The sequence below is a fragment of the Manduca sexta genome, chromosome 24, assembly GCF_014839805.1.
Source record: "Manduca sexta isolate Smith_Timp_Sample1 chromosome 24, JHU_Msex_v1.0, whole genome shotgun sequence".
In the NCBI taxonomy this organism is placed as follows: domain Eukaryota; kingdom Metazoa; phylum Arthropoda; class Insecta; order Lepidoptera; family Sphingidae; genus Manduca; species Manduca sexta.
In genome coordinates this window covers 6,207,173-6,471,763 of record NC_051138.1, presented here as the reverse complement: position 1 = coordinate 6,471,763, position 264,591 = coordinate 6,207,173, and the positions used below count along the sequence as shown (strand labels likewise).

Here is a 264,591-nt window from a genome sequence, read left to right as displayed (position 1 = left end):
CTCCACCTAGCTGGAGGGCGTCCTACACTACGTTTGCCGAGCCGTGGTCTCCACTCAAGAACTCGTTTACCCCATCGGTTATCGGTTCTTCGACAGATATGCCCTGCCCACTGCCACTTCAGTTTGCTAATCCTGTGTGCTATGTCGGTGACATTGGTTCTCTGACGAATGACCTCGTTACGAAGTTTATCCTTCAGAGAAACTCCGAGCATAGCACGTTCCATAGCTCGCTGAGCGACTTTGAGCTGGTGGACCAGCCGTACTGTGAGCGTCCACGTCTCGGCACCGTAGGTCATGACAGGTAGGACGCACTGGTTGAAAACCTTCGTTTTCAGACATTGTGGTAGAAGTGACAAGAAAACCCGACGCAGTTTGCCAAATGCGGCCCAGCCCAGCTGGATTCTCTTTTTAACCTCCCTCTCAAAGCTGTTTCTTCCTAATTGCAGAATCTGCCCAAGGTAGGTGTATTCCGAAACAACTTCGAGAAGGTGGCCATTGACAACGATAGGTCTTGGATCTAGGTGGTCATTGATCATAAGTTTTGTCTTATCCAGATTCATTGTTAGACCTATTCGCTGTGAGGCCGAAGCTAGGCTGTTTAGCATCTGTTGCAGTTCCTCCAGTGTTTCTGCCATTATCACTATGTCGTCTGCGAATCGCAAATGCGAGATGTACTTACCATTTATGTTAATGCCCATACCTTTCCAGTCCAGAGTCTTGAACAAATCCTCCAGTGCGCTTGTGAACAGTTTTGGGGAAATAACATCCCCTGTCTCACCCCTCTGCGCAGCTGAATGGGTCCCGACTGCTGGTTCTGTACTTGGACACACATAGTGGCAGATTTATATAGACATCTCAGCACTTCGACATAGCGATAATCTACTTGACAACGCTGTAAGGATTCCAGGACAGCCCAGGTTTCGACAGAGTCGAAGGCCTTCTCATAGTCCACAAATGCCAAACACAGGGGCCGATTATACTCCTCGGATTTCTGTATAATCTGCCTCACTGTGTGTATGTGGTCTATGGTACTGTATCCTCCGTGAAACCCAGCCTGCTCCGGGGCTGAAACTCGTCGAGTCTCCTAGCGAGGCGATTCGTGATAACCCTGGAGAACAACTTATAGACGTGGCTCAGGAGTGAGATGGGCCTATAATTCTTTAGAAGGGTTTTATCCCCCCTCTTAAAGAAAAGAACCACCAGACTCCTACTTCACGCCTTTGGAGTTCTCCCACAGTGTAGAACGGTGTTAAACAGCTTTTGTAGCTCCTGTATGAGAGGAAGGCCACCTGCCTGCAGGAGCTCCGAAGTAACTCCGTCCTCACCGGGGGCTTTTCCATTTTTAAGTTGTCTCAGAGCCAACACGATCTCGCCTTGGTCGATTTCTGGCAGATCGTCGCTGTAGTGGCGCGTCAGGGTGGCTCTGGGATCATGGTCGACATGCCGTGGATAAGGAGCATGTGCAGCGTATAATCGATCATAAAAGTCCTCAATCTCGGCAAAAATCTCCGACTGTGACGAAACGGTTTTGCCCTTTTGTGTCGTTAACTTCGTCAGGTGGCTCCTTCCAAGCTGCTGAGCAAATACCTTAGACCCTCGGTTTCGCTCTATCGCTTCTTCAATTAGGCGTGTATTGAAGCTCCGAAGGTCTCGGCGTATCATTTTTGCTATGCGCCTGTTAAGGTCTGACCTCTCTGACGAAGTAACTTGGGTGCTTTCGCGTCTATTTGTCATAAGCCGTAGAGTCTCATCCGAGAGTTTGGACTTTCTGCCTCTACGCTGCATTTTACAGATTTTGATGCCCTCTCCCTTAAGCGCATCAACCAGATTGTGTAGGATCTCGTCAATATCTTCAGAGGGTGCCAATGCAGCGAATCTATTTCCGAGCATTCTCTGGAACTTTTCGGAACCCGCCATGATTTGGAGTGGATTAGGTCGGAGCGTGGACTTCATGAGACGGCTTCTTTCAAGCTTAATATCGATATTCAGAGAGCCTCGTACAAGTCGGTGATCGGATCCGGTATTAAACCTATTGATCACTGAGACATCCCTGAATATGTGCTTTTTGTCCGTCATGATGATGTCGATCTCGTTCTTTGTCACAGTATCCGGACTTCGCCACGTCCACTTCCTCTGGGGTCCCTTTTTGAAGAATGAATTCATCAAAAGAGCCCCTCTTCTCAAGAAAGTTTACGAGCATTTGTCCTCTGTGATTCCGACATCCATAACCATGTGGTCCCACTCTGGATTCGCCGTGACTTTGGGTTCCCACTTTAGCGTTGAAGTCCCCCATAACAACGTTGAAATGGGCCTTTGTGGTATTGTGCAAGGCTTTTGATATGTCCTCGTACATATCCTCCACGTCGTCGTCCGAATGTGCCGAAGTCGGTGCGTAGACCTGTATGATCTTCATGGTATATCTTTTAGATAACCGAAGAACCATATAAGCTACCCTGGTCGACACACTGGAAATTTCTTCAACGTTGTTAGTGAGGGCTCTATTGACGAGAAAGCCTACGCCACCCTGGGATATCCTATCGCCTTCGCGGTAGTATATAAGGTGGGCCGAGTCTAAGGTGATAGAGTCCTCTCCCTCTCTACGGACTTCACACAACCCTAGGACATGCCACCTTATGTTCTCTAGCTCCGTCTCCAACTGTGCGAGATGTTCATCAAGCCGAAGACTTCTACCGTTGTAGGTTGCCAGGGTCAGTTGAGATGGGCGGCCTATCGTAGCCCGGGGATTCTTCGCACCTCCTGCCCTGCCGTTACCGTGACCGCCGCCTTGGCCAGGAATAACAGGGCGACCGGGAACTGGGGGCCATTTCCTGTGATTCTGTATCATTGAAGGGTTTATGCCCATAATCGCCACGCTGGGCAAACGGGTTGGCGATCGCAGAGGCACAGTTCTTCGCACCGTTAATACTGCTGCCTGTCAACGGTCTGGGGGGCTGGCTGTGCCTAGTTGAGCTAGGTTATACCGCCTTTAGCCGGTTGGAGAAAGGAAAGGAATTTATATAAGGAGGGATAATTAGAAAGGAAGAGGGAAATGGAAGGGACAAGGATACTACTGTCACGGAAGATAAGGTTTGTGACACTAGTAGCTAGAGTAGTTCGGGGTCGCATACCCGTAGCAGACCCAATAAGTTATCGCGCATAAACAGTAGAAACACTATCCAACACCTTGAATTACAAAGTATTATTTGGTATTCCACTGCGCTCGCCATCCATGTCCAGTAGTTTTATATACGTTTCTCTGTTTTTTCCCAAGCAGCACCGTGGGATCACTGTTGTTCCTGTTTGAAAAACATTGTAGACATTCGATGCATTTAAATACGTTATAGACGCTACGGCATAACAAAACTATTTTTCTATTAAATAACTGGAATTAATGATTTCTTATGTTTACGCGAATGTTAGTCATTGAAATTAAACTAATTTTCGGAGTCTATCACAGTAGAATCCGAAAATTAGTTTAATTTCAATAACTGGAATTAATTTCTAATTAGTTTCTATCCAATATTCACTTAGTAAAATTAATTACTAGAACATTCGGTACAAGCATTATTTTTAACATTGTCTGCCAGATTAGCATATATTATTTATATTAAACCACTTTTTACACTTCATTTTTCTGCATTGCGAATGGAGTTGGCAACCGGCCCGGAAGTTGAATTCCTACTGCCACTCTGTATAATTTCCAGTCTACAAAGATACAAATTTCTAGTCCACAGTACAAAATTTGGATTACACGCTTATTAAAGTCGTACTGGCCATTTGCTAAATATTTTGAAGCAACTGTAGCAAACGGAACGGAATATGTTCTTGTTTCAATTTAAAACATTTTCAATTTAAAATGGTATCACGCTTTTAGATTGTAAGAAGGAAGCAGAAGCATAACGAAGTCTCATTTAAGCAATGGTATTACCGTCCCTTCATGTGTATAAACGTTCCCTTTGAACGTCCGCCTTTAAGAACCGCACAATACCGCGGTAATCCCCTAAAACCTTTATGCCAGAATCAGGTTAAAAGGGTTTAACAAAGCATTCATGGTTCATAGCAAATGTCCATTGGAAACGATAACTGCTTACCTTAGTATTGGGTTCATCTGCTTTACCGGAATTTACATAAATAACGAATTAGGGTTAGGTATATAGTTTGGACATGGTTAATAGGTAGATAATATATAATTATTTGTGAAAGAAGTAAAGATATGTGCTATAAATCTCCCATAAGTGTCTACTAGCATTTTCCTTTCACGAAGTGACCGAGGATCAGGAAATTAAGTACCAGCTTAAACTCAGACCCCAACAAAACATACTTCGTTTGAGATGGCCAGAGGTAGTATGTATCATCTTCATTAGCCAAAGTGTCCACTTGCTAAAAATTGCCCACTAAAACTTTCAAACCGACCTGTAAGAAGTGACATCCTACGACTAATTATTTTATCATTTAATCTAATAAAAAGTCAAAATATATTTTTTATATAAATAGACATACACTTAAAAAGTCACATATAATTTACGAAAAATATCTTGTTATCTAGCTGTTTATAGCGCCCGGGACACGAAATCTTTTAAAAGCATTTAATGTCGATGTATCAGCATTTATTTTTATTTTCGCCACATGCCACGTCCGCAGTTTTGTACCATTAATAATAATTAGGTTGTAGTGGCCAGGCATATATAGATAGGGTTCTTATTCCATGTCCACATTTTATATCCGTTCGACTTTTGGATTGTTTACTTTCGTTTTACGGTTTAGTGCCTTCATATTTACCTTTTGAATCATGTATTAGTATGAACGTGTAGTGTGTATAATAATGTAAGTATGTAGTGATGAATTAAATCCGTGGAACGTATGTTTACCCTTAAGTTTGCTAGTGTACTTAGTAGAACTAACTTTCTGTAGATTTTTAAAATCTTTATTTAATGAGCTTGATCCTAATTGCACGGCCATGTCGCTCAGTACATCTGCTTTCATCGGTGTTCACACAATTATCAGGATTCACAATATTTTTTTAAATTAGATCCTAGCCCCTTCCGATGCAGGAACTGACAACAAAATATTTATAATGCTCACATTGAAAGTCAAAGTATGCGGTTCACTCCGCACTCTGTAGAATTAAATAATAAGACAAGCTAGTCGCATGAACGATGTCTGAATGACAAAATATGACTTATACTACGCCCAGCAATCTGAGACATTCGTTAGTTTCTCATAAGGCGATACCTAAAGGTCCATTTTCATACATTTTGTTTCGGCTTTAATCTGGGTAACTACACAAGTATTGGCAAGTAAAGAATTTAAATTCACGTCTAGTTAGTGATTAGTTCTCGCAGTTGAAAGAAAAAGGTAAAAATAATTAATAATCATGGATATTTCGGCCTTTAAAATTTAATATGACGAAACATGACTGTGTAATGTTTAAAAAGCAAAGCAGTATTTTGATGGTTACTTTTGCGCAGAGGATCTGGCGTACATGCGATATACATTTTGCAAAGCTAAAGTATTTTTTTTTATACGTGCACAGCAATGTGACCGACCCCTGCATCTGATGGTAAGTGGAGTCCAATAGAATGTCGACTGACGAGAGATGATTACTCCTCGACAGTCGATACAATTATGCAGGCCTGTTGGAACCGGATATATGTACACAGGGTGGTGTCGGAAAGCGACACACTTACGTGGGCCACTATGGCGGGTCTTAACACCTTGTATACGGTGGTCGCTATTCGGTCTGTCATAAAATATATCCTACCACCAGCAAGTATTTACGTACATGTCATAATTTATGAAATCGGCAGGTATTTTATATAACAAAGGACCATATTAATAAATTTATAAACCAAGTTATCTAGATTTTTTTCCGGGATAAAAGTCCGGCTATATATTTTCCCGGGATAGTAGCCTACAACCTTCCCAGGGTCTTAAACTATCTCCATACCAAATTTCGTTTTGTTATACCACATTGTATGTCATGACCCGTTCCCGTGGAAACAGGATAAAAATTATCCTATGTCCGTCTCCTGGTTCCAAGCTACCTACTAATTTTCAGCCAAATCGGTTCAGCCGTTCTTGAGTTATAAATAGTGTAACTAACACAACTTTCTTTTATATATATAGATTATATTGTGCTTGATTGCTCTGTTTGTTGCTTTCCCTTTCATTTTCAACTGACTCGTTATTTTAAGTTGCTCAGGTAAGATCTTACCGACTAATATAATTTGTAATGTCCTTAAGCATAGCAATGGGAACACGTTTCGTAATAACATCCAGGCGTCTAAATTGACCACTCCCAGTCGTATTTGCTAAATTTAAAATTTTCTACCCCATGGTTGTGAAGGGGTTTTTTGTCGATGGGTTATTGATATTAGATCGATATGGGAGCGCTGCCTGCGTCATCAATAACAGCCAGTAAAAGTGCGTGGTATAGTATGACTGCGCGAACAATGCCAGTTACGCACAATACATGATGGATATATTGTTGTATTAAATTATTTTTACACAAAAGTGTACTAGAAAGTTAAAAGGTTTTTTTAGTTGAAACATTGATGTTTCAATACCACTTTAGGACGAAGTAAAATTATGATTTAGAGACTAGACCAATTATTTTTTTGTGATATTTCTGTACGTAATTTTATTGAAAAATGCCGCGTGTGGATACAATATGGTTCGTTATTTGTAAGTTGTTTGTTTTGATACATTTATGTATTATTCCAATATGCGCTATTGCAGGGTAGTGACATAATATTGGTATCATATTGTGGGATTAAGAGTATTTGTATTTTTACCACCAATTTGAAGAAAGGGAAAGAAGCTCTGGTTGCTGTTTTCTAAATTAGTTTAAGATATATTACAGAGAACTATACTACAGTGCATGATTAAAAACATATTACTCATAGCAATTAATTCATTCATTTTTAGAAATTGATAACAAGCTCGACTTTTAATTTAAAAGTCAGAGATTACATCTCAAAACGAAATATCAAACTTCACATTCAAAGGGTTTAAAAGTGGGTATTACAAAGAAGTTCGATCAAGTACGTCTAGTGTGAAATCACGTCGTCTAAGAATGGTGGCATCCGATTTTCTGCCAGCTTACAGTAAATAAGAAAATTCATCCGTACTGCGCCGTTAAACGTAATCGAGCGTCTTGCAAAGTATTAAAGAAGCAGACGCTATATTGCATAAGTTAAGATGTAACAATGAAAACTTTGAACACAGCACCAAGTGTGCGCAATTCCTTTTTGGCAAAATACGTCCCTACTCATCAAGTCGGGTGAAGTTACGTAACGTTATTCGTTCCCGAAGTACCTTCCTACACAATATAATCTTTACATCGTTCGCTTTATTGAAGTTCCCATTTGTTTTCATTAGTACCTTAGAACGGGGATTTTGAATTATTTCTGTTCATTTCATATGCTGCTCACATAATGTTCTGTGCTTTTATTAAAATTTACATATACGAGAGTGTTTTAAAACTATTGATTTTAATATGCACTACGAAATATTTAAAAATTCACTTTATCTTTACTAACAAAATTCATTAGGTACGGAAACACAATATACTTTAGTTTTTTGAATACAAAACAATTGTAATATTTAACAATAACCGAAAACACAGAGTGCAGTTAAAATATACGGAAAAAATATATGTTTTAAATTATTGTGCCTGAAGTTCATTTAACAGGAGAAATGTTAAATTGTAAGGTAATATTTTATATGTGTTAAGATAATAACTGTTGAGATATTAGATAAAAATATATTATACAAGTACTAGGTGTTGCTTGTGGCTTCGCCTGCGTGAAAAGTCTTTCACTATACAAAAGTTCCTACAACATTAGCAATTCATAGTGTAACCTGCACGTTGCCGACGCCATCTTTTGAAAATCTTTTGATAAAAGTTATTATTTTCCATAGGAGCTAATTACTGCATGGTCTACCCATGCGCCAAATTTCATCAAAATCCGTTCAGCTGTTTCTGCGTTTACTTCAACAAACATCCAAACATTTTCTTTCACAGCGTTTCGCATTTGTAATATTAGTAATTAAGTAAGTAATAAATGCACACGGTGTGACTATCTCATGCGTTATATGAGCATAAATAAAATAAAAAATGCAAATTCGCACACGTCTCTGAACTTTAGTTGTGCATCGATAGAAAGAAATATTGAAATGTTCGACGCTGGTTGTCTCAACTTTCGATGTCGCATTTGATTTTTGCTCTCTGCCGAGTAAAAGTTGGTTCTCGGCTGGGTGCTCCTCTTTGTGTGAAACTGTTCCTTAAATCTTTGTTCTGTCTCACGTTTGAATTCTCTGCTTAAGCGACGCTACCCTTCTGTTTTTGTTCGTTAATTATTTTAGACTGTTAATTGGATTATAAGATTAAGGGTTTCTTTAGTAAGGTCCTATCAGACTATATAATGCCAATTAAATTTATGCTGACACAAAAACAAAGTCCGGATAGTAACAACGAGACACGATTATTTAAATCAATAGCTTGCTTCCGATAACAAGATTTAACGGAATTTGTTTCTGTTGTGTCCCAGTAATATTGCGAAGGTTTCGATACATAAAGTAGATTTAAATTTTGAATGGTTCACATCGCTTCCGTTAAAGTTAAGCAAGCAATATACATGTAAATATGAATTCATGTAAGGTAAATAAAAAGTCATATCTAATCATTAATTATGAATAGCGTGGAACTAAGTTTACACGATACGTTAATAATAGTTTAAACGAAGTGTTATTTACGTATAATTTTATGTATAAGCCAGCATTTGTACTAATTCGTTGATCTCTTATTTTTTCAAGTCTCATTACGCGTGTCACTGTTTCGTCCATTTACATCGCTAAAGGCTTATAATTTATAAATAATATAGAATATAGCAAAATTACTAGATATATTATGAGACTTTCAATCAGGTCTCTCCTTTCTTTTCTCCAACGTAAGGGGACCTGTGGCCTCAGTCAAATCGAATAACTAGGTGAAACGTTTCATAGACAGGTGTGGAAGTGCCTACCATATTTAGGAGAATGAATTAATTTCGTCTTGTTAAGTATCTAGTAAAACAATTTTAAAGGTACATACACATACAATGACACGGATTCATAACGAGTAACCATAAAATTATTTTGATTATAACCTGTAAGGCCTAATCCTCTCAGTAGTGGAGGAGGCCCGTGCTCAACAGTGGGACAGTATATAATACAGGGCTGATATTATTATTTATATAACTTGTATCTTTCTCCAATATCCGTTGCGTCTACAAAAATATACGACTAATTATAGACGTGATAATATTGACTCGTACCTTAGAAACGTAAAAACTCGTACCTTTTGACGTTGAATAGGGAGTGGCGGGCGGCGACAAACATATTTTTATTTGCAGTATTGATATCCCGCTGGAAGTCAGAACTCGGATGGGAGTTGGTGCGTTTGTTTCGGTAAATTGAGCCCGCGCGCGTCCGCTACATTTCATTAGTGCCTTCTCTATACAATGTTGTTCTGCTGTTCATTGTTCCTGCTTATTATTTTAATATAAATTGACTGTGTTTTTATATGTGTTGCATTGATACTATTTTTCACACGTTTTGTGCTTAATAATGTATCTTAAAATGGCCAAAATGTGCTTAAAAATATTCCTTGATCCGTGTACAAAGGTTTCGTAGAACTAAAAAGAATTTCTGGGAGTTTTTTTTGTAGAAGTTGCGAAATGCCGTATAACCTTAGGCATACTAACATAATACGGAGGTGAGTTTCAAATAAAGGTATCAGGGGAGCATAAATTGCCAATGCTACAGTTACGGCGTCATACGTTATTACGTCGGCAGTATTGGAATCAATCATATACCGCTGAAACGCTTTGTTTGAGCGTGATTAAGATGTAACAGGATTTGAATGGATAGGCGTTTATTATTTTCAGTGCGTAATCAGTTTTGAATGCTGAGGGGGTCTAAATGAAACAAATTGAAAGCTGAAATACATAAAATATTATTTTGTTATTATAATACGTAGCATCTTTATATTATGTTGCTTGCGTAGGACTACGTTCTTTTTTAACATTTTGAAAATATCGATGCATTAGGTTTGTGAAATTTTAAATATATAAGAAGTAAAAATATTTAGAAATTTATAAAACGATTTTCATGCTGCTTCGTCCGTTTAAATCTTATTATAATTTATTTTGAGAATAGATGGGAATAGAATTGTTTCATTATTCGTACCTCCAAGCCCTTTATCCTTTAAGGAAATTTCCAAATATTAAATTATATATTCCAAATATTATATTAAAGAGCTTACGTATTACGAGAAATATTTTTGCTTTTAAATATTGATGAAATAAGTAACTATAAATAAACCAATCTAACTTAGCAATAAATATAAATGTTTTTTTTTTATAAAAGTTTTAAGCAACTGAAGATTCTATTTTTAAGAAAGTTAAGCGATTAGTTAAGGAATATAGGTAAGTAATTCTCTAGTTTGGGAATAATTCCTTAGATTTATCGTTAAAATTTATGAATGTTATTATTATGGCTTTTAGTAATTAATAGTAATTGTAAGTATGCACCTCATATATATCTCCACGTGCAATTCTATATTTGATCGTAATTTAAAATATAATCTATTTATGGGTATCAAATATGTCTAGGTCGTCACTGCCTTTTGTACTTGTTTTTCTTCATGCATCTTTATACAATTAAAAGATGAGACGAGCAGGCCGCTCGTCTGATGGTTCGCTACACGAAAGCCCATAGCAACATCATCCAGACTTTGATTTACAAAGCATTGCATGTCACGGGTACGCGATTACTAAAAACTCCTGAAAAATAAAATTATATTATTTATGATCGAATTCTATGAATTAATAAAACAATATATTGCTAAACGCTATGACAAAGCGTTTAGTTATTTCCAAAGGATGAGTTTGCAATGGCGGGCCTCGCCCCCGCTCTACACGAGTCCCTATCTGGTATTTCTGTATTAATCAGGCTGCTTCCAAATCGTCTATTAATCAAGTTAAAGCATCTGGATGACAACGAACTGTCAGCTTAAGTAGTGTTTAGTTTACGGCGCATTGTAAACAATCGTTTGCGGTAGCTCGTCTTGCCTCGATGCCTTTATTGTTTACTGTTTACACCACGGTTAATGACCAAGTTTACGCACGGGATGTGCTGAGTAATCGATTATAATATTAGTTTTCAGAGTAACTTGCGTGTCGCGTGTCTTTAAGTGTGTCGGAGAAACTCGAAGAAGTATAATAATGAGTTTTATATGAATGTATATCAGGAGACCATATATTATCACGTATTCCGGTGTCGGAGACGTTTCTTAATCTAACGGTCAGTGACTTGTTGGTCCTCCCCTGCTGTTAATTCAGCTTGTTGATTGTACTACTATAAAATGATCGAGCGTTGTTTTTGTTTATATTCTTTCGTACGTTTTGAAAAAATTACGGAATCATTTTATTAGATTCCACAATGTTTTTAGACAAATTCCTATCCAGTTCGATATCTGAGACAAGATTACGTGGGTGTTTGAAGCTAAGTATCATCAATGCACACGGATAAATATTGTTGAGAAAATATCTTGTAAGTCTTCTAGGACATTAAATGTAACGTGTGTCACTATTTATTTTTTTCTCAATATTTTTATTTTATTATACTTAACAATATCGCGGTTTAGGTTCAAAGTGTCATGCCGTAGATAAGTATGTCTATAGCATGGATAGGCCGGGGCAGTAACTCCGTCGTACTGGCGGGATGATATTTTAGAGGTACAAACAACCGCAACTTCCTGATATTATTTCTAAATTCAATAATTTACATTTGTTCCGGGTGCAAATTCGTATGTCAACCGAACACATGATTGTATAATTACAGTTTATTTATTACATATACTTTATTTAAAGTCATACTATTTTAATAAAGTTACAAAACAGTTAAGCATTAAACAAAAAATCAATGAAGCTCACTTACTAGGTCAACTCTTGTGATATTAAAAACATCTGTAATAGTATATGTATAAATTCATTCTCCTGGTTACCTGTTTATTGTGCATTATAACATGAATTCTTCTGTTTATGCAATTCAAAAGCAAACAAGCTCTAAAACACTCAACAATGTACGGCACGTATAAAATGAACTCAAACTTCGATTCATAACCTAATTGGCACTTCATTTCTTATTTTTTATTTGATCATAAAGCAAAATTGCCGCAGTAGTGAGCACATTCGCCATTCCAAATCAACAATGACATTAACCCTCCTAGTGTGGCAATCAGTGAGTAAGTGGGAATTTCCGCGTCGTTTGATACGACTCCCGGCTAAATGTTAAGAGCTCGCCTGCCGAAGTATGTATGTACCTATAGACTGCTCTGCGGGACACACGGATGCTTCAAATTATTAATTCCGTATTTATTGTGTCGTGTTTAAGATTTCTGATACGGAAAACAAGTTGGCAATAGTAAGAAATTTATCATGGTGAACGTATTCCCAGTTTAAATACAGTCTGAGTTGTGTGCGGATATTTTAATGGTAATAATTAAAAATGTCGTTTAGGTTTTCGGTGCAAATTTCATAAGATTAATGTTAGCCTAGCAGATTTATATAAAAAAACGATTTCTTGAATAGCTTAGCATTAATTATCAATTGATCTAGTGACAACACATGACCAGTAAGGGTGAAAATTTTCTTTAATGAATATAAAAAACGTAAAAATTTTGCGACATTTCTACATTTGGAGAACATACTTTTTTCTTTGGTTCTAAAGGAATATGAATAAACTCCTGATAGTAGAAACGGGGTTTTTTGATATGTTAATTTGCTATCGAATAATAAATATATAAAAATATTTTTAGCTTAGGCGTTTCCATTTTTCATAATTTCGGTGTGTTCCGTGCCATGATGCGAAAGGCGGTATGACTTTCGTCATATCGAGGAAAGTTGTAATTAATCTTCGGGCTAATACTTGTATATTGTAATACAAGTATTGAGACGTGCGTGTGTTACTAAATGTAATTACTGTGCTATTAATTGAATATATATATATAATTACATGAGACGGTAGTCACTGTTTCATACACCCACACAACATGGGGTGGTTAATTGATTTCCAACCTCAAAACAGGAATAAACTGTTGTTTTCATATTTTATATGAAAATGTTTGGACTGACAGCCTACTTTGTAACATTTTATAAAACGAAAGAAGAAAATTATACATGGAAATATAAAATTCCGAACAAAAGGAATAATAAAACGAACGAACAATGTACTGACGGATTTTAGTTTTTTTAATCCTACGTAACATTGCGAGAGCGAAAATCACGCAAGGCTGCTATGCCGGAGAGGTTTAAGAGTTGAAAACGCATATGATTAAAGGCGATTTGCAAATCAATACAATCTTAATAGGAGGCTACGCCGAAAATAAACGAACCAATGATATTTGGGTATTTAGGAAAAAAATATTCGATATAGAATATGATAATATTTTAATTAAAATTGTTACTAAGGCATGCAATGCGTTGGCTTTATTAACGCATGTAACTCAGTTTTGTTCTGACGTGTGATATGAATTGAGACGCTGTCAAATAAAAGTCAGCATTTCAAGGCCGTCCCCTTTAAATAAACAGATTTCTATATCATCTCAAATGATAACTCAAGTCACAGTAAGTAGGTATAAGACGGATTTTAACAGAATTTTGTTTATTAAACAGCGCCCACTCAGCTGACAACAAATGAATAAATGTCAGATCAAGTTTTGTTTATTAAACAGCAGTGGCGAAGGATGAAATTTTCCGAAAGGAAATTCGTCACAACTTATAGGTTCTAATAATAAAATAAAAATAATAAAATAAAATACTTTATTTATCACGTAGGCGAACAAAGTTGCACTTATGATACGTCAAAACAAAGAATAAGAATAATTATTATTTCTAAACAACTATTAAAATCACTTATATAACTATGGAGATTTTAAATTAGGGATAAAGTTTATACAAAAGACTAGGTACAAACCGAAGTAACCAGCTCGGGCTGGCAAGTAGGGGAAATAGAAGGGTAACGCGTCGCGATCCTCACCGGCGAGGACATGAGCCCTAACCTAGCTAACCTACCAGCCTTTCACTAGCTACCTAAGTGATGACTACCCGAAGAAGAAAGGCAGAAAGAAACTCCGGGCTTTCTTTTTGTCATCAAGTGTTCAGTACTTCTTTTGTATTTTTTCCAAGTCTTTCTTGTACATAGTCACAATAGTTATATAAGCTAATGCACGCACATCACCGTTAACATGGGATAAGATGAAATCCAATCGACTAAACCTGGAGCGGCATAAAATAAAATTAGCGATAGCAAATAAAAGAGAACATAGATTCATACTTAAATAACGGCGTACAGCGTGCATTCGCCTACATTTACAATCATAGTTTTCAATCATGAGAAAAGAAAAAAAAAATAGTGATATTGAACAGGCAAACACAACATGATCGGGTGGTCGTCTTTCAAAAATTACATTTCATTAAGATATGATATGATTATGTCAAATTAGAACTATAGAAATGTCATTATTATAAAAAAAAAAGCATGTGAGACATGTAACAAAGACATTTTAGGCAGTTAATTAATTACTAATGTGTGCTAACATGGTGGGTCATTGTGTGCAGGACAAACTTTCCAAACCGTCTTATCATTAAGGTAATCAGATACAGTATAGTATCCTTTACACATTAATTCACGCTTAACATAACACTTGAATTTTTGTTCGGTCAAATTGGTAATTTCGAAGGGAAGTTTATTATAGAACTTAATGCTATTAACTAAGAAAGATTTATTGGTTTTACAGAGCCTATGATTAGGGACAACCAATTTATTTTTATTTCTGGTATTTAGACTATGCAAGTCACTGTTTTTAATAAAAGTACTAAGGTTTTTACGTACGTACATTATATTCTGAAAAATATATTCGGCCGGCAAAGTCAGTATATTCACCTCCTTAAACATTTGCCTAAGGGAATCATGAGAGCGAAGGTTGTAAATAGCTCTAATCGCTCGTTTCTGCAAGATAAAAATGGTCTGCAGATCTGCAGCAGAGCCCCACAGAAGAATACAATAGGACATAATGCTGTGGAAGTATGCAAAATACACTAGCCTTGCCGTAGCCACGTCAGTTAATTGTCTAATCTTCCTAATAGCAAACACGGCAGAGCTCAGTTTACTAGAATTTTTTTTTGAATATGGGGGCCCCATTGCAATTTACTATCGATTGAAACCCCGAGGAAGACCGTTGAGGGAACTAATTCTAATTTATCCCCATCTAAATCAATATTTAGTTCTTTTTTTTTATTCAGTAACGAAAATCTGACACATTTCGTTTTTGCGGCATTTAAAAGTAAATTATTAGAAGAGAACCAGTCAGAAATCAAACTAAGTACTTTATGTGGCTCACCGAGATTCTCATCCCTTCTATTTAACTTAAAAATAATCGAAGTGTCGTCAGCGAACAATACTACATCTGCCATATTATCAACCATGTAAGGCAGGTCATTTATGTAAACTAAGAATAGGAATGGACCCAATATGGAACCCTGGGGAACCCCAATTCTAACTGCGGACCCGGCAGAGGAGACGTTGTCGATAAATACTTTTGATTTCGACCTGATAAATATGAAGATATTAGTTTAAGTCCAATTCCTCTAATACCATAATAATGAAGCTTTAAAATGAGGGTTTTGTGATCGACGCAATCGAATGCCTTGGAAAGATCACAAAAGACCCCCAGTGCATCCTGGGATCCCTCCCAAGCATCTAACACAGCTTTGACTAAAGCACGTCCAGCATCTTGCGTGGATCTGCCTTTTGTAAAGCCGAATTGTCTATTATGTAAGATCCCATTTTTATTAAAAAACACCAGCATTTGGTTAAGCATTAGTTTTTCAAATACCTTACTTAAGGCTGGTAAAATAGAAATAGGTCTGAAATTAGAGGGGTGTTAGAACAACCTGCTTTAAAAATTGGTACTACTTTACTAACCTTCATAAGATCAGGAAATATGCCGTCTCTGACGCAGCAGTTAAAGATTTCCGCAAGAATTGGGGCAATGTTGTCTATTACTGACTGCAACGCTTTAACAGATAAACCCCATAGGTCTTCAGTGCTTTTTATGTTTAAGCTCTTAAATACTTTTATTATATCAGAGTGCGTGACAAACTCAAATTCGAAATTTGGAATCGACAGATCAACATTTTGTTTTAAGAACGACTCAGCTGCCCCTGGTGAGGATGGCAGACATTTTGTCGTTTCAAAAGGTATGTTAGTAAAAAATGTTCAAAGTAATTAGCTATTCTATATTTATCTGAAACTAGCTCGTCATTAATGTTCAATAAAATCTTGTCATTAGTTTTATTTTTGCCAGTTTCAGTATTAATAATTTTCCAAGTAGTTTTAATTCTATTATCTGAGTTTTTAATATGACTACTGATATAGGCAGCTTTAGCATACCTACATACACGTTTAAAAACATGAGAGTATGTTCTCACATAATTATTAAATTCGACATTGGGTGTAAAGGACCTTCTGTCATATAATTCATAGAGAACATCTCTACTACGTCTAATACCGTTTGTTGCCCAAGCACTGAATGATATTTTATTTTTTAGTGGCACTGATTTTACACTACATGTTTTATTAAATATGTTTGTAATACCATTTAATAATGTTTTAAACATATTATTTGGGTTGTCTGAACCGCAAGTCAGCATAGGCAACACCAAATTAAGCCTAGCACTAAATTTCTGTAGATTATATTGGGTTAGGGGTCTAAATTGTACTATGTTCTTACTTCTATTGCTTTCACAATTCAGTTTGACCATTTGACATGTGTGGTCTGAGCGAACGCCAGCTAATAATTCTTTAGAGTTAATTTTAAAATTTGAAATAACATTATCAATACAGGTAGGAAGTTGTAGTTAATCTAGTCGGCTCGAGAAATTGACAGTTTAGATTAAATGATTGAAGTAAATTCAAAAAAAGTCTTTTATCTGTGGAATCCACTAGCAAATCTATATTAAAGTCCCCACAGACTAAAATGCTATTATTCATTTTAAGTTTTTTAAGAATATCCTCCATTTTAGAAATAATTGCCAATATATTTGATGAAGGAGGCCTATATACACACAATATAATATAACCACTGGTCTCTGCACACGCGACCTCACACACTCGTTCTACAGAAAGTTTTACAATATCCTGCCTATCCTTGTGAGAGACACCATCCTTGATGAGGATCATGGTGCCTCCACCTTCTGCTGATATCCTAAAGAACGAGCTGGCGACTCTGTAGCCACTAACACTAAATGCCATTTTATCTGCTTTTAACCATGTCTCCGTAAAACATAAAATATCAATATTATATTTTTCTGCTAATAATTCTATGTCAAGTATTTTGCCAGAGAAACGATTTATATTTTGATGAGTTAATATTAAGTCACTTTTCTCTGTTGTCATAACTAATTGTTTAAATTATTTACTACACTTATATTAGTAATACTACTAAAACATGTAGTAATGGAGGACTTCGTCATAGTACTTATGACTGAGTTAATATTAAATGCTAACAATGTAGCAATCTTAACTTTAACTAATTTTGACAGATACATAGTATCTCTAGTCAATGAAAATCTACAATTGTCTGTAAATTTATTTATGTCAAAAATAACAGTTTATCACTATAGTGACTTACTAAAAATTGCATATGATTGTTTAACATGTGAATGTGCTTATTTAACCTGTCTGGTACATTTGCCAGAAAGGGAAATGCACATAATATTACTTTTTACAATTTAATTTGGTCATAGAGGCAATGCTTTCTGTAATATCCCTTTTACATAAGTTCTCACTATTGCCCACTAAAAGAGCAATACAAGACTGAGAACTATATTTTTTACTTATTAAACATTTAACAATATCCTTATAGTGCATTCCTGACAGGCAGTTATTAGTAACAGAGTGCTCGAGACTGTTACTTAGCAATGTACCAAAACCTTTCCCTATGTTATCTGAAAATACCACCGTAGAAAATCCCGCACAATGGGTCTCTTCTTTAGTGTTACTCATATTGGTAGACTGGTGGTTTAACTGACTGATACACTGAACATCACCCATGACAATCTTTTCTGTGTCAAGCAAAGACACAGTGCACTCAGATGCATGATTTATGAATATGCATAAATGCGGGCTGCAAATTGCTCAAATGATAATTAGATTTAACATAAATTATGAAAGGGAAGCCGGCAGGAATCGGGTCATATGGACACTTTGCTACTGTTAAATAGTTCAATACTGTTAATATCTTCTTAAGATCCTCTAATGTGGAACCAGAGAGTAAATTCAGGTCAGGTAAATCCTGATCTATAAAACGAGGATTTTGAGTTGCAATTCGGAGTGGTGATCTACTTGTTATGTCTGATAATCACACTGACAACAAACATGAAAGTTGCCATTCCACGTCAGTTCACTGGAAACAGTAGTACTGTGACCTCACAGTGGTCACAGTACATTTAAATAGGATATTACACAGGATTTAAATAAGATTCGTCTCAGACCTTTGTTTGCATTTTCGAATGTAATACAGTCCTAAATCTTGGTTTAACTATAACCTAAGTGGAAACTGAAGAGAGTTATCTATACTTATAATACATTTGTAGAGAGGTCAATTCTGTACATGAAATATATTTCCAAAATAACTATCAGGGGGTGATTAGGGATCGATACTGATGCCAAAAATGCAATAAGTAAATTTTTTGTCTGTCTGTCTGTCTGTATAACCGTTATAGAAACAAAAACTACTCGACGGATTTTATCGAAACTTGGTACAATTATTTGTCATACTCCTGTGCTGGTTATAGTATACTTTTCATCACGCTACAATTAACAGGAGCAGAGCACTGAAGGGAAATGTTGGGAAAACGGGAGAAGTTACTCCATTTTTTAAGGTTCCGTCGCGTGTGCAACCTTAATGGTTAAAGCTACACAGAAATCATGTATGACGGAAATGTTCTCCTTAAAATTATGTAAAAAATATCCCACGACAGCATATGTCTATCTTTTATGGTTGACTCACAATAACACGTGTAACTCCCGATAGCTTAGCAGTTCGAAGCTTTCTCATTATATTTGTCTACTCTTACGTTTATAACACTCTCAGTAATGCCTTATTAAAAAAGTTAACATTAATAAATATTCCATAAAAAAGAATCATAGAAATCGGTATAGAAAGACCAATGTTATACATACACACACACCATCACGCATTTATCCCCGAAGGGGTATGCAGAGGTGCAACCAGGGCACCCACTTTTCGCCAAGTGTGTTCCGTCCCAGGATGTGATAGGGGGCGAACCTATCGCCATATCGGGCACAAATTCCAGACTCCGGGCTGATATTGAGCAGAAAAACCCAAATATCACTTTGCCCGACCCGGGATTCGAACCCAGGACCTCAGAGCACTGCCGTACCGCGCATGCAGTACAACTACGCCACCGAGGCAGGCATGTTATACATGAGATACGCTAATAATAAGCCATCACGCGTGAATACTGAATCATGCTATAAGGATTATTTTTGTATATATATAAGGTCGCGAACGCACAGGCAGGCGGCTTGCTTGGCACCTAGAGGCTAGCGAATCACCTAGCGAGTAGCTTCGTAAAACGAACATTCTCGAACGTTCGCGACCGGTTCCATTTTTGAAGTCCGAAATCCACGCGGGCGAAGCTGCGGGCGGAAGCTAGTTTGTAAATAAGCATATAAGAGAGGTTTGGAAATTCGCTTAAAAAAATACGTTGTTGTAATGATATTCGTTTTCACATATTTTTTAAGCTGTAGATATATTTTTTAAAGAGAAACGATTTTGTACTTTCCAATATATTCATGAACGAACGGTATCATCGTGATTATTTCTCATTTCAAGCCCCGTCTTGGAATGTGGTAAATAGACGAAATCATTGTGTACAAAGTCTTTGGGGTCGTCAAGCAAATTACGCAGATATGGTGGAAAATAGATTTCCTAAAATCATTACATACACTTTAAGATATTCGAAGCCAGGATACATTTACTCCTTTGTTAACAAGCTAACTGTTTTTAGCTTATCATGACAAATATTAACGATTTGCTTTGAATAATAGATATTTGTTTGTGTATTTGCATCTATTTTATGAAAAATATTAGTATTCTAAGGTGAAAGATAATCTAATGACTACACTGTCACTGTAATGATACCTTAAGACGATCATGAATATTGCAATTGATGGAATGCATTAGGTCTTTCAATGTTTATAATACAAACTTAACAGCAGCGTTCTGTTTGTGAAGTTATAAAGAGAACAAAGGTTTGATTAACTGACATTTTAATAACAGGAAGAGCAGTTACTAATGTTATACGATAAAATACTCAAACTTGTAACTAGTAGTTTGTAGGTTATGAACCGAGAAGTCCTGGGTTCGAGTCCCAGATCAGCCAACTCTTTGTGCGGGTCTTAAAGCACGATTTCCAGTTGTTCAGCAGGCAGTCGATCGTAATCCAAGCTACATAATGATTACAGCGTGTTTTAAAATACCTCTACTGACTCAAAAAATGCGAAGGCTTTGCAAGTGAAAAGAGAATTTGAAAATGGAATGTAAAATGGATTTATAGAAATTAAATATTCTTTATGTATGTTGTAAATTAATATAAGACGTTGCATATTAACTCTGAGTGTTTAATAAGTAGCACGTGCAAACAGCATGAGTAAGTTGGTGCAAGTCTAATACATTTAAATTAATTACTAGCAAAATACAAGAGTGAAAAGAGTGGCGTGCTATAGCGTGCGTGGCTTTTCATCGCCGTAAGTAAGTCGCCGCGCAACAAGTGACGTTTCGTATTCCCTGGCCACCACCTAAGCAAACAAGCTCTCCTTACAAATAAAGTGCTATTTAAAAACAACACAATTTTTTATACTTAACATATATTTTTTTATTGGACAGAGCGCTTACCGGGGCGGATTCATTATTTGGGGTCAATTGCATCTTACGCTCTCTTTCCAGAAAAACAGTTCGTGTGAGTTTATTTACTTTTCGTCACTTTTAAAAGAGAATGACTTGGTACGACGCATGCGCAAGAAAGGAGCGAGAAGAATGCTGGAGCGAGACGAAAAACAGTGCGACTCGCTTGGACCAATCGATTAGTCGCATAACGATAGCGGCTTCTTAAATGCAGATGTGTCGTGTGTATCAACGTCAGTCGGCAATCGGCGAGCGGCCGGGCCTGTCGGCATGGCTCTTCCCGCGCACACCACGCTCGCTCTCCTTTGTACTTATTAGTTGGCCGGTTCGAGTTTTCGCGCTGCGCTGTGTCCACATGTTTACTGACAGTGACGGGCGTCAGAAAAAAATTACCACTATCATTCATCAATATAAACTTTTAAGCACTTAAACTAATGTAAACTTGTAAGTTATTTATAAAGACGCGAACATTAAATAAGTGCTAACATTTAATTATGGAGTGAACAAAGGAAGGATTGTACGCGAAAAGGTAATAAATAAATGCTACACATTACAAATATACTTGCTTTTTTGTGTATTTTGGATGTTTAGTTCACATTCGTTATCAGAGACAAACACCAGTATAAACAAGAGGGGATGTTCTTATATATTTACAATTGTTCATGATGTGTTTTATTCCATAACGTCGAAATTATATATATAAAATTATGTAAATAAATAGTATATACACCTTATTATTTATAAATAAAAATATTTATTAATAATAGAGCAATAACTTAGTTTGCATGCTTTAAACAATAAGTTTTGATTACGTTCACAATTACTTTTTTATAATAATTTATAATTTATATAAAAAATCAGGCTGATTTATAATTTAAGAATGAATTATTGTTATTTTTTTTATTATTGCGATATCACGTGCACATTACCGTTTCCGCTTCTAACTCTACGATCATATAATTAGTACCTTTTATCGACAATGACTACATTTCATGGAAAGGAAACAAGTTTAAGGCTTTTGTTTTGATTTTAGAATTCGATTGTAACGTAAATAATAAAAATAATTAAATTTATTATTATTTCCGTAGATTGTATGTTTAAAATATCAAAAAATATCGTGTAGAGTGGTAACGAAATTTAATAAAGTAACTAAGATAATTATTAAACGATAGTAGAACGTTTCTTTGCGTGAGTGAATTCGGTTACGAAGAGAATATAGAAATTCGTGAATTGCTCGTAGCCAATTCGTAGCAGTTTCGTAGGCGCCCGTAGCGGACGATAACACAGACATTGTAGGTATGGAATATCTACCATATTGGCACCTTAAGACGGTTTCCGAAGGTTGTCACCCCATTCGGTATCTCATAACGTTGTTACGACTTCGATATGAGCTTCGTTTTAACGTTTCGTATCCCAAACATCATTTCTGCTGAGTCTAATTTTACTTTTGTTTGTACGAATATTTTGCTGTTATTAGATTGTGTTTGCGTATCCGAGGTTTGTTATTGAGATTGCGTGCTTTATTGTTTGCTCTACTTATTCTGAGTTCTTTAAAAATATTCAGTTTGTAGATGGAATTGTTTAGAACTTTTACGTAAATAAACGATAGTATGACGGAAATTTATTTTTCTAAGTGTATTTACGACACGAATTGAATTGTTTTCAAAGTATTGTCGTGATGGATAGTTAATATCTAGTGGCATTTGATTTCCGTCAGATATATATTTTTGTACTTTATAATTTCTTTCGGATTTTAATATAGAGCTTTTAGGAACTTAATTAAAAATATATATTTTTAGACATTTGTATGTTTTCACGGTTCATAGGCGTCTTCAATATTCTGGTTTGAGGATAAAACACAGAAATGTTTCGAACAAAAACCTTGCGCTTCTAGTGTGCAAATATGGTTTGGGTCATGAGTGACTTTTGTGAATTAGTTTTGAAAATAGACGTAGAGTGTAATAGCAAGGAAACGTGCGCGATATGATAAAGCATGTGTTTATTGTAGTGCGCCTGCCGTAAAATTCTACGTAAATGCATATTATCTAGTATTATTAAATTTATATTAATAAAAATCTAAATGGAAGTGAAGTAACATTACAGTAAAAATGTAATTTTTTAATTGAAATGATATTTCCAAAGGTAATACAATTAATGTAGTCATATAAAAATATTACTTTTAATGCATAATATAAATTATTTTATTCTTTTTTTGTATCGTGCAATACCATTAGTAATTTCAGGTTAATTCAGTGTGATTTAACTCGCCAAGCTAATTATTCGCACATAGAGAAAATAATAATCTACAGGATGACATTTAACTTTTCTATTATAATATCGTAGCTTTAGAATTACAATTTCTTAATGAAAAAATAGCAATAATCCAAAACTAGAATTAATGAAAACTAAATAACTTCTTCGTCACTTCTCTTAAATGTTACACTTAAGATTATTTGCCTTTCCTACGTTAACGTTGTTGTAAATAAATGTTGGGATATTTCGGTTCAAAACGAGAACTCGCAAGTGAAACGTTATACACAGAACTTTTCCGGTAATTTCTTTCTTCTTACTGCCGTTTGTTTGTGGAAATCTCTACTGGCTATACTGTCGGACATGAATAACGCTAACTTTTGAAAATATCAACACTTAAATATTATTAAATAGTAACCTGCCCCGCCTTCGTATGGGTAGCAGTAATTATTTATAGTCATATGACTAATGACTAATTCTGGTAGTCCAATCTCTACCAAGCTTCATAGAATTATCTACTGGACTAGTCTGAAAATTTCACTATGCTCTACCCGTTTTTGAGTCAATACATATTTTTGACTACTAGCTTTTGCTCACGGCTTCGTCCACGTGAAATAGTTTTCCGAGATAAAAGTCCCCCTATATATTTTCCCGGGATAGAAAGTATAACCTGCCCTGGGTCTTAAACTATTATACCAAATTTCATAAAAAATCGTTTAGAATGTTTTGGGAAAATCGATAACATACAGATAGTCAAAAAAGGGGACTTTATTATATAACTAGCTTTTGCTCGCGGCTTCGCCCGTGTGAAGGAGTTTTCCAGGACAAAAGTCCACTTTATGATAAAAGTCTTGCTACATATTTTCCAGGTACTGATAAGTTCAAACTAATTTTATTTCCTATTTAAGCGAACGTCTTCATCATAGTAGCCCCAATCTTTAATTTCAATTCAATCAGTCGAAAATCCATCCCCTATTTTATCTCCTTAAGGGTGGAATTTATGAAAATCCTTTCTTAAGGGATGCCTATGTCATAGTAGCTATATTCATGCAAAGTCTTAGCCCAATCAATTTAAAATTGACAAAGTTTCATTCCCTATTTATCCTTTTGGGGGTAGAATTAATCAAAATCCTTTCTTAGTGGATGCTTACGTCATAACATCTACCTGCATGCCAAATTTCAGCCCGATCCGTCCAGTGGTTTCGCCTGTGCGTTGATAGATCAGTATGTCAGTCAGTCACCATTGAGTTATATATAGTTAGATATGTTGAGATATAAGTATAGATTCCTTAATCAATAATAGGTTATTAAATAGGCATGTATAAAATACTAGGGTTTGCTATCAGCTCATCAAGGTTTCCTCCTCGGAGTGTGACCCACATTTTTTCCAAGATAAAATATTTTTTTGCGTATATTTCTTGAAATTATTACCTTTGAACAAACAGACTGCCATCTGCTATGCCGTTTTAGACGGTTATTGCAATTCTAGGTATTTATTGATATACAGAACAGACTGGTCACAAAAAATATGTAAAAAGAAAAAAGATAAACCGACTGTGCGTTAAAAAAAGTGTTTCATTTCTGTAAGTAGTGTAGACATTTTCTATATTAATTAGCCGCATGCATGCTTTATATGTCTTTCTGTCACACTTTCTTGCCTATATAAATTTGACAGCTATAAACGAAGGTATAATGTATACTCGTTTATTCTATAACGCTATTTTAGCGTACCACTAGAACACTGTTTATGACGCAACTAAACTTTTTTTTAAACCTTTAATTTCTATATTGTTATAAAATTGCTTTTCATATAATATTACGATATTCTGTTGCGTATTCAAAATGTTTTTGTATTCTATTTTAATTCATCCTACAATATTTTCGTAAATTTTAACATCGCTTTTAATTTTAAAGAAACTATTTTTTCGTTTGATTAGAAACCTTTTTACCATTTATTAATCACTAATTAGTAAATGAGTAGGGAGCGCCCTAACTTCATATTCATAAATATATAAACACATTGTATTTACGTTAATCGCGATTTAATTAATAGAAAAATGCAAGGCATCTACTAGAAACTGATGAAACATTTAAATACGAAGAATAACATTTTAAACCTTTTGTTGTGCAAAGTTCCCCCTTATAAACAGTTATAAATAAAATATTCTTGAATTAGAATGCTAATTGGTTCCTACCACGCGCTAAGAAAAATCAACATGAAAGGTAGTCACGTTTTAAGCTTTATTTGTACACATAATTTACTCATGCTTGTTTTTTACCAGATTTCAATAACTCTGAGAGCTTTGATTTAGGCACTGAATGTATTATATATATTTTTTATTCCTAATAGTACAACTAATAAATATAGCTGCGCCTTAAGTAGAATGAAGGGAAACTGAAGGAAAGCATTAATTCCCCTTAAGTTTATTTGTGAAAATATAATTGCGACATGCAAACCTTTCTCGGACGTCATGAGTCTTGGCCCTTACATCACAATATAACTCATTAATAATTCATGTATAATGTTTTTAGGTACACTGTGTGGACTTTTGCTTTGTACGTTTCTATTCTTCATATATAAAACATTTTGAAGTTAAAAGTCAAGATATTTTTTTGTTATCGACAATTTTCTGCTTTTCACCGCTGCTGAGCTATTTTGGAATAATCGGTGTCATTTATTGAGTTCAAATTTCAAGTATCAAAGCAGTGAATATTATCTATCTTGTAGCGGGATGGCATCGCAAAGGATCTTTCGAAATATTTCCTATAAGCGCATACTGATGGTAATTACTATTCTGCGATATTTTTAGAATTATCAATCAGTCTAACAGTATTATTGAAATTTATCTTAAATCACCTACTGAGTCAGCCATTGTGTGTCAAACGTAGGTCAATTGATGCCAAGTTTTTTCTACCGTTTTCATAACGCAATATAATGGCACAAATTCATAGCAGACTGCCTCGATGGTGAAGTTGCATTACAGTGCAAATGCAGAACAGAGGTTTCGGGTCGATCTCAGACTCGGACAAAGTGATAATGGGTTTTTCTACGCAATCAGCCCGGAGTCTGGAGTTTGTGCCCGATATGGCGATAGGCTTGCTCTCTATCACACCATGGGACAGTAAAAATGCTGTGGAAAGTGGGTGCATTTGTTACGAATCTGCGTTTCCCATTGGGGATCAAGGGCATGAGCGTGTTTATGATCTTTAAATTAAACCAGATCTTTCACAGTCGCTTCCTTTGTCGATATTTTTCGTAACTCTGATGATTTTGAAAAGCTTGAAATATTCGAAATAGAATTTTGTCGTTGTTTACATGTAACCTGTCACGTGGAAAACAGCCTTATTGCGCTGTAAACGATATTTCTATTAAAAGCTTTGAATATTCAAATAGCTTTTGAGTTTTTTGGCGACATAGTGACAGGCCTGAATTTCCGCGAACTTTTTTATCTAACTGATATTTTGGTGGTGTATAAATATAGTATGATATTTTTATTAGTAAGCTCTGAACACGGGTAACCGCTGCTTTGTCTTCGTGGATCGGCCGTTTATAATTTAGTTACAACTGTCCCCCGTAAACCGGCGTAAAGTGGTAGTTAAGATTGCCGTAAGGCCAAAACCCCTGAGCCCTATTATTTTCCTTAAAGGTTGGGAACGTACCCATGATTTGTCAAGAGTTGTGGGTGGTCATGGGCGGTGATAAGTGACCTACCCATATAAAGGGGCATTGTTCGTCTACTAACACTGTTATAGTAGAATTTGTACGAACGAACATATTAAAAGATGTAAACAACTCTTTTACTCCCATTTTTTATTTGTATACCCACATCGTCTCATCTCTGTATCACCCAAAGTTTGACTGATAGAGAGCCTCAGGCAGGCATAAACTAGGTTATCAAATACATTACGCAGAACAATTATTTTATTTTCTAAATCAGTAAATTCCTTATAGATAAACAAAACCGGCCAAGTACTAGTCGGACTAGCGCACCGAGGGTTCCGTACAAACCTGTAAGTAAGAAAAAAATCACTCATCGCGACGATCGAGTCATAGTTGTGGTATTTTTATTACAAAATCAAATCCAAAACATTACAATATGAACAGCTGGAGGAGTATGAATTAATGACATAGGTCTAAAAATTTAAGGTTTTCGGAATTTTTCCTTCATATGTGCTGTAAACCCTTGCTTCTTGCTTCAAGTTTCAAGATTCTAGGTCGACTGGAAGTAACCCTTTAGGTTTCGATTCCCTTGCGAATTAGAAAATATGCGGCTTAAATTGCTATTTCTTTTGATTGCGTTGGCATAAAGTTTGATTTTATTACAGTTTAGAGGTATTAAGTATAGACCTGAGTATTTGATATGAATTTCAATTTAATGCCTCTACGCGTTCATGAGGAAAGGGGTAGTAGTAACTTAAAAATTATTAAAAATATTTTTATTTTATGATGTAAGTAAAAATTTACGGTTTCCGCAATTTTTCCTTTATCTGTACTATAAGACGTTGCTTCGTACCAAATTTCAAAATTCTAAGTTCACGGGAAGTGCCCAGTAGGTTTTAATTCCCTTGCGAGTTTCGAAAATTTGCGACATAAACGGCTGTATCTTTTGATTGCATCGGCTTAGAAGTTTGATTTTTTCACAGCTCCAAGGGACAATAGACCTGAGTATTTGATATAAGTTTCAGCTTAATACCTTAACGCGTTCCTGAGAAAAAGGGTCTTGACAGACGTACGGACGGACAGACAACAAAGTGATCCTATAAGGGTTTCTTTTTTCCTTTTGAGGTACGGAACCATATAAACGAGAATAAAGGATGTATGTAACACGACATCGAATTAAAACAGGCTTCTTATAACAATTGTTTGCATTCGCGAAAATGTAATGAATTATTTATCACCGTTGACAAATATAAAATATACGATCCGAAGGGTTTGTCAAAATGTGCCTACGTAACGCGGGACTAAGGGAGTTTTTTGCATATACATCTAATACTGGGTAATATACATTCTGCTGAGGTAACACAACCGTGTCTATTCATTCCGGTTGAGTTTGTAGTAGATACTAATTTCCGATAAATTTGTGCGTTCTCGTGGGCGAAACGAGCCGCGTCGGGAAATTTATAGCTTTTGAAACGGCGTTTACCTTTAGAATTGAGCGTTAATCTTGTGTGAAAGACGCAACGTAGTGGAGAGATGAGAGTGTTTGTGATCCCGATGTGTAACTGTTTTGGTTTTATTTTCACCACTTAGTATTGGGCTTGAGGTTTATTGGATTCAGCATTTCCTGCCAGTCTCACGGTGTTCGCGGTTGGCGTGGGTTATGTTGGGTTCATCCAAGATAAATTTGTTTGTTATTTACACTATTAAATTTAGGTAACGTATGTTTGAATCTTGTATACACGAGGTAATCATTGATATTGCTGATTCGATTCTCTGAATTCTTCCAATGTTATATTATTGCTAAGTGCTACAGACTTCTTTTTCCCCTAAAAACGGATGTAACATGAGCGGTGCCGCGTGAGACTTAGGTGTCGCGTAAATACTGTCAATTTATTAATAAATAATAATAATATATCAGCCCTGTATTATATATTGTCCTACTGTTGGGCACGGGCCTCCTCTACTATCGTGAGGAAACCTGCATACCTGAAAAATTCTCTATAGGGAACATTCGAGGATGTGTGAAGTCTATCAATCCGCACTGGGTCAGCGTGGTAGACTAAGGCCTAATCCCTCTCAGTCAATTTATTGCTGAGAAGCATTTTTAGTACACAAACAAAACATTTAGGTTACTAACACTGCTTGCTTCAGCATTTGTCGATTTCATAGTGTAGTCTTCCTTGACGTAAATTACCTATATAAAGCCCAGTAATTATATTGCTATATCAATTCTTAAAATAGTGCGTAAACTTACATCGCGGTAAAAGTATGTTATACGAACAGCATTGTAAACGAGCAGTCTATATCGGAATTCCTTTAATGTATCTCTATAATCAAGCCAAATGCAATGACTTGAAAGAATGTGGTAAGTTCGGTGCGCCGCTATTTACTTGATCGGCTCCTTTGTCTACTCTCGGTCGGCAGGCCAGACTTTATTTGCTCCAAGCCGGTTCATCTCGAAATAAACGAACAAAGAGTTATTACTCCTATTAGATTATCTACGTAGCAAAGCGTATTTGTAATACACGGGATCCCGATAGAATGTGGTTTGGTCAACCTTAAAATATATATAAATAAGATTCAATAAATTGTTCGGTGTATTTAATTAATTATATTGAACATTAAAATATTTACGAGTCATGATATTCCTTTGCAAACATTTCGGTTAATCCGTCAATTAAATGGTGCGTTCAATTGGTGCATTTAATTTTCAAGAAGTATTTAAAACAAAATATGTATTAATTATTTAAATTTTTCACACAAATAATTTAAATGATTAAAGACTTAAAAATATAATATTATGTTCACTGACTAATATTTGATCTACTTTATCCAAGTATAGGGAGCTGTCGACTAGCAGGAATTGTAACTGCTTGACTGATTAGTATAATACTTATTACCAACAATTATATTTCTACAATTTTATTTAACAACAGTATCGCGAATATAAAAATAGTATAGCATTTTATTAAATCAGTAAACAATGTATATTAAAATGCCATAGCTGGGATTGCATTGAGGGTTTTTCTAATTGGTATTATAGATGCCGAATGCCGTAGACACATAATTGGAAATTAAACCCATTATTTGTTCTTAAGTAAGTACATAGTGTTTAAGTTCTTTCCGTTGTTCCACGTAGAGTAGTTCTTTTTTTCGATTTAAGTATTGAATTGTATTTACATAAAGAAAAAAACAATAACAAAGGAACTTCGAGAAAAATGAAACTTGTATCTCGGCTGCCGTGTCAGGGACAATTTCCTTTGTCATTTTCATATTTATGTGAAGGTAATGTACCAATTTCCATCGAGCGTACCTACTATTAACCAACAAAGTCAATTAGGTCGGCAGCCGTAATGTCACAGAGATAAAATGAACAAAATTATAGCTTCACTTCGACAACCGTAATAAAGCTGGGCCTACTTTGTGACGATTTTCGCTGTGCACAGGGCTCCTACTCCGATCTTAATTTCAGCAAGAATTCTTACGACAAACGACTTAGGCGCTGAGTATATTTCTCAATCAGTCTTTCTGACATTCAGAATGTATGCTATATAAAGCTGAATATATTTTTATAGATTATTGTCAGGTTTAGATTACTTTAACATTTCTATACAAAATGTTTAATATAAATGTTTAAGTAGAGTACACATTTAGAGGTCAAATACATTACTAGATTTTAGTAGATAGAGGACTATAAGTATTTTTAGTCGTACCTTTTTAAGTTTTAGGAAAAAATCTATAATCTTTGATAATTATAAATTTCATAAAAAACCTTCTTAATAATTGAGATATGGAAAATATTTCTGAGTAGCGCACACGGTTCGTCTGAATAGATGTCCCGGTTGTGAGACCCACCTTCGCGACGGAGCCTTTTGCAGGCGCTTTTGAATTTGCCTGTAAATACAGCTTCTAGCACGCAAGCAAGTCCAATGACACTGGGACAGGCGACCGAAACCTTATATTCTTATTTATTCCATGTCTTATATTCGGAAGACTAAAATATTATAATTATTAAAATATTAATTACAAACGGTGTTTAGAATGTAGACACAAAGAAGAAATAAGGCACAGATCTTTGTATATTTCTCTAGTAGTTAAAGAAAGGCCATTACTAGCAGTTAGATTATATAATATACTAGCTTTTGCTCGCGGCTTCGCCCGCGTAAAGGAGTTTTACGGGATAAAAGTCCCACTATATATTTTCCCGGGATAGTAGCCTATAACCTTCCCAGGGTCTTATACTATCTCAATAGCAAATTTTGCCTTCTTATACTATGTGTCATGTCACGTCCCGTTCCCGTGGGAACGGGATAAAAATGTATGTATGTATCCTATGACCGTCTCCTGGTTCTAAGCTACCTCTCCACCAATTTTCAGCCAAATCGGTTCATCCGTTCGTGAGTTATAAATACTGTAACTAAAACCACTTTATTTTATATATATATATATATATAGATAATAACTATAATATCAGCCCTGTATTATATAATGTCCCACTATTGGCTACCGGCCTCCTCTACCACTAAGAGGGATTAGGCCTTAGTCTACCACGTTGGCTTATATTATTATGACATTTTAAAGGTGTAATTAACATTGTTCTGCTTTTCGTTCATCGGATAACAAACAAATATTTAATCTCGTCAGCAACTTGCAGATCGTTGACGTTTATACTTTTAACCTTTCTAAAAGCATTAATGAAAAGTCTATAAAGCCATCTTCTGTGGGAATTAAAAAAAACGGAATATTCAGAATCGTCTTTCACTTCAATGAGACAGCATCGGATGGCTTCATGTATTAAGTTCAAAGTTTCACAAAATATTTTAATTTTGCGAAGATAAGTAGTAAAATGTACAGTTTGAACATGAATCTATTAACTGTTGCAATTTTTATGAGAACATGGGAAGCCAGAGACGCATGATTGAGTCGACACGAAAAATGTTCTCAATTAAAACGTCCAATGAGCTCTCCGACGTTAATATTTAAAATCAGTAATTAAAATCTTTTTTAATAGACACTGATAAAATTATCGGTGTTTGGATATTTAAATATTAACTTGTTATAGAATATAGCTTAGTTTTTGCAATCTAGGTATATTTCTCTCATTGAATGCGCTATGTTGCATCTACGTCCCGTTATTTATTTTGACGGAAAGTTCAACATGAAACGGATTTTACCATAGGTAGTTTTGGTTAGCCAAATACTGGCAATAAAAAAATATACAGTGTTTTATACCTATTCATCAATAGCAAACTAGTGAAACGTTGTGTCTTGACTAATACTTGTGGTATTAGAATTTTTAGGTGTATAAATATCCATTTGATAATGAAAATATGTTTGACAACAATGAAAGCTAGATGGAACGTAACCTAAATCTGGCCGCGGTGACATGACATGAATAATGTTTCAAATGAAAGAACTTTTACAGCTTTTCAATGTGATTTGTAACTACGCCTTTGAATATAATATTCTGCGGCTAACGGGATAATTTCAGTTTCTGTGTTTAATATTCTTTATTCAAATGTTTTTGTTTGTTTTGGTAGTTGGTTCGGTTACGGTATACGTTTTTTATTGGTAATACTAATTGTTACTTGTTGTTGAAATCTGTTCTCCTGTCACACCTAAATGACGCCAGTAGTAGTACTTAGAACATCGTTAGAGCCTTGATGACTGTTTTCATTCATAATTAAAGTGCAGCGCGGCGACCCAACGCAACAGGCCGTCGTCGCACCACTCAGAAGTTAGGGGTTAATTAAAGCTCGGTTAAAAAGAGCATTATATTTGTTCTTGTTTCTAAAATTTCATAAGTCTTTGGTACATCGTGGTCGAGAGTTAAATATAATATTTGGTCGACAATAAGTCAGTTTTAATACGTCGATCAAATTTGCCGATGTGACCGCAACCCGCGCGGCGCTGCACGGTATATTGTGCCTTGTCAGGTTTTTACAAAGCTGGAACCACAGCACCGCACCGCCACCGCACTGCGCTCATACCGCAACACGTTCCGAAGCGATGGTAGCGACCTTACAACGGCGTCGACCAGGCTCGTCGAGCCGAATCGAACAGAGTCGCATTAATTCTCTTTCTATATATGTATTTATTATAGTGTGATGTTACATTACCTTCCTCGATAAATGGACTATCTAACACTAAAAGAATTTTTCAATTCTAACCAGTAGTTCCTGAGATTAGCGTGTTCCAACAAATAAACAAACCCGTTGATATATAATAGTGTAGATAAAACTGCGTCATTAGAAACACGCCGAACACACCGATCACGAATCAAATCCGGTGAAACCGCGAGCAAACAGTATATTTTTTCGCCTTTAGAATTGCCCAGTTTATTCTTAGCATAACGCAATATAACATTAGCTTTTTAGTTACTTTTATCCATGAATGATTATATCATAATATCGTCACATACTTACAAAATTAGCATAGATTTGATAATGTTTTTGTTCCAGAAATGTGGTCGATTCAACGCTGACGTAGAAGAGAAAGGTCAATATGGACCATTGGGTGACGGCAGCGAGCGTGCTGCTGGCCTTTTTACTTTATTACAACACGCTCGACGCCGGGTTCGTTTACGATGACCGGTAAGATCCTTATTAGAATAATAACTTAGTTGCCTTTGTTTAGAAATTATACTACCAACTTTCGGATTCATATATGACGGAACTAAATTTCGTTTGGTAGGTAAATATGTCATCAATTATTGTCTTAGAAATACATTGTAATATTATAATTAAGTTTTTCAATGCGAACCGATACTACAAGTATTTAAAAACTATTGAAGCGATTTCTTTGAATACGTAACTTTAAATTAAACTTCGAAGCACATATTTTTGGTTTGTAATTAGAAATAATAGAAGGAATATCGTTCCGCTTTTTCTTTTCTTATCACTCATGTTTGCAAGCCATTTAATCCGAGATAATTAAAGCGGAAAAGAGGTCTTTTATAAATTACCTAAAAATAAAATGAAATTCTGAACGTCTAAAGTTTGGGTTTAAATAAAATAACTTTTAATAGCTTCTTTGTTATTTTATTTTTTATAACTAAAGGTGAGGCACCTGATTATAAATTAATCATATTATAGCAAGTGACGACAATTTTATGGTGATATTCTAAATTTTATCTATCGTCGGTTTCATTTTACTGGAGATAGAAAAATCAATGACCAATTTTTTCAAAGTTATAATATTCAAATGTCCATTATCATAATATTAAATATAGAAAATGCAAGTAAAATAAATGTAAGTATTCAAATATTTTATTCAGCCTCCATATTTATACAACGTAAGGGAACGTGGGAATAGATAACTCGTCCGTCGTTATAGGAAAAAACACTTATTTAAAATTAGACGGACGCTTGAATCTAAGATAGAAAATTGACTGATTTTGACTACATACGTTGTATATTGGATATCGTCGTTAATTTAACTTGAACTTTATTTTTATGTTTATAGGGGCACGGAAACGGGATAAATAAAGTGTCCTTAATTGAAGTAGGGTTCGGATAAAGTGTAGAGTGACAAGAGACGATTACTCCTCGCCAGTCGACACAATTATGTCAGCGCGTTTGAAACTGGATATACGTTGACTGATCCTTGAACGCGACGTACTTCTGAGGGCTACAAGTATTTTTTGTGTACGTTGGTCGCTATCTGGCTTACAAATAAAACCACAACTTAAATTTAAACGAACTAATATTTAAATACAAATAAATGGTATTTGGTTGACTGTCAACTCGATAGTGTGGGGCAACAAATCGTCGTCACCTCGCACTCACCCCAAAGGAAGTGACTTGCGGAATTTCCGTATGCAATTTACCTAGAAATGACGTTTGTAGGTACGCTATCATCATGTTGTCAAACAGTAGTTACTGCGGCGATATCTTGGAGACAGTCGGTGTTGTTTTTGACATGTGTTTGGCAAGAAAGCTTTGGGTGTATGATTGCATGTTGGTATTCTTATTTCGGGCGTTGTACATTATCGAACACTACTTTACAACTAACATAAATTAATTCTATTGTATTAAAAAAACATTAAAGGAAATATTAATTTATCAATGATGTTTATTTAATCACAGAAACATAAGATATTACGGCATACGATAATCGAATCGGACAAACCTTATGCATTTTTATAAAAAATTTAAACCGAAATAAAATTTAAGCATAAAACAGCAATGGCTTTGATTAATGGAATATAGTAAAACATGCGGTAAGGTCCGAGTGAATACTGACACTTGAAAATAAATGACATCCATGCTTCTTAAGGTTATAGCTTAAGGTCCATTTTTTAAATATTTTGTTTCACCTTTAATCTGGGTAACTAAACAAGTATTGACAAGTAAAGAATTTAAATTCACGTCTAGTTCTTTAAAATTTAATACGACGAAATTTTAAAGGCCGAAATATCCATGCATATTAATTATTTTTACGTTTTTCTTTCAACTGCGAGAACTAATCACTAACTAGACGCGAATTTAAATTCTTTACTTGTCAATACTTGTTTAGTTACCCAGATTAAAGGTGAAACAAAATGTATGAAAAATGGACCTTAAGCTATAACCTTAATGAGTTTTACCGCGTTTGATTTTGTTGGGTACATTTTTATAGATGTATCGAGTGACAAGAATAACGTCAATACATAAATATAATTTATCGGATTTATTTGAATTCGGAGTCTAGTGGAAAAGTAGTCCAGTTAATAATATTTTGTATCCCATTGAATTCTCGCACTAGACTAGTATGATCCTAAATTCTCTTAGTTTTAAAGGCAGGCAGGCCGGCATAATTTTGACTACCACCAAAAGATGCGCTATATTCCTTCGTTCGATATTATAGAGTACGCTGCACGTAACACTGCATTTATATCCTAGCTCCAGTGGAGAAACAGCTATCCTAAGCTATAAGTAAAACAAAAAAAGCATTTTAGAACTGTGTGGGTTTAGGGAGTAAGTAGCGGATTTAGGGGGATATTATTCTAAATAAACTTTTCACAAAGCATTAGGTACACTAACAGAGCTCTAAATGCAGTAAGTATTGAGTGTTTCCTTTGCTAAAAGGAAACGACAATCCTAAATTATGTTAAATCCAGGTAGTGTAAGCAAGTTTTATAGTATGATTGACACCATTCTTAACACAATAAAGTTTCGTAAGAATTGCTTTAAATATTCCTTTCATTATTTTGTGTGCTGCTCAAATGAATTTTCCTTATGATTGATTAACTTCGGGGCTCCATTGGATTCATAAAGTATTATGTTTAGTATGAATACGGTCGCTCATTATTATTTTCTTACAAGGTCGAGCAAACAAGGATTTTGTATATTACAAGCTTCTATAGTATAAAGAGGAATTTACGCATTAAAGTACAGTATTCGTATCGAGTAAGTTATCGCATTTAGTATTCGTTAGAAGAAACCACACATTAAAAAGACACGGGCTATTGTTTTCTTTACATTTTGACACACTCTTGCCTATGATTACACGATTTAATATTCGCATCGAAATAAAACAGTGTTTCGGATTTTATCGCGATTTTTTATATTATGATTTTCTCCCGACGTTTCGAAGACTGCAGCTTTCAGCCTTGTCGGACCATGTCACGACACTGATGCGAGAAAATCACTATCTAAAAAAATGCGATAAAAACCGAAAAAATACTTTTTATGTAATTACTAACATTCGTTTTAACATAATCATTATTATTCAAATTTAAATGCGCCTAATATTCACATCTCGGATAAAAACTTAAATTTCAAGTATGCTCTAGAGCGAATATGGACATTTTTTGAGAGGCCCATGTTGAACCGGGGACATCCTGTGACTAACGATCATGATGGTACTCTAGATTGCTATTAAAATGCCTATACAAAAATTGCTTAAACGAAACTAATACGTTAACAATGTTAACGTATTAATTCTTGCTAGGTAGCTCTCGTATTATATGAGAATTCATAGCTGGCGACATGTACCTAAATTTACTTTGTCAACCCTTGTGTACCGAAAAAGGTGTTACTATGATTTGTACCGCTAGTGGGCTACACATTAAAAAAAGCTCTTAAATTATTCGATCCATTTACAGGCAACCACACCTAACATTAAGTAAAATATTGGACATAATTTAAATTATATAATACAGTGTGATTTCTATAGTAATTATCATAAGGAAAACTGGTAAAGGCACATCTACAGTTTAGTCTACATGGATGCGTCTCGCGCAAGGTTATAAGCACAGAAAATCAACGCGACGTGAATGATCAGATAATATGCTGCTATCCGTGTGGCTAGAGCGTTGTCGGTAATCGTAGTCTAACCCCCCTTTCGTTAACGTTTGACGATAAATGTACGATTTCCTGATTATTAGCGGGTGCATAGTTTCCCTTTTCATTTATCGTAGGTTGGCGGTACACTCCCCAGAGTGAAAATAGCCAGTGATCACTTCAATTAATGAAACATACAACTGTTCAGAATAATACGAATGATTATTTTTCTAAGCAAGGCCAGGAAAGGAGTAAGTGGGTCATGTAAAATTTCACCACCGGCTACAAACACCTACGATTTAAAGAAATATATAGACACGCTGCCAGTTTTATAGGAAGGGTCTTCGACACTTCAGGAGTGAGAATTGAATAAAAAAAAAACGAGATAAAATCTGTAAAGAACGTTTATTTGAATATCTAATAGTGGACAGTAGTGGACATTCGACTTTCGAGACATTTCATTGGTGATTTAAACAGATATGATTACAGCGTATACCTATACATATTTACGGCGAAAACGAATAAAACGTACTTGTAATAAAGCATTTGTTGTAGAAAAAGTGTAAGTAAAAACAGCAGGGTGAAATCGCTTTGACCTTCATTGTACCCTGTATCTCCATTTAGCTACTAGAATATAAAAATATATTTTCGCTTCAGGTGTTGGGTAAAGATTATTACCCTTTGCGCGTCTATTGTTGAAAAAATTAATCCACCAGGTCACGTTGAAGTTAAATTGGCGTTATATTATGATTACAAATTTACGCATATCTTGTTAAACTCATACTAATTTATAGTAGCGTCCGATTGCTTGAAAATGACTATAATTTCTTACGTGCTTTTTCATTATATAAGGCTACATGCCGGAATTTAAGTTTATAAAGAAATTTAGAAAGTTAGTTCCTATCTTATATATCCTATATCCTTGTTAAAAATACCTATGTCATATGGAATAATATTATTCTTTAAACAGAATAATATAGTTTGTAAACCTTTTAAACTAGGTTATGCCTCCGAGGCAGGATAAAATCTTCCTCATTTCTTTTGCACAGACTAAGCTATTTATCGGCGACTTATTTATAGAAAGATTTCTATTTGTAAATGCATTGTCTTATTTTATGAAGGAAAAGTAGGAATAAATGTGGATAAATCGGGATCCTGACGTGATTAGTTTGATCTTGCAATATATATTTTTATTAAAGACGAGACGAGCAAGCGTCTAGTATTGTGAGGCTGCGAAATGAATTCTCGCAACCAGTATCAAAACGTCTTGAAGTCTGAATTACAAAACATTGGATGGCATTTGACTGCGCTTGTCGCCAAAAAACATTATTCTAATGCTTAGTAACATTACATAAAGATAATTTTTAGTCATACCGATATTTTCTTATGTAAAACATGATGTTGTCATACGTTTAAAAACTTGCTTACCCAGTTTTCATGAAGACCATAAGTAATTTTTCACCCGTTCACGTTTTTCAAGGTTTAATTTTACTGAAATTGGGTAAATTTAACCAATAAGACGTCAATTAGAATTTAATAATTTTTATTTTAAAATGATCATGAAAAGCAACATGTTTTCTTTATAAAAACACTTAAGTTTTCACTGCATCGGTAGCGTAGTTGTAAGATGTACGCTGTACAAGTATGATTACCGCGCTGAGGTCTTGGGATCGTCCTGGATCGAAATCAGGATGTTGGCGGTGTGATATCCCCGTGCCTCGGAAAGCACGTAAAGCCATTAGGTCTGTGCATGAAATGTTTCCTGTCTTGTCGGATTGCGTCTCACCGGACTATGAGAGTGAAAAAACAGAGATGCACCTGCACACACTTGTTCACAATAATATCTCCTGCATTCCAGTCTGATCTCCGCTGAGATTGACCGCCGTGGCCGAAATTTGTCTAGGAAGGATTCAAAGTTTTATATAACTGTTCATTTTAGAAGGAAGGGAATGACATTTCATTGGAAAGGTCACGAATATACACAAAAAAGAATGTTGCCGACAAAGAAGGTAAAATAAAGTTAATAAACACATTTCGATACAACTAATTTTGTCCAGTTATATAAAAAATATCACGTTCATGGCACGATGGTTGTCTAATTATTTTTATGAAAAGTAAAACTTTAACATTTTACACGCATAATTGACGAAATTACTACCAGAGGCTTTTTTTAGACTGTATATTCTACATGAAAACAATACTTTTAGTCCATAAAAGTAGGTATACAGATAGATTTCTGTTCAGGAAAATTACGGTGAAGTTTTGGAAGTTATGCGGGCTTGTTAAAACCTTGTTAAATTAAACTCAAATACTATTTAGTTAGTGATAAGACGAGGACTACATGATTTTCAAGATACATAATAGTATTATTTATGTTTAGTAATAAAATAATCTCTAGTACTCAGACATCTTGAGGTGGCATTACCAAAATTAATTTACTTACTTACTTAATTAATTATTTTGGTTCCGCTAGGATGACTTCACATTTTTTATAAATGAAATCGCGATTATTAGTTGGCAGTCTAGTCCTAGTTCCTTCGTTCCCTATTTCCTTCTCCCTCACACACGCACGCCTACCCTATCTGTCGCACGCGCCCCGTGCAGAGTCAACCGCGCGGACGCCATATTCTTTCGCCATATTGACATCGGTACTCGTCGCCGCTGCGCTGCAGCCATTGCGTTGGTTGTCGTAAATACGTAAAAATACGCATGAACTGTTCATGAAGCTCTCTTTTAAACGTAAAATAACACCCTTGGGACCGAATGCTTGTGCATGTAATGTTGGCGAGGTTATTTAGAGTGTTTTCAAGCCCTTATCGCATGCGCGTCGTGTATCTACAGCGACGCCATCGCCGGGATCGCGTGCGCCACCTGATGAAGCATCGTACAGGTAAGGCGAGCACTGCTTGAACCTCCTAAATCCTTATACGGCTGGCAACTAACGCCCGCAACGAACCAGCCCCTCCGAAGGGGACCCAAAATACAGTCCACAAACGCCTGGGTCATTGCCTGGTCCAACGCACCGGGTCTAGGGACTCGGCCGGGACGATCCGTCCCAATAATTCCCCCGCTTTTTTATTTTTTTGTTATATTAGTATTCGCTCCGCCGCGCCGCCCCTTTGGAGGCCCGTATACGTGGCGCCTCCATATTTAGTTAATTAACTTACTAACCAATGGAGTGTTACATGGGACAAGAAGTATATTTCCATATATAATATTTTAAGTTTTGTACACATTTCAGAATTATTACCATCTTTACATTGATTTTGCGACCTTTATTAATTGCAATAAAAACAATACGATAACAAAAAAGATCAACCAATACTAATTAAGATGCGACACATTTAACACAATATATAGATTAAACTCAAATGAAAAAAAGTGTGCTCGTTTAAAAAAAAAATATACTCACGTCCCATCACTTTCTGTGCATATAGCTAAGTGACTCCACTGCACCTAATGGTAAATGGAGTAGGATCCAAAAGATGCAGACTGACCAGGTATGATTATCCTTTGGACATAATTATGCCGGCCTGTTGGAACCGGATATAGATACACAGGCTGATCTCGGAACGCGACACTTACTTGAGCCCCAATAGCGGATTTTAATACCTTGTGTACGCTATCCGGGCGGATATAAAATATATCCTACCACCAGCAAGTCAATATTTATTTGTGATAGAAAAAAATATCAAATAAACATCAATATATACAATCGAGTATTCCACCAATTATCGGCTCAATAACATTCCTGCGGGAATCAGAGTGGCGGCAAAAAAGTAACCCGCGCTATTTGTTAAACACCAAGACTTTGTCATGTTGAATAATTTAGGTTTACCTTTGACCCCCTTAAACCGTAGGTTAAGTGGAAATGCATTATCGGAGATCTGAATTATTCTATATACTTCAATGTTTATGTTGTGTGAATTTATGGGTTTAAACTTGGGCCCTGGTCCATTGTACCACAGTCGGAAATTTTATTCCTGGCTGCACTGATCATTATTTCGTTTCAGAGGTGGGGTCAATCAAAATTAAGTGACTTCGTATGTCTAATATGTGATGCTTTAAAAATTCGCTCTAGATAATGTTTTTTTATGGTTGTCCTTTTAAATAATATACAGCCGAAATGTCTGGTATTATGATAAAATATGAATATAAAGTATTTTGTAGATACGTAGTAAAAATAATTACCTTTTTCAAATCAAAATGAACAAACCTAACAATCTCGATCTTATCAGGATATAATCTGACCCCTGTTTTACGGCAACGGCCTTTCTCAACTTCAAGTACACGATAAATATTAAATGAACCCCTGTTCTGTGTACACGCATATTGTTAAATTTTGTACCGTAAATAAGTTTGGGTGGATTGAAACTTATTTATACTAGGCATAGCTCGTAGCTCCGCCCGCGTAAACCTGGAATAAAACTTCCACACTACAGCCTCTGGGATGAAAATGACCTGTGGTATCTAGTATATGTAGTACTTAGACTGTCTGTACGCCAAATTTCATCCAAATACAATAAAGAACCCTGCATTTACTTCTAACAAACATCTAACATCTTTATTAACTTTCGCAATAATATTAATAGAAAAAGTCGTTACTTTTGTTGTTCATTCACACGTACCACAACGAAATAACATCACTGCGACAAAAGTGGTCTACCTGAAGATACGTTTTGACTAAGATAATAGAATTAGTATGAAAATGAATAGTTCCATTCACTCGGTCCAAATTTTGTGTGGGCGATGTCGACCACATCGCAACCACAATTTGTTGCTTCGATGTGATGTGGTTATGGTACGTGTGAAAGGACCTTAAGTTAATATATTATTTCACATCAACTACTAGAGTAATCTTGCTATACTATGCAAACGAAATCGCGGTAAAAAACAAGTACTTAAATAATGAATATAAAATATTTTGAAGTGGCCAATAACAGCCTATTAAAGAAGTTGAAAGGTCGCTGAAACTTGATTTGTTTTCATATTCTCAGGAGTACCGAAACATTTTTAATTTGCGACCTTTTCGTAATTCTGAGCATGAAATTCAGGGGGATAATAAAAACCCTTCACAGGGAATATTATTCGGAGTCTATCCAGTTTATGTTTTAAAAGGTCAGCGTGTTCAACGTCTAAAATAAGATGGTAACATTATATTTGAAGATATGCAAGAAAAAATGCAAAATTTATCTTGTATGTATTATGTGTGGCTTTATCGATATGACGACGCACCTTCAGATATTTTTTATGAATTCTGTTTGCGATTTAATTTTTTTGAAAATAATACTTGATTATGTTTTCCCTTCGAATAATTTAATTGCGATATTGGATAATGTTTTATTGACAGAATTCGAAATAATATATTCCAACAATGAGTACTCGTCAAAAGGTAATTTTAAAGAATATAACAATTATTTGTAGGCAGACGAAATAAAAGAAACGTAGCAAGAAGCTGATTGAAATCGTAACGCGTGGTCTCAAAATTCAAGACGATTGAGGACAGTGGATAAAGTCCGGAATATCAGTCAAAGGGCAAGAATTCTAACAAAATACGTTATTCATCTTTATCGTTGACTTGCTATCTCATGATCAGACAGGTTTTAGAAGCCATTTCAATGTTGCTAACATTATGGAAAGTTAATACGTCATGCTTTTTGTAGATAGATCTAGTCACATAGTGTTATGTAGTTTTGTTGATATTTCCCTAAAGTCTTCATTAAATTTAATAAATTAATATATATTTTTTTTTCCACATGAAGTGTAGATTTGGATGACTATAATATAATATTGTGAATTATCATATAAAAGTAAAGTCTTCATATGACCGATATATCCTATAATATGCTCCTGTTAATATTAAGGCGAACACAGACGACCGTCTACACTCGGTATCACAAAACTATTAAATTGAACAATGAATTTACCTTCATAATTACTCGCAATAATTTCGTGCTTTATACGGTACAGATTTTTATTTTTTGAGAGTTTGATAAATATACGAGAGAACACGCGCTAATTAGATAACAAAGTAAAAGACGATTTTCACTGGATAGAGTCATCCGTATGAAAATCAGTGGTAGACGGGGAACGGTTGTGTGCGTTTGACGTTAATCGAAATTATATACGAAACGTTTCGATGGCATAATAGTGATAAAATCGATGAACTTTGTGCTGGATGTGCCGGTCCAAACCGCCCCAGTGGTCCCTAATTGAGGTCTTACGTGACGATGCCACGCCGCAGCTGCCCCCAACTTCCCCTACAAAAAGTTCCGTTACCCCCAACTTTATCTCAATCTTAGTTTCGATTTTCCCAGAGCGAGTTGTTTTTATCGGTTAAGAAAACCAATACGGGCCAATATTGTTTTGTGAGGCATTGATATAAAATTTTAGACCTTCATATATTAAAATAGTTTTTTATGTTCAACCATCACGGTTTTATGATGCTGTTTCTTTTTCATATTATAATATAAAGGATAGTATTAACATGTTATATAGAGGTAGGGCGAAAAGAAAAGTTTATGTACTTATAGTTTAGTGTTTAGTACTGTTTAGGTAGATATTTTGTTATGATATCGGTGCGCGACCAATTAGACTACCTCTAATACGCTTATAAGAATTACAGGCGAACGTATAATTAGTGGACTTCGCAATAACAATATTTTATTTAACAACATTTTAAAAAAATAAAAAAGAGCTTATTCACACTTTTGCAGGTCTTGACAGATTAAATTAATATTTATTATAACCACATAATACAAAATACAACATCGTTTATAGATGTGTGTGTACTATGTATGGTACTTAATGTTGATCATACGGATTTTTATGAGGGACATAACGCTCGGAGTGTTTCCATTATATTTGGACGTTCAGTGAGCTGTGGTTTTGAACTCGCGGTACTAAAAATCGTTGATATAAATACTGATACTTGAGCTTCAATGCGAAAACGAGCCGGTACCGGTTACGAAGCCAGCAGCTATAAACTGGCCCATAACTGGAGTCCCCTGAGGTATTCGTTTCGTTTTTATGCCGTTAAAGCGTGTTATATTAGACATTGTCCTTTAAGTGTATCTTATTATGGAATCGTTTCAGTACAAAGAACGTTTAGGCAAAGAAGGTTGTGAAATAAACTGATCTTTTTCGTATCGTAAATGTTTGTTCAAACCCTAGTTCAAACAGATGTGTATGCATGTATTTTTTAGTCTCACCTGACATTTATTGAAACAAAGAACCCTATCCCACAATGTAACACAAATACACAAACTATTCGTGTGTGAATTAAATTTATAACTAGTCGTTTATATTAATATTTTGGCCATTTGTGTAAATATATTTCACGCAGAAACTAAAAGGCGAAAGTCCAAAACGAAAGTCATTTGCAAACAAAATATTCCAAGAACTTTTTATGCAAATAAGTAAAGGAAAAGGCGTCTTACTCACAATTTGCAATACAATGGCTGAATGTTAGAGATGATTTTTCCTTCTTCGCATAGTAAGCACGGTTTTGGTGCCATAAAAATATATTATTCAATTGGCTATTTTACTGGCTTTCTACTTCAAATCTAAAATGAAGGGATCAAATGTATGAGGGATCAATAGATAAAAGGATGAGTTGTTGCGTAGTCCACTGTTAGTGTAGGCCTACTCGAACTGCCTTTGTACGTAGGGTACGGACCTTTTCCACCGTCATAATTTTCATTATTTTTCTATATGTAATATCAACAATAAAATTATTTTTTTTTGTTTTCGCTTCAAGGAATATAGATCCTAAAAAAATATTATAATAACGGAGTACTTAGTAATATAAAACCACTGGGGCTGTGATTATGAGGTTGGAGTGTTTGCGACTTGAAAAAAATTACGAAAACGGATTACAGTTGAAAGTAAGTGAAAAGTTGATAGATGTCCTTTTAACATTGAAATAATTATGTGTGCCAGACCAATTTTCACTTTCAGCGATAAATTAGTTTATGACCGCTAATAAACTTACCACGCAAATTGTGACATATAATTGATGTATACATGTACTATATGAACGTCCATATAAACTATTTGTTCAGAATCTGAATTAAAATGACAAACAAAACGTCACTGTTATAACCTATTTATTCACTTCAACAACAAATAATTTTACTTATTTGACTAATATTTTTTATTCAAAACGAGGTTTACACTCGAGTTTTTATATCATGAGCGCCACTTCAAACACAACCACAGGCTATCAATATTGACCATACTAAAGTCAGTTTGAATGGTTTGCAGTTTAATTCAGTTAAACACAGCAAATGTTCGGAACGCTAAGTACATACATATATATCGATGTATATATTTCTATGTATGTATTTCTATCACCTACCAATTTCACGTGTTCGAAGCCTAAATTAAATTTGAAATTCGAACTAATAAGTCTCAAATTGTACCGCACAGTTGAGCGAGCTCTCCTTGAAGACCAATCAACCGAGGTTGGTTAGCTATTTCGCACATCAACCGGAAAACGTCAATATACGGTTCACAAAATCAATTTCACAGGCACGATGGATAGCTTTGAAACATGTCGATTATTTAGATTGCATTGAGGTATCCAGGGAAGGTAACGGTCAGGGCATAGGGCCAATCGTTTGGGATACATTGGGGAGGTAGGGATACCCGGCCAGGTAAGAAAGTAATATTTTATTTAAATTAAGCAGTTCCACTCCGTTGCTCCAATTTGTTCTTTTCTATTAAATTTATAAACGTGGATTTTTTTATAAGTTTGTATATTAAGTTTAAGTTGATATTGTGAATAAAAAAATCCCTTTGGTTATGTATTTTTATGTGTAGTTATGATTATTCGTGAAAGGTGTCTTGTATTACTTTCACTAACGAGGGTAGTTAGAAATTTAAATTAATTTGATCATTTTCAAAGTCCCAAAAACAAAGTTTATTAATAATTTAATATAATATAAAATATTTAATAATATTCAAATAATTCTACCAAATGTAAAAAACCACATAGGTAAATCAGATAGTAGATAGCAATAAAAAGAGTAATATATTTAATCATATATATTATAGTTGCGGAATGGCAAATATTGCTCCTTTATATTGAAAAAGGTAAAGCAGGACTGAGCAAAAGTTGGGCAGTGAAAGTTTTTTAATCAAAGCTGATGAAAAATATACGTTATTAAGGGCGTTGAACGTCGTACATACCTACAAAGTTATTAGTAGTCGCTATAAGCACTTTGGCCATTCGAAAATTATGCTCGAGGATTTTCGCCAATTTTAGATACGTAAAGTGCATAATTTTATTAGTAAAGTATTGTTTTTTTTTGTCCAGGGACGATACTATTATTGCTATTATATATTTTTATGTTTGTATACATTTATAAAACTTAATTTTAAATGTTATAAAATATTAATTAATTAACACAACAATCAAAGTTACAATGATTTAACATAAATCTTAGTTACGTATTGTATCCGAAAGTTGGTTGGTACATTATTATTGTAAGTTATGTCCGAATATTGTTTTTTTAAGTCATGTAACTGTATTATAATACATGGTCCTATTGAGTAAATATTACTGCCATGGAGAGATGCAGGTTTGCTTTCCGGATTCCTTGTACAAACGTACGGGGTTATAGTTTTAAAACTTTTGTAACTACTGTAAGATTGCAACCCGGGTGGCTATTCCAAGAATCGAAAACTGTAGGTTAAGGCTTTATTCGGTGAGAATTTCTGCTTTACGAATTCTTTTCGATTCATATGCTGGTTGAGAAATCTATAATTACTTGTATGCGTATGTAATTAGTCTACGAACTTGAAAGATATTGATTTCCATAGCTATAATGGATTTTTAATTATTTGTCTATGAACTTGGATGTAATTGATAAGTGTTTTTTTTAATATCCGACTATGGCAAAGCAAGGAAGGGTAATGTTTTTGACACTGCGTATGTACCCATTTTATGTTCCATTCTAGTGTCTTCCTAGTGAACCTAGTTATAGGCTATCATCTATTTTTTCAAAATTAAATTCCATTTCATGTTTCGATTAGGATTTGATGTTAGAAAATATGTACTTCGTATTAGAAATTGCCACCATAAACCTGGTAGGCTTCCATAACAGTACTATGAAGCAGGCCAATCCTAAAGTACATTTTATTTTTTATCTTATAGTACGAAAGTCAAAATATATTCTGCTATAAAATTATCCAGAACAGCTCAGAATAATATATCAAACACATTTTAAAAGTATAAACATAAAATTTTATTATTTTTCGCAGGCGGGCGATCCTCTCAAATCCGGATGTCATCGGCCACACTCCAATAATGGCATTATTCGAAAACGATTTTTGGGGAACGCCGCTTACGGACCCGGGTTCGCACGGGTCGTACCGGCCGCTGTGCGTCGCTACATATCGACTCAATTACATATTCAGTGGATTCAGACCGTGGAGTTACCATTTGCTCAACGTAATATTCCACTGCACCGCCACGGCTCTAGTAGTGACTACAGGGCGGCGGCTATTACCCTCTTATTGCAGAAGAGTGGGTACTGTAGTGGCCGGCTTCACGTTTGCGGCCCACCCTATCCACACGGAAGCCGTGGCCGGAGTGGTCGGGCGGGCGGACGTAGTCGCTTGCAACCTATTCCTCTTAAGTTTTCTTTTATATAGCGAGCATATACGACTGCGCGAGGAACGGCACAGAAGACAGTGTCGGCATTCAGTCAAAGAGCATGTAGAGCCCCGAGAGCCATCATCCAATGATCAATCATTTCGCCTGAGCTGTCACGGCTTGATGCAGCACATTATGATGAATTTTCGTAGATTGTTGAAGGCTGGCAAAGCTGGCCCGATGAAAATGTTAGATACTTGTGAAGTTAACGGAACTTTGAGATCGGTTAAGTGTCAGTACAGTGATAATGCGAGTGGAGATACGTGTGAACTCTTGCAGTGGTTCACCTTAGGAGGAACACTTTTGTTCGCTGCAGCCGCCACTTTGTGCAAGGAACCGGCTATAATGGTTTTGCCTCTCTGCATATTCTATGACTTTTTGAGAGCCACTCACCACGAGGAATCTTACTTTAAGGTAAGGAATAATTATTTTTTACTTTTCTTATATTTTCAGGTTTTATAATTCTAATTTTTATATTAATTTATTATTGCTTCTCTTCTCATTAGATCTTATTACCTGTATAACAAAATGTTAATTTATAACACAAATATATACAACAGGCAGTTACAACAAGGATAATAATTCAGAAAGCACTTAGAGAAAATAAATTATTGCGTCAAGTTTCTCTAGCCTAAACAATCTATCCATCCATGTACTCCCAGTTCGATTAAACTGTGTTAAAATCACACTACTTTCAAATTTTGGAAAACAATATACTGTTATGACAAATACAGTAATTAATAATTACAGTAAAATATTTATTAGGGCCAGCGATAGTTCTATGTTTACAACTTTCTAGGTGTCACAATGTTGTATTTTAAGACTGATAACCGCAACATTACTGTTCAATCGCCCCGAAGCTGAGCGATACTAATAATCGTACGTTCCCCGCAAAAAAAAAGTATGACTTTAACACACAGTGTCAGAGTCGATTTGTTTTACTGTGGCCTAATTAAATCCAATTTTCCGACGCGGGCGGCGGTGACAGCGATGTTGCGGGCCAGTTCCAAGGGTCATTTGTGGCCAAACTGAATAGAAAAGGGAAAGTTACTTATAATACCTATTGATGCCGGAGTACGGAACTTAGAGTTGAGATAAGTTACACATTGGTTAGTTAGACAATGAATCTACGAACATTGTCTTCTTATAGTTAATTCTGCTTTGTAGGTGAGATCGGCTGTCTTTTTAATTAAAATACTCACGGTAATATTTTTCGTTAATCTCTAGGTATTCGCTATCGTAATGTGACAAAAAGGAAATCTTTTATTTAGCAAAAGAATATCACTGTAATCTTTTATTTGTATACTATCACCTCCAAGCGATCTTATTCACCCAGTGGTTTTATTTATTTAAGTTTTCATTGGTAGAAAAACCGCTAAAGCATTTCTTTAGTTTACGTATTAAGTTTGGGGTGAGATTTTATCTTTTGACAAATGTTGTCTTTTAAAGGTTCTTTTGAGTTTTATATAAAAGTCGCATATCTAGAGAACAACAGACATAGTCGCTGAAAAGTCACAATGGTCTTATTTTCGTCAAGAACTGTTGGATAAGCAAAGCGGTATGCGCCGGTGCGTTGTCGCGGAGCGGAATCCACGAATTGTGTCTCTAAAATCTAGGTCGGACTTTACAGAATTGCTTTGTGTAAAGTGTTGGACGTTTATATTCTATTAATCTGGTTTAAATAACAATGAATATTATTATTCCTAAACACTTCTCAGTAAAGGTTCGTGTCCAGCATTGAGACGATAATAAGATACTGTATCGAAACGATATTGTCCTTTCCGTTAGACTTCTAAAAACATGTTTAATACTTAACATCTATGATATGATTCATATAATATTATTAAGGCTGTTATGTCGCATGTAGCACAGAGACAAAACATAAGTTCGTAGCGTTAGTAAATGAAATTATGAGAAAGAAGTTTATAAACCCACTGTAATATTTATACATACATACATAACATCACGCATTTTATCCCCGAAGGGGTATGCAGAGGCGCAACTAGGGCACCCACTTTTCGCCAAGTATGTTCCGTCCCATGATGTGATAGGGGGCGAGCCTATCGCCATATCGGGCACAAATTCCAGACTCCGGGCTGATACTGAGCAGAAAAACCCAAATATCACTTTGCCCGACCCGGGATTCGAACCCAGGACCTCAGAGCGCTATTGTACCGGACGTGCAATACAACTACGCCACCGAGGCAGTCATGTAATATTATAAATAATATTATAATAAATATCATGTAATATTTATATGATGCAAAACTCAATACGGATTAATGGTAATGTACACGTACCGGACTGACTTCTGTTTTTCGTAGTTAATAAATTATATGACATCATTTATTATTGTTTAAAATTACAGAGCTCAAAATGTCTGTTCGTGGACTTTTAGTAACCATGAGAACTTCGAGTGCGGTCAAATCAGCCCTTGAATATTCATCGAGTGTAAAATGTTATCCTTAATACCCTAAAATGTTTTCCCTGATAACATAGCAACAGTACTGGTCTACTTTTTGCACTGGTGATTTAAAGTTGGAGGCACTGGCGTGTTATGGAAACGGTTTTACTTTTTCAGTTATGGTGACCGTTTTTTATCATTGATTTATTGTTACTATTTGTAAGGGAAAACGGGTGTTTTGTATTGTGTTGTTGTATCTTAAGTACGGTTAGATATGTCAGATTTATTGCGAAGTAATAATAACTTGATATCTTTACAAGCTCAACTTTTATAAGGTTAAAAAACACTAACCGGCGGATGTATTCATTTGGTTGAAAGTGTAAACCAATGCGGATACTAATTTCACAGAACGAGGAAATTGAATGAGCTAATATTACTCTAAAATAATTTCTATTCATATTAAGCTTGGCAATATTTATAAAAAGTATTTTAGTTTCGGATCATTCGGGAGAGGCGGTAAATTGCATCCATTATACTTATCGGAAACTTCACGTGACCGTAGCGTACAACTTTGACAGTGTCATTATCATTTGTGGGTTAATTCTCCAAAAGTCGAAGTGGGAGGCGGAGAATAATACAAGGAATTAGGCGCCGCACATACACTGTCAAGACGACACGAGAATGGCGGCAATGGACTGTCTATCAAAATCTTTTTGTGCTAACAAAAGTAACATAATCACACAATGTACCGTTTAATTTGCTTAGAATAAGTACCTAGAGCTATTGTTGATTCTGGTTAATTTAATACGTAGGGGTCAATCGCCTCGATGAAACCAGTCCGCCAAGCTGGTGTAATTTGGCAAGTGTGAAGCAAAGTAATTGATGAGAAACAAGTGTTACTCGAACTGAAAAAGGAAAGCATATGCTGAAAAGCAATTTATTTTTAACATTTTCTTCTTAGTACACATAATCAATTTTTTTTTGTATATTCTTTCTATTTAGTCGACAAATATATTTTTGTATATTTGCCGACTAACACCTGAACGCCATCCGGGTTTCCGATTGAATACCAGCGCTACAGTATTACTAACTAGTAACTACAGCATATAGCTGAATGGGGACCTATTGTTGGTGCAATATTTAGAATTTATAATATATTATTTTTTTTATTCTTTATTCATTATTGTTATTTTTAGTTAAAATTGTTATTATTGTTCCAAAAAATAAACGTTTTTCTTTCTTTCTATTGTAATACCATTAGCTCAGCGTTACAGACGTTGTAAAGTCTACTTGGAGAGTTATAAATAAGGCATTACACACTAAAACGATTTATAAACGTCAAGTGGCTGTTTTACTGTTCGTCTACGGCTTACGTTGCCACACATATTATTCCATAGTACGGTTACGTGCTATATAAACACAACATTTATCTGTCTGTGCTATACTTGAAGTGTTTACCCTGCAATAACATTTTACTACTATCGTTTTCGTAAGTTTATGCGATCTCATGCAATAAAGTGATAAAACAGTTAGCCAGCACAGCGTTACCCAACTGGCTCGGATATATCGCGAACAAATAAAACAACCATTAAAACAGTAAACTTGCCGAATGTTTTGTTTACTTTGTTTAATAATATCATAGCTCCCATACTATGTTATGGACTCGACGTTTTTACAAAGTTGGTGAAAAAATATATTATGATATCTATCTAATTATAATAATCGTTTTTAATTCTAATAAATTTATTGTAACTTTTCACTGAATTCAAACGAAACAAACGAGTAAACAAAATTTTATCACGTAAATTATAAGCTTAAAAAATAAATAACCTAGTAATATTCATGATATCGTTTTCCTGGAAAATTAACGGTACGTTTAACCAAATGAATATCGATTCAACGGGATGCCCCCAGCTCATTTACCCTGCATAAAATTAGTATCTGAACCTTTTCACGGACACGGTCCAATATTTCTCTCATTTGGAGGACTCCAGCAATTTTCTGTAGCTCTCAACATTAAATTAACATTTGGGCTTTGTCTTCTGACGGTTGGCTTGCGTTCTTTGCGGACCGTAGCACAGTATATTTCAGCGGTCGCGTAATTTGTGGCTCGTAAATGTTCTGAAATTGGTCATCCCTTTGGTTGAGGTGAATTTATTGCCTCCTCGGTCGGCCTGTCGAAAGGGGAATTAATAAGTCCCCTCTAATGGTGAAACGTACCCTCACCATCAATTTGAATGCCAATGCCCCAAGATTGCCGCGGACCAACGAAACGAGTCTGGACATGAAATATCACACTTATAAATTCTTATTCATTTTACGCACCCAATAAATTCGATTCTCCATGATTGCCTCATTTTATTATCGTAGACCGTTGATATTGAAATATGGATAGAATAAAAGATTGAATAAAAGATAAAGTCGTATTATGGGCGCGCATATAACATATTGATTTTAGAAGATATTTTTTTTGGTATTGGCCTATTTTACGTACTTACACCGAAAATGTGAGGCTCCTTATTTTGAGTAATATGTTTAGTATAACTACATTTGATTTTAAAGCATTTATTGTAGTTTTATATTATGTTATGGATCTACCGTTGTATTATTTACTGTGTTGAGGTTTTTGTTGTAGTTTACGTGAGCCGGGCTGGCTTCAGCAACGATAATGAGTAAATAATGATCATCATGACTGTAGGGATTGAACAGCGGTAATATTTCTTTTTGTTGTGAATGTAGGTAATATTTTGTCGTAATAATTACATTCGTTGTTGTTATTTTTATCGTTTATAGCTTGATTTTCAAAAACGATTCGTAACGCGATTACGTAAGTATTTTTTTTAAATAGATAATAATATCAGCCCTGTATTATATACTTGCCCACTGCTGAGCACGGGCCTCCTCTACTACTGAGAGGGATTAGGCCTTAGTCCACCTCGTTGGCCTAGTGCGGATTGGCAGACTTTACACACCTTCGAAATTCCTATAGAGAACTTCTCAGATGTGCAGGTTTCCTCACGATGTTTTCCTTCACCGTTAAAGCGAACGATAAATTCACAGAGAATACACACATGATTTTAGAAAAGGTTTTTAAATAGATACCCAAAAAGAATTCAGGTATTATTTCCAATTTAAGCTCGCTTTTGTTTGTCTAACCTTTCGTATTGTCTGAATTGTTAGTGAGACCTTAATCTCGCACTGTCCACATGAGCTACGACCCTAGTAAAGTCACAATATTCACGTAAAGCAATAAACAAGCCAGGTTGTAAATAACATTGCTTGAACGCCTCCTTGTCTTGCGAGAAGAATAATGGTATTTTCTATTTCGTTAGGTTGTGTGTGTGGGTATGTCCGCTCGGATGGCTGCCAGCTGCGGTGTACGCGTCGGGCTCTAGTGCCCCTACTGCTAGCGCGGACGTTTGTATAGCTAGAAGTGACTTCGTTTAAACGAAACAATAAAATTTAAACTGATCAAAGTAATGCTTTTATATTCATCAAAATTACGCATGTATCTTGACCACAATTGGACAGTTGTATTGATCAAAATTTACGATAAACTTTAACAGAAATGTTTTATCTGTATTAGGTTTATTGTGAATTAAACCTAATGTTTTTACTCTGCCATATTTTGTAGCACAAGGTCAGCAATGAAGTAGTATAAAGAATGTTAGCGGAATCGTTTTTTGAGGGCCTCTAAAAAACTCACTGATCCAGATAGACAAATTATTACTTAACCTAGGCCCAAATGAAGTTTTCCGCTATTACCTCAACCAGCCTTTAGTTCTTATAAATAAAACCAGTTACAGTTAAAGTACAATGCGGATATAGAAGGAAGCTACTAAATGATTTATTTGTGTGTATTTCGCTTTCCATTCATGTTTGAATCTTCAGGCGTGTGTGCACAAAGCTCACATTTTTAATTAACAAAACTGAAATGAAAGTACGCTCTTGTAGGTATATCTGAAGTAGTGCTCAAACGAAAAGTTGGATTATTATGCACGCTGAAAATAGATGCGAAAAATTACGGCACCAGTGGAAACTTTGTTTCATTGTGCCAATTGCGATAATAATTACCGAGAACGAATGTAATCAGCGCTAGGCAGTGCCGTTTTTCATTATTATGACATCATCCATCATGTCTGCTGGGGAGTTGAATTTATGTATTTATTGTCCAACGGTATCTTTTATGTTAATGAAAGTAGGTAATTAAAAATAACAATTCCACTAAAAGGATACCTTAATTCATTTATTTTATGCATAATAATTTGCAATACCTATTACGTGGTAGTTGGCTTATATTCACGTTTGCGTGTTAGATACGACGTGCAATTATATTATCTATGAATTCTGTTCTGCCTTTAAACAAGCGTATATATATTATATTCTAGTTTGAAGAACATTGTTGTTGACACCAAGACTAATGAGGCTCGGGGTGACGAGATCGATGTATTGCCAATGGCTCTTCTCAGTGTTATGCGATTTGCGTTTCCGTTTGATAGTAAGTACTCCTGTATCTCGGCAGTCGATACGCTTAGTGTCAGTTATTAGTCGTGCGACTCGCCTGTCTATTGATTTAGTTAAAAAAAAATACATTGTGTTTTAGTATTTGGGTATAGCGACCATAGTACCCATTTCGTAAAAGCTGCCATAGTAGCTCGCTCGAGAAGTTTCGTTTCTATTAGCTATTATACATCATTTAATACAGGCAATGATGATTATTGCAAAAGTATGCACTATACAACCTGTCTAGTTGTTTGATGACACAAATATCAGCTTTAGTACAGTAAGTTTACTGAGTATAAAATAAAAGTGCGAGCATGTCTCTTCCATTCGTCGTAAGTGTTTGACATCCCGCCCTAAATCAAAGAGTCGTGAAGTCCCCTCACACTTCCATATTTTCGCACGCCTAAAACGTCGTATAATGGCTATTGACCAAATTTATCGACTTTCGCGTCATATTCCTATCTTTATGAGGCGAGTGGAGGCTGGGATTGGTTCCTCTTAACATGTAGAATAATGGCCTTTCTATTACATTAATTTGAACTATACATATGTAAATATAGAAAGAATTTTTGCCGCAGTATTTTAAAATACAGAGTTTAGGTTGTTTTTATTTGGCTCTGCGTGAATAAAATAAATGATTTTATTCGGTGTAGTTGAAAACACACAAAATTCGCGGAGGCGCTGAATGAACTGTAGTTTTTATTACGTAAAAATGTTTTGGGTTTTATTGTTAGATTCCCATAAATACACGAGTGTTTAGGTATAAAAACTGCTAAATGTATAGAAAAATATTGAATCATACGTGAAGTTCAATAGAGTCATAGACAACTTTTATAATTTATTCTACGTGTATTAAAACTTCTATACCTGTATATTATCACTTTTTTTGTATTAGCTCACATCAACCTGGCATCGACATCTTAATATATTCCCAGAAATGCAGAAGGTCTGGGATTTGTCCCCCGGGCGGAACGACCGGGTATGTTAACCAACAGACTGGCCACATCTGAAGTTGTGTTTATCTTCTATGTGGTATTGCGATTATCAAAGAAGATTTTTTATACTAACGTTTAACCTTAATAGAACTACCAATTGTTTACACCAGGACATCTTGACATTGAATTAATAAATTAAACAACATATTTATTTTTTGCAGCATTATGCCAAAAATTCTCCATGAGTAATTAATATAGTCATCAAAAATTCTAGGTTTACTCTTCTGATTTTTTTATCATTTTCTAGTTTAATGTAAATATAGCGTGTGCGTGAGATTATTTCTGTTTGAAAGTGTGATGTTGCCGCTGCGGCAAATTCTGTTACAGTAGTGACATTAAGGCGTGTTAAATTTAAATTACTTTTTATTGATATTTTTTTTAATCGAAACTTTTTATAGTATATTAACAGACCGAGTAACTTATTTTAACGTATTATCAAAATGACCCTGTTTAAACATAAACGCTTGTACTGTGCTCCTTTTATTTAAATAGTTCCTTTTGTGATCTTAAAGAATTAGTATGTACTATTACGATGCCTTTGTTATTTGACGTGTAGTTCATTAAATAATCAAACTCGCCCCTGTTCGTAATACAAATGCCACAAAACACTTTAATACAGCCGTCAATTGTGAACTCACGTATGTGCCCATTCAAAAAGCGGAGAGAAACTGAACTATCACAAAAGAACGGAAACGAGCAGCGAAGAAACACTGTCATTAATATACACTCTGCCTCCGTGTTGAACATAAAACGTCGCCGTAGTTAGTGAACTTTATTTTTATTCATAACATTGGTACAAATTTATAATGCAGCCTTCATATTGAATGTGTTTGTGTTTAATAGAAAACGGGATGAAAGGGAACGTTCGATTTAAGTTTACATTGATTGATTTTAAAAAGCTTTTTATCTACAGATTGAATAGAATTTGTGGCTGGGAAAAAATGAAGTGACGAGCCACTTAGGTTGAGATTTGATTTATACAAATTTGAATTTTGGCATCGTAAACTTAGGTTTCATTTCCGAATATTCATTAGTGCGCTCCGTAGTTGAAACAGTAATTATCCCAGCTCAAATCATCCAAACTGGTTTGTTACACTTTGTGTATGTAACGAGTCTGCGAAAGCATAAAACTGGTAAGGTTATTTTATTTAAAAAAATTGTACACGCTGCAATTTTCTTTAATATGACAAAAGAGCTGTTATTAAAGTCGTAAAAGATTTAATGTTTTGTGTTATTTCACATGGTTTATGTTACATTTTATTTAAAATTTGTTTGTTACGTGTTTACGTTTGCCGTTCGTGGCGCTACGTCTGTAAATAACAGAAGGTTATTACTTCGGCACATTCTCGTGTTTATTACTTCGTTTCCACGTCTAAAATCAAATTTAATCATTTTTCATTTGCATTAATTACTTCGGTGGCTAATAACGTGGTAAGGAGTTTTGTATTTATTGCATTTTGTAACGTTATGAGGTTTTATGGCATTTTCAAATGTTTAATGATAGACTTCTTTTGTTTACGACGGCTGTTGACATATTTGATTCGAGAAATTCATACACCAATATATTGACATTAAGGCAACATTGGTGTCACTATTTCGTTTTATGTCTACAAAGTGTACAAAAGCAAAACTCCGACGCATTGTAATAACAGGTAACGTTACACAAATCGACGTCAAGATCATTCTTAAGAACTTTTACAACTTTGAAACACCCTGTGCTGGCTGCCTACGTAAAGTACGAAAATTTATTACAGAATGTTTTTACAGGCTTCCAAAGTTCCTTAATCTAAAATCGATAGAAACGACGTCGAACAAAGTTGTGAATAGTACATTAAGTTTGGAGTCGAAGAAAGCCGGACCTTTCGTTCAACACCTGGGTAAAAGATATGCTCGGTTGATAAAGCCACTAGTTTGAACCATCGCGGCGAAATGAGATAAATTCACTTGTTTACATGAGACACTCGGTGTAAAGTTTGCGCCTGTAATATTGAATTATGCCGTCTTCAGTATTAACACAAATCTATACTATTATATAAAGGTGAAGAGTTTGTTTGTTTGTTTGAACGCGCTAATCTCAGGAACTACCGGTCCAAACTGAAAAAATATTTTTGCGTTGGATAGCCCTTTGTTCCTGGAGTGCTATAGGCTATATATCATCACGCTATACCCAATAGGAGCGGAGCAGTGATAGCTAATCTCGGGAACTACCGATTCGAACTGAAAAATTATTTTTGTGTTGAATAGTCCTTGGTTGTGGACTGCTATAGGCTATATATCATCACGCTATGACCAATAGGAGCGGAGCAGTAATGAAACATGTTGCAAAAACGGGGAATAATTATTAGTTTTGAGAGCTTCCGTTGCGTGCGCTGCGGAAACGGTTAAAGTTATGCAACAATAATGTATGACGGGATTGTTCCTCTTAAAAAGTTCTAAAAATATATTATAAAACAAAGTCCCCCGCTGCATCTGTCTGCCTGAACGTGTTAAACTCAAAAACTACCCAACGTATTAAGATGAAATTTTGTATGGAGACAGTTTGAGACCCTGGGAAGAACATAGGCTCCCGGGAAACTACTACTTTTATAACGGAAAACTTTAGGCTGAAAAGCTTTTTAACGCGGGCGGAGCCGCGGGCAAAAGCTAGTGAATAAATAAAGTTTATACAGCTTTGTAGCAGACGATTGTCAAATTAAGTAGATACTGATGGTATATGATCACCACCCTCAAACACTTATACAGCCAGAATAATTAGTATTGATCGACCTTTTAGGTAGAGGGAATCCAATGAGAAAATTAAATTATGGAGTTTTATTAAAGATTGCTTCTTTAAGGAATCTCTTCTTCTTCTCTTCTTTAAGAAATCCTTTAAATCGATCCGTGCATTCGTAAATTATACTAGAGAGAGTAAATTATACTAGAGAACATCGCCATAAACCGCTGATTAAAATATGCCTTCTCGAGTGAACATTAATCATCTACAGAGATTAAACAACGTACTCAAAATGTTTGTATTCAACACTAATTTAAATTACACGTGACAAATCAATGTTTATTTACTTTGCTGTGGAGTGTGGACCTTATTTATTCTGTCAACCGCTTCAGTGATGGAGCCAGAAGCTGAGTTTCTCGTGACTGGCGTATATAAACGATAGCCAAACCTAATCAAATAGCATATGGGATCTATTTCGGCCGATGTCCGAAGCTAGCTGACGAACGCAATTGCATAAAACGCATCTATTCGACGCTTTGCCGGATTTAGTCTAACATTTCTCGTCGTATTTGAATTATAATCGTGTTTGTTTATTTTATTGCATGGAATATTGTAGTGTGTTTGTTAAAATGGTTAATAATTTAAAGCGTATTGTCGTGATGTGTTTTAGTTTCACGAATATTAAACATCTTTGCGTTTAATATTATGTTTGATTTCTGTTACTTTATATACAATTTCAGGTCTTATAATAGAGTTCAGTGTGATTTATTTACAAGTTGAATGAAGCCTGATTATAATTAATGATTATTATTTCTAAAACTTGGTTTACATTTTGCAATATCTTTCATATAAATAGACAAGTAGAATTTAATTTAATGCTTTTCCACAAAATGTATATATTATTTAAAACGGAATTTTTGTTTTAACCTAAACAAACGACGATAGATTTCTTTATCTGACTGAGCACAAAGAGTAAAACGCTACACTACGTTTCATTTCGCCTTTCCAACGAAGTGGAAAGAATACAAACAATGATGTTTTGTTATTTATGTTATACAATGTTTCCGGTACAAAATAATAATTAAATCCTTCGAATAAAGGTTGTTATTTTCTATTAATATTGTATGTGAAAAAAAAGTCAGTATTTAATAATATAGTATTATATACTATTATACTCAGTTCCAAATGTGTAAATGTATATTTACAAATAGCTTCCGCTCGCAGCTTCGCCCGCGTGGATTTCGGACTTCAAAAATGGAGCCGGTCGCGAACGTTCGAGAATGTTCGTTTTACGAAGCTACTCGCTAGGTGATTCCCTAGCCTCTAGGTGCCAAGCAAGCCGCCTGCCTGTGCGTTCGCGACCTTATATATATACAAAAATAATCCTTATAGCATGATTCAGTATTCACGCATTATGGCTTATTATTAGCGTATTTCATGTATAACTTTGGTGTTTCTATACCGATTTCGATGATTCTTTTTTATGGAATATTTAATAATGTTATTTTTTTTAATTAGGGATGACTGAGAGTGTTATAAACGTAAGAGTAGACAAATATAATGAGAAAGCTTCGAACTGCTAAGCTATCGGGAGTTACACGTGTTATTGTGAGTCAACCATAAAAGATAGACATATGCTGTCGTGGGATATTTTTTACATAATTTTAAGGAGAACATTTCCGTCATACATGATTTCTGTGTAGCTTTAACCATTAAGGTTGCACACGCGACGGAAGTTTAAAAAATGGAGTAACTTCTCCCGTTTTCCCAACATTTCCCTTCACTGCTCAGCTCCTGTTAATTGTAGCGTGATGAAAAGTATACTATAACCAGCACAGGAGTATGACAAATAATTGTACCAAGTTTCGTTAAAATCCGTCGAGTAGTTTTTGTTTCTATAACGGTTATACAGACAGACAGACAGACCGACAAAAATTTTACTAATTGCATTTTTGGCATCAGTATCGATCCCTAATCACCCCCTGATAGTTATTATTTTGGAAATATATTTCATGTACAGAATTGACCTCTCTACAGATTTATTATAAGTATAGATTACAATACACGGTATATAATAGACTGTTATTGTTATGAAATTATAAACATATGTACGTAATTATACGAAATACAATATGTTCATTGATAACTGAGTTAAATATTGCTCTAATTCCTGCTGAATACACCACAAATTAAATTGGTATTCAATTTCCTAAAATTTTGTGGCACGTATAATACACAATTATTAGGGATTACACTATAATTTTGACTATAGATCAACGATAAATAATACAGAGAACATAACATAGAAAGTATTTAATTCAACGATATTTCCAACAAAATTCCATCGATAAAAAGGTTTGATAACTCAAGATCGATAAAAGGTCGAATGAAAAATTAGACTTTTGTGCAGAGTTAAAGCGAAGTCAATCGTTTGTCGTATGGTTAGGATATACAAACCCCAAACAAAGTAAATAGTAAACCAGCAGCCGTAACAAACAACAAAAACAGCGAATGTTATGCGGGTGTCTACTGTGTCGTAGAGTAGCGATACCGTACTGGGGAAATGTTGGGAAATGTAATATGAGGCTAACATATGCACAGATATTGTGTTTGAAAAATGTTATCTCATACGTGATTCTGCTTCGGGAAGTGTATAATATCCGTTTAATGTTATATTATTAGGCGCGTGACATTCCACGCAATTTATATTGTGGCTTTTTTTAGTTCATTTACAAGATTCGCTAGTTTTTTATTACGGTTAATTCGAAGGAGCCTTTGATGTAAGCGGAATTGTGGTACGCACAACGTGTGTTAAATGGAGAACATAGTGCTAGGTAATTGATTATAATTACTAGGTAGGTAATTGATAATACTCATAGCACATTAGTAAGGCAAATTATATCATACCTATCGGTCATTTGCCGTTTTTACAAAAATATGATTGTTTTAATACAAATAATTAGACCGGACCGAATAATAATACAGGGTATTTGTCGCCGTAGCTGTCATCAGTATGGACTCATTCATTTAACGTATAGTTCGTTTGAAAAGGTACCACCATCTACGACTGCTTTCTGATGCCAGTGAGAAGTTTGGTAGAACTGCAGTTGTATTGCTGATAAAATGAGCAGAAACCTAGTACAATTTATATTTATAAGAGTTAATGTCTTGGTGTGACGAACGCTGTGCAGTATCAAGTACAATTTTGTAATTTAAAGTTTTCGAACTAGGCAAGCGACTTGTTTGTCTCGTTCCTAACAAAAAAGAGATAGGCTTACTATTTTTTCCTCGCGGCATGACTTCGCATGACAAGTTCCAAATGGGTCAAAAGTTCCGCGTTCCACTATTAAATCTTAACTTCGAGCAGCGCTCAGATCCGCGTTCCGACTATTCCGTTATTACATTGAAAATATTCATATTATAAGTTTATCACTTTAGTGTTTAGAAATGTTTTACTAAAATATTATACCGAAATAAATCCCTCATACAGAGTTGAAAACCACATCAAAAGTCTAGTAAATCCAGAGATATGCAGACTTCACGCGTTCTGTTGTTAAATGTATGTTAAAATAAGTGAATGGAGCCAATTTCTTTTAACTATTTATATTATATTTTATCATTAATTATTTCTTGTATTAACACACACGCACTTACGAGTTTTAGTTTTCAAAATCGTTTTAGTAATTCCTGGATTAGCGCGGTCAAATAAACAAACTATCAGCTTTGTATATTAGTATACCTATAAATGTGCTTATCGTAAATATTTGAGATCAACAGTGTTGCTAGGAAAGATAACTATCAATAAATAGCAATAACATGTAAAACAATCTTTTACTTTTTATGAAAATCATATGACTATATCTTCTCTTCTTACCTACCTTGCAAAATATTATGAAGTATTTATTATTTAGAAGCTATGTTATTATGCTCAATTACATGTAACTAATGTTATTCTTAACTATATCATTTACATAAACTGGTATTTAAAATTCTAAACATTGAATTTGGATATTGAATTAAAAAAAAAGAAAAATATTGAATATTGGTTTTATTTTATTTAAAAAAAAAAAAAAAAAGTGGCGATAGCTTAGTTGGTTGTGGAACGGTCTGCCAAGACGAATGTCCGCAGGTTCAAATCCCAAGGGCACACATCGGATTTTTCTAAAAAAAATATGTGTGTATTCTTTGTGAATTATCGCTTGCTTTAACGGTGAAGGAAAACATCGTGAGGAAACCTGCATACCTGAGAAGTTCTCTATAGGAATTTCGAGGGTGTGTGAAGTCTACCAATCCGCACTAGGCCAGCTTGGTGGACTAAGGCCTAATCCCTCTCAGTAGTAGAGGAGGCCCGTGCTCAGCAGTGGGCAAGTATATAATACAGGGCTGATATATTATTATATTATTATTGGTTTTATGCTTTACGGCATCATATTTCTATTAATGGCAGTAAGACTGTTTTGTGATTTCCTCCTAGTAAAACTATAAAATACGGTTTCTGCAACGTTCAGAGAAGATTAAACGCGACCGATTTTACACAAAACTTCGACATTTTATTCTGAACTCATAGGACACACTAAAATAGTACCCAGCATTGTTTTTCCTTTACCGGAGAATGGTCTTAATACACTTTGTGGCTGCGAGGTCTTAGTTTGCGTCGCAACAAAGACTGCCTCCACTGTGTAAGCCGATGGCCAGCTTCTTGGTGATTGAAAGTAGATTAATGTGGGCCAGAGTTGACCTTTTTATAGCTAGCACTATCGTGATAAGTAGTTGTGGTTCCTCCGGGTTGGAAACCCATGACGTCAAAGTTCTCAAGTGGGAATCCATCAAAGATAATATTACATTCCCTCGTTTGTTGCGAGGGTTACCGAAGGATATATCTTTGATGTTTGCTAAACAGTCATCAAAGTAACCCCTTTCCGCATTTAAAGGATGTCGCATACTATTCTTCTAGATTTTAGATGATACCATAATGTTTATTTACGGTATAAATTGGTTTTATAATTTAAATTGCTATCTATTATCATGAGTAATATTTCCGCCGGTCTTAATGTTTTTAATCAAATTGACCGAGTTTAGGCGGCGCGTTGCTATAATTTGGGATCGCGAGTTAATTTGTGTTTAGTGTAAATAATCAGTCAAACTGTAGCGTTATGAATTGATATAAAATTTGCTATGATATGGAATTTGGACCTTTCCTCGCGAAACATAATATTATCGTATAAATATGGACAAAAAAATTAAACCACCTACTAAATGGGTTGATTTGGCTGTGTTTATAGATTATAATGACTTAAAGATTTTAATTTAAAGCTTATACTACCATTTCGTTCTCCAGGTATACGATCTACCCTTCGGCGACTGCTACGTAAAGACATCCGAAAAGAGTACTTATTCTCATTGTCCCAAAGTCCGCTCACGGTGTTCACGAGCAAAATGTAGCCACTAACCTCTCTAACTTATAAGCTGTGGTGAGTTTGGGACAGTGCAGGTTTATACGATTTCATATCACGTTACCTAAGACGTCGTTTTACTGTCCTATCACTCATACAAACATTTCGAACATCATTGAGCAATTGCTGCAAATTACACCAGAACGGTGACCATTTCTGAGGCTTGCTGACACTATAGATCGATCCTCACGTTCAGATGTCTTCCTGTTTCGACCTGATGCAGTTTTTCTGATATAACCACCTGTCTCTAGATACCTTTTGTAGACATATTGGACCGTTGATCGACTAACTGCACAAGTACGAGCGACATTTCGCTGGCTCACTACAGTCTGTCGTCACGATTCGAACTACTTCTTCGTGAAAAGCGGTAACCACGGGATTTCTATTGCTAAATTCTGAAGATAATGATAATTTTACACAGCCTCATAGCGACAGGCCGTTAATTTTTTAAAATAAAAATGTAGGTCTCTACAAAAAACGGTTTATCCGGTATTTGACACACTTACACTCATCAATTTAATTCATGTATCCTCTTAAAAGATTACAAATGAACTTTCAGAAACATCTTATTATTAATTTTATTTTTAAAATAAAATGTAAACAATCAATAAGCCGTAAAAATAGAGGAGGCCTAATTTTTTGCCCATCAGTATATAAATAACACTCCGCGTTTCGTTTAAATCTGAATTCATTTAGAATGACGGCAGAGCAAGTCTGGCGACTAAGCTTAGATAAAATTCAAAAATACGAATATTAAAAAAAAACATAGCAACCATTCAGCGTGTGTGCATTGTTGTGTTATGGTTTGAAGGACAGTATAAAAGTAATTACTGCGCATTATGACATTTAATATCTTACGTACCAGTATGAGAAGCGTAGTAGAGTCCCATGAAATACTTTATTATTCAACAAATAACATTTATATAGTATTGCTACTGTATATGTTCAGTCGTATCGCTCACCAATAGGCGAGCGGTACGTTTGTCTCCTTCAACTGCAATCATAAAAAACATAAACATTTAAATCGAACTTAAACTTGTTGATAGAATTATTAATCCGCCGTATGTGTAAATGCATACCTGTAGGTTAGACAAAAGGCATTAAGGGCTTTGCTACATTACGACATGACACAGATACATGCGTCGCTGATCGTCGGTTGCGTAATTTGATTTGAATTGAACTTGAAACTGTTGATTAAACATGTCCGCCTACGATACACGTTGTACAGCGGTTTTCATTAATATTTGCTTACCGGTATTTATGAGGTACGGCATCCGTCATGTTCCCCGCCGTGTCTGTCTTTTTGAAAGCGATAAACTGAAAAGCTGCCGAACAAAATTCAATGAAATCCGTTATAAAGATAGTTTGAATCATTGGGAAAGACGCAGGGTACTTTTTATTCCGACAAAATATATAACCACACTTTTACATACAAACATAACATCACGCATTTTATCCCCGAAGGGGTATGCAGAGGCGCAACTAGGGCACCCACTTTTCGCCAAGTATTTTCCGTCCCATGATGTGATAGGGGGCGAGCCTAACGCCATATCGGGTACAAATTCCAGACTCCGGGCTGATACTGAGCAGAAAAACCCAAATAACACTTTGCCCGAACCGGGATTCGAATCCAGGACCTCAGAGTGCTATTGTACCGGATATGCAATACAACTACGCCACCGAGGCAGTCACCACAGTTTTATCCCGCTAAATCTTTTACTTGCGGGCAAACCCGCGAGGAAATGCCAATCACTTTATGAGATAACTAGATTTATCGCAGCTTCGTCCATAAAATATGTTTCCAACTATAGAAGACTTACTGGTTATAATGAAAAGTATTCTAAACTATGTCCATCTAGAATAAGGTCTAATTTCTGTGTTTACACCTTAGATAAATCTAAACGCCTTCACAAATCTTCGCATTTATAATTAGAAATATTTGTAAACACCGTGATTGCAAGTTGTTGCAACTGTTTGTCGCTACGTGCGTTGCTGTCGTCATCATTAAGCAATATATTATATTGGAAACATATAATACGACATAAAAGAAAAGTTGTACCATGTTACGGGTTAGTTAAAAATTATAATTGGAAATCGTTATACGCCAACCCGTATGTTTTGCATACTCCTTATATTTGATTATTATTATGTATATAGTATAGTGTATAATAATTATTGGGTTATATTGCCCCTAAGATATATTTATTATATTATCCAATTGCTGGGGTTTTCTTTAAAAAAATTCAAACTTGCTAATATTAATTCCTGTAACCTGTTATTTAGCATCTTTTGACACACAATCCAGGCCATCGAAATGAAAAAATGAAAAAAGTGATAAACTCTATTTTTCGAATTAGAATTATAATTTAGTACCAGTATTTATTTAGTCAGTTACAGTATTTATGTAGTTTATATCACCATTCAATATGGGAAGCTTTTCACACACAGAATATTGAAATGGCATATATAAAAGTTCTGCAACATCTCTACACCAATTCTCAGAGCAGAATTAAATTAGAATCAACCGGACCACCTATACATATTAAGAGAGGAGTAAGACAGGGAGATCCTATATCACCAACGATTTTTATTTCGGTATTGCAGTCAGTATTTGATCAACAAATAGGGATACATTCGGTATAAATATAAATGGTAATTTCATGAGCCACTTAAGATTTGCTGATTATATTGTCCTTATGTGTGAGAATACCACACAGCTACAATTAATGGTCAACACACTTAACACAACAAGTAAAAAGGTTGGACTAGAAATAAACCGGAGCAAAACCGTTATTATGACAAATGGCATCAAAACTCCCTTGTACTTAGAAAACACAGAGCTATCCTATACTGATTCCTTTATCTACCTGTGTAAGTAAATTTCATTTTATAAACAGGAATGAACACGAAATAGAAAGGAGAGTAACAAACGTGTGGAAGAAATTTTGGAGCCTTAAAGAAGTATTGAAAAGTGATATGGCATTAAGAATAAAACAAAAAATCATGGATTCTTGCATTCTCCCTTCTCTGACATACGCCAGTCAGACTTGGAAATTTACCAAGCGAATAGAGAACATAATTAGATCATGCCAAAGAAGTATGGAGAGCAGTGGCGAAGGGTGAAATTTTTCAAAAGGTAACCCGGTGTGAAAAAATTTGCGTCAGTTAAGATATCGGGAGCAATTTATGGGAAAACAAAAACTAAAACAACGAATTAGTCTTGATTCGAAATCGACTAACGTTAACATACCTACTAAATTACCTATTATGCGTAAATAATTGAAACATTTATAAAATCGAACAATAAATGTAGATAATTCTCCTTCCATTAATCACAAATATAAGTACTTACCTATTAATTTGTTATAACAGCAACAAAAGTAAGTATTAAAATTATAACCACACTACCTCCAAATAAGCATCCGTATTTTTTTTTCCAAAATAAAACTTTAAATATGATTACCTCATATAGAAATAGGTATCACGATCACCAATCAGACCAACAGTTTAAAGGTACTTACATGATAAACGTATATAATTATCAATTTAAATAATCAAGAAAGGTTATTCGTTAACTTTTGCTTGTATCGTTTTAAATTCAGTAAAATATAATAAGTAAGTATTTATTTTCTTCTAACACACATTTTGTGTCTAAAATCAAAAACTTTCAGATCTACTTTTAATATTTAACCATCTACATACTAATATGTGAAATTACAGACTAATAATATACTTACGTAAAGGTAGACATTAAACTGATCACAGGTAGTTAATTCCATTATAATACACATTTACTTGTAGTTTCTAAATAAACAAAGCGCTGGTAACTAAATATCACAAAACTATCAAAAAATAAAATGAATATGACAATTTACAAACACCGCAACTTGGTAGCATAATAAATTATGACGTTTAATGGACGTAAAAAGTGACAACTATACAAAGTCGGTTAACGTGAAGCCGGAAATGCTCGGGTTCCCTTTGCCCATATCTTCCGCGCGATTCCGACAAACACTGGCATAGAAAGTCATACAAAGTGCTGCCATCTATATTAAAAAACATACTACGACATTAAGCCGCTTGACAGCGGGTTACCTTAGGCCAGTGGCGTCACAATTTCACTTTGGTAACGGAATTTCTGGGGAACTAAATACAAGGTGCGCCATCTAACGTTAGTTAAAATAGGTAATCGATATCGATTAAATTTACAAACAACGGGCTATTCGCCGATAGATGTCATTATTAAGTGATCATTAATTAATAAGTTAAGCTATTATAATTATTGTCCACTGTCTGATATGTTGTAAATTTATATTTGCCTATTAAATGTTTTGTTTAGTATCACAAAACCTAAAAGGGAAGCCGGTGGGAATCGGCTTGTATGGACGCTTCGCCACTGATGGAGAGGAGTATTTCGAAAGTAAAAAGACTACAGAAAATACCTCACAAAAATATAAAGGATAAGACGAAAGTTATAGATGCACTGTGCCACTCAAAGAAATTATAGTGGCGCTGGGCTGGTCACATAGCCAAGTCGACCGACAATCGATGGACTCAAAGACTGACTTCTTGGACCGGACCATCAGGCACCAGAAAGAGAGGTAGACCAACGGCCAGGTGGGCAGATGATGTAGTGCAGGTGGTGGGTGAAAGTTGGCTGAACATGGCGAAAGATAGGGACAAATGGAAAACTCTAGAGAAGGCCTTAACCTTCGAAACGAAGGGTTCTTATTAGTTAGATATCAATTAATTGTATATAAGCATATTTTTAGAGATAAAATTAGTTAAGTATCTTATCATATTTTTTAGTTTAAGTGATAAGAAATAAAAGGCTTTTTTATTTTTATTTATTTAGTCATCTACGTGTATACGTCAATGAAGTATAGAAAGCTAAAAATTAAATATAATGTATAGAAAGCCGAAAATATGCTTTATGTGTTGTTTTATCGTGCTCTTCTCTGGCATATAAATCCGATTTCAAAAATTCTTTCACTATTATGAAACTGCGTTTTGGCCTGATGTAGCTACTCTTAATTGCGAAAACAGACTTTAACATAGGTGGAGCCGCGAGTGTAAACTAATGTGAGATCAGAAATATCCCAAAATGTGATGTATATATTATGAACATATGCGTACTCATTTAATAACAGATGTGATGCTGCCAATCGTTGCCTGGGTTCTGGTATGCGAGAAATGTTCTAAATAAATGAATAGCGGGTAATGTCAGTAGATACTATTAATTCCTAAAACAGAATTTAACACAGATGGAGCCGCAAGCGTAAACTAATGTGAGATCAGAAATGTCCCAAAATGTGATGTACATATGAAAATATCCGCATGCATTTAATAACAGATGTGTGCTGCCAATCCTTGCCTGGATTGTGGTATGCGAGAAACGTTGTAAATAAATGAATAGCGGGTAATGTCAGTAGGAATGAGATTTTCTCCGACCGCCGTTCTTTTGTTTTAAAATAATATTCTGAGCTGGAGGGTGTATCCCTATGATATAATCCACATTCGCAGTCTACTAGCGCAAATGAAAAAACATTTATTTAATAAACGGAAAAAACATACGAGATTTTGCTGGGTTTAGTATTTGTATCGGATAAGGTGAGAGGTTAGCTTTACCGTAGGGTAGTTTCCTATGTTTGGTTTAGTCAAATATTTTATATGTATCAGAAATTAATATGAAAAAAAAAACGATAGATGTATTTTTAAAAAGTTGTCAATTATCCTAATGAAGATGTAGTCGCGGCGTCCTACGCATTTAAAGATGAAGTCGTGGGTTTATGTATTTACGTATCGTTTGAATATTTACTTTTATAGGTATGTGGATATTTAATGCCTAATACTTAAGATTATATCGTAATTTCTATTTAATATGCGCAGGTTTTTATTAATAATTGCCTTAGCTATTTGTTGCATATCAATCAACGCACTTAAAGGCTTTTTTTCCCAATCAACCTTAAGGTTTAAGTCCACAGATACATTAGTATACTTACATACAAAGTTACTAGTGGCAGGATAGGTAATTTTATATCTGCATGGATAGCGACCACCGTACACACGGTGATAAAATCCGGCATAATGACGTTAGTGTATAACGTAAGTGTGTCGCCTTCCGGGATCAGCCTGTGTATATCCAGTTCCAACAGGCCGATATAATTGTCAGGTGTTAAGGGATAATATCTCTCGTCAGTCGACATTATATAGAACCGCACTACATTTACAATCAAGTGCAGTGCGGTCACTTAGTCGTGCCCGTATCGAAGAAGTCCAAAGAAATAAGTAATATGTCGTAAGTACCTATTTCGAAATTAATATCTGGACAACTATGTAATATAACGATTTGGTATGTGGGCTTTCGACTTCGCTCAATAGATTTAACGTTAGCAGGGTTAAAACTACAAAAACTAAGGTCATTATAAAAGAAATTCCATATATCTTTAATAGTTCACGAAACGTGCACAAGTCTTTACTAAAGAAAATGTATATATTTTTTTGTATAATTGTAAAATGCAGTTAGATATTGTAAATTGGACTTTTCGGATGACTATTACATAGTATAAAAAGATCGCGATAGACTCCGTAAAATAGTTTTATTTAAATGTCAACATTCGCGTAAACACACCAAATCATTAACCCCATTATGCATAGACGTTATTTATCTAAACTCTATCTTCGTTGTGTCTTTCTCAGTGCTGACGGCATGGCAGCCTTCGCAGTGCGTAAAAATAGGGCCGTATGGATTAGCTAATATTGAGATACAACTTGATTCTAATTGGTTGTCAGATAAACAAAGTTGAGAAACAGACTTGTTATCACAGCAATGCTCCGTCCTTAGATAAATAACGTCTATGAATGAGGGGGTAAGTCTTCACTATTTCATATTCGAATAATAGAACGTATTATATAAGTAACTGACAAACATGCATCGTATGGGAACAAAATAAAAAGATAACACCTGCATAATATAAACTTGTTCGATACACAGGAGTGTTTGTATTGACAGTTCAGCGCATGTCACATAGTAATATGAAACCTTGTCGAACGTTATTTTCTATCAACACAGCTCTTTTGAATGCCAGTATATTGTTAACACCCGCATCGAGTATGTTTTTTTTTGTATCGGACCTCGTAGTCAATACCGGGGGAAATCTATGAATGGGATATTTGAATCCCCCAGCTCACCGACTTCTGGCCCTGGAGGAAAGTTGGGAAGGGATAGGGGGAAGAAATTGTGGGGGAAGAATAAGGATAACTCCTACGATGGCAGGAGGGAAGAAGCCCAGGAAACGTTCGCGAGCTCTCAAAGGCCTCAATGTGAATTGGCAATCATGAGTTATACACACTTAATTGTGTGACCAGGGGCTCCGACAAGTGTCGCCAGGTGCAAGGGCGTGCATTTGGTCTGGAGACCGAGCGTACAAGAATTGCCTCCGGGGTATGTGTCTATCAATTATTTATGCAGCGCAGTTTAGTTTACTTCAAAGCTGATAACCTCAACCGTTTAATAGCTGCTCTAGGGGCCTAGGTAATGGTGGCGAAGGGTGAAATTTACCGGAAGATAACCCGTCATAACATATAACTACTAATAATATGCACATGCGGTCTACGAATCGTTCTAATGATAATTAGATTTCACATAAATTACGAAATGTTAGGCAGGAATATGGTTTTATGGACCCTTCGCACTGCTAGGTAGTAGTCCTCTTATGTCGAATAACGAGACGAACATGTCACCCGCATGATTGTAAGTGATACGACCGCCCATAAACACTAGCAACACCATAGAAGACTTTAAATCAGAAAGTACTGCGTCCACTGCGCTCCTCACCCTGAGGTACAAGATGTTAAGTGTAAATTTACATTCGCTACAAGGTCCTTTAAACCTAAATACAACAGTGCATGCACTGTGCACCCTGTTGCTTATCTACTTGGAAACCACATGGTTTCATTTAGTAACGCGATGTCAAAATGACCCTGTATATAAGTATAAAGACGCCTAAATACCGATAGCAGTTGCTACCAGTAAATCTTTAGGTAATGCACAGACTAGAGAAAGTAAGTGTATATTTATTCCCGATGGGGTATACAAAGCCGCAGCTAGGGCACCTACTATTCGTCAAGTATGTTTTGTCCCATAATGGGAGCGACCCTATCGCCCTTTTCAAATTACAGATTCCAGGTTGATACTGAGCAAACAAACCCAAATATCACTTTGCCCGACCTGGGATTTGAACCCAGGACCTCAGCGCGATATTCGTACTCGTACCGTATACGTTTACGACTTCGTCACTGATGCAGTCAAAAAAATATAGAACCTCCATGATATAACCGTAATATATTGTTACACATTAATAGTATAATACCATTTAACTTTACTAACTTTAGCCCAAGATATAAGCGTAGCTTAATTTGGGTGCCACTGGTAAATATTTTGGAACTGTGCGTCATTCCGACGGTTAAATATGTAGTTACGATTCTTTCACAGTTATTAAAGGCATAATCATAGATAGTCTGATATTAGGTGAGGAATGGTGTATCCCATTATGTTTTATCAGTAATCTATATTTATTTTCAGTTTTTAACCGACTTCAAAAAAAAGGAGGAGGTTATCAATTCGACGTGAATTTTTTTTTTAAAATTGTTTTTTTGTATCTTTGTTACCTCAGAACTCGCTCATTTATGAACCGATTTGGAAAATTCTTTTTTTATTCGAAAGAATTTCTCTCCAGATTGGTCCCATAAATTTTATTTCAACATCACTTCGGTAGTTTGGTTTTAAAATTAAAAAAACTAGAATAATTATGTCGTCCAAGAAAACGAAATCGCGAATTTAGCTTTCCTGTGACGTATTTAGTTATGTTTTTTCAATTAGGCACAGACTCCAAAATTGGTATCCAATATATACTTGTTATATGAAATTATTTTTTGGTTTTGAAGGCGGTTTAATTTTTTTAAAAAATTATTTTTATGGATATTTGTGTTTAACAGTGACTGCAAAGGAGTAAGCGTTATTTTTAGTAAATTATAGATTGCAATACTAGATATTATATTAAAAGGAAGGAAAAAGGAATATTTTAAAGGAATTGTGTAGTCCGTATCTAAAAACTTTGTTGTAAATATGGTATATGTTCTTAGTAATTAAATAAAGTTAGTAAAAAGATGTTATTGACATGAGTGTTTATTTCGGACTAAAAGGGAAGTAACTATGGCAAACAAAATACAATTAGTTCTAAAAATAGAACATATAAAAAATAATAAGTCACGACGAAGGTTACAATCTCCAACAGCCGCCCTTAATCGCAGTTGTGACAGAAACAAAACAAATAAAATAATTAAGTTTCTAAACCTAAGTTAACTACACATCGTTTGTGTGCTTCGTTAGTACATCAGCAGGCATATCGTTACTTTTTATATATTCTAACTTAACAATATTATTAGATACCTTTTCCCTAATAAAGTGAAACCTAGTATCTATATGCTTCGTCCTGCTGTGGTGTACAGGATTTCGAACAAGATTAATGGCACTTTGGCTGTCAGAAGCTAAGTTAATTGAACAAAGTATACCTGTTATCTCGTATATAAACCGACGTAAGTAACACGCTTCCTTCGTGGCAGACGCTAATGCCATATATTCTGACTCGGCCGAACTTAACGCAACAGTAGGTTGCTTCTTGGATTCCCATGATACTGGACCTCCACTTAACTTGTAAACATAACCGGTGTATGACCTTCTGTCGATTGGACAGTTTGCCCAGTCTGCGTCACAAAAACCCTTTAAATGGTTCTTCATTCTTATGACTTGACCATCCGTTCTTCTTGCCATATTATTTTAAACTAATGGAGTATCCACGGTCTTACACTCCTTCATATTAAACTTTTCTAATATAGAAAGAATATAATTCAGAGATCTTTTAATGAAAAATATCTCGACAAATCTTCTCAAAAATTCAAATTCTTGACAGTGTCAAATGTCAAATTAGATTTAAAGAAGACTTTTATGTCATCAACAAAATTCCCAATATCATAAGTTCTTTACCATAGAGTTTGGTAGTTTAATTTTGTAAATCCATTTACATGGCATAACCTTTTTTAGGCTTATCTACTAAATTCCATGTATGGAGTTTCATTAAAGAACTATACTCACCAGCCATATTATGGTGCCACTTATCAGCATCATCGGCATGAGTAGCTTCGTAATATGTCGTAGGTTCATTAGAATCTACCATTGACGTATTGTAAGCTTTATAAAAATTTGTTGGTTTTCTGTCTCTGGAAGGGTATCTGCGCTCAGGGTGCGATTCCTGTTCCAAATTCGCTGTCTCTTTTTCCACACTAGGCATCCTTAAGTCACTGAGAGACTCTCGCTCTTCCAGAGTCACTGACTCTTTTGCACTTTCTAGATTTACTGGTAAAGTTGCTTCAGCCGCCGGGCTGATATTCTCATCACAGTCATAGAATTGACAGTCATGATCAAACTCAGACTCAATCTCTTTTTGCTCATCAAATAACAATATAGATTCTGACTGTGCGACAGATTGCTTCTGCTTTAGCGCTGTAAAGCAATTTTCAAAAAAAGGTTGCATCTCTGGATATAATAACTTTTCGTGGGTTAGCAGGGTCCCTAAAAATATAAGTGCCTGGATTTTCAGAATAACCGACGAAAATTGCTTCCTGTGCCTTGACATCTAATTTCTTCCTGTGACACGAAGGTATATGGACTAGAGCTCTACAACCAAATACTTTTAGATGGCTAAGATCACCTTTTCGTCCATACCATTTGTCATAAGGAATTTGTCCACCTAAGGCTCGATGAGGAGACCTATTTTTAAGGTAAATGGCAACTTGGAATGCATCTTCCCAGAATGCTTTCGGTAGTGAACTTTCAGCTAGCAACGTTCTTGCCTTTTCTGTAACCGAACGATGGGTGCGTTCCGCTACTCCAACTTGCTGAGGACTATAAGGCGTCGTTGTTTGATGTTCTATACCTTTTGAAGCAAGATAATCAACAAACTCTTTATTCACGAACTCCTTACCTCCATCAGTCCTAATTGCTTTAATTGTTTTATCTAACTGATTTTCAACAAAACATTGAAACACACAAAATATATCTTTGACTTCTGTTTTAGAAGAAATAAAATAAGCAAACACTTTTCGCGTATAATCGTCTACTATTGTCAACATATATCTATTTCCTTGAAAAGAAGTTGTAGACACCGGTCCCATCAAATCCATATGGATCAGTTCCAAAGGGGAAGTAGCCCTATTAAACGCTAACCTTTTGAAAGGTTTTCTTGCTTGTTTACCTTCCACGCAAGCGATACAACTAGTTTTATCTACTCCTGTATACTTTATACCTACCTTGTGATTTTTCAGTTGGTTCATGCCTATACGACACAAATGTCCTAACCTCTTATGCCATATTTGATAACTATCCTGACAACCAGAGTGCACATCTTGTGTCAAAAATTATCCGCCACATTCTCGGAAACATTTACAGTACCATCTAAAACGTACAGTCCACCACAGGGCGAGGCATGAGCAACAGATTCACCTGTAAAATTAAAAGTATCAGATTTATAAAAGTTACATCCATTTTTATCAAAAACACAAATAAAACCCTTTTCAACAGTTTTATATACAGATAACAAACTAGCTTTCAAATCTGGTATATAAGCAACATCACTAATATTGTTGACCACGTTCTCGGGCGTGTTTATTGAAATATTTCCAATTCCGCAGCACTTAATCTGTTCTCCATTTGCGACAGTAACAGTACCTTGATTCTGTATCGAGATATTCTGAAACCAGTCCCGTCTAGAAGTCATGTGTCTAGTACAACCTGAATCTACATAAATTATGTCCTTTCTTGGGTTTCCAGAAGTATTAAGACTTGTAAATATCGTATCATTGGTATTTACCGCATTGCCTTTCTCCTTCTTATTTCTCTGTGGACAGTCTGGTCTCTTATGTCCAGGTGTCTTGCACTCATAACAAACTATATTCTTCTTCATTGACTTAGGCTTCTTCTTCGCATGAAAAACAGAGTCTAATGGTCCACATCTTTGGACATTTCATTAAGCAGTTTTGTTTTCACCAACTCTGTAGTCACGTCTACATTGCAATTTTCTAAAGCCATAATGAGAGGTTCATACCTTGGAGTTAGACCTCCCAAAAGTATTGCAGCAATAGACTTGTCCTCTATGACTACATCAATATCCGCAAGATCCTGTGCGGTTGACATAACTGCGTTAATATATAGTTCAATATTTTGGAACTCTGATAGACTCAACCTGTACAGTCTACGCTCCAAAAATAATCTTCGTCCTATTCCCTTATCTTCAAAGGCTTTTTGCAAACAAGTCCATGCCTCAGATGCAGTTTTCGCACATCTTATATGGGTTATCGCTGCACCTTCTACTGATAAGCATATCTTTGCTAATGCCTTTGCGTCTTTGCGTACCTTTGTAGAGGCAGGGGTTGTGTCTCCATCTCGGTATCCACTAATTGTTTCCCATAAATCCTCATGGATAAGGTAATTTCGCATCTTGAACTTCCAAGTCGGATATCCATCTTTTATCCTCAAACAAGGAAATGGAAAAGATGTGATCGACGCAGGGGAATTTTTCATACTCGAAACATCTCCAGATTCATGTGACATTTTCAGACTATTACTATTTCCTAGTCACACAAAAAATATATACAACTTTATTTTACCAAATAACGTGAAAAAAACTAAGAACTAAGCGTTCGTGCTGATAACGTGTTGTAAATATGGTATATGTTCTTAGTAATTAAATAAAGTTAGTAAAAAGATGTTATTGACATGAGTGTTTATTTCGGACTAAAAGGGAAGTAACTATGGCAAACAAAATACAATTAGTTCTAAAAATAGAACATATAAAAAATAATAAGTCACGACGAAGGTTACAATCTCCAACAAACTTAACTTCCTTTTTTTCTCGATTATCCATCCAAAATATCGTAGGCTCTTGTTATGTCTGACCTTTACCTTTCCTAGTATTGTCGTCCTTTGAGAGATGGAAAATTCCGTATAAATCAGTAATTAACCCTTCGTTAGGCGAGAGTTGCTTACATGCACAAGATAACACATGTACCTAGGGACCTACCGTTCCTGAAGGCTTTGACCGTTAAACAGATATATAGAATTTATTACTGGGGAATTGAACATTGTTTTAGGAAAATCGTAAGGCAGTGAGAAGACGCCATCAACTTATTACCGTGAAACACTACACTGCAACTGACACCAGTATTTAAATAATAGTATGACGTACAATGCATCGAAAGTGGCGGCACCTTTAACAAGTAAAAAGAAAAATAACGTTTTTCGTCAACCTCCCTTTATTATTATACATTAATAGATTTTACCTACATACCATGGAAGTTCTTTTGAAGGCATCACAGATATATAGGTTACCACATGATTATAATTTCCTTTACTATTAATGCCGGGGGCATTTAAAAATAAATACCCAACTGGTAACTACGAAATTCAAAGGTTCTTTTACGGTTAAATATCGTAAGAGAACCTCTGAACGTTCCATCCGTTCTATTCTCGTCATCAATATACTATTGCTTTTACGCGAAGTGACAAATGGTAAAAATATAAAAATATACATAGATTTGTGGAGCACGCATCGCGATTTAAAAACAAAATCGCTGCGTTTTAAAGCACGCTGCCAGAGCGCGTGTAAAGGAGCAGTGTCGAAACGCGACCTTTTGAGGTCCGATGTCGCTGTAATTGCCTCGAGACTTATCTATTGACATTCCCAACTTGTACTTTAGCGTCACATCTGTTGGTTTTGGAAGATTTGTTCCCGTTTTCGGTATAAATATAAACGTTTTTAATTAAATACCAGAATAAGGAAAAGGGCGACAGCGGACCTCCAGTTGTATAATATAGGTGTAATAAAACAGCCTTTTTATTTGTCTCGTTTTATGTGTTGCCAAATAAGGTTGGGTTAACTATGTATGTTCATTTTACGTATTAAATATTTTTTTGCGAGTTTATAACGTAATTTCAAACTGAAAGACTATCTGAAGAGGACAAACCTAAGCTTTTTTTTTGTAAATATGTTAAGACAAAAGGAGTATTTGAAAAGAGAACACATTTCGCATTTAGCCATTTTCTACTTTAAATGTCGTAAATCAAGCATGACCTAGACTTTAGAGACTGGTATTTGATATACTTGGTACGATATAACCGCTAACACAAGCCGCGTGTAACGCAACATCATCCGGACGCGTAAAATTTCACCAATAACACTATTTCACTTTGAAATGGGAAGAATAGATGAAACACAATTACTTGAAGCAGAGCTCGACACAAGCGTCCTATTTCCTTCTCGCCTACTACAGTAATGGGTTTGGTGCTACCCTCTCCCGCTAGTGGCGTTACCAACACCGACCGCCCCCCTCCTCGGCAGCTAGTGCCCCCCACCCCCACCATTCGGTCTCCTACGCTGTCGGTGCCACCGACAATGACCTCGTATTTTAGACGGAATTGCTCAAACACCGAACAGAGAAGCTGTAGAATAGTGTTGATAAATTCAAATAGGCCAAATTTGGGCACATTTTTTCTATAGACTACAGAGTTGTCGCAGAAACAATAAAGATCCTCTATATCGATACGTATTTTGTTTTGTCTATGTAAAACATTATTAAATGATTGGTTGTTGCAATTTTCTAACATTATGTCGAATAGTATGCTAGAATATAATATATTTGCAGTAGTTCAATATTGATAAAATGCGGAACTTCCTCTTATAAAATTGTATACTTATATTTTTATTATAGAACTGAAGTATTCTTACTATTTCTAAGACTTGAGTTTAAATAAAATATCAGATAATACTATACTGTCTCAAAATTAATATTCGTGACAGACAGGCCAGGCGAAGTCTCCACGCCTTTTAATCCTACTGTACGAGTGTTTGCGCACTAAACTCTGGATTAAAGTTGCTAAGAAAAACTTCAATCGTGACGTAATCGAGGCTTTAATAACTTGAGACACCTCTTTGCTCATAATCTTATTCTGAAGTATAAACAGAGTTTAGAAGTATAAGCAATACTCAAAGTAAGACTTGTTAGTGTAATTTTTGCTTTAACTATCTGAAGCGTTTAGTCTCTGTAAGTAAGGACTTTTGAGTCAAAGAGCTACAGTTTCAGACTCAACCCTATTTAGAACTCTACTAATGTAGTTTCGGTCTTTGCAGAAGAACATTTCGTAAGCCATGTTTGTTCTTTGAACAAATTAAACGCCTTAAAGAGTAATGTGTTTTATGTAATAAAAACACTAACTGACTCTCTAGGTGGTGCAGCTGTATTACGGTAGGTTAGCATTGGTAAGGCTGGGGTTCGATCCCCGGGTCGGGTAAAAGTGATATTAAACTTATACACTAAGTATCCGTTCGAAGTCTGGAACTTGTGCCCGATATGGCGATAGGCTAAACCCTATCACATTATGGGACGGAATATCCACGGCGATAACTTGTTGCGCTTCTGCCTACCCCTTCGAGGATAAAAGGCGTGAGTATGTGTGTTTCTGTATAAAACACACACATTTTTGATATGAGTTGTTATCTTGGTCCCAAATGATTACATTTATACCCTAAACCTTAACATAATAGTATAATTGTGAGTTGTGACACATATAAACAACTTTTGGGTATCAAAAATGCCACGAATGCATTTTAAAACATAATATTAGTCTAACTAAACCAAGTTGTTCATTTTGTATATTTTGTACGTTGTACTCGGATGCGTGCAAGAGAATTGCAAATGGACGTGCAATTTATTCATAACATTTGCCGAAGAACTTGACGCTTTCGGGGGTAAAAGTTGATAGCAAAGTAGATTTTACGTATGGAATTGGTCTATAGAATTTCGCTCGTGGCACTAAAGTTACGTACCTAAATATTAGTGTTTTCTTGTAAAACTACCCTTCTTCATACACGTAATATAAACGTATGTAACATGGGCGTGCTTGGTAACTTATGAACACGGAAAGAATATACTGTAAAGTATTTAAATAAAGAATTTTATTGGACTAAGATAAACCATGAATTAAGGTGAATTTTTATTTAACATATTAAAAATACCTATTTTCATTTGCACGAAGATTTTTTACTGGTGGGACCGCTAGCAAAATCTATACATTAGTGAAAATCAATTAAACATTTATAATAATTTTAATTGTATTTCTGTGTAATTGTGATCCTATTATGGTATTCTACGTGTATGACTTGAACATTTAATGTACATTTATATATTCTTTTTCTTTTTGGAGTTCTGCCGTGGTTGTCACCGGGGGTACCCTGCTAATGGTGTACAAGCGATCCCCTAGCTTAGCAACCACGGCAGTCCCTGTGAGGATTTGGTGGGCCCTATTATTATCGCCGGGGGTGGCAGCGGACGGTGCGCTGGCGACCCACGGCTATTCGGTCACAGGGCCCAGGAGGAAGAGGGGAGGGGACAGAGGGAGGAAGGAAGAGAAAATGAAGGAGAAGGAGCTTTCCTAGGATGGTTGGAAGGGAGAGGGAGGGAAAATGTTCGCGAACCCTTTTAAGCCTCAATGTGTAATTAGCAACCATGATATGTATTCATTGTCCACTCATTAATAGGTAAAGATCCCTACTACCTAAACTCTGTATGATAATAAACCTTTGAATAATAATAAAAACTAGAGTCTAAAGTAGCACAAAGACCGAAAAAACTTCAAACACAATAGTGCCATGTAATGTCATTGTTTATACAATTTTCACTGTTAACTGATAAAAGTATGCTCTCGTGTGCAAAAGCAAGACTCGAGCGTCAACATTATGAGTTACAAAGTGGGTTGCACTCCACTGAACTGTCATCACGGGCTTTCGTACTCTAAGTAGAAATATTTTATTCGGTGTATGCGGATTTGTTTCCTTATTTTTTTCCTTCACTACGTGGGTAATATTTTATCCGATGCATCTTATCCCTGTTTCAAAAGATATGTTTAAACCAAATGCAAATAATTATATATAAAATGAATCCCCTCCTAGCCGAATTTCGGCCACGGCGGCCAAACTCAACGGAGATCAGCCAGGTACGCAGGAGATATTATAGTGCACAAGTGTGTGCGCAATACACAGGTGCACTCTCTGTTCCTTCACTCTCATAGTTCGGTGAGACGGCAATCCGACATGACCGGAACGAGATCAGGGGCAGGACCAACGGCTTTACGTGCTTTCCGAGGCACGGGGGTATCACACCGCCAACTTCCTGACTCCGAGCTGCGACTGAGTAATTTTTAAGATGGAAAAACCCAGTCACCATTATTTTGGCCCGACCCGGGATTCGAACGCAGGACCTCAGCGCGGCAGTCGTACTTGTACCGTGTACACTTACAACTACGCCACCGAGGATATTAAATACATAGCTATCTGTATAGTTCAATTAACTTTCTAGCCATCCATCACTTGGTATCTGTCCACTGTTAGACAATTTGAAACCGTTCCTCCGCTTTGCTTGTCCAGCAGCTTTTCGGAATGTTCTTCGAATTGTCCGGTGGAATGTAGGTCGACTTACAATTCGTTTGTTTGTATGTTGTAAGATGCCTTTACATTCGACTTTATCTTTGAATACTTTTTGAGTCGTTATTTTTGACAATTTACGGACTTGATCAAGAGTCTTAATTTAAAAAAAAAATGTAAAATTGAATTTTAGCAACTAAAATTTCGTATTCTACTTGTTTTAATTTATATTTATTATGTAATTGATCAATATTTATTTAAATAAATATGGTAATTTTAGTGCATCCAGAGCAATTTGAGTGTCCAAGTAAATCTAAGTTACTCACCGTCTAGAATGTCTCGCGTCTGGGTGCCTATTTAGCGTGGGCAACATAATGATCTCCGATTGCAACTGATTCGTACATTACGTGCTTTTTTGTTTAATAAGTTAAGACATGTCACAAAAAGTCCCGAATAAAATTTGCAAAAAGTCAGCCTTTTGTGCTGCTCCTATCTTAAAATATTATGACGCTATACGCCCTATAGACAAATCCAACACTGTATCATAATACTAAAAAAAGTATTGATTAAAAGATCACACAATTTTACCTTTAAGCAAGAAAAGTGTACAATCAGCTAGTATTCATAAGGTAATTTATTCTTAACACCTCATTCGAAACGCTTTTAAACGAGTTTGAATAAAAAACTATGCGTGAAACACAGAGGTGAGGGTATTTTGTTTTCTGCTCGTTGAGCGAACGAAGTGATGTCACGTAATTGTAATTTCACGAGACCTCACCCAATTTAAGTGCTGGATGGAGAGCCCTTTTGACGCTTGGCTTGTTTGTGACAGTGTGTGCAAATCGGGTCATTATGCTTTTAAAAGAATCAGAGATGACGTAATTCAAAGGATGCGGCAATTTTAGGTGAATCTGCATTGCGATTGAAGTTTTTTTTGTACCTTTAAATTATTAACACGGTATTTCTATTTCAACAAGTAAATAAATTCAGGTTTAAATAAACAGTTAATGTATCTACCCCATTACGGCGGTTGTTGTATTTTGTGAAGCAAGCAACTAAGTAAATATTATCCCACAGAATACACGAATCCAATTTTAATATCAAAATATGGGATTTTCAGCTCACAAAGAGCATCAAATAAATATACACTCTTTTATATGTAGTAAATATATACATATACATTATACATACATGACATGAATACGTATACACATGTCTACTAGCCGAAATACGTTACCATCATTGCTCCGTGCAATCGGGCAAAAAATTATCCACGTACAGAACAATGGCAGTTTGAACCGGGTTAAGTGGTCGAATGGACGATTTAATTAATATTTCTATTGAAGTGGCTTGATACAGAGCTTACGGACGATTAGAATGGTCCATTTTTTACTGATTACCATTTGCATAAGCCGTCGACCGGGGGTTGCTAAATTACTTTTTACTCCAGATATCTAATAATTGCTGGAATCGACTACATTTTATGGCACTTCAATACCGTTTAACCGAATGAAAGTCTTTTTAATTCGAGTGCCACTAATGGTTTTAGTATTAGCTGTTGAAAGAATTAAAACAAATGCCAATTTCGCGTGATAGGATTGAAGATGGTGTTTTAATTTCGATATGACAGAAATTTTCCATCGCTATAATGTATAAATTATACAGCAACATAAAATTATAATTGCAAGTTATAGGTAAGCAGCCACGAACGTCCGAACTAAACTCATTCTGTTAATGCCATTCAAAATCCCAGCGGTAGGAACATGAACTAGAAATGAAAACAAAAGATGTGTCTGTGCAGTTGGATGTAAAATATTCGTTTTCCATCACTTCCAGTAAGTTAGTGCTGCATTGTGGTTCTGGCGTTTGCTTTTATTACGTGCCGACGTTAACGAGATCTCGCCCCGGATATTATAATTAGGCATAATAATAAGTTCAGTTCCTCCCGCGATTTTATAATGAATAATGGATAAGGAACTTATTTACTCGTTTAGTGTTTCTCAGATGAAGTAGATTTGAAGAAAATTTCATTGCGCATGAATAAAAATGGTTATAAAATGATATTAAATTGAATCAATCTGATGTTAGTGGAAATGTCGTTGTAAACGATGTTTTGTATACATATTCAAACCTTTTGTCTTTAAAGGGGTGGGCAGAGAAGCAACTAGTGTACTCACATTTCGTCGTGTGTATTCCGTCCGGTAATGTAATAGAAACCTATCACCGTATTAGGCACAAATTCTAGATTCTGGGCTGGTACTGAGAAGAATCCAATATCCCTCTGTCCAACCCGGTATTTGAATCCGAGACCTTACAGTGTAAGTCGTACCGTGCACGCAATACCACTGAAGCACTCCGTAGTAATTGTAAAACAAAAATTATTCTATGAATTTTGTGCCATGTGCCTGGTACAATAAGATTACACCTAGCTTGTCCTTAAATAACAAATAGCCATGCTATTTTAAATATATTTAACTATTCAAAATAACAGCAATTATTTGTACAAGAATACGCGTCGAAACAACTACCCGCGTCGGATTTACGTCAATCTATTTACGGACAGAAAATATCCGTTTTCACCATGGCCCAGAATAATTACCTAAAAAATCAATAAAAGTACGTGTAATGTAGTAATTTGTGTTAAATACTAGTATTCTTTCTTTCCAGAATTTAATTAACCAAAGACCTTTCAAGTGATGTTACATCTGTTGTTGCGATTCGTGATTATTTCTTAATCTTACCTTCTACCTTGCTCAGTGTCAGCCCTGAGTTTGTGCTCGATATGGCGATAGAATCATCCCCACAGCATGTACAGAATATACACGACGAAAGTAGATGCATCAACTTGTGTGTGTGTTGTGACGTAACTGCGCCTCTAACTAGCCGTTTCGAGATAAAGGCGTGAATGTGTGAATATGAATATAAATGTAAGGAAACAAGATTTTCAAAAAGGAATGTCTAAAATACCCTATTTTCGACTATCGATGGGAATATTCTTACCTACTATGGTATTTAAGCAATGGTATTGATTATCATATATTATTATATGATGGCTTCTTATTAGCACAGCATGCGTAGTATTACCGATGATGGGCTGATACGTAGTAATCGCGGCACCAATGTATGTATTAATATATACATTAATATGTTCCTGGTATCTGCAATATAACACATAACTTAATAATTTCTTATTACTTTTGAAGTAGAACTTCTTGAGAGAACTATACACTAACAATAAATATAGAATCTATATTAATAGATAAAGCTGACGAGTTTGATTGAACGCGCGAACCTACTAAATAGATTTTCAATTGAGCTACTTTTTACAAATGGAAAGCTACATTACTTATGAGTGCTAAAGGCTACTTTTTCTCACGGAAACATATAAAGCGTGAATTTTATCGGAAAAACATTTCACGCGGACGCAGATGCGAGTAAAGATAGTAATTGATATTATTAATTGTACTTAGGACCTACTTTACAATGTTAGAGTAAACTTTAATCATTGAACATAAAATAGGCTGACTAATTACAAAAGTCATGTTCGCAAAGAACTAGTTCTCAAAAGAGAGAGAGATGTGCTTTAATTATCTTATATGCTTACATAGTATTACTTGAACAATGTGAAACGGACCCTTATTTATAATAATATAATCAATTATTTGACTAAAGACAAGTTGAAATATATCTCCTCAGCTGCTTCTCGGGTAAGGACACACCCATAAAGCACAGTGACTACTCAATATCTCCATTGCGGAAAAATCTTTTCAGATATTGACATTCATCTGATCTCGTCAGCTTGAAGACTCAGTCATACACGATTGATATTTATTAATAACTTTCTAAACTTTCCCGTTACAACTCGATACACAGCACAATTAATTACATACATATAATATTAAATGCTGGCTACAAAAAGCCACTACGGTTTTAGGATCAATTTACTAACAGCTTGTTTTCAACTTTTCCCGTAACTTCGTGATAATTTTATGAGTGTTACACACGAAAGTTCAAGTGGTTATTACTACTAAACTATGTTTCATTGTACATTGTTTTAATATGCTACAGAATATTTTATCGCGGGACTTGACCTGAATTGTTTATTTTTATAGTGTAACTATATCTTTAGACTTAGAGCAATACGGTCGCTTGGAAAATTCCAGAAGTATTTATTCCAACCCCGCGGCTCTTGCGTCGAGAGTCAAGAGGCGAACACATTACTTCTGTGGCTAATAAAGTTGACACGTGTAATTATTAACACGGTTAATAGGAAAAGTTATTTATAAACTTTTTATATATTCGTAAGCGTTTCTATGCTACTGCAGTGTAATTAATGTAAATAAATATCAGTTGAAATATGCATGTGAGGGCATCACTTGACAACGGTTCAACTAGCTTGAATGATTCCTTTTTTGTTGTTTGTTTGTTTAAATATCAGGACGGGGATTGATTCAAAGAATAATTTTTAAAATGAATGAACTGTGATATTTTTTATGAAAATATTTTTTCGTTTATACTAATCTATGATTTCTAAAAAAAATGAGAGACATTAGCTAGTTCTTGTTTGAATCATAGGATAATTTTGGGCCTAGTAGGTGGCGCTGTTGTCAAGACCTAAAACATGAAAGGTAATTTACATAAAATGCGATTTGTGGCAGGACAATGTTTGCCAGGCCGACTAGTATAAAATATAAATACACATGAAAATCATATGCGGGGTTCGCGCTCCACCTTTATTACAAAGTTTGGTGATCTTTTGGTTTCAGATTTCTTAAACACGAAACAAAAATATTTTGCATTTGTCTCAATGAAGGAAACAAGCCAACAGCTTGCTTTTCGCAGCGTTTTGTGTTCATTTTCCAAAATAAATTAAAACATAATGTATGCCAATTTCAATAAAATTATATACGATATTTTTGACGACAGTCATTTTAAAATAGTTACATAATATGTTAAGGGCTGATTTTTGTATCATTAGGTGCACATATGCAATGAAAGATGATTGCAAATAAACCCTCAGTGATTTAATATTATATGATACGCGTACATGTCTATTGACATAGAATAATATTAGCCGTATATGTACAAGTTGCGTAATATTGTACGCCGCACGAGAGGACAGATGCCTCCCTCGCATCGCAAGGATATTTGGAGCGTAGTCCATGACATTATCCTATTATACAACAATAACCTTCATCTCAAGAATTTCATATCTAATGGTATGATTTATGGCTTTGATGTGATTTTTTTCGTTTTGATGTTTGAATATTAATAGAAATTGTTATGTATCTAACGACTTTAAGAGTCGCTGGTTAAAGTTTGTTTTCATTTATGGACATATTTTTTTTTCTTGGTAGAAGTGGTAGGTCTCTCATATGTGAGATTCCGCCTGGGTAGGTACCACCGCAATGTCTGTTTCTGCCGCCAAGCAGCAGTGTGAAGTCACTGTTGTGTTCCGGTTTGAAGGACATTGTAGCCAGTGTAACTACTAGACATAATAAGACTTAACATCTCATGTCTCAGGATGGCGGGCGCAGTAGAATACAAACAATAGGTACTTTGTAATTCTAGGTGTTGGATGGTGTTTTTACTATTTATGGGCGGTCGTATCGCTTACCATCAGGCGAACGGTAACCTCTTCTCATCATTCAAAGCTATAAAAAAATCTTTATTTCAATAATATTTAAAATAACTACATACAATAAGAACAAGTTACCTCTACTAAGCAAATGTACCATTAATTAATACACCAATTTTTATGTAATTTGTTCATTCTGTGTAATTTTTTCCTAATAGCAACACATACCCATATAAATACATCCCTATTTAGCTTTGTACTATCGTTATAATTATTTTATTAAACCATTAATCGTAAGTTAAACCTCTCATAGACGAGAAAGTAGATGTATACAGATACTTGGTATCTAATAGACTTGTGCTGTAATTGGAGTATTCACATCGCGAACATTGGCAAGGTCAATATAATGGACCGAGCCGGCCGCTTGCAGCCGCCGAAACATTTACGACGTTCAAATTAGTTGATTCGCTTTGAATAATTTCATTTGCGCTGGATGTTTGACTGCGAATAAATACTAGCCAGCGTAAGCATGTATAGTGTAATTGGCAGCGTCGAGTTAGAAATATTAACAACTTACCTACTGTTTTTAGAGTAGTATCGTATCTTCTTAATAAGACCAGTAACTATGAATCTTATCTTATTTAACTATATTATAAATGCGTAAGTATGTTCATTAGAAGTAAATACAAAAATAACTGATTGTAAATAGTTCATCCACGGGTAGACTATGTTTTGGATTAACTCGTAGTTTACTATTTATTCCAGCAAGCTGCTCACATGATAAATAATGTAATTGTGTAATCAAATTTTTAAAATGGCTCTGATGTCATGTGAGGGAATTACTATACAATACTAGCAATACCTAGTACATTATATATGTTATTGACGCTTATTACTATTTCTATAAATAACATGAGAAGTGAGAACATAACCAAATAATATAATATGTATGTATATATAGGCGTAACTGAAAATGGTTATATGTTTGTTTACATTTCTGCTAAAAGTTTAATAACTACACTATGATATACACACCGGTAACCTGTATTCATGGATTATTCTTAGAACCGCGCAAATATTCTGTTAAGAAAACACATTGCTTGCGTTTCCTTCAGTTCTAAATAACACGAATTAAAAATAGGCTAATGACTTTTCACGGTAATCATTTGAAAAAGTTTGCTTTTATTTTGAACAGGTGTATAATTATATTTAGGATTTTTAGAGCAGAAGCGAGGTAAAAGATCAAGTAGGTACGTAACGACTAGGGTTAGGGCTACCATATGACAGGCGCTTACGGTATTTGACTTGCATTTTCACGTTAGAAATGGTTGTGGTAAACATTGGTCTGATACAGCCATTTTAAAAAAAAATATGTCCTCGGAAAAATATTATCTTGATCGTAAATGAAAAAAAACATGTTATCATTATAATTTAATGTTTTTAGTCGTTAAATGCTTTTTACTTTAGACAGATTTTTTTCTGGAAAATCAAGTATTTTAGGCATCATATAATTATATATTAATTCTCTATTTATAAGTGGTGATCTTTTTTACAACTGAAATAATAAAATTGCTTTCATCTGCATCGATCGCGGATATATACCAATCAGAATATTATGATCACAACGCACATGACTTTGATTTGTTTAAAAGGTATGAATCGGTAATATGTATAAATCGCATCACGTAATGTACGTCTCAATAATATGTTTGATTTGAATCCGGTGAATTGAAAGTAAAGTTCAATCGATTCACCGACTTTGAACAATCTTGGGTGGTTTGGCCCTCTGCCCCCGCTCCCCTGGCCGTGCCGTTCCCTATCCGGGGACTATCTCTACTCGGCGCGGTGAGGATTACGTTTGTTTGCTCTTCGAGTCGGTACAAAGCGAACAGTCTGTTGACATTTACTGTCACGCTAAATACTCGGTTTACCCTTATTTACAGAGCGGACGTAATACCTACTACTGAGTAAATATCTACCAGCTAAAAGAATGGACGTCCTTTTACCTTAAATGTTGTAGGAAATCGCATCGGATGTCCTTCGTGATAATGTTGTACCATATTTTGTGCCATTTACAGCATACACTGTTATTAGGTCGATCGTTATATCTAAACTTAGTTTTATTCTTAACGCCATTGATATGTATGTATGTTCTATGTACTAGATCTGGCGTTCCGTACACTCATTGTGTTCGACTCAACTGTACTGCAATCCATACACGTGACTTTAGTATGATTTCAACATTGACAACGTGTGGTTATTTACGGAGTGGCGCTCATAATATAAGAACTCGAGTCTAAGTGTAAACCTGGATGTGAATAAAAAATATTTATCTAGTAAGTAAAATTATTTATTGTTTAAGTGAATAAATAGGTTATAACAGTGAAGTTTTGGTTGCCATTTTAGTTCAGGTTTAGAACAAATAGTCTATATGGACGTTCGTGTCTATAGAATATACGTCAATGCTTAACGCTTAGTTTATGAGGGTATCGCAAACACTAATTCATCACAAGTATCGAAAACTGTGAATTAGGTTCTCAATGGATAAAGTGGTCTAAAATGATGATTTAATATCATACATACAAAATGCATCATCAAAAATACACAGCTTAATTTACTTTCCAAGCTAATAACGATGTATCACCTCATATTTTGAGTGCAGTTATTTACCGTTGGGCTTATCGTCAAGTCTCAAAATGGTCACGGCACGTCTCAAACTGATGTTAGGAATTGATCTCTACACAAATAGGAAGGGAGTGTTTCGTGTGTACTAGTTACGTATCAACCGAACTTGCCCTATTATGGGATTTGCTTTCAATTCATCAAGTCTGCTCTTGATCGTCAGTAAATATTTTATGTATATTTATGTACATAGTAAAATCCTAACAAGAATGTGCGTATAATCGATAGTTATAAACACATAACGTTAACAACTACGAATTGAATCGTGATAAGCAAAAAAATAACTACAGTCCCCTTTATAGCCACATAAAATGCCAGAAATGCTTTTAATTATCAACCACACTTTTAAATATAAACTTTATGTTGCCGTTTCACGCAATATCGTGTAGCTATATTTGTTTAAAGTTATTTTAAATACTCTTTTAATAGCGTGTACAAAAGAACTCGTTTAAAAGTTTTTCTGTGCATAAGTAACATTTTCAGTTGAAAAGACGCAAACATTCCAACGCGAGGCCGTTCTTTATTTATATGTCTTGAAGTTTCATTCGCTCCATACCGTTTCCAATAATATTTATCTTGAACTCATTGTCGTAGCACTCGTAGCGCACGTAGCGGCTGTCAAGCCTCGTTGCTTAGACGTAGATACTATGTGTAGCAGTAAGTAGAAGTTACATATTCTTGCTACGTATGGTTCGTTTGTATTCACACATTATTAATGTAATGCATTATTTGAGGTTGTGGCCTATTTTATCGCACGGAAAAAGTTCATTTAGTTGAAAAACGCATTATCTATACATAATATGGATTTGAAATTGATATTTATAATATAAAAAACCTTTTATGCTTATTTAAATGTAATACAATATTATGACTTACTCTCTGTCAGATATATGTTATACAATGTAAAAAAAGGTTTAAAAACTCTTTGAATACGAAATTGATTTATAATTAAAATATTCACACAACTAAATTAAAAATAGAAATTTGCATATCTTACGCGTAACATTACTTTGATAGTGAAATATGAAACCACCGAAATAGATGATTACAAAAATATGTTGTCTCATCTATACGTTAATATAACAGTGGCTCAACTCTTTCACTTGAAACTTTCGACAATAATTAATACACTAAAGCGAGCGCTCGGTACGCAAACATCTACCGTTCCTCAATGGACTTTGTGAACTCACTATAATTAATCACCTGGGTTCGTGTGAGCAAATCTTTAGGCACACATTGGACGGAGCCACAAAGCTCGTTGGTTACCGGCGAAAACTACATGGTTATTTGTCTTAGACCACCTCGGCCGCCGAGCCTTTCTACAGCACAACAGAATGCCAAGTAGGTAACTAATACGCTATTTCCGTGCCCCGTATTTTGTGCCGTGTATGCGGCTTAGATATTGTCATGGTTGTTTTTATGAAATATATCTTCATTATAATAAGATTTTAAAACTACTTTTGTTATGTAAACGGGTTTAAGTCCGGTTCAGACAAGTAAAATGCTAATATTTAAGCTACGGAATTCAAGTTGCATTATATAATATTACCAGCAACCTGCCCATGTTTCGCAGATAGCGGGGCATATTATAAGTTTATTTTTTTCTGTCGTACAAAACATTAATTAACTATACATATAAAGCTTCAATTGCGATTAGTTGATCGCCTTCAGACGGACAGACGATAGGTGCAGAAGGGGAGGGGGTTATAATATGTAAGAACATGAATCGTAATTGGTTTATATGTATTTTAGAGATTAGTTAAATAGAATATAACATTAAGAAAACATAGATAACAATCATATATGTATTTAGTAAAAATTTGTTGTTCTAACAATTATAGCATCGCAACAAAAACGTTTTCTCGATAATTTCCTATTTTGTTCTTGAGACAAGGGTCACTTAAGAGACCTACTAACGGTACCAAAGATTCTAGTAGTGAAATAAAGTAAAAATAGCCAGTGTAACTACTGGTCGTATTGAGGCTCAACATCTTATGTCTCAGGATGGCTAGCGCAATGGTATACCAAACAATACTTTGTGATTCACGGTGTTGGATGGTGTTTCTACTGTTTATGGCCGGTCAATTTGCTTACTATCAGGCGAACCATAAGCTTGTCTCGTCAGCAAAAAATAAATAAATGTGTTGTTCGAAGCTGATCATTACAGAACCAGTGAAAGACTTTCTCCGGAATAAAAAGTCATCATACATATAATTTAGGACATCCCAATACGTTTAGAAGATGTAATTTTAGTGAGTTCAAGGGCATATTTTATGTCACATACAGGTCTCAAGTGCATTGGATAGAGGTTTGGATAATATGTTACCTTGTTACGCATAGTACTGTATCAAACTAGGTACAAGCACAATTGTTATATATCTGGACTAACATTTGCATGAACTACAAACGTTTGTTCCAACTTTGAGTGGTGAAGATTGTGCTCATTGTGTTCCGAGCTGTGAGTTATTGTTGAGAACGTAATTTTATTATGCATGGTAACGTACTGTCGGCATTTTCGCATGTAAGTTTTTACTGTTGAATTATAATTTCTGCTCGTTATTAATACATAATGCGATCACAAGTTTAACAGTCATGAATTCTAACTAATATTATAATTACAAATGTTTGTGAAAATGTTCGGAAGCATAATCGTTTTTTTAAGTATATAGATAGCACTGGCTGTCTCGGTGGCGTAGATGTATTCCGGTACGACTGCAGTACTGTGGTTGGGGTTCGATCTCCGGATCGGGCAAAGTGATAAGTATGAGTTTTTATACTCAGTATCAGCCCATTCGGGGATTTGTGCTCTTTATGGCGATAGACTCGCCTCCTAGGAAATCATCGGACGGAAAACGCACGGTGAAAAGTGGGTGTACCAGTTGCGCCTCTGCCTACAACTTCAGAGAAAAGATGGTGTTTACGATCGGTAAAGATCACTTTACCAATCGTAACAACCATCTTAGGGATTACTGGAAAAGACTCTACACTAGGGCAAAGTAACAAGCGATACTTAGTAAGTTATGGGCAACTAAATAATAAATTGCTTACATGAAAGATATTATGAAAGATAAGATGAAATTTTCCAAGTGCTCGCAATGTGTTTGCATCTAAGTTGAACATTTTAGCCTGATGCACGACTCATAAATCCTTCAAAATACATTATTTTGTCTATTGAAGAAACTTAAGTCCAAACGATATAAAAATAGTTTATTTTTATAACACACCACACGAGTGGTCTAAAATTCCATAGATATTCAATGTTTTGTAAGTGTATATGGTAATTGAGTCGAAAAAATAAATAACTATTTAATATTTTTAGAGAGCAATCAAAAACGACCATCGATTTTGATAATGTCTTACATTGGAAGATTATTAGCACCGAGATTGCCGTAGGTGGTGCAACAAACAGCTTTGTGTTGAATTAGAATACAACTCGAATTTCAGTTTCTGCAGTTTTAATGGACAATAGCCCAGTGCAGATCGTTTTCTCCGCATATTATATAGAATTTCTTGAACGTATACGCAATTCTATTTCGACATAAATCTCTCTCTTGTGTACCCTGGTTTATTCTAATGCTATTTTTGTTCGGTATTTATCTTAGCTTGCAGTGCGAATTTATCTGACCTCTTATTACTTAGTATAATGTTATAATTTCTCTCCTAGTATTTAATTGTTTGTTTTTATACAACGTTATTGAAATTTAAAACGTTATAGATACTCGATAAAACCAAATATTTTTTGTTAATGTTTGCAATAGTTTGAATTGGGCGATAAAAAAAATCAAATTGTTGTGTTTGTTTTATATTTAAGGTTTTATAAAATCGACATGATAACATTTTAGATATTGATTTCTAAAACTTATTACCATGAAGTTATTAAGCAGTCATAGGTTCAACATGTGCCGATGAAATCAAATATGAGGATGGTACCACAATACTGACATAACAATACAGATACACATCACAAGACTGGTAAAGTTATACTCCCAGCAGACACGGTTCCTCTCATAATATTATTTGCTGCTCCGACTACGTGACTAGAATTTCAACAGTTACCTGCTTATGACGATATGAAATTTGTTCGCCGCAGGAAACTTGCTTATTTACCTTTGAAATTGCAATTCAAGTTATGAAATGTGAGATACTATATGAAACTGTGTTGCTCATATCAGCCGTGAGTACACGGCCATCATGCCCGTACACACTGGCGGGCTTTTTGTGTTGTATTACATTTCGGGTTTCATAATAAATCTTTTGTGTAGTCGCGTTTATTGTTTAAACTTACCTAATTTTGAGAATTGGATGAAATGTGTGCTATATTATGTTTTAGTATATGTTTGGTTTAAAAGGTGTTTTGGGATACGTAAGTGGTAGTAGTTTTTATTATGTCTTCAATGTATGAGTAAATTATTTCACGGATAATTTGAAAATATAATTTTTTCCTTTATATTTATCCTTTATAAGGACTGATCCTTCATTTCTGACGTCGCACATATAAATTATACATTTTGAAACGTTCTCTAAACAAATATGCCAAGATTTTTGTTAAACAAAATTTAATTGACGGGGCATCAGTGTTTAGTCCGACATCTCATTTTGACTGACGGACATGATGGATGATTGTCAGATACAAAAATCATATGGACTGCTTACACTAATCACTTAACACAGTGATATCGCATTTAAGAACTACCAGTAGTGGCGGAAGGTGGGTTTTGCCGAAAGAGAACCCGACACAACATATATGTATTAATATACATAAATACGGTCTGTAAATCGTTCTATTGATAATGAGATTCTACATAAAGAGAAGCCGATAGCGATCGGGTTATATGGACCCTTCGCACAGACTGCCACACTCTCCGACAAATCTCCACGAAAGAACAGACTTGAAATTGATATGTTCTTCGTTTATTTTATATCTTTCTTTTTTTTTTAATACTTAATGTATGCTGTATCTCCTTAGATGTAAGATGCATATTGTTTTATACCATATTTTATTTTTATGTTAAGTAATTGATTTATGTGTTATCTTTTTTGGATAACTTATAATAAATAAATAAATAAACAATGCGAAAAGTTGACGCGAACAGTTTAGTGACATATCCGTTCGAAATTCTCAGTGCGATATGTTCTGTACATTGCGGCGTACAATCGAACGATTTCACTGAGCGTGTGTGGCCGGCATTACTACGTGATTTAAACTGACATAAATATCCGTAGGCATGTTAGCAAAGTCTCAAAGTACGTCATAAAATCTTGGTAATGTAGTACATAATGATTTCTTATGTTTACGCGAGTGTTAGACAGTGAAGTAAAACTATTTTTCGGATTTAATCGCGATTTGTTATATTAAAATTTTCTCCCAACGTTTCAAAGTTGGCAGCCTACGTGGTCATGGGGCGGACCACGAAAGAAACCGCAATAGAATACGTAAAATAGTTTTAATTCTATGCAGTACTTAATACTATGTTTGTGCGGGAGTTCGATGCTAGCTTCTGTCCTTATATCTTATATGTGTTGCTCATTCCACAAAACACTAATTTTAAAGCACAGCACACATATCACCGTTTTGTCCCGAAAGGAGAGGCAGAGGTGCAACCAGGTCACCCACATTTTGCCTGTATGTTCTTTCCCATCATGAGTTAGAGCGCCTATCGCCATAACTTGATTAACTATGATCTGGAACTCAAACCCAGGGTCTCAGAGCGGTGTCGTACCGTGCACTACATATAACTACGCCACTGAGGCCGTCACATAATCAAAAATATATAGATAAATTCAAAAGGTCTTATTACAGTGCATACCAGTATGATTACAGAAATGCAGCCAACATTACTTCCACAATTTTATATCAAATAGGAATTGTAGAAAAATATAGAAAGGCTAAGGATAGGAAATAGTAAAAGGAGTTTCTAAGACTGTGACGTATGTTAGTGCAGCGAGCAAATTGGTTGGGCTCGAACCGCGATTACGACACGATGCAGCTTTCCCAGACCTCTGAAATGCTTTGAGACAGCAGCAGACGTGGAGGATCGATGTACATACGCTTTAATGTGTTTACGTATAGTAAACGTGGTGTATGTAGGTTAGTACATTACCGATAGTTATGGTAGTGACGATCATTTACATAACATACATAACATCACGCATTTTATCCCCGAAGGGGTATGCAGAGGCGCAACTAGGGCACCCACTTTTCGCCAAGTATGTTCCGTCCCATGATGTGATAGGGGGCGAGCCTATCGCCATATCGGGCACAAATTCCAGACTCCGGGCTGATACTGAGCAGAAAAACCCAAATAACACTTTGCCCGACCCGGGATTCGAACCCAGGACCTCAGAGCGCTATTGTACCGGACGTGCAATACAACTACGCCACCGAGACGATCATTTATAAACACGTAATCTTTTGCATTTATCCCCAATCATTTTTCCAGGTAGACTTCGCAAGACAAATCAATGAGCGAAATATTTACAAATCATTTTTGCCGCCATAATATTATACAATTAGAAACTATACACAAATAAACATATCTAAATATTTCCAAACAAAATCAAATAAACTCCAACAATGGCATTTCCAATATAAGGGTTATATTATTTAGAAGTTTCATTTTATGTTGGCCCGCTTTATCCCTATTACCATTCAATTATATTATTCTACTAGCTTCCGCTCGCAGTTTCGCCCGCGTGGATTTCGGACTTCAAAAATGGAGCCGGTCGCGATCGTTCGAGAATGTTCGTTTTACGAAGCTACTCGCTAGGTGATTCGCTAGCCTCTAAGTGCCAAGCAAGCCGCCTGCCTGTGCGTTCGCGACCTTATATATACAAACCATTTAAACCATTTAAACCATTTAAACCATTTATTTCTCTACACACACATAAATACAACAAAAAGTATAAAAGAAAAAAAAAAACAAACACACACACACACAGTTAACAATACCAGGCACAAAAACTGATTGCTTGCACTATGTGTGGTAGAAGGGATACCAGCTCAGTATACGCTGCAAAACAGCACTGATTTTCAGCTGAACCCCACTGTTATTATAGCACAACAAATCTTTTTGAGTGTACGGTCAGCTACAGCATACAATGAGATTATACATATATTGGGAATAGTGCAACATTAATAATTATGGGTACAACAGATAATCACATACAGAACACGTATTTACATGACATTGAAACAGTTTTTTTCGATTAATAAAGAATCATATAACCCGTTGAGTCACTACATTGGGCAAGGTAGTTTTTGAATCTTTAAAAATTCCCTCCGAAGATGTTCTTTCAGAGTATGCAGAGACATCCTTTTGCGAAGAGGTGGAGGAAGGTCGTTCCAGATCTTAGAAGCCGCATACTTGAAACTACCTTTATAGCCTGCTGTCTTGTGTCGTGGAATCACCATATCGTTTGCTTCTCTACTCCGTGTATTCCTCTCGTGGATATCTTGCAACCATCCTAGCTTGTTAAACAAGTATTTGGGATCTCTGCTTTGTACAATTTTATGAACAAAACAAGTTAAATGTAATTTACGACGAGCTTCCATTTTTAAAATATTTTTTTCATTAAGAAACGGTGTTACATGAGTCCTTGTTGGTATATTAAAGCAATATCGTGCACAAGCATTTTGAACACGTTGTATTGCCTTTTTAGTAATGCTTTGAAGTCTGGGTCCATACACGATGTCACAATAGTTGAACTGTGAAACAAAAATAATCCTTATAGCATGATTCAGTATTCACGCATGATGGCTTATTATTAGCGTATTTCATGTATAGCTTTGGTGTTTCTATACCGATTTTTATGATTCTTTTTTATGGAATATTTAATAATGTTAACATTTTTAATTAGGGATGACTGAGAGTGTTATAAACGTAAGAGTAGACAAATATAATGAGAAAGCTTCGAACTGCTAAGCTATCGGGAGTTACACGTGTTATTGTGAGTCAACCATAAAAGATAGACATACGCTGTCGTGGGATATTTTTTTACATAATTTTAAGGAGAACATTTCCGTCATACATGATTTCTGTGTAGCTTTAACCATTAAGGTTGCACACGCGACGGAAGCTTAAAAAATGGAATAACTTCTCCCGTTTTCCCAACATTTCCCTTCACTGCTCTGCTCCTATTAATTGTAGCGTGATGAAAAGTATACTATAACCAGCACAGGAGTGTGACAAATAATTGTACCAAGTTTCGTTAAAATCCGTCGAGTAGTTTTTGTTTCTATAACGGTTATACAGACAGACAGACAGACAGACAGACAGACAGACAGACAGACAGACAGAAAGACAGACAGACAGACAAAAATTTTACCAATAGGGGACCGGACTCATTTTTGTTCTTTATTATTATCAAATATTTACGTTATATAAATTATAACACAGAAAGAATTATTTAAATCCGGTAAAAAATCAATAAGTTATAAGTCTTTAAATTTCGGTAGAAGGGGTAAGTAACAAGAAACAGAAAAGAGGCGCAATAACCACGTGTGACGTCATCGGGCATTACGACGCGTGCGAAAGAAAGGGGTGAAGCGAAATCCCACTTCGCGCCCACTTCGGCACATAGTAATATTTGAAATATGCATTACTGGCTCATTTTTTAACCAATTTCAGTGCAGTTTTCGCAGGAGGGTTTCTTTTTCGTATTATTAACCATTACATATAAAATAATGTACAAAATCAAACACAGGCCGGTCCCCTATTGCATTTTTGGCATCAGTATCGATCCCTAATCACCCCCTGATAGTTATTTTGGAAATATATTTCATGTACAGAATTGACCTCTCTACAGATTTATTATAAGTATAGAATAGATATAGATAGATAGATAGATAATGCCCTTCATACCTTTTTTTTTTTAATCACCCCGAGTTCGTACCCAAAGATTAGGGTAAAACATCCATTACTGAACAAAAACTATCATTTCATGTAACTACATACCAATTCACTTATAAAAATGAAAATATCAACTTTATCTAATGAAAACTCGCTTCTAATGACAGAATACACATTTTATTACATTAGTGTACTATAAATGCTGTCACGAGCATAGACTCCGTGGTCGAAATGAAAGAGCTTTTTCCTGTTGTAGAAATTTCGTCATGTAGTTATGAGGGCATTAAAGTTAATGGAGCCCTCGGCACCGTCTACACGGAGACTTTATAGGCAAAATGTACCTGTGGTAACATTTTATTTTGGCAAAATATTATATTTCCTTTCTAAAAGCTTATACCAAATTAATAACTCTTCTGAGCGGGTCCTCATTTCTGTGTTTTTTAAAGGTTGCCAGAATATGTAAAAAAAGTGTTTTATGGGAATTATAAATATTTTGTTTTATATTTATAAAAAAACTCAATTGTTGTGTATTATTACTTATATTTGTAATTGTAGTCTATATACTGGCGACTTGGATATTTGGCGTTGATGGTATTCTATATATTGTGTAATTAAAAATACATTTCCGTCTACAGTTACTATATTAATTAGCCGAAAGTTTTAAATTTAGTGTACATTTTGATAACTATTTAGGTCAAGCTACATAATCTTCAATTTGTGCCGCCAAAAAACGTGAAGTCGGTGAAAGAAGATTCGTAGCTAGTTAATGTTGAGGGTTTTTCAAACGGACTGGCAAATGAGTCGGCATTTGCGAGGCGTCGATGGTAATGTCAGCCAGCCAGTAAATTTTCCAGATAAGCGCTGCTCCGACGTCCAGGCCAAACTTGCTCGTTAATTTTATTATTTGCGTTGACTTCAGCTTTTCGTTGACGAAATACTCGCTTGATAAATAAAAGGAAAACATGTGAATTGAATTCGCTTCTATAAATATTCTGTGAATCGCTTAGATACTGTATCTAAATCGACGGTCATGATTTATCTTATCGTCGAGTCAGCTTAACTCGACTTTGTTTTATAGTATTTTATCTTCCTGTAAATTTAACTTCTGACTTTAGCGACTTTATAGGATTCAATACTTCGAGTAACATGTAATGTAGGTTAACATGCTACGTGAATCAAGATATCTGTTTTAAAATGTTCCACAATGTTTGGTTACGGTTGTACATTTGTTAACGTGGGCCGGTACGGAGGTGCGAAAAAGGTTCGTTATATTATTCAGTCTCTTACCCTAATTCTGACTGATTAATATGTAGTTCATCTAAGTTTCTCTGAGATTTCCGATTCGCCCCCACGCGGTCTCTCCCCGTGTAAATTGTGCTGGAAATCCGAAACGGCGTCGTTAGTTGTGCGCAGGGGTATCCCTAGGGCCAGGTCGGGCTGGGGACGCCGTAACCTTCATAAATCTTTTCCCGGCGCTTCCCGCAACTAACAAGCCGGCGGCGCACTCGCCTGGTGTGGGGCCAAACCCTCCGCGGCTAAATAACCGTGAAAACTTTCATAATAACACCACTTTAAGTAGATTAAAATACGTAAACTGATCGTATTTTCATATTAATCATGTGGTGTGTGAAAGAGGGTCGACGTTATACTGCCAGTAGTAATTTAATAACCTTAAGTATCGCCGCAAATCTCCTACGTATAAATCAATTTTATCGAAGTGCTTTCACCGTGAGGATTAAAATTATTACGGTAGCGGAGTAGCAATAAAAATATCACAATTTTAGCACTTTAGCTTTAAATAATTATGCATGTTTAAATGGAATGTGATACGGTTTAATCAATTCTATTAGTTGTGCTTGGTATTTAAGATTTTTCTTGTTTTAAATTTGACTGTTTTGTGGCATTTTTGCGATATTTCATTATTTCTCTTTGGATGTTAAATCTATTTTACATTACAGTAGTATGATCTCGCAAATAGATATTTAATAAAAATATTATTCTGCCTATATATGGGGTTAGTATGCTCGAAGGTCAAAGGTCAGTCAGACATGATGGAAATAATATTAAGGTATATATTGTCCATGATGTTGTGATGCAAGTAAGTCTATTATCAGATAGGACTAAATAACTGAATAAACCTTGACTTCCGATACCATTTCTACGCATATTATTGCTAATAGGTGTCCAACTGAAATTATTATACCAACAAAGATGCACCAATCTACATTTTCCTTGACTGTTTCCAACGCATTGGTTAAGATAAATTCTATTTTTTCTCTCGTAAATGGCACTCCAAGTTACTTATGATTCCAATAGCTATTATAAGAAATGTTTCTCTTCTTATTATTATATAGTATATTGTATGTATTGTATGTATGTTCTCACATGTGGGTAGAAGATAAAGATTATCCCAGAAACGAATTACCTAACACGAAAGGATTTAGCCATTAGTTCGATTTACCGGTCCAAAGCGATTTAGGGATGCATTAGTTTAAAGTAGTAGATAGTTTAGAGATAGAATTTTAAAGCTATTTAGTAGTTTCTAACAGTTTAGAGTGTGTAAGAAATATTTGCTGCTATCGATTAGTCAGTACTTACGAAGCATAACTTTTGCATTGGTATTATATAAATAACACGGAACCTTATATGCAAATGTGCGTGCTGAAAACGCATAGATAGTGCGGGTAAAAATACGTTTTCTGCAGAGGTCGTTAAGGATAATATTTAATAAACATATAAGATTTGATGTAAAGTTGCTCAACAAGGTATAACGTTTATAGCTACTTTTATATTAATTTAGCAAATGTATACGTAAAAGTACGTGTGTCCAAAAAGAAATATATAATATTTCGAAGTTACGGTCATTGTATAACGGTTATATTTTCTAAGCCGTGAAGGACATCATATTGACGGGTTGTAAAAAACCTATACTTCCGATCCGATCGCGGCAAATTCTTCGACAGATATTAATGAAACGTTGGTCGAAGGCAATCAATCATTATGGTGGTGCGAGAAAAAATAATATTTAAAAATAAAACTTTACGTTTTACTTTACCGTAACAGATAACTTTCCGCTGTTTAAATAAGGAAGTTTTTTGGCTGATATTAATATTTTTTTTTCATATTTGTTACAGTGTCGGTGGCGCAGTGTGTGCGCACTTGGTGCTGGCGGCTTTGTGTTGCTGTACTGGCGGTTGCGACTTGCTGGAGTACCTACAGCATTTGCCGCAGCGGACAACCCTGCCTCAAGAGACCCTTCCTTTTTGACAAGATTATACACTTTTGCATACCTCCCAATATTTAACTTTTTCTTATTACTATACCCTTTTCATCTAAGCTTCGACTGGTCAATGGAAGCGATACCCAGAATAACAACCATACTCGATCCCAGAAATGTGATGACAGTCACATGTTACGCAGTCATATCTAAAATGACATGGCGTCTCTTGGCCAATGAATTCAAAAAGCCCCAAGAGAATTTAATTAGGGATGCCAAATACTACAAGAAACAAAATTGTAAGATCAAGCACAAATGGAATTACAACAACTGCAAACAGTATAACAGAGGGCAGGATTGCGTCGAAAGAAAGAGCTATCATGCGCCACACAAAGAGAATGTATCATCTAAAAAGCTGTACTGTCCGTGTACTGGGTGCAAACACTCGCTAACCGATGAGCACACGAGCGTGTGTCGTGCGAGCAACAACAACAACATCATGATGCATAATTCTGTTTGTATCTGTCCGATATCAAACACCAAAAATAGAACGCACATTCTTAATAGAGCAGTTAAATGTACCCCGCAAGTTGCGTTTCTGATGTTCTTGGCATTTACAATTCTGCCATTTTTACCTGCAACGAATGTTTTGTTCTACGTGGGTTTTGTTGTTGCTGAGCGTGTTCTATACATACCGAGTGTTGGTTTTTGCTTACTGCTCGGCCTGGGAGCCGGTGCGCTGACAAGAAAATGGCATCAAAACGAGAAAAGAAGCAGATTCTTTATGCTTGCCCTATTGATTGCATTGTCTGCGCTGGGCGGTCGTACTTTGTCTCGAAATAATGATTGGCGTGACGAAGAGAGCCTTTTCAGAAGTGCACTGCACATCAATCCACCGAAAGGTACGTGTCTTGTATTATAATTAATATTTATTTATTGTATGTTCTTTTATAAATGTATTATTATAACAAAAAAAAAATATGAAAACTTTTTCAAAGTATATTGAACATATGTCAAAACTTCGTGATGACTGAGTGAAATGAGTTGTAATAAACACACAAATATGGCACAAAAGTTATGACATAGGTGGAGCATAAAACTTTTCAATTTAGAATGAGCCCGTCGCATCTCAGCCGTTTGTTAACGTCACGTCAGAATTTGAAGAGTTTACGCTACATCGCAGGGGCCGGGGTCGACATTCCCAATAGGTGCCTTTCTGAAAAGTTTGTTCGAGTTGCTCCCTCGTTACGACTCAAATCTGAGACACAATTAATTTATTTGAGAGAGGTACTAACTACCCGTCCGCGTGTTATTTGTTCCGAGTTAGAAAAGACGTTGTCACGTCACGCGTGTTTGGTTCAGAATACCTGTCGTTGGGGAGCTAGTAATGTATTCACTGCCTCCACTTACATTCAGACTCTTGACCTTTCTAGGACGCCATTAAACATGCATGTCCGTCCCTAGGGAGCCCGCCCCGGGTTTCTGTTCACATCACAAACTTTGGCGCAAAGAGAAAAGTTTTGCGTGACGGTTTTCATTTTGCCTAACTTCATATAGTGGACGTTACATTCAAAATTTCCTATTTGTTTTTGTTTTGTTTTTATGTAACAAAGTTTTCTGACATTTGTTCTGTTGTTTCGATGTTCTTTGCTGTACATGACCACGCTTTTTGTACGAGTATGCGAGGCGTACCTTTTGTACTCTCTAAGGCCTAACGTTTTTAAAATATAATTTGTATTAAAACATTTTTGGAACGGTTTGTGTCATTCCAGAAGGAATATACTGCGGCCCTCCTTCGTAAGCCCTATTTTACTTTTTAAATAAAGGTAACATAATGTAAATTCATGTGACAGTGTGTGGATAATGGATAATTACTCATCATCATAATATGACACACTTCCTCCTTATACCTTCTTTTTAATTCATCAATGGACTATTAACTGGCAAGCAACTGCTGGCAGCCTCTTGAGGGCGACTTTAAAGGAAATGAATTCAAAGAAGGAAGGTTTTAGATAATTTGTCGTAATTTTTATTTACGTTTGCTCAGCGATAATTTTTTACCGCATTGTCTGATTTAAATGATTATTGCCAAGCTAATTAATTCATAGCTAGCTAGTAATTAAATTACGATCGTCTGTTCGTGCATAGCCAAAAATGTAAACATAGAATAAATTGTTGTCAGAAAAATCATGAAGAAGAAAGCAAATACCCGATAATTGCGCTATAATGAGTCGCAACAAAATACATACTCAAATAAATGCGTGACATAAATATAGTACAGAGGAAAGATCTATAAATTATATTATTATCAACAGGTTAGACAACTTATTATTTAGTTGATGTGACAAAGAAAGAAACTATAAGTTCTTCGGAAACCACAAATAAGATAACAAAATGTCATGCTCCCCTTGCCAGAAAAACAATATTTCACCTAAATTATGACACTTTATCGAAGGGTCTCCCGATGTAAAACTATCAAAGTTCTCCACGATGGGTTTGTAAGGAAAAAATAAGAGGCTTGACTCGTTTTAAAAGTTCCTATCTAACTTCTTGTATTTTTACGAGATCCGAAATCACCAGTAAAATATTGAGGTCGCTCGTCGCCACAGCTGTGCCACAAGTTATTTTCTCATGAGGATTAAATACTAAAACAAGACAGCACGGAGGATAACTAGTTTCTAACTTGCGTTTTGTATGTACGTGGACGCTATTATAATTCAATTTGTGCAGTTTATTGTTTCTCACAAGAATTTTGTTAGAATCTGTTTTTATAATTTTTGTGAACCATTTCTAGTGATATTAACTCTTAAAAGTTTTAAGATCGTGTGCGATCAGGGTATACCAATTATCACACTGAGATTTTGAAATTGGCATAAAAATATATTATATTATAATTAATAATGAAACTTCAAAATATTAACCGAATTATCGATGTGTTCCTTAAGAATAGAAAGAGCAGATAATGACATTGACTGATCTTATGAAACGCAACAAAAATGTTGCTATTTATAATCAAAATATAATATATTTTTCAAATAATATCGTACAAGGCCATTTCTTTTAACCACTTAAACCTTAATACTATTTACAACAGCGAAATACATATTTAACCTTTTCATATTTGTGGAGTGTGTAGTCTGCTCCGCTTTGCAATTGCCACGGTTGAATTATTTTTTAAACATGAGAGCCTTCAGGCAATATCACGAAATATTCGCTTTAAAATATTTTTATTTGTTTTACCTTGAGTGTAGAGTTACATATGCAATACTATTTGGTTTTAAAATGCGCAATATTTTCAATATTATTTGATTAATCTTTTCATAAAACATTTATAAAACTAAAAATATTGTTTATTATGATACTAAAATAGTGATTATAATGTATTTTATAGTTATATTCCATGTGTTTGCATAATTCATCTTTGGCTATTAAAGTATTAGTCGCTATATCAGTGAAGAAAATCGTCTTGAGGAAATTATATACCTAAGAATTCTTCACAAGAAATAGAAGTACCTATGTGAAGTCTGCCACTCGCACTAGACTAAAATGGTGTTTTAAAGTCTAATCCTTCACTAGCGCAGCAGGTCCGCGCCCAGCAGAGCGACAGCATATTATAATGCAGCGCTGGTATTATTAGCATACGACAGGTGACTACTTCGATGACGTAGTTCTAATAATCATAGAGTACGACTAATGCGCTGAAGTACCAGGATCGCATCCTGGGTTGGACCAAAAATAAGTGTGACTTGGTTTTTCCACCTTAAAAATGACTCGGTCGTAGTTCAGAGTCAGGAAATGGCGGTGATGTCCACGAGCTTCGAGAAGCACGTAGAGGCGTTGGTCCTGCGCCTGAACTCTCCCCGGTCATGTCAGATTATCGGCTCACTGAACTATGAGAGTGAAAGAACAGAAAGTGCACCTGTGTATTCCGCACACACTGGTGCACTATAATATCACTTGCATACCTGGCCGATCTCCGTTGAGATTGGCCGCCGTGGCCGAAATTTAGCTAGAAAGGTTTCATTCATTCATTGATACGTGCAGGTTTACCTAGTAGATAAAATATAACTGTTGTAAATATTATAGCTTCACTCTTAATACAAGTGTTATTATAATAATCATTGACGCCATGCTATAAATAACTATATGATTTAATTATTCCATTGACCGGTTTAACTGAGCTAAGCGTTATAACCGCAGATTAGTTTAATTAAATTTGAAATGTTATTTATTGCAGGACTCTGCTAATCAGAATCAATGTTTCTGCATATATAGTATACGCACGTGCATTTGTGTACGTACATTTTCATGTTATTTGGGAAATTTGAAATTAAATTTTAACTACTTATGATTTTTTTTTCGTAACGCACTCTCTTAGTGGATTCTTATGTTATATAAGATCATTTTTTTACTTAGAAAGAACCGTTTACCGTGCTCACCGAACATTCGATTCGGAAATATGTCGAACAATGTACACTTATTATTTGCACAACACGTCGTCAGGTGCTTATGTACTACAATATCTAGGGTTGCATATGCATCGGCATAATATGTCATATTTTAAATATCGAAAGAACACGATATATTTTATCCTCATGCAAATAAAATCAATATATTACAGGTGCAGAATATATTGTACCCCGTTGAAGAAGTATGATTTCATATAATTAAAGTTCATTTAGAGAACGAGTTATAAAAAAAGGAATGCGGAGAGAGTAAAAATATGATTAATACATGTGACATTTAAATACGACGGTAGAATTTCGATCACGGCACGATTACTATTAAACGTAGATGTACAACATATATTAAACTATTACCTGCAGCTCTACACCGTCTGTTTCCGGAATTAAAGTTAGTTACCAATAACAAAATATCCTACAGCACACAGAGATAATATAGACTCCACTTAGAGAAAAATCAGACATTATCTACTAACTTTAATTTTTCATAATATTTGTATACCCACCTATAAATATATTGTGAGATTTCAACGGATAATGAATAATGAAAGGTTACCCGTAGACTGTAGCGGGTAGGAGAGTGCACCTCGTTGTTAATATTTTTAAAATGACGATAATTAATTAACGAAGTAATTAAATAACACGCGACGAGCGCAAAAGTAATGGATATTTAAGTGAATTATTCAAGAATTCCACTGCAATCTATAATAAGCTTAACATTCACTGGCGCGTACCGACGGATTTTTTTAATAGAGGCAAGTCGAGTTGCCAGAATATTCAAGTGTTCGGAATGTCTGATTTGAGTTAACGAGTGCTGCCATTTGACAAAATTTGGATCGACACGATGGCTTAAAGTGCTCCAAGGTATTCGTGATTTTTACTGCCAAATATCACTTGGAATTGCAATGTCGGAATCTAGCAGTATGGTACTAAATACGACGTCTCTGTAGTATTTAAATTGTCCAACTTTTTAAAATAATTAATCATTGAATGAGTTGGCGATTGCGCGTTGGTAAGTGCCACGTCTGATCACAAACAATAGTAACGCCAACAAACATTTTGATGCATATAATGCTGTATTATTTTGTTGGTGGTAGAATATTTTTATCCGCCCGGATAGCGACCACTGTACACAAGGTGTAAAACCCACCGAAGTAGTTGACGTAAGTGTCGCGTTCCAGGTATATATCCGGTTTAACAAGCCAGCATAATTTTTACTGCTCTGGCGAGGGGATAATCATTTAGTCAGGCGATACTCTATTTGAACCGTATACCACTTACCTTTAGGTGCAGTGGAATTACCGGCCGTATAAAATAAGAAAAACTTGACCAGAAACTAGCACTAATAATATACAGAGATCTGCACTAGTTACAAATGCTTTAAACAGAATACAAAACTGCATGCACTCTGCCGGTTAAAAGCACATAGACATGAGTGGTAGGCGAAGTTAAACTATTGATTTCTTAACACGAGCCGCCATTAAACGATCTAAACCGCTTTTTTCGATCCATCGTGAAAATTCACAAATCAGAAGAAAGTAGTTTTTGACATGTTCAAAAATCAATTATTTCGATTAGTTTATTTTCGGAATCGGATTGAAGATTGGAAGATTGAGATCTTGTTTTATGTAAACGGCCGTACATAAATATCCAAACAGGATAATCCGAGACGTTTATACATATTTTCAAGTATTGTCTATGTTTTAATAAGATAATTCGGGATGGTTTTGTTATGTTTCCAAGATCGGGAGTTATGGTGATCCGATTCTATTGGAATTATTTGTGAGGCTGAAAGCGAAAAAATGGCTTAGTAAATAGTGAGAAAGCTGACATATCTTTTAATAAATATATGTAGTAGAAGGTCTTCAACATTTAGCAGGTATGTTTTATATGTATATGTTGCGTAGCGATAGGAAATAAAAACCAAATCGGTTTTTTCACTCGTTATCATAAACGTCAACACGAGTAGTGCAAATTGATGAATTTTATATTTTTGAAATACCATATATCAGACGTCAAGCTTCAGCGAGCCATAAAAATCATTTTAGATAATAAAAAATACGATTACAATTGGACCTACAAATTCAATTTTTATTAAAGAACCGTTCAAAATATATTTTTCCTCTTTTATGATTATGTCAGTCGGTTTTAGTTTTTTTCATTTTGCCGTGTCGCTAGCTCACGTATCTTGTCGTGTCGCGGAATTTTGCCAAAGACTCCTCGTATAAAACCCGAGATAACATGCACAAAGTTAAACACGCCGCAAGACGGGTAATGATATTTTAATGATTTTAAAATCCTTTATACACCTTACTGTTAATTTTTACGCTGAACTAAATTGCTACATCATTATTTAATGATAGAGTGGTTAAACAAACACCTGTTACTCCACAATGTAGGGTTATATGCAATAAATCTACTTTCTATGTCTTCTAGCGACGTCAAGAAATAGGTAATGTCTGAAGAAACATTCCTTAAGCTGCATACTCAATGGTTATTAATAAAAAAATGGACCACATAAAAGTTTTCTTTAGAAACTTGATTTTCAAACCCTTTTCCTCCCTCTAATTTAGTATATTTATTTTCAGCTACAAAATAGTTTTAACTCTTTATCGATCACCGTGAAAAGGTTTTTCTTTGCTCTTTTACCTTTTGATAACATGACCTAAAGGCTAACTGGATCCAATTTGTCTCCGGCGGCTACTCGAAACAAGCCAATCACGGGGCACTACCTATTACAGGAATTTGCTGGGATGGAGTCGATGTGGTGATTTAATCGGCAGGAGCTGGCTTTAGCTAATTTACCTTTTGCACTGATAACTGATCTATTGATTCCTGAGGCTTAACGTTGCTGTAATACCGTCACGGCTCAAATAGAATCAGTTTTCACATGTTCATGTCGGATGTAAACCCATGCGTGGTTCTATTCCGTTGTATTGCTCGTGAACATTGTTATCTTAATTAAATTTAGAGTATAACCTTTTATGTAACTATTTGTTTGTTGAGGTCAAACTAATAAAACATTTTGCTATCATAGGTACGCATACTTCGTTTAGTTGCTTTTGGGTTGACCTATGTTTATCTTTTATTACCGCTGTTAATAAAAGGTTAATTGAATTTGTAGTACTTTTATGGGCAAGATTATTTTGTTATAATTTAAATATATTTTTGTTGATTAATAAATGCTGGTCCTTAATCAGATTGTTTTAAAAATATTTCTGTTTGATACTAGATAATTTGCTTTCATATTGTTATAGAGATAGTAAAATCATTTAAATTAATGTAATTCTAATCTATAGCGTACAACAACCAGGCCGAAGATATGAAATTTTTTAAAATTAGCTATTGCAGTAAAGTATATTTTCGTGAGGTTTATAATTATGTTTTAAAACAAAATATTTAGTTCACTGTATAAAAGCATTATGTGCTGATATTCATATCTACAAATAAATTAAATATTATTTGATCTAGTTTTTCTAACAATTTGCTTCAAGTAGTTTATTTCTATTATATATAAAGTTAGTATTTGATATCATCTCTTTCAAAGATAAAACTATTGAAGCATGGTCTATGAGATGTTATTATATTAAAGTTGGGAAACCTTTATCATGTGATATTTTTATTTTTTGCAAAAGTCAGAGTAAGCTCGGTTGCCTCTTTAGTTCGAAGTCTGTACCCGGCAAACTATATTAAAATTGTGTTAAACTTTTGGCGTTAGATAAAAAATTAATTTAATAATAAAATAAAGTTGTCAACTTCCATCTTTAATGAAATATCCGTAGATAAAATATGTTTCATAACGTTATTCGTGTAGTTGTTTGTTTCTTCTAAAACGAAAGATAATGATGATGTTGGGATATTTGTTAAAAATAGAACAAACTGCTGAATGCATTTGTATTAGACTTGTTACATTGATAAATCCAGTCTTGGATTAAATTACAGCAAACTTTTTATTGCGGAAAAGTGGAAAAGGATAGTGTTTTTTTTTAGAGTTTTTCACCACTTTATAAGTATTCATTATTCGATAGACAAAATAAGCCAACCAGAACCATTTCTAATATCAACCACACAAATAAGTAAGATTTAAACTATATTCATGAACTGACTCACGCTAACACCTCAGCACAAACAATTTATCAATTAAGGACTAAGTCCCCATGCGGTGACTATGTTGAACAAGACACATCGCACATATATCATTAATTAGATAAAACAACAGATAACGTCCCTCCTAATCGGGACATTCACAAGTACGTTTATTTCTTGCAACACTCGGACGGTTAAGCCCGAGGGCTTATCGCCTCCATCTTTGGGCCGATATCGTCTTCGAGTGGCGACTCAGAGGGATTAACGCTATTATCTTGCTCGCGAGCTTGCTTCACTGATACTTGGATGTCACAACTTGCTTAGACAGATCGAGGGTTGGACCAATCACAGTTTGCGTCCGTTAGGTTATCTGGATAGTTCGGAACTAGATGGAGTTGTGATAAATACAATTGAAATGTTTAATAACATTTAAATTTTATGAATAATTATTAAATATTAAGGCTAAGACTATCTCTGCTGTTATGTATAAATGTTGTTTTTCACTAATATTACACGTCCAATAGTTTGTTCTGTATGTCAGATGCAAACGCAGAAACAGTTCAACCGGTCTAGATATTTTTACGATGACTTTTTATTTTATTGGGAAATAATGGAATTTTTTATATAGATGTATGGCATCCAATTGGCACTATGAATAGTGTTTTAGGGACTTTTCTAGAGGAAAGTATTTTCACGCGGACGAAGCGGTCAGCAACATTTAATAATGACATTAATTACGATCGCCGACAACTTAATTTAATGAAACTTTACACAGTAACAAATCTTCTTAAGATATCCAGACTTACCTGTTAAAATAATATTTACGAATAAAAATTATATAATGCTTTTGCAATAAAATATATGTTACTCAATACTGATTTTACAGATAGTTTTTGTATGTCATTAATTTGTTAATTGAATCCAAAGATCACACAATAAAACCCAATATTACAGCTAAAGGGATTGAATAGCTAATGTTTATTAGCGCCGCGTAAATGAAACATTTGGGGAAGCCTTTATCGTGGCCCGACATTGTGTGCTGTTTATAGAAATAACAAAGGATTTTTCTAGATTATTCTGAATGAAAATAAATAGAGTTAATAATGTAGCTATTATGGACGTTTTTCTACAAATTTTCAATTATGAAAGTAGATTAGGTGAACTTTTAGTCAAAGTATGAGAGGTCTATAATTTAGATTAAAGAAATTATGTAGCATTGTTAACTTGAGAATAATTTCAAAGACATAATATGTACAGATCGGTGTATGAAGGCAGTCACCATGGGCAATGATAAATATTTTCATAATACATACATACATAACATCACGCATTTATCCTCGAAGGGGTATGCAGAGGCGCAACTAGGGCATCCACTTTTCGCCAAGTATGTTCCGTCCCATGATGTGATAGGGGGCGAGCCTATCGCCATATCGGGCACAAATTCCAGACTCCGGGCTGATACTGAGCAGAAAAACTCAAATATCACTTTGCCCGACCCGGGATTCGAACTCAGGACCTCAGAGCGCTATTGTACCGGTCATACAATACAACTACGCCACCGAGGCAGTCATATTTTCAAAGAGTTTAAATATATTTTAAATCAGATAGGACATTAGTCGTTATGGTAAAATTATTGAATTTATATTGTACCTACAAGTGAATTCATATATTTTCAATATTTTAAAATATAGAAATAATTATCACGATACCTAATATCGACGTTCACCTTTTCTTAGTACTTAATGTCGGTGCGCGCTGAAGATTTCAATAAAATATTTGTATGACAAACACATTTATGACGAAAATATAAGTTACACAAATCAGTCGTTAAGTTACGTTATTGCGTGCGTGTAACAAATTACATTCCGACAATGATAAAAAAATATATATGGAATTATTTCATTATTAAGGAATACAAAACGAGTATATTTTATTCACCTTATTAGTAAAGTATTCGTTTTCGTACTTATGAAACAAGAAAGTATCTGTCTTCTATTCTCAGATTAGAAAGTTTGTGAAAGATTTTCCATTCTAAAAATACGCATAATATATTCATTGAAATCAATCATACGTACGACAGCAACAGCGCGATTCTACGTCAAAATTTTAATTCTTCAGACAGTCAAAATACAGAATGACGGTAACAAAAGATGAGCACTAATCTTAACATTCAATAAACAGGTAAACGCGATAAACAACCAACTGTAGGGGCAATGTTTCGCATATTACCTTGGTAAGTGTGAACATAAAAAAGCTTTTAGACCGATATTCCAATCAGCGGAACGACTGAGTAACGTCGTGTCTCTTTTATATTTTTTCGCTCTATGTTTTTCTTACAGCTAATGGTGCCGATCGTAAATGGAATAAGATTTTTTTATTTTCTTTTTGATGTGCCCTATTTAAGGGAAGCACCCAGTTACAGTTTTATATAAGCGCTCCTTACTTAGCAGTGATGGATAATTCACATAGCCCGTAATACCAACTTCAACAAATAATCAGATGGTTAAACGTAGCGTCCTCGATTTATGTTTGTATTTATTAAATCTGGAAACAAGTTTTTAACAAGGACATCATAATTTTAGAAGAAAATGTTTTTCTATTTAATGATCGAGTTCGAGAAGTTTATGTATTCGTTATTTGGACGTTTGACATATTTTTTGTTACATCGAAAAGGTGGATGGTTGGGGCTAAGAATAAGTATATTTTGTGAGTTAATATATTATTATTCTGGATAAATATCTAACAAGAATGAAGAATACTAAAAAATAAAATACTAGAGACACCATCAAAACCTTTAAATTATGAATTTGTTTTTTCTCTAAATCCCCAAAACATTTAGGTTTACAACGTCGCATGTGAAAGGAATCTATAAGGGCCTGGTTCATAAGATTCAAATGAATAAAAAAAATATAGCCCTTAAAATAAGAAAAGGATCAGTGTATTGTAAAATGCATTAAACTAAGATTGGTGAAAATCACGGCCCAATTTAAATCTATTTCATTGATTATTTTATCTTACGCTCATATTCACACTCAACTTCTGTAATTTTCGAAGGGTAGGTTCAAATTTAATCAACTAAGCTGTTCGCAACCGATATGGAAACGGCCCGATACCAAATATTAGGTACGCTATAACGTTTTATTAGACCCACTACGTATTGGAAATTGCTTTTGTTCTCTATATTAATTATTGAAGGTGTGTGAGCTCATTTCGATTTTATCGTAAGAAAACTATCTTAATAATTAAAATAAAATTATTTTATCGCAGGTTTTGTATTACAATTTTCTTGCGACGTTTCAAATACTCTGTTTATTTAGTTTTAATTATAATAGTTTATAAAAACCGCAATAAAATCCGCAAAATATTTTTATTTTAATGTCTGACATTTGCGTAAACATAAGAAATCAATAATTTAACAAACTTCCATAATAGGTGTTGGTATCGTAGATGTACGCATTAAGTGTCATTTCTCACAAATGGTTTTTGTGCTAATTTGACTTTGAACGCAAAAAATATGATATATTTTTGGATATAGATTCTATACGGACGAGAGCTTGCTTCATAAGAATATGTGATTCGTATACAATAAAACACAAGCTGGTTAATCAAAAGATATCCTAAATTAATTTGTTTTTAAGGCGTAAAAAATTACAAGAAATGCCAATACAACGTACTTTATAAGTATTTTAGCCTTTCCTAATCAAGAATCACAAAGTACAGTATTCCTGTAACGCTAAAAGTCACGTTAAATATTGCGTCTCGCTGAAAGTTTTTTTAACTAATTTTCATTCCACGTAATAAATAAACGCTATTTTGTGACTACGCGTAATTATGACATAAAACCTTTTAAATGGTCTTCAGGTGTACCCTTCGCTATAAATCAAGTTTATGAAACTATCGGTTGAAATATTAGAAAGAGTAATTAAAATCTAATGTGATTACTAGACTGATAAAATATTAAATTGGAAAAGGTTGGGGCCGCACTTATAGCGTACGTGTTCTAATTATTATTGTGTACAATGAATTATGAACATAAAATATTTTTTTACGAGCCCTTGTCTGAAATCCACATTGGTAAGCAAAAATGTTCGAGTACGTTTAGAATTTGATGACTCCATTTCCCTTCATAAGTTACGCGCATATACATATTATTATTATAAGACATTTATTAAATTTAGTTGCAGCAACTGACAACTAATTTACTTTTGATAAGCTAACCAATTTAGTTGAACCATCTATCACTTTAAAGAATAAGATTGAACTTTAAAGCTATAGTAATATAGAAGTTTACAAAGAGTAAATATGTGAAGAGATCAGAACGTTGGTGTTAATAACTACGCCAATACTAGCACTCCTCCCCAATGTTTGCTCATGAAATGCGGATTAGGATCGTACCGGAAATCGGTTGGTCGCATGATAGCGCGCGGCAATCACATAGCTGTCCATACCGGATACGTGGCCAATGAAGTTCGCTTCAAAATCACGACTAATCCAGAGCGATTCCGCGCCTAATGCTAACAATTTCATTTTCACTTGAAAATGTAGGAATGGGATATGGTAATTGGGCCGTTGAACGTCATATTTTAGACATTTGTCTCTGGTGGTAGGGTTCATAAAACAGAATGAATGTAACACCAGGAATCTTATACGGTGAGCGTACACTAAAGGTGAAATACTGTCCGACTTGTTCTTAATTTGTTAAACGACAAAAAAGCAAGTTATATGTTAGAATGTTTGTGTTTTTATATTGTTTGTTTACCGATGTTTTTTCTGGTATCAGTGTTCTTGGTTGTTGGAATATTACTACATTACTTTTATACTTAGGTGGCGATAGCCTAGTTGGGTGTGGAACGGACTGCCAAGACGAATGTCCGCAGGTTCAAATCCCAAGGGCACACACCTCTGATTTTCTAAAAAATCATGTGTGTATTCTTTGTGAATTGTGCTTTATCGGTTAAGGAAAACATCGTGAGGAAACCTGCACATCCGAGAAGTTCTCTATAGGAATTTCGAAGGTGTGTGAAGTCTACCAATCCGCACTAGGCCAGCGTGGTGGACTAAGGCCTAATCCCTCTCAGTAGTAGAGGAGGCCCGTGCTCAGCAGTGGGCAAGTATATAATACAGGACTGATATTATTATTATTACACTTATACGGGTTTAAGACCAAAACCTAAGCTTATTTTAACTGAGCTAGCATAGCTGATATTTTTTGGCATGGCATATTTTCTTAGCTATAGGTGTTAATTAAGTAGACTCGGTATAGTACTTTGTCTGCCATGCCATTAATTTTACGTTAAACACTGCTTCCTTTAATTTAAAAATTAAGAAAAAAATATCCGTTGTTGGCGAAGTACAGTCAGCCACAAAAGTAGCAGGACAAATTCAAAATTTCAAATCTCCTTTAAACTTTTGTGTCTCATTTACTACAAATAAACTGTAAATGCATTATTTTGGATGAAGAAAAAAATAATATATATTTTGGTTGAAGTTAATATGTCGAAGCATTTTGAAGTTTCGAATTGGTTCAGGTTTTTTTTTAACCTTCTGTAGTATACCGCACACCAATTTCAAAAAAATATTGGAAACTGTATGCTATGTCGTATAATTGGTTAATTGTACGGACCAAACTTCGATGAGGCTTTTAATTTTTAAGTGACTAATTCAAAATTAGCTAAATTAACTACCATTTAATAATAAATAGATTAGCGTAGTTTAAGCTCGAGTTATTTATTCACAGCACTTTGGAAACCAAAATAGAACACCTAAAATATAAAATGTTCCTCATAAAAGTTCTTAACAAAAAAAACGTTATCTACAAATATATTTTTTTATTGATAACTTTTTGGAATAATCACTAAATTTTACTATTTATGCCGAAAACATCTACTGGACACGTGTCACTTATAACTGAACTAGCCAGAAAAAATGCATCCACAGTACACAGTCTACGCAGCAGGTGTCGTTCGCCCCTCCACGTTTGACGGGTTAAAGGGTTAAAGGGTTAAAGGTCCTTACGATCCTTCAAATATACCCGTACGATACGAGATGTTGGAAAGATGTTCTTCTTTCACAATTTAAATAAAATTTTACGTATAACTAAAAAAAAGATTTTATACAAAATAATATGCTCTCATATACATTCATATTTTTTGTTTAAACAAATAAAAAAATAATTGCGCAGTACAATATTGGTAGAAGCTGCGATTTGGGGTATAAAATACAAAATCCCGTAGGTTATATGTATAAATTCTTTCACTTTGAGAGATCCGCGGGCAAAACCCATGAGCGTTGCACTAGTGGTACCTACCCAGGCGGACTCTCACATATGAGAGACCTACCATCAGTATGTATAATACCATAAAGTTTTACATAGTATTTATGATATTTTTAAAGCTTCTTTGAAATCCTGAGTATCAACGTAGTATCGCTGTGGCTAAATTAGAATGGCTTGTTTTAATGGCATAACATACAATATATATATTAATACCAGCCCTCTACATAATTTTTTTTGTAGGCGCCACGCCCGTTCCTATTGTGAGAATAGGACTTTCTTTTATTCTTTTCTTATAGAACTTAACTTCTATCCATGCCCTGTATATACCTACTGGCTTACTGTTGGGTACGGGTTTCCTATACTCCTGAGAGTGTTAAGCCTTCGTCCACCAGGTGGTTCGGAGACTTCACATTCTCCCAAAATACTTATGAAGAGTATGCAGGTTTTGTCACGATGTTTCTCTTCACCGTTATGCCAAGCGGTAATTCACAAACAATAAGCACATAACTTTAGAAAAGTCAGAGGTGTTTGCCCTTCGGTTTTAAATTTACGGACATTCGTCTCAGCAGTCGTTTCCACTCTCAATTAGGTTATAGCCACTTAATGGAATTTACAACTGGCAATATTTTAAAGTCCGTTAATTACGACAAGCGTTGAGGAAGTGTTGTGTGTATTTTGTTTTCGTCTGTCGTGTTAAAAGATATTTTGGCGTATGCCTACTGTGGTCGATGTAATCGTACTTCATAAAATTTGATTTTAAACGCTTTTGCAACTTATAGATTTACGTCGAAAAAATATTAAAATATATAAACATCTTTACAATTTTTTTTATCTCCAATTTGTTAAATACACAGTCTACATATGAATATTTGAATAAAGTACTTTGGAAGATGTGTGACATCTGGCATAACTAAAGTCCTAATAAACAAGTGTTAGAAAATATATGCATATATTTATCCATGATCATTCTTACTTATAAAAAAATCGCAAAGCTATGCTTAGTTATAACATAAATTTACTCGATCAGCTCTAAGTCAAAATCCACTATCTTCCTTCTTAATAAGGTTTAAACTGGGAAACCGGTGATTTTTTGACAGCTATTTAAAGCAACTCTTAATCACCTCTTTACGCTAAAACAAGTTTATAAGTAATACTGAATATGTGTAACATTCATATTCTATGCGACTTTCGAATTTTGACCAATGGACGACCACAGTTTAAATTAATTCTTCACCAAGTTTTAGACTGTTAACTATAATACGTTAACTACATCCGTTAATATAGAATAATCCTACAATATCCAGAGGATGATGAGGATGAATATCACTAAAAGCAGTATTACAAACTAGTTTTATATTATAGTTCATAGTTTTATACCCATTCAACTTTTATCTTGACAAAAATTACGACCTAATAAATTTCACCTTGTAATAACGTGAACTAACCCTAGTTTATTCGCTAAAGCCATTCTACATTGCGGGTTCATCGTCCGCCATTGTTGGGTAATAATAATTAAATGCTTTTTACAGCCTTTTTCTAACATTATGCGTGACAAATGGATTTTTTTTATTATCCTTTTATATTTCAGAATGATGGTTTAATCAAGTTCCTAAATTTCTTTTAAATTTTATTGTTTTGTTAAATTATAAATGTAAGACTGCGATTTCTATAGGTACTTGAATTAGTTTTATTCTATTACGTTCGGAATGAATTTAATAGTAATTAGAGTTTTTAGATTATTGTTTTTAATTTTTACTAACGTTAACACACATTAGTACTTTAACAAGAAACGTGTAAAATACATTGGATCTTGGTGTAATAAAACAATTTTAGGTAAATACGACATGCATCTAGCAAAAATTAAGAAACAAATAAAGGCATCAAAACAAGGTTCATAATCCTCATTTAGTATAAAAAACAGGGGTGTAAGACTCAGGTGAAGAAATGGGAATAATAATTCGATAAAAAATGAATGTCGAAGAGGCCACAGTATTAATTAAGAAAATTGCAGTTTTGAAATAGAAGAGTTACATGCGAAAATTGTCTTAAGATATGGCGGTAGAAATGCATTTATTTTGTCTCTAAGATATCTGAGCAGGACACGTAATTGTTACTTTTTTAATAATTGGCTAATCTCATTTTAATATCATTATCGGCCAATTAATCATTAGCTAATGATAATGATCAGTTAATGATATCATTCGAATGAAGATGTTAACCGAATGTTATTTACAATAATTCATGTTTTAAGATGGTAAATAATTCTTTCCCTAGTTAATTCCTTAAAAAATCTCTGAAAGTTAGTAATAATGTTAGAGGTGAATAAAACATGTTTATTTTTTAATTATGGCTCTCAAAAGGAATTTAAACAAATAAGATTGGCTTAAATTCACAATCATAGTTCGTAATTAAGACTAAAGTTGTTCATTTTGTCGTTATCATTATTTTATATTTATATTTTAAAAATTATTTTATGTCCATTTCTCAAGAATGAATTCAACTTAATTTTTGCTGAAAGAAACTAGAGCTTGTACCTTCACAGATCCATAGCAAATAAAGTTCATTTAAAGAAGCATAAGTGTATATTTACAAATGTAAATATTTCTTTTTTTATATCAACGGCCCAAATTTTACCTTACAGAAATTTACGAGGTATCTAAAAATGTCTCAGCTTGACTGAGTTTTATGCATTAAAAGGCATACTTCAGTAAGGGAACTAATTATAATATTTTTGCAGCATACGGAAACTTGGGCAGCGTGCTGAGTGCGCAGGGGCGGCCTAAGGAAGCCGAGCACGCGTTCCAGAAGGCGCTCAAGTATCGACCTAATATGGCGGACGTGCATTATAACTTGTGAGTACTTCACTGAATAATTACTCTTTATTACAAAAAATGCCAGTGGTTTTTTCATACTACGACTACGGAATAAGATTGAAATTGCTTTTTAAAGATAGTTTATAGAAATTAAAGTGACATTAACCAGAGATAACCAGTTGTAGCTGCGGGCATATTTAGCATTGAAAATTTATTTGAACAAATTCTATAATGTGGTTAGATATCGCATAACAAACCCTAAAACTCAATTCAAAATACTTATTATTTCGGTAGTACAATAGGTTCGATAAGAGACAAAGATTTTCGTGGGGCCCATATTATTCTAATCTCGATAACAACAAAAGTTTAATAATACATTCAAAAGGTCTCTGTTTACCCTTAGTGAAAGGAGAAATAATATTCGGCATGTCTTACCCGAGGGACAAAAAAGGCAAAAGGTCCAAACCCTATTAAGGACATCGCGAACGGAAAATATTATAAAATATAAAAGCAATAATAAGTATCGTAGATGTTCAATAGACGAAATAAATATGTTGCCACGAAATAACTTTATGGTCAATGTTTACTTTTATTTGCGCTTACCGTAAATATATTTTAGCGGGTTGTTATTTTGTTTTGTTAAAGGTAGCTATAGAAAATCAATTTCAATATCAAAATTTGTTTACGTGAAAAACTAACCACTACTATTCCGTATTTATTACATGTAATAATTTTGTTCTCGGGGTTTATTTTTAAATCTATATCCAAACTAATATATAAAGCCGAAGTGTCTGTTTTTTTGATGAAACTCACTAATTTCAGGAACTACTAAACCGATTTAGAAAAGAAATACTTATAGGAAGCTACTCTGCTACTACTCCTGAGTGGCATGGGTCACATTTTATCCCGGTAATATATTTATCCCAGATAAACATTTTACTTGGGCAGACCAGCAATCCAAAGCTAGTGGAATATAACGATATTGTGTCAAGTAATGTTTATGCTAGGACAATAGTATGTCTCAAAAGATTTGTCGTAAATTTAAAACGTAGATAAAACTCTATACGATGCAAATGTTATGAATTAGAAATAAAACGCTAAATAGCTCACTTCATTAAAGGCTTAAAACAAGACAATAATACATCTTTAAATTATAAATAATGTGACTCGTAGTGACACAATACATCACTGTAAACAGAATGATTGCTCTAACAATGGAAGCAACATACAGTCCTTAATTAATCTTAAAGTCCTACATTCATTGCACGCGAACAATGTGCCTAGAAACAAAGTAATACCGTTTTTATAAAGCGCCTTTTGTATTGTTTTGTTTAAAAAAATGATATTTCTTGGTGATTGTTTTTTATCCATATAAAATTTTCAAATCGTAATTGCATTTAGAGAATTCATTAGAACATAAAACTGTATCGTTTCTGAATATAAACACAATTTTTTAATGAATGATGTATTGGTAAGAATTGTAAATTAAATATTTTCATTTCATATTATTTAGAATATGTGAAAATTAAATTATATTCATAACATAATAAATCTGTGTGTAAGTTGAAACGAGTAAATGATACGGGTACAAAAGTTCGCGTAGGCGGCTTGTGACGTCAACATGCGACCACTCACACCCGTGTTACTATGACTCTGTATATTTTAGGCATATTTTTCCTTGTACATTTATCCAATTAAAATATATATGTAAAATATTATAGCAGTATTTATAGATTATAACCATGAACATTGTTTATTAGGTATAATTTAAAAAAAACATAAGACATCAATAATACATAAATCTTTTAATAAAATATTTTGGACGGTGTAGCAATGGATTATCCCGTATATATCTACTACATTACTATCTAAGTTATGATTAAAACAATCAAAATTATATCAGGAAATATAGTATAAAAATTAGTTGAAGACTGTACACGCGCAATAACATCCCAACAATCGCGTCGATAAATAGTGTGAGGTCGAAAAGCGAGCGCATATATACATATCATACGATACATTCAGATAATGAACCACTCATCTCTAGAACTAGAGATACAACAGAACGTGTCACAGTTCTATTCAGTGAGAAGCGCACGATCAATAGACAGCGTTGACGGGGCGCCCCCTTAATTCACAGAGGATTCCACTTCTTGAATTAATCGGGCACGGTTACAGCCTGTCCTGCCGCCTAAGCGTTGGCTTTCCGAGCAGTTTCACAAATTAACGTCAAGCCACACGATCATAATATAATTACCAGCCGAGAACAAAGGAGCAGACACACTGATGGGATTGTGCACTCGCTTTGATAAGATCTTTTGTGGACGCTCTACTTTATTTCACGTCAAAGTTTCGGTACTGTTTGAGTAATTAGAATTACTCACGAGTGTTGGATTTCTTTTGCGGCTTGCGATGTATTTGGATTTAATTCTTCGTAGTAATGTTTCTTACAAATTAATGTGTATTAAAATTTATATAAATTATATTTATGCTGTTATGTATAATTATATGAATAAAATGGAAGATAGGTGCTGTGTAAATACAATTAACATCTTTAGGACAGGAGCTTGTACATTATAAGCCACGGTATTTATGAGGTCAGTTTTAACCCCTGCCGGTGCGAAGGTAACGGGTATTGTTTAGGCTTGCATTTTGGCGTTAACTCCTGCGCTTGTTTGAATAAAACCTTAATAATGTTAGTATGAGCTTTTCGACGGGCGCTACGTACAAACATAAAAGCGAACATTTTAACGTACCATTTTATATTCTACGAACGTTTTAGGATATGTCGAGTACTAAGATAAAATCTCTCGTAAAATGTAAAAAATAACGGGAACAATTTAATCTCAGCGAGGTATTATAGCGTTGCATTTGAATTCTTAAATTGGCAAAAATATTTCGTTTACCTTCTTGCTTAAATGGTTTACAACAAATATATTTATTAGTGCTGTTATCAAAACACATCAGCTTTAATCTATACTTCTATACTATTATATAAAGCTGAAGAGTTTGTTTGTTTGTTTGTTTGTTTATTTGTTTGTTTGTTTGTTTGTTTATTTGTTTGTTTGTTTGTTTGTTTGTTTGTTTGTTTGAACGCGCTAATCTCAGGAACTACCGGTCCAAACTGAAAAAATATTTTTACGTTGGATAGCTCTTTGTTCGTGGAGTGCTATAGGCTATATATCATCACGCTATACCCAATAGGAGCGGGGCAGTAATGGCTAATCTCAGGAACTACCGGTCCAAACTGAAAATTTTTTTTGCGTTGAATAGCCCTTTGTTCGTGGAGTGCTATAGGCTATATATCATCACGCTATACCCAATAGGAGCGGGGCAGTAATGGCTAATCTCAGGAACTACCGGTCCAAACTGAAAAATTCTTTTTACGTTGGATAGCCCTTTGTTCGTGGAGTGCTAAAGACTATATATCATCACGCTATACCCAATAGGAGCGGGGCAGTAATGGCTAATCTCAGGAACTACCGGTCCAAACTGAAAAAATATTTTTGCGTTGGATAGCCCTTTGTTCGTGGAGTGCTATAGGCTATATATCATCACGCTATACCCAATAGGAGCGGGGCAGTAATGGCTAATCTCAGGAACTACCGGTCCAAACTGAAAAATTCTTTTTACGTTGGATAGCCCTTTATTCGTGGAGTGATATAGACTATATATCATCACGCTATACCCAATAGGAGCGGGGCAGTAATGGCTAATCTCAGGAACTACCGGTCCAAACTGAAAATATATTATATATAAAAATGAATCCCTATTTCCCTTGGTAACGCCATCACGCGTGAACGGCTGGACTGATTTCACTATTTTTTTTTGTTATGTTTGATATTGTCAGGAGAAGGTCCTTATGAAAGAAAAAAATCAAAAAATTGCACTTCAATTAGAAAATTTAAGAAAACTTTACGAAAATATAAATTTTATATAACTGTAAATTGTTTGAAATAACTGTCAGCGATTGACAGAGTGCGCGCTGCAAGTTCATAGTTAAGACAACATCTGTCGGTTGAGCTAGTACTGAATAAATTTGTTTCGACAGTCTTCGTGACTGTGTGTCTCTGATATTAAGTAGCCGTCTTAAGAGCTTATTAGCGAATACGTTTTAAATAAGGGAACACCTCGCGTGTCCTTATTATAATAGAGGCGTTTTATATTGTACTACCAACATAATAACATTTTAATATTAATATAATGAAAGTTTGTTGTCGAAGAAAAAAAAAGGTCTTAGAAATACAATTATTATTATTATAGTGTAAACGACAGAAATCCAACTATTTTAACAAATGATCAAGTTATGTAAACTTATATGAAACTTAACTAAAATAACTCACAAATAAAATCGCATCAAGTTCCGACTAAATTTTCATACAGGCAGGGCTGCAAGCGGAAGCTAGTATGAAGTCAATGAGAGCTGCCGAAATGAGATTTTTTCATTTAATCTCGTTTAGCTTTTGTTGTAAATTTTTGTAAAATATATTTTTTTTACAATACCTACAGAGACGAAATGAGATGAAAAATATCTATGAATATTAAAAATGCACGAATATTTAGGTCATAAGCTCACAATTTATAGAAAATGGCTACAAATGCTAACTAATATATAAATTTGCATGCTGTGGTCTCCTATAATTGAAGAGGCACGTCACATTGTTAATTGTACCAATACTACGACATTGTATTTATTATATGCCGTGTATTCTTTGTTGGAGGTCCTTAAATAAATAAATACAAATTCTACGATAATTTAAACTCGAAGTACTGTGACTCATATGATATTTGAAAATTTGTGTCGTGTTAGAGTTGCACTAGTAGCCGGTAATAGCGCATCCAAAGCACAAACTCACAGCGAGATAGGCTCGAACCTAGGGGAAGTGTTTTTTAGCCAAGATTCCGGTCTGGATTTTGCCCCAGGCCAGTTTTGCCTCGCCACGCTCAGAGGCGGGGAGATTTTAAATAGATTTTCCCGTATACATAACGTTAATATCTGTAAAACGTAATTAATTTGTGAACTCATTTGTTTAACAAGTTTACAACGCGATAATGTTTCATGCGTTTGTGTGTGCGAAGCTTTTCTTCAATGCGGGAATGCGATCGTTATTGTTTTTTAATTCGATGATGTTGTTTTTTCCACTGATTGCAATATTTTACTGGTAATAATAAACGACGTTTCGTACTGTAGTTTTGAACAATTCAAACTAACTTTAATTTGCAAATAGATAATTTATGAAGAAAAAAGTGACTGGTGTTGCACACGAAAAATATTATAACAAAATTGTATCTTCTCACCTAAGAGACGAATACGTAATAATATAAGCGTCATGCTTCATGAGTCGATGTTACCGGTCTAGACTTTAATTAATGAATTACTTACATATTAAACTATCGGATGTTTTAGTACTACATAACAATTTGTTTTTGACACTAAAATGGTGCTTGATAGGAAGATAATGAGCGCTAAGCTGTGATTCAAGATTAGATTATTCCAACTTCAGCGCCAAGAAAGCACTTGAACACGTACATACGTATCGAAAGAAAATTACGAGGAGTAATGTTTACATTGCATACGTTTTTCATGATTAATTTATACGCGCTTTAATTTCCGCTCTGAGAAGTCGGGTTTGAATACTGGATAATCTTTTCAACCCAGAGTCTAGAATTTGTGACTTACATGACGATAAACTCGACCATTATCACATCAAGGAATGGAACTCAAATGGCAAAGAGGGTGTCCTAGTTGCATCTCTGTGAAAAAGACGTGATCAGTGTTTATTTTTCAACATCATCATCGTCATTAGCCAAATAAAGACCACTGCTGAACATAGGTCTCCCCCAAAGATTTTCAGAGGGATCTGTCGAATGCGACCTGCATCCAACATTTATTTATAAATATGTTTAAGTTTATGTATTATTTTTAAGCTTCGGGTCTGTGCTTCGTCCATATTGGAAACGTTACCCATATTAAAAATCCTGCTGTCTACTTACTCTCTAAACAGTCAACTACATGTTAATCCGATCATTGTCTTTCTGTATGCAAATCATACAAATCCGTTAAGCGATTACTTCTAAAAAACATTCATGTATTTTCACAAAATTTCCCTAAAGTAATATTAGTAAGATTTAGTTTCAATTATTATTTGAACACTTTCTACAAATATTAGTGGATATGAAAACCGTAACATATGTTCAAAAACGTTTTTTATTATGGTATCGTCGTAATGAATACAGAATTGTACGCTCTCTATTAATCGTAGTTACGCGAGCCTAAAAAACAAAATAAACTAACGCAGTCTATATTGCTTTTGGTAGTGACTAGTAGATCCCAAAACGACTAATGGAACTGAATCACTATGCCAGCTGATATTCATCCAGTGCGAGTGTTATATGCAGCCGCTATTGAAGTCCATATAAGTGATCCAGTATGAAGTATTATATTAGAATCTATTGTGAGAGTTTAAGCAGAAATCTCGTTTGAGAAATGGTTTGGTTTGCCTAGTACGTTTAGCCGCAATTTAAAAGGTTTTTGTACTGACTTTTCTTACTTTTTACAAGGAAACGAATTTGACTATGCGATAACTGTAACTATATAATTATAGCTATGTAACAATTTCTTATATACATTTATTCAAAAGTTTTAAAGGTTTTTGATTATAGTTTTTGTCTAGAGGTATGATGTTGACCGTCGAATTCAATATATTTATAATATATATTATACCTAAATTTCTTTTACCTGCACTTCTTTATATAGCTATATATAATAATTGTGACAAGTCTCATTCTCCGTGCGCGCAATGTGCTTCATAAAGGATACAAAGTCTGTCTTCGCGTGTTAATATATATGCATTATCGACATATAAATATATAACTTAATATGTACATATCATTTTAAAGAATCATTCAAATATCTTAACATTTTTAAAAAATTCGTATATAGGATTATAACTATAATTTATATTTATTTCAATAAACTAAAATGGAACGTAACAATCCTAATACAAATTTATTACGGTACATATGCATATATGTATTTGCTCTATTCAACGTAATAACCCGAGGCTGGTATCACACTGTAGTCACTTGACACAGCAGTACTGACGGACGTGTGCAATATACAGCATGTGAACAATTTAATACGAAACGAACCAACACTCCCAGCTTTGCCACTACACTAGGCTGAGGTATCCAAATGTCACGCTAGTGCGGGACATTGTGCTTCATTCGCATAGTTTGCGACAGTTATTTTGACAGATTTCTCAATGAGTAAAATATTGAATTATGATTTAGACTTACGTATGTTTGAGGGGTGTTTTTATATCACAGACATGATATTAGTTATTAGGTTATAATGCAACAAGAATGTTATTTATTACAAATACTTCAATATGTTTTATTTTTCCAATTTTAACGATATTTTGAAGATATTGATTAAATAAGTTAAAAATGAATAATTGAATTATGTACTAAAAGAATCTTAAAATTCAAAATTTTCTATCGAATCTTATTCCAAACCTATGATGGGTCAGTGTAACATTTTTCGCGCATGTTTCCGAAGAATTAAGTCTTGACTTTTGTTTTCGGAACATCAATCCCTGGGCCCTTATTCTGTATGATAGTGTAAACGCGTAACGCGGCCGTGTCATGTTATCTTCGAGAAATGTGCGTGGAATGGTATTCTGTATGTCAAATTTCTATAGTCCTAAACATGACGCGTTGTGTTACGTGATTGTTACGCACTGTTAAAATAACGTGCGGGATAGAGAATAAGGCCCCTGCTGATCGATTTAGTTCTTGACCAATTATGATAACAATACATACCCTTTGACACTTACTATTTACGAATTATTGTTTCGATATTTTCAAACAGATGTATGAACGAATGATGAATGAATGAATGAATGAAGATGTAAGAATTTCTTATGGATATTACCAAGAGTGCCAATATAAATAAATGTTCACTGGTGCTCGTATTAAAATAATTGAATAGAGAATTAAATGGCGAGACGAATAAGATGTTAATGTTGTAAATTAAAATTAAACCTAAAATTGTACAATAAAATGATAATTATATTAGTGTTATATTTTTATAACTATAAATGTATTTTTAATTTTCAGGTGTCACTTGATTTGCCCTTGAACTTAAATTTACGTTTTAATTAAGTTTACAGTACACATAATAAATAAATATCACTTCATATTCTTTAAGACTATCGAATATTTCATTAATTACAGAATTCATGTTCTCGATGTAAATAATGCTTATTTCTATAAAGAATTCGAATAAAAAAGTTTGCGATACAACCCCATCCGTTGTGAGTTTCAATATCAAATTACATCAGCAAAATACAGCGTCATTTTTAAAACTTCCACATCAAATTACGGAAAAGGGGTATCCAGTTTACTTAAAGGTGTATTTACGAGTAAATTAAATTTCATTTCGCTGAAGTTTTGTTGCGGTTGTTAGGCTTTGAAAGAAGTGTCAGGTTACAAGATTTCTCCAAGAACAATTATTTGTGTCTAATATTGGATATTTATTTAGTATTCTAAATCTATATATATATAAAAATGAATCCCTATTTCCCTTGGTCACGCCATCACGCGTGAACGGCTGGACCGATATCACTATTTTTTTTGTTTTGTTTGTTATTGTCAGGAGAAGGATCTTATGAAAGAAAAAATTAAGGAAGTTGAGCTGAACGTTAGAAAATTTAAGAAAAGTTAATTTCAGCGATTGACAGAATGCACGCTGAAAATTCATAGTTAAGACGGGATAACGTCTGTCGAGTCAACTAGTTTATATATATTTTACACCATTTTTCAGATTCTTAATTATAAAATATTTTTTTAACTTTAACTATGTGCAGCGTTGGACGCTCATTGGCAAGGTCAACAGATTTGATAAAGGTCGCAGGAACACGTTGTATGCAGGCCGCTTTTGACAAGTCGATCTGGAAATCTTTTGGGCCTATGTTAGAAATGAAATGAGTTCAGCAGTTGTCTTCATGTGGCTGAACTATATGCAATAAGAGCGATTTTTCTTTACCGCTAATAGGATTGGCTAATAATAAAGTTACCCATAATAACCCATGTGAAATATCAAATACAGTATAAATTAAAAAAAAAACTATTTTAAATTAAAAAATGATAGTTACGCTAAAATAACATTACTTGAAAATTTTTGAGACTTGATTTTACTAATTTAATTCCACAGCGTACTAGATACCACACGATTGGTTGTTTATAGGTTTTTATTTAATTATCGCTGTAAGTGTACAAATATTGCCAAAATTATAAATGAAATTGTATGTATATTTAAATTTGTATCCAAGTAATGGCATAAAATGCTCAATGAACTGCATAAAACGCATAAACAAATTAAAGGTGGCCTACGAGTCGATAATTATAATAAGCTAACTTGTATCTCATAAAAGTGAGACAATACTTTTATCTCTGAAACACGTTTGCATGTGACCCGTGATTCGAACACGGGACCTCAGAGCGCTGCCGTACCGCGCATACAGTATAATACGTCACTAGTATTTAACATTTAAAAAATCATGGAATACGTCACAACGGCCAACTGTCATAGCGGTAAAATTGTTTCAAATTCGAAACATGGAATTTTTATCAATAAATAATAATTATTATTAGGTATATTAAAACAGCCTCAATAGAATATTGATAATAAGGTCTGCATTACCATAAAATCGCGGCCCGTGCTAAAAACCCTTTTACACAACACACGTACACAAAAGGAGATATCCGGCAAAACCGGTAACAGTGGTGTCACTAGGGTAGCGCGTCCCGATGGCGATAAGGCGCAGATTAAACTCCTGTTTGCACACACACACATATTTAACATTCCCGCCACCTAGACTCGCGACAACAACGCCTGCTCGGTATTTGCATACTTGTTTGTGAAACGATTTTGTCTGAACGTACCTACAAATGCAATTTATAGGGTACAGACTAACAGAGCTTGCGTTTAATTTATTTGCACTCAACGTTATTTCATTTTAACGTTATTTGTTAATGGTCACTCGTGAATTACGTAAAACACTTGTGTTAAAATGTTACAGTGCAAATAATTGGGGATAATTTGTTTTTTGTGGGGATCATTGGATTTCGCCGGTTTGATTGCCACTTAAAATGGATATGGAACTATGTAGTGGCCGCTTTAAGTGGTTGAAGTTATTAGGCCGTTGCTGAATTGTAGTTAATGAAATAAAATTATTACCTGCAATGTTTTAACTAATAATTTAATCAATATTGTTGATTATAAATGTAATTTTAAAACCAGCTGATAATATCGTAGTCAATAAAAATATAGTTTTATCATGTTTTTTAAGTGAATAAGTTGTTTTGTAATCGGCAACAACTTAATTACAGGGATAACCTATTTTTTTTTGTTAGGATGCGTACCCCGCATTTATGAATTATAGGAAAATATTTTTTTCCATTATACATATTCTCTCAACGAACGTGAAGTAATCAATAGCCTTGATGTTGAATTATTGGAACTATGAACGGTCAAGAGTGATAGCCACACAGTTTTATTTTATACTAGTTGTTGTTCGCGACTATGCCTGCTTGATAAGCCTTTGCTGCTACAAAGGTCCCTAAAACACTAGTCATCCATAGCGCAACCAGTATGATGTCATTGCCATCAGATTTAAAATAATCCATTTTTCCCATGAAAAAAAATACAAGGATAAAAAACCGCTTATGTGTGCCAAATTTCGAAATCCTTTCAGCTATTTCTGCGTTTACTTCTAACAAACATTTAAACGTATAAGATCCAAAGAGTTTAAAGAAATTTCTTAATTTCGCATTTATATTATAAGTAGCCTTTTGACGTAACCGATCCTCGACGGTATTTATGTATTTATATATTGTTTTCAATCTTTGGTGTTACATGAAAGTTTCTTGCTCTCAATGTCGTATTGTGTAAATGCGATATATATTTCACTTACTAAAAAATCTTAGAAACTAAATTATTTTTTATATCTTCATGGAAAATTCACCTCACTGCATCTGATGGTAAGTGGAGTCCAATAGAATGTCGACTGTCGACGAGAGATGATTACCCCTGCAGTTGACAAAACGTCTACCTATTGGAACCGGCATGTATTTGGCATAAAAATTCATAAAAGGTAGCTATAAGCATGCGCCAAGCAAGGTTTTACGTAAATTCATCAGCCATGAGTTTATTACGACTACCGCGAGATCGGATCTCGTAACAAATCTAGTTAAAAGTATTATTTAAATTACATCAGTAATTGGTTTAGAGGCAGTGTATGTCGGTCGTGTACTGTGAATTCTTGGTAGGAATTTTCGAGTGGAGTATTCTGATCCTATTGCGTGTTCGTGTATAGTCAGGAATTCTGGAAGTACCTGAATATTATCTACGTATGTAAGACTTCTCTTTCGCTAACATTATTAAATACATTTTGTTGATTCTGAAAGATATAAGTTTCCCATTTAATAAACAGCGCAGTTTATGACATATTTCTTCTTGAATAATTGTTAGTCAATAGCATTTTATTTGTTGTAAAAAGATGGTATTTGATAATTGATCAACATTTATTCAAGAAGAAATAGGTTGTAAACAGCGCTGCTTATTAAATGGGAAACTTACATCTTTCAGAATCAGCAAAAGGTATTTAATAACGTAAACGGAAGAGAAATCTTACTTATACAAACGAAGCTTTTACTTCTATCCACCGATGCAAACCTTTGACTGGCTTTCTTTAGACTTCCTAATAATATCTAATTTGTTTGTAATTCGTTTTGCTAAAGTGAGCTTTTACGACTAAATAATAAAGTTATTTATATCGTACCACGTTTAACTGTTCGATAATGGTTAAGGAAGGTTGCTATTTGATTCAGCGAACAACTTTCTTATAAAGGAAAATTAGCGTTCTTAGAATAAGACCCCCACACATTTATCTATAAAATACACATTAAAGTAATATAATATAAAAGATACTTTAACATAATCAGTTAACGCCTTAACAAGTTCTTAAATGCTAGGTTTTTAATATGTTTTATTATAATTGTTGAATGTTATTAATGAACTGTATCTCCAAACCTTAAGATTCATTTTAATTCAATCTGACGTCAAAAGCCAATATATTAACGTGATAAAATCACAGAAGGTGTTCGTCGGGTTAAGGCAGAAATGTCTGTGTTCCCCGATACTTTGTTTGGAAAACTGCGAATTTATAGATGCAATAACTAAGGAGATTAAATTTGTTTAGCAAGCTGGATACCACTCCACACATACTGTTATTAAACAAATTTCATTATTCAATACCTATTAAGCGGTTGATTGCAGTAATTGTTGTTTAATGTATTCTGTTTCTATTTAGTCATGATTACATTTTGTGTGGATAATAAAGTTTTCTATGCACCCCATTATAGAATATTCTTTCTTATATTTTGATAAAAGGTTTTTGTTAGATTGTTTGGCTTGGTTAAGTATTCTTTGACGGTAATAGCATTATGTAATGATTTGTTATTTTTACGCGAATGTTATACGTTGAAAGTCAATTAGCTTTACGGATTTTATCGCGGTTTTTACACACATGCTCACGTCTTCAATCTCCGAAGAGGTAGGCAGAAGCGCAACTGCTGTACATACATTCCGTCGTGTGTTTTTGTCCCATGATTTGATGAAGCGACCCTATCGCCATATCGGTCACCAATTCCAGACTCCGGGCTGATACTGAGTAGAAAAACCCAAAATTACTGCCCAACTCGAGAATCAACACTGTATTCGTATTGTAATATAACTACGCTACCGAGGGAAGAGGTTTTTAATGAAAGAAAAAGCAGCCTACTGGTAAAAGTAGTTTAATTTGAACGGCATTATGTAATGCTTTATATACGTAAAATTCTGCTTGTATTATGTCTAAATACGCTCGGATAGCAACCTTTGTACACAAGTTGTAAATGTGTCGCATTCAGGGATCAGGTTGTATATATTCCGTTTCAAACAGGCCGGTATAATACTGCCGTGCTAAGCTCAAAAGCGGTATCTGAAAAAAAAAACAAAATCTTGATTTTTGTCGTCAGATAGCTTAAACAAATATCCATCCAATGAACTTACCTAAATAACGGTATCCTATTGAGAACTTGTTAAAAAAAAACTTTTCTCTTTTTCAGTTTTACATACAAAACTATATTAATAAAACTTCGATTATCTCGTAGTAAGGTTTCCCTAACATTCCGCTTTTGCGGTTAGCACGACAGAATAGGTAGTATCTATTAGCGAGACAAACATATCTCATCAGTTGACACTCTATATGGATCTCACTCTGCTTACCATCAGAGACAATGAGGTCAACTTGCAGTGCGCGTATAAGAAAAATCGCCTGGCTTAAATGCTGTCAAACAATAATGCATAAAACCGCGATAAAATCCGAAAAATATTTTCATTTCGATGTGTAACATTCGCGAAAACATACATCATTATAAAATAAGTCATTTCGGAAATATACTCGGTAGTTTTCTGGACATTCAAATAAAAGAAGTATGTATCTGAAGTGCGATAAATGTACTATATTATCTGGTTTCTTACGTTTACTAAAATTTTATTAATCTATGCCCACTTTGAGAAGACATTGGATTCTAAGTAAGTTTTACTGCTTTCACATCCGTGAATTTTATATAAATAAGACTGACCTCCGTAAATGAGATTTAAAATATCATACATTTAAGTGTTTAGCCTATGATTTAAGTTTTATAAATGTTTAATATATTGTACCAAACCTGCACATGCGAAAACCCTTCTTATGTCCCTTACTAGTTGTAGTAACTCCAATCGCATTCCTCGCATCGCACGTGGTTCTGCGCCCGCGCACATTTTACAGTACAAGTTGTTAATACGCCCAGTGCCCCATATAAATTGGTACATGTTTGTCACCTAACCTATCGTGACATCCTCGTATTTTAATGCTACACTGACGTCGGCTAGTAGCAAACTGCTTGTCAATTACTATTTTTTTGAGGTTACTTACCTCCAAAGGAGGTTATAGGTTATAGGTTCACTTTGTGGTCCCTCTGTCTGACTGTCAAGACCCTTTTTCTCAGAAACGCGTAGAGGTATCAAGTTGTAATTTATACTAAACACTCACGTCTACCATAGATATCTACAATACCTATACGGTACAATACGTTGACCTAAACTCATGAAATGTGACAAGAAGTAAATCTTATAGGCGATGTTAAGGAGAAAATTGAAAACCATAGATATGTACTTATATACCTTACCTACAAGTTTGTAAGGTACCATCGTTGCGCGAGTCCAACTCCCACTTGTTCAATCTTTACTATCGTGATCATCTATGAAAGATATATCAACTATAAGTCCCTCCGGACTCTATCCATGATCTACTTAAATCAAAGAAAATAAACAAAGGTTAAACGAATAAATCATTGCAATCGGACTATAAATCATTCTAAAATAAAGATAGTTTAACACGTTGTGTAGTTGTAATTTAAACGCATCTATAAACATTAATTCAATTCACAATTTGTCACCTCGGTTAAATCGCGGAATGTTGGTATCGCGTGACTACAAACCCCGCCTTAGCGAGGCCATCCGACCCGTTTCGTGAGCTTTAGCTGCATAAATTAGTTACTTTGTGTCCTACGTGAATAATACGATTGTATTTTACAGCGACACCTATATTTAATATTAATTATTTTCTAATAAGAAATAATTGTTTCTGCTATTATTAAGGAAGGCGTTTTCTAGACTATAATTCCTTAGACCACTTCTTGTTTAATTTGATCTGTTTCATCCCATTAGTTCTCTTTAGAACAGAACTCTTTGTAATGCTTAATGCTTAATTGACTGGCTCCGATCTTCGATTCGTGTCATCCAATTACAGACATCGCTTTTCGCAAGTTGTTTGGGATCAAAAGATTCTTGATAAAAGTTTGTATATACTCATTTACCATACAACTACTAGGACGTGTATCAACTTTCCCAGATTTTCTAAAAGCTGTCGGTCTTTCAGTATAATAATAATATCAGGCCTGTATTATATACTGTCCCACTGTTGGGTACGTGCCTCGTCTACTACTGAGAGGAATTAGGCCTTAATCCACCACGCTGGTCTAGTGCAGATTGGTAGACTTCACACACCCTCGAAATTTCGCATAGAGGACTTCTTAGGTATGCAGGTTTCCTCACGATGTTTTTCTTCACCGTTAAAGTAAGCGATAATTCACAAACAATACACACATATATATTTTTGAAAAATCAGAGGTGTGTGTAACCCTTGGGATTTGAACCTGTGGACATTCATATCGGCAGTCCGTTCCACAACCAAATAGGCTATCGCCGCTTTCGGTATTACAGTAATTGTAATTTTCTAAGATTACATGACTCCAATTCAGGAATTATCACAAGAGAGATGTTAAATTGACACGTGCCTAGTACAAAACGAGCTAATGTCATTCAATCAAGGAACGTTTGCGATCAAACATAGCAAATTAATCTTTATAAGCTATATGGCAATTATATTGTATCATAATAGCATTAATACTAGATATAGATAACATAGACAAAGGTAATTGGTATTTATTGAGCTCTTGTAGTCTTCCTAGAGATCAGTTTCATGATTGCTCTTTTATATGCAATATGAGTTTATTTTTTATTAAGTATTGGGTGCATTTACTGTTAAAGAAATAATTTTGATGGAGAGCTGTTGTGCGTTTTTGGGAAGGGACTTGATGTAGTGTAAAACATTGTTAGAAATTTTTTCTACTCATGCCTGAATACGAAAATCCAAACCTGGCTAAAGAGTTCGGGTTCTGAGCGACCATTAACTTTTAAAAGAAGCATTTTTTTGCAGACCATAAGTATTTTTGAGGCATTTTAAACTTTAACATTTTAGAATTTAGTATTTAAAGAGTTGAAAAATAAAAAAGTAAGATCATTCAATCAGGCCGTAATCTTTGCCAGGTGTTTTCAAAGTTATAAATCCAAAAAAAATAAAATAATTAACCCTTTCCTTCACTATGTTGGATGTCATTAATTACCAGAATTTGATTCTTATTAACGACGCTATTGAATAGTAGAATAATACAGTATGTTTTTTTTCTTCAAAATCGATGGGAATCGAATCCTGGCTAGGAATATTAATTTAAAAAAAGTGAATAGTTACTTTTTAAAATTAACGATCGCTAAGACATCCAACCTTACAGCCGGGTCTGCATATTCGTATTTAGGTGTCACTAACACATTTTTTTTTATAGATGTTCATAAAAAAATAATATAGTTAAAACAAACGCGTATTTTAAGGGAATTACAATTTTACAATTATTAATAAATAGTAATTGAATTAATACCTTACTACATAATGAAAAATTACGGAGATAAAAACTTATAAACATCAGATATTCCCGGTCGCGTAGTCTGCTCCCGTTGTAACGGCTTTTAACACCAGCTGACTGTGTGGACATTATTTTTTAAATGGCTATACGTTATGGGCGAATATATAGACGCTAAATAACATGGGAAACACTTGGATATGACATGGAAATGAATGGGTATATCTGATATTAGCAGACATGTATCACTCCATCACCGCTGGATTTTATATAAAACACCGACAAGTCATTTTTGTAACAATTTTATATTATCAAATGCCGTAAGTTATTCACTATTACGGTTAATAATAGACAACAGAGGTCTCAAAAATGGGACGAACAAAATCACTTCAATCACAAAATTACAAAAATATTGCCACTATAATCGTTTACTTATAACAATGTGCTTAATTATTTCTCAAAAATCCTACCCTAATCACAAATGGATTGAATCAAGCGCCGAGTCGTGTGAAACATAACCTTTGATTACAATATAATTATATAATGATTAACATCAGCCACGATTCTGTGTAAATTAAATCACCCGTTTCTGCGTAAAGTTAACGTGCTCTGTGGTAAATATTAATAATGAAGTCAATATTTAACATTAAGTTCGTCCTTTATGAAGGTATCGATGACAACGGGTACAGCGAAATGGTGTTTGAAATGCGGGTATTGCGGTTCCGCTCTCCCTCTAACTTAATAAAAAAAATTAATGATTTCTTATGTTTACGCGAATGTAATGAATTAAAACTAGTTTTCGGATTTAATGACGGTGTTTTATATAATTTAATTTTATCCCGACATTTCGAAGACTGCGGCCTTGGTCACAGGGTGGACTAAAGTGTCAGTCGTCCGAAGTCGGTTACAATATCTAACCCACCATTTTACAATTATACAATAATTTGATGAGAAAATTAAAATATAATAAACCTTAATAAAATCAGAAAACTAGTTTTATTTCGATGAAAAATTTCAGTGTGTAACTACGTACCAATTTTAGAATCGTAAACAATTTTTTAATTGTTTTAGTTCATACTTTATAAACTAATCAATAATAATTATTTGAAATTACCGCAATTTAAAGTATGTACAATAAATTAAAAAGGAAAAATAAAACATGGATCATCAGTGTATCTTTCATACTTGTGATTACAATAACAATATTGTGGCAAATTACGTTAATATTATTCATTTATTGTACTGTTTTTATATACCTAGGATGAATTTTTCTTTTTACGAACGTTAAACATAATATTCATATTACCACGGCTTAAGTCTATAAATTATTACACGGCTTAAGTTTATTATTCCATTTTCCGCAGCCCTAAAGTTTCCTATACTTAAACCAAATTCGTCACTTATCGACGACAGGTTAAATGTATTCCAATTTACTATGAAGTTATAGGCTTGTTACTTCGGTCATCGATCAAAATTCAAAGCCAACATAGGGGCAATAAAGCCGTTTCACGTGTTTGACAAACCTAGTTACATAGTTCATTGTGAGGTCTAAACATCTGCTCATTAATTGTGCTTTGATTAGAAAGTATAAACAACCTAATATTATTTATATATTTTTTTTAAAACCGACTGGAAAAAGTACCGCTTTGAGTTATTTTTTTTTTGAATCAGTTATTTTTTATAAGTTGTGACGATATGTTCGGGTAATATGACCGAACACCTTAGTTAGCATAAATGGACGCGGCGCATTTACGTAAAAATTGTATTTGGCAATAGCGCTGTAGTTGTAAAACAACCGATTACCGGGGCAGTCGGGTTCAGTCCTCGGTATCTTAACATTATCTTAACATTGAACATTAACTTAACATTAAACCTTAACTTTAAGAGTGACGAACATTTGCAAACATTAATTGGTGAGAGACATTAAATAAGTTATCAAAACTCAATACTCTCTTATTAATTACACATTGCACCCTCGCTATTTACTCGTACACGATATATTTTGTAATGTATTAAGGCTACAACACATAGCCGCCATCGTGTGGCGCCAAAGACAATACTTGCAGACAGAATATTTATTAGGTTATTTATTAATACGGGAACGAAAAATATTGGTACCACTTTTTAAGCAGTATATGATTTAGCATAATTGAACTTCATAATATGAAGGGATGCAGAAAAAAATATGTACAATATGTGTTACAAATATAAAATTATTCAAATACAAAAGATTCCTATCAAAATGGGTCAAACTATGATCTATCAAAAATGCCTAGCTAATTATGAGCGGTGATTTTAAATATAAATAATATAATAAGAATAAATAATAAGCCACCAGTCAACCTAGTATTCAACTTAGTAATTGTACGCTATCATGAAATTCATGAAAATAAGCTAATAAAGACCCCCTTTGACCTTACCATGTAATAGACAAGGATCTTAAAACAAAATGTTTTTAGGATATTCATAATATAATATTGAATCGACATAAAAATTATGTCAGTAACTATTATTCAAAATTGGTTCTCTAATAACGCTAATTTTAAATAATAGTCTGTTATAATTGGGTTTAAAATGATGGTAGTTATAGTTAATGGAAAATATTTGTAATTGTCGTAACATGGCCGACCGATTAAAATGGGTATTAATAATTAAAAAGACGTCAATAATTTTCTAACTCATGACTAACTGAGTAACTTTATCCTAAAATGTTACAATGACGTAATATGCAAATCCTGCAAACAAAAGAAAAACACGCAATGGCAACGTTCAACGTTGTATTAATTAGAAGGGAATCAGCAACAAATTATTGCTTGCAAAGAGAAGGTATAATAGCATGGCCGGGTTGGATGGTTCTCATTAGTGTACAGTGGGCCCGCGGAGGCAACTCGTTGTGGTCCTGCATTATTCATGTGGACAATATTGCACTGCCTCATCTATACTGCTGCTTTTATAAACGTACATATATTATACTAGCTTTTGCCCGCGGCTCCGCCCGCGTTATAAAGTTTTTCAGGCTAAAGTTTTCCGTTATAAAAGTAGTAGTTTCCCGGGAGCCTATGTTCTTCCCAGGGTCTCAAACTGTCTCCATACCAAATTTCATCTTAATACGTTGGGTAGTTTTTGAGTTTAATACGTTCAGGCAGACAGATGCAGCGGGGGACTTTGTTTTATAATATATTTTTTAGAACTTTTTAAGTGAAACATTCCCGTCATACATCATTGTTGCATAACTTTAACCGTTTACGCAGCGCAGGCAACGGAAGCTCTCAAAACTCATAATTTTCCCCGTTTTTGCAACATGTTTCATTACTGCCCCGCTCCTATTGGGTATAGCGTGATGATATATAGCCTATAGCACTCCACGAACAAAGGGCTATCCAACGCAAAAAGAATTTTTCAGTTTGGACCGGTAGTTCCTGAGATTAGCCATTACTGCCCCGCTCCTATTGGGTATAGCGTGATGATATATAGCCTATAGCACTCCACGAACAAAGGGCTATCCAACGTAAAAAGAATTTTTCAGTTTGGACCGGTAGTTCCTGAGATTAGCGCGTTCAAACAAACAAACAAACAAACAAACAAACAAACTCTTCAGCTTTATATAATAGTATAGATGGGTTGATGTTTCATTAACGCACGTGTTGTTGTTATGTGCGATTTGCATCGTACCTAGTGGAATGGAAAATAAACTTTGTTATTTATTTGTTGTATTCGAAATCTGTTTTAGACTATATATATTGGAAAATACTTTATTGATTAATTGGCGTTACATATAATTAAATTAACTATGTATTTATTATGTTAGGTTCAGTGATTTGGAATAATCGTTACAAACAATATAAACAACAACAGTTAGTTTCCACTTGAATAATAACACGTTTAGTTCAATTTATTTTTCATCAATCAATCTTAATGAAAATTACCAATAAACGGCTCTGAATATCTAAATTGCAATCAGGATTTCAAATGCAAAATCGTGGTGCAGCGTGAAATAAGGATTGACGGGCTATAAATTCAAGAACAGCAAAATATGTAACACTAATTAATATCAAATGTTCGAAAATGTTATATTAATGGAGCGATACGGATTCTTGGCAAATGCCGATGGCTGAATGTAGCGCGTTTAATATTTCACACGTCATATTGAGTCTGTTGTTATAGAGACAGTGATTGGCGAATGGTTTATATGGAGAAATAGTTCGGATACTATACCGATACACAATTCAAAATGTTCCATTCTTCATAATGTTAAAGTGGAGTGGTTTGTAGAGCCACACTTAAAGTATAGTAATTTTTATAATCCTTTTTAAAGGGTCTACGATGGGTAATCGTATTATATATTCGTTCCATCAAATAATATATATAATAAATTTATTTAGACAAACAAAAAGTAAAATTATTTCGTTATGTATACATTTATTTTGAGAAAGTTAATTAAATTATCGTTGGTTAGTAGAACGTATTTGTTTAGATTAGTCGTTTTATCATTTATATAATATGAATAAGAATAAAACAATTGAAGTTAAATTCAGAAATTTATATTTTTTAACCAAAAAATAAATGTTAACCTACTCCTGACTCATGGAACGATTACCTACCCCAGATAAAAATCACACAATCACATTCAAATTAATATATTACTTTATCCATAACAAAAAAAACTATATTATATAATAGGCCATGAAATGATGTATATTTAATAACATATATTTAATAACCGAGCTATAAGTATGGTGCATTATTACATAATAAAGTACACCCTAGTCCCTGACATTGAGCAGATAAATTCCAGACATAATAATATATGGAAAACAATTGTTCAAAGCATTCAGTGTCTTACGGAATAAAAAGTTTTGTTTGACTTTTATCTATTATTTACTCAAAGCCACCATTTTGTAGAGTCGATATCGCCAAGATTTAAGATTGTTCATAGTTTGCTGATAAAACGATATTATTTCTTAATATATTTGTTTCAGAGGAATTTTGTTACAAACACAGAGACGATACAGCGAAGCTATCAAAAGTTTCGAGAGAGCCATTCAATTCAGGCCTTCTATGGCTCGTAAGTATTGTTACACTTCTAGTTTAAGTCTTTAACATTGTTAGTTAAAACTTTTATATCAATTAATGTCTACAGTATATCATGATGGAAATATAATGGATTTTTAAAAGAATCTAAGTTTAGACTAATTAGATCAAACTAGCTGTTTATTGGCTTCGTCTTATTCGGCTGACAATTAAATTGTGAAATTTTTCCAGGGTCTATAGATCAAATTACGATGACTTTTAATGCAAAATTTAAAAGAAATGTAATTAGATTATATAATTAAGATTTAAGTATTATTTTTAAATATTCCAAAGTAACAAGATATAACCTAAGGCAATTATGATAACACTAAAAATTTATGTTATTTGTTGTAGTGGCGTATGTAAATTTGGGCACATCATTAATGGCGGATGGGAGACTATCAGAGGCGGCGAGCGCGCTGCGCGCCGGCTCCCGCGCAGAGGGCGTGCATGTGCGGGACAGAAGAGAACACGACGCCGCCCGCGTGTCAGCGCTAGTGCAGTTAGCGGCACTGCATTCACAGCGAGGGCATTGGCACAAAGCCCTTTCAGCATACAAAGAAGCTTTGCAAATTTTACCAGCCAGTAATACTCCTGTTGTAGGTTGGACGCGTCATGTAAGATTTTTTGATTATAACAAAGGCATACCTTTGCAGCAAAAATGAGTGACTTTATCTTAGATGAGCTTAGTTAGTGGGAAATTATAAATAGAATGGTTCTAAAGGTCACGCCGGATAAGGATGTGGCAAATTTAGACTTACATTAGCTGGTCTTGAAACATATTCAAGGAAATTTTACATATTATTTGCATAGTAAACCCTATTTAAGCTATTGGAAGTAACAGCATCATAATCCCATTTTACGCCTAGTTATACATCAGAAGGCAACTGCTTGAGATTTGATATGCTGTATTGTTTGTATTCACATTTCGGATTTCAAGTTATACTCAAGTAGATTTAGTACGTACTCGGCGTGTTTAGATTAAAATAGACGGGGAGTAATTGGATTCAAAGTTCTATATTACATATAACATGATGTGTGGTGAAGGGTACACGGTACATACTAAATTGCGCATTTAACTCAACAATACGATTCCCAAGCCTCTACATAACTATTTGAATTTATGATTATATCCTTATACATATATTATGTTAAGAAATTTTATGGATTGTTGCAGAATATCCTTTCAATGGCGGGTGAAATATACGTTCAACTGCAGCAATGGCCTCTGGCGGAGCACAGCATTCTTTCAGCCCTCGCTATTGCGCCGCATCATGTCGGCATGCACATAACCCTAGCGCAGATCCTGGCACGGAATGTAAGTAATGCGTTTTTTGTAGTTTCTTTCGGAGTACGTTCTTATTTTGATTTCGTAAATAAAGTTGTTTTGTTTAATCCATGTCTCTTAGCTTGAGTCCTTAACTATTGAATTTGTCTATGATCACTATATGACGAGACATATTAGTATGACTAAGTTTTTGCAGGGAAAAGTGCAGTTCGTATTAAAGTCCAACCTAGGTCTGATTTTAAAAATAAATTAGTGTTCGCAAAGACTCGGTGAGCTTTCACGGTTCGGTACCATAAAATTAATGCTACAGTCGATCCTGGCTTTAAAGAGTTGCAGTAGTATGTGTGAGGGTGCGTGAATCTATAGTATTTGGGGTGATTGGGCGGTTAAGTTGGGGCTACCGGTCTTTCCGCTTGGAACCCGTTTACTTTTTTAGAAATGTACAATTCTAGTAAGAATTATCTTCGTGAATTAATAATTATATTTCATACGTTTTCAATTCTGTATTTATTAAATCGGCTATCTTATGAAAAGTAATAAGTTCAGAGTCCTTTAAAACCTTTCAAATGAAAAGTGACCTTCGCATAATAATATTCAATGTATCAACAAAACCAATACTTCGCATAATAATATTCAATGTATCTACTGAATTACTCGGGACATCTATTTGGAATTCCATACATCTATTCTTGGTGTTCGATATCTCCAGATGACATTGTCGGTACGATATCATTGTAACCTCTTCAATGTAGAATCTCCATTATGTAGAAAATGATTGAGTACCTTTGTTATAGACAAGCAGAAGTGTTGAAGCAGAGATGTGGTTCAAAAAAGCACTTACGTTGGCGCCTGATGACCCTTCGATACGAGACAAATTTGGTAAGTATAGACTTCTTTGTCATATTAATGGAAAGGGATGTTGTTTAAGCCATTACATTATATTTTATGATCAATATGTGATTTGATGCTTGTGGTTGATTTGAGTACTAAATACTTAATGATTTCTTATGTTTTTGCGAATGTTAGACATCGAAATGAAACAATTTTTCTACCAAATTATTTATAATGTAGGTAGATTGTAACTTTGACCTTTCGGATGACCAACGCCCCAGTCCACCCCGTGACCATGAAGGCTGCAGTCTTCGAAATGTCAGAATAGTTTTATTTCAAAATGAACTTTATTTATAAAGTTGGCTCTTTTTCTTTATGACAGTCAAGAGTTGTCCTAGATTTGAAAGGTTTTTGTTCGAAAGATTGTGGTCTATGACGGAATCGCTGATTTAACTTATAAAATATAACATTCACCTACTGCATGACTCGAGTAACGAAATATGGTTTTTTGTTGTGTTCATTTATTTGGGGTCGCAACTGTTAAAGGGAAATACCAGAAGTTCAGTATTCCAGTGTTAATATTTTATTCAAAGTCTAAAGTTACTATATTATTTTAATGTTATCTAACTACATTTTTTATTATGAAATGCAATGGGATGTGTTTTGAGTTAAAAGTTTTGATTTCGACTTAATATAACAAAAAGGCATTGTAAAATTATTTTTATACATTGAAACTTAGTCTCCTTGAATTGTTGCTATCCTTAGTAGTATTATATTCACCTAGGCTCGGCTCGGTATAAATCACCCTAAGCCTGGGAAATCAGTAAAAGCTTTGGGTTAATCCTGAGGTCAGGAATCGAAATTTGTGAGATACTCGATTTGAAAAACATATGTGATTTGTTTGGAATGACATCATTTTCATTATTGTGATACCACAATTCATTCTCACGCGTCTTTTAGAGGCAAATTAGCCTTTCAGATCGTGGTTTGCTATCTTTGCATGTTAGGATGCAAGCGGAAGATTATATAAAATAATAAAATAAATGAAATATGGCATAAAATTTTGTAATGACTATAAATTAATTAGGTCATATATAGCATTTGTTTTTTTATAGAGAAAATGATAAATATTTCCCTTTATTAAATATTTCGAATGTTTTGTACTTTTTTGTTATTCATATAAAATAAAATAGCGCAATAAGCTTAACACTTCTAATGCACAACCTGTTGAGCAACACTCAAATAAAAAGTTAACTAATTTCAATAAGGCGTTTTACAAACTGGTCCGGATAATCAAACAAGGAAAATAAACTTACAAACTAAGCACGAAATACTCACACTCCTTTTATACACTTTTGCATATCTTAATTCTTAATGGGTGTCGAATTGATCCAATCCACAATTTAAAAATGAAAATTAACACGTATTACAGTTGAATAAAAATTATTTTAGACTATACTGTTTTTGAGGCGTAGTTGTGCCATATGCCTGCTGGATCGATTAAAGTGATAACTGATAAATTAAGGTTTTCTGCATAGTGTCAACCTGGCGTCTAGTATTATCTCCGGTAAATGTTATAATATAGCTGGCGAAATGTAGGCGATAACACTATTGAATAAAAAACGTGGTACTATATATCGGTCTTAGGAATGTTCCTGAGATCGCAGCGGCGGTTCCGCGAATCAGCTGAGCAGTTGGTGGCTGCTGCACAGTTGTCGCCGCAGGACAGCGTGCGGGGCGGCGTCGGCTGCGCGTGCGCTGCGAGACGCACGCCGTTGCCGCACAGCAGAAAGATGGTACGCGAGAGCAGTGCAGTTAAATCCACAAGTAAGGATATTTATTATGATAATATGTTGCCTTGTATTTGATAGGCTGTAAGGTGGTAGTGGTATATCATCATGTTATCAATACAGTTGTGTCAACGCATTGATCATCTTGCAGTTCCGGGCATGTGAGATGGCGGTGTATGCATTGATTGTTCCGCCACAAATGTTTAGTGATAACGATGAATGGCAATTTCGAATAAAACTTTTATCTTGGTAAGGAGCGACTTGGTTATAACTCTGGCACAGCTGACGACCATCGGCAGACGACAGTGAAAACCTAACATCAGGTGGGCCGTTAGCTCGTCTGCCTTTGGAAGTAATAAAAAAGTTTTGTATCAGGATACTTGGTTATTTTAGAATATTACTTAGTTTGTGGTGTAAATAGCTCGGTCACCAATCTCTGAACTACTATACCTCCCAGGCGGTGCTAAAGTCGATACATAACGCCGTCAAATCTAACATTTACGTGTCACCGCCCTCTGGGGTAGAAGCGATAATGCATTTTCCGGCGATAAAAAAAGGTTGGACTGTGAAAATTAATGCGCAAGCAGAGCGAGCTGCGGCACCGGGCTACGAGCGCTAGTCTATTAGTAAAAGTGTAATTACTAACTACCTACATACGCTTGTAAATTTGCACACTTTGAGTTTTCATTGTACAGCATTTTTAACGTGATGTCAAACGATAAAGGTTACCTTTACCATTCCATCTTCTCTCTTTTATGTCCTAAGTGCCGAGAGCTGAATTTTAACCAACCTTTAATATTGATCTTTAAAATTCTCTGAATTTAAGAGCGAATAAAATTAAAATACTAGAATTGAGAAAGTATGTTGGGTTAACGAACTAAGGTTCAGGTTGTTAATTTTGTTATTGTATGGGAGTCCCGCAGCGTCGTCGGCGGTTGCTCGCTCGACTAGTTCAATTAAGCGACTCCGAGGTTCATGACAATACGGGTGATCGGCCTCCCGTTATCATAGACGCTAAGGCGCCTCTTCAGTTGAAAGGCTTCTTAGCCTTCGCGTAGGAGGACCGCAATTGGACATCGGGCAGTGACGCTCTTGTGCAGCTATCTTAGTGAGACAAGATACGTCAGGGCCGTCTCGTATGCGCTGAAGAATGCCTCTGCGGGTTTAGTTGGTATGCATGCTGGTATAGGTTGCGTATAGGATTAGGAACACGACCCAATGTTCGCTAGAACGATGCTATACTCTGAAGAGTCCATATTAACCAAGATAACCGTTACACATTATACATAAAGAGTTCTCTCTGGCAATAAAAAAAATGGGCGACCTAAGAAGGCCCAGTTCTTTTAAAATAATATTTAAAATATTAATTCAAAAATGTTTTAATTAAGAATAGTATTCGATGCGTAATCAAATAATACTTCAAAACAGTACACGACGACACGAATGCAGGCACGTGATTAATGAATTTTAAAGTGTTGAACTACCAACTATGTTTCCCGGTGGAAGTTATTGTTTTATTTGTATTGCTAGAATGGCGAAAACTATAATTCTGTTCCGCTGTCGATAAATTGGCACAAAAATGATTTATTGTTGTGAAAACATTAACGGGTCTTCGTGTAATTTAAAATTGGCAATATTTTAATACTTCCTGGATCAAAACGATGTATTTTATACCCATATATTTACGCGATGAAATATTTTTAGAAATGAATGCAAACATCACACAATGCAAGGCAAGCTAAACAAAAGGGAGTAATAAAACTGTCAAACGAATTGTTTTTGTGCCGGTTTATTTGTTAGGTTTGTGGTTCCAGATTTCGACCGTGTTGTGTTTTTCTTCATTATGAAATGGTCTTAAGTTTCGTGTGAGGTCGAGGATGATAAATTCCATTTTACTTTTCGTAAATTATTAACGTTTGCTGTAATTCTGAATTCTTTGAAACACAAGATTACAGTACGCAGTTTATGCGTGTTTTTATTGCTCGAATTGTTCATCGACTAATTGAATTGCGTTTTTATGCTCTCTGGCAATAAAAACTTATTTACATATTTATAAGAATTTCTTCATATCATAAAACACAAATGTCAGTTATTAGTTATTTTTAGTTAAGTAACTATGTTAAATTTCTTACAATTATTCTGTGTTATACAAGGTAATTTCCAAGACGTGCAAGATTAGAGAGTTCCTTTTGTTTCAGGACGCCGAATACCATTCGAACTTGGGCGCCATTTTACATCTAAATGGAAAGTACGCGGCGGCGACAACGTCTTATCGAAAAGCCTTGCAATTACAACCGAACGATGAGATCACCATCACAAACCTGAAACGAGTAAGAGCATTGATGAACAACAAACGTAGAAAATAGATTCCTAGCGTAAACACACGAAATAGGATGTCAATTGCCAAAAATATTCTTATACATCTGTTTATTTTCGCATATTCTGTGGTATAATAACAGAAATGCTTTTTGAAGTGCAGATTAAATACCCGAAATAACGATCTAAGTCTTAACAGTTTGTATTTTTTTATTATAATCTGTAAAGGTTTATAGTCAGTCTCCGATTTCTTCAAATACTATTAATCATGTTTAATAAAATTGTATGCAATGGTAAAATGATTAAGATCTAACTCCCCAATATTGTACCCGTTTAGATATAGGATTCGATACATACATTGGTTACGATAATACGACAGGAAATATTTTATGATTTCTTAATCGAATTGTCATGTATAATGAAGGGTCTTAAAACAACGTTATAGGAGTAGTTAGAAAATAAATATTGTAAATAGATTTTTTAAGCGTTAAACGATTTTATACATGTGCAAGTATAAAAACGAAAATATTAATCGTTTATTTTAAAATATATTATATGACATATAAAACTTGTAAATTCTTTTCGTCTTCCAATACCTTTGACTTGTTTGGTCGTACAAACCGGTATCGTGCGATATAAACAAATAATTTCGCGTATAGACACTGTTACGAAGCCTGTAAAGTACATCCGATTGTTTAATTGCATGTATGTCGAAATAGTTTCGCAACGTTCAAATTGATCAAAAGCCACCACATCAATAAGGCATTAGTATTACCCGCATTGTGGCTGTCCGGTGACCTAGATTCAAAGGCCATAGATATGTGGTAGTCGTTGCTTCTGTCGCCTCCTTAATCCTAATCATGCAAGAGCTTTGTGGCTTCACCATCCGATTATCACGCGGCCTGATGAACGCTGCATCAGTGTAGATAGTATATCGGGGATAAATTAATTTTCGTAGCAGGCCTTTTACGATCAATTTAAAACTTCCATGAAATAGAACTTCTTAAAATCTTAGTCTTCGAACTTAAAGTGCAGTGCTTAATGAACAGCGTGCGGAAACTGGACGAGGAGGCAGAAAAACCGTCTTAAATATAATATTGGAAGATACACTTACTTACCTTGTTCTTATTTTAAAATGTTTGCAACGGAAAATGCTTTCGACGTTGGTTTATTAAATATACCAGTTCTGTGTGAACATCTTTCTACTGCAACTTTATTCTAAAAGTTTCTACGGAATTTTTCCATAGCTTAAATAAAATAATAATCACTGTATTTTTTATGAACTCTTACTCATATATGTCACAGTATAGTTACTACTTTACTCTTATGATAAGTTGCATATTTATTTAAAGGAATGCTATTATTAATCGTATTAATGTGATATTGGAATTAATAAGAATTTTAAAACGACTTTTATTTCTTGAAGTCTGAAACATATCTATTTCATGTTTATGTAGATAAATATTATCAGACATTATTGTTATTATGTGCTGTATTTATAATACAATTGTTGTAAATAGCATTAAATTATACAGTACAGGTACTGTAAAGAATATTGTAAATTCTTATATTACTAATGTTTATTTTTTGTCATTTAATTCTCATGTCTGTGACAATAAATGTAAATTACGCTTTGTAGTAATAGATAAAGGCCAAATGATTTGTTTATTTAGTTAAATACATATGTATCTGAGCAGTGTGGTTACTTGATTGTGTTTATGTGTACGTACGGTTCTTCATCGTGATCTCATTATTGTAAAGTTTTTATTCGTTTATTATTTATTTCCTAGATGTGTATAATACATAAAAAAATCCCTACAGCATATTAATTATGAGTTCTGTGGAAAATAGCCGTAGTTGGAATCAAGGCGCCGCGCAAACGCTACAGTCAATTACTGCACTACACACGATACAAAATGGCGCCAACTACGTATTTTGTTTTCATACAATTAACATGAAAATAATAGTTGCTTTTATTAAAATTGCTAAAATATTGAATGGTAAATTGGCGGATACAAAGGGAATTAGTTTGACAATTTAATTTTATATAATATCTGTTTCATTATTTGGCAGCGTCTGCAAGGAGACTTATATGTAACACACCGATGGATCGAATATAAAACAAATTATGAACTTTATAAAAATAAACGCCCATATTCATAAACATTATTTATCTAAGGACGGAGCATTGCTGTGATAACAAGTCTGTTTCTCAACTTTGTTTATCTGACAGCCAATTAGATTCAAATTGTATCTCAATTTTAGCCAATCACAACGGCCGCATGTGTATGCACTGCGAAGGCTGCCATGCCGTCAGCACTGAGAAACAGACTTGTTATCACAGCTATGCTTTGTCTTTAGATAAATAACGTTTATGAATACGGGCGAAAGAGTGTAATTTCCAAAAAGCACGCAATAAACACAATCACTTAATGATACGTCATTATTTAAAACTACATTTTTTAAATTATACATTACATAGGATTTTAATAAAAAAATAATATTGTATATCAGTACTCAATACCATTATTTTAAATGTTAAAAAGTACATATTTCAATATCTTACCATTCTATAACAATGTAAAAAAGTATTCCTTGAAAAATATATTTACAATTGTGTTTAACCCCTTATTCTATATGTAAATTTATCATTTTGAAAATAATTTAGAGATCAAATAGTAGATGAGTTATAAACATACACTGGCGTACATTAGCGGGCATTTTTATATATTTTACAATAAAAGTATTTTGTTTTCTATATATAGGTAAAATGCCTAAACTATATTATTGTACCTGTAAATTTTCATCGAAAACATTTCTCCGAGGTGGTTCATACTACTTAGATGCATCAACACTACATTACGCCACATTAAAATGGGATCTAAGAACAAATCGAGGAATTGTAATCAGTAACTATTGTTTTTATTAATTAGTCTTAATAAGCATATATACTGATAAGTACGTATGTTCAAGAGTTATGCAAGTAAACCTGCAAATCCCCAAAGTGATATAAATTGTATGTTGATAATTTTGTAAATAAAAGCTTCAATATTTTAATTGTTTTTTTTTTTATCAATCACGAATCAGATATTTTTTCCGCCGGTTCGGACAAAATTTCCAATTATTTAGACAGCACAACATCGGATAGGATTTACGTTCATTAATAAAGCTTACAAAAAGCTTTGTTCACACCAATGAATTCAAACTAACAATATAGAGTCATCGCTCGCAATATTTAATATCAAGTAAGTATAACTAAACTGAATATATTAATAAACTAGCAACTTGCCCTGGTTTTTGGTGGTATTTTTGTGGGGGTACCCCTTGGTACCCTCATTAGACTTTGATACCGTATCATATGAATATTTAAACGAACGTAAGATAATAAAATAATTAAAAACACACACACAGATATATACCTACTACATAAGTATAGGCTTTTATTGGTAGTAGATCTCTCATATGTGAGAGTCCGTCTGGGTCGGTCGACTGCAACGTCTATTTCTGCCGCCAAGCAGCAGTGCGTAGTCATTGCTGTCTTCCAGTTTCAAGGATATTGTAGCCAGTGTAACTATTAGACATAATAAGACTTAACATCTCATGTCTTAACATGGCGAGCGCAGTGGGATACGAAATAATACTTTGTAATTCAGTGTTGGATGTAATAATACTTTGTATTTCATTATGCGATACGGCCGCCCATAAACATATGGGCGGCAGTATCGCTTACCATCAGGTGAACGTCAAGATCGCCTCGTCATTCAAAGCAATGAAAAAAGGCTTTTAATACTAATTAGGTATTTTATAAATATGTATGGTGCCGAGAGTCGAGACGTGGACACTGACGGTGGGGCTAGTCCGAGTAAGTTTGAGAAGGAGGCTGATAGGAGGATTCGATTGGGCTGGGCAGCATTCAACAGGCTTCGCCAGGTCTTTACGTCGGCGATTCCACTATGCTTGAAGACAAAAGTCTTCGAGCATTGCGTCCTATCGGTGATGACGTATGGCGCCGAGACGTGGACACTGACGGTAAGGCTAGTCCATAAATTTAAGGTCGTGCAGCGGGCGATGGAGCGAGCTATGCTAGATGTCTCTCTCGCGGATAAAATCAGAAATGAGGTTATCCGTGAGAGAACCAAAGTAACGGACGTACCTCGGAGAATAAGCCAACTCAGTGGGCTGGCCATATCTGTCGTAGGAACGATGGCCGCTGGGGCAGACGAGTCCTAGAGTGGAGACCGTGTCTCGGTAAGCGTAGCGTAGTACGACCTCCGATCTGCTGGTCCGACGACACTCGCAGGATCGCCGGTGGACGCTGTATATGGAGAGCGGAGGACCGAGCAACGTGGCGCGCTTTAGGGAAGGCCTATGTTCAGCAGTGGATAGTTATAGGCTGATGAGATGAGATGAGAAATATGTATATAAAAAATATAAACAAACGAATTGCGAAACTCCTTTTTTAGCAATCGATTAAGAAATAAATTGATAAACGAATACAAACGAAACAGGCATAGCAAAATAAAAAAGAAATGTAATAATTTAAAAATATGTATTAATTCCAAACTAACTTATATAAAATCGCACAAGCATCTTATTCCCACGATAATTTTTCCCAGTCTTATTTTTCATTTCTAATAACAATAAACAAAAGGCTTTTCAAAGAAAGTCTCGATTTCCAAGACTTGTTACGACCGAGATGTCATAACTGGGTAAAACCTTTACGACGAAGCGTTAATAATACCTTATGGGCCACATGGCTTGGAAATTAAATAATGTGTACCTATATCCGCCGCGTGGATATAATCTTTTATAGAGATCTGCTTAACCGAGTTTCACTTCTAATATTTCAGGTGTTAGGTTTGTTATCAAATTTGTAACACACTGTTCGCATTGTTAGAATATACTAGAGGTGCAATAAAAAAAAGTAATATTATTATTATGCATCTGCCCATGCCTTTATCTCCGAAGGGCTATGTAGCCATAACTGGTGCACACGAAATTGAAAATATTTTTTTACTTATAGTAATTAAAAGTTTAAGTCACTTATGCGACTGCCAAAGTAGCTAGCTCGGAGTGGCAGGTAAAGGAAAATAAAATGTCGCAAACCTAACCAGGAAAGCCGATTTTATGAGCTCTAGCCTAGCTAACTTTCCAGCCTTTCACTAGCTACCTAAGTGATAACTACCCGAAAAAGAAAGGCAGAAAGATACTCCGGGTTCACTTTCCTTGTCGTTAATAATCCTTTATTTTTTTTAAAGTCTTGTATACCAAGTTACCTTAGCTATATAAGCTGGTGGCTACACATCACCAATATAGAATGAACTCGAAGATTAGAATGGAATCAATGTTGTTGTTAAATCTCGAGTCTCAGTCCATAGTCATTAGACAGTAATATTATAAACTTATTGTACAGTTTATTTGTATACTATTACTGTATTTTGAATATTATTAAATAAAAATCACAGCTGGCATCTCCAATAAATTGATTACTTCTGAAATAAATATTTAACCTCTAAACAATATTAAGATTCAAACACCTGATACATTCGCGAAAATTATACAAAATATAGAAGTTCTGGGTTTTTGTTTTTACTTTTACTATTGCGTATCGATTCTCTATCTGAACAGAACCTTATCAACGTGAAACGTAACGCCCACACTACGGAGTCATGATCCCAGGTGGGGGCTAGTTATTTGACTACGGTGCCCAAGGACGCCCAGATAAGTAACGAACTTATAAGACTGCCTAAGTGGTGAAGTGGTATTGTGATAACTCCGGAGTGGATAAAGTGATATAAATTATATTTTTGTTAGTAATTTATGAGATTTAGATGTCTTTTGATGAAAATTAGCCGCCTTAATAATTACCCTTGTATAACGTCTGTAGTTATTTAGTTCCCATAAAATGGCTTAAAAACACGACTTTTAAGTTGACGTTTGTGATTGGTCGTGAGATCAATACCTTAGTCATGTGTTAGCTTCTCAACCAATCCCAATGAAACGAAACGAAGTGGTGTTTTTTTGCCATATTCTAAGCATATAATGTTGTTTCTTGCTATGTTGAATGCCTTTTTTTTATTTCTTTGAATGACAAGACGAGCTTGCCGTTCGCCTGATGGTGAGCGATACGACCGCCCGCAAACAGTAGAAACACTATCCAACACCTTGAATTACAAAGTATTGTTTGGTATTTCACTGCGTTCGCCATCTTGAACCATGAAGTGTTGTTTAATTATGTCTAGTAGTTCTACTGGGTACATTGTCTGTCAGACAAGACAGAAAGCGAGACAAAATGTTGCATAAATACGACAGATGTATACTTATAGAGAAGGTAGGTGGTAGGTGGTAGGTAGAAGGAAAGTAGGTAGATGTAAGGTCATGGATATATAGAGGTAGTAAACTGATAGTGTCCTACTCGCTATGGTTCGACATATTCGATTAAAACAAATTATTAATAGTAATAAAAGGCGACTATCAGTGGTTTAATTAATCTTTGCTATTTCTCTTACCTAAAATAATTTGAGTCAAAAACACTCTTAAAATGTTAAGTTGTAAAAGCAAATTTTATTGATCTTTTCTTTAATAAAGTAGGTAGATTGAGTCTTAAAGACACTGAAAATGTTAATTGGTTAAAGCAAATTTTGGTTACTGATCATTATTATATGAAGATCCTTGAAATCATAAGCCAGCGGACAACAGCAAAGTATAGATTTATTTTAAACAGAGGTTTCGCAAAATGACGTAATGGAAATAATCCCGTGCCTGTTGCTTACAGAGAGTATTCAGAACTCAACTACTTAGTATTCATTCTCTTTAACATGTAAACGATAGTGACCTTTAAGGAACACGGACGTTCTTCCAATATTATCCTCACCATATGATTGGCTACGCAGACACCATTATCATATCATGTTCGTTGTAATGTGAGATGTAAGCGTGTTGTCAACGCTTATTACCTTATTGCTACGGTTATCCTTACTTTGTACGGTAATTGGTACGTAAATAATATTTTTATATTTCTCGCAGAACGTTAAGTGTACAATACTGAAAACGGGTTAATTGAAAGAATGAATCTTGTATGAAAATAAATATTGATATTTACTTTACAGTAAAATTATTGAAACAGTATTATTTCATGGAAGTAATAAAAACTGCAGTACTATTTCCAAGTATTCTTGAAAGGGTTGAATTTAACAATGTGATAATGTATTTGAAAATACAATGGAAACTTTCCCTCAACCATGTTCAAGAGCATCCAAAAAGTATACGAAAGTGTCAAAGTAACTTTTTCGCTCAATGAAATGGCTTTACGTTTTGCGAAGTTTTTTGTAGATGTCGACAAGTATGTGATCGGGTGAAAAAGTGAAATAAGTGGAAAAAGGACACTTAGCTCTCTCTCACGCCCGCGTCCCGTAGTCTCGTCATCTGAACTACACAGTAATTTTCCACTAAGACATTATTTGCCATGCTGAGTTTGCCTGCGAGTACTTTTTACTTCATCCTGCCTTTCCTTTGTGTTGTACTCTAATGTGCACCTTACTGTTAGATATGACGTCTTCATTTTATATCATCATAAATATGAAATGAAATACCACCAAGTAATAATAAAATTAAGTAATATTTTATGTTGTACCTGTTCCGGTTTATGGAAGATAAGTTGACAGTTTTTTTTTTATTTAAAAATTTTGCAGGTAAATTGCGTTTTCGTTATTTATGGTAGAAGAAATGTAAATTAAATAAATTTACGCTGTTTAAGTATAACTCACATAAAAGTATTAACACAATCTAGGGGCAATAAAGTTGAAGTATATTAAGTATATGTACCTACTTAGATAATAATATGCATCTTTAGAGTAAATAAAAAAATCAAAAAGAAGCTTCAACATTTTCTCGTCTTTACTTAATATTTTAGTGTAACGATACTGCTTTTAATTAAGTATTCCATCTTCATGAAGGATATTTTAATGAGAGCGAAAACCTTGCATTTGTAAGAAAAATAAAAGACATTCTTGTGCCTCTGACAGTATGAATCTAAAGGAATAGTGAGTAAGTACTTACTACAAACAGAATATAAGTCTTCGTATTATATTCTGTTTGTCTGGATAATGAGGTTTTAATTTATATTGCTTAATATTTCACGAAGGAGGGGGAAAGAGGGGAGGGGCTTTGTATTGCATAATATATGGTATGACTGTCGTGTTGATTCGGGTTTGGTGCTCGGCTATCTTAGGAACCGTTATCATTAGTTTCTACTTGGATTCTAAATAACTTTCTTGAATATTAAAGGTGACTAGTTTTTTTTTTTTCCAATTGAGTTCATTGATGAAAAACAAGTCCGAATTATACATTTCCATTAACTGATGTAAATACTGTAGATCGAGAATATGATTTGCGTACACGTTTACTACGTACCTACCTACTATCTACAAAACATATAGTTAAGTATGTTTTTTAAGTTCGAGAAAAACAATGCAGCACTCTTGATCTTTATAGTACAAGTATAGCATTAGACTTGAAAGTATGAGTTTTTAAGTACATTGATGAACTGATTGAGGATTGTGTTCGATTCAATCATCAATCATTGGACAACTATGAAATAGTTGAACTAGTTATGAGTCAGTTTCGATAGTAAATGACAGGTTAAGCATTAAATTAGTATTTATAAGCCGTTCAAAAAATGTATTTGCGATATAAAGTACGGAGGGAAGGCCGAAGAAAATCAAAAACAAAACTTCATCCATAAGCATAAATTCCATTAGCAAAATCGAGTATAGGAAACTCAGTGCAACAAGTATGTCAACAAAACTGAATTTACAATCAAAAGAAACAGAAGCGCAGGGGAGCGTGCTGAACGCAGTGTCACAGTTCATTAATATTAATAGTTGACGGCGAATCTCGCCTACTGCTCTCACTTCGTGCATAATTTCTGCTACGTCTCTTACAAATTTTAATTGCTGGAGTTTTTGCAACTTTGTTCCGCATTAGTGACTATAGCTTTTTTTACATATATATGTTTACATTGCTCACCGTGAAACCTGCGTTTATTTTGGGTTTGACAAAATAATTTGTAAGATGTGTGTTGAATTTGTCTACGTTTAAAATTAATTTAAATATGAAGTTATTAAATTCATAACTTTCATTACCGGTATCTGATGAATATATTATTTGAATTAGATCATTATTAGGTTTGAGGTGCTGCTGTCTCAATTGTATTGCTGTTAGTGACTAATAAACCAACAGTACAGAATCATTATTACCCTTTGTTACGGATTACATTAAAATTAAATTCTGTTTTGAATCGAGAATAATTAATCTAAACTTGGCACGCAACATAATTGGGTAATCTCTTGAGTTTATTTTATGGAAGATCAAATAAGTTATATTTTCTAACGTTGACGCGCGGCTCGGAGGCCCAGAGCTTATTAAAATCTGTCACATAAAGCTGTGAGAGATCCCTTATGACTCCGGGCAGACACTACTAATCTCCAATGATATTAAATAAAATAAGTTTTGGAACGACCTAATATATTTTTATAAGTTTTAGATTATCAAATATCATTATTCATTTTGATAAATCTCATGAGGACAACAATTCTGAAGGTTACTTGTGACGTAAATACATTTTTTTTGTTATAAATAATAATTCGGAATCATTTGAATGATTTTCGTGAATTGAACTGAACAAAGGAGCGTAATGATGTGTATTCCTTATATCGTCAATACTTTTTATTATCCCGCTATAATGGTCCACGTAAGTGTGTCGCATTCCAGGATCAACCTGAGTATATCCGATTCCAACAGGCCGGCATAATTGTGTCGACTGTCGAGGGTAATCATATCTCGTCAGTCGACATGCTACTGGACCCAGTAGCGGCGTTAGGGTAGGGGCGACCGCCCAGGGGCGCCGAGTGAAAGCGGCGCTGCAGACCGGCGCCTTTTTTATAATTTCTCGCAGGCACCGTTTATAGTTCCCTCACTCATTGAGCGAGGTCTACTTGTAAGTTTCTCCAAATTTAGGGAAAAATGTTGTGTTGGCAATCTATGGTTGACATGTGTTTCTCTATGGTCGGGGATTCCCGAGTCTTTTACATTTTTGACGAACCGAAACGCACTCGTCTCGTTCTTTCCATAAGTGGACGCTCTTAAAACAATTATTCGATTGTTTTTTAAAAGCAAACGCTTTGACTTTTAACGCTACGTCGCCACGCTCTTGTTAGTCTTCTTAGTTTTATTTAAAAAGTAAACATATAAATAGTGTGAAAGTAGGTATTTATTTTTAGACGGAACATTTCATTCGGTAAGTACAAATTTATTTTAACTATTTATACTACATACCAGTGACGATGGGTTCATTTAACTCGATTCGAAATTTATTGAAAGTACTAAGTATTATATTGTTTAACATCAACTACCTATACTATTATTATTTACTTCACGATGGAACGGCGGCGATTTGTTAACTTGGTTTCTATAATTTCGCACGATATCCAGTTAAGCTGAGCTCTTCCAGAGTTGATTATCATTATAAATAAGGGCAATATTTAGCAGTATCCTATAACTGTAAATCCATTTTTATCTATTCGAATATTCGAAAATTACCACCAAAAATACTGAATTGCACACAAAATTTTTCATCAAATAAATCAAATGTATTTAGTATAAGTACTGTTTGATAAACATTTAAAGCTAAACTGTTTTACTGAATGACTATGTGTTATGAAAAAGTAAAATTGATAATTCTATGAGTGCAACAAAATATTTAAATCTATTTTTTAATCCATCAACAATTAAACTCTTAAGAATATGAGTTAATCAGTCATATTTATCTAATTAAAGTGCACAAAAAACAATTGAGTGTAATTTTAATACAAACTTACAATTGCAAAACAGTTATTTTTTCTATATTTCATACTTATGTGACATTTTACATGCGGTCTATTAGCTGTATTTATTGCCCCTACAATATTTAGTTATTTATAAATTGTTATAAGTACCTAGGTAGATAAGTAGGTACGATACCTTATAGGTATGAAATTCTTGTAGGTGGCGTAGATGCTATATTTTAATCGATTTCCTTTTAGAAATGTTTCGACTGACTCGAAACATATTTACCTTGTTGCAGAATTTAACAAAATGTCTGATCCCGGTGATCTTGTCAAAAAAAACCATCTGGGTCAGAATATAGGAAACGGAAAGCAGAAAAAGAAAAGGAATTTCAAAAAACAAAAAAGTTTATGAATATAAATAAATATATCACGTCAAAAAATAAACACTTGAGTGTGGCGTCTACATCTGCAATACAAACGAATACATCGGCAGTGGAGCCTCTGCCTGACAAGTCAGAATGGATAGCTGCTCAAAATATTGTTGATGAAATGTCCCGCAGTGAGGGAGCAAGTTGTGCTACAATTACAGATACTGCTCAGGATAACCCCGTTACTGATGTATGTACAACAAGTACAAATGCTAGATGATGTTAGTACTGATGTTCCAAATATAGCGGATCCAGCTACTTGGCCACTCATTCGAAATAGCAAAATAATTGATCGTATAATAACTAGTCGCCCACTGCAAACTCTCTTTGATAATTATCCGAAAAACGATATAGGGCGACATTTCTCTAATTCACATTTCAGAAAAAAACTAGCTAACAATGAAACAATTCAGCGTCGTTGGTTAGTATACTCCGTTTCCAAGAATCGAGTTTATTGTTTTTGTTGCCGATTGTTTGATAGTAGCTCAACGTCGAGTTTAGTGTCTGAAGGATATAACAACTGGAAACACTTGTCTGAAGTGTTAAAAATTCACGAGAATAACAAACGCTTCACATAAGAACTTTTACCTTTTATGGATTGAAACTGAACTACGTTTAAAAACAGGCAAAACAATAGATTGTCAAGAGCAACATTTGATTAAAAAGGAAACTACAAGATGGAATAATGTTTTGTCTAGATTAATGCATATTACACTTTATTTAGCTGAAAACAATATGGCGTTCAGAGGTTCTTCTGACAAATTATATACGCCAAATAACGGAAAGTTCTTGGGCTTAGTACAATTACTAGGCAAATTTGATCCAGTAATGCAGGAGCACTTGCGATTAGCTATGAAGGGTGATGTTGCAGATCACTACTGCGGAAAAGACATCCAAAATGAATTAATAGAGCTGATGGGTTAAAAAGTGAAGTCAGAAATCATATCATGCGCAAAAAAAACAAAATATTATTCGATTATAGCTGACTGTACACCAGATATTAGTCATGTAGAACAACTTTCACTGACAGTACGATTTGTTGATTTATCAGATGACGATAAAATATCAGTAAAAGAGCATTTCGTAGAATTTTTAACTGTAAGTGAGTCAATTGGTGAAAAACTGACTGAAGTCATTATTGATGTTTTAAATAAACACGGACTTGAATTAAACTACTGTAGGGGTCAGGGTTATGACAACGGGGCGAATATGAAAGGGAAAAATATTGGGGTTCAAAGGAGAATTCTGGACATAAATCCCTTGGCTGTTTATGTACCATGTGGCTGTCACAGCTACAATCTCGTACTATGCGATGCCGCTAAGTCTTCCCTAAAATCAGTCACTTTGTTTGGGGTACTTCAGAGGTTGTTCACATTGTTTTCAGCATCTGTTCATCGATGGAAAATTCTAACCGACCGCTTGAGATTATACACTATAAAAAAGCTTAGTGACACACGTTGGGAAGCAAGAATAAGCAGTGTCAAAGCAGTCCGTTATCAAATTAGTGCCATCCATGACGCTTTAATTACTTTAGCAATTGAGACACAGGAAACTGATGTTCAAGTCTCTCATGAGGCTACTACTCTAGTTGAACAATTAAAAGATTTCAGTTTAATTGTTTCATTGGTGGTTTGGTATGACATACTTTTCCAAATTAAAGTCGTTAGTAAATCTCTACAATCACCAGATATAGATCTCAGTAAATGCACAGAAATGTTGAAAAAATGCTGCACTTTCTTGGAAGAATATAGAAATACAGGCTTTAAAAGCGCCATTTTAACTGCAAAGGAAATGGCTTAAGAACTAGAAATTGAACCCGTGTTTAGAGCTGCAAAATGGATTCGATTTGTTAAACGTCAAGCTGACGAAACTGCTCGCGACGAGCCTATTGTTTCTCCAGAAAAGAAATTTGAGGTAGAATTTTTCAACTCTCTATTGGACACTACATTAATTTCACTCAGAGAAAGATTTGAACAGTTAAATGAGTACTCGGATTCTTGGTCTTTTTTGTACAATATAAAACAGATTCCCGAAAAACCCGACCTTGTCAAACTCTGTGGTGACCTCCAGTTGCAATTAACTGTAGATTCTAAATCAGATATAGATAGTTGTATGTTGTGTGATGAACTCATAAGCCTGAAATCTTTTTTGCCTGATCAGGATGTGGTTACCCCTGTTTATGTTTTGAATTTTATCAAAGACCGTAATTTACTGGACCTGTATCCAAATGTATGGATAGCATTACGAATATTATTGACTATACCTGTAACGGTTGCTAGTGGGGAAAGGAGTTTTTCCAAGCTGAAGCTGATAAAAACATATTTGCGATCGACAATATCTCAAACTAGACTAACAAACCTAGCAACTTAGTCAATCGAAAATGAAATTGCAGAGAACATGGACTTTGAATGTCTAATAAAAGAGTTCGCCGATAGAAAGGCTAGAAAAGTGTTTTTTTTTCAATAAATATTTTTTATTAAAGATGGTTATTTTATTGTACCCATTCATTTCCTTTTTCGTATGGAATTGAATTGCAGAATGGGAGCGCCGGATAAATCTCGCCCAGGGTGCTGGCAATGCTAAAACCGGCACTGACTGGACCCTACTCCACTTAGCTTCAGGTGTAGTGGGGTCACTTCGCCGTGTACTTATAAAAAATATAACTATATTCCATAGCTTTGTCTACGAATAACAGTAACGGAGTCTGGCAATTTTTAAACACTATCAATTATCAAAGAAAAAATGCTATTAGCAATATAATTTCATTATGGAGACAGCCGAGTGATGAACTAAGAATTATCATAATTAATATGTATGTGGATATTTAAGAATAAGCGTGGGGTAAAATAAATATGAAGGAAAGTTGTTTGGGATTGTTCCCTGCAGGGATTAATATAATCTCTTACTTTTGTGTTATCTACAAAAGTAGTCTGCGGTTTGAAAGTTTTCTGCAGCTGTAAAATATAGCGATGTATTATAATATTTTTTTTTGTATAAAATAGGTCTGCGAGATACGTTCTTAGAATAGATTACATTTTAATGGATAATAATTTTTAGTTATATGTCGCCGCAGCACTGGGGAATTTACGGAGCGATAGTGGCGCCATCTATCATTACATCGAGGAAGTATTAGAAGAGGAGGGAGGTCGACTGCTGTCAATATAAGGACCGGCCGAACGACGAGAGCTCAGTCTTGTACGAGTCTTGTAGAAGTCGTCAGCACATTGTGTATTCCGCTAGTGTTACTATGCAGTAAATTGTTAGTGAAGTAAAGAAGTGTTTCAATAATTGAATAACTGTCTAGAAAATAAATATAGACCGGTGATACTATACCGGTCATGTAGAAAAATAACCAAGTAAATAGTTTTCACTCCGACATATTATTTATGTAATGCCAAATAAACCTCTGAGAGGTTATCAGTGGAAAATACTTGGTTCAATAATAAGAGTTATATCGGGTCGATAGTTTTTTTTGTATTCATAATCCGCCCCTTATGATGTTGTATATAAATATCATTTGAATATCTTTCTATAATCATCAAATCTTCAAATGATGCAGTCACTTGCGTATCATAAGTACAGTACGTTAGTTTACTCGAAGTACCTGTTTAAGGTGGCTATTCAGTGTTCGATTTTAATCCCAAATATATTATACACAAAAAAAACATCTTAATTCTTACAAGGATTTTGGCATTTTGTCCTCCAAGGTTTCGAGTATGAAAGGAAAACGAATTATGCACAGAGATCATATTCATACGTAATGACTAATGAACAATAAGATAGGTCAAACAAATAGCTGGCATGGGTATCACGTACACGTACGGAGCCTTTTTTAACACGCTTTTATTATTACACATTAATTTGAACGTCATTTGATTCAAACATTTACGTAGATGCTGCGTATATAGGGTGTAAACAAATCGCTGCACTAATGAAAGCGGGCGGATAGAGGACTCAGTAATATCGATTCAACTTCATACATGTTGCTCAATATTGCATAGTTCAAAAGTTATGTGAATATTTGTGAAACTTTGATGAAAATTTAAGCCTGAACATCGCAGCCGTACATAATAAATTTTAAAAGTATATTTTGTTATCAGTTACGTCAATAAATCATACCATCGTACTTGGTAGGTCTATCATATGTAACAGTCCACCTACCCAGGTACCTCTGCAATGTCTATTTCTGCCGTCAAGCAGCAGTGTGTAGTCACCTGTGTGTTCCAGTTTGAAGAAAATTGTAGCCAGTGTAAGTACTGGATATACTTAATCAGATTATTCTGATAATTAATATAATAATAATAGACTTAACGTTTCATGTCTCCGGATGGCGGGCGCAATCGAATACCAAACAATACTTTATAATTCAAGGTGTTGGATAGTGTTTCTACTGTTTATGGGCGGTCGTATCGATTAAAATCAGGCGAACGATAAGCTCGTCTCGTTATTCAAAGCAATAATAAAAAAATAAAAACAACTTTATACAGAATGGAAGGCGTAAGAATTAAAAATAAATTATTCTTTATCATCTGTTTTAAAAGGTTTTGTTTTCAACCTTTCGAAATCTCATACTTTCTAGGGGCTAGCTTTATAATTAAACTTAAGACGTCAATGTTACAGTGTATAAGACAACAAAACAAATTTGCTAAATAAAATTACATTAATTAAAAAATGTACCCCAACAGCGTAAAATGCCGAAATATCATAACATTTTACAAATATTTTGATTAGTTTATCTTCAAGTTATAACGAGCTAGACAAGCAATTTTCCCCGAGATATATTCTACAGAAATGCATTTTCCTTTTTGTTTAATATTGAATCCGTCATTTCAAGTCACGAGCCTTGGGGTCTTTTCATTTTCCAACTTTTGGCGCAATTACGCAAGTAGTTGCCAAGTTTCACATCGGCCTCTCAAGATTTTCATTTGCAAGAATGAATTTTCAAATTAAAGGCGAGAGGAGGTGGAACCCTTCAAATGTACTTAGTGCCAAATTTGTAATCTGTTTTAGGGACTATTATTACTTGATCTTAATTTTTATATTTGTTATAAATGTAAATTTATCCCGCAGATTATTCTTGGTGATGGAAAGAATTATTTGCATTTGTTTTCTCCTATTATAATTACAATACCTACTATCAGCACTGTATTGTATACTTTTCCACAGTTGGGCACGGGCTTCCTCTATTAAAGGGATAAGGCCTTAGTCCACCAAGCTGGCCTAGATTAATAGACTTCATACACCCTCAAAATTCCTATAGAGAAGTTCTCAGGTTGCTGGTTTCCTCATGATGTTTTCATTTACAGTTAAAGCAAGTAATAATTAACAAAGAATACGCATATAATTATAGAAAAGTCGGAAGTGTGTGCCCTTGGGTTTGAATCTGCCAACATTTGTCTCGGAAGTTCGTTTCACACTTAACTAGGCTATCGCCGCTTATTACTTTCTCCTTTTATTATATTTTTATTAGAGCAGCGTTGCCATGACGCGGAATCCTTTTTGATGACACGTATCTCATATATAGGTACGTCAATCTTTTACGACACATGTTTTTCATATTATTCGTCAGCAAGGAATTGTGATAAAATTGTAAAAGTTGATTCACGAAGGTTATTTCTTTAAGAGGGTTTAAATAAATTATTATTTTATTATGTCCAACCATTTTACATCTTCATTTTTCTTCATTATTTCCCTATAAATACAAACAATGAAGCATATATTTATACTTTATCGATACAAAACTCTGAAACCCTTAATTCAATCACGAATGAAACGTACAAAGGCAGAAATAAACGTAAATTGCCCTTCGATACTGAAATGGAATGATGACCGATCGACTGTCCGCCGCGACTTTATTTGTAGCTAAGGTAAATAAAAGCCAGATAAAGGAAAACAGTTTATAAAAACTAAATGCTGGCTGAATTTAACCGTGTCTGAATAGTTCAATCATTAAAAATGCACACTGGTAGAATAATGAAAATTGACGACAAGTACCAGTTTATTTTAGGTCATATTTACATATATTACAATTTCTAAAATTGGGTATGTATAATTTTTCGTCTCACAGAGCGACAAAAGGCCCGATGTAACTAAATATCTTTAATCAATTTGCAGTATTACAAAAAACGTATAATAGTATTCTACATTTTTCGCAAAACGTGGACAAGAAACAAATAATCATCATCGTTAGCCGCAGGATTTCCACTGCTGAACATGGGTCTTGACGAAACATTTCCAGATCGACCTATTGGAACAAATAAATCCTATTATTATACCTAAAGCATATCTAGTGGTGGTAGGCCTCTCATATTTGAGAGTCCGCTTGGATATGCACTTATTTATTTATTTATTTAATGACACACCAGCAGCATACGCATGAATAAAATTATAATAACGTTATATAAAAACAATTCTGATGCACATGCCCATTAAAGTTATGTACAACATTCACACAATATGAGTAACAATATTATATAAGACAGACTGTAAAGAGAGTAATTTAAAAGAAACCAAAAAGTATTATTAAATTAAGGGAAAAAACATACAATAACAATATTAAAATGTAAACTAAAATAACAAAAACAATTAACTATTCTAATTTTTCAAGCAAATGACTCAGTGCTTCTCTTCTAAACTTGTGCATTGATGCCAGTGATGGTACTACTGCAATGTCTATTTCTACCGCCAAGCAAGCAGTGTATAGTCACTGTTGTATTCCAGTTTGAAGGACATTATGGCCAGTGTAAATACTGGACATAATAAGACTTAACTTTTATGTCTGGATGGCGAGCGCAGTGGATTACCAAACAATACTTGGAATTCAAGGTGTTGTACGGTTTTCTATTGTTTGTGGGCAGTCGTATCGCTTACCATCAGGCAAACGGCATTCAAAACAATGAAAAAAAAACCTTAATATACAAACTCATGATTTAACATACAAAATCTTTTACATATGCTAGTGCGACAAGATCTTACATTGTTTGATTTATTTATTTATGTCACAGCGTAGCGTAATTCCCACGACTTAGATGTATTAGTCGTCATCATATTTATCAAAATCTATCAACCCGTAAAAGCTACATGATACGTTAAAGGGAATAGGGTCACCCATTACAATATTTGTTTAAATAAACTCAAAATATATAAATGTGTAATTATAAATATATTTTTTTATTTATTACCTGTTACTAACCACAAAAATGTTTGTACGGAAGTATAAAAAAAGTAAAAATCCAATAGACGATTTTAAATATTTAATATATTTTAACTTTTGTATGATACCATTTATTTAATGTTTAATCCGTGTCTTTATGAATGAATAGCGTAGGATTTGTACTTAAGTACAGCTGCAAACTTAACTAAACAATTTTAGTTATTACTGCCCTTTAACATTCAATATTTTGAAACCGGTAGCTTATTTTAAATCTTAACATCTATTACCATAAGAAAATGATACTAATACTCATATTCTGAAATAAAACAAATCTCTAAATTACTTAGCAACGCAATTCAAGATGGACATCCAATATCTACAATAACTCCACATACCAATCAATGTCATAAATTAATATAAGCCTAGTGAAATACGAAGCACTCGAACACTTACTTATTGTTATTAGTCACTTCGATTGCATTATGTATTATAATCTTACCTACTTACGTACTTAAAACATTGGAAGTAATGAAAGTAAAAGTAACCAATATAAGTAGTGTGTTGTACAAGTAGGGTAGGGCGGGGCTAGTTGAGCAGTTTTTCACTTGAGCGGTTATAGGGAATCAAGGATAAGGCTTAATGGTTTGTTATGCATACTGGTGAATTATTAAATTTATCCATTTGCAAAAGTGTCCATAGTAATTTATTTCTAACAAGTCTAATTTAAAAGTTACAGCTGTTTAAATGCAGGAAGTCAACTACACTCAACGTGCTCCATAGGTGAGGTAAGTTGAGCACATAGAAAGTCTAGCCAAACTATGGGTTCAATGTTAACTAGACATGAAATTAAATTTATGTTTGACAATTAACTTTTTATTTGTAGCCTTTTAGTGATAATACAACAAAACTAAAAGTAATTTTCTTTGAATAAGAAACTAAAAATAGAATCAGATTCAGACTTTCTGATCGAAATCAGACTTGAATATTTATGTAATTATCAATATAACTTATAACATAGAAGAAAATATAAAATATACTAATATCTTGGAAACTGAATTAAATGAAGTTGAGGAACTATAGCTCAACTAACCCCAACCTGAAATATTAAAACAAGCTAGGTTATGAAAACACAGTTACAATTATACGCAGAAGCTTTATATATGTCGGAGAAACATTATTCCCGTCGACATCATCATTAGTGGTTGCGAACTTAGTGGGCGTCATCAGGGTAAAATGCGAGCACAAAACACAATGATCACAGATATTTTTATTGACTTTAAATTAAACAATATTTGTCACTTTACAATAATGACGATAGCAAAGTGGACAATTAAGACCGACCAGCGGGTTCAGGGCACCGATCTTACTTTAACCAACAAATATTCTCAACGATCCAACTCGATCAGTCACTATCATGAATCCTTCAATGTATGTCCAAAGCAATCATGGCCTACCTGAATAGTAAAGATGGCGTCTCGAACCCGCTCGAGGCACGTGCCTTGCTCTGATTGGTCGTTTCGTAAATTATAATTTTTAAATAAACTTTTATTACATTATGGCTAAGGCGTAAGGTTTTAAGTAATAGAAAAAAGTAACAAATCAAATAAAATTAGATTAACAATTATTGTGCGTTATGCACGCAAACAACAATCAACCGGACACATAGCTTCCTCCAATATATAATTTAAAATTACAATAAATTTATGAAAGTTTAACACTTACCTGATTAAAAACATTTGACTAATACGGACGAAATATTCCGTTTTTCCGTTCACAATTATTTTACTTTTTGGTCACAAAATAAGCAATGCCTGAGCGTACTTCACTTGATCGAGGAGTCGCCACAGGCGGTCGCGGTATGAGTTCCACTCTCGCGACCCTTTCTTTCCGCTATTTGATGCCATCGCTTGCGGTGAATAGTTTTCGAGATATTTCGAATGCCCAACTTACCCCTATGCTAAACCAGCCCCGCTCTACCCTAGTACTTACTTAAAGAATGTTATATAAATGTATTAAATTAAAATATTGATTGACTCGACAACTCGGAGCTACTTTAAAAGACTGATCATAATATAACTATATTAAGTATAAAAAGAAGACTTTTTTATAATTCTGGAATTTTTAGACAAAAGAAAAATATATTTTTCTTAAACCCAGAAACACTTTTAAGAATTTTGATATTTAAATACCTTCTTAAACTTTATCCAAGGCAGCTATTATACAACTATATGTGTGTTAATTCAACATGAATACATTCTCGAATCATTAAATTGGCATCGAAATGTAGCACTTATGTATTCACAGCTTAGTCTCAGATCATCATAGTTATGTAAGTATATAGTTGGCTAATTGCTTCCAGTATAGTTACGTATTGCAGAGTAAACACCCATTTATTATAAAATACAATACCTACGTCATCATGTGGCTTATCAGTTAAGTGCGGATGATTTGATTTAATTCAATTTACATGCCTGGTTAGTTAAGGTAATTTATGCCAATTTGATTGATATTATAATGCTTGTTTGAAGATCTTGAATGTGCAGTATGTGTATAATAAGAGGATTAATCATAATAATTTTGTTTTCTACTTTAGCTTTTAACAATTCCCGACTTCGCCGTGTGGGTAAATTTTTTATTTATTTAGAACATTGATTCCCGAAATGATCCAGGTGGACCCCCAGGGGTCCACGGAAGACTTGACGGGATTGACTTGATGTGACCAAAAAATGGCGGTCCGCAATTCGCAAACGGGGGTCCACGAAAATTTATCTGGTTTGATAGTAAAGTACTAAAATGTTGGCTTGACTTCACCTATCAATGTAGGTAAATAATATTGATAGGGGTCGTAAGAGGCACGGTGACCCCAACATAACTGTCCAGACGCTCACCGTGATGGCTGGGCGGCGGTTGTAATGCACTTTCTCTGCGAAACCAATAAAAATGGGTTCACCGGAACTAGCTAAACACTGAAAGGGGTTTATGCGAAAAAAAAGAGAACCTCTGATTTAGAGTATAACGGTGGACTTAATGCCTAAAGTATTTCTTACAGTCACTCTTTAGGTGTTGTAGATACTAAAGAAGGTAGGTTTACACAACGAAAAAAGGTAGTGGGCAAAACATTAACAAAAAAGACTAAAATAAATTATAAATATAACACCTATGTTTTACTAAAGTAAAATAAGTGTAAAAGGTTAATTATATAAATATATGTTTTTAAGCCTAGGAAAGAGTTAGGGTTGGGATCAGTACATCCCAATCTTCAACAAACCATTGCATATGAGTTTATATCCTATGGTCTTCACACTAGGCAAGCCCGTATTGTGAAGACCCAAATTTTAATCTAGTTGCCTACAGTACACATTTATTCATTTATTTGACGCTGGTCTTATTATAAAATTAATTTTATTTTTAGTTTTATTAAATTATATGTAAATTATACCAAGTTACCTATTTTTCTAAACTAGGTACAGTAATAAGGTAGAATTATATATATATAGAGTCTACAATAAGACGAATAAATACAATACAACATAAGCGGCAATTCAATGCAGTCGGCCATTCCCAGTAAATTATTAAAAAGTATTTTTTTTTGTTAGTTTTCTCGTGGGACGGCTTTAAAAAAGTTTACTTTATGCATCTGGTGGTTGCTAATTAGACGGGCACAAAGCGTGTACCCTTAAGCAAAATGTCATAATAACTACTACAAATACATGACTCAAATATTGTGGATGGACACGTTTTGAATTTCCAGAAGGCGAATGACAAAGGAAGAGCTACGACCTCTGCTTGTAGCGCAGCTATTTTAGCGATATTAATATTTTATTTTATTCTAAGAGTGGGTTCTGGGCTTATTGATTCCTTCATTATGCCACACCAAAATATTTCCGTTTGTTCCTATTTCGATATAAAAATGTGTATCCGCTAGCCAGATGAAATGCTTTAAAAGTGAATACAATCTCTGGCAAATTTTATTTTTGACGCAAATAGATCGGATCGATTGTACCGTTTTAGTTTAAAAAAAAAGTATATATTAAACAAATTTTATGTAGTGCAGTCATTGAGATTACCGGAGTTCAGTAATCTTCTCTACCTATGCTTCCTCCGTATCCTAAAATTTAGCTAATCATTTATTATTCCTCTAATATTTAATACCGATAAGTGGTGTTAATTACTATATTTTATCTATTGTATTTTTGTTGTCATTTTCTGTAAAAATACTCGTATAATTAATTCTGAAAATATCTGTTTAAAGTTGCTATAAATACATCCTTTGACTCTCATTTATGTCTTAAGTTAATCGTCTAATTTATAGTAAATTTTATGATTCAAAATTAAACTTAAAATAAATACCGTCATGTCACAAAATTATAAAAAGAATAGAATTAATTCGTAATAGAATCTGTTTCTGTCCATTAAACCAAGGCAACATTTCTTAAACTACGAATTCATAATATCGAATACTTTTAGTTGAATTTTCTGTCTGCATTTATTGTTGGAGCCCAGCGAAAGATCATTTTTTAATAAAAACATCGGGAGTTTTGTTGCAGTGGAACTTGAAGAACTTTTCCATCGACGCCTTGAATTAAAGCATTTTTAAGAGCAATATTTTTAAAGTTAAGTTTTATGTTGCGTTTATAACACTGTTTAACATTTCATAGATTTCTCGCAATCTATCTTTTTTCTCAAGAACTTGTATGATTAAATTGATCTTAATTTAGTTACTCGGAAAAATTTAAGACATTAGCAGAAGGAAGATTAAGTCTAGCATTTTAGATCTTATCAACATAGCTTATCGCAATATAAAACTAATAACGCACGATGTTACCAGCCTACGTGCTATCTATAAATAACACGCGATGATTTTATTATATATTCATGATTTTATCTTATTTTTTGAGAAGTTAGTAATACCTTGTATTACGGAATTAATTTCCCTAGACTTTCCTTGTGCTTTATTATTTTAGGATTGTTGACCTTTGAGGAAATTTAAACTGAATTCGGAATGTCTATTCGAGCGGTTTGTACAACAATAATAACGTTCCAATTGTGAAATGGGTACGCTTAATAATTAAAGTTTTTAACTGCGTTTAATATAAAAACATCTATATAGTTAGTATGAAGATTAAGATTGTAATAAAGAATTTATAGAATTGTAGTAGGTAATAATAGTTTTATGTACTACATTCAGATTACAATTGATTGGATATATGTACGAGTTTTATACCATCTACAGTCGAATTATGCCACGCTCAATTATGAAAGCGGCAAATTTTATTCAGAACAATACTACATAAAAGGAATGTTAAATATAAGAAATTTAATTCGAACAGCGTTGCGGGTAAAATAGCAGTTCATTATGAAGAACAGAACTATTTGTCGGGACGATTATTATTCGACACATAGACGTGCAGCACCATGGAATATGTGAGAATACATCTTAATGAAGTTAGACCAACAAAGAAGAAAATAATTAGAATCCATTATATTTTATTGTCGTCTGATTAATACAATTCACTTTCCTTTATATTTAATTCAGTTCTTGTAGTATGTAATATAGTGTGATTAAAACTTGTATCTTGCTAGAGCATGCATGGAACTTGGATGTTACATATTTGCATATTATGTTCCGTTAAGGACCCGCTCATCTACGAAAGGATGTTTGGACGAATCCATGATGAAACTTGGACAAATTTTATTAAACAATATAAATATATAAATAAATTTAAGAGTTCAATATTTTTATTTGTATAATAAGAATTTACGTTTATTTAATACTAGCTTTTGGCTCCGGTTGAACACGCGTAATAAGTTTCTCCAGGCTAAATATTTTCCTGGGTTAAGAAGTAGCCTACAGAATTAAGACGTAATATACCTATAAGTGAAATAATTTTTAAATAGGTTTATTAGTTCTACAGATTACCCCTAACAAACCTACAAATAAATAAACACACTCTTTTCCTCTTTATAATATTAGTATGTATTACTATTTAACCACACATGGCATGCATATAACTAAGAATAGAACACAAAATAATATATAACAAACACCAAACAGTGCTTTAGAATTAAAGTTCACGATACGTTGAAAGTTGTATGAATCGTTCAGCCGTGTGTCATGCGCTCTGAGCGCGGTCTGTCGCGCGTTGTTACTGCTAATTTGCACACAATTGTTCATCTCCAACTGAAAGTATAGAAATGAGAAGAGAAAATGTAGTCAGAGTCTATGCAACTCACTAATTGGACTCACGAAATTGTATCCACTCATACCGGCAAACGTTCATCAAAGCGTTTGTCGCATCGTAATCATCAGTATTTTTGTGTTTGACGAGTTTATTCAGATTAACGATAATTCCAAGTAGCTCAGGTTTAAAATTTTAAACAAATTTAAATAAGTAAATAAGCTTTCATTTCTACTACTTACATACATTTCATAGAACATACATTTTACAAAACATGTTTTTTAGACCTACGTCCCGAGAAAGCGACTACAAACAAAATAATTAACAACATGCATTATAGTTGTACATGTTTGGCTTGTCTATTCATTCAAGGTGTCATTTATTTAACAGATAACTTTTATTTGACAATTGAAAAATTACTTCATACTGACAGATTTAATCCTTTTTTCTTGTGAGTGTTGCGTACGCCGTATCTTGTATCGTCCCTTTTTGACCTTTGACCGACTCATTAAGCGAGATTTGTGTAGGCAGCTGATGACAGCGCTTCCTTATGTTGTAAAATATTGCTGAAATTATTCTTAAACAACATTAACATTATTCGAGCTGGAATCTAGGATTTATTGTGACGGAATTTGGTTCTATAGGTATCTAATTTAAGTAATTATTGTTTTTGTAGAAGTCTGCGACGTAGTGTTAGACAAATTTTAGAATATCTACTTAAACAACGCAACATTGTTGCGACGTTTCTCTCTTCAACATCGTGATGATTTATATATTCTAGAAATAACTCAACAATAATTATAGGAGAAAGAAAAATTTGTACCTAACAATAAATTAAAGATAAGTAAAGAACCACTTTAATACACTACAGTTTATAATTACATAACTCTTGTAAACCGTTGAACAATCTTGTAAACCATTTACCGGTTAGAGATACTTATTAAAGTATTTTACCTTTGAAAATTTTGTACAAAGGAAACTTGTGTCGTCTCGTTTCTGAGTCCATTGTGCGAAATTATTTCGATACAAACTTTCATTATTAAATTTATTTCGAAATTAATCGGATTTAGTTTCAATTGATGAATTCCAGCGACTGAGAGTTAACGGTGAATCGTTTTAAAAAGTTTTAAGGGTGTGCTATAGCAACTTCACTGCATCTCAGTGGCGAAGGGTCCAAATAATCCTATTCCTCCTCCAGTCACAGTAGTTTATACATCTTTCCCCTTCTCAAATGATTAATTATTTTATAGTACTAGCTTGTATAGTACAGACGTTGTCCTGTCAAACAGTTATGTAATATTAATATTGTCGTTAAATTTTTCTTAAACTTTCTAATATTCCGCTCAACTTCCTTGACTTTTTCTTTCATAAGAACTTTTTCGGGACAATAATTAATACAACAAAAAAGAATTAGCGAAATATTTCCACCCGTTTACACGTGATGCGATGCCCAAGTGAAATAAAGATTAATTTATACAAATTACAATTAGCGCATCCAAAATAATTTTAATGTCTGCTTGTTTTGTTTGTGTTTTAACATAACACATAGTATATGAATTCAGTCGTCGTATGTAATTGTGTATTACCCCGAAATAATGAAATATTTTCCATTCGATCGTATAAACTTGTACTAATTAATTAAAATTTCCAAAGCAATGTTTTATTAACATCAATACATGTAAAATACATTGTTGATTATTATTTAATTATTGTTGATGGTATTATCCATGATTGCAGGAAGAGACTCAAAACTTGAGAACAGATTATACCAATAGGGTAAAAGTGTCATATTATACATATTATATATGTAAAACATTATGTGTCTTGAACTTAGACCCCAATACATTTTGAATTAGGAATATTTCGCATTATCGACATATTAAATCAAATTCCAAATTCAAATTGACCGATGAAAGAGATCGCGTGCGGCTGAGCGAAGATAGTAGTTTGAAGTAATTACGATTGTTGTGAGCGCCGACAATCACTTAGAAGCGCCTTATCTAAGGCCTACTTAACGCGGACTTGGCTATTAAGTCATAAATCGTGCGCTAGTCACGCGACGAGCTGACGATTTGGCTCGTAGCGAGTTATCTCCACCTTGGCATCTAATTAAGAAAATCTCTTTTCGTTTTTTTCCTTTTAATCGAGCCTTTAAATTATTTAGGAAGAATTGTTTGAATACCGCGTGAAGTTAATTGCAAAGGGGACTTAAAAAATTGAATCTAAATTGTTTGAGTCATTCTTAGTTAAGTGTACAAATTAACGTGGTATCTCAAAGATATAATAATTCGCACTGAAATTAATTAAATTAGGGTTATTAATGTTAACCTGGACGTAATTGATATTTTTAGACATAAAAATAATTTCTAAGAAAATAACAAGCAGGAACTTGGGTACAATAAAATAAAACCTAAAAATATTGTATATGCATTTTTATATACTAAAACCTCTTCCTCGTTTATAAATAAAGTTACAGCGAAAATACTGTAGCCGAATTAAATTGTTACTTATATTCATATAACAGCTCATTATCGCAACAAGAGCGTTTAATTTCAAATCAAGAAACGCCAACACAATAAAATTACGAATGCGCACGTCAAAGTCGATTTGTAGCCATGAGTCAATTTATTACGTGTAAACGTTACTAATTACGTTGTATCACGGGCACAGATGTAGCGTCCTCCCAGTGGAGGATCGATTCACTCAGTGGACACTGGCAATCCATTTAGCAATTGGACAGTCAGTTTGACACATGACAGTGTGTGCACATAGTCTACGCTCCGAATGCCTAACTACGTCGGCCGTCGATACACCGTTCCAGGTAAGTGGACGGTTACGGGCGTTTCTTTTATTGCTTTCCTAGTTTGAGTTTTTAATCGAATCGTTTAAATTGATAGGCAAAAGTTGTTTAGATTGATGGGTTTGAGTTGGGTTTAGGTGATTAATTTCATGTGATAGAGCTTTTGTATGCGAGTATGTTTAGGAAGGTACTAAACACCGAAATATTTATTTTGGATTCATGTTTTTAGTTCGATAAAAATTGTAGACAGCGCAATTAAGGAGCATTATGCGACTGAAAACGACACTTAGATAGTGTTTTGATGAAGAGCGCAGTGCAATGATATGCGATGCACTGATCTATAGAATTCGGATGGTGTTATTACTGTTTATAGCCATGACAGAGACTAGCTATTCGTTTATCTAGTTGTTCAGTTGTAAAAACACTATTTGATTTCAAAAATAATAAATAATTTTAATGTCAGTCTACGATATGACATGGTTTCATATTTGCTAAACACAACATTCTTGTGACGCGGGCTACTTGATACTTAGGGGAGATAAGCCCAAAACGGGTAAGCTCAGGATAGACGAAAAGAAAAGCAGGTTCTAAATGTATTTCGAACTTTTATTTTAATTATCACAGTTCCATACTTAAATAACTTTAAAATAAGTCTCAAATAAAAAAAAAAATCTTCATTTTTAACAAAAAATATCATAAAACTAAAACTTTAACAAAACCCGTTTTGCCCTGGAGGGGTGCCTGAAACGGGTAAGGCTTATGGTCAAAACGGGTAATAGGAACAAAAATGAGATAAAATCACAGTTTTGCTTTCATAATAATTATCACAGTTTTTTGCGAATCAGACTCAGTCATACTATATATTATTGACACATGTCACAATAGTACGGACCTCTGCCTGAGTATGAAGTTGTCTTGTTCAAGAATATCGAAGAATCTTTTAACTTGAGGTCTATTAAAGACTTTCGCACGCGCAATCGCTGTTGGTTCTGGCTTGCGGAGGGTGATCTTAGGGTGTCGCGCCTTGAAACCCATGTAGCAGTCATCGCCTGCTACGTTTGCCTTAAATGGATGATTTATTTTATTTTTTTCAGTATATCGATAAACTACTTAATTCCAAGAATTCTGTTTTCGTCTGTCCAAAAAATAAATTATCCATTTGTGGAATATATTCGACCAACTCTACCTCTTGATCCGCGGTGAAAACTGGTACAAATCTTCCAAGGATTTTCCTCGCTGATCCCTTCTTTATATGTCTCTGCAGTGTTGACAAATTGATACCATATTTTTTAGCAACTGCATTGACAGATGTTTTTTTAGATTCTTCCATCAAGAAAATAAGGAAAAGTAATATTATTCAAAAGTTATATTTCAAAAATCTATCAGGGCAAATCGGGTATGGGGAAATCGGGTACCCGTTTTACCCATACCCGATTTGCCCAAAGGCACAATTTCATTTCGTACATTCATAACCACAAAACCAAAGCAACGGGTTAGAAATTACTTCACTGATATAAAGCTTCAAATACAACAAAATAATATCACCAATCTAGTAATTACGTCCAGCAAACCAAAATCGACTAATCAGAAATCAAAATTCATTAATATTATTATCAAAAACAGTAAAAATCTTTGATTACAAATTACCTTGCAGCCGCGTAGTCCATGCGTACAAAGACACTGCCTGTGATTGGACGATACCTGCACCATCCTTCGGCATGCACAATTTGAAACTAATGCGAAAGACGCGAAATTTAGAACACTTACCCATTTTGGGCGGGCTACCCATTTTGGGCTTATCTCCCCTAACCCACCAGCAAAATTAATTGCCAAAAGTCTCATTACAAGTACATTTGACTGGTAACGAAACACTACACAGTTACATGAATGATATCATTTTACAGGTAATTAATGTGTTATATTATTTCAAATTCATAAGAGTTGGTATACTTAGCGGGGCTGCATTTAGATTCATTAAGATTAAATATAATTTACTCCATATGTTTAGGATAAAATATATTTTATTAAACATCCAATGATCATACATATTTTCCATTGTTCTAATTTATTCGTTATGCTGTAGGTATTAGAAATTATTAGGTAAATTTCAATCTCGCAATGTCCAGCTACAATTAATTCCGAATCACACAAACATTTATACTGATGCAGACATCGAATCCAAAACAATAGAATAGGCTTGTTGACATAGTGGCTAAAATTACTGATACTCATATAAAGCATCGTATAGACTGTATCGTCTCTACGGTTAAATATATTCTAATGACGTGTATCTTCAGTGACTGTTATGTAACCATAATACTTTTTAAGATCTGCCTTCTCACTGGAAGGAATACGTTAGTATAATTGTCAAAACTCCTAATTGTATTCTGAAATATTTGATTTCTCATTTTTGCTTGCGCCAACGAAGACCCTCGTCGAGTCTTCCGTTGAACCCTAGGGTCCATCTGGACCACTTTGGGAATCAATGTTTTAAAATAATGCCTATATTATATAATACTAATAAGACCGAAAATCTGTTGAAATTAATTTTCATACTATCAACGTTGTTAAAGCCTGCTTGATTCACTCATCTATCAGATTATTATTTTTGACAGAATGATATTTAACAATAATTACGCCAATAAAAATTTAATAACCATTAACAAGAAGGATTACTACCAATTGATTGAATACAGCACATTTAATCAATTTTATATTAATAAACAACACAATCAGATGTTATTCAGAAGCGTGACATAATAGAACAAACAAGAGTCCACGGTAAGCGTTCCAGTACCTTTGAATACTCTAGTTATTACATTTCTATTGTTTCAATGTTTGAACAGGGTAAAAGGCTCCCAATTCCAAGCCTTATTATTTATTAAAGGTATTGACCGCCATTTGGTTTCGAGATTGCCATTGTTACAGAAACGTAATGGACAAAGTTTGAAAAGAGGGCATTTCGCCGCTGTTTAATAACTAACTATAACCTTATATAAAGATGCATTATGCTGTAATAATAATGATAAATAGAACCGGGAAATAGTGAACGTTTCCAGGCATGTACCGCCATTTGTGGCGGCGCGTTTGTACAATTACGATTCAATTATAGGAATCGGCCATCATTATGTATTCATATTTTATATGTAGCGTTATTTAATGAATTATAAGTATGTAGTTAAGTACACGAAATTGAAATTTTATCTTAGATCAAAAGGAGTTATGAATACCTACGTATTTTTCTCATCCTAAATATGTTCTTTTGAATGGAAGAACTTGTGCAAATTAATAAAAATCTGCAACAATATTCACTTCGTAGCCCATTTGAACCCTCGTAAATTACACAAGACGTGAAAAACACTTATTTACACTAAGAATATGTACTAAGCCGTGAATATAATGGGCTGTTTTAAAGATATACGTACCTATCGTTGTTTATTTGAATACCACATAGTCTGAGGGCGTGTCCGACCGCTCAACCGATTGTTGATGTCCAGCCCAGTGGCACGGAACAGTGCCAAGAATAACAATTCAACGTCTAAACCCATGCTTTATGTGGTAAATGCTGTTTCCTAACTGTTAGGTAGCTATTTCCTTACAAGTACTAATGTTATGCCATGAAGATTTTATATCAAATATTATAACCTATATGTACATAATAGTGTAATTTCATATGTTTGATTTAGTTAATTTTTTTAAATGTAACAAAAAATCATATGATAAGGAAATTCTTCTGTGAAATCAGCATCAAAATTGGTTAAAAATTAAGCAGTTATTCATATTTGGAATAGTGTTGTGAGCAAAAGTGGGGGTGTGGTGGGGAAATCGCGCTGTCCTTTCCTCATTCATGCAGGGTAATACCGGTGGCACTGGGTGACGTCACATTTCAATATTACTGTAATTTGACAGTTTCCCTTTCCACCAAATTTCTAAGCTTTAGAACTTATTTATTATTGCTTGGATTTTTAAAATTCTTTCTCTGATATATTTTGGATAAAAAACATTTTTGATAAATGTATTTTAAAAAAGTTGTGAACTACCATAATAGGGGTAGTTGACAACTTTTAAAATATATCACAATAATGGAAACATTCATACTCATAAATTAGTTTCAAAGGACTTTACAGATTGTTGCAAAATTAAAATATGACAATAAGCCCATCAATACTATCCTTTGCTTAGAACGCCCCAACATTGCAAAAAGACCTACATGCACCTGTAGACGTAGTGGGGTCTTTCAATATTAACCTCTAGATAAACCTAGACATAATAAATACTTAACTTCAATATACATCTCTACAAGTAAAATATAACTGCTAAATTAAATTATGTATTTAACAATTCTGGTTAAATGGCTTTGAAATTATACTAACAAATTAAATATCTCAGTCGTCTTGTTGAATATTAATTCCTGCATTTGTAAATGTATTGTAGCTTCAAAATGCTTTTTAATTGGGATGTTATCTAATTTGTTGCTAACTATTCGTCGAAATTAAAAACATTGAGATCTGTTTATTCAAACTTTAATCTACACTGATGAAACAAAGATAGTTTAGTAAGACTTAGGTTTGCGAAGTTACGATAGATTCTAATCACTCAACTTTAAACACGTTTACAGATTGAAAGACATGACCAAAGGATTTCGAGAAAGCACTGAAATGGTCTATAAAGTATCGTAAGATCGTTTGATCCAGTTTGAATTAATTACAATAAAATCTTACCATATTTATGTTTTGTGAAATAACCGAAACAAACATTTAAGTTGTGACTTTATAAGCGATTTATCGTCAAGCTGTATTTAATAGTGAGACGTCAAGATAAACATCAATTTGTGAAGCTAAACAGTCGTGAAATTATGCTAGAGACTGGACTAAGTGTATTATGCTTTGTCAGCAAAAGGGCGGCAGAGCTTACACGATAAATCGATTTCTAAATTGGCACCAAGTTGTAGTGAAATCTGGTTAACATTAAATATGAGTAAGCTTTATGGAAAATTGAATTTTTTTTAAGCAACTTGATTATTTGCACGACACCAAAGCATTAGTAAAAAAAAATATTTTGTTTATCAAGTTACAAATAAAATAATAATCTTTGAAACAGAAGACATTTCATCGTTTTTTAGGCTTAAACATATATATCGATGGGCTCAAAGTTATACAAAGGAGTTTTACGTCAATAGAGGCGCAAACAAAAACAAGTTTCAAATATATTTAAGTATAATTTTAAATTTGTACAATATATGAATAAATGTGTCACATTTATTACATCCCATTTGTTCCTTAAAAAGGCTTCATGGTGGTAAAGGTATGATAATGGATGCATTGATTATAGGTACAAGTTTTGGTATCATAAGGTGAGCGGGCATTATCAATTTTAACTCATTTGCCTACGTAGTCAGTAGAGATACACATATCTATCTATATTATTGTCAGGCCTCATGAAACTTACTAAAGACAGCTTTTGCTCGAAATCCTTTTGCTTTTCCGCCGTTAGGGGATTAAATGAAATATTTGCTTTTAAGTGGGAAACTTGAATCTCTTTTAAGAATAATCTCTACGTATATACTGAAGCCCTTGTAATTGTGTTTCATTTGAACGTACTTCTTCCATGAAACCATGGATGTTTTATAATATTTCACTATGTTCATTTCAATAAATAAGCTTATGAGATTTTAATTTGTTATATTTTAATGATTTTTTTTTTGTTTTATGGATTAGAAAATCATAAAATAATATGCATAATATAAAATTAAATCATCATGATAACTAGGGCATTTATCGGAATATTCCCATAATCGATAAAAAAAAATATCGTTTTTATTTTCCGATAAAAACCGATAAATATCGGTTTTAAAAAAAAGTAAAAACTAGTTTTTTTTCGCTGCACTGTACGAAATTCGTAATTTCGTATTACGTAATTTCGAAGGTGTGTGAAGTCTACCAATCCGCACTAGGTTAGCGTGGTGGACTAATGCCTAATCCCTCTCAGTAGTAGAGGAGGCCCGTGCCCAACAGTGGGACAGTATATAATACAGGGCTGATATAATTATTATTATACGTAATTCATATTATATACTGCTCAAAGCAATCGGCCGAACAATACTTTAAAGTAGAATTAAACTGTTTACTTTAGGTTTTAATTATATGTAACTGGCCACTAAATAATGTATTTTTTTTTATAAAAGTAAAAACCAAAGGATGGTCCCCATTTTTGGTAGTAGTTCTTAATAAAGTGGCCAACAGAGTATAAACACCTTTTTTTTAATTTTTATTCTGGCAAGACAAAGTGACTATTCTACAAGTGATGTAACTAAGTTCTTGGAATCCCATTGTATGTCAAACAGTCTGGGATTTGGCCATAACCCAGGACACACAATTCTCATCAAACGGCCTGCGTAAAATATATAGCAGTAAAACACCAACACATTAAAAGACTTACTTTGCCACGTCCGCGACGCTAATTCTAGGAGCTGGCCTTGGTTCAGTCAGTCAGTCTATCAGTTAGGGGGTTGGGAGAACTCCCGGGAGGAGGAGGGGATATGAGGTCCCTACTATTACCTGCACTACCTTACTAACTGTATACTGGTCAGTCGTATGAACAAGGCTGCCTAACAGCTCTCGTCGCCTAATTCCCTCTGGCCTGCGTCTTATTATTCTGCTGACCTCCGTTTGTCTGCAGGGTCGCACCATATGCTTTAAACGCGATCACTCACAGTTTTGGATTGCCGACTCGAAGTATCGGCTCGGAACCCTTGGGTCAAACTCACGACGCGAACTTCCGGGTCGAACTGGTACCTGGCGCGTACGCCGCGTGCAAATCGTACCCCCCTCGCGCCCCGTTCCTAGCCCTCGGGGGCATCCTAGCGAGTAGAAACGATATTTACCGAACACCCATAGAGAAATTAGGCCGAATTCCGGTTGACCCTAATGACAAGATCCTCGCGCCTCCTCACAAGGAACCAGGGGGCTCATAACAGTCTATGAACCGTGCTGTGTTCTGCATGACAAAGAATGTTGCCAAGTGATAACATATCATTATGCAGAAGAAACAAAGTAGGCGACAACACCGAACCTGTGGAACTTGGGCATTTATCGCCATGAGCTTCAAAGCGTGCAAATTAAAGAAAATTAATCATAATATAATCATAATCAAAAAGGTAATTTTATTTAATTAAGAAATAACAGAGTTGATTTTAAAAAGTTTTATAGTATTATTTTTCGTATGTGGTATTCACATTACGATTTTTTTATTTATTTATTTATTTTAAAAAATTGAGTAGGAGCCCCGAATACGTGTGTGTAAAAACAGCTATTAAAATGTATTCATAGTTATATTTATAGGCCAAGTTATTCGGAGAATTCATTCGCAATTAGAGTAAAAAGGCAATAAAGGATTTTTTTGATAATCGATATTTATCGGTATTGTTTCCAATATTTATCATTCCTCTTGAATAGCCCAATAACCGATAAATTATCGATTATCAGATTTCATGCCTTAATGGTAACTATAAGCTATAAATCACATGGTAAAAACAATTTTGTCAACAGTACTTAAGTATGATATAACCAGGATTGTAATGGATTCCATATGTCACGGAAAATCCTATAAGTAGTAATATCCTTATTGCTTCTTGTCATTAATTGTCGTTAAACCTACGTTTTTCCAGAATTTAGCAATGTCATAGTCAAGGAATTTTTTTTAAGCATTTCAAGATCTAACGATATACGTGGTAGTTTATAATCAGGCCAATTTAGGTGCTGATTTTGGGCGACACTACAATCAAGATAAACAGGGCAAACTAATAGTGTTATGTATTTAATACTTAGGTATACATACGATACGTATAGTATGTTGTGAGCATTAACTTCTTTTAACAGAATAACATAAATTCTATGGGACCAATCTAGAAGTATATTTTTCATTTTAAAAAAATGCAACTCATTTAGTAAATGACAGAGTTCTAGATAACAAACATTAAAAATAAATACACGTGGAATTAAAAACCTCCTCGTTTTTCAAATCGGTTAAAAATTAGATATCTGTTTGTCTAATATAGACTTCCAGTTATTGTGGTAGGTATATTACCATTTTTTCTTTAGCGTTGTAGTTTAAGAACTAATCTAAAACACACATCACATTATTTTGTCGATTTTAATCCGGATCATCTTTAGCTAGTTCTCCAATTCCAACGAATTACTTTGTGTGATATTAAAGCAACCAACATATTATACCTGAAACGCCAGCCTGAGGGATAGACAGTCGACGCTAGACAGTCTTCTTACAAGAGGTCTTCCAGTCGTTGAAATTCGACCGTAGAAATTATTTATTTATAACTTTATTGTACACAAAACACTGTACTTAAGATTAAATTTAATGTGTCTGTCATACCTTATGAACTTTAATTACCCAAATTTTTACTTCTCCGAGCGAACAACATGCTTAAAAAGAGATACAAAAGTTTTTTCTTCACGTATTAATTATACACAGATTTGATGGTGGTAGGATGGTAGGATATAATTTATATCCGCCCGGATAGCGACTAACGTATACAAGGTGTTAAAACCATTATAGTGGTCCACATAAGTGTGTTGCGTTCCGGGATCAGCTTGTGTATATCCAGTTGCAACAGGCCGGCATAATTGTGTCGACCGCCGAGGGCTATTCATCTCTCGTCAGTCGACATTCTATTGAAACCCACTCCACTTACGATCAGGTACAGTCTACGTATTAAAAAAATACTATTATACATATTTAATTACACTTACCACAGGATTGACTTACAAGTATCCACATTTCAAGGTTTTGGCTTATTGGTAGTACGTTCGGTTTGCCTGACATCGATTATCCTTGGGGATACTTTTGGTCGCCTCTAGACGGTCGATACGAATGGATACGCCCTATGCTATTAAAGGAATAGATAATTATAATTATGCTTTTCAATAATTTCCAGGCATACAATTTTTATTCTACTCATTAATTTAATAACATACATATTGCGTGTATCCTTGACACAAATTTGGTTGATCAACATGTATTATCTATACTGACTCGGTGGTTGTAATCCATAGTCGGTACGATTACGACTACCGCACTGAAGTTCCAGTTTCGAATCCCGGGTCGGGCCAAAATAATTGACATGTTTTTATTTTTTTTTAATCAGACTATGTCCGATTGCTCCAGGCCGGCATAATTGTGTTGACTGCCGAGGGGTAATCATCTCTCGTTAGCCATCCATCTGATGCAGTGGGGTCAATTTACCGTGCTCTTATATAACAAATACAAAACAGTGAATAACCATCACAGACATCGTTCCTTCGTTTATTAGTACGCAGGTAACTATATAGTGAATAATAATATTTCTAGGTAAAGCTAGAATTTTAGAATCAACCTCATACATTAACATGAAACACATCAAACTCCTATTTTCTATGGCACTAATCAAATTTCCACACCGTCCATTAAATTATTCACAAAACCATTTACAATAATTGTGTCAATTTCCTGATATCGCCATGTTTTTAATTATAAGCTGTAATTAAGTTTGGTCAGTGAATCTAGTTTATAGTATACATATAATTGATAGAGCTATAATAAAGTTAGCTGTGAGCTTATATTGAAATCTATATACTGATACTTGAAGGAAAAACATTGTGTCCCTTTTAAGCTCGTTGCGCGCACGAAGAATGTTAGATTTGACATAATTACAAGTCATATACAGCAGGGGTGCAGAAAAATAAAATTGAAGTATAAAATGTGTTACAAATATATCGCACCTTTAGAATTACAATGACGCAAGGGCAAATTACAGAAAAGTCGATGTTGCATTCGATAGTTTGTCACTTTTCAAATAATGTGGATTGTAAGGTCAATTTAATGGTTTTTTGCACTTGCACATTGTAATTCTAGAGGTGCGACATTAAATTCAACGGTCGAATTCCGATCAGTGGACGAGAACTAGTATCGATTCATATGTAATAATTGCTACCATATAAATTGCCTTAGCGTAGCTGTATTGCATGCGCAAAAACTGGTGATATAAATGTGGAAAGTTGCGTAATATTGTGTTTAGTTTCGTTTGTAGGGTTCGATTAGGGTCGACGAGCCTTGGCCCCTGTCGCCAGTATGATGGATGGAAGACATCAGATTTTGGATAGTTTTTATATGTTGTGTATTTTATTTGCGAAGAGTCGGGATTTCGCACAAATGGAATGTTCTTGTTTATTTAAAATATGGTTGAATTTTGCTATTTGTATTTTTCAGACTCCGGGTAAGTAAGACTCATTGTTCGGGTGCTAACGTAATAAAAGATAATGCCTGAAATCCTTAAAATTAACTTTAATAAAAATACACATGAATGGATATTATATGTTATTCCAACAAATATAGGTTAACTTAGAAATTAAACTATTTTTCGGATTTTATCGCGGTTTTTTACATTATAATTTTCTTTATTTTTTAAGTAAATAAACTGATATATAATCGTAATTATAAACGTTTTATATAGTGACGGAAAGAAATTACGAAATATTATAATGTAATGTTTTTTGTAGAAAAATATTTCTTATATTATTCTCCTAACTTTTTAGAATACGCAAAAATTCTTCTCTATCTTTCACTTTTATTTCTATGCATCAAATAAAAAATAATCTTTATAAAATCCAAATGCTTCTCACGCATAAAACCACTCTAGTATAATATTATACTTATATGAGAAAGAAGAAAGAATGAAAGATAGATAATTTTCATTATAAGAAAACGAGCAAGATTACAAAATAATGACAAAAAAAGCACATAAATCTATTTGCTCGTCACCAAAGAGCATCAATATAAGTAAGCACTTATATTGTTGCTCTTTTTAGGTTATCTTAGCCTCGATGTACTGTGAAATTTTCCGATTTTGAAGCTTTCTTTTATCATCTGTAGTTATCTTCTCGTCTTTTGGCAAAATCTGGCTCCAAAATTAATTGCGTTGAGGAACTAGTCAAACCCAAAGTCGAGTTGATAATATTTATAATAATATAAATACAAGATGTGTTATAATTTAATTTAACACCTGTTAATTTCTGTTTTAAAATATTTCTCAGTGCTCGCATTTGTATTTAATCGTGTTTCATTCGATAAAGGTAAACAAACATTTCGTAGCTTATAACACTTTAATTGATGATTTTTCGAGTACGAGTTGAAATAAAGTTTGCCCTGACGACTAAATACGTCGGCACATAGAGATTGCATGGTTGGTTGACTATGTGTTTGAACGGAGTACTTAGTTCTTGTTTGCATTTGTACGAGTATATACACTTTTCAGTGGGTTATTAAACATTCCGTCGTTGCGCAAACATCGTAAATCACACAAAACTAGGGGCTTTGTAAATAGAATTTACGTTTCTAATTCCCCTTAGGTACACGTATATTTAATTTTGATCGTTGTTTAACTGTCATCATATACAATACTGCCAGAATAACCGTTCCAGTTATTGTTAACACGACAAAAAAATTAGAATGAAAACATTTTCACCGCCCTTTTTGGATTCAATAAATTGAGAACTTTCTACTAGGACAATTAATGATAAATGAGTGAATGACTGGTATTTCGCTTTCATACTAGATTTTAATATATACACGACTGTTAATTAAGTTTGAAGAAACTCTGCAAACTAAAGAATGTAGACTTAGCGCTCAGAACGCGCTCATTTGAATATAATTAGTTAGCTATTGCACGCTCAAGGTAGTGAAGTTTCAAAAGTTTCAGTTTGACTGATCAACTAATTTTGATGTTGATTACACAGAAGAAAATTATATCAAAAAATATATAGGAAACTACTCTATTATCGAACGCGATTATTGAAAGGATTAAATTGTCTTTTGAATATTTGTTGAAAGACTTGTATACATTATTGGCGAAATGCCTTTGGATATGTTCAAGAGGGTTTAATAATTGCATATGATTATTGCTAGTAGAAGAATATGAAGACCAAGACGTAGCATAGGCCGACCCTGGTGAGGGTCGCCGGAGTCCGATGGATGATGGAACCGGTCCCTATAGCGCTCAATGTGGTAGGCCTATGTCCAGCAGTGGATGATTCCCGGCTGAAATGATGATTGCTAGTAATCTACAGGAGATTACTACATCATACTGTTTAGACATGAAATAAAAACTTATTTAAATTTCTATAACCCTATTTATTGTTTTTTTTATGGCTACAAGAACTATTATTATTTAGGCCAAACGAATATCGCCTCACCATTTCGAATATTCACACTGGACAACTTGCTCCATCCAAATGAGATTTTACTGTCAGTTGATCAACTTAGGATTCGAACCTATTATTTTAATTCATAACTCAAATCACCGTCACTGAACCGTAGAGTGATTTGACTATGCTTATTAATTAGCAATTTCAATATCACATTAGTTGCTACTTGAGTATTATATATTATATACCTACTATAATGATATGAAGCGAGTAATTATAATATAATTATTGAATTTGATACTAAGAATATTGACTAGCAATATTCTCAGTAATTCTCAGTAATTAAAATGATTATAATGATATCGATGGTTAGCAGAAATTATTCGCGATTTGAAATTGAGTATAAACAAATTTGGAAACTTTTTAGTTTTCTAAAAATAAAATTGTTCTAGTTAATTAGGCAACCGTCAATATAAAATAATATGTTACTGTTACACACCAAACTATAGAATATCCTTAAATTATGCAGTAAAATCTAACATTTACCAACAATGCCCGAAATGTTTTGACGTCATCTCTCATTTTTACCACAACACACTTGGTACTTCTTACTTTTTTACCTCAAAAACTCGATAAATGTCAATTATAAATACACGCTGTGTAGGTTGTCATTTTAAATCTTGAGACAGTAATTCTTATATTAATTGTTAGGTAAGGTTAGAACTGTGAAAACTGGTCAAATAAATAAACATAATACTCCTTTGCACACATCTTCCGGTTATTTGCTTGATTTATGACGACAATGTATTTCAGTGCATTGTAATAGCTTGAATCACGCTGACATTTACATATGATGAAAATAAACGATTTTTCACTTCTAAAACTAACATTTGCCGACAGTAATTGCTAAAACCTAATATGGCCTAAACTCTAATGGTAAATCTTAGGATATACAAACTTTATTTTGTATAATTGTAAAAAGTAGGTAGATATTGTAGCTTTGACATTTTGGACGACCCACACCTTAGTCCTTCAAGTGACCATGAAGACTGCAAAAAAGACTTCGAAACGTCTGGAGAAAATAATAATACAATAAACCGCGATAAAATTCAGAAAATAATTTTATTCCAATGTCTAACATTCGCGTAGGAATCATTTAACATAATATGTACCAAATACAATACGATACTTAGTTATTGGTATCAACATAAAATTTGTATTAAAACCTTTTTTATCACGGATATTAAAACAACTAGTAACTTATTACCACACACGATGGTAATCAAAAAGTTGGCTAAAAAACTACTTATATATTTGTCTTAGATAAAGCATCTAACATAATGGCGCGCTATGGTACTCACGGACATGAAGGCATTAATACATTATATCTCTCTTTCTTAATCTCACATATATACGTGAGAGTACGCCTGGGTAGAAACCACCGCAATGTCTATTTCTGCCGCCAAGCAGCAGTGTGTAGTCACTATTGTGTTCGGGTTTGAAGGACATTGTAGCCAGTGTAAACTACTGGACATAAAAGACTTAACATCGCATGTCTCAAGATAGCAAGTGCAGTGAAATACCGAATAATACTTTGTGTTTTAAGGTGTTGGATGGTGTTTCTACTGTTTATGGGTGGCCGTATCGCTTACCACCATTCACATCTGTCAGGTGTCCCACGGCCAATATTTTTTATAACATAAGTTTACTAAAGAAGGAAATTCGTAATTTAGTTATTTATTTATTTATTAATTATTAATTAATAAATAAATAAATAAAATAAAAATTAAGGCCGTCATAGTAGCGTACCACGGGTTCGTGGCGTCGACGTTGCGCTATAGCATTATTTTCTGGGGGAACTCCGTAGCCAGGAACAGGGTCTTTAAGGCACAAAAGCGCTGTATTTGAGCTATGGTCAAGATTAAAGCATCAGAAAGTTGTAAACCACACTTCATGTCATTACAATTATTGACATTACCATGTCTGTATATTTTTGAAGTGGCGGTATTTGTCAAAAGTAATACATACTTATTTTTAAAAAACTATTAAGTATCCCACCGTACATTACGCAGTAACCAAAAGCTGTGCATTGTTGCTTCGAACACCAAATTAGAGCATGAAAGCTAATTCTGTTTGGCCCCTAAAATTTTTAACAAAATACCAAATGCAATAAAATCGCTTAATATAGTACAATTTAAAACAAGACTTTTCAATTTACTTAAAAATAAATGTTATTATTCTGTTATAGAGTATTTAAACGATAGTGACCTATGAATGATCACAATATTGTTATTTATTACTTAAGAAAATAATTTAATTTTGTTTATTGTTTTTAATTATTATTTTATTATGTAGTTTAGTTTAGTCAAGTTAATAATAAACAAATAACTTTATGTGATGTCCTAGTCAACATAAAACTTATATATTTGTACGCTAACGCAACAGCAAAGCATGGTGAACAAATTATGTATTACTATAACACCTGTAAACTATCTATGCTTACAAATAAATAATTTGATTTGATTCGATTTAATGGTTAGAGGCCTCCTTCCACGAATACTAAAGAACGCGCGATAAACCAAACCCACATTTATAACAAACCAATTAAATCCTAACTAATTGTAATAGCTCAGAGGCGTCCGCTTAATGAAAATTAATTATTTTAATGGTTTATATTTTTATACAGTGGCCGGGTAATGGTGCCATTCCCTTTTTTCCTGTCCAATTTCGTTTTCATAAAGGTAATGCTCCGTAAATTGGATTAAGCTGAAAGGGCAAAACCCGCAAGGACACGTCAAACTCTCCATAACAATACCCAACACAGAAAAAGATCATTAATTATGTTAATACATAAGTAGGTCCGTAGTTTTGTCGATGCTGATCGATGTGATGTAAACACGATACATTATGTTATTTTCTTTACACCAATGACAGGCGAGCAGAATTAACCAATGGCTCTACAAGTATTTAATTACGTCCACGAATGTAAATTAGCACTGAGAATGATTTTAGAAAATTTTACTAAAAAATACTCACAGTTATGTTACCCGACCTAGGATTTAAATCCAAGACTTTATCAATTACGTAACCTAAGAACAAAACTAGTAATAGAGACCTGTGCTATAAACTGTCCACTGCTGAACAAAACCTCTATTACTGAGAAGATTCGCCTCCTTAGTTCACCGAGCTGGCCTAGTGTGATTGGTAGACTTCGCACACCATCGAAATTATTTTTCGAAAACTAGGTTCCCTCACGATGTTTCTCTTCACCGTTAAAGCGAATGATAATTGATAAATAATGCGCACATAAATTTACAGTCAGAGGTATGGGTTGGGTGTTTAAACCAGCAGACATTCGTCTCGTAGAGTTTCGTTCCCAACTAGGCTACCCCATGTTATCGTATCTTACAAAACTAGTTCGGTGGTTTATTTAATCGGATTATTATTACATTTAATATAAATTCCAATATCAACTTCCAATACAATTTCAAAGTGTCCTAGTACTTATCCAAAAGGAAATGAAGTTTATGGACTATTATACTGATCCGCTTTTATATTTTTTATAAATACACGAACATAACTTTTGCAAAACAGACCTTAATTATTTTTACGCAAATTAACTTTGATACAGCGTTTGCCGTTGGATAAATTCTAGAAACCGATAACATTTTTCTCTCCATTGAAAATAACGCAATTAAAGAATTTAGGGTTAAGTATTATAGGTTTTTAATTATAGGTCATAACAGAAAGTATTAAAGACCATGAACTGCTCGCGGCTTCACTCGCATAAAAGCCTTTCTCACTACAAATGTCGCTAGAAATTGTACGAAACCAAAGCCATTTATTTAAAAACCTTAATGAAAAAAAAAGATTATTTTCCATGGAAACGAATTACTTGGATAAAATACTAAATAGCCTATGTTTTAATCGAGGACATGGTCTATTCCAGTGCCAAATTTCATCAAAATTCGTTCAGCTGATTCTCAGTTTACTTCTAACAAACATCCAAACATTTTTACACACTTTCGCATTTATAATATTAGTAAGTAAGCTGTACTATGTCGTACATCTTGACACAGACACAATACCAAAATTATAATTAATAAAATTCAAAAACATTTTAATCCTTAACATTATTTTCCAACGAACAAACCACAAACGAATCTTTATAAAATTAGAAAAGATGTTAGGGTCCAGTAATCGAATAACCCGAGGGTACGTTGAAAACAAAAACTCGAGGACGGGTTCCTTAATTCGGATACCCTTTCAAGTAAGGAGTACTTAAACATCTACTTAGCGAAAATTAAAATAATTACGGCCGGTATTCGGCGTGATATCCATTAACCGTTCCAGGTTGCAGATAATGCCGGCAGGTTGGGTTATTGTTGGAACAACAATGGCGGCACTTACGCGCGAGCTCTTATCTCTTCAACCGCCTCGTTTGTACCGCGGACTATAGCTCGCAGCTCACCTGTATAGTCGGGATATTTTAACATGCTATATGCACACGTTGCACACGTTATTCGAATTAAAAGATAGCAAGCTCGATTAAGTCATCGAATTAGTGTTAGAATAAAAATATTATTGTATGACATTATACTAGCTGTTCCTGCCAGTTTGTCGGCGTGGACATAGATGCTCTTTCATATTAACATTCCCCCTAAAAACTCGTAACTCACAACGGGCACTCCACGTATTGTCGTGCTATGACATTTATCACGACAAACGCGCATGAATTATAGAAGGCTCTTGAAGTATATAAGGCGCGTAAAGAATATAAGGCACTGGAAATTTCTAAGTCACTTGAAAGATATAATGTGCTGGATGAATACAAGGCCTCAGAAGTACATGTAAACACGACAGAAGAAGTATAAAAGGCGGCAAATATATATAAGACTCTGAGAATAGGTTAGGCACCGGAAATAAACAAGGCACCGGAAGTACATAAGGTCTCGGAAGTGTGTGTCATACCGAATGTATATAAGGTGCTTGAATTACTTATACCGAAGGAAAGCAACCTTGTTTTCTTGTACCTACTAGCAACAAGAAATTTTTTCTTCAGACACTATACATAAGTTTTAATTTATTTCGGCATTCACAGATTTTGAAACTTAATGTAAAGTCAACAAAGAACCGTAATTTACATACACCAAAACGTTTTTGGTTATCCTGTTGCTTAGTAAAAATAAAATTTAAGGAAAATGTATCATCATTCATTTTGTTGCTGATTACATATTTAAAATCTTATAATATATTAATGGCATATTGATTATATTAAAATAATTTATAAACTATAAACCCCTTTTGTATCAGGACTTAATAATAATAAGTAGTGTTTCATGATTATCCGTTAATTATAAACAAATGTCTTGTCGGCTTTATGAAGCACAATTCGATGTTTTACCAGTATAAACAATTAGTATTGACGCTTTGAGCTAAATGAGATTAAGGACTTCATCGATAAAAAAAATAATTACTAATAATCTTAATCATAATCGGATTTTTTTTTTATTGTGACAATAAAGTAAAAATATTGATAAATGAAATACTAATTCGAGACGTATATTGGTTAGGTTATGTTTCTTGTTGTACGCTACAATAATAGTTATGAGTCATAATATTACTAATTAGATAACACCATTAAAGTAACTAGAATACATTAGTATTGTAAAAATTACAATTGCTACCGCGGAATAGTCCGGGCATACTGAATTGCTTGTTTTCCAAATTAAATACTAGTTTCCAAAATAATCTCGTATTACATGAAAATCACTGCAATGTTTTCAACGAATGGCTTAACAAACAACATTAAAAATAGTCCATGCATGAAACAAAGGGGCCAATACACATGACATACATTTCTGCTGTATGCATATCGTTAACGAAGCTCTCTGGAGCATCATGCTTGAGGAACTGGTTTCATTAAAGGCATGCGTATCCGACGCGTCGTCTTACTTGCAAATAAAATTGTTATTTATAAAATTAACTGTTTCGGAGGAGTAGTTTTATTACAACAGTAGGTACGACTGCGGTGTTACAGGGCTAGGGTTCGATCCTCAGGTCGGGCAGTGTTATTAAGTTTTTCTACTCGGTATCAGCCCGAAGACGAATTTGTGCCCGATATGACGATAGGGTCGCCCCCTATCGCATCATGGGACATGTACACGGCGGAAGGTGGGTGCATCAGTTGCGCTACTGCCTACCCCCCTCCGGATATAAACGGCGTGAGTAAGTGTGTCTGTGTGTATTAATGTGTGTCTTTTTTTCAGAAAATTCTTTTCTACACGCTTTACCCTGTTTTCTGATACGTAGAATATACAGCTTGTGACATTAGTCGAGGGGTCTGTTTAAGGAGGGTATTCTGTACCTGGGTATTTTTGCCTTTTGTAAGCCAGGTTTGTAGTATGAAGGGACACGGATCATACGTAAAACCAACAAATCGAACAAGTAGTCAGTACAAGGTTATCACCATATTTTTACCGGCTTCGTTTTTTTCTAAGTTTATTCTGCCATTTATCATTTATTTGCGTATATTTTAACGTACATTAACTGCCGGGTGTTTAAATAGAACCTTCAACTATAAATACATACTGTATGTTTTTAGCTAAAAACAAACAACATTTCGCGTTCAACATCTGTTTGCTTGGAGGTGCGATTGCGTAGTTAGGCAACTTTTTTTTGTTTTGTTTTTTTAACTACATGGCAAAGTGCCCCACTGCACTTGATGGTAAGTGGAGTGGGATCCTATTGAGTGTCGACTGACAAGAGATGATTACACCTGGACAGTCATTTATGCCAGCCTGTTAGAAGCGGATATACACAGGCTGATCCCGGAACGCAACGCTTACTTGGCCAACTATGGCGGGTTTTAACACGCTAGTGGCTATTCGGGCGAATATAAAATATATCCTACCAGCAGTAAAAAAATCATAAGTTTATTGAAAACAATTTGTCACACATTATGATGTGCATGTTGCATGATGCAACCACCCGATGCCACGCGCAGTAGGTACCTTAACTGAAGACCTTTTTTTTATAACTCACAAATAGTTACAATCGAGGACCTTTTTTGCTCCTGCCGAGGGCCTCGCGCGAGATATGTCCGCCACTGAGCATACCAGCCTACATTAAAAAAATTATATCGTACATAAATCAGTATGTCCAAGGAGGAAAATGTGTCTACAATCATTGTATCGTGAACGGGCTGATTTAATGAAATTAATGTAATTTATTGTTAAATTGTCTGTCCTCCTTTACGCATTCTTTTCGTACAAAATACCCGGCCATAATAATTTACTGTCCAATTTACATACCGATAAAATCGGCTTTATTAAATATCGACAGAAATTTTTTAATAATGCGGATTTTATGGAAGCTATTTACTGCCTCGATGACGTAGTCGTATTGTATGTGCGGTAAGACGCTGCTCAGAAGTCCCGAATTCGATTCCTGGTCTGCCATTGATTTTTTTTTTCAGTATCACACGCAGTTCTATATTGTCCCCAATTGTAGGCTGTCCCCTTATTATATTATGGGACGGGACACACATGTCGAAAAATGAGGGCCTTAGGTGTACTCTACCTACCCGTTCGTTATTTTTGCACGTACTTTGCGGGTGAGGTGTCGGAGAGGGGTGAGGTACGCTATTTGATAAGTAGCTCGCCTGGGCCCTTATTCTGTATAATAGTGTAAACGCGTAACGCGGCCGTGTCATGTTTTCTTCGAGAAATGTGCGTGGAATGGTATTCTGTAAGACAAATTTCTATAGTCCTTAACATGATGCGTTGTGTTACGTGCTTGTTACTCACTGTTTAAATAACGTGCGGGATAGAGAATAAGGCCCCCCTGGTGTTAAAGCGTTATGTGTGTTTTATTTTAAATATAGTAAACTTCAGTGGAAATAATTTTTTATTTTGTTGATTAGGAAAAAAAATTATGTCGTTACAATATAACTAAACAAGATCGCATAATATAAATAAAATATGCTAATGTAACAACCAGGGCCCTTATTCTGTATGTTAGTGTAAACGCGTAACGCGGCCGTGTCATGTTATCTTCGAGAAATGTACGTGGAATGGTATTCTGTAAGCCAAATTTCTATAGTCTTAAACATGATGCATTGTGTTACGTGCTTGTTACACACTGTTTAAATAACGTGCGGGATAGAGAATAAGGCCCCAGAGCATATTTCAAAAATAATGTAAAGAACATAAATACATAGCTATGTTTAAAACGTTTCTTGTACAAACATACTATGTGATTGAACTTATTTATTTTTTATATATAAATGTTGATATAGAAATACGTTAAATATAAATATATCTCGTAAACGTAAGCGGGTTTAGCTAACATGCGCTGTTCAAACTTATCAACCTCTCTGGTCATAATTCCCATGTAAAATGTTAAGCGACACGGGTCGGTATGGCATCGGCAAACACACCGACATGCCATAAAAGTGCGCAATGGCCCGCGTGGAAAACTCTCCACGCGAGGACAAAGATTGACAAGCTGCGTCACTCATCACATCTCGGCTTTTCGTAATGTTGAAATTAAGTTTAATTTTTTGAATAGCTAGAGCGTTTATAAAATATGTACACTGGCTCGGTGGCGTAGTTGTACTGCATGCACGGTACGGCAGCGCCCTGAGGTCCTGAGTTCTAATCCTGGTTCGGGCAAAGTGTTAAGTGATATTTTGATTTTTCTGCTCAGTATTAGCCCGGAGTCTGGAATTTGTGCCCTATGACGATAGGCTCGCCCCTATCACATCATAGGACGGAACACACTTGGCGAAAAGTGAGTGCCCTGGTTACGCCTCGGCATATCCCTTCGGTGATAAATGCGTGATATGTGTATTTCTAAATGTGGTAAATAGATTTATATTTGTTTACTTCACTAACAAATACGGATCATCTGTATGGGCCGATAGGGCAACTATCGGTGCTGTGCGCAGGAAACTGCTCCAGAGTCAACGATTGGCGTTGATATTCTTGTGCAAGGCGTATAGAACTGTTAGTACAGAAGCTTTGCCTGTCCTCGCGGGTGTACTCCCTGTCGATTTGGAGGTACAGCGTCGCGCCGCTATGTATTACTCAACCAGAGAGGATATGGATAAAAGTTTCTTACGTCTCGCGAGCTCTTAAGAATCGATAGACTATTTAAAACGCACACTGATGTACACAACGAGTTATTAAATGAATGGCAATGTAGGTGGGACTCGTCTTCGAAAGGGCGTCATTTATATAAATACTTTCCGTACGTTCGCGATCGCCTAATTAAAACTTGGCTAGAAATAGATTACTGTGTATCGCAATTTCTTACCGGCCATGGTAATTTTAAGGGTAAACTGTTCTCATTTAGGCTGGTTGATTCTCCTGCGTGCCCATGCTCTACACCTGGTTACGAGGTTGAACAATCTGCTCATCACGTACTTTGGGAGTGTGGTCTCTGGCATGAAGAGCGCAACATCATGTTAAACAGTATGCAAATAACATCTGGGGTTGTATACTACATGGACCTTGTTGAGACTAGACGGAATTTCCGTGCTTTCCGGCGTTTTTGCCATGCCTATTGTAATCAAATCTAACAGCTCATGTGATAGGACCCTTTCATTTAATTTTATCCGTGGTGCTTTATAACTAGCTTATCTAGTTGTAAACGTCCCTATCCTTGAGGTTAAATCGCCTCCTTACATCATGATTTTGTCACCCGCATTGCTCTGGAGGGAAGTGGACAATTAATATTTCCAACTCCTCCCTATTTTTTCTATTTGATTAATTTCGTTGCGGGATAATGACATATTAGTTTTCCCTGAGACTCGCCGAGCTTCACTGCTCGGTGTCACAAAATGCGTGCCACTGCTGATCCTGGCTTACAGGAGTTGTAGTGGTGGGTGTGAGGGCGGGAAAGTCTCTAACAAATTTTGTACCGCAAATTGAATTCTATAGTAAAGCAAATTTTGTATACATTATATTCGAAATTTGTGTGGCGGGTAACCGCAAGAAATCAAGTAAGTATTTCTAATTATAATTTGAATAAAATAACATGATTTGAAAAGGTTATAAAGCTACTGAAGTTGAATATAAGCCTGTATAATGTAAATAGCAGCAATTTTATGTGGCGTTAACATTGAATCTAATTGTCGTGAAATTGATTTTGTTTTGATTATATAATAATTTGAAATACCAATCAATCGTTTTGAAATCAAATATTGGTAACGAATTATTATGTTATTTGAACAAAATACTGGTTGACCTCGCTTATACGATTCGATACTCATGTTCGCCTCACGAATTATAATAAAATTTGGATAAACTAATTGGCGGTGCGTTTCCATAAATACGAGTTATTACCTCTCCATCTACCCATATTTCATAATAGGCGCTAGTATTTTACAATAAGAGAATTAACCTATCAAATATTGTAATATACCCGATTTTTCTTCACACCATTAAACAAACAAAAAAGAAAATATATAAATGTAAATTCACTCTAACTTAATATCTCAAATATGAAGGAATAATTAATTACTTTTTAAAATCTCCATTAAATAAAAACAAAATTTAATCAATCCACAAAACGTAGTAATAGCTTTGGTGTTAATGAAAAAAAAAACACTTTACTGTGTTTCGGTCTATTATTGTTTACTTTAAGGTAAAAAGGCTATTTTCAGGGTTCTGTAGCAAACAGCAAAAATACCTAAAATATTTTCTTCATTATTATGAAAGTAGCACCCAAATGTATGATAGGTATTTTAATCATTGATTATAGGTACTCGTCGTATGAACAAAAACATATTAATATCATAAAAATCTATTTAAAACTATTTTTGGTACATTAAAATTGAATGAAAAATGTTTCACAATTAACTATTCCAAATTATATCGCAAAGCGTCAGTCTCTCATAGTTGAGAGTCCGCCTCGGTAGGTACCACCGCAATTTCTACTTCTGCCGTCTAGCAGCAGTGTGTAGTCAATTTTGTGTTCCGGTTTGAAGATATAGTACCCAGTATAACTACTAGATATAAAAGACTTAACATTTCATGTCTCAGGAATCAGGATGGCGAGCGCAGTGGAATACCAAACAATACTTTGTAATTTAAGGTGTTGGATGGTGTTTTACTGTTTATGCGCGGTCGTATCGTTTACCATCAGGCGAACGACAATATCGTCTCGTCATTTAAGGCAATAAAAAAAATATAGTCTTAAAACTTACCTTCACACAGCTTAGAGCGTTTCACATGAAATAGCACTTCTTTAAACTAAAATTTAGTAATAGGGGATATGCCGCAATGTATAACGTTGTGGTGGCAATGTATGACTGCAGCAATAAGTCTGGTGACCGTAATTTTTCATTTTTTCTAAACAGCCACGGAACCCTACAGTAAAGGTATGACATGCTCTTGATCAACCTTTTTTATTGATTTAGTTACATGATTTTGCCATTTCCACGTTCGCTTTGTACAATTGCCATAAATCATAGCGGTGTATTTTATTATATCGGGGATCGCGTGTTATGTAGTACGTGTTTAAAAATATATTTCTACTATTGTGTTCGGTTTGTGGGCAGCATTCATAAAATTGTGGAAAATTTGGAGTTGTTTTTAGATATACTCGTATTTGGGGAGCGATTATATTTTTAATTCTAACACAGTATTAACATTGTAGCTTAATATTGTATACATTCGTCTTTATATTCATATTAATTCTATTTAATTAGCTATAATATTCTTTCACTTAAATGGTCTTATATGGCATTATTAAAGTAATAATTAATAGTATCTAACTGAGATCTTAATAGTTCCAACTAAGTAAGTAAATATTAATGATAAGAAATTTGCATTTCATTTATAAGTGCACCCATATACTTTTTAGTCGTATAATTTAAAACAAATAGACTATGCTGTTTTACAATTATAATGCAGTTTCACAGTGATTAAAACACCTGGGCACGTGACGTCACAACCAGACCACTGAAATCCTCGACCACGTTTCGTTCAATGCTAATGAGAAGTACCTGAAAAGCAAGATCGCTTTATATTAATGACTTTAAGTAACACTTCACCGTACTCAAGTAGCAACCAAGGGCAATGTAAACAAAATAAGGTTGTTAAAGTGTCAGTTGAATAGGAGCTCTTGTGTGGATCGGACACGGGGTTCGCCATTAGCCTGATTACGGTCAAAATGTTCCCCTCTGAGAGAGCGTTATTGGTAGTTCCACTAACTATACATTTGTGTATGAACTATTATATTTTATTATGCATATGAGCTATACAAGGTGTTTCTGCGTGTTTAGAGTAATTTTTGTCAGTGATTGAATTAATTATAGATATATATGAAATTTTGCTAATAATAGGTGCTTTGAAATTAAAAATCCAATCTAACATCAAAATCTTGTAACGGTTTTTCGATGTTTATAAAGAAAGAAAATAATATCTCGTAGTGATATTTTAAAGGGCGAAAGTTATTTTAATAAATAACTTTGTTAAAGTTCGACGATGTTTCGTAAAAATATTCTTTAATAATGTTTTCTTTAGAGATCATTTTGGTTCAGGTGATGTTATAAACATTGTGATATATCGTAATATATCATATCATTCTATTGAAATGTTTATTTTTAAATAAAAACTTTCGCAATAACGACACATTGAAAGATCTTTATTAGAATTTAATATTTATTTTAAAGATAAGTATTAATAGCTTATATCTACACTCGTATAAACGTTAACCTCAAAGTGTTGGTGCCTTGCCTTATAAATTAAAAATGAATATTGAAGAAGCCACAGTAATAGTCAGCAAGTACATATTTATATTAAGTTAATTAAATAATAGAAAAAATATCTAACATTTTCAATAAATTTAAATAAAGCCGCAGTAATTTGACCGGATTGCGTGAATACAATTTCATAACGAGAAAACTTGGGCGATATTGGAACGTGTTTTATATTTAGAAGATATAGAAATTGCCATCGATTTTTATTTAATGTTTATTTATACTTTAAGCTATTTTAAATAGGTATAACCAATTTTAAATCGCCTAAAAATTTGTACAATGTAAATTGTTTTTTTTAATAATAAATAAATGTAGACCTATTAATCGAATTTCGTCCATGGCAGCCAACGGCCTACGCGCTTACCGACGTACGGGGGAGTATAACCTCGCCAAGCTCCGAGCCGCGAAGGAGTTATTTTTAAGATGGAACTCAAAATAATTTGTGACTGGGTTAGTCACAAATTATTTTTGTCCTGACCAGGGATTTGAACCCAGAACCTCAACGACTTAATCGTACTCGTACCGTATATGCGTTACAACTACGCCACCGAGACAGTCTCGTCTCACTACATCCAATAATAATACGTTGCACAATACTGCTTGGATTCTGAGATGAACATTGTCAACCTATCCAGACAGTCGCATACAAGAGACCTAGGACCTAATAAAAATAGTCTGGCAATTTGTAAGTTTCAATCAGGCACAAAATTGAAAACTTGGCCCGACATGAATACACAGTAGACTGGAAGAGTGATGATTGATATTATTCATAAACGTGATTCGGGTGAGATTTCAGTTGGAGCCTGTACCTAGGCACGTAGATGCGCACTTTATATTCCTGGGGTTACGGTTATTGATGGCTCTGTTTACGGAGAGTCCATTACAACAGATGCATACAAAATAATATACGCTTCTCGACGGGTTAAGAAGACTGAGTATATGACGTCACCATTTATAATGTTCTCTTCAATTCCGATCCCATGCTTTCAAATACAGCCGTCGTTGTCAGTCATTAGACTGAACAATGTCAATATTTTTTAATAATCATTTTTTTATATTATAACCAGCCATTAGTGTAACACAATATCTTTATAGGAAATTCCTCAAATGTCCAAACATAATTAATTTAGTTCTCCAATTACTAATATTCTCTAGATTACTCTACGTATTAGGTTACTCTACTCTAACTCTATTATTTATTCTAAACAAGCTATATACTTAATTGTTTATACATATTTATCAAATGGAAGATTGCCAATGCATTGTTTGGTAAATTGGCTCTCTGTTCAAACTAACTAATGAAGGCAATGAAAAAAGACAAAGAGGCAATTAATTGTAAGTCTGGTTAAAAGAAAAAATGGTCGTAATGTCGTTCATTACTTGTTTGTTGCACAACACTGGAATTACAAACATTAGTATCATGTGCAAGCGACCGGTTTCATAAAATATTTCTGAACCAAATCACGGACAAAGTAAGCGATACGATTCTAGCGGGAACTCTATGAATAAAATTATCATTTTGCAGAATTGATTCTGGTACACAGTAAAATATTCGTACAATACAGCCTGCTTATGAGTATCCACCCATTTACTGAAATGTTATTTTATGTAATTGATACAGAAACGTAATTGACATTTGGAACGCTACGTGCTTCGTAAATCGGACAATTAATTATTTCAACTTTGCCCAACTTTTGTTCGTTGTTGCAAATATCGGGAAAGAAATAATAATCAGACCGAAATGAATTTTCCTTTCATGCATAATGAAATGGCAAAAATGTTTAAGTACTACGTGACCAAATGTTTTCTGATGTGGGGTTGACGTTAATGTCCAGCGTAATTAAAATGTTTTTTTTTTTGTGGAAGAGTATCAAGTCAACCATAATGTTTTTGTTAAATTATTTTACATTTAAAACTTAACATGCACTTAAAAATGCCACTAAAATTCAAAAAACATGTTTGTTGGAAAATAAAAGGTCTTCAACAATAAATTCTAGCCTCGGAATCGAATAACATTTTCAATTTCACCGGATTCGACGCGGGTTGATCGACAAACAGTAGGATTGACTGAGTTTGTGCTAACAATAGGTAGATATATATGGCAGCTTGAAAATTGCCGTCATATTTCAGTGTCAAGACTGCCGAGCCAAATAACTTCGTTTGCTACTTACAGAGTAACTTTACGCGAGAAAATCAACCGTGAGTGTAAACAAAAAGTTTTCTAATACTGCTATACTACTATACATATAGTAAAACCACCTTCAATTATTAATTACTATATTACCTCAGCAATTCACGGCGCCATGTTGTTATTTTAAATGTGAACAATATCGAAATTTTCATACTGTATTTTAACTTCGATAAAGGTGGAGCGGGTATACCTGCTGAATTGGAAACAATTTTTAAAATAAAACGCAACCTTGTTACAATAACAGTAATCGTCATAGCCTATCAGTTATTAATATTTCGTAACGTTCAGACGTCACTCTATTTGAATATATGTTTATTTTACATAATGAAATTATGGTAGACCGATATCTGTACATTATAATTATCGAATACAATCTAGAGTGGAAGATCATTTGAGCAACAGCAGCCAAAACACTAGTTTTTGGAATTTTCGTCTGTATGTTTGTACACGCTAAATCTGAATGCAGTCTTTATCGATGTATTGCTAGAGAGTCTGAGTTGAAATATAGGCTACATTTTATCCCGGAAAAATATTAAGCGGGACTTTTATCCCGGGAACACTTTTTTACGTGGGCGGAGCCGCGAGTAAAAGCTGGTATAATACAAACCTGAAATTATGAAACTATTTAATTACCATGACTAAAATATTTTGATTTATGTATACTGAGTTCAATATTATTTATAACTTTACTAGTGTTTAAAAATGCACTAAATTAACCCAATGCTATAAAAAAAAGTTTTTTTTTATATTATCTTGAAACCTTAATATAAAATCAACTGCTACATCACAGGATATTAGTAAGTAAAACATAACCGACAACTCTAATAAAACCAAGTGACGTCAATTGTCCTTTTATGTCGATAATATCAATTTCAAGCCAAGATAATAGGTGTCCAGAACAAACGACTGGATATGAAGTGTCATTTTATAAAATTTTCAATGTCCTCTCTCGCAGGGCTGGCCTTTATTAAGATGAAAGTGATTTTCTATCAGTTAATTATAGCTAAAATCTGAAAAGACTTAAATTGAGTATGATAATCGATTTTGATAGCGATCATGTATTAATTGAAATATACACAGTTTTTTTTGTCTCTTTTTTGTATCTGCTATTATTTGCTACTGATAAGATATATTTTATATCCGCCCGGATAGCGACCACCGAACACACGGTGTTAAATCCCGCTATAGTGGCCCATGTAAGTGTCGCGTTCCGGGATCAGCCTGTGTATACCCGTTCCAGCAGGCCGGCATAATTGAGTCAACTGTCGGTAATCATCTCTCGTCAATCGACATACTATGGGACCCTACTCCGCTTGCCATAAGGTGTAGAGGGTCACTTTGGCGTGTCGTTTAAAGCAAAATGACCGATAAATAAACGGCGGACAGCCATAATATAAAAGAAAAATAAGAGAGTGATAGTTACTGCTGTTGTAAAAATATATTTTGTGCCCCAAAATGATGAAATTATTGTTTTATTACACAAATAGATCTAATTGATATTTAAAGCTTGATTATGGTTAAGGTTTACAGTAATTTTGTTCAATCTGATAGGAGTAATGTTTGTGTTTTACTTGTGCAATTATAACAATAATAATTTCTCCTCTGTTTGTGTATCATATATTGATCACTGTGAAGCACGCCCCTAATCTATTACTGATGGGTTTTGGTCTTAGTCCATCACGTTGGCCCAGTCTTGGAAGGCATATTAGTTTCAATTCTTATGTCTATAGCTATGTAGGTTTCCTCACGATGTTTTCCTTCACATAACTTCGCAAGTCAAGGTCTTAAGTTTTGAAACTGCAGAACTTGTTTCCGGCAGTCCGTTCTAGTCCCAATTAGGCTATTTTGTATCTCAGTAATTATTTCAATATAACAATGATTATCGTCCCTATTCACCCCGCGAAACTTTACCCAATTAAGGTGGATTTGGAAAAACGATTGGCCATTAGCAATGAGTAATTTATGATTGGCCGAGGTAGCGAAAACTTCTGTGCCTGATCTCTCTTTAGGATTTAATTAGCGAAACGTCGATGGCCAATAGAACTTTGTCTTTGACGTCTGCTTCTCAAAGTATGTTTACTGGTCAGTAATATGTACACTAAGGTTTTTTTGCTGGGATAAAAGAAAGGTTTTAAAAATGAATTATAGCTTTTTATGGATTTTAAAAAAAGTTGGAAACTTTGATTTATTGTTATAAATGTTTAACTAATGTTTGAAGCGATTACGCTGTGTTCAATTTTTTTTTATTTTTGATAAGTGATTTTAGTAATCACGTATTCAACAATACTTGTAGAAGGTTGATACAGTACGATCGCGTTTATTGCTAAGTTCCAGGAGTACTGTATGGACTTCTTGTCTTATTGGAACTTTCTTCTTCTCCATTGACAGAGATTATTAATAAATACATTCCGTATTAATATGTTATTTGTCGATTTATTTGCAGGCCTTATTGTGACCCGCAAAAAAAACTTTCGTAATAGATACCAAGGCCGTATGAGGTATTTTTAATTTTGATATTAATTTATTATAGTTCTTGTAGCCATAACCGTTATACATTACTAACCCACCAAGAAATTCCGCGCAATGACTTCCCATCAGTGGGTGCTGAGGAAAATCTTAAAGACTTTAATTGTAGAAATCGTAAAATATCATTTGAAAATCATAGGCCGTGTATTTTACCATAAACAACTTTAAGAGAATTACATATATTATATTATGTGATAATAATCTTTATACTAGAAAGATGTAAAGTTCCTCGTCATAAAAATATGGTCCGTACGTTAACCGAGTGGCACTAATGACTTTTATAATTGCATTAATATTTTTAGCGTTATTGAAATGATCATTACGAGCGAGATTTAATCGTTTATAAAATGGATTATTGGCATATATGGGTTTTTATGGGAAGGAATAACAAGCTTATTTTTATGATTTTATTTAATAAATCGCAGTTGACCTATTTAGTGATACAAGTATTAAAGGTAAATGGCCATATGAGTATGGAAATACGTTCCCTATAATTTGACTTATAACAAACATCCAAATATTGCCCCAAATTTAGCTTTTTAATATTACTAAGAAATAATATGAGATTAAAATAATTTTATGCTAAATATGGGACATGAACTTGGTATCGTAGCAACATCAAAGTATATTTCCACACAATATATGTATAGGTAATAATATATAGACAAGTCTATACAATGTTGCTATTTTATTTAAGTATTGAGGTATTTTTATTATTATTAGTGACGAACGAAAAAATTTAAGATTTTTACTAATATCGATATTTTGTGATTGTTGTAAGTATTGGTACCTATATGTGTTCTGAGTTATTCATAAAAGTAAGTAAAAAGATGTGTTATTGACACGAATTTTTATTTCATATTAAAAATGTAACTAGTCAAACAACAAAACATTCAAATATTTACAAAAATAGAACACATAAAAAAATATTGGTCACAACAAAGGTTACATTCTACAACAGTGATAATGATTTAATATGGATGTTCTAACAACAGTGGTCACTAACCCTTATCTCTATACACTTTTGACAGGAGTGTTGCTGTCAACAACACTCAAAATGGCGAAGAATCATAATATGGCGTCTTATTTTATTTAAGAAGTCTATCAAGCGAATATAGGTCATTTCTAAAAATATTGCATTATAATTATTATGAATAACAGTTTGATGAGAATCGTGTCATCTGAAGAAAATAGCCTAAATATATTAAAGAAAAAATAAACCGTGAAATTTAATTTCTATTCAATAAATTGAAGCTATTTCTAAAAATATTTCATAATTTATGACTAATATCACGAAGCAGTTTAAATGATGTGACAGATGTGGGCCTTCTCTTTTAGAAAATTAAGGCGATACCTCAAGGTCGTCAAAATTTCGTCATATTAAATTTTAAAGGCCGAAATATCCATGATTATTAATTATTTTTACGTTTTTCTTTCAACTGCGAGAACTAATCACTAACTAGACGTGAATTTAAATTCTTTACTTGCCAATACTTGTTTAGTTACCCAGATTAAAGGTGAAACAAAATGTATGAAAATGGACCTTGAGGTATCGCCTTAAACAAAATACGTTTGGTACTTGTTTTGTTTTCTAAGTTTCCTGTATATTTTATAGTTTTATTGTCTCACTTATTAATAAACTAATTTTCTATTTTCGAAAAGCAAAAATATTTTATCTTTTTATTACAGCATTCTAAACATATTTTTCTTAATATAAAACCCTCCGTTTCTCTACTCTGGCAAACATAGTAACAAAGATGGCGCTAGATGTCTCACATGCAGTAAAATTTCTCCTAGAAAAATATGGATGAAACAAGAAAGCTCCCAGCGAAGGCATGCAGATTGCATAATAAATCCAAACTACAAATTGCCGCGCACAGCTACTGAGATCTACTTTTGAATTAATAATTTTACAGAATGACAATAAGTGCAAACATGGAAAATGTGTTGTGTTACGTTTATTTGTAAAACAAATTGCCATTTTAATGGCAAGACAGTATTAAATACCAACAAAAAGCCAACAACGTCGCTAAACAATGAATTTCCATCGAAATCGAAAATTAAAAGCTTATTCGTATAGCCATGAATGAACAGGCTAATCTTGAACATGATGATTTGCAAACTCACCTAAACGCGGTATTTAAGGGCGTTTTCAATATCCTTAGGCGGAACATAATTTTCTTTCATTCGATTGTTTGTATATTCAGCTTCTGTCTTATATTCCCAGACATTTTCGGTCTCTATATTAGTTAACAGTACCTCCGTTTTGTTTTATTTAAAATCATTATTATAATATATTTTACACACGAAGTGATGACAAAGATTCTTCTTTGAGATTCTCATAAATTGCTAACTAGCTCTCAACAAGTTACTAGCATAAAGTTATGAAGTTCACAGAAGCATGAAATAAGTAAAGCATGTTATTAAAAGTTTAATCAAATTAGCTGGCATAATTTTGTTATCTTCGTTACGAGTTTTCTTACAAAATATTAAATATATAAATACTTACAATATATATATACCAATAAATGTAGGATTGTTTCACTTAATTTCAACTATTTAGGTATATATGCCTATAATATATAGTATATTTAAATTTTCTTATATTAGATTATTTTTATGCGCCGCGCATTGTTACTATATTTGTTACACAACTGTCAGTTTCATAATAACGAAACAGTAAATATAGGCAATAAATTGACATTCTCTGTATGGTACCTTAGTACGAATTATTAACTTTCTTAGAAACTTGTCGTTATTATATTATACTAATCTTTGTAATTTTGTTTTCCCTTTTTCATCTACATTGTTTTTGTTAGCTCGGTATCCCGTAACTTCTTATTAACAATTCCCTATTATGCGACATTCAAAACTTTATGGTAATTTCGACTTGTTAAATATAAAGGCGGAGATGCCTAGCAATAACCATTTATTTATTCTATTGGCTCTCGTGTTGATGTTAGGTTTATTAAATACATTTGCAAAGGATAAACTCAAAGGCCGAGATTTTGCAAAGGGACGAAATTTTGGAATAAAATGTGCCTACTTACAATGATCCAGAGTAAACCTTAGAAAGCCCTCCGGCTTACGATATAATTGAATGCTTTAGAATGGCTTTCTTTGACTAAAGTCGAATAGGGTTAACCACAGCCGTATGGAAATGCCACATTAGTTTTATAGCTCACATCAGCGTTTATATACAGATATTTTTAGATTCAATTTAATATCCGGGGAACTGATTACTTATAAGGAAATTAATAACTTGCGTCGACATTGCAGTGCTTTAAATATCTTTTGCTACGGACTCCGTGTATGAATAATGAAGAATAACTCAATAAATAATTAACTTGACAGTGACTTTGATGTAATTAAAAAATAAATATTGTGAAGAAAAGGTAACATCATCATCTCACCGCATCGACAATCATCAAATCGCTGGAGTACCTACTGTTACAAGGTTCTACAACATTTTTGAACAAATTTAATTTATAACATTTTTTTTACAGTAAAATGTTCCGGTATTACCCGAAAGATAATAAAGGAGAAGCCATGACGTTTTATTGTGTTTTTTATTCAAATTAAAATTTTGAATTTCATTTTTCCAATATACATAAAACATTAATATAGCACCTCGTAATAATGAGCCAGGGAAATGGCCCACTTATTCATTATTGGTCTTAACTGCAGTAAAAACAGCATCAAATGTGTTTTGCGTATATTGAATGTGTTGAATAATCCAACATAAAATTCTAATGCGCTAGGTGCCTCGGTAAGAACATGAATAATGGCCGCTAGGTGCCCAAAATCTAGGACTAACTCATTGTGTTTTCAGCGCAATACTCATAACAATGCTGCATTTAGGTTGGGCAGTAGAGGGTCATTTCTGAAACTACGCACTGAACTGAATAAAAACAGTTTTTATAATGCTACTCTGTATTAAAATATTTCCTAAGTTATAATTTATTGGGTTATATTTATTTTTTAATTACGGAAGAAGTTTCTCACGCAGAGCAAAACCGCGAGCCAGTTTTTTAATCTTAACCGATTTCTACGTATTATATTTCATACAGAATATTAAAATGAATTTAATATAGCTCATATTATTGCCTCTATTTTGTATTCGGCTTCACCTAAGATTTGTAATAAACGACTAAATAAGTGGATGTTGTAAAGCTTATAGGTTGGTTGAAAAGCAATATTACGGCACAAGACGCCTCTTAAGCCGTTTACCTAGCGGTTCTGTGGAATGTCATTACATGACAAAGTTTTCAACGGCGAACAATTTTTGAGCAAAATTTTACCCCGAAGTTTAATATTGCAAACACCGTTATTTCATAGCTCACGGTTTTTTGCTCTTTCAAAATTTGTTTCAAATGTTTATGCGGGTAAAGGACAATGCCCAAAACCAGGCTATCTTTGCGTCAGCCATGCGTCTTAACCAAATATCCACAAAAAATTATCATTTTAATTATTACTTCATTTGTATTTATTTCAGTGATAAGCGAATGGGGGTTTAAAAGATATAAAAAAAAAAGTTGTTTAATTGTTGCAAATGAAACACCGGATAATTTACTGCCCATATGGCGAATTCAATTCATAACAGATTCCCTTTTTAAATGTAATAAAAAAGTAAATATGTACAATAAATGTGCTCGTACTTGAATCTTTAATATATGTATTAAATATATTATTACACATCTCAAATATATTGTTATAAAATAACGTATTTTACTTAATAATTATGACTAAACTCCAAATAGCTGGTAAAAAAGAGAAAGTATTAATCGTTCGAAAAACAAACAAATTGCCACTTGTACTTGCTTTGACAGAAATACTAAAGTCAACTAAAACATGTCTAGCTTTATTTTTAATTAATGAATATATGGGTACAGATTTTTATTACACTGGCAACTGAAATTAATAACATTTTGACACTTCAGATTTGTTTGAGTGTTAAATCATTAAATTATTTTTATATTTTATCTTTATATTTGGAATTTTAATATTTTTATACATTCATAATATTCTTATTCTGAATTTATGTATAATGTGTTTTTCGATTATTTTGTAATGCCATTGCTTTATTTACCGCTCAACAGTCATAGATAATATTAGACCCATAAAAATTTACCGTAACTTTTCCTACTTTCAACTTTGACATTGGCAAAATCATCGTCTGCCAGCGATGGAGCCACAATTTAAAAATTTAATTGAATTGAATATTTTATCTTACTGAAGATCGGAGTGTTTTTCTTATTAGTCCATTGAAAAGTTACATTTGGGGTTGCGTTTTTTAGAGGACGCAATTTTATTTTTTTGAAGTGTAGGGGGGGTCAGTCTAAAGCTAAAACCAAGTTTGTGGGGTCGCCACCCTTGTCCCACGGCCGCCATCTTGAAAATAGGGGTTGAAATGGTTTTACGATGTATCTCTTAAACTATTTATCTGACAAAAAAAATGTATAAACATTTTTTGTTGCAAATTAAATTCTCTACAACTTTGGTTTAGAAACTTTTGTCGTAAAACTATAAATAAAAAAGTTATAAGCGAAAATGTTAAGAATTTCAATGTTAAGCAATGTCCATTGCAACGTCATCAGAACGTGTGTTTATAAGGTTCATAATACTTTTTTTTGTACTCATTAATACCCAAATACCCAAGGGACTATTAGGGAACAAAGGACATCTGCCTGCTATTATTATTATTATTTCTAACCTCTCTTATTGTAAGAATAGCTGATAATATTGTGTTGAAGTTGTCCTAAGTAAGTTTTTCATTAGCATTTGGACTTTTAAAAGTCTTTTAAAAGTCAAAATGCTAATAAAAAAAGAAGTAGTTTTCACTAAAGTTAAAATCGTGTCTAAAATCATTCGAAATCGTCTGCAGAATTAAAAACAGAATAAAATACATTCGCACGTACAGAAATATGTAGCACAACTAAAAGATATAAGTTGAACGACAACTTCAACACAATATTATCAGCTATTCTTACAATAAGAGAGGTTAGAAATAATAATAATAATAGCAGGCAGATGTTCTTTTGTTCCCTAATTGTCCCTTGGGTATTTGGGTATTAATGAGTACAAAAAAGAGTATTATGAACCTTATAAACGCACGTTCTGATAACGTTGCAATGGACATTGCTTAACATTGAATTTCTTAACATTTTCGCTTATAACTTTTTTATTTATAGTTCTACGACAAAAGTTACTAAACCAAAGTTGTAGAGAATTTAATTTGCAACAAAAAGTGTTTATACATTTTTTGTCAGATAAATAGTTTAAGAGATACATCGTAAAAACCATTTCAACCCCTATTTTCAAGATGGCGGCCGTGGGACAAGGGTGGCGACCCCACAAACTTGGTTTTAGCTTTAGAATGACCCCCCCTACACTTAAAAAAAATAAAATTGCGTCCTCTAAAAAACGCAAGGTAAGGCCTAAAAAATGTAACATTTCAATGGACTATATGTATGTTAATGTGAGTCGAGAAATCATTTGTTAAAAAACAACGTATATAGTGTATGTTTCGAACTTTAAGACGGAAGGCTTTTAGTTAGCAACACAATGTCGTCTAGAGCCTAGACCCAGGACAGTTAATCGAGACGGCATGTGTATTAACTGCAAGATTGCGGTGCCACAGCAGCGACGAGTATATTTCTTGGAAGAGCTGTCCAGTTTGTAAGTTATGTAGATTATTATTAACATACCCACAATTAAGGGAAAAATCTTCCCAAGTTAAAGAAAACAGTTAATAATAATAATCTTAACATGTTTACTCAACTTTTACATTATATTTTAGGTTTCAAGGCTGGAGTGAGTTTGTGCTGCCTGACAACAACAACATGACATGACTCGACCAGCGCTGAAAGAAGTCATTAACTCACTTCAGCAGTATATATAAACGTGCTGCAGCTACATATATCAAATTCTTGTTTTTATTTTGGGATGCCAAGAATATATACCTCTATTAATAATATACATCTATATAAAAATATGCATCGGATTTCGTATTTCTCGTTTTATTTTTCTTTCCCTATGCTAATTAACTATTAGCATAATCAGGCTGTGAAGTGATTTCACGGGGTCGATTTCCAGGCTAAGCAACATTTTATCTCCGTGTTTCTAACATGAGTTGCCTGGGATCGGAATCCTCAAAAGAGGGTTGGCGTCAGGCATACGGCCGGTCATAAAAACTAAGCTGAATCTATTCTACAATATGTGTTGACGCCATATTGGAGTTAGATAATTGTAGATGAAAATAAAGATTAGGTAATCCATGTAATTGAATAAGTCGTAACACAGAAAAATATATACACAAACGGTCAGGTAACATATGCTCTGAGAAAAAACTAATATTCCATCATAGTATCTTAGAAGTTTTATTGGAGTTTCGTCTTATCACATATGTTAGTACCTATCAGTTTCTTATGAGGGCAATTAAAGCTAGGTGAAAAGAACGTCCAATAATTGCTTATAGCAATAACAAGTAGGTACTGCAATATTGAACTTAATTAGGCACGTAAGTACTTTCTACCTTACATTATTGCAGTTCATACTTAACCTCAAAATATCTGCGCTGTAAAAATTCTGATTACTCCGAACTCCCAACGAATATCCAATTGTTTTCAATTTGTATAAAAAATAAGAAATATTCCCTATAGTTTAGTTAAGGTTTTGTACAGACGCAACCGTAGCCCAGCTTTCATACAAAAATGGGCATTCTCCTTTATTTTTCGTGATAATTACTGATGTTTTCTTTAGTCTCGTAATCAAGTAACATTTTGTAAAATATATGTGGCAAAATGAAAAACCATGTGTGAAAGAATAGTAAGGTCAAAGTTCCTTCTGCCTTTCTTCTTCGGGTAGTCATTACTTAGGTAGCTGGGGAAAGGCTGGTAATTATTCGGAAGACCAACATCTCAGTACGCCATGTGACCGCAAAGACTGCAGTCTTCGAAACGGCGAAATAAAATTAACATAAAAAAACCGCAATAAAACCCGATTTTATTTCTATTTCCTTACACTTATTCTCACACAATCCGCGTTTTCCAATTTAAACATGCAACCTTATTAACATTGTACCAACCTTTAACCCGAATACGTCCCTGGCAGCAGCCATTTACAAAATTTTAACGCAATCAAGCGCCAATTTGCACAAGAATATAACTCTTCTGCTCTCTATAAAGCATAATTTACTTCCGACTGCAACTGTAAAACCGTTTTATTTTCATTATGTAAATTAGGGAAATGCAATTCGTGTGGTGACTTTAACACTGTGTTTATGTTTATAAACTGAACACTTTTGAATAAACACGAGGTGCTGTGGGTCAACTTTAAAATTGCGATTAAAAACTTACATACTTAGAGATGAGATAATGTATCGAAGAAACAATATTTGTATATTATGTTGAATATTATACTGGTAATAGAATTCTCATATGTAACAGTCCGCCTGGTTAGGTACCACTGCAATGTCTATTTCTGCCGCCGAGCAGCAGTGTGTAGCCAAAGTTGTGTTCCAATTTGAAGAACATTGTAGCTAGTGAAACTACTGGTCATAATAAGACTTAACAACTCATGTCTCACGATGGCGAACGTAAGCGGTACTTTATAATTCAAGGTGTTAGATAGTGTTTCTACTGTTTATGGGCGGTCGCATCGCTTACTATCAGAGAAACGGCTAGCTAATCTCGTTATTCAAAGCAATTAAAGAAAAAGTAAATGATCGTGCAAACCGCATATGCATAATCAAATCGAATACTTCTTTGACATACTAATACAATCTTTTATTTATACTTATCCCTATAAAACAACACAAAATACGTTTCTCATTAATAACACACAAAACAAAAAAACATCTAATTACATCACTGAATTTGTATGTACATGGGTACATCCGTCATTTTGTTCTTATATTAGCTCCCTCGTTGTCTGTAGTGTCGCCTGTTGGCCATTTTGCACAAAACACATTTCAAACAACGCCGAGCCTTTTGTTCGGCGTCTAACAATGAAGATACTTGAATGTACACCCGGTCTTATCTACACAACCCTCATTTGGGCCTCGAATGACTGTAATGTTTTACAATACATTTGTTAGTTCTGCAACTAGTGACAAACATCATCAAAACAAATATTGTTAAACCCCAATGGGTATAAATTTACGGTTTGTATAAGTGTATCTTTATCTCCAGCATTGTATCTCCTAAAAGAATGTATAGAATTTTCGAGGATATAATTATTTGAAAGCCGATATGATTGGTAACTGTTGAAGTTATAATATCATAAATAAATTGCGCGTGAACATGGCTTTATATTCTTTTTAGTTCAGTCTAAGGCACCTCCCTAATTGTCTTTGACATACAAAATTTTGCTGTGTAATGCTGTCGTACAATTATTAATGTATAGTGATCAATCTGAATAAATCAAAATACAAAATTACGTAAAATCTCGTTTCATTACAACAGTTACAATCAGTACAATATGTTATTTATACAAATCGATTTATATTTATAGTCTAGCCTTAGTTAACGATCGTTAGATCTTACCGATGCGACAATAACTACTAACTCGATCTAAATGTTGACTGTTAATTTCAGTAAAATCGCATCGGTATAACTATCGCTAACTATATAGAAACTCCCGTTACAGGCCTGACTTGAAGCACGTCTATAAATGACTTGTGTCTTATTGGATGGTCACTACACAGTTATATGAAAATAACCATACGTTGATATTGTCATTATGTACCCCGCGACCGTCGTTAAGGGTCATCTCAAAACAAGGTCGGAAGGCTTTCTAACCAAGCTAGCACAAACACGCCGAGTTTGAAACTACAGACTCCATTAACTGTTGTTTTCGATTTTCTATTTAGGAAACCAAAAGCGCTGATTCAGCAAAAGCCATCAGAGACTAACAACATAAGGTCAAAAAAGAAACAAGAATGTACTTTTGCATCCACAATGTCGAAAAGAGGCAAAAACCGGTATTGTATTCAAACACCACACAGGGGTTTGAGAGAGCATCTGAAGTGTTTGAATCAAAAGCCCGGGGCTTTGCTTTGTGAATACATATAGGTAACTTCAGAAACTTTAGTTCTGCTCGTGAATATTGTGCGAACTGAACTAACTGCATTAACAAAGGTATCGTCAGCGGTATTGGATCGCTTTTGTATACATGAGTGTCATGACCCTTACTGGTTTGTATATATTTAACTTTAGTTACCTTGAGTTTTGGATATGTATGCTATAGAAAGTTTCCTCTTCTACATTAACTGATTGATTTCGCGAGCTGGTATGAGCAAACTTGTCGTGTGATTTTGGGTTATTGTTGACTATTAACATACATAATACCATAAGGATCGTAAATTTAAATGCAAGGAATGTGTCTGTAATGAAGGAAATTATAATCAAATTCAATATATTATGTTTGAATTAACCCTTAATAACTCCATTCGCTACAATCTTATCTAATACCACAGTTCTCCTAATATCTTTTATACACAATTTCACCTTTCCATTTAACACAGAGTATAAAGAGAGTATATACAAGTAGTAGCACTTTCGTATCACCTCGCTTGTTTATAAGTAGTACCACATCAGAGCTCACGTCGCTTGGTCACGACCCGTGTTGAAATGCAAGGAACGCCTCGTACTGCACTACAAGCGGATAAATAAAGTACTGGAATCATTTATCCGGAAAATGAGGGTGAGAACGTGCGCTATCGCCTAGTTTCATATTTATGAGAGCTTGTAGCCGTTTATAGAGTCGAAATTATCAACCTGTTTAAAAATTAACACCTGTACCTTTTACCTAGATACGCCTTTTTATTTCAAATGTTAGGTTTTGCGAGTGTGTCCATTTAGATAGGTAAAAGTTTTTCTGAATGCGTCGCAAAGGAGTGTGCAATCATTGTGGTGTCGCGGATTGAAGTAGATAGTATCACGTAGACATATTTGAACAGCAAAAGTAAGCCAGAGGCACCCGGATTATAATACTTAGTATCGTCTAGTATGTAACAGGAAAGTATCGCGATTTTGTCGACGGTTGCGCATAGTGCTTGAAAATTCTGAGGCCCTAAGAATCCTTTTTCTGTAACTATAAACCCTACAGCGCATGCTAGATCCTTCTGGAATTTGTAATTGGTAAATAAATAAAAATACAACAATTAATGCATTTAACGTTATAAAAAAAATATGAAACATAATGAGACTTCTATATTATGTTTTTTCTCCAAATCAATACTTCTAAGTAATGAAATGAAAAGCTATTGCCAGTGGATAAGCTTGTGTCTGACATAGCAATGCCAATAACGAAATTCAATAGGAAATCTGGAACGATACAAGGCCTTAAACGTTACCGAAATCAAGATCTAACGGCCAATATGACCACAGTTTGCGTTGTTCCGGACAAATTCCTCTAGACTGGTTTAATTTTGCATGATAGATATACGATTTATAAAATTAAACTATACATTATACAATATATTTTAATATTATCGCTGATCCTTGATGTATCACGTAAAAGCGATCAAAATCTTATTAATAAAAATATGAATATCTATTCTAATTTACATGTATAAAGTTTACATTAAAATCCACCTATAAAATCAAAATAGTTATCATTTTTAAGTATTGTTAGGAAACTCATAGCATGAGGCCAAAGCGTCACGTCGTGATATTGTGATAGGGATGGCATCAAAAATACGTTGAATTTTCACACCTACGGAGAGTTTCTGGCAAAGCAAGTAATGTGTATTAAATAAAATAAACTTTTAATATATTGCTGTGAAATTAATTACTCTTCTTACCTATTTAATATATAGAAAGGTTAATATAATTTAAATTTTAACAGATTCTAAAGACCCGTTATTATAACCCCAAAATTTGTATTTTATTTTAAATACTACCAGAATCTATCCCTGAGGATAATAGTCTACTCATATAGATCCAAGTATGAGTTATTACCAAACCAAAATAAAATTTTTCGCGTCTAAATTGAAAAGAATGCTAAAACATATCACAAACACGTCTTCAGGAAAATTAATATCATAATAAATACTTATTAATATTGAAACAAAGTAGTCTATTACGATTAATTTACTGGGTAATGTGTTTCTAGCTGATAAAATATAATATTGATAGAAACTACATCAGACGAGTAAGTTTGAGACGGAGGCTGATAGGAGGATTCGATTGGGCTGGGCAGCATTCAACAGGCTTCGTCAGGTCTTTACGTCGACGATTCCACAATGCTTGAAGACAAAAGTCTTCGAGCATTGCGTCCTACCGGTGATGACGTATGGTGCCGAGACGTGGACACTGACGGTAAGGCTAGTCCATAAATTTAAGGTCGGGCAGCGGGCGATGGAGCGAGCTATGCTAGGTCTCTCTCGCGAATAAAATCAGAAATGAGATTATCCGTGAGAGAACCAAAGTAACGGACATAGCTCGGAGAATGAGCAAGCTGAAGTGGTAGTGGGCTGGCCATATCTGTCGTAAGACCGATGGCCGCTGGAGCAGACGAGTCCTGGAGTGGAGACCGCGTCTCGGTAAACGTAGCGTAGGGCGACCTCCGACCCGCTGGTCCGATGATATTCGTAGGATCGCCGGTGGACGTTGGATGAGGAGAGCGGAGGACCGAGCAGCGTGGCGCGCTTTATGGGAAGCCTATGTTCAGCAGTGGACAGCTGTAGGCTGATGATGATGTTGATTAGACGAGTAAACTTAAGGCGGTTCCCCCAGCAAAATAGCGCGCTATCCATATTTTTAGAAGACATTCGAATTTATACTGTGGATATGGTTTCATTTATTTCATAATGAAAATGCCACTCAAATTATTAATTCCATGAATCTCCTCCTGTGTACTTTAACACATAATTTTTATTTACAACACTATTAAACGAAAAGTATAATAAAGAAGATTCAAGTAATTAAAATTTTTAAAAACACCTATAATTTTTTTTTAGTTTGGTCATAAATGTTCGCATATCCGCGTATCGGCCGTATCTCTCGCGCCTTCAAGTATGGAACGAATTACTCAAGGCCGTTTACTGAGTGTGGGGCCTTAATAGGTTAGTATTAACATATACACCACTTTATACATATAATAACTCTCAGGAAGCAATAGTTACTTTGAAAACTAAATTTTTCAATAAAGTGAGATTTAATAGACTTTCTTCCAGGGGTTCCTAAAGTATTCTTAACCACTTCACCGCCAGCCTGCTGCCTAAAATAGAAATGCTCACGCCCCCTTCTTCAATGCTTGGAAGAGAAAGCCAGGAGGTACAACAAGTATTGTAACTAATGTTATGAAAGTGAGTCTTTATTTGTTACGCCCTCACGTTTTACTACTCAAACCGATGATCATGATTTTTGCATATACGTTGTCAGAGACGCAAAAGGACATATGATACCTTTCATCCAAAAGAAGTACTATCCCCAGGTATAGACTTAGATTGACGAAATCTACATAAACGCCCCCCTTTAGGTGTGGTCACGTATCAATTGGGGGGTGCAACCCCCACTTTGAAAAGCGATGCTCTAGTCTATCCAACACGTTTACAGATGCGATCGCGCCAATTAACCTCAAAATGAACTTAGTTTAATTATTATTCGAGTAAATATAATCAACAGTTAATCAAGCGAATTAATTCTACTACATTTTTCAAAGTTTATTTAAATAACGATCTGGGTAAAAATGTCCAACCCAATTTGTAGAGTGAATAATAGTAACTAAAGTAACATTTTTAAAGATTGATGTTTGTTTTATGCAGCTGCATAAGTGGTCGACGGAATATTCAATGCGAAGATACGCAAATTGCCTTGTTTGAACCAGTTTGTCATTGACAAGATTTATGACGCTTTCTTGAGATACCAGTTAAAATATTCTTCTCAACAGCAAAATGCTAACTACAGACTATTTTGTGACGGCAAAAAATTGACTAGAATGCCAGGCTTTGAAATTACACAATATTTTATTTTATTATACAAACCATGGCATATTTTTAACTACAACAAATGTCAAACATGTTTTATCTTCGACTAGCTCGGTGGCATAATTGTATTGCGTGTGTGGTACGACACCGCTCTGAGATCGCAGAATCGAATCCCGAGTCGGGTAAAGTGATATAAAAATGTCTGCTCAGGATCTGTCCGAAGTCTGTTATTTGTGCCCGATATGGCGACAGGTTCGCTCCTTGTCACATTTTGGGATGGACCACGGATAGGGAAGTGGGCGTACTGGTTGCACCTGTTCATCCCTTCAGGAATAAAGGAGAGGTGTGTATGTCATATATTATTCTAATCACATTAATTGTTGCAGATCGTATTTAATAAAAGAAATAAAACCGAGATATATTATTATAAGACAACTCCATAATTATTATAATATCAGGTGCGTCCAAAAGGTGCGCTAGAGCTAACCGGGCGGTGGTCACGGGCAATCTCGCTGACAGACCTGCACGATGATGATGTGCTTATATCAGGACTTCAATGTGAGTTAAATGATTGATGAGTCAGATATTCAGACGAATTCCAGTCATCCGAGATGACAGTTTTGATTCACTTTCAGTTATAACTTATTGTTGGTTATGATTCAATAAAATTCATCGAAATCAGTATATTACCACAAAGGGACTCATAAAATATATCCCAAATTTTCCTGGTAATTATTAAAAAAACAAATTGAATTATTTTAATAAGTAATACAGAATTCCAATACGAAAACAGTTTTAAAAATTTCAATGCCCCTTATTGTATAACAGTAAATGACACTTTTGTAAAGCGTTTTCTGTTTTATATGAATGCGGGTGATACAGGTTTACTTCGGACTCACGTGCAGACGCGTTTTTTTATTTAAAAATGTTCAATGGAAAGGGAGATTGCGGAACGCACGCGGGGCAAATCCGCACAGCCGCATCCGCGCAAAGCGGAAAGCTCAATTTACTACACGGTATTTGCATGTACGTTTATATCGTCTCAATACAGACGTACAGCCACCCACATAAGTACTTGAACAAATTAAAAACTTCAAATCGCCTATACATTGTAATTTTACCAATATATTTATTCTTCTTCTTCTTGTAGTGCCTCTCCAACTAGTGAATATTGGCGGTCAGCTCAGCATACTTTCTCTTGTCCTTTGCAAGGCGAAATATTTCTTCAACGCTTGCAATCACCGTCCACTCGCGGATGTTCCGTAACCACGATTTTTTCCTTCGGCCGATTTTTCTCTTACCTGCCACTTTTCCCATCATTATGAGCTGAAGGAACGCGTATCTGTCATGTCTTAGTACGTGTCCCAGATATGCAATTTTCTTTTTTTTTATAGTATTCAAAAGTTTGCGGTTTTGACCAATCTACCGTAGGACTTCCTCATTGGTAACCTTCTGAGTCCAAGATATCGACATCAGACGTCTATAAGTCCACATCTCGAATGCTTTCAAACGTTTCCTGAGATTTTGCTTGATGGTCCAGGCCTCACATCCATATAGAAGCATTGGCCAGATGTAACACTGGAGCATGCGAATACGTAGTGGAGTTTTTAGACTACGGTTGCAAAGGACCTTTCTCATCTTACCGAAGGTACTGCGCGCAACTTCAATGCGAGTTTTTATTTCAATATCGCTATTCCATTCTTCAGTAAGCCAGGTATCAAGGTATTTGTATTTTTTAACTCGTTCTAGACTTTTACCAGATATTGTTACATCTGGCTTTAGGTCACAATTACTCGAAACTATCGCTATCTTAGTTTTGTGTATGTTCATCCTGAGGCCAGCCCTTTCACTACACTCACTTACTCGATCGACAATGTTCTGGAGCTCTTTTTCTGTGGACGCTATGAGTATATTTATTCTATACGAAGATAAAACAAAACCGATTAACTTTACTTAATACAAAAAAAAATACTTCAGTGTAACGTAACGTATACAGACGGTTTGAAGTAACGAGATCCAGTTAATTTTGTAGTTGACTGTACCTACTCGGTTCCATAGAAATGTGATCTTTCTCGGTAAACGATATCCGTAACTCATTCCATTGTAGATGGCAGTATGGCCACCGTATTATTGGAGCTTACGGCACAATACCTGTAAAGTGTCTGCCACTCCGCGTTATCGAATAACGCCGAAGCCCGACAATGGCTTGCGATTGACCACGAGGAGTTATGATACCTATGCATTATCGTGTAGTGAAATTTAATGCATTATATTCGCAGTATATACTAAATATCTCTCGTCCTTTGTTTGTTAACAATAGGTATAATGTTAAAGTAGTATTATTTTGAAGTAGATTGGATATAAGTATTATTCTTTGGGCATTTTTCTATTGTCTCCATTGCGTAATTGTATGTATATTGTACTGTATGACTGCATTGTTGAAGTCTCAGGTCCGATCCTAGGTTAAGCAAAGTCATATAGCGTTTTTTAAGTCAGTGTCCAACCCGGAGTCTGGAAGTTGTGCTGGATATGATGCTCGACCCCTATCACATCATGGGACAGAATATACATGGCGGATAGTGGGTGCTCGAGTTTCGCCTTGCCTACCCATTTAGAGATAAAAGGTGTGAGTGTGGGGGGGGGGGGGGGTTAAAGAGGATGCAAACAAGCAAATGGGACACCAGAGAGTATGCTATCACCGACACACCAGGGACGCCTCTGACTAACCCTTCGGAAACAAAAGCGTAAGCTGTAACACATGTTTATTCATGAGTCACTAGAAGGCACTGTGGATAAAAATATACTGGACAATGAGTTAATATTGTGACACTTTATATACGGTCAACAAAATTAGTCCATTGTACCTGATGGTAAGTTAAGTATGGTCCATATAGAGACCCCTGACGCGAGAAAATAATCCCTAGACAATCGGCACAATTATGCAGGCTGATTCCGGAACGCGACGCCCATTATTTCCGTAAATAATGGATATATTTACTTTCAGTCTCAACACTTTTATTTTTAACTGTACAATATATATATATAATTTTATTTTGAAGTAGACTTACAGACTAATAAACAAGAAATATACAATATCAAACGTAACATGTATGTTATGGTTTTATACGGGTGTGACAAGGAGATCACCACTGCCCGTGATGGTAAGTGAAGTGGGGTCCAATAGAATGTCGACTGACGAGAGATGATTACCCCTCGACAGTCGTCACAGTTAGGCCGACCGAATATACGCAGGCTAATCCTGGAACACGATACACTTACGTGGGCCACTATGGACATAAAATATATCCTACCACCAACAATTTATTATTAACAACAAGCCTCTGAGAAGTTCTCTATAGGAATTTCGAAGGTGTGTAAAGTCTACCAATCCGCACTAAGCCAGCGTGGTGGACTAAGGCCTAATCCCTCTCAGTAGTAGAGGAGGCTTGTGCTCAGCAGTGGGCAAGTATATAATACAGGGCTGATATTATTATGTATTATTAACAAGTCTCCATATTATAATATTAACTAAATATACATAAGGATTATAATTATTGTTTTATGTATTACTCACAAAACAGTAAAAATACTTAAATAATAATAAGCAAACGACAACAAATTGCTGTGTCCGATGAGAACAAATGTCTTAATGATAATATTGCGTGTTAAGTCTTCTCCTCATTGTGCTGGCTTTGGTGCAAACCAGCTTTAGGAGTCAGGACAATCAATCGAACCGTTTTTACTAAGCATCGTTGTTTTATAAATGTATATTATGTAATTATGTATATCCCTTTGAACTACAAAGCTATTTACAACCTGTTTATACTTCGTAAGCCAATCGTAATACTCAGGCATTCCCTTTTCCTTGTGTCAATTTCTAAACCCACCGCATCTTACGTCATTATACGGGAATATTAAGGGATCTTTGAAATGTTAAGTACGCAGGTACATATATTTACATAATAAGTGATCATTTGTAACCACCGCATTTCACGGTAATCTACCTATATTTATTATACAAGTGGTGATTTACGTAGCTTGTTGCATATTAAGTATGTATTTATAATGTATGCTCTTTGTTACTATAGTATGACTCGCATTTTCACTGTTAGGCGTCCACAGTTGATATCAACTATAAGACTGAAACAAGAGACACGAATTGCGGCAGCGATTTAGCTTTTAAACAAATATGATCTAAAATGAAATTAAAACTTATTTCAACTAATCACTAATTGATTAGTTTAAAGTTTTATTTAATTCATTAACAGTTTTCCCACACTATAGTTACATCAGAAATGTCTGTTCTAACTAGAGACCACCATCCAGCAATTTGTTCGGTTAGAACTCTCACTATTCTAAAAATAAATTTCCAAAAACAGTCAATAGAACAATGAATTTTTAAAACCGATTGATATGCATATAGTCGGAGTTTCCAATCTAGATAGAAAGCCCCGGTCGCCTGTCCATACATACACGCATATTGAAGCCACTGGGAAAATACCGCCCATGCGTCTCTCAAAGTGTAGGTATTACGGAGTGAAATATTACTACTGCATTGTGTACGTCAATAAAGACAGACTACAGGATTAAAGAGCTTCAATTACATTTGGAGAGTCTGCGAGGGTAGTTTTGACTGTCTGCTTTATTTGTTTTTTCTGATTGTACAGAATTACGACCGTATTAATAGATGTAACTAAATTTCGCTCTAAAATGAGATATCAGCTAAGACGCTGTCAAGTTACAGTCAGCATCTTAGGATCGTCTCTATTTTATACACAGATATCAACAACATCTCAAATAATATCCTAAGTCAGAGGATATAATGGATTTTGACAGCTCAAGTTTTGTTTATTAAATAGTTTAAACGTGTACATATTTCAAATTCTGTGAAAAGATGAGACTGGTTAATTAATTTACGGCCCCTAAAACTAAAAGTGAGGTATATCTTGAGTTCGTTTGAAGTACTGTAATAGAAAAAAAAAATACTTTAACCTGTACAATGGGATAATGAATTAAGTTTTTTTTATTATTTTCCACAAAAGCATTGTTACAAGAAAGATAAAATAGAATTTTATAAAAAAAATATATTTCACTTAACGATTTAGTCTAGTCTAACGGCAGAGGTAAGTGGTGTGTTATCCTAAATAATTTTTAACGTCACCATAATTACAGTCCAAAAATACGAAGAAGATAGCAACATGTATTGTCTCACCTAGGCGGTCATTTGACTTTAAGACAATTATCAGAAAATAAAGTTGGCGTTTCTTTCACAGTAGAGGGTAGTTTTATAAGTGAAAGATAATGGAGAAAGCTTAATCGAAAAGTCGAAACTTACCTATTATTAGTCACCTCCTGTGGTGTATGAACGGGGATGGGAACAAGAATTCAAGAAAAGTTTTTATGGTTAATGACCTCTACCACATCACACCTCACCTACTTGCTCCTGGAAGGAGACTAGACTTCCAAGCGAATCAGGAAGGATCAAGTCGGGGATAGTTTTTTTTTTACCTAGAACTAGAAAATAAACCCGACATTTTTACTCCATATGGATATAATAACCTGTAATAATCTTATAATCCATTATCCTTCATATTGTTTATTTCAGTTTCCATGGACACCAGACACCGCGAAGAATCCATTAGCCAAATGAAACGATGACATGTGGACTATTTCGGCTCCGTGAAGAGTGAAGGCCGAGAGCAAAGGAAATCTTTTGAGGACATTTTTGTCTGCAGCGACTATTAAGAGTGCGGAGATCACCTTGTTTTATAAATGAGATGAATTACAAACAACTAGTAACCTATGTCCGATGTGTCGATTTTTAAAGATAAATATGATGGTCACATAATGGTGATGGTGATGATGGAATGTACGTACGTATAGTTAACTCAATACGTGTTTCATGCAAATTGAATGTATTTACTTTATAATTGCTGGGCCCTTATTCTGTATGATAGTGTAAGCGCGTAACGCGGCCGTGTCATGTTATCTTCGAGAAATGTGCGTGGAATAGTATTCTGTAAGCCAAATGTCTATAGTCCTAAACATGACGCGTTGTGTTGCGTGCTTGTTACGCACTGTCAAAATAACGTGTGAGATAGAGAATAAGGGCCCAGTAGGTTGATTCCCTATGCTACTCGCGATAACACACCGTAAACGCGTGTTGTCAAAACAAGCTCTAAACACAAACGCGTTTCATACACGCGCCACGATGTGTAATTGAAAAATAGGTATTGTGTATGCCATACGATAGGTTGTCTATGCTTAATATTTTTTATATTACGATGTGTTAATGCGTTCAGAAATCTTTCATCCCCTCGAATCGGCAAGTATCGGTTTTTTTGAAAAGGCTTTTTTTGTTTGTATTCGTGATATTAAATGATGTAACTCGAATAAATCACTGCCAAACTTTATTTAATCCCATTTTTGTATATACTTAAATGTAAGAAACATGAAAGGAATATAAAAATAATTTAAAGAAATTTCTGTAGATTGTGATTGTTTTCAAACGAAAAAATAAAACTTCAAAATTATTGTCAAATGTCAATGTCATTGACTTATTTACTTGATTTGTTTACTAAAGCCACATTTTAAAAATTGAATTGAATTGATATATTGAATGCTACTGAAGATTTTACACGAATGCTGTTATATGAATAATAGTAAATGCTGTTGTGCTTATGCAGTTTATGTTAAATTGGCGCTAACAACGTATATTAATAGGAATTCTACGGACCTTCCATTATAAAATTTGTTGCAAAATCGACAAGGCATTAACTCAATTTCTTTTTTTTTTATTTAGTTAAATAATGTGACGAGGACGCCGTTTACCTGATGATAAGCGATACGACCGCCCATAAACAGTTACAATGCCATCCGGAACTTTGAATTGTAAAGCACTATGTGACGTTCCACAGTAGGTTTTCAGAATGAGACAAAGATTTTAGGTCTTATAAAGTAATTACGCTAGTTACAATTTCCTCTAAACTGGTACACATCAGTGCATGGACACAGTTTAACTTGGCTATAGAAATAGACATTGCCGTAGACACCTTATAACTATTAAGACAGACACTCACATATAACAGACTTACCAACAATAATTAAAATAAGTGTATATTGCCTATTAAACGTTATTTTTTAAAATTTATAGCTCTATTACCTAGTAACTTCTATTTGCCGCTCAACCGGCATTAATCTTTTTGGAATAAAAGTACTCTATTCAATCCACAGCTCACTGTCTGAGTACCATATTTCATACACATTCATTTAGTTATTAAGGTGAAACTGATTAATTAACAAACATTCAAACTCATGTATAGAAATTTTACTTAAGTATATTATGTTATCTAAGACTGAACAACAAATAAAACAAAAATAATGTGTTGTTAAAACTGAGTATATTTTACTATTATTTATTTGGAATATCTTGCATTACATTCACTATCCTGTAAAAGAAATTATTTTATTATTACATTTGATATTATCAGTTTTGTTAACATTAGTATTCAATGTAAGATGCCTTTGGTCTCCTAAAATAAAAAAGGAAGTGTTTGTACAAACAATTTTAGATTTAACATGATTACATACTTTTGTTTGTAATTGTGTAAAATTATTGGGATTACCTACATGAAATTTTTGCTTTGTTTCCCTGGATCGATATTCACATTTAGAAGATTTTGATATTTAATTTAAAGCTGGCTAAGCCCTTGATTAAGACCTCTACCAATTACTTATAACAACAATAATGTATAACTAGTAAAAATTTCTTCAATAATCTTTATTGTTATCAAACTTTATAGGTACAAAACTTTCACCACAAAGAAACTACATAGTATTAATTGTAATGTACATAATTAAGAAAACATTGTTTAAAAAGATACCTTCATTAGTGTTTTATATTTGTTTGGCCTATCTATTTACTAATAGAAATATTACATCGAAAATAATAAAAAATAAACTTGATTGACCTCAATTGTTGTCAAAAGTCGGGTTGCCAGTAGTAAAGTAGCTTATTTTTCACCGCTGAGCCCATAACACAAATTTGACTATCAAGATACAAAAACATAGGTTTGAATATTAATTCGATCATTTAGGATTTATGTTTGTTTTTGTTTCTGATAAGGTAGAATATTATATTTGAGTTTTCACGATGTAAAGAGGATACTATCGTCAATAGAAATTATACAGTCGTTGTATCTAAATAATTAATTTGTCTAAACGCGCATAGACGCGCTGGATTGCCGCACGTTATTTTGACAATTCGTAACATGCCCGTAAGGCGGATGTGTCACACCTCATCGTGTTCATGAAATGTCAAATTAGCATCCAGAATACTCTTACACAGTCATAACACGAAGTTAACGAAACACGCCGTGTTACAAGTTCGACATTGTCGTAGAGAATCATGCCCCTGGTTGAGTCATGCTTTGAGGCATATGTCATCAATGTTTAGATATGGCATTAAACAGATAAAATAACCAATTTTTGTAAGATTAAATTAAGAAGCGCATTTCATATTTTCATGCTAATAGTGTATATGCATAGTATAAAGAATAAATAAAAATAAAAAATACTAGCAAAGTGCAATATAGGGTAAAACTGTTGTAATATTTAACTCCACATTTTATAAAGTAATATTATTTTTACAATAATGTGTCGATTTTTAAAGATAAATGTAATGGTGATGAGTCGTTTATTTCTATGGTTCTAGGCTCTGTTATTTTTGGTAATTTACATAAACGATAACAAATTTGTATACTTAGTACTTTCAAGTCAGTTGAAAAAGGTTAGACCTGACGTCGCCGATATTACGATATGCGCGTGCGATAGAGATAGCAAGATAATATTTGAAATATCTAGTTCAGCTTGTATCAAGACCCATTAAAAGATGTAAATGACAAAGACACAGAGGCCAATAATACATAGCGAATACTTCGCAATAGTTCCACATAACTTTCTTTGTTCAACTCATGATTCGTTTATCATCTATCTCTTTATTAGGTTTAGCATATTGACCACCTAACGGTCAACTGAACACTATAAAGTTTAGTATACAGTTCAGTATACTGAACTGCATACTAAACCAATCTCACTTTTGAGTAGGGACTTGAGTAGGCATTTACGATATTGAACAATTTAATGAATTGAATTCAAGAACTATCAATTAGGCGATTATTATTACCTGAGTTGGCATTGTATAATAAATAAATCTCAGCTGCTAAAATCCGGGCATAATAAAGTATATCTTAAGTCACAACTTAAGATATAATTTGACATGTTGTTGATATCTGTTAAATAAATAGTGACGATGTTAAATTGCTGATTTTAACATAACAGCGTCTCAGTTGATATCGCATTTCAGAGCGGAACTGAGTTGCATCTTTGATACGTCCTTAAGACTTACTGTTCAAATCTCGAGACGCCTTATTTATATCTGCAACCGTCACTTCCACTAACAATTTTACATGTCGCCTGGCTTTTGCGCGATTATTATTTCAAATTATCCTACGCTCCGAAAAATAATATTTTCACAAGCAAACTTTTAGTTTCGTATTATTTGCGCAATATATTACGTTTTAAAAAGAAATCATAAATAAGTCCTCTTCCCTTTTTACTCTGACCATAGTCCACACATACTGTAATCCGTTTACCACACTGCATTCAAATTATCTAAATACTAGTTAATATTAGTTGACGTTAACAACCAATTATCAAAACACAACTTGAGAACTTGTGTTTATATAAATAGGGTAGATCGAAACCGATATGCCGTTTCATATTATACCAGTAACTCCTTCCCAGTCGTTATTAAGACCGCAGTTCTAATTGCTGAAGCACCTCATGACTATAATCATTACAGTGGAAACTCGGACTTACCACTTATTGTTGAAGTTATGCTTTCCTGGTATTATGGGCCTTACGTTTCCAATCATTACTGAAGCATCATAAAATGAATTTAATCCAGTTATAGGTAACAATAGTCAAAGTATATTGTTTTATAAGAATCGGATTTTATGGATAAAATTTTCTGGAAATTATATTTAATTAGATCATAGGTATTTAGAGGGTTCTGCAATTACATAACCCTAATGGTATTCTAATAGTTTATTGCAATTTAAACTTCCACCATCTAAACTTTGCCGGCAATACAAAAATACCTTACCTGTTCTCCCTTATTTATTCATCTAAGGTCTTATCAAGGTCATCGGAAGAACTGTCAATTTCTTTCCTTTTTTCGTACTTAGAGAACGTCAATGCACCCATTCTGATAGTAAGCATATTAATAGACAATCAATTAGCCTGCCTATTTCTGTGATCCCACTGTACCTAAGGGTAAGCGAAGTAGGACCCAAATACAGTCGACTGACGAGAGATGATTATCTCTCGCCAGTCGAAACTGACACTTTCGAAACTGTGTATACACAGGTTGATTTTGAAACGCGACACATTTACGTGGGTTTCTGTGGCTGGTTTTATCTTGTGTACGGCAGTCATTGTCCGGGCGGATACATATCCTCCCACCAGGGGCCTTATTCTCTATCCCGCACGTTATTTTAACAGTGCGTAACAATCACGTAACACAACGCATCATGTTTATTACTATAGAAATTTGGCTTACGGAATACCATTCCACGCACATTTCTCGAAGATAACATGACACGGCCGCGTTACGCGTTTACACTATCATACAGAATAAGGGCCCTGCATATAACTAGCTGTTCCAGATTACGTGAATTTGCAATATCTTTAAATGACGTTTGAAGTATGAGTAATTCCAAGCCCCATTTGTGGTGTAAGTGTGCGTTAAATCGACCACAATGTGTGAGCATATCTAGCACAAAGGTGTGCTTGATATGCACCGTCGGTTACTTTAATAGAAAAAGGTCATAACATTATTATAGTTAGTACAACTATGTACCGTTATATTTTCAGCTATTTACTTACGTCACAAAGACTAATTAAAAATATATTAAAAGCTATTTAGATCCAAAACATCCATAATATTATGACCATTATGAATATTTGAATCAATATTCTCAAATAAGTATGAATCTCAAAATAAATACCTCAAAGCCTTATATTAGTTTGATGAGTATTATTTAGCTATAATTTATGCTCATCGCTAGAATTGAGCTCTGTTTAGTCTTTAGTTACTTATTTTTATGTACTTAACCTAAAACAACCATATGGTTTATGTTTTTTTACGATTAAGATACTATTGATAAACATGAACCACTGATCATAATAAAACTTAACATCTCATGTCTCAGAATAGCGAGCGCAGTGGAATATAAAACAATACTTTGTAATTCAAGGTGTTGGATGTTTCTATTATTTATGGGCGGTCGTATCGATTACCAACAGGCGAATGGCAAGCTCGTCTCGTCATTCAAAGCAATAAAAAACAACACATTTTATTCGTTAATACACAGTTTTATGCTAAGCTTACTATCATAATCCTGCATTAACACCTAACCGCATGCCACATCCAGTAGTAGTAGCCTTAAGGGATGGATCGCGTGCCGACCAAGATTTATAACTCAATCCAGCAATCAGCGAAACGCTTAACTAGCTGACGATAAGGTGTCGGCGAATGATTGCCTCCGTCTATTTACCGATAAGTCGTTTACTTGTGGACTTTGAATGGTTAACATTCCATATATTACATCACCACTTTATAGAGACCCACTATGTTGGAGGAGTTATGAACGGATTTCGATGATAAGTGTTCCGTAGAAGGCAAAGGTAATTTATGTATAATGCTGATTTGATGCAATATCATGTTTTTCAATAATAGATTGTATTAAAACAGACGGAACTAAACAATAAAATCGTCACTGATACAACATAATTTTATACAATAGATAAAAAAAAACCCTTTTTAGGCCACCTCCAACATTTCCACAAAACAACCTATGGTGACAACAGACTCCACTGATCCAAAGTAATTTTCGGGGTGTTCACTACGATCACCCATTCAAAGGTTGACTATCCCTGGCGTCGATTACTCGCCTGACTGCATTTGGTTCGGGGGACAAAGCCATTAGGCACTCATAGCCTAAAATAATCTAATTTCGTTTAGACAACACGTTAGCGATTAATAAAATCGTTTAACAACTAGGTTTAAAACGAAATACCAAAAAAATCTACAGCGCTACAATTTTAACGGTTTTACATACCGATAATCTTAGGTAAATTTCGGGATGTTTGCCATTACGATCACCCATTCAAAGGTTGACCATCCCTGGCGTCGATTACTCGCTTGACTGCACTTGATGCGGGCCACTAAGCTATCAGCCACTCATGACCTACTTCACTTCTCTAGTGTCAGAAACAATGCATATTAAAATTACCTGTGTTGTATCTTTTGATAAAGTGATGGTGAAGGTTCTGGTTAGTATCAGTCTGAAATTTGCTCGGTAAATTGTAATAAGCTCGGCCCTAATTACTTGCAACTTTTACAGGGTCTTTAAATATAGCCACATAGTTATCTTCTTGAAAATAACTCTACAAAAATGATAGTTTCAAACAAAATAAATATCAAAAATAAAAAAATTACCCGCGCCCTCCTACTTTAACAAATTTCAAGAAATCCATACAAGAAATAAATACAACGAAACTTTGTTGTAACTTTGTGAAAATAAGAATACCAAATTGTGAATTGTGAATTTCTAATATATATTCTAAATTCAACTATGAATACTGCTGCTTGGTAGAAACAGCCCTAGCCTTTCACTAACCAGACGGACTCATTAACTTCATGTCTCGTTTTGTTATTTAATGAAGAAAAACTGTATATATCGAATAAAGCGTATTTTCCTGTTCATTTATATTCTTAATCTTACTTCGATTTCAATAATTAATGTCGCTTGTTTCCGAATATTACGTGCTCTCAGCATTAATTGTATTTGTGATATTAATTTAATTAATAAATAATTTCATATTTGTAGTAGCTTTTGCCTGCAGCTCCGCCCGCATGAAAAAGGTATTCCGAGATAAAAGTTTTCCCACGTTAAAAGTAACGTAGCTTGTTATTAGTGAAAAAAACACAACATCGATTAAGTAATTTCTGAGATTAGCGCGTTCAAACAAACTCTTCAGTTTTACAATATTAATATAAATAATATCTACGATTTACCTATATTTTCTTATTTCAATTAACAGTTAAAGCCAAGCCATAACATTAAGTAAAAAATATATAACAAGGTAGGAGGATACTAATATCCGTGTGGCGGAAAGAGGAAGCTGGGGTGAGATTGTGAATGAAAATTGAAATAGAAAATAGCATAAGTGCAGCACTTATCGCCCTACGGCATATTTTCTAAATAATAATCTCCCTTTATGTAAAGGTCATTATATAAGCAACTTTCCAGTTTCCCATTCATGTTTTTATATCATATTCTCTTTCAAATTATGCACTGTTATATGATTTTAACGCATTGCAGAAATGCCGTCTGCCTGGTCTTTATGGGTAGTCTAGGAGGGGAGGGAACTAATGAATATATTATGTTAAATTACAGATTAATTCAACTTAATCAGTGCATCTTAAACTAGTTAATGGAAAGATATGTACAAATATATAAAATATAGCCCATATGTCCACAAGTTTATCAAACAAACTTGGGAGCTGGCGTATAGTGGTATGATTTAGATAAGTCGTCCGCTCTCCAAGCTAGCTTTGTTCCACTTTGTATCAAATTTCCGTTTTTTGTTCCTTACATAAATTATATTTTTCTACTCATATCATTTATGAATTTCCATCAAATATTTCACCATTTTTAAAATCATGAAATATATAATAAAAAAATCTTTTTAATCCTTTTTTCAATAACCAACGTAAAGGTACAGAGTATTTTATGTTTTGCAACGGGAACTTTCCATATGGGATGTTTTGGCCTCCGGAAATGTAGTCCGGATTTCAAAATGCCCCAAACTCTTCATCACGTTTCTAATCTCGATACCTCTCTTTTAGAACCGGCAACGCATCCACGATTCTAATGCCATTGCCATAGTGGTTTATGTGAGGGGCTATTATATAACATCGGTTATTCTTCTTGCTTGTTTGCCGACATATGGAAAAAAATAAGATATATTTTAATCATATTATATGTCGAAATGGCTAGATGTGACCGAAAAAGTGGAGCAAAATGTAAAGGCTTACTGTCAGTAGCTATTGAGTTAATCTCGACCATTATTTGTCCGCTACGCGAGCTGAATGAACACATCCGACGTGTGTTTTAAGTGTACGAATATACGTCATATCCCCCTATTCTGTTTTAAATAACAAGATTCACATCAAAATTTAGAGCCATACTGTGAAATAAGTTTATACAATTAATAGATCCAAGCTTTAGATAGATTTGTCTGCGCTATGAATGGTTGATCGAGTGTTACCAATCTAGAACAATGAAACAAATACTGTTATTGTCCTAAAGATAATAGAATTATAATGAATTTCATGACATTTATTTAATTGTTACTTGATAAATTATTTGCTTCATAAATGAACGAACCGGTAACTACATTTTAAAATATAATAATATACATTAATTAAAGAGAAAATATCATAATGAATTTATACGTAAGAAGGGGCGGTACAAAGCGGAGTGGATTGGTCGCAGCCGCTCAGTTTCTGCCCCAACTACTCCTCACACGGTGCATTACCCTCGTCCACCGCATTCGAGTGCTATTTGCTGCCGAGGATCAGATTAATGTTGCCACTTTTCTACTTGTCGTAACCACTCAACTTTTGTCTTAACCTCTATTACGGCCAATTGTATACTAAATTAACCGTATTTCTGACGACATTTGATTTGTTTAGAAATTTATTTTTGTAAATAGATGTTTATAATAACTTAATCAATCAATTATGGGATTCCGTTTTATTACAATATATAAATACCTACAGTAATATGTTCATATAGCGTTGCGTATTCCGTACACATTGTCTCCGACACCCGTAGAGTAAAATCACAAAACAGAAAGTTTTCTCAAATAAAACAGGACTTAACCCTGCTTTGGCGTCGGATAAAAACGGTTGCTAAAAGGTAGATACGTACCCGTAACTTTCTGCTTCCGTTCACGCGCGGGTGAAAATATTACGTGGAGGTGTAAACGAGCCCCGGCAAGGCCGTTATTGCCATCGTTAAGTTAAAATTTTCTCTCTTGAATAGCAACGTGAATGTGGCATATAAACACAGACATTTATGTTATTTGCAAGCGAATAATGGGATGAATACAACGTAAAAAATAAAAGTGCCGTCTCGTAAAAAAATTAGGCGTTTGTATTGCAAATATTGTTGCGTTCACATCAAAGGAATATTTTTACGACGTATCAAGTCATTGATTAATTTTCGAGGCAACAGAATACCGTTGAATTTATCCAGACATGTGTTAATGTACGGTAATAAATTTGTCGAATGTCGATTTGCACGTAATTTGTTAACTTGACGATCCTAGTGTAAAACTAAATTTATCCAAGATAACTGCGGATTTTCCCACATATTGCAAATTTATTTGGGTAATACTTATTACTTACTGAAATTTAATTATTAGAAAGCGAGTATAGCCTAGTTGGGTTAGGAAAGGACTGCCGAGACGTATGTCTGCAGGTTGAAATGCCTTTAGCACGCATCTGACTTTTCTAAAATTATGTATGTATTCTTTGTGAATTATCGCTTGCTTTAACGGCGAAGGAAAACATCGTAAGGAAACCTGCATACCTGAGAAGTTCTCTATATGAATTTTGGGGATGTGTGAAGTCAACCAATCTGCACTAAGCCAGCGTAATGGACTAAGGCCTAATCCTTCTCAGTAGTAGAGGAGGCCCGTGCCCAACAGTGGGACAGTAAATAATACAGGGCTGATATTATTATTACACTTATTACATAAGTTGGCTAGCTTTCAGACACCGTCGCGTCAGCATAATTCGTAACAAGAAAGCAGTGACCGAAAAAAAACTTTATTTTTACGAGGTATAAAAATAAAATATGCTTATACTGTTAAATTAGTATGAGTAATTACAATCGATCAAACATTACAAGGACCAAATATGCAAAATAAAAGCCGTTGCGCAAACGTTACCAACTTCTGTATAAGTGAATTTCAACTAATCAACTGATAATTAACTTAGAGTTAGCAATTATTTACGTAATAACTGTCAGTTTCGTAGTAATTATTACAAAATATTGACAGCTCGTTGCCACAATTTTGTGTCGTACGTGGCGACACAAGTGCCAGTTGCAATCAATGGTGCCAGTATCAATTTGTGGTAGTGTGCAGCATCTCTTTTAAAACAACTTAACTGCAAATATAGGTCAACTTAATAAATTCCCATACATTGATATAAAGCGGAATCTTTATTGGAACAACATACAGTACATACATAAACGCTTATTTGAGTAATTAGTTTACATTTTAAACAATATTGAAAAAGTGTAATATAGGTATTCCATATAAAATATACTTATTAAATGATCTACCATAAGGCAAGTGCCTTAATCCAGTTGAGTTTCCAAAATGACAACTATCTATAATAATATGATGTAAAATTAAAGAATTAGTGTTTTAATAATAAGTTTAAATAAACACAAAATCATCAGCTTCAGCTCGTTTAAATGAACGTTTAAAAGTCCCGTATAAAATAATATTGCATTATATTCCTATGCGTTTGTGTCTCTGGCCACAATTGCCTGTAGAAGCAACTTACTTTACCGAGTTTAGTCGTCGATAGAATACGAGTTACGACTTCATTATGTCGCCGATCTTTGATAGCGTCGTCCCGGTGCATAATCAACAGTTTTCGAGGAATTATTCACAATTTATGAATGAAGATCCGTTTTTCTGGTACAGACTATAAGTCTATACCTTAACATTTACAGCACAAAACTTTAATCAACTTCGCACTGCTTAACGTTAATTTATGTAGCAGTAATTTATACATAAAACCAATTACGCGATAAAATATCGGCAGCATGAATAGATATTTCATAATATTCGCAGCACTTAAGTTGTTCGTATTACACTGCGAGCAAAGCCAACTATTTTTCATTCAATGCTTATTTATAAATGAGGCATCCTCAGGACATTAGCTGTAATTTTACCGCAAATTATAGTCATATATTAACGATACATACGAGAGCTATAATTTTCATGCGGTAGGTACTCTCACAGACCAACAAATGTCAGTCGTACAAAACAAACAGGCAATAGAACAGATTTCCCTTGAGAGTGCTACATTACGAGTTTTCATAGACGCGTTGTCCGTAAACGTTCCGAAAATGTATGAAGTTTGATTATCTACCCCGCAATTCTTTGTTTGTTGACAAAACGCGATGAAATATGGAAATTAGGAAAGGGACATAATATTTTCAGAGGTAAGTATAAACATTTTGTGTTACCATTTAACGTGTAATCTGACTTTCATCCCCTATTATATACAAAATAACTGTTTGAAGGACGCTACAAGTACTAAATAACAAAGTATGTTTAGAAATACATATAAGTAATATATTTTATTCGAAAGAAGAACGATATCGAAAGACATAATAAATTACTGTACCAAAGTTAAAACCAGTCTTCAAACGGATTCGATAAAATTTATCGTAAGAAATCATTGAATAGAAATCAGATTTTTACAGGAAAACACCGCAGTTATTGCGTGAAAACGAAATACGATCGCATGCGGGAATATGCCAAAATTGAGTGCCCAATTTTGTGTGAACGCATGAATATACTTTCTGGAGATATTATCTCTTGGTCTAGAATGTTTGTAATATAAGATTTTACATTTTATTTTTTACTGGTGGTAGGTCTCTCATATGTGAGAGTCCGCCTGGGTAGGTACCACCGAAATGTCTATTTCTGTCGCCAAGCAGCAGTGTGTTTCGGTTAGAAAGACATTGTAGCCAGTAACTACTGGACATAATAAGACTTAACATCTCATGTCTCAGGATGGCGAGCACAGTAGAATACCAAACAATACTTTGTAAGTCAAGGTCATGGATGGTGTTTCTGCTGTTTATGGACGGTCGTATCGCTAACCATCAGGCGAACGGCAAGCTCGTAATAAAAAAAACATGTTTATTTTTTATCGTGGATCAACTATCTTTGAATACAATGAATTTAGTTTTAAACTGCATACAACTAGGAATGGCGGGTTCATATTATAGCAATCGCTTTGTCAGTCTGATATACTTACCTACACCATAAACAATGGCCGCTATAAAAAATAAGTAGTTATTGTGTTAGTGAGTTTTAAGTTCCATGTCCCTTTTGGTTAATATGCTAATTAATTATTATATTTCGAAGTTCAACCATTTCTTTTTATATATTAATGGGAACGTCAACGTAATCTTTCTTACTACTTGCTATCTTATCTTACTAATATTATAATTCGAAAATGTGTATTAAACATTAACATATAAGCATATTTTATCTCGATAAATTCCTTTCATAGAAATTGATTAAGCTGATTTTTAAATGGATGGCGTTAGCGTCGTATATTGTATTAGGGACTTTTGGATCCAAAATGTATTTTCACGAAGACTAAGCCGCGAGCACCGCCTAGTATGTCAATAAACTTTTATATCGTTAGGTTTGAGAATATTTGATCAAAACATTTTGTTAATATTTTACGCTAAATAATTGAGTGTAATCTGAATCCGCAGTTTGGCCCCTAACTGTTATTTGAATAATTTATATTATGAAACATATTCTGTAATTAAATTTAGGTAATTATAAACGTTGAAAATAAATAATACAAAGGTTAGAATTGTTTGGCTCAAATAAGAAGACATTTTATCAAACCTTTTCTCATAAAATAAACAAGGGGGGTGTAGAGATAAACTTAATAAGGTATCAAGTTCCAAGTCCGTTAGATAATTATTTTGGACAAAGTAATTTATACAGCCAAAATTCAATAGTGATTGACATTGAAGAAATAATATTAGATTTTAAATTTCCTAGAATAGGGCTTGGTTCTCCGGATGCCGATCTTAAACATAATATTATTCTAAGTTATAATAGTAACAAAAATAAATTAACAAAATAATATTAATAAAATGACAGAAGCAATTTCGTCGTGTATCTAAATTTCAATGTTAATACAAAACCTTACATACTACTTATTATCCAATTTTAGGTTTCTTATATAACTTTAATGTTCACTTGTTATAGTAATATTAGTTTTTGTTCGCGACTTCGCACGCGTGAATTAGTTTTCCGAAATAAAAGTCCTACTATATATTTTCCCGGGATAAAAAATAGCTTATGTTCTTCCTGGAGTCTGAAACTATCTCCATGTCAAATTTCATCTGAATCTGTTTGGTATTTTTGAGTTTATTGCCTTTAGATAATAATGCAGGGAGACTTTGTTTTATAATATCTAAAGATAATATTTGTCCTTAATTATAATGCATTCGTCCACAACTGGATATGTGCCTCTCTTACTGGGAGGGTTAATTTTTAGGGCTCCATATTTCAAAAGGAATCCTTATAGTATCTCGTGTCCGTCTGTCTGTCAGTCTGTCTGTTGAGACATTTTCTTAGAAATGCGTATCAAATTAAAATCTATATCACATACTAAGGTTTACGGTCTTCAGATGTGCAAAAAATAAAGTTTTAAGTCAACGAGACCAAAACATATGACGGTTTATCTCTCAGAGTTTGAATTTTACAGGAGAATCAAAACCTGTAGGTCTTTTTTGGCAAGAAGCATTGTCATACAGCATGTGTTAAAGTAAAAATCTGAAAACCAAAATAGGGAAATTCTTAGATTCCTTACTTTCAAGTTTGTACGGAGCCCTTGGTGTGCGAATCCAAATTGAAAAGTGCCTTCAATACACCTGATGGTAAACGAAGTCGAGTCTAGACAGTTTTGACTATCGAGAGATGGATATCTCTCTCCAGAAAACGTAATTATACCGACATTTGAAGTTAGATATATACAGGTTGATCGTGGAACGCGATAGACTTAGCCACTATGGCCGGTTTACACCTTATGAATAGTGGTCGTCATTCGGGAGGATACAAAGACATTAAACTATAATTAGTTATAGACCGGTTCTCTGAATACTCGAACTACAAAGTTGCTTCCACACTACACCTCCAACAATGCAGACATAACACCTCCATATAATAATATAACGACAGGTGAGTGGTAATTGACTAAAGCGAATTTTTTGCAACATTGACTTTCATATATATTTGGAACTAGCTTCCGCTCGCAGCTTCGCCCTCGTGGATTTCGGACTTCAAAAATGGAGCCGGTCGCGAACGTTCGAGAATGTTCGTTTTACGAAGCTACTCGCTAGGTGATTCGCTAGCCTCTAGGTGCCAAGCAAGCCGCCTGCCTGTGCGTTCGCGACCTTATATATATACAAAAATAATCCTTATAGCATGATTCAGTATTCACGCATGATGGCTTATTATTAGCGTATTTCATGTATAACTTTGGTGTTTCTATACCGATTTCTATAATTCTATTTTATGGAATATTTAATAATGTTAACTTTTTTATTAGGGATGACTGAGAGTGTTATAAACGTAAGAGTAGACAAATATAATGAGAAAGCTTCGAACTGCTAAGCTATCGGGAGTTACACGTGTTATTGTGAGTCAACCATAAAAGATAGACATATGCTGTCGCGGGATATTTTTTACATAATTTTAAGGAGAACATTTCCGTCATACATGATTTTTGTGTAGCTTTAACCATTAAGGTTGCACACGCGACGAAAGTTTAAAAAATGGAGTAACTTCTCACGTTTTCCCAACATTTCCCTTCACTGCTCTGCTCCTATTAATTGTAGCGTGATGAAAAGTATACTATAACCAGCACAGGAGTATGAGAAATAATTGTACCAAGTTTCGTTAAAATCCGTCGAGTAGTTTTTGTTTCTATAACGGTTATACAGACAGACAGACAAAAAATTTACTAATTGCATTTTTGGCATCAGTATCGATCCCTAATCACCCCCTGATAGTTATTTTGGAAATATATTTCATGTACAGAATTGACCTCTCTACAGATTTATTATAAGTATAGATATAGATGAACTCATTTTGTTTTTTTTTAACAAGTATTTTTTAAAAAAAAATCATGTCGCTTAGGTCCTGTTGACAATCTCAAGCAAGCATAAGTTTATAACCATTCTTAACAAATAAAATCCTTTGGACACAAACTGCGAATTCCGAGCGATTTTATTTATATCAAGACATTAAACGTATGATAACACGTTGAAATTATCCTTTCTTATAAGAAAATTATCCGTATTCCGAGTAGAGCGGAACGTATTAAGCAAACAGACTGTTTGCTTTCGGCTCGTGTACATAGGACGCGCGGACGAATTGCGTGGCGTATCGCAAATGTAACTCGAGAGTGGCGCGAGCGTGGCGTGGTCGTGAATAATAACTATCCCAATAGCAGTTCACTATTACTGGAAAAACGCTTAAATGACGACAAGAATGACAAGTATTACTCCGGTAATATTATGTGCAGGATATTATTTACAACGTGAAATCTTTAACCAGATTAGTTTCATGAGGCACGTAAATTTACTCAGAATACAAATTAATTTAAGCTTTTTAATGTCATATCAAAAAGTCCAGCCGGTTGGGTACTATCTGCAATTTACTAACAGACACATAATTATAGAATATTTTTTTATAATTATATGTATGAATTGAAAATTAGAATAATATATTTTGATAAAATTTAAATATATAAACATTTGTTCTTTTAATTAAAAGTCACATTACTTGAATAAGATGTATAGTTTAAAATATTAACGTAAATATTTTTAAAACGGTTGCACTTTACTCATAACACGCATAAGGCGTCTTATAAATATGTAAATTCATTTTATTCAATTATTTATTATACGACAGGGATCAAAGCAAATACAAAGAAGTAACACTTCCTTCACAATAATCACCTTCCTATATTTACATCGTAACTAGTATCCGTATTTTTAATGGGTTCTTAAAGGTTTTACAGGAAAACATTACTTTCTTCAATACCATACCAACAACTAATCATACCTTCTATAATTGAAATAAGAATAATTAACTCAGAACTTCACAAATTAACTCAAAACAGTATTTCAATCAATCGTATACGAAAACCACACAAACGCTTAATAAAAATCCAAACGCCCCAAGCTCAGTAAAAAGTCGGAATGTGAGTAATTTGGCTGTATCTGTGAAGGTGAAAATTCATGCGGTATTCGGGTAGCGCGCACATCGGGTGATAGCTGATAAATTGACGGGCCTGTACGTGCCTGGTCCCCACACGGCTTCGTGCTAAGTCAGCGATGCCGCAAATATGAACTCATGCGTGGATGCCCAATAAGTAATATTCGATACTAAATTGACGTTCGCGTATTGTCTGTCACGGAGCGATGTGCCTACATTTATCAGTAATACTTGTCTACCGTCGAATAAGGACGAAATAGTTATTGACAAAATAGCTTTACAATATCAGCCCGTTATATAGTATCCCACTGCTGGGCACAGGCCTCCTTTGTGATCGAAAGGGGTTAGGTCTTAGTCTAATACGCTGGCCTAGTGCGGAACGAAGGACTTAACATACCCTCAAAGTTGTTACAGCTCTTAGGTATACAAGTTTCTTCAGGATATTTTCTTTCATCATTAAAGGAAGGTTATCGCCACTTTCCTAGAATAATTAATATCTAGGTTGTGCTCTTTTTAATATCTAGTTCATTTGAATACAATTCCTATAATCAAATAAAAAGGATAAATTGTTGTGCACTGTGGTCTGTGAGCTATAAGGCGCTCGTCTTTACGAGACATCAGAGTATGACGGCCTCATAATGCCTTGTATTTACAATGCCTTTGAACTTTAACACAGCAGTGGTTTCACACAACGATACGCCTAGCCGATACTTCCCACACTTTCCTTAATTAAACACCTATCATCTAGTCCCCTTAGTATTTTCTTTCACATATTACAAAATGATTAAATCAAATTCCAGAAGATAGGGTTAATTTATTAACGGGAAAAACGCCTTCTGTCTATGGGCTAATGTTCCGATGTGACCCTTATCAATTCGCTCACGTCTGGCGTGCATCCGTCCTTCCCTTATTATGTATAAAATTATATTTCAGTATAATATCTCGTGGGTAAATTGTGGTTTAACCCTACACTGATTTTCAAGCCCCGCCGCTGAGATGCTTTATAAATAAATTATTATTTGGATTATCGAGATTCTTGCGGCATTCCTTTTGATTTGTCTATAAAATTTAAGTGCTAATTCAATAGAAATAAGATAGCATTTAAGTTTTGTACGTCCTAATAACAATCGATTGTGATTCAAGAGAGTATTATCTATATGAAAAATAAAGTAGGTAACCTTGCTGGAAATAAGAACTTCTGCCGATTTACTATCCTCCTCTAACATTCAATATTTAAGCTGACCTTCTCCCATCTATTATACAACTAGCAAAAATATGAATTCTGTAAAAATGCCATAAAACAATAAAAAAGTAAAAAATTTTTTTTTAAGTTAAACGGTTTTATATTGCAGATAAATGTCCTGAAAGCTAAAAAATCATTTCATGGATACAGTCATGGGTACCAATATGTATACATTGTTATATTTTAAAAATAAAGTAACTCGTAACCTACTCACTTTCTGGAAATATGTATGGTCACATAAATTCCTAAAAATGCAATATACATTTATGTAAACACCTATGACAAAAGATGTCATTTTTGAAATATACAAATTTTAAACATATGCATTGATTAAACTAAAATAAAATCGTGGGGCACGTCCAATATCTAAAACTATCAAAGATTATCTTAAAGTTATCATTTCATTATTCAATGAATATGATACAGTTAATCCCAAGGTCATCCAAAATTCATTTAAAGTGGACGTGCCCCACGATTTTATTTTAGTTTAATCAATGCATATGTTTAAAATTTGTATATTTCAAAAATAGTAAGAGTGAAAATCATCTTGTATATTAATTGGTAATACCAATACATTTGGTACTAAATCGTAGGTGATATAACGAGGTCACTGTATTTTTGCCAATTGTCCTCCTTACTTTTATTAGCTTCATTAAGAGTCCATTATTAGGAATTGGTATAAATGAATCTTTCGTAAATCGTAAAATATCTCTGCATATGAGCATTCAAGATGCCAAAGTAATCTTGACTTTCGTCCGACGCCATAGGAATGGTAATTGAGAATGAGATATATATTGAGATTATTACTTTAGACAAATTCTGTGGGAAATTGTTGTATGGTTGGTCCATTCCATTAATTTTTTTGGTCGAAGAAATTGACAGCATGACTACTACTTAATTTTTTTCATTTCATATAACCTTCTGTTATTTTTTTAGTCTATCATATAAGGAGCAATATTTGTATGTATGTTCGTGTTGAATATTGCAAAGGAACTTAAAAGCCGTTATCCCTAACTGACTGAAGTGTAATTTTGCCGTACACTTTTAATTTGGATGGCAATGTGTGACGTTTTTGAATGTATGACTAGATATTTTTTATGCATTTCTATAAATTAAAGGATACATTAATTATGTAATGTGATCTTCTCAATATTAAATTTGGCGAGAAGCTTTTATCTTTGTCTAATATAAAACCAAAGTATGATTCATTTGGTTTTTCTTTGTAGAGCATTTAAATAAAAGCTTGTTCTTAAAAATATTATTTTACTATTAATTTGAATCACTCTTAGAACTGTGACGTTTGAGTTCCATTTACAAATCAACCAAAAAAGGTATTTTATTCTTAACCTCTCATACCCAATCAGATTATAGGAAAATTATAGTTAAGCTTGGGCCGTTTCTTATTCCTTCCAAGATATAAGACTTAAGTGTATATATGTATGAGTTTGTGTAGAGTAGTAAAAAGACATAATAACGGTAGCTGTAGAGAACTGTTCAGTTGCTCTGGCCCCGACATGTAAAGCACAAACTTTTGCCAATTATATACAGTTGGGAGTCACAGACAACTCGGAATTGCGGTAAACTGACGTCTTAACATTTTTCATTACTACTTTCCTCTAGGGAACAAAGTTGGGAAATGTTTCTGATAAACAATAATTACGGCCGTTTCAAATTAGGAAGTTAGAAGAACTTGACGATGTTCAGGGCAAACATGAAACTCAGGCCAGCGCTCGGCTAATTAGTTAAGTTTATAAATTTGTTACCTATTTGGTATGCTAAGTGCCAGGGAAAGTTTGGGCTTTTATAGATACCATAAAAGAAACCTAAAATTACTTTCGGAAATTTTACGAATCTTTCCCGAACTAGAAGTTTTTGAAGTAGAATTTTTTATTGAATCTTAGACGAGTAATTATTTTTTTTGATGTAAACAATTTCGGTTCAAAATATATTTTGTGTTAGCATTACCATTTTGTTAATATTAGTTATGTTGTACATACATAAGAATCATGACATTTATGGGTGCAAATTATAAGAATTTCATTTAAATGAAAAAATATATAATGCTTAAGAAATAGGTTATGCGGTGTGAAACCAATATCATTTAAATAGCAAACTAGACCTTCACTTACTACTCTGAACTCTTGAAGTGTGTGTAGCAAAATAAAACAGAGACAACAATATAACTACAGATATATTCTGCCATTCAAGGCGCCTTTGGATTTGGCAAATGACAGACAAATTGGCGGGGTACGCACGTGACGTATGGCGGCGACACCCACGGCCCAGGTCCCAACAAAGTAAACTGAAACTATCGACCTATCTCTATATCTGAATCATATTGACATACAGTTTCTTTATGAATGATAAAAAACAAATAGCATCTAAAATTAAGGCTCTAAGAGCTGCCACAAGTCACACGTCGATAGGTAAAAGTAGCGCAAATGTGTAGATTTCTGTAAATCTGTCAGCACTTTGTTCATGTAATACTCATAAGTAATATTTTTTGTAAGAACTGGCTTGCGGTATTGAATTGAAATTAATATCCAATATTTAGGTTCGTAATGTCATGTGGTTAACTCCACAAAAAATATTTGTTCGTCATAAATATACAATTCTTCAAAGCTGAATTTCAAATGAGTGATCAAATAAATTCCCAGTGAACTAAAGTCTTTAAATTTGGCCTAAAGGGAGATAGATTCAAAGTACAAGTGAAGGAATAAATCTGGAAAGCATTAATTTCAAATTCTCTGTGGGATTATTACAAGACAGAGTAATATTTGCGATGGCTTGCGTACCTTATTCCTTTTAATCAAAATAAAATAATATAATTATATAAATTTGTTTAAAAGAGAAAGTTTTTGATCAGATAATACTAGCATTACTATATGACCAATTTTTTTAGATAGACTCAAACATAACACATAAATCTAAATATTATTCATGCACGACAGCCGTGATTAGCCAGCGAATGCGTCAAGCGATCAAATGTTGGACAACGTTGAAAGCATTGTAAAATTCGCATGTTTGTATAAATGACTTTTAAATGGAAGTTATATCAGATGAACATGTTAGCGCACATTATTTCTTGTTTATATTTTGTTCTCAAAAATCATGTCACCTGGTACATACATACATAATACATAACATCACGCATTTTATCCCCGAAGGGGTATGCAGAGGCGCAACTAGGGCACCCACTTTTCGCCAAGTATGTTCCGTCCCATGATGTGATAGGGGGCGAGCCTATCGCCATATCGGATACAAATTCCAGACTCCGGGCTGATACTGAGCAGAAAAACCCAAATATCACTTTATCCGACCCGGGATTCGAACCCAGGACCTCAGAGCGCTATTGTACCGGACGTGCAATACAACTACGCTACCGAGGCAGTCAACAGTCAGTCAAAAGTCACCTGGTAAGAAGGCCTATTTTATTTAGATTTACGGTACGAAATAAAACTAGTTTTTTGATTATGTCGCGGTTTTTATATTTCGATTACATTGTGACGTTTTGAAGTCTTTGCACCCTTCATGGTCACGGGGCGGATTAAGGTGTGGGTCGTCCGAAGGGTAAAAGTTTCTATGATCTACGTAGAATTAGCTCAACATCATACCGCCAACAGATAAAATACGAAAACTACTTTTATTTCCTTGTCTTATATTTGCGTAAATTAATGTAAATATAATAAAATCGATATACGTTTTTTTTTTCATAAATCGACTGCTTGTATACTGTTAATGTATTAACAATCAAGAAAATGTAAGAGCGACTATGAGACCGTGTAGATGTCACTTAGACGCTCCCTTACAACTACATGTCATATTTAAGTATTTTGATAGATTATTATATACATTGGGACGAGATTTAATTGTATTATACTTTTACTATATTAGTATCACATTATATAAATTGATATAATTTGAGAAATAATTTGTTGGCTCACTGTTACAAGGTATGTTAATTTTTACTTTTGTCGGAAAAGTTTGATTACAAATATTCGAATTGGTAAAAATTAGAAAAGACAACGAGTAATGGTTTCCTCTTTATTTATCTTTTGGTTTCTTTAAACTCAGGTTCGAAGTGAAAAATTATTTAAGTGTTGGAAAGCCCATTTATCGAGAAAGGCTGAATAGGAAATAAATTGAAAAAAAACACAGAATTATGTGTTATTATATCGTTAATTAAAATTTTACAAAAAACATAACATAAAATCCTGTAATACTAAACTAACGAATTTCTGATCTAGTTTTGTTAGGATCAACATCTTTGATTTGTATCCCATAGTTGAATGCAAACAATGAGTTCCTATTTGATGTTTTGATATGCATAAAAATAGAAAATAACTATATTATTTATAAGACATTACAAAATTTTCCTTCGTCATTTGCAGTCCTGCACATTCTGATGTGTGTGATATTAATCAATGCTCCTTTAATATAACAAGATTACTATGTAGCTCGAAACTTCTACGATCACTTTAAGCAGCCCATGATACTAAAACAACATTAAGCTAATTTGTAAACATAATGTAGCCAAATAGAAATCACAGAATTAGTAACTGAACTTGGTTTTAATATACTTCAGTTTATTTAGATTCATTGGTTCGAACTTAAATCAATCACAAACTAATTTAGATCTAAAACACGATAAAAATGTAAAGTAATGAGATTTTTATTTTATTTCGGTTACTCAAACCATAATTCAATCACAAGCCCAAATATATACGAAAGTAATTTTTTGAAGGTTTTTATTTTCTTAGAAAGTGAAATATTATATAGACGAACGAGCAAAGATAACGTTGGAAATAACCTAGTAACTGTAAATGTATTTATTCATATCGTTTCTTTTTACTATTCATTATGATTAGTAGTCACTAATAGGTTTTCGAAGGTATGAAATAATGTATTTCCGCATTGCAGATTCGTTAATTAATAAAATAACTGAGCATGTAAAAACTATTATACGTTTTTACTTAATTATTCGCTCATGAACTATACACATTACTAGCTTTTGCCCGCAACTCCGCTTTCGTGAAACTTTTTTCGTGGATAAAAAAGCTTATAGCACTGGAGCAATGTAACTTCACATTAATGAAAGAATTTTCACAATCAATTCAGAAGTTCCAAAGATTCATCCTTACAAATCTATAATTCTTTAGGCAGTGACATTTGGCTAAACTGTGATACATTCAGTTTTCTTTACAGGCTGTTACGGATTAGCGAACATCAAGTGATTCAATGTCCATATGTAGCATACGAACAAATACATGTCAGTGTAAACATACATCTTAATTTACTTTACAATGAAGAAACGAATTACCCGGCTCGATCAGTGTAGCACCACGTCATTATGTAAAAACCACTTGGATTACGTGAAGGCCAAAAACCACCGCTCAATTTCCACACACCCCTCTACCCCTCTACCATTGCTGTCGCCACTTGCACCACACTTCTACCTCAGAAACATCAGATGTAATCTAATTACATCAATTACAGGCGTAGACAATCTCAAACAATGGCTAGGCGATGTATTTGCATGTGCGCGCAGTCATCAATCAAAAATGTTGTACCATTACTTATTCAGTTGTACTTTGTTCGCATGTCTGGCTGCTGACATTTTGCGAGATTGTAATTATTTTGAGTGGTTCTGGCCAGCTGCGATCAAGCCAACAGTGTTCGCGAGTGTTACCGCTATCTGATGTATGCGCTTCTTTGCACTATGATTTTTCCTTTTTAAGATGCATTATTTTAAGATATACTGTTCTTTATTCTGTGAATATCATAACATTTTCCCATAAATTGTTTCTTGTGTACTCCACGTTGATTAAACACATTTTTTAACATAAGTGACATTATATAAAACATCCTGCGATTGAATCCTATTGCAGTGATTTCATTCAATTTTTTAAATGTGTAAAAATATTATGATCTTACAATTAACCACAATAAAATAGAAAATAAATAAAGTTACGTGACATGTGTTTATATTATGTGTAGATATAGGTCTGGTTTATAAATTGACACAGATATAGTGCGAGTTGATACGTTGCTTCCAATAGGTGGATCTGGAAATATTTGAGAGAGACCCATGTTCAGCAGTGGAGATCCTGCGGCTGATGATGATGATTTCTAGAAAAAACAAATATCCAGTTATAGTATACTTTTACATATTATCTAAGGTCAGGCATTTCTCAGCCAACTTTATCTAGAAATATTAAGATAATTTTTCAATGTTCCGTAAGTTCTCTTACTGTTGGCAAATAAATGAGTAAATCATAAACTATTCCAACTATGCGTATGAAAGTTTAAGAAATTGTTAATACACGTCTTATTTATTTTATGATTAATGGACTAGCAGAGGCTCAAAAACATGTTTTCACTTTCAGTGATTTATTACACCGCTCTAATACTTGTGGAGTGAAACAGAAAAGTATTAAAAGTCGCCACGATCAATATCTGTCAAAGCGTAAAAAAATCAATTAAACCGACTCGAAAATTCTTTCATTGGATAAACGGAAGGCGTGAGAATAGAAAATTGTGTGAAAAGATTTTTTCTATACGCTGCGAAAACGGTGTTTTGTTAATGGATTTTCTTTTAGAATCCATTGATAGCATATTGATAGGATGGTGTTAGCGTTTGCTGAGGTCACGAGAGTAAATGTATCTAAATTATGCTTTACAAGGTGTTGCGCGTGGTTTCGCTCGCGGGGTAAGCTATTCCCTCTATAGGTCAGTAAAATACTGTAGCAATTTCTAGCGCCACGTACACGTGGATGACGTACCCATGAGCGCAATATATTTAAATAAAATGTTAAAAATCTATTTATTTTCCATGGCAGCAAATTACGGGTATAAAAAGTAGTCTATGTTTTAATTCTAGACTTGGTCTACGCCAATACCAAATTCGATCCGAATCCGTTTAGCTGTTTCTGACTTTACTTCTAACGAACATCCAAACGTTTTCCCAAACTTTCGCATTCTTAATATTAGTAAGATTATTTGACCAAATAGAGTTTTTTATGACTAAGTTGAATCGTGTACGTATCTCTCTTAGAGAAAAGCTAATACCACACCGATTCCTTAGATGTAAACAAATATTTGCTACGTCTCCGCATACATTTTTTTCGTTTTGCATACAAGCATATAATCTACGTTTATCGTATTTCGCGACCCTTATTCCACGAGCCTATATGAAGATAAAATGCCTACAATTAAACAAGCGAGAAATAATTACGATTAAAACATCGAAAAATTACAATATCGCAGATTGAAAATGACGTTAAATAAAAAGCCGTGAACCGATGCAACACTACGGCGCCGCTTCTGGAAAACCATTGTATAGCGCTCGCGTCCAGCTAAGCTGTTAATCCTGGCGGTTCGCTCGCTCCAGGACGCAACCAGCACGACCACACTACGATGGCTAATTGATTTTACACGACAATACGTGTAGGAAAAATCTCGGACTAAACTTTGTTAGAACGGGCATTTTTGTTTCCTTAATTAAACCAGGTTTTAGCTGGTTTTATTTTTCGTGTAGCTGGTTTATTGTTTTAAGTGAGATAGTTTCAGTTTCTGTTGTTTGTATACGTAAAAGCATAATAGATATGTTTATCAGTGGCGTAGTTTTATTGTGTGAGTGGTACGGCTGTAGTGCTGAGGTCTCGGTTTTGATCACTGGTGAGGGAAAATTATTTAAAGTTATACAGTTCAATATCAACCCAGAAACTAAAATTATTTCTATAAAATGTCAATGAACGTTGTATATTATAATGGTTCTTTCATAAAAATATCAGTTTTTATTGCAAAATTAAATTGAATACAGTATACTCGGTCTCTATATAAAGAAAAATCATTTACCTTTGTCAAAATATATGCTGAGCAAGAAGAGCATTAATAAGTTTAATTAACTAAGATCTCTAAAAGCTTCGAAACTACCTTTTATTATTTCTTTTCTTTAAAGTATCTAGCTTGAAAATATTTTAACTTATAAGTCCAATATACTACAGAAATTTAACAACAAACGTGACGCGTCTTGTCTTGTCTATGTAGAAACTAAAACAATAAATTGGAGTTACGAAGTAACTTCACTTATTTCAACTTAGAAATTATTGTAACACAGAAATAAATGCTATTAATTTGCTACATTGTATACATTGTCTGTAAGTACAGTCAATTACAAAAGCTAAAAAAATAAAAAATTTCAAATCGGCTTTAAACTTTTATGTCCCTATTAACTATAGGTTTCCTTCACTTAAATAAACTTCAAAGGGTTAAGTTGTTTACATATAAAGAAAAAAGAATATCTCGATTAAAGTATATGTGTACACGTTTTCAAATTTTTAATTTGCTCAGCTACTTTTGTCCCTGACTGTACAAAAGATGTTAATGACTTATGATGATACACAGACCTATAATGACCCATTCATGTTTAATGGTTGTATAAAATATACTACGTAAAGTAAGATTACACCTCACTGAGTAAATTAAAAGGATTTACGTTTAACGAGCATAGCGAGGCATGACCATCACACTTAATAGAAACCCTTGAAAATACCACATAACCACATATTAATTACATTAAGGTAAACTAGGCACATAATAGTTTACACGTACACAACATAGGGATGAAAAGTAACAGAACAGAAAGGGCAACAAACAGTGTCCTTTTACAACGCGTCGCAGTCATAAATCATTGTTTTACGCAAACTTAAGTAAAATAAACATCGTCGAAACTAATTAGTGTAGAAAATTCACGTGGGACCAGCAGGGTAATATGGGAGAAGCACAGTTTGATGTTGCGCTCACAAAATTAGGGAAGTTTAGGGCCAAAGTCGCCCTCGCCCGACAAGTTAATTTAAACTGCCCGAGTAATTTGCACAGAACCGTGACACTAATTCAATTAGTTACAAGGTATGCAAACAACGCGTGGTCTCAACAATTGTCCTAATTTTACTCCTTTACGAAAGTTTACTTAGAGTCGCCAGGCGTTAGCTAAAAGCCTATGTACGCTATCTAGCTGCTCGCGGATTTGTCCGGGTAAACCCCCGTTTAACGTTTCGGTTAATATTTTCGTATCCTCCATTTTTAGTACATGTATTTTAAAGATGCCCTACATTTGAATACGTTAGACACTTTCTCGCCCTCACCACTACAACTCCTGTAAGCTAGGATCAGCAGTGGCACACATTTTACGACGTTATCATCTATATATATAAAAATGAATTGCTGTTCGTTAGTCTCGCCAAAACTCGAGAACGGCTGAACGGATTTATCTTATCTTGGTCTTGAATTATTCGTGGAGGTCTAGGGAAGGTTTAAAAGGTGAGAAAAATTCGAATAATTGCCGGGAAAATCCTCAAAACAGCATTTTTCTATTTCCCATACAAACGTTTTCTAACTAATACGTAGAGTCAATTTGAGCTTTATTGCTATTGTATAAAGTTCACTGTTGTCTAAGCAATGTAGGTGTGTTCCTAACATCAAAGCAGTGTGCGTTGGAGCACAGAATATAATAATGTAATGTCGTGTTCTGAAACTCAACAAAAGTGATATCGCGGACCCGACTAAATTGAACAGTCACAAAATTTAATATATCATTAGTTATTTGGTTGGCTTCACGATATTATTTCCTTTGTTTTACTTTAAAATGCATGTTTTCGTTATTGTCAATTTTTGAGCTACTTTTGCATATCTATAGGTACTTATAATAAATCTGTAGAGAGGTCAATTCTGTACATGAAATATATTTCCAAAATAACTGGGGGTGATTAGGGATCGATACTGATGCCAAAAATGCAATTAGTAAAATTTTTGTCTGTCTGTCTGTATAACCGTTATAGAAACAAAAACTACTCGACGGATTTTAACTTAACTTGGTACAATTATTTTTCATACTCCTGAGCTGGTTATAGTATACTTTTCATCACGCTACAATTAATAGGAGTATAGCAGTGATGGAAAATGTTGGGAAAACGGGAGAAGTTACTCCATTTTTTAAGCTTTCGTCATTTCGTGTGCAACCTTAATGGTTAAAAGTTCCTTCGATTTCACCAGGATCTCATCATCAGACCCTGACCGGACAATCGGACCACCTGCATACCACCATAAATTAAAAAAACATCCCGACAAATTGAGCACCTTCTCCATTTTTGAAACCCGAAATCCACGCGGGCGAAGCTGCGGGCGGAAGCTAGTTATATTATATTATTATATACGTATTTTATTTTTTTATTTAAAAACGTATCAAGTTTGTAGAGTTTTATAAATATTACAACTGCTATAGCTAATTTGTGAATGGGTATAACAATTATGCCGGTTTTTGCATTTTTTCGACATTCACGTATAGAGCACAATATTATATTTAAAACTGAGGAAACATGTGTACTAATAAACTATTACGTAGCAGCTTTAAGTTAAATTAAGTATACTATTCCAAGTGAAATATTTCCTCATTATATTATGCATTTATAGCAATATAAATAAATTAATAATTTTTACTTACCCAGCACAATTATATTTTATTAAATCTATAAAAAAAAAAAATATTCATATCTTTATTATTGAAACTCATAAACTAAAATCCACATTTTACATTTATCTAACAATGGCTTACCATTAATATAGAATAAAAACCATCGGCAAAACTATTGTTCCAGATACCTAAATCGGGTTAAAATATTCATGGGCTTGGTACGTTCTGCCTGTAAAGCGTTTAAGAGTTAATATTCTACTGCGGGGCAAGACGGCAAAAGCCTGCTTGTATAGTGAGGGGATTTAGACGGTTAACCCACTTTCTGCATAGGCGACTTTAATTTAGTTATCGTGTCGGTCGTTTGTACCTTTGTCAAATTATATATCTGTGCTACTGTTTTACTTATTTACCTGTTGTTCAAACTCACCGTACTGAGGTACTTTAGCCTAATTAATATGGACGACGGAATATTATAGTTGAAACTGTTTAAATTACTTTCGGTGGCTTTAGCGAGAAATTAATTAAAGAGCATGGATAAGGCCAAACTAGATGTTGGTCTTTGAGTACATTTTCCAATATTTTAAGCTCGAATGTTTTAAACCCAGACTTAGGCTAGGACGAAACAACGTTTCGAAATTGAAGTAACAAAAAAGCGACTTCCGTCAATCGCAATTAAAACCGGCCTATAAATGTATTGGATCGAAAAAAACTAACTCGAAGCGAAAACACAGTGTCGGTAAACTTGTTTTGTAAAAAGTATCGAATTGTAAAAACTATGGCCCATAAAACAATACCTTTCAACCGAGCATTTTTCGTTGACATCTATCGAACCGTAGTTCTTGCAACAATACACAGGGGTAGTACGAAAATTGTTTGTTATGGACTTGTATAAGTCTGATATTCCATTCCTACTAGTCTTTATTGATTTCTGAGAAAGCATCGTTGGAATGACAGCAGACAATTAATACTGAATAGGCATCCGACAATTTGGAGAACAGGTTTGGACCCAGTTAGGTATTCACTGTGTCGATTCCATGATGATCACAATTACACAGTTACTATAATTTTAATACATTGTTGGTGGTAGGATATAATTTGTATTCACCCGTATAGTGACAACTGTACACAGTGTTAAAACCCGCCAACTATAGGGGTTTTCAACTATATAGACACTTGCGTGGGTCACTAAGCCCACGTAATTAAATCGCGTTTTGAAATCAGCTTGTGTGTGTCTGGTTCAAACAAGCCGACATAATTATGTGGACTGGCGATCTCTCGTGAACAGACACGGCATGGCAACGAGACATGATCACCTCGTTTTCCCTCGCCAGTCGACATTCTATACTACACATCACTATCCATCAAGTGCAGTCACTTCACCGAGCCCAATAAAAATAACACCATTAATTCTACGCAGTCCTGAGTTGATCTGCCGAAAACACGAAATGCCTTCAATAAGACTTAATATAATTCAACTTGACAATTAGCACAATTGATTAGGTTCATAATTAGAAACCTTGTTCAACATTAAATCTACGTACCATTATGACATATGCAGTCTTACTTATAAAAAATTCGCAAAGCTATGCTTAGTTAAAACACAAATTTACTCGATCAGCTGAAGTCAAAACCCGCCATCTTGCCTTTTAATAAGGTTTAAAATAGGAAACCGCTGATGTTTTAGACAGCTATTTAAGCAATTCTTAACGCTAAAACAAGTTTATAAGTAAGACTATGTATGTTCAATATTACTGCTGGTAATAAGCTTAATATGAAGCTAAAATATTAACACACGAGCTACGTTGCTCACAGTTTCTCACGATGATATTTATTATATACCCCCGGAGACCATTTCATTCTCTTGCTATACAAACCACGCCAATGTTATTCAGACAGATACATTCGAGCTTCATTTGATGTGTATATCTTACACTGAAAGAATCCAAAAATCTACTTATTACCGATTATTATTATTATACCGATTTTGAAATTTTGTTCACTTATAGGAACCTTCTTTTTATCCCAGAAAAAAAAGCTAATATGGAGAAGATATCTTGATTGGGTAGGCCAAAGCACTGTTGTATTTCAAGATATTGTAGCCAGTGTTATTATATAACGTCTCAAGGTGACTAGCCCAGTGCAATGCCACGCAGTGCTATATAATTGAATGGTAGAGTGTTATTTCTACTATTAGTTTGAGGATTGTGTTGATTACCATCACTGGCGAGAAGCCAACTGGTTTTCATTTTCTTTTTATTCTTATTCCTAAAACGCCTTTTAATTTAAAGTATATTCTCATTTGTATTTTCTTAAACAATTGAATCACTAGCAGGTTCGCAGTATAATCCGCCGTCATTAGTCTGCCATCCCAGTCTTATCGGCCTCACACTTCGTATTTCTACCTGCGAAATTTCTCAAGAATAACCTGAATTCAAGAATAAACTCTTTATAAAGAAATACTAAACCCCATACTCCAACTTAACCACTCCAATTCTATGAATCGTTTTGCTATTTAATTAGATCTTCATATTATAATATCGGTTACAATGGTAGTAAAGAATTTAAACGTTCCCTATAAACCATAAGTAAGTAATATTTATGTACTATTTTATTTATATATTATTTTAAATATATTTAAATGCATTCTATAAATATTTCATTTCGTATAATATCATGATACCCTTCGATTCAAACTTCTATATAAACGATTGGACACATTATTCTACTCTGAAAATATAAAACTCTAACAACGTTGAATTTATCACGTAGGTTTGATATTATTTGTAGACATTTGCCCCATTTTGAAAAGCCTATTCCAAGTTTTTTAAACTTCGAATCCAATCTTTCATGCGGATGTAGCCGCGAGCAAAATCATTTATTGAATAGATAAATGGCTCCATCCATATAAATCCGCTACCTTTAATAACTACGATGTCTCCTAATAAAATTTATATGACAACATCGAACGTTCAACCACTCAAATAGAGTTTTAATGTTCTAAATTTAAAATCAAAGTTCATCACACGAACACCTTGGGGTTCCTAAGTTTTGTAGTTTGTTCATATTACTAAAAGGCACGATATGAATTTTTAATGAAAACATTGTTCCGAGAACGACACAGTGTGTTGTCCTCAGGTCAGGTCACGGAAATCTAATGTGACTCGAGAAATGTGACCTTTAAATAAATAAAAGGTAAAGTGTACATGACAATGCATGATGTCCTATTTAAAGACGTCTTTAGAAATCCAGAACGAATGATTGTTTAATGTGTTCCAGAGCAGCAAAACAGCGGAGATAGACGAATTTAAAAGTACCTACAGAGACTTACCATGATGTAGACATTTTTGTATGAAGCATCATTGGGCTGTTCGACTAAGGTAATACCTTTGTTTCACAGAAAACCAGCATGTAGTATGTTGAGAAAGATTTGTCAATTGTTTTTGAAAAAATTAAATGGGTGTTTCATGTTTAAAGTTTTATCAAAAACCAAATATACATAGTAATGATATTATAGTCTTACAGAATTGTGAATAAATATTTGCGGATGATCAATTTTAATATTGATCAATTCAATGATTAAATATGAGTTTGTCTTATTTAATTGTAAACATATAAATCATATAATATTTTTTGAGTGGTAAATATTTTTGTCACTATCATCAACCGCTACAAACCAAAAAAACTGCTCATAAACATTTTATTTTTCTTATTAATATCGCACTTTTTTATCTAACATTAAATGATATGAAATATTTACTTACACCGAAATAGGTATTCAATTTCCTTTCTCATAGTACGGATCAATTCTCGATCACATAATTCGATTTACCTTATCCCTTGCCGAGAAAATGGCGTTGTATTTTCGACGATAATCAAATTAATAATTGTAATGACGCAATTATTTTGACAAGAATTTATTGTCGTTATATTAATATTTATATTTAGACTTCGCTTTCATCGTAAATACGAAGTCAAGGTAAATTATTTCTGATAGATTTTTCCGCATTAATCCACTCCATTACTTGGACATTTGTTACTACGCGAAAACTTCCCTCCGCGCGCGCGCACGGTGCGGTGACGTACTTACGCACTGATTATTAAAATTGTGCAAATTGCGTTTAGGGTTTGATTATCGGCTCGTGGGCTGTTTCTGGTTGTGTGGTGTTGTTCTGTGTACTACGGTCCGTAAGTTTTTGAGTGTTTTATTTCGGATTTTTGAAATAATTATCAAATTGTTTCATCGGTAAGTGCTTTTATTTTTATTTTTATTGTGAGGGTACTTGGCCGGCTGCCGTAAAGGTAATAAGTATTTCTATTCCGTGTATTTGCCATTTAACTTAGTATTTTTAATAGCGTTTAATTCAATTTAACATGCCAAATAATAACGACGACCCGCCTGATCGGGGTCCAAACCCTTTTCGTAAAAGCGGAATAATATCGAGATCTCCTTCTTCCGCAAAACCCAAGCGACTTTTTAGTGAAAATTCGCCGTCAATCAATGCTTCACCGGAAATAAATCGATCCGCATCTCAAAATACGGTTTCGCCTAGGTCCGACGATAACATTGAAAAAGAGGATAATTATTGCGATTTGGTTTCTGAGGCCGCGAATTATTTGTCCAAAATAAATGAACTCGTGAATGATCAGGGTTCACGTATGAACGTCGCGAATAAGTCTGCGATAATGGACTTTACTCAGCGCATCACAGCAATCGTTTCGGTGTTGGCCCTAAAGTCATCGTGCAACGAAACCAAGTTAGCCAATGCGCAACGGGAGCTAGAAGGTATCAAGAATTGTCCCCGTCCTACTCCACCCAAAGCGGACGGCAAAATGACCTACGCGAGTTCCGTTAAGCTCCGTCTGCCAAAACAAGCCCCGGCAATGGAGCCTCGCGCGCCTCTCCCGTGCGTAGTGGCTTACCCGACTAGCGAGCGGACAGCTGATCTCACGTCATCGTCTGCCACGAAACAGGCGCTGTTTAATGCAATTAAACCTAGCGACGACGGATTTCAAATCGTAGGCGTTAAAAAAACCGCGAAAGCTGGCGTTGTACTTCGCGTTGCCAACGAACGTCAGATTCACAAACTCCAGTCGGTGGATGCATTAAAATCAGCTGGTTTACGTTTAGAGAAACCAAAAGGTCGACGTCCGCGAATTTTAATTAAAGATGTCCCATCCTCAATGGAAGACAAACCGTTTTTAACAGCTTTGTATCGGCAAAATATTAAGGATGAAATGCCAATTAAGGAGGACGATTTCATTAAATCCGTAAAAATCGTTCGGCGACGTAGTTTGGAACACGGACGTAAATGGATAGGCGTGGAAATTGATTCGGAAGTGAGAAAACATCTAGTTGCGACCAAAGACAAACTATTTATAGATTGGGCAACTTGCAGGTTTATTGATGACGTGGAGATAGTCCGCTGCCTCAATTGCCAACAATACGGGCATGTGCATAAGTTCTGCACCATTAAAACACCAACTTGTGCCGTTTGTGCCGAGGCACATGAAACCAAGGCTTGTCCACATAAGGACAATCGTGATTTTAAGCCCGTATGCGCAACTTGCAAACGTTTTAAGAAACCCCACGACCATCGCTGTGGGTCTCAGGAATGTCCGTCATACAAACATAAATTAGAAACCCTCATTTTGTCAACTAATTATTAAATAAATTTAATATGGATAACTTTATTATCGGACAATTAAATCTCCACAACGATAGGGTGGCGACGACGGAATTAGATACGTTAGTTCGGGATTATAAACTCGACGTTGTACTTGTACAGGAACAATATCAACACGCTCGACTGCGTAGCAGAGTCGTACAGCTTGATAGCAGCTCACGAGCTGGCATTTATGTAGCGAACTCTAATTTCACTGTAACTTCAGTGCGTAATCTCATGACGTCACACTGTGCAGTCGCGGAGGTTTCAAATCCGAGCTGTAAGGTTTTCATAGTGAGCTGTTACTTTCAATACTCGGACCCGGTAGGACCACATATACACCATCTCCGCCAGGTTTTACGATCACTTGCAGGTCGTAAAGTAATTATAGGCGCTGACGTTAATGCGTCATCTACTCTTTGGTATGGCAAATATCGATCCACCGATACCGATCGGCGTTGCGCCGTCGAAGATTTCATCGCAGAGATGAATCTTGGTATTCACAATACTCCCGATGCACCACCAACTTACTGTAGCCCTACGGGCGAGTCTTCTATTGACGTCACACTTTCTAGTGGAGACGTTCGACTTGATAGGTGGCGTGTCCTGCCGGATGCGTCATGTAGTGACCATCGCCTGATTGTGTACGAATTCTTGCCTAGATTGACACAAGGTTTTATTCATAACAACTATGATTTTAGATATAAAACTAAAGGGGCTAACTGGGACTTTTTTAGCTCTTTATTTGCTAGACATGCCAGAGATTTTACTCGCAATGATCTCTCACCTGAAACATGTGCTGAACTTATGTCGGCCACGTTCACATACTGTGCAGATGTTGCTATCGGTCGAGGTTCAATTACAAATACTCGTAGATGTGATTGGTGGAACGAAAATCTAGTCCACCTACGCCGAATTTTTCGTAGGGCGCGCAGGAGGTTTAATAGGCTTAAAAGCGTTGTGTCACAGGTGACACTTTTACATCTGCTTTTAATGAACTTAAAATTGCCAGGTCGCACTATAGAGCAGCAGTACAAAAATCGAAAGGTAATTTATTGCGTAAAATCGCCGCGCGGTTAGATAAGGAGGGCCCGTGGTCTCCTTTATACCAAGAGTTTAAAGCAAATAGACCAATTAATTTATCTTACATCGATAATATTAAATTTAATAATAGCTATACGACTGGTATTGAGGAGACTACGGAAGCACTGTTGCATTCACTTATACCCGATGATATTATTAATGACAACAATTATCACAACCAAATTAGAATGTGGGCCGCGGAATTGCCAAACTCTCCAGTCTCAAACCTTGCGACATTAGATGAATTTATTGCCATTGTTGCATCTCTGCCGTTAAACAAAGCCTCCGGCGAGGATAAAGTGTCTAACAAGATGATTAAAGAAGCGTGTAAATCAGCCGGAGATTCGTTACTATCTGTCTTTAACCGATGTATTGCTGAAGGTATATTTCCGCGAATATGGCGCTCCGGTTTCATTCGAATAATACCTAAAAGTGGCGACAAGGCTCCCGATGATCCCAAGTCATATAGACCTATTACGTTGTTACCATCTTTAGGTAAACTTCTAGAACGCCTCATTGTCCCTCGTCTGCTGCCGGGCGGACCAGTATTTCACAAAAATCAATTCGGATTTACCATAGGTAGGTCGACTACAGACGCGGCAATATCGGTTAGAAGAACAGTAAGTATATCGGAACATAAATATGTACTCGGTATCTTCTTAGACATCTCCGGTGCCTTCGACAATGCTTGGTGGTCTATGATACTTCTTAAGTTAAAAATACGAGGCTGCTATAGGAATATATATTCCCTAATTTACTCATACTTCTCGTACGGAACATCCAAACTGAAACTCGGCCACCATGCCGTGTCGAAGTCGCTGAGTATGGGATGTCCACAAGGCTCAGTTGTAGGTCCTTATTTATGGAATTTGAGCTTCGATGATTTTCTTTCAATTCCCTTACCTGTAGGATGCACTTTAACCGGATATGCGGATGACGGCCTCTTACTAATAGAATCTAATAGTAGATCGGGGCTTGAAAGTTTGGCGGATACGTGTTTACAATTAATATCTGAATGGGGTGAAAGAAATCGCCTTACATTCGCACCTCACAAAACGTTCCAACTGCTTTTAAAAGGTATATTAAAATCACCGCCGCGAATAAAATTTAATAATATTGTTGTAAAAGGAAAGAATCGGTTTGTTATTTAGGTTTGATTTTAGAACGAAATTTTTCCTTTCTAGAGCATATAAAAAACGTCGGGGAAAAATCAAAACGTAACTTTTACGCCTTGACAAGGATATCGACCTCAACGTGGGGACTGTATTTCACTACGCTCAAAATCATATATGGAGCGACTTACTTAGCTTGCATTACATACGGATCACCTGTATGGGCCGATAGGGCAACTATCGGTGCTGTGCGCAGGAAACTGCTCCAGAGTCAACGATTGGCGTTGATATTCTTGTGCAAGGCGTATAGAACTGTTAGTACAGAAGCTTTGCCTGTCCTCGCGGGTGTACTCCCTGTCGATTTGGAGGTACAGCGTCGCGCCGCTATGTATTACTCAACCAGAGAGGATATGGATAAAAAGTTTCTTACGTCTCGCGAGCTCTTAAGAATCGATAGACTATTTAAAACGCACACTGATGTACACAACGAGTTATTAAATGAATGGCAATGTAGGTGGGACTCGTCTTCGAAAGGGCGTCATTTATATAAATACTTTCCGTACGTTCGCGATCGCCTAATTAAAACTTGGCTAGAAATAGATTACTGTGTATCGCAATTTCTTACCGGCCATGGTAATTTTAAGGGTAAACTTTTCTCATTTAGGCTGGTTGATTCTCCTGCGTGCCCATGCTCTACACCTGGTTACGAGGTTGAACAATCTGCTCATCACGTACTTTGGGAGTGTGGTCTCTGGCATGAAGAGCGCAACATCATGTTAAACAGTATGCAAATAACATCTGGGGTTGTATACTACATGGACCTTGTTGAGACTAGACGGAATTTCCGTGCTTTCCGGCGTTTTGCCATGCCTATTGTAATCAAATCTAACAGCTCATGTGATAGGACCCTTTCATTTAATTTTATCCGTGGTGCTTTATAACTAGCTTATCTAGTTGTAAACGTCCCTATCCTTGAGGTTAAATCGCCTCCTTACATCATGATTTTGTCACCCGCATTGCTCTGGAGGGAAGTGGACAATTAATATTTCCAACTCCTCCCTATTTTTTCTATTTGATTAATTTCGTTGCGGGATAATGACATATTAGTTTTCCCTGAGACTCGCCGAGCTTCACTGCTCGGTGTCACAAAATGCGTGCCACTGCTGATCCTGGCTTACAGGAGTTGTAGTGGTGGGTGTGAGGGCGGGAAAGTCTCTTGTACGCGAAAACAAAAAATACAGTAAGTATATGTTATAAATAGGTATATCCCGATTTGCGTAAATTGGATTTATCAGTGAATAGATTAATTATAATCTACGTAAATGTGAGTGCGAAAGTTGCACCTATGCTTAACCCATCATGGGATAAAGGCGTAAACTTTTATTATATTAAGTATTATTACCACAATACCAGCACTATTATAATATATACTCTCCCACGGGTGGGATCGAGCATCCTCCACTACTGGGTTAAGATCCTAGTCCACAGCGCTGGCCTCGTCCAGGTAACCGGACTTCACTTCTTCTTCAGCTTTTGGAAGTCCACTGCTGAACATAGGCCTCCCCCAAAGATTTCCATACTAATTTGTTACAAGAGGCTTGCATTCAGAAGGTTCCTGTGGCCTTTATGAGACCGTCTGTCGACATTCGCGGGTTGGTCAGTTTTTTCAAGATAATATACCTCACCATTAACGCGAGCGGCGATGTTTGTGCAATAGGTTTTGAACCTCTGGACAATCGTCTCCAACATTTTATTTCTGAACGCGGTATCGCCGCTTTCGACTGTCTGCTATATTTTTATCTAAAACACTGACTATCCAATATACGTCTTGAAATAAGCAAGCACTAGGCATAAGTGCAAGAGTAGATAAACAGTGAAAAAATAAATTTACTTATATTTAATATAGTGCAATTATAGAGAACGTCTATAACTAACTCAAAAAGACTGAATCCCTTAAAGAGATCAATTTTAATGAGAAGCACTACAAGGCTTTACTTTGCAATATTCTAATTCAATTTTCTTTATTAACCTTCCATTATAAAAATCTATTAACAATATTTTAGCCAGCTGAAATCAATTAAGTCTTGATATTTGATCAAATGCAGCATCTGATATAGCTAGCTGGGCCATGTTAGATATTTGATGTAAGAAATTTAATTAGGATCAAAACAGGTTTCATGGACACAGGTGTATATAATTGATGTATTGCAAAAATATAATGTATAATATACAATTTTAGGCGTAGATATATATGTACTACGTATTAGATTTAGCGTTCCGAATATTCACTGTGTTCAACTGAATTGAACTGCAATTCATTCAAACTGACTTTAGTATGGTGTCAATAATGACAGCTTGTGCTTGTGTAAGAGCGGCGCTTATAATTTAAGAACTCGAGTCAAAGTTTAAAGCTGGATGTGAATAAAAAATAATAGTCAAATAAGTAAAATTATTTGTTGTTCAAGTCAAAAAATAGATTATAACAGTGACGTTTTGGTTGCCATTTTAATTCAGATTTTGAACTAATATTTTATATGAACGATCGTGTTTATACAATATACGTCAATGGTTTTAGGAGAAAAATATTTTTGTAAGGATGTTTATGACATATGTTGCTATAAAACGCTGAGCGTTTGACAGTCCGAGGCATTTGGCTTTGCAGTTGGTCATTGATAGTCGTACCGGTCGGTTGCTTGGCGAAATCTTAGTGAAAGTATTTATGTAGTCGGCGATATGAAGCCCTATTTCGTTTGCGGAGTATATACGACTTTTTATAATCACAGTCGTTATAATCGAAGGACAGCTTTGATGTATGTACAGGTAAATATGTTTTTTTTTTTTGTCTCTCTTACCTACATGGCTCTCGGAGCTATCCTTCGAATAGAAGGCCTGTTATTGCAAAAAGACCGACTCGCCCCTATAGACGGAATAGAGCCTCTAGACCTTACACACACAACACACAACATCACGCATTTTATCCCCGAAGGGGTATGCAGAGGCGCAACCATGGCACCCACTTTTCGCCAAGTGTGTTCCGTCCCATGATGTGATAGGGGGCGAGCCTATCGCCATATCGGGCACAAAATTCCAGACTCCGGGCTGATACTGAGCAGAAAAACCCAAATATCACTTTGCCCGACCCGGGATTCGAACCCAGGACCTCAGAGCGCTGCCGTACGCAGACGCAGTCTCTAGACCTTAGTTATTTTTATTTTAATCAAAATCACTCTAGATCCTAACAATAGGTATAAGTAACTATGCGGAGCAGGGACTAGTTACTACATAAAGAATTTTAAGAAGTTCATCCAAAATGTATTAGAATGGTAATGAATAATTAGAATGGTAATAACATTCAAACGTGATTTTTTGTACAAACTATGTGATAATTATAGCAAATATATAAAAAAATATTATCATAGTGAACATTTTGTGCAAACAAGTAGATGCGGTCTCTAAAATGTTATTTTAACTGGTGATAGCAATAATACGCTAATTTAAATTCAGAAGCAATACCAATTTGATTAAAAGTGTACCATAATTCCACCGAAGTATCAAATTGAATTAATTACTTAATTATTTTGCCCTCTATGTCAAATTGGTTTAATGATAAACATATTGGCAAATTATAAATATAGATTGGCTTCACAGTGTATAATTTCGAGAGACAGTCGAAAATCATATAATATGAAAAGAAGATAGATTTAGAAAAGGCAATGTTAAGTGAACACTTTATCATTATTTCCATGAATAACAATTTGACATACCTCATATTAAAGTAACACAAAGTCTGTTTTAAGGCGGTGCTCCCTGGAAACAACACACTAGCCATTTATAGTAGCTATCTATTCGTAAATTAATAATACATATACAAAAAAATGAATTAATCAATCATATTGCTATAATAGGTTATCTTTACTTTAGTTGTTTAAAAAAGTTTATAATAATGTTTTAATGTTTCACACAATTTGGATATTGTTTCATTAATTTCATAATAAACTAGTTGACCCGACAGACGTTGTCCCGTCTTAACTATGGATTTGCAGCGCTCATTCTGTCAATCACAGAAACTAACTTTTCTTAAATTTTGTAACGTTGCGCTCAACTTCCTTATTTTTTTCTTTCATAAGAACCTTCTCATGACAATAACAAACACAACAACAAAAAAAATTGTGAAATCGGTTCACGCAGCCGTTCACGCGTGATGGCGTGACCAAGGGAAATAGGGATTCATTTTCATATATATATATATACCACTAAAACTGTTGATTCTGTGCATCTTCTCTTAAAGTACTCATCATATTAATGTGCAACCACCACTTTTAAATAGACAATTGAATAACGAACATTTTGGTATTAAAATAAAACTATTTTACGGATTTTATCGCGGTTTTTTTATTATAATTTTCTCTAGACGTTTCGAAGACTTTGCAGCCCTCGTGGTCACGGGGCGGACTGAGGTGTTGTTCTTCCGCAAAGTCAAAGTTCTGCCTACATTTTACATCTATACAAATTGATAAATTTTTAGCTGTTGTTGGTCCGATATACGCAAAATGAGCTCACAGTGTCCGTAACTTATGTTTCGTCAATATATGAAACGAATGCTTAAGGCCGTTTCCTCAGAGAAGGGACCTTAATACATTTTCTATCGCGGTTAGACATCTATAGTACTGATATTAGTTTCCCCTATATATACATCCTATAACAAATTTATACATAACTAGCGGACCCGACAGACTTCCTCCTG

General features: G+C 34.4%; 2 protein-coding genes across 2 annotated transcripts; both read left to right on the top strand.

Annotated features, from left to right (window-relative positions):
• Positions 1-21,289: 21,289 nt before the first annotated feature.
• Positions 21,290-149,286, top strand: LOC115440447 (protein O-mannosyl-transferase TMTC2). The gene is made up of 11 exons (XM_030164748.2): positions 21,290-21,566; positions 33,410-33,541; positions 47,480-48,287; positions 101,716-102,700; positions 119,359-119,473; positions 140,764-140,849; positions 141,209-141,471; positions 142,032-142,172; positions 142,937-143,021; positions 144,621-144,800; positions 146,962-149,286. The coding sequence occupies exons 2-11, from the start codon at positions 33,453-33,455 to the stop codon at positions 147,066-147,068; spliced, it is 2,859 nt and encodes a 952-aa protein (XP_030020608.2). The 5' UTR covers positions 21,290-21,566; positions 33,410-33,452; the 3' UTR covers positions 147,069-149,286.
• A 107,074-nt stretch (positions 149,287-256,360) lies between these two features.
• Positions 256,361-257,851, top strand: LOC119190429. The gene is made up of 2 exons (XM_037442385.1): positions 256,361-257,592; positions 257,776-257,851. The coding sequence occupies exons 1-2, from the start codon at positions 256,361-256,363 to the stop codon at positions 257,849-257,851; spliced, it is 1,308 nt and encodes a 435-aa protein (XP_037298282.1).
• The last annotated feature ends 6,740 nt before the right edge of the window (positions 257,852-264,591 follow it).

Excerpts from the sequence above, each read along its gene's own strand:
- LOC115440447 (XM_030164748.2), top strand. The coding sequence starts at position 33,453 with ATGGACCATTGGGTGACGGCAGCGAGCGTGCTGCTGGCCTTTTTACTT. Across the intron at positions 33,542-47,479 it reads GGGTTCGTTTACGATGACCG|GCGGGCGATCCTCTCAAATC; the intron begins GTAAGATCCTTA and ends TATTTTTCGCAG. Across the intron at positions 142,173-142,936 it reads CGCAGATCCTGGCACGGAAT|ACAAGCAGAAGTGTTGAAGC; the intron begins GTAAGTAATGCG and ends CCTTTGTTATAG.
- LOC119190429 (XM_037442385.1), top strand. The coding sequence starts at position 256,361 with ATGCCAAATAATAACGACGACCCGCCTGATCGGGGTCCAAACCCTTTT. Across the intron at positions 257,593-257,775 it reads CCCCACGACCATCGCTGTGG|GAACAATATCAACACGCTCG; the intron begins GTCTCAGGAATG and ends GTACTTGTACAG.